This window comes from Lepidochelys kempii, chromosome 5, assembly GCF_965140265.1.
Source record: "Lepidochelys kempii isolate rLepKem1 chromosome 5, rLepKem1.hap2, whole genome shotgun sequence".
Lineage (NCBI taxonomy): Eukaryota > Metazoa > Chordata > Testudines > Cheloniidae > Lepidochelys > Lepidochelys kempii.
This window is the reverse complement of record NC_133260.1, coordinates 125,324,218-125,610,710: the sequence shown is the minus strand read 5'-3', so window position 1 is coordinate 125,610,710 and position 286,493 is coordinate 125,324,218. Positions and strand designations below refer to the sequence as shown.

Sequence of the window (286,493 nt, the reverse complement as noted above, 5' to 3'; positions counted from 1 at the left end):
ATAACTAGAGCTGGGTGAAATCTTTCAGCCCACTAGATTTGACGAAAGTTGCCATTTTGGTCAACCCAAAACTATTTGCAAATTTGACACACACACACACACACAGGTTTTCAGTCGCTCACAAAAGAGCTGGCAGTGAAGATAATGCTGCTGTTGTCGCCAGTTTCCCCCGTCCCTTTTACTAGGAATATAATCCCGGGTTTGGCCGTCGGGTGTAGGCAGACACAAGCCCAAAGGGTTATACGTCTGGCTCTGTTAAAAAGTGTCACATTTGGTCTCTCTTCCCTACCCTCTTATTCTCAAGTATCCAGAATTTAATCTCCGCTTCGATGAAAGCTAAAATTACAGCCTACGTCATAGCCTTAGCCCTGCACATTAACAACTTCCAAACAGACCTGACTGTGCTACAGAGGGACATGAAACTCCGCGAGAACAGGTGAGTGACGTTTCTGTGAATGGAAGGAACACGAAGCGTTCAGTCATTTTTAATAATTTGGGGGGGGGGGGGAGGAAGGCAGCACTGGGGGTTTGTCTTCAGTTCCTCGATTGAGCAGTTGGGTGTTTGATCCAGATGCTGCCCTGAGTGCCATACAGGCTCCCCCCGTTCTTGTCAGAGGGGTGCACCCAGGCAGTGCTCAGTGCAGGATTGGGGTGCAATGGGGTGCTTTTTAAAATAACTAATAATACTGAGCTCTTATCGAACACTTTTCATCAGTAGATCTCAAAGCACTTTACAGAGGAGTTTGGCATCCTTGTCCCCTTTTACAGATGGGGAAACTGAGGCATGGAGGGAAAGTGACTTGCCCAAGGTCACTCAGCAGGCCAGTGACAGAGCCAGTAGAATTCTGAGTCCAATCCAGTGCTCTGTCCACTGAGTGTAACAATGCCTCTGTGTTTTCCAGTCTATTCTCCTCCTCCTCACAACAAGGGGGAAGCGGAGTTCTGACTCTCCACTGGGTCCTTGATCCGTGTTTAATTGCCAGGAGGCAACAGTCTCTGTCATAAAGGTTGGAACTCAGGTTTTTAAACAAAACCAATTGTGAGCACATGCCCCCTTGGCACAGCCAGTAATCCAGTCCCCCCCAAATGCCTTGCTTGCGCCTGGTGCAGAGGAGACATGTTTTCCTGAAATTTGGGGAGGGTAATTGCACATGCATCAGGAGATGAGAGTTTGGCTAATTGGGACTAGCAAGGACAACTGGGGCGGGGGGGGCAGGATCGGGTCCTTAATGAAGAACACTTGCTCTGGTATCTTCATTGAGAAGTTACTTCCTAGCGCATAATTTCCCATGGGACAAGAAGTATTGTCTGTGTCATATTTACTGAGTATTAAGTGTAAAGTGTGCCTTTTATCAACAGGTCTCAATCAGGGCCTGATCCAGAGTCCATAAAACTCAGAGGGGTCTTTCCACTGACTTTGAAGGGGTGTGACTCAGGCTATTGGAGAATACAATTATGATCAATTCTTGATTTAATCGAATGGACTCGCTTAGGGAATCCTTGACCTGCAGGTTGCGGAGACTGGCTGTTAGCAGAGAGCAGCTGCATAATACCATCTGGAATTGAAATGTATTGGCCCCCGGTCAGCAATTTGAGTTCAACCATGCTTAGCTTGCTGCACCTCAGTGGGAGAAATAGCAACTCCAAGGACATGCTTTGTAGCTTGACCTGGTTCATAAGGATGACTGTTCCCTGACAAGATCTCTAAAGATGCTATTGCAGGGTATGAAAAACCCATCTCGAGATCTGTGTCCTGCAGAATTAACAACTTCAACAAGAAATCAGTTATTCCCCATAACAAAATCGTGTAGAAAATAATGAAATGATTCTCGACTAGAAAGCTTAAATTCCAATGGTAAATGGAAGTAATCTGACCTATTAGTTGCCTGGCTTTTCAGAGGGTGACTCCATTTGTACATGTTCTGGCAGTGGATGCTGTTGCTGATTCCAGTAATTTTGCTGTTTGGAACTGATGTGGAATAATGGTTTTAATGGCAGTGTTTGAAGCCGGTTAGACCCCATTCTTAAAGATGAAGTAAATGGCTTTTGGAAAGGTCACGCTGCCTTTTGTGAGCTATATTAGATACAACAGATTCTTGACTTGTACAGCTGTCTTTTTGGGGATCCTGAAACAATGAGTGCAGAGAAGTCTGAAAAACGAAAGTCAGAGTGAGCCTCAAACTGGAAAAAAGCCACTTCTTTAATCTCCTTGCAAACGGCATTGTTCATTGAAACACAGATGCAAAGCTGACATTGGGGATCAATCAGAATACACTAAAGTGAGAGCCTAGGACTTTTACTAGAACAGGCAGCATTGTTAATCACATTCCGATGCGCCACGGGAAGAATGAGAAATTGCCGCGATCATTATATTCAGGAGCGATTTAGTTCTTTGAGTAAGGATTTTGCATCCCTGATTAAAAAGTTCTATATGTTCTCCGTGCTGACGTGTTACTGCTTTAATTCTACTGTGAGGTCGCATAGGCCTGGTCTACACTGCGGGGTGGATAGGGGGCATCAATCTAAGTTACACAACTTCAGCTAGAAGTCGACGTACTTAGATCTATTCACCGCGGTGTCTTCACTGCGGTGAGTCGACAGCTGCCGCTCCCCGGTCGACTCCACCTGCACCTCTCGCTCCGGTGGAGTACTGGAGTTGATGGGAGAGAGCTCAGCTGTCGATTTATCATGTCTAGATTAGACGCGATAAATCAACCCCCGCTGGATCGATCGCTGCCTGCCAATCCGGCGGGCAGTATAGACAAGCCCTTAGAGCCCATCAGTGCTGCATCTTAGACAGCCAAAAGAGTTTGCAGTTGAGCACCACAGGACATTCTCTCTCTTTCCTCCTGAGTGTCTGGAAATCAGCTGGGCTCTCCTGCAGGGCAGCTATCAATTTATTGATAGCTATCAATCAATAAATACCTGAGCTGTGCCCGTTACAAAATGTAGATTGCTTTTACTTCATCTCTCCCCAGACTGGCATGGACTGAATAACTTTCACACACTTGGGATTATGAGCCACTAAATAAAGCAACAGGCTATTCTCATTACCCAAAGCTGGGCAGGCCAGCCATATTGCCAGTCACTGCTCCAGAAAACAGCCACAGAGCCAAGTTACTGCTTGCGTCTGACCTGATTCTTGCTCCTCCGAGGTGAAAGCCTAATTGCTCTGATCCAGGGGGCTGCCTTGCGCTACTGAGTGTTTGTGATTTGACACAGGAATGTACACTCTTGCATTCACTAATATGGGTGTTTTTCTTTTTGTCAGAATACTGGAGATCGCTAAAGCCATGAGGCTGAAGATCTCCAAAAGGAAGGGGCCGTCAGGACTCACGGACGAGGAAGACCACAAGTTGGTCACCCTCTCTCTGCCCTTACCTGTGTACAAGCCATCAGGGAGCCAGCGGAAGCGCAAGAAGATGAAATAAAGGAATACTGTGCACATCTCACTGAGGAGAACACTGGCTGAAAGGACAGGGAAGGAGCCTCTGCAAGAACAAAGCTGATGCCAGTTCCCTGATCCCACTTGAAATCTGAGCTCCTAGAAGGGCTATTTTGCCAGACAGTGGAACTGGACAAGGCTGATACTAGTAATGGGTTTGGCTGACATCCATCTCTGTAATCAGTCCTTTTTGAAAATAAACCAAAACCCTCTCCTCCTTTCTACACAGCTACACCCATGCTTTTAGGGGATGGGGGCGACTAGAAGGGAGGAGAAGATAGGAGAGGCCATGCAGACCTCACAAACTTCTATTAGTCCTGGATCAGCTGTGGGCACATCAAGTCTGTGAAAGAAGGCAGGCAGGAGAGTGAATGCTCTGTGGCCAACGCAGTCTGCTGAACAAATGTGGTTCGTGGCTGTGCATCTGAAAAGAGGAGTCCAGACTTTCTAACCTGATCAGCTCCCCTTCCTCTCTTGCTGTCTGTGCCTCTGGGAGCGTATTGTAATTAATATTAAAAGGAAGTTCTCACCCTCTAACTAGTCAGCTGGGGGAATGGGAACTCCTCCTAATCTTGATTCCTACCCTTACTTGCTTTGTGACCTTTGGCAACAGCGTTAGCTGGTGTTATTTCAGTTGTTTTTGGCTGGAGCATATTGTTACTAACCTGCACATGCCTCTGGCTCTCTGAACTTCTACAGTTTCCCATCATTGCTAAATGTGATAAGAGGGAATCCGTGGAAGTTCAGCATTTTTCTAGTTAAGTATAGAGCTGATTTCATTCTTCTACACCAAAGCACTCGGCAAAAATGTTACAGCTTTTCTCCATCCTATTCTCCCACTGTCAAATTTTCAGAATTGCAGAGCATAGACAGTTTTCATGGAGGACATCAGACAAAAAGAGAATGAAGCGTGTACAGGGCAGGATGGCCTGCCTGCCCGTTGGTTATCATCAGCATACCTACCCCAGTCAACCAACCAGAAAGTTGTAGTGTTGTCTGCTCTGCTGAAATCCTTTAAGCATAATAGTAGAACCCAGTGGAGGCTCCAGCTATGCTGTTGAAGTGTGGGGTGGGAGGGAAGCTGAGCAGGGAGCGAATCAAAACAAAACTTATATGTACTCATTTCTTCACATTGCCCTGCTGTACCTCCTGGTACCCGTCCTGTGCCCTGTTTCCAGCCCATAAGCTTTAAAATCACAATGTAACTCAGCTCAGAGCAGGAGAATCTGGCTTATTGACTCCTGGCCAGCTGCAGGAACGAGGCACCATTTCTCCCCTGAGCCTGTTTAATTGCTGGCGCACCGTATTGTAAAGTAAGTAGAAGAATTGGATTAGTCTTTTTCTGGTTGCTTAGCTCGTGCTTTTATTGCTCTCTCCTTTCCAAGGCTGTTCCATGGATACAGCAGAACTCAGATGAATGAAGAGCTCGTTTGTAGGTGCTGTTTTAGGACTAGATTTCCTGCAGGGAGGTGAGGGGAAAGCTAGAACCACAACTCAATCCTCAGCTAGAATAGAAGATGCAGGAGCACAGAAAACAAAAGCTTTTCCATGGATTTCTTCCCCCATGTGCTTATTTACGGTATCCACAGACAGGCTCCTGAGTCCACATGCAGGTACCTACATGAATGACCCGATTTAGCGAACAGAATGTTGGGAATCATTGAGAAAGGGATGGATAATGAGACAGAAAATAGCTTACTACATCTGTATAAATCTATGGTACGCCCACATCTTGAATACCGCGTGCGGATGTTGTCTCCCCATCTCAAAAAAGATACATTGGAATTGGAAAAGGTTCAGAAAAGGGCAACAACAATGATTAGGGGTATGGAATGGCTTCTGTATGAGGAGAAATTAATAAGACTGGACTTTTCAGGTTGGAAAAGAGACTAAGGGAGGATATGATAGAGGTCTATAAAATCTTGATGTGTGGAGAAAGCAAATAAGGATTAAATACTCCTCATAACACAAAAACTAGAGGTCACCAAAAGAACTTAATTGGCAGCAGGTTTAAAACAAATGGAAGTATTTTTTCACACAATGCACAGTGAACCTGAGGAACTCCTTGCCAGAGGATGTTGTGAAGGCCAAGACCAGTGGTGGGCAACCTGCAGACCACATGTAGCCCATCAGCGAACTACAGCTGGTGCGGCGGGGGGGCGTGCCTGCGGACTGTCAACATCAGCAAAATGTCTCGTGGCCTGCAGTCAGATTACCCTGATGGGCTGTATGCAGGCCACAGGTTGCCCACCACTGGCCAAACAGGTTTCAAAAAAGAACTAGATAAGTTCATGGAGGATAGGTCCATCAATAACTCTTAGCTAGGCTGTGCAGGGATGGCGGCCCTCGCCTGTTTGGTGGAAGCTGGGAAGGGGCAAGGGGATGGATCACTTGATGATCACCTGTTCTGTTCGTTCCCTCTGGGGCACCTGGCACTGGCCACTGTCGGCAGACAGGATACTGGGCTAGGGGGACCTTTGGTCTGACCCAGTGTGGTCGTTCTTATGTTCAAAAGCACAGAGCCCGCAGCAGCTCCTCTTCAATTCAATGGGGAACTCATTAAGGACCTGATTCAAAGCCTATTGGAGTCAAAGGAAAGACTCCCACTGGTTTCTATGGATTGTAGACCCAGGCCTTAGGCACCATAACAGACTTAGGAACTTTGGTAGACACTCGGTAATTAGGGGAGGCACTTACTTTGGAAAATCTTAGCCTGTTCTATTCAACAAGGAGGGGAGATCCTGGCAAAGGCTGCAGCTTATCTCCGAGGAGGAAAGCCACTGTAAGCTGAAGGGAGCAGGAAGTGTTTAACAGCTCGAGTAAATTCCTATTCTTTTATGTGGTGCATTCGCTTCAGGGAGAGACATGGGCCTTTGAGGCACCCACAGAAACTCTCTCAGGATACAACGTAGCCTTTTATTGCGCACCCTGGCAAGTGTCGTGAGCAGTCCGTCATTAAACGTGACAGAAAATGTACTCAACTTTCTGGGCAGAGGCTGCTAATTAATGCCACAGAGATTACAGACTGGCTGATCAAGGCAGAGGTTTTAACTGAAGGTCTGTAAATGCTTCTGTGGCAAATCTAGTTGGGAAAATTTGGAAGGTTTTTAGTTTAAAGATAAGGAGGGCTTGTGGCACCTTAGAGACTAACCAATTTATCTGAGCATAAGCTTTCGTGAGCTACAGCTCACTTCATCGGATGCATACTGTGGAAAATACAGACGATGTTTTATACACACAAACCATGAAAAAATGGGTGATTATCACTACAAAAGGTTTTCTCTCCCCCCACCCCACTCTCCTGCTGGTAATAGCTGATGTAAAGTGATCACTCTCCTTACAATGTGTATGATAATCAAGGTGGGCCATTTCCAGCACAAATCCAGGTTTTCTCCCCCTGCCCCCAACACACACACACATAAACCCACTCTCCTGTTGGTAATAGCTTATCTAAAGCGATCACTCTCCTTACAATGTATATGATAATCAAGGTGGGCCATTTCCAGCACAAATCCAGGGTTTAACAAGAACATCTGGGGGGGGAGGGTAGGAAAAAACAAGGGGAAATAGGTTACCTGGCATAATGACTTAGCCACTCCCAGTCTCTATTCAAGCCTAATTGTAATTGTATCCAATTTGCAAATGAATTCCAATTCAGCAGTCCCTCGCTGGAGTCTGGATTTGAAGTTTTTCTGTTGTAATATCGCAACTTTCATGTCTGTAATCGCGTGACCAGAGAGATTGAAGTATTCTCCGACTGGTTGGTCGGAGAATACTTCAATCTCTCTGGTCACGCGATTACAGACATGAAAGCTGCGATATTACAACAGAAAAACTTCAAATCCAGACTCCAGCAAGGGACTGCTGAATTGGAATTCATTTGCAAAAAACCTGGAATTGTGCTGGAAATGGCCCACCTTGATTATCATACACATTGTAAGGAGAGTGATCACTTTGCATAAGCTGTTACCAGCAGGAGAGTGGGGTGGGGGGAGAGAAAACCTTTTGTAGTGATAATCACCCATTTTTTCATGCTTTGTGTGTATAAAAAGATCTTCTATACTTTCCACAGTATGCATCCGATGAAGTGAGCTGTAGCTCACGAAAGCTTATGCTCAGATAAATTGGTTAGTCTCTAAGGTGCCACAAGTCCTCCTTTTCTTTTTGCGAATACAGACTAACGCGGCTGTTACTCTGAAACTAGTCTAAAGAGGTGCTGTGATTAATTAACCGCCCTTAACTACCCGGCCTGCGGCGTGTTGTGCTCATGAGATAGCAACACGTAAGAACCAAATAGCAGGAATTATTTGGAACCCAGCACAAAATAACTGAACGGCCTCCCCCTGGACTACAGCAGCTTAGCCCAGCCAAGGGACGTTCTGCACGTGTCACTCTCGATGCAGCGTCCTAGGAGCAAAATTCGGCTGAAGAGCCGGGTGGGACCCTGGGCTGGGTCGTAGCCCCGTCAAAGGAGCTGCAAACTGGAGGGATTTCGGTTTCCTTTTCATTATTGCTGTTGGCAGGGCTGTGGTGCCGAGGAGAGGAGCACTGTCCGGGTGATCGGGGAAGGCCAGTGCATTGCCTAGAGCCACTGCAGCGTATCACATATCTATTACAGAGCATGGGCTTGGTGCCCACTAGTACTACAGCCCTGTTACGCTGCTCTGGTGCCAGCAGGGGGTCAGAAACAGGGACCTTTCCACCAGCATAAAGCTAGCTATAGACTGGCCCGACTCACTGCTGCTGGCACCGAGGGTGAGCCAGGGCTGGGAATGGGTCAGCGTTCACTGCTGCCTAGGGACCATGGGAGGCAGTGTGTAAGTTAGAGCAGCCCTGAAATGTCTCTAAATGACACCAAGGGCCAGACAGGGCCCTGCACAGCCTCAGACTATGGGGCCATAAAGGTGTCTTAAAGCATGTTTGTCCCTCTCCCCCAAGTGCATAGTGCAGGAGAATTGGGGTCAAGGCATGTATCTCTGCATCCTGCTAGAATATGTACTGTAGCACTTCTGTGCAACATGATGCCCACTGCCAGAGCAAACATGCCAAAGTTTCCCCCCCACAAAAGCTATCAGTAGGGCTGGGGGTCCAGTCTTCAGAAAACCAAGACATAGTCCAGGGACTATGTCTTCAGAAAACCAAGCTTCACCACTGGTTTAATAATCTGGTCTCCCAAATGTGGCCGCTGCCATCTCCTGCCCATTACAGAGTCTGTCCACGTCCAGGCAAAAATAACTGTGTTCAGTTCAGCTGCTCAATGCTGACTCGTGCTTTGTTCCACCGGCTGACAGCCCCCTACAAAATCTGTCATGCCTATTTTGCCCTGGTTATTTAGAAAGTGGAAGTTATCTGTAAATTACAACCTGCCAGACCCACTTCTCAGCCCGCCCAAAGCAGCTGTTCTTGGTAATTGGTGGGGAAATGTACTGCTGGATTTATACTGAATAAGCCTCTGAAAGCCAGCCTGGCTCCAGCATCTAGTGGCCTAACAATCCAGCTCTTTGTGCTGATTTAATTAAGCTCTTGACCTGCTTGGCACGGGGATTGACAGCAGCCTTTCTTCAAGTCCTTCTGACAACAGGTGTGCTTCACTTCTGAATGGTCTGTTCACAGTGGGCTAGCGCCACTAACAGAGTTAGGCATTGCCCAGGTGCCCTATACAATGCATGGGTGGGGGAGGGGGGAGGAGTGAGGAACACCCCCCCCCCCCATTATCCCGGTGGTTAAGGCCTCACCTTGCATGCCAAGGCCCTGTTTTCAAATCCCCATGCTGCCTGATAGGGCCTGCTCCGTCCTAGGTCAGTGCCCTAATCACGGAGCGCTCTACATATTCATTAGGCCAGAGTGTAAGTGTTCACATAATGCTGCCCCCCCAAAAATAACCCCCGCAGCCCAGTGGTCAGGGCCCTTAGCTGTGAGATGGGAGAGCTAAGGACAAGGCCTTTCTCCTCATTGGGCTAGTGGGGAAACAGAGGCAGCTGTAACCCCTCCCCCCTTCTCAGCTTTTCTTGAAAAAACAGCTGACCTGGCTGCCAGGAGGGTTCATGGCTGGGAATCCTGAACTGAAGGGGGCTCTCCCTCTGGCCCAGAGTTAGGCATCCAAGGCCCTTAGAGGGGCAGGGCCTAGGCACACCCCTCTCTTCCCTATTTCTGACTGGTTTGTTTAGATGGCTTAGTGTGCAGGATTCTGTGGATCTCATTCTCAAGTGCCTGGTTCTCCCCGGACCTTGTACAGGTCGCCTGGGAGCCTCATTTGGGGTGTGGATTCCACCAGGCAGCAGGGCGCCTAGATGCTATGTGTTGCAACGCTGAGTCAGAGTCCCACCCTGGGATCTTTAGGCTCCTAAACACCTTTGAAAATCTGGCCCCATGATCTTGCAACGCCTGAGTATCACAAGCACTAATTTGACTGGTTGATCATTCCAGGGGTGCTAATCCCATCGACACCAGTTGAGGATCTAAGCCACAAGTGTGAATTAAGCCTGAGAATTAAATAGGATGTTAAAAATCAGAAAAGTTTAAAGAAGAGTCTGACTAAGTTACTACAGCTCAGAAAATCCCCTCAGAGCCTGATCTGTGTGAAATGAACATTGCCACACAGGTACAGGCTGACGGGACCTTGCATGCAAGCTCTTGCTCTGAGGAAGTTAGGTATTAAATGATTCTGGTCAATCATTTCTCTACTTTCATATTATTGTTTAAAAGCAGGTCACGTGGCTCTCTTAAAAGCAGGTCATGTACCTCTGTTTGTGGCATGTGGACAAGTATTGAGAACCTCTGGAATCAGTAACACTGGTTATATTTGCAAAAGTGACTAATGATTTCAGAAAAGGAGTACTTGTGGCACCTTCTTTTTGCGAATACAGACTAACACAGCTGTTACTCTGAAACCTAATGATTTCAGGACACTGGTTTTGGGTGCTCAACCTGAGATGCCTTAATGGGATGTGATTTTCAAAGGACAGATGCTCAGCACTTTCTGAAAACCAGGTCCCTTTTAAGGCAGCTCAGGTCAGGCACCCAAAATCACAAGGCACATTTAAACATTTGGGCCCTTATTCACTAATGTCTGGAAAATGCCAGTGACTACCTGTAAATTCTAGTGTTTGCCTCATGTTTGCAAAATAAAAAAGAGTTTAAAAAAAAACCCTTAAAATATAGCACTTTATTGTTGTAATATACAGTTTTTAATTACAAAAGTTTTCACATAAAACAAGTGTTTTTCTTAAAAAAACCCAAAAACATAGAGGCCAGATCCTCAGCTGGTGTAAATCAGCATCGCTCCGTTCACTTTAATAGAGTCAATGGTTCTTCAGTGGAATCATGTCAATTTATACCAGCAAGGGGTCTGGACCAGGATGTGTCTCACAGACAGTGTGAAGTGAATAGAGAAGATCCAGCATAGAACTTGCCTGAAAAGAACAGAAGGATCAAGGTCCCCAGCTGGTATAAATCCACTGAAGTCAACGAGACTAACTGAGGCTCTGTCCCAAAGTGAGAAAGGCTGAAATGTGAAAGAGCAACACCCTCCTTTGCCCTGTAATTCCAGCATCCTGCAGAAGGCAGAAAAAGCTTCAGCTTCCATTATTGCCAAACTGTAACAGCCCTAGATAGGTGCCTTGCTGGGCCTGGAGTCACAATGCTATATCTCAAGAGCACAGACAGGACCACTCTATATCATGCAGGTGAGCCCCGTCTGCCCACGGGATCAGGGGCAAAGAAGAGCCCTTTGCATATTTCTTACTCACCTCCCAAGAGTAAGCAGCAGAAAACGTTTTGGAGTCATCCCGATTTCTCATGCTATAGTCACGACGGGGTGCAGCACATTGTGACTTTCACACTTGCCTGCACAGCTGAACTCCCAGGACCCAGTTCATCCTTGCAAAAGCACTTTGGGGTCTGTCTACAGCAGGACACTGACCCACTGCTTGAGAAGTTTCAAGAAACTCTTTAAGTGGCAGGAGTGAAAATGTTTGTCTCTCATCCTGGTCACAGCATTGGTTCAGGAAGACCAATCGCTGATGACCGCTGTCAGGGAAGGATGAAGGAGCGAGGGTAGATGGACTCCTAGCATTTAAAAGGTGCTGTGTGAAACCTGACTTTAGTATTTGGTCCTCATTGTTCAATACCATTTTAGCTCCACTGCAGACTGGGCCTTAACGCATCGTCTCCAACACTGGGACTTAGAGGAGGCCTGGACATTTGAGCATTACAAATGCAGCAGCAAATCTTACACTGCAGGCCAGAATTGCTATGAGCAGTTATTTCCTGGAGATAAACCAGATTACACAGGACATATTATCGGCTTCTAAAACCCTGCACTCTTTACATCCTTTTCCCTGTGCAGGTGGCTCCCAGCAAGCCACTATGGAGTATTTTTAGCCCTCTTTAAAAAAAGAGAAGCCATCATCACATTCTGCCTGCTTGTGACTGAACTTTGAGTGGTGTTTTTGTTGCTGTTTAGTTTTTTGCCCGGCCAGTTGAAGGGCTTGGAGTCAGTCTACGGCTTCATGCAACGGCAATGATCCTTTCATTCTGCCTCGGCAACAGGCAGATTGTGCCTTTCCTCTGGGCTGAAACAGTTCCAGTTCCTGGCAGGAAAGTAAAATTCATTCCAAGTTCCTTTTCTAGGCCACTAACTGGCTAGACTCTGGCATTATTGTGGTCTATCCGAGGCAACTGATTTGCTTGGCAATTGCTATAAGATTGGTAGAATGGCTCAAAGAAGGAGAAACGAAAAGCCGACGGCAATGTGCTCCTGCCACTGTTGATTTCGTGTGTACCTTGTTTCGTGAGTGGCAATATCCCAAAGCGATAAAAGGAGGAGGAATTAAAATGAAGAGCTCGCACTGAAAGCTTCTTGCAACGAATGGGCACAAGAGACCCTTCCCAGCTTGCTCTCTGCAGCGGCACCAGCCTAAGGGAAAGGTGAAGAAACTCACACGAGTCAAAGAATAGTGCAGAAGATGCTCCCATTGTTGTGGCAGCCTCCGTCCATCCGTGCAGCTATTCTGGTCGACATGGTGGTAACTTTCTGACTGTTTGTTGCCGAGGAGGTTCCTCGGGTGGATCCTTCGATGTGAGGTCGTGCTGGAGGGTTCTCCAGGGTCCATGCAACGTCAGACCTGGAGAAACAGAAAAAATACCCCAGAAGCATCCATTAGCAATCGGGGAGGGGGAGGAGCTTCCTTCTCAGCCAGCGGAATGACTCCATTGTCCTGACTCGAGAGCTGATTGATGTTTTTGGAATTGGGAAACGTCAAAGAAAATCTGTGTCAGAATTTTGCATTTCAATGAAAAAGAAAACACGGGAAAGTAAATTGATTACATTTATGAAAATCCCCCCCCACACACACACACACTTTGTTCCAACTCTCAGGCAGAACAATGTGTGTTAAATTTTGGAATTTCAATGAAATGTCAAATTTTGATGAGAAAAAAAAAGGGGAGGGGGATCCAAACACATTTGTGTGATTTTGTTCCCTGTTTTTCAACCACTTTCTCCATGTGAGTGCAGTGCAGGTCTTGGGGATGTGGTGGGTCAGGGAAAGACAGTGGCGGTGGAAAAGTGTACTTCTGGAATCTGTATAAAGAAACCCTGGCTAAACTGGTTACGTGAAAGAACAGGTTTGTTTGGGGATGAAATGAAAGCTGTTGGGGATTCAGTAGTCACGGCTGATTTGGGTCTCAAGACAGGAATGCACTAAGGGTGCAGGCCTGGAACTGTACACATACACCCAACCCACACAAGAATTGTCTGCCTTCCCGTCCACCACCGAGTGGTGCTGATTTTCGTTTGACTGAGAACAATGGAAAGCGACAGCCCCAGGCTCTGAGGGCACTGCCGGTGATTTTACAGGAACAAATTCAGAAGCACAATCCACTCAGATCAGCTCTTCTAACAAGCAGCAGCTCAGAGTGGAATACTAGTCTGTCTGTCGGTGTTTCACGGGCCGCCCGCCACCAGGGGAACGGGGGTGTGCGCTCAGGTACATCAGGCTGTTCCTTTCTCTTCCAACCTCCCTTCAAAGGCCAGGTGAAATCAAAAGGAGGCTACACCCAGATCTGAGAACAAGCCTGCTAGGAGAGAGCCAATGGAAGAGCATTCTTGGGGCCGACATTAGAACAGGTGCATCAAGCTTCTCGCTTCTCCCCAGTGGGGAGCCTGGTTTTCCCATGGTCAGGAGTGAGATGATTCCAGCCTCCGTCTCCAGGTCCTCACAGAGCTCACAGAGCTCGGCACTGCAGGAGCCGGTGCCTGGAGTAGCTGAGCAAATCTGCCCCAATGGAAGAAGATGGGGAGGAAAGCGGAGCAGGCTCATGGCCTGAAGCCCCCAGCTCGTGGCCTCTCCTAGGGGTCACTGCCCACATTTTGGGAAGGGCTGTTCTAGGCCAAGGGACTTGTTAAAGAGCGGCGCGAGGGGCTTACTTGCTCTTGAAGGTGAGGAGTTTGTTGTTCTGCACAATACAATCTTCTGCATTCGACACCTGCTGCAAAATGGTCTTCTTGGCCCTCCCTTGAAAAATCAGGTTTTCCTGCACCAGGCCTTTGGTTTGGTCAAGCATAACAATCCCATAATCCCAAAAGGACTGGATCCTGTTCTTGGTTACCTGCAGGGGAAATATCCCAACATGGCACAACCACAACCTGGCAAGAATATTGGGCCAGGTGGCCTTTTCCATGATCTAATCAAATAAAGTGCTGAAGTTGTACATGGTACTTAAGTATATCTATTAACCTGTCATCAATAAAAACAAAACCCCAAAGATCTTAAAGTGTAGGGCCCTGATTCAGCAACCTATCCCTATTCAGCAAAGCACATGTTCAGCGGTAACCACATACCTAAGTGCTTTGCTGACTAGACACAGATTTAGGGCTTAAATGCACTGATGAACTGGGGGCTAAATGTCCAAGTAGGACCAATACAGTTAAGCAAAGGGGCAATGTTTAGGCCAGACTAGAACAGAGAGAGATGGAATCGGGAGGTTACAGAGTTCCACGATGGTTTCTCATGTGCTCACAGAACTTTGAAGGAGTCACATTTAGAAAGCTGTTAATTCTATTTTTTAAGGTGTCCTTGTAACCCAGAAGGCTCACACCTGGGGACGGAGTTCTGGGAGATGGTGTGTTTAAATATGGTGTTTTCTGAAGGTCAGCGCTGTGCCCAGTGGGGCTAGGCAGCTGGACTGCAGGTTACATGTCTCAGAGAGAAAAGTGTGCTGTGAGACCCTAAGACTGGGGCAGTGACCACACTCCATTCAGGCTCCAGAGGCTTAAAACACCCAGAGATCCAGGGACCCAGAGGTTGGGTTGTTCCAATGGTTAATTATTCTTCCTGTTAAACATTTAAAGCCTTATTTCCAGTCTGAATTTGTCTAGCTGCTACTTTCAGCCATTGGATCGTGTTAAACCTTTCGCTGCTAGAACTTTACCAAAGGTTGTGGTGGAGTCTCCATCAGTGATCATTTATAAATCAAGAGTGTATGTTTTTCTAAAAGATCCACTGCAGCAATTATTGTGGGGAAGTTCCCTGGTCTGTGTTATGCAGGAGGTCAGACTAGATGATCCCTTCTGGCCCTGGAAGCTCTGAGTTAGAACTAGGATCCCCTCACCGCTGAACGTCTCCCATGGGCAGCAGTCCCAATCTCTGTCATCCTTGTTATCCTGGGCAGAGCCACCAGGGGCAGTGCAAACTGTTTACTTCTTCTCATGTGACTCTCGGGACAGGTAACAGATCCTTGCTAGAGTCTTCATGGGAAACAACAACAGCAACTAGTGCAGCCCGGGCTTCAATCAATGTCCCCTGGGGCCCGTGACAATTTGAATTCTCCCTCAATCCTTTAGGGGTACTTGCATCTGGGGAGCAGTATAATTAGGGTTTCCATAGGTCTAGTTTTCCCTAAGGCCCAGACAACAACAGCTCCCTGATCAGAATGTTTTTCAGAAGGAGTTAGTGGTTCGTGAACAGAACAGAGGAGAGAGCACTCATCTCTCTAACCTAACCTCAGAGCTCTCTGCGCGTTCATTGCCGGGGCCTTTTCAGTGAAGATTATCGCAACAGACTAGTACTGCACCTTGCTGCGGCTTCACCCCACCAGAGACTAGAACAAAGGTGCCTTTTACCCTTAGGGTAATACTGGCAACTCGCTAGGAGTGGGATTGCTGCATCTAGTTTGCAAACATCGGAGCAAACTGCAGCAACTCCTGCTTTTAATGCAGTGGTCCAGCCTGCAGTTTCTGGAGGTCTCAACCTGCAATGCTCCCTCTTGCTCCAAGCAGCTTGAGTGTTTGGCTGACATGGAGCAATGCATGCTGGGATCTGTAGTCCCCATTAGCCACACCAATACACTAAACATGAAAGCAAATGTTGACCATATTGCAGAACTCCGTGGGCTGCATTTGGCTTTTAGGAGGGATTTTGGCTACAACAAGGGCAGTGGAGCAACTAACTAAATAAAGCACGTGGGTGAGGAGAAAGAGAGAGTGTACCAAAGACAAGCAAAGTGACACTCCACTGTAGTCAAGGGGACTACCGCAGTCTCTGACTGTCTCAGTTGCTCTCTTTCATGGCAAATAGGTTCCACATGGAAGACAATTGTCTATCCACATACAAGGAATAATCACAGAGCTACCTATGCTGGGAAAAGTCAGAACAACACTGTATGAAAAGTAAAATAAAAATCAACATTGGAGTGACAAATGTGCTATTAATCAGAAGTGTGGCCTAGCAGATAGATGAACATGATTTGTAGGGGAAGAATCAACTTGGTTTTTATAAAGGGAAATCATGCCTCACCAATCTATTAACATTTTTTAAGTGGGTCAACAAACTTCTGTACAAGGGTGTTGGGAACACTGGGGCATGGCCACTAGGTAACTCGAGGGGATGGAAGACCACAAGTGTCGATGAAGCCCCCTCGCACTAGGCCCCTGTGTCCTTGCCCCACCCCCTCCTGCCTGGAGGCACTCGCAGCAGCTCTGTGTGCTAGGCCCAAGTGTCCTTGGCCCCCCCGCCTGGAGGCACACACAGCAGTTATGCTAAGAATCTGCAACAGTATGTTGCAGAGTCAGACTGCCTGAAACTAAGCAAGGCCAAACAGGGGAGATATGAAAGAACAATGCTGAATAAAGCAGCTTTATGTATAGTTTAACAAATGATACAGAGAATCAGGGAACTAGCTGGGAACTGGATTGGCTGGCTATATGGATACTTGGAGCAGCTTGCTATTGGATAAGTATGCTGGGAAAAAGGATGTATAAAAGCCTGTGTAACTTCCTGCTCTGTTGTGCAGGATTTGAGATTTTATTCTCCCTGTACCTTTTTGAAGCTTCAAATAAACTTTTCTGCTTCTCCACCCCGTTGTGATTATTGGGTGTAGCACACCGGGTCACGAACCAACTCAAGCTGTTGTTCAGCCTCTCGGCACTGGGTGCCGGCAACAAGGGTGATCCAGGGGATACATTGTACTTGAACTTTCAGAAAGCCTTTGACAAGTTCCCTCACCAAAGGCTATTAAGCAAAGTAAAAAGTCATAGGATCGGAGGGAAGATCCTCTCATGGATCAGTAACTGGTTAACAGATAGGAAACAAAGGGGTAAGAATAAATGGTCAGTTTCAAAATGGAGAGAGGTAAATAGTGGGGTCCCCCAAGGATCTGTACTGGGACCAGACCTATTCAACATATTAATAAATGATCTGGAAAAGGGAGTGAACAATGAGATGGCAAAATTTGCAGATGACACACAACTACTCAAGATAGTTAAGTCCAAAGCAGACTGTGAAGAGTTACAAAGGGATCTCATGAAACTAGGTGAATGGGCAACAAAATGGCAGATGAAATTCAGTGCAAAGTAAGGCACACTGGAAAATATAATCCCAACTGTATATCTAAAATGATGGGGTCTAAATTAGCTGTTACCACTCAAGGAAGAGATCTTGGAGTCATCGTGGATAGTTCTCTGAAAACATCCACTCAGTGTGCAGGGGCAGTCAAAAAAGCAAACAGAATGTTGGGAATCATTAAGGAAAGGATAGATAATAAGACAGAAAATATCATAATGTCACTATATAAATCCATGATATGCCCACACTTTGAATACTGCGTGCAATTCTGGTCACCCCATCTCCAAAAAAGATATATTTGAATAGGAAAAAGTACAGAAAAGGGTAACAAAAATGATTAGGGATATGGAACAGCTTCCATATGAGGAGAGACTGGAACTGTTCAGCTCTGAGATGACTAAGGGGGGATATGAAAGAGGTCTATAAAATCATGACTGGTGTGGAGAAAGTGAATAAGAAAGTGTTATTTGCCTCTTCACATAACACAAATACCCAGGGTCACCCAATGAAATTAATAGGCAGCAGGTTTAAAACAAACAAAAGGAAGTATTTGACTGTGTGTTGTGTGAAGAATCTGTGGAACTCATTGCCAGGGGATGTTGTAAAGTCCAAAAGTATAACTGGGCTCAGAAAAGAATTAGAGAAGTTCATGGAAGATAGGTCCATTAATTGCTATTAGCCAAGATGGTCATGGACACAGTCCTGTGCTCTGGGTGTCTCTAGCCTCTGATTGCCAGAAACTGGGACTGGACGACAGGTGATGGATCACTCAAAATTGCCTTGATCTGTACATTTCCTCTGAAGCACCTGGCATTGGCCACTGTGGGAAGACAGGATACTGGGCTAGATGGACCATAGGTCTGATCCTTTTTATGAGCACTGCACAGGGACTTTGGAGAGCTGGACTCTATTTTGGGTGACCTCTGGCAAGTCGCTTCCCTCTCTGTGCCTCAGTTTCCCCCCTTGTAAAATGAGGATAATGATGCTGACCTCCTTTGTAAAGAGCTTTGCAACCTGCTGATGAGAAGGGTGAAGTACTATTACTATCATTACAAGTATATTCCATCAATGGGAATTCTCTCGTTCACAATCTCCTAGCCTCTCCGACATGCATGTTTGTTAAGCAACAGAGTTGCTGCACATGAGCAGTGCTGCTCTGCTCTCCTGTGAAGGGAGGATGAATTCTCGCTGCTCCTGTTTCCCTTTGATTACCTTAGTGATGCTACAAATGACTAGCAGCTTTCACTACAAATCCAAAGAATAGAAGCTAAGACCTACGGACTTTGACCATTCTTCTGGGATTGACACCAGCACTGAACCCAGGTCTGGTTTCCTCCTAGTGCACCAATCCATCCAGCCTAATGAATTCAGGAGAGACAAATTCAGACTGGAAATAAGGGGCACATTTTTAAACAGTGAGAATAATTAACCATGGGACCAGTTAACCATGGGAACATGGTGATAGATTCTCCATCATGGGCTATTTTTAAATCAAGATTGGATGGTTTTCCTCTAAGATGTGCTCTAGTAGAGAACAAACAGGACTGTATTACACGGGAGGTCCGAGTAGATGCTCACAGTGGTCCCTTCTGGTCTTGGAATCTAGGATTTGTTTGAACACCCACCTTCATGTCTGCAGTCTGTAACAACCGGAGGCCACATCCCCGGTTGCCTATGATGTCGTTCTCAACGACGACCCCGTCACCCTTGGAGGCGATGCCGTGGCTGCTGTTGTCATAAATGCCATTGCCACGTAGCTCCACTCTGGCCTCGCTTTCGATCAGCACCCCCTCGAGGCTGTTGCAGGAGATGCTGTTGTTGGTGATCCGTGTGAGCTGGCTGCTCTGTAACACAGCAATCCCGCTGTCGTGGTTGGCATGGATGGCGTTGGCTATGATGTTAAGTGCTTCGCTGCTCTTGACGTACAAGCCAGCGGCTGCAAAAGAGGGGGAAAGAAGTCAGTGAACTCGTCTGAGGGAATAAAACAGGGCAGGCAAAGCAACTGGATCTGCTGGGCAGCCAGAGAAACAAGTCTTCCACGAGCCTGTGATTGGGAAACTCTGAATGTGCTTAACCGTTCAACACCCCGAGTTCTGGACTGGCATAAACCCCAAAATGCCAAGAGAAACTCAGGCTAACCGGCACTCAGGTTTGTGCTAAGGATCAGCGAGCCTCGACTCTGAGGCCGTGTGATAAGTGAAAGGGGGGGGAGAGCTCCCTTTTATGGACACCCAGCCAGCCAGTTAGCTATAAAGTGCCTCTTGGTGTCTGGTCTCTGCTTGCTTTACCTGTAAAGGGTTAACAAGCCCACAGGTAAAAGAAAAGGAGTGGGCACCTGACCAAAAGAGCCAGTGGGAAGGCTAGAGCTTTTTAAGATGGGAAAAAAGCTTTCCCTCTGTCTCTCTGTTGTTCTCGCTGGGCTGAAGAGACGGGGGCAGCAGGAATGCTGTGTAAAGTTTGAACCAGGTATGAAAAATCATCTTCCATACCTAGAAGGATTCATTGGGACAGGGAATGTTTAGATAGAAGCAATCAGGTTTATTTCTTTTATTATCTGTAAGGCTTGTGGACTCCTCTGTGCTCACCCCAGATGCTTTTGTTGCTTGTAACCTTTAAGCTGAACTCCCAAGAAAGCTAGTTTGGGTGCCTAATTTTTCTAATTGCTCTTTTAAAATCTAGCAATAGCCTAAATTCCAGATGTATTTTCTTTCTTTTTGTTTTTAATAAAATTTGCCTTTTTAAAAAAATACCTGATTGGTTTTGTGTCTTAAAAGGTCAGTGCATATGTTATTTAATTAGCTGGTGATAACAGCTGGGATTCCCTTTTGTTTGTTTTCTTTTTTGGCTTCCCCAAGGGAGGGGTGGAAAAGCCGAGGGGCCTCAGGGAAAACTTCCAAAGTGAGTTTTTCCAGGATTTGCAAGAGGCAGTTTTTCACTGGGGTGGTGGCAGCGTTTACCAAGCCAAGGTCAGAGAAAAGCTGTAACCTTGGGAGTTTAATACAAGCCTGGAGTGGCCAGTATTAATTTTTAGAATCTTTGCGGGCCCCCACCTTCTGCACTTGAAGTGCCAGAGTGGGGAATTAGCCTTGACAGGCTGTCTTTGGACAAAGCAGGGTGGGTTTGACATTTGTAACACAATCCCAAGGCCAGGCTAGTTCACAAACTACAGAAATTTTGCACGGCTCTCGTGACAAACTCCAGGATGTCTCAAACTCAAGTTGCAGTGGGGGAGGTTTAGATTGGATATTAGGAAAAACTTTTTCACTAAGAGGGTGGTGAAACACTGGAATGCGTTACCTAGGGAGGTGGTAGAATCTCCTTCCTTAGAGGTTTTTAAGGTCAGGCTTGACAAAGCCCTGGCTGGGATGATTTAACTGGGAATTGGTCCTGCTTTGAGCAGGGGGTTGGACTAGATGACCTTCTGGGGTCCCTTCCAACCCTGATATTCTATGATTCTATGATTCTATGATGTCAGCACTGAACTGGTCAGACTCCGGAATGGGAGAGGGCAACAATACTGTACAATACTGAGCACAGAAATGACAGCTATGATAGAAACTGAGAGCTACCAGTTGGCATAGGAGTAATATAGACGCTGCCCAAGGGTTCATTAATGTAGCGGCATCTCTGGTTTCCTGAGACTCAAGCTGACCCTTTATTCAGGGCTGTAAAGAGAGGGATTTTACATACCCCAGCTGTGGTTTCCCATGTCTTCCTGATCTTCTGCTACTACTCCCGTCACCTGTCCTGCCCCCCACAGACAAGCTCCAGCAATTAACCTCTTGCAGGAATCAACTTTCCATCCAAGGAATTCTAGGTGGGGCTCGCTTTGGAGCTCCTCAACGCTGCTCCCTACGCAAAAGCTTTTTCTCCATCTCCCTTCGAAAGGGATGAACCCATAGGCCCTGCAGCCTTCTCGCTTCCTGAGTACCTGCTCCTTTTCTGCAGGGGGTGAAGAAAGTGGCTTTAAACTACCTTTGTGCTTCCTGAATTGTTGCCCAGACCAGTGCCCTCTCTGGCTTCAGCACAACCCAGAACAGCCCAATGGCTGCTGTAAACCTCACCAGCATATAATGGCCCTCTGAAGACTCTCTGCGGGGCTCATATACAGCTGGAGTACAATGCACTCCAGCCACACACTCCTTTCCACCCTGCAACCTTGGGGGCTGCCAGGGCCTGGTGTAACATGGTTCTACTGGGATATGCCCAGAGAGGAAAATCCCAGTGATGGAAATCCTGCAATGGTTGTTTCCACCCCCTTTGCAGCCTATATAAAATGGCTGCAGCACTGGAGAAAATCCAGTCCCTGGTTTAGAGACTGAATTTATCCTCTGCAAGGCAGTGCCAGGGGGCTACCACTGCTAGGCATCACTCCCCTAGCAGGCATCAGTCTGCTCCTCCATATTCGTCTTGCTCCATCATACTCAGAGCTGCACGGTTACTGTGGTTGTGATCTCCGCAGTCCCAGGAGACCCCGAGCACATCTCTCCGGGGACTCAGTGCGGGGATGGAGTCAGCCCCTGGACAGCATGTTTGGGGCAGGCCCAAGCAGCTGGGACCACGTTCACCTCCATTGTGATTGATGCTGTTGGACTCCACCAGTGCCACGCTGATGGGCCGTCGGGAGGTGAAGCGCTCATCCTCGCTGTCCAAATCATTCTCCCAGCTGGCAGCTTCACCCTCGTCGTTGAAGTTCTCATTGCCGCCTTGGTTGGCGAGATAGTTGTTGGCATCATCTTTGCGGCAAAACACGGCCACCCCGTAGATGCTGTTGTGGCAAATTCGGTTGTTTGTGATGTGAGGGAGACTGGATGACATTATCCATATGCCACAGCCCTTGTTACCTGCAACATGCAGAGACAGACCAAAGAGTAACAGCCAGGCTCCAACCATGGGCTGGCCCCACTGGCCTAGGCCCTGTGCAGACCAGAGCTGGGTGCAATTTTTCAGGCAAAACTTTTTTTCAGCAAACCATGCAGTTTGATGACACCAGAACGTTTCGGGAATTTGTCTCGGTTTCACCAAATGGTTTCAGTCAGAAAGAAGCCCCTGAAAATAAATTATGAAAAAAATCGAACCATTTCCATTTTTCACCTTGAAATGACTTGGCGTTTTGACATTTCCTTTTGTTTTACTTAAAAGAATTAAAAAAAAACCCCACATGAAAATGGTCAAAATTGAAACAAAACAAAAAAAATGCCATGCAAGAAAGAGACAAAACTTCATTACACCTGAAATGATTTTCTGTTCCACTTTTCGACTCGCTGAAAATTTTGAAAAAAAGAAAAGGAGTACTTGTGGCACCTTAGAGACTAACCAATTTATTTGAGCATGAGCTTTCATGAGCTACAGCTCACTTCATTAGCTCCCTGAAGTAGGTCCGAAGTCTGGGGCTCCCTGCTATTCCTCTTCCTGCCTCCAGCTGGTGGATGTGCTCCTCACAGCCCATCAGTTACCATCCCCCTTTCTTCCCATGGCCCTTCCCGCCCAACCGGGGGAATGGTGGAGCCAGGAAGAGGGCAGAGCTGGTAGCTAAAGTGGCAGATCATCCCCCTCCCACAAGTGCCCTCCAATCGTGCCCCCTCACTAACCTCTTCCTCAAGAATCAAGGGAAATTAACCAAAAACATGGTTAATGCAGGTCTTGTTTACACTACAGTGCCTTTGCCAGGATAGCTATGCCAGCTAGACTCACCCCTGCTTAGTATCCTCTTCAACTCAAGACGTGTTTCAGACTCCTGCTGGCATTGCCAGTCTGACGTGCCTTCTCTGGCTTGTCAGATTGGGTTTATATCTGCTGGCGAACCCAGCGCCACTCATTAGACTGCTTCCCAGGCTGGTGAACCACCTGTGGTTCATTAATTTTATACCAGTGTAACTCCACTGATTTCACTGGGGTTGCTCCTGATTTACACTGCAACAAGTGAGGAGAGAATCAGGCATAGGCACCGACTCGGTGGGTGCTCCAGCGCTCAAGCACCCATGGGAAAAAATAGTGTGGTGCTCAACACCCACCAGCCGCAGCTGTTCAGTGGGCTGTCGTTCAGCTGTTTGGCAGCTGGTATGGGGCCTCGGGGGAGAGGGCAGAGCAGGGGCAGGAAGAGGTGGAACAAGGACGGGGCCTTGAGGAAGGGGTGGAGTGGGGCAGAGTTTTGGGGTGGAGAGAGGGTGGAGCACCCCCCGGGAAAAATAAAAGTCAGTGCCTATGGGTCCAAGTTCTGCTTGCAGAGGACCTTCTACACCAGATAACTTGCCTCCCTTTCTCCTTATTCCTTTTCTGCCCCCACCGCAGCATATAGAGGCTTCTAATTCCAGCTCATGGCATCAGCACCAAGTATGCATATTGGAACAGCTGCTTTACCATTCATCATCTTGCAGCCGAGAAGCTAGAATAGGGAAAGACCTATTAAGTTTCATGCCTTTCCCCTGCTGGTGAATGGTTATTTCCTTTTCTAGTAAGGTTTTGAAAGTCTCAGGGAATGCATCTTCTACCACTGCCCCTGCAAGATCATACTACAGCCTCCAGAGGTGAGTTTTCCCAAGGAGTCAACCTCGTTTTTCTCTTTCCTAATCACATCCCTTTACTTCTACTGTAGTCACCTCTACCACACAGCTCGCTAAATAATCTCACTATGGGTTTACATAGTCAGTGAGGCAGCGTGATCTTGGCACTGGACTAGGACTCAGGAGTCTTGGGTTCTATCCCCAGCTCTGCCCGTGGCCTGCTGGGTGACCTGGGGGAAGTCGCTTCCCCTCGCGGTGCCTCAGTTTCCCTAGCTGTAAAATGGGGATAATGATACTCACCTTCTTTGTAAAGCACTTTGAGACCTGCTAATGAAAAGTGCTAGATAAGAGCTTGTTATTAATAATGCACATACATCACAAGGGGCATTACTGAAATAATAAACCTACTAAAAATAGGAAACTGTCACCCTGCACTCCCCAGTTAGAGGCTTGTTGTCTTTGCTCCTCCTTTCCTGTCCCTTTAGCCCTAATTCCTGCTTCACCTCTTGCCTCCCTCCTTGTTAAGGGACCAATCCAAAGCACACGGCAGTCAACACAATGACTCCCACAGACTTCAAAGGGCTTTGGGTCAGGCTGTACATACTCGGTGCAAGGCACAGGAGCTCATACCTGGGGTTCTAACAGCTTTTCATATGTGCCGCCGTTTCATTTTGATCCTGTGAAACTGGGATTTATTTATTGCTCCAAACTGAGCATTTAATTTTAAAAACGCAACTAACAAGCCAGAGCATATTTACTCTCTCCCCTTTTCTTTCACCTAAAGGGACCTGCTGTTCTCATTTGAATTCCCCTATTCTCCTATTAATCTGTATGTTCTCCTATCACTCCCACCACTGATCCCAGATAACACTCGTTTCTGGACCTCCTATAGCCCAAAACAGGCTAATTGTTGCCCAACTGGACCACAGCTCTCAGCTTTGGGTGGCCAGGGACTTTTCCTAGAGAAGTCTTCCCAAGGCTTGAGACATAAAGACAGCAGCACTGGTGTGAGGTGAGAGCTGGCCATTAGCAGCTGTTCTGCAGCCCCTGCAGTACACACCTATCCCTAGGGATACATCATTCTACACAAAGGAACAGATTCCCTGTCCAATCCACTCCCTCAGGGCAGGCTCCAAGCATGACAATCAGGGTCTCGACACCCCAAGGGGAGAACAAAAGGTTTAAACCCCCCCCAAATAAGCAGTTAAACCAACGGATTGCATGCTGTGTTATCGTACAATGAACGTATAGCAAGTAAGATCTTTACGAAAGCTTGGAATACACTGAACATAACCGTAACGACTGTTCAGAATGCATGTGGAAAATTGTAGTTTTAAACGTGGTACAACTTCGGCAGCATCTCACAGCCAGACCAGGGCGGCGCCAAGCACTTAGCCATTGTCCAGCCCAGGAAAAAAAGCAATGAGGAACTATGCAAGCAAACAGAAACAGCTCAAAGCTGCAAAGAAAACCCCAGCGTTCGGGAACGAAGGGCTGGTCTATACTGGAAACGTACATTGGCCTAGCTGCGTCTCTCAGGGATGTTAAAAACCCACCTCCCCGAGAAATGTAGCTACGCCAACCTAACCCCTGATGTAGACAGCACTAGATGGACAGAAGAATTCTTCCGTCAACCTAGTCTCCATCTCTCAGGGAGGTGGATTAATTTACAGCGATGGCAGAACCCCTCCAGTTGCCGTTTTTCTCCCCAAGCAGGTCTCTGTTGCACAAACTGCATGGAAAGAAAACAGGAGTACTTGTGCATGGAGTGTCTGTGCCAAAGCAAGCTGATAACAGGAGGGCTGCACAGACCATGAACAAGAGGGGAACGGGCTGAGCGTCTGGTACTTAAGAACTTGGGGAGGCTGGGTTTGAGGAGATGGGACTGGAAGGGCTGTTGGCAACAACCTGCCAGAAGTAGCTAGGCTGGTGAGAGTCGGGGTGAGACCTTGTGATTGTGGACTTTTTGCAGATACAGACTAACATGGCTGCTACTCTAAAAGGAATTTTCAGAGCACCAAGGCCCCTGAAGGTACAGGGAAGGTGGTGAGAGAACCTCTTACCGGTCTGGATAGTCCCCAGAATGTCAGACCAAGGCAGGACAAAGGGAGTGGAGATTGGCTGCAAGTCCCCCATCATGGATTCCCCCAGTTTAAAGGAGTCCAGTGGACACACAGCCAGCTCCCCTCATCACCAGGGACCCTTCCCTTGGCACAAGGGTTGTGTTAGGGACAGGGAGAGGGAAGGAGGAGTGGCTATCCCCAGCTAGGGTATTGTCCCTTGAGGACCACAGCCTGCTGGCACAAGTTAGAGTAGCACCTAGGCTGCTCTTAGTTGTGCTGGGGCAGAGAATCAGGGAGCCATAACTGACTTCCTTCCCACCTCCCCTGCCCTTGCTCAGCATGGAATCCAACTCTAAAGCTGCACAGGACCCTTGATTAAGCAAAAGGTGGGGGACAGCACAGTAGGACGTGGAGAGCTGAGGGCAGGAGCCCAAGGCATTTTCCATATTTTTGGCTTCTTACCGTAAATGGTGTTTCCTTCGATGAGCCCCTTGCCTCTCTCTCCCACGACCACTCCATCCGAGTAGCCACAGCAGATCAGGTTGCTCCTAAGGACAGGGTCACCCCCGCGCCGGATGTCCACCCCTCCCCACTGGTTCTCACGAATGACGTTTTCTAACACAGAGCAGGAGAGAGAAAAATCACCAGAGAGCCCCACTGAAAGAACGGAGGCCGTGCTGTGTTCCTATGCACAGTCCATCCCCGGGGCGTAGCTGCTAAACAATTATACATCTGACAGTCACACACACTGCTGGGAAGTCCTGAAAAGCAAAGAAGCTGAAAAGCAAAGTGCGTGTTTGTAACAGGGGCAGAAGAACCCAGCTGGGGAAGTGCGGAAATGACGCACATACAGCTGAACTGAGTAAATTCACAAAAACACATCGAATTATATCCTGACCCCAGTGAAGTCAAAAGCAAAATGACTAGAATGAAGCCAGGATTTCACCCACCATTTATTTAGCAAATTTCACCTCTTTTTGTTTGCAAATCATCCCATATAACTGGCCTGAATTTGCTCTTGGCGAAGTTAACCGGATTCACAGGATTGGGCCTGGATAAGCACCGTTCTCTACCCAATCACAGAGGGGCCTGACCCAGCTCAGTAGAGCAACAACACAGGAAAAGGAGATGCAAGAGCAACAATGGCTGGAGACAGGACCAATGGTTACAGCAGAAGCAGATTACTGCTTCTGTCTTTTGAAACAAAAGAAAAGATTTAATTTTAGCGTGAGCCACACTATTACTATCTTCTACGTTCTAGTGAGTATTTATCCTGCACTGTCTCTTGGGAGCAATTCAGGCTTTTTTAGCAACATATTAACTTTTTTAAAAAGTCCATAGTGGTGGATTTGTATTTACTTTTTTCTGATGGAAAATAGGGCAACAATTATAATCTTGCCCTATGGAACAACATAAAAGATTTAATTAAGTACAGTTACTGTCCATAACTGCAAACGGAGGGCAGCAGTGTATTCAGCATCTTAGGAATATCACCAGTTCTACATAATTAGCCTCTCTCCTTCACACGTATATGTTAAGCAGAACAATTGCTAGGGGAAACAACTTCAAGATGCCACTGAAGTAGAATAACGTTGACGATTCAAGCTCGCCGTGACAACCAAATACTGGACGAGTAAAAATACAGTTAATCTGGAATGATGCTTCCATAGCACAGCTCTATGAACAAACAGTGCCAAGGAGAGACCAATGATTCCAGTGAAACAATACAGAAAAGACATGCCTACACCCTCCCTTATTGGCGTATGGACTGATGATCTAAGTCTAAGGCTGATTCCAATAGAGTTTGCACTCAGCCACCGAGTCTAAAACAAAAATAACTTTGCAAGAAAGATGCATCTAAGTATGACTTAGAAGCCTGACGCCCATTAGGAAACACTGTCCATCATGCATAACAAAGCTGGTTTTAAATTATATACCTATTATTTGGCCTCTTCCATTCTCATTCACTGCTATACCAGCTGCAAGCCCCTGGAATATATGGTTCCCACTAGAGTAGAAAGAAAGGAAAACAAAGTTAGCTGCCAACGTTGTTGCTCTTTGTATTATATGTTAATCACACACAGATTTGCCCTAACTAGACTTTCTGGGTTAAAGGAACTGATGCAGTAGCCCTTATATCCTTTACACATTATCCAACAGAGAGCGCTTCTGTTCAAAGTGCTACCTGGTTGACTGGCTCTAGGCCGTAGTTCATTTCCTTTTCTTCTTTAATGAGACTGCATCAAGCTGTGTCGTGACAATAAAATGGTCATGTGTAACGAGGGAAAAATAGACGGAGGAGAAGATACATGCAGAACTTATAAGACAACCGAGCTGCAGGTGTTTGGATAACTTTCATGTAGTTCAAAATATGAATTGTAATGCCAATCAAATGGGGGAAAACACACTAAAATACAAAGCATCAGAAGCAACCCTATCATTAGAGACAGCTATTGTTGGAAGTGTACATCATATTGCAAGACTCGCTAATATACTTGTTAGAAAACATAAAGAAGCCACAAAATTAGGAAACAGCAGGTTTGAAAATGCTCTCAATTCACAGATCTTCATAAATGTAACCCCGCAAACTGCAGTAAAGGGCATCAAATGGGATGATCCTCCATGAGCGGAATACAGAGAGAACCCCCATAACGCACATCAACGCGTCAATGGAAGGCAAAGTAAACTGGAAAAAAATAGTCCAGATTCTGCTTTCCAATGCAAATCCACAATTCAAGTGAAGTCACATGGGTTAGTCCCAGCTGGCAAAGAAGCTGGCCTGATCCATCAAAGCATAACGTGCACATTTTATTTCAAAGCAAAAATAAAAGTCACATATTTTGGCTCAGAAGCACCATGGGACAAATCTTATTGTCATTTACACTCCCGTGATGTTGCGTGAGTGTAAGTAAGGATGGATTTTGGCTCAGTAAGTTGCACTTTGATTGTTTTCAGTTTGCTGCGTCATAAAGAGGAGTGAGGCAAGCAAAAGGGTAAAAACCACGGAGCTGTTTGTTGGAAAGGCAATTACAGTCTGATCCCGCAGACACTTACCCACGCTGTCCCAATAATTTCAACAGGACCCCTTGCACGAGCGAGGATTACTCACGAGAATAAAGGGCCCTACGTCTCACATCTTAGCAACTTTGGGCATAAAAGGCAACGTGCTGAATAGCCGCCCTATTCTCACTGTAAATAAATGAGTTGTGGACATTTGGGATACGTCTCTGAGCATTGCACCATCTCCGTTCGTGTACTGTGCTCCAGCAACAGGTACCATGGGGAGTGCAAAGGCCCAGATCCTCAGAGGTTTGCAGGGCCACATCTGGTTATGGAAATGTATGGTGGGCCATGAATGCTCATGAAACTGGGAGTTGGAGGGCGGGAGGGCTCAGGCTGGGGTGCGGGCTCTGGAGTGGGGCTGGGGATGAGGGGTTCAGGGTGCAGGAGGGTGCTCCGGGCTGGGACCAAGGGGCAGCCTCCAGGTGGCGCTTACCTCAAGCAGCTCCCAGAAACAGCAGCATGCCCCCCCCTCCAGTTCCTATGTGGACACGCAGCCAGGCAGCTCTGCGCGCTGCCCTGTCCGCAGGTGCCACCCCTGCAGCTCCCATTGGCTGTAGTTTCCAGCCAATGGGAGCTGCAGGGCAGCGCTTGGGGCAGGAGCAGTGTGCAGAGACCCCTGGCTGCCCCTACGCATAGGAGCTGGAGTGGTGATATGCCCCTCCTTCCGGGAGCTGTGCAGAATGTAGCAAGACCCCGACCCCGCTCCCTGGCGGGAGCTCAAGGACCAGATTAAAACGACTGGAGGGCCAGTTGTGGCCCCCGGGCCGTAGTTTGCCCACCACTGCTCTACACCCTAAATGGGCAGTGTTTTATAACGGACAGTCTAAGACCACAGGAGGCGCTGAATGATCATATGGACATCTGGCCATTATATATTGAATGTCTCAGTTTGCTCAGTACACTCAGAGCATGCGTTCATTTACTCCTATTTGCAATTGTATTTGTACTATACAGAGAAGCATCCACATTTTCTCTATCACTAGCGTGTTGAGAAAACTGCAGTAATAACATTACAGCATTATGCGTTAGGATCTCTCTGTCCCTGAAATACAATGCAGTGCTCACAGAAGACGCAATATTTAGAGAGCTATTTATATAGAGAGCTGCTGCCACACAACAAAAGGAGAAAGTACCACACCTCCGCCCACAAACAAATACACACACACACATCCACCCAACGATTTAATTCGGTTGTCTTTCCAAAAATGCATCTTCTGTGAGGCGATGCAAACATTTAGAACGATAGCAGCTCATTCGCGGGTATAACTCACTTCAAAATGCACTGGGGAAAACAAACGCCGCGCGAATGTTTTGTTCTGCAGCGGGATAGTATCGTTTAAAACCATTGCTGCTGCTCATTGACGAGCTCTCTGTGCAGGCTCCATGGACAAAGATCAGGCAGCGGAATCTCTCGTCAGTGCCACCTTGTGTCTTTATACTAACGGGCCATGGCCTGCCATTGTTCCATGTACACAGCTGTCTGTTGTCTCTGGCCTTACACTTAGATTACAAACTCTGTCGGGCAAAGATTATCTCTTTGGTAAATGTCTGTACAGTGTCTAGCACAAGGAGGAGGGGAGGGCAATCCTCTAGCTGCTACCACAATACAGATATAAAAAACAACAACAGTCATTGGGGTTAATGGGAGTTTGTATAAAAACAGATGGGTGGTTCAAGTGTGACTACTTACCCTTTGCACTGACAGTGCCTACTCTGAGAGGATGGCAATGAAATTTTCAGAGGTGACTATTACTTCTATTTTACAGATGGGGAAACTGAGGCACAGTGTGGTCATTGGCTGGAAAGCTCTGCGTCTTGCCAGAAAGCTCAAGACAACGCCCTCTCTGGTAGGGAGAGCACATGGATAGGCAAGCAAGGAGAAGGGGAGGGAGAGGACATCTACAGAACTCTCGGCTGCAAGGAGGTACTAATGATTGGGGTTATTCAATGGCAACAGGGTTTAAACTGAGCATAAGGTTCCCCATCCAGGGGGAGGCAAGAGCTTCTGGCTGGCTGTTTGCAGGGATGGTGGTTCAGCCCTGTTGGAGAGGGGATGGCGGGTGGAGCCGGGAGGCAGAGACAAAAGCAGAGCCCTTCCATTCTCGTTTGCACACAGGATCAGCACATGGGCTTCGTGGTGGGACAGCTGGAGGTAGAACAACATTAGCAGCAATCGGAGCTTGTGATGTGCATGCAGCATTTGCCAAGAACTCAGTACCTGTCAAACTGCACTGCACCGCCAACAGGCTGCTTTCATCCACCTGGGCTGCCCTCACCGGGTTGTTATGAACTTACTGGATCACGCTTTGAAATATACCGGTGCCGTATCGCATCGTTGATCAGCAAACACATCGGCGTGCACCACCGCTGCTTTGGTACCACACTGAGAGTGCGCATACAATATCCCCTTCTCCTCCGAGTCCGCAGAGCAAACTCAGCTCAGGAAGGGAGAATGAATGCAGGAGATGCAAAAAGAATTGTTCCCCTGGGGATCATTTCACTCTAGCCAGGGGAAATGTTCTGGGAAACCCAAGGCCCCTGGGTGCTGTACCAGTAAGTCCCAACAAGGGGCTGGTAGGTTGTGAGTCACCTAAGGCTGACTTGTCACTGCACTTCCCAAGCACCCCCACATGGGCCAAACTGAGGAGACGATCAGTTACGGACCGGATGATTGAACAGCTGCCCAGGAGGTTCAGCTTGTTAAACGCAAGACAGGGAAGCAAGGGAGGCTGGGAGGAAGCGCCAGAGATGCCCCGGATCGCCAAGCGATGAGATCTCTCCCCCTGCGCTGAGGGAAAAGGGAAAAGCCTTATGCTCCGGAGAACAAGCACTTGTGTAGCACATTGGGAATGACGCACACGGCGTTGGACCTACGCAGGAGCGTGTGAGGCCTGTTTGCCGCGAGGCGTCCTGGGGGAAGGAACCCTGCCCTGTGACATAGAGAACCCGCATTCTCAAAGGAGCAGTTTCATTGATGTCAGCGGCATGACATCCTGGAGCACCTGCACATCAGTGTGATTAAGGGTCCCCCACCAGGGCCAAAATCCCATAGCCTCCTAGCAGTGATGGGTCATCATCCAGGATGAAAAGAGCCTCTGCCTGAAGGCAGAGAAGATACGTGAGGCCTTTGGCAATGCTGTGGAATGGGAAAGGGTTACTTCATCTCCAGCATGACATGATCTACTGTGAGAAGCTACAAGCTTTACAGTCATGTATTAATAGTCACCCCTCCAGCGCCTTAGGGTCCGTCTTCACCGCAGTTAGCGCAAGTTAGACTCACTTGAGTGACTCCTCTCTGGTCAACCTCGCTCGCCTGAGAATGGCCTGACCGCGAGAGAACACTGGGGCTGCTGGCTCCTCCCTCGGGGGTGCTGCTGAGATTTCTGGGAGCCCACCCCATGGTTTTTTGCGCTGCACTCTGCTGAGCCGCTCTAGGCACTCTTTCCCAGTGAACTGTGGGAGAATTTGTCTGTTGTGTCTGGGCATACCGGAGGAATTATGGGAAGGCACTGGAAGACTTGTAACTCTCAAGTGGAGCTAGCCTGCGTCCACGCTGCAGGGTGGCCGTGTTAGCAGCTGATGAGTTGTGCTAACTCGAGCTGTAGCCGATGGACCAGCCAACTCGAGGGAAAAGCACCACCACACTCGAGTGAAGTGGGGCAGGGGGGTGGGGGTGGATGGGACTCAGGTTAGGGGCAACACTTGAGTTATAACTCAGGTTAACTGTGCAGGGAAGACAAGCCCTGAGATTGTAGCTAGCCCCTCTGCAGCCACCCGGGAGGCAGCAGAGAGCACCTCATAGATTCAGAGGCCAAAAGGGACCATCATGCTCATCATAGCACAGGCCAGAGAACTGCCCCACAATAATTCCTAGAGCAGGAATCCTAGAAAAACACCCAAACTGAAGTTAAAAATTGTCAGGGATGGAGAATCCACCACGGCCCTTGGTAAGTTGTTCCAATGGTTAATCGCTCTCACTGATAAAAATAAATTATGCCCGATTTCCAACCTGAATTTGTCTAGTTTCAACTTCCAGCCACTGGATCACGTTACACCTTTCTCTGCTAGACTGGAGAGCCCATTATTAAATATTTGTTCCCCATGTAGGTACTTACATCAAGTCACCCTTTAGCGTTATTTCTGTCAAACTAAATAGACTGAGTTCCTTATGTCTATCAATACAAGGCAGGTTTTCTAATCTTTTAATCATTCTCATGGCTTTTCTCTCCACTTTAGCAACAGCCTTCTTAAATTGTGGGCACCAGAACCGGACACAGCATTCCAGCAGTGGTTGCACCAGTGCCAAAAACAGAGGTAAAAATCTCTCTGCTCCTGCTCGAGATTCCCCAGCTAACGCAATCCTGGGATGCATAAGTTTCTTTGGCCACAGTGTTGCACTGGGACCTCATGGTCAGTGAGCTCCTCAGCCAGCTCTTTTAGAACTCTTTTAAACCCCCACTCCCTCCTTTGGGCAGTATGAGCAAGGGCTGCCCAGAATCATGGTTTCTGCAGTCAGTGGGGCCTTCCCTTGGTGGGAGCTCTTGGGGAAGGGAGAGAGGAAGGTCAGAGTGGGCAGACATAGCCAGGACTCTGCATACCCCCACGTCCAGCAGAGCGGGTTGTGTGAGGAGTAGGTTGCACCATTGAAGGGGCTGTAGTAAACCTGTTCTCCTCCTTAGCAGAGAAGGGATACTTTGGGAAGCACAGAGCCCTCCGTTACTCTCAGGGGCACTGTGCTGGTGCAGCACCCCTTACAAGGGGCTGTGCTAAACCCGTACAATTTAGCCTAGAGTTTACAAAAAGGAAAATCTATCTACCGACTAGAGAACCTCACCCAGGACCTGCCTCAGTGCCCACCCAGAAAGAGTGATGAGAATCAGCACTGGACCCAGGTGCAGAAATCCAAACCACAAACAAACTCACCAGAGAATGACCCACTGGGGGCTCTAGGGAGATGTTTAACGTGCTTTGTTTCATCTGGGCTGCATCACTGAGCAGGCTAGCGACTGGAATCCCTGCCTAGAGGCAGAATGCAGGGGCTCAAGGGGGTCAGGGCTATTTTCTCTAAAAGTGGGCATCAGATTGCACTCACAGAACAGTATTTCTCCAAGTGCAGATAAAGCACCGAGGACAACCAGAAACAAGGGCTTTCCCTGCCCTTGGGCACCTGACAGCAGCATTGCCTGGGGCACTGCCCTCCCGTTTTCTGTATGTGCACAGGGAAGTTCCTGTGCTCACGACTGCACAGCTTGAATTCAAAGCAGTCGCTCCAGGCTCAATTACACTTAATGCCTAGTCAGCCCAGCTCAGTTTTGACAGCCGGAGGAAGCCAACCTTGTTCCATGACTACAACAGAAACACAGTGAGCAACGCAAGAAGAACTGAAAAGCTGAAGATATGGTACCCGCATTTGCTGTGCATTTGACGTTTCATGGGAGTCACTGTTACTGTTGAGAAGAATTTTCAAAATCTTGCCCAGGAGATGCATCCAAATGACGTTCAGATGTCCAAAGGGGTAACCCTCTGGTTGTCTAACAGTCACATTTCCCTGCTATGCCGAAATCCAAAGTGACAGAAGGGTATTTTTAAAGGTGCAGCCTGGGACCGCGACATTCATGTCCTATTGCCCACATGCGATTCAGTGCCTGAGAAGGGAAACAGAGCTATTCCACTGCAGTAAGAACTTCAAAAGCACATATGTGATTTAGGAGCATCAGCCCTATTTTCAAAAGCCCCTTGATTATTTCAGACCCTAATCCTCAGAGGCATTTCGGTGCCTAACTCCCACTGAAATCAACGGGTCAGCACCTAGATACCTTTGAGGATTGGGCCTTTTGGAGCCTAAATCCTGACTTAAGTGCTTTGGAAAATGGAACATAGGCTCCGAAGTCACTAAGGGCCAGATTTTTAAAGGTATTTAGGCACCAAAGATGCACACAGGTACCTAGTGGGACTTTAAAAAGTGCTAAGGGGCCTAAAGGCATCAAAATCAATGGCAGTTCAGTGCCTAGGAGCTTTGGCTACAACCCTAACGTCTGGAAGTCATCTGTCTGAATTACAGGCAGCCAGTCAGGACAGCTAAAGGGTTTGGAAGACAGGCTAACTCAGTCAATTATTGGCATGGCAATCCCTATTATCTGCATATTTAGAGTCACAACAGGGATAGAGCCAGGGCAGCAGGTTCGGTTTCAGCAGTAGCCAAGGAAGGCTCATTGTCCCACGGCGTTGTGCGAGCAGCACAGAATGACGTGGTTGGTAGGAACAAGAGTGCTTCCAAATGCGGGGGGAATCAAGCATGGTGACTGGTAGGGGAGCGAAGGCAAGGGTTCTTTTAAATTCCCACAGCCTACTCAGCAATGATTGGGCTAGCAATACTGTCTTGTGCAGAATAAAATTTCTTCCCCTACTGGAACCCGAGAGTAAATTATCCCTGCCTCTTCGTTCCCTTTCCTCCTCTCTTGCATCAACAACTGATCTTGATTGCTCTTGATTATAACCTGCTTTAGCAACCTGCCAGTGACACTGTGACTAGGGAGAAAATGAAAGCCACATAATGAATCACTTGCTCTCCAGCCTGTCTTTCTCCAGACTTATTAGCCACATCATCACAAAGACCGGTCCATTTTATAAATTGCTACTTGTCTGATGGAGCACTTCCATAATCCGTTATAAAAGAGACCCCCTCTTGACCCTGGTGTTTTACAGCACAGTAAATCGGTCTTGCACTTGCCAACCCTAACTCCCATCCTGGAACAAGTGGTTCTGCAATCGAGACTTAAGCATTTTTACAAGTAGCTCAAAATAATACTTTCAGCTCTGCACTCAGCACAGAATGTGGACTAATGAGAAGTTAGTGGGAGTTTTACTTAAATAAGGACTGCAAGATTTGGGCTTAATTATACATATTATTAGCATGAATAATCACATTTTGCCTACTATACATCCCTTGCAGTTACAATTCCGTATAATATTTTTCTTCCCTCCTTGCCTACACTGTTGTGTAGTGTTGCTATGAGCTGTTACATGCTGGCTGGATTCCATCCTAGATTCCACCCCAGAGTGGGCTGCATTTCAACAGTGACTGAAGTGGTTTAAATAGACTTGGTAATTCAATTTGGGCTCATTCAGGAGAAAGTCACTTTATCTAAGTTCACAGTATGGTAATTACAATTTAAAATACAAAAACCAAATTACTTAAAAGTCGAACAAAGGAGCATCATTAAGGGGTGGGGGAGGGAGAGAAGGCAAATGAAGGAAATATGGCAGCTTATTTCACAATGTTAAGTGTTCTAATATTGTATATTGAGACAGCAATTTTCACCCCAACATGCTTTACAAGCTCTGGTCCCTATGTATGAACTGAATAAGAGGAAGGGCTCCCGAAGATGAGGGCAATAGATTCAGACGCAAGTGAGCTGCATTCACTTCCTGATCCTGCTACAGACTGTGTGCGTGTGTGTGTGTGAGAGGCTGGACAAGTTACTAGTTTCTCTGTGCCTCTGTTCCTGACCTCTACACCTGGGAAGATCATTCTTCCCTCATTTACGTGGACTAAGCGCCGCAGGGCAGGGACTGTCTCCCATTCGGTGTGTGTGGTGTCTAACACAATGGGGCCCTGATCTCAGTTAGGATGAGGGAGGCAACCTAGTGACAGGTTTCAGAGTAGCAGCCGTGTTGGAGCCACAAGGAGGACTTGTGGCACCTTAGAGACTAACCAATTTATTTGAGCATAAGCTTTCGTGAGCTACAGCTTTTGTGTGACAGAGGAGGTGGAAAAAGCTAATGTACTCAATGCTTTTTTTGCCTCTGTCTTCACAAACAAAGTCAGCTCCCAGACTGCTGCACTGGGCAGCATAGCATGGGGAGGAGGTGACCAGCCCTCTGTGGAGAAAGAAGTGGTTCGGGACTATTTAGAAAAGCTGGACAAACACAAGTCCAAGGGGCGCTGCATCCGAGAGTGCTAAAGGAGTTGGCGGATGTGGTTGCAGAGCCATTGGCCATTATCTTTGAAAACTCATGGTGACCGGGGGAGGTCCTGGATGACTGGAAAAAGGCTAATGTAGTGCCCATCTTTAAAAAAGGGAAGGAGGAGGATCTGGAGAACTACAGGCCAGTCAGCCTCACCTCAGTCCCTGGAAAAATCATGAAGCAGGTCCTCAAGGAATCAATTCTGAAGCACTTAGAGGAGAGGAAATTGAGCAGGAACAGCCAGCATGGATTCACCAAGGGCAAGTCATGCTTGACTAATCTAATTGCCTTCTATGACGAGATAAATGGCTCAGTCGATGAGGGGAAAGCAGTGGACGTGTTATTCCTTGACTTTAGCAAAGCTTTTGATACAGTCTCCCACAGTATTCTTGCCAGCAAGTTAAAGAAGTATGGGCTGGATGAATGGACTATAAGGTGGATAGAAAGCTGGCTAGATCATTGGGCTCAACGGGTAGTGATCGATGGCTCCATGTCTAGTTGGCAGTTGGTATCAAGCGGAGTGCCCCAAGGGTCAGTCCTGGGGCTGGTTTTGTTCAATATCTTTATTAATGATCTGGAGGATGGCGTGGATTTCACCCTCAGCAAGTTTGCAGATGACACTAAACTGGGAGGAGTGGTAGATACGCTGGAGGGTAGGGATAGGATACAGAGGGCCCTAGACAAATTGGAGGATTGGGCCAAAAGAAATCTGATGAGGTTCAACAAAGACACTTAGGACGGAAGAATCCCATGCACTACTACAGACTAGGGACCGAATGGCTCGGCAGCAGTTCTGCAGAAAAGGACCTAGGGGTTACAGTGGACGAGAAGCTGGATATGAGTCAACAGTGTGCCCTTGTTGCCCGGAAGGCTAATGGCATTTGGGGCTGTAAAAGTAGGGGTATTGCCAGCAGATCGAGGGACGTGATCATTCCCCTCTATTCGACATTGGTGAGGCCTCATCTGGAGTACTGTGTCCAGTTTTGGGCCCCACACTACAAGGATGTGGAAAAATTGGAAAGCGTTCAGCAGAGGGCAACAAAAATGATTAGGGGACTGGAACACATGACTTATGAGGAGAGGCTGAGGGAACGGGGATTGTTTAGTCTGCAGAAGAGAAGAGTGAGGGGGGATTTGATAGCTGCTTTCCACTACCTGAAAGGGGGTTCCAAAGAGGATGGATCTAGACTGTTCTCAGTGGTAGCAAATGACAGAACAAGGAGTAATGGTCTCAAGTTGCAGTGGGGGAGGTTTAGGTTGGATATTAGGAAAAACTGTTTCACTAGGAGAGTAGTGAAGCACTGGAATGCATTACCTAGGGAGGTGGTGGAATCGCCTTCCTTTGAGGTTTTTAAGGTCAGGCTTGACAAAGCCCTGGCTGGGATGATTTAGTTGGGGATTGGTCCTGATTTGAGCAGGGGGTTGGACTAGATGACCTCCTGAGGTCCCTTCCAACCCTGATATTCTATGATCTCTAGGCTCTACTGCAATATAAATAATAATACTAAATGCAGCCATGTCTGGGGTGGGAGGGCAGCAACCAACCATCCCAACAGCAAGGGACAGGGCCATTCTGACCAAAACGACCAGGGCAAACCTCTGAAGAGAAGAGGACTTGACGAGCTGCATGGCTTTCCGTTTCCCCTCAGGAGAGATGTACCATTAGGCCGTGCCCTTTTTCTGCCAGGTGCCCACTGACTCTGGCAGGCGCAGAGTATAGATCCATCCCCTGCCCCACCTTGGAATGCACCAGACATTGAAATGCTTCTTACCAGGGAGAGCAGCAAGGTCAAATTTAAGGGGGAGGCCACTCTGGTTCATGTGTGTCACCTTCACCAGGAGCCATGCACCAGGGGAGTGCACCCTCTCACTCCCATGCCAGGAAACCACCTGTCCAGGCGGCAATGCCCTGCAGGCTCCATGCCCTGCCCTCAGGGGGAACGTTCTGCTTCCCATGCTAGCAGAGTTGCATGCACAATTCGAAGGCAGGATATGACCCAAAGGAGATGGCCCTTTCATTTGATCAAGGCTAAAAAGATTACTCTCCTGGGGGGGAGGAGGCCAGAGCTCACTTTTCAATTCCAGCATTAATGACTAATCAAACTACCCATCTGCTGTGCTTTGACAGCAGGGTTGCCCGGTGGGTGTGCATGAGGGGGCAGAGGGGGATGGACACAGAGAGGCTTCAGAACATGATCAGTGTCAGACAAGATGATCACAGCAGTTCCTTCTGGCCTTGGGGAGTCTGTGACATGTTTGGGGGGATTTTGCACTGTGTCTGGATCAGTCCCAGCATAGATTAGCACATGATCCAATCTCTGCTCTATGGAGCCAGGAGACACCCTGGAAAACAGCACACGCTGTCCCCCTCCTCACCAGGAGCTATGTACTGCATGTAGGAAGAGTTCATGAAGAACCACAGCCAAAGAATGAAGTCAGCTGAATTCTGCTAGTCTGAAGGAAACCTGCCAGGCTCTGACACTCCTGTTCAAATGGATCGGATGTAATCAGCAAACTCCAAAAGAAATAAGGTGCTAGGAGGATTTTCAGCAGGAAGACAAACCAGAATGGCAATTACTTGTCTGACGATCGATTGCTTCACTCCCCCCGACTCTGAGTCCAGCTGCCACCTTCTCTGAACAATGCAGCACCGGCAAGCCCGGTTCCCTTTGAAATCAAAGGTCAGCATTAGAGAACTGCACATGGGAGCTGCTGGGGGACAGAGGCAGCCAGAGAAAAGCCCCATGACAGTGATATTTCTGCTCCTTACCTGAGGAAGGAGGTTAGTACATGAAAAACATACAGTGAGGGAGACAAACATGAAAGGAGGGAGCAAGAGAGGTCATTGCTTAATAACATACCTCACAATGGGGTTCCCATTATACAGAATATAAATGCCAGCTTCTTTATTCCCGTAGATCTGATTGCTACGGATGATGCCTTTTCCGTTGCCAAGGACAACAATGCCTGAGCGAAGGCCACTGTGTATCTTATTACACTGCAGTTTCATTTATGCACATGCGGAGAGAATAAAGGCAAAACAGGAAGAGATCACTCAGACAAGTACACGACAGGAGCTTGCAGGAGAGAGATGGGCAGCTTGTATGGAGAGGGATGTGGACAATGGACCCAGTTGCCAGGAGCGGTCAGAAAAACAGAAACCCCTTTAGTAGACCAAAGTCCTGTTCCACTTTTAATTTTCCTGCATAAATTTAGTGCTCACTGAAATAACTTTAAAGCTGCCACACTGGGTCAGACCAATGGTCCATCTAGCCCAGCATCCTGCCTCTCACAGTGGCCAATGCCAGGTGCCCCAGAGGGAATGAACAGGCAATCATTGAGTGATGCACCCCATCTCCCACTCTCTGATTCTGGCAATCAGAGGTTACAGACATCCAGAGCATGGGGTTACATCCCTGACCATCTTGGCTAATACCCCTCGATGGACCTATCCTCCAGGAACGTATCTAATTCTTTTTTGAGCCCAGTTATACTTTTGGCCTTCATAACTTCCCCTGGCAATGAGTTCCACAGGTTAATTGTACATTTTGTGAAAAAGCACTTCCTCTTGTTTGTATTAAACCTGTTGCCTATTAAACAGATGCTGGATCTATAACTCTGGCACGACTGGAGTCCCCCCTCTACCCAGCTGGAGTCTACCCAGCTGCTACAGCAGCACTGCAGCCATCTCCACCCTGCCCTGCCAATGGGTCCTGACCCTGGATAGGCCTGGGCCGGAGGGTCTTCATGCCCATTCTATCCCCAGCAGGCCTGCGGACACCCAACTAGGGTGCCATGCTGGGCAGTGCCTCTCTGTGATGTGCCTACCAGGTCGACCATCACCAAACAGCCAGCAGAGGAGGGGAAAAAACATTGGTCAGCCCTAATATGAATTGTTGGCAGCACCATGGAAGTGAAAGCTCTACATCTCCTGAACCAATCAGGAGCCCTCCCCGCTGCTGGAGAGAGCAGTCCTGTACAGTTGAAATGCAAAGGATTTTGTTTGGTCCATGGAGGGCACGATCTTTGAGTGGAGCAATACACCTGCATGCTTCTCACGCACATACATGGGGCCACCACCTAATCACGACACAGGCAGATGTCCTGCTAGGTGCACTCAAATGGCAACACGCTGCCTTTACCGCAACCGGCTCTTTCAGGGGACAAAAACAGAGGGATAAACAGAGCTTGATGAGCACGCTTAGAGCAAGGACGGCGAGTGTGTCAGGCTCAGTCTTCCCGTTTCCTCCATATAAAGATCTCTCCGGCTCTACGCAAGAATGTTATACTTCTTGGCAGCCCTGGAACACAGCCCAGGTCAGCCAGCTTTGGTCCTGCATCAACTCAGCTCATTACGTCATCTGAGTGCTCCCTGTAACCAAAGGAGTAGTTACAGCGTGCTGACAGACAGGATAAGGGCCCAATCTAAGCTGATCCCGGGGCAGACAGGGTGAGGGAAGGAAGGACAGAAGAGCTATGGGACAGATTTTCAAAAATGCTCTGTGCCCCACAGCTCCCACTGAGAACAATGGGGATTCCCCTCTCCCCAGCTGAGAGCAATGGGAGCTGTTGGCTGCTCAGCTCTTCCCAATGGGAAGCTCCTGTTTCAAGTGCTGCAGAGTTGCAAAATATTGGACTTTAAACCTGACCTTGGCGCAGGGCTGAATATTACCCATCCTGGGGCTTGGGCCAGCGCAGCCTTGGGGAGGTAATTCAGATTGGAAGCAGTGTTTGTACAGCACCCAGCACACTGGGGTCCAGTCATGATTTAGACCTTTGGGTGCGACTGTAATAACAATGTTTAATAAATAACAACACTGTGGAAGTCGGCTCACGGCAACGTAGGGAGGAAATTCCACATCGGAAGGGCAAGAGGACGCATTACTAGGGCTGGTTGGGGTTTTTCCCCCATTAGTGGCTGCTGCTCAGAGATTTGAAGTTTGAGATTAAACCCCAGGGCAGATGGAACAGTGGGCAGAAGGCAGGTGAGCTGATCCAAAGTGGAAGGTGTAATTTATCACATGACTGCATGATTTATCACATGATTGCATAGGTGACTTCATTGCTATATTTCAATGTCCATTTGATAGAATATTTAGAATGAGGAGAATGCCCTGATGCCCTGTAGGTAATTGTTCTTTCCCTAAGCAGAGCAATTGCAAGGTAGGTGACATTTGGAGGTTATTTAAATAGCCCTATAGCCTGTTTGCCTTGAGCCATCATTTCAATGTCAAATGAAATACACTTGTCCAACAGGAGGCCCTCTGAATCAAGCAGATTATTCTGAGGCAGAATTCACTAATGAAGAACTGAAAAGGGTTAGACTTGGGGCAAGAAGCCAAAATCCTTTAGTTCTTAAAGCCCAAGGTGACTCTCCAGGGCAGTTCAGACAGGAATGTTTGGTGCCTGTCTGGCCCCCAAAAAGGAGGAGCTTCAGACAGATCCAGGCTGAGAGAATGTACCTACCAGTATCAAAGGGTTGGCTCCCTTCCGGATATCCACCCCCGCCTCGCAGTTTGAATGGATGTTATTGTCTGCAATCAGACCTCCAGCTGCCAAGCGCAGAAATATCCCTGATGCTTTGCAGTGGTGAATGTCATTCTTCAGCATGATGATCTACAGGGCAGAGGAAAAGCAATTTTAGTCAGTGTGTGTCTGAAGAAGGAACCTCATAGGAAAAGCATAGCTTTAACCTTCTGCCACCTCAGGAGTCCCTGGTGCATGGAAAACTCCCATTGCCTTCAACTACTAGCAGTATCATGTGCTGTGTTATGATGCCAAAAAGTTCATTGGATTCAGACTTTAAGGCCAGAAGGGACCATCGTGATTATCTAGTCTGACCTCCTGACCTCCATCGCAGGCCACAGAACCTCACCCACCCCCTCCTGTAACAGACCCCGGACCTCTGGCTGAGTTATTGAACTCCTCAAATCATCATTTAAAGACTTCAAGTTACAAAGAATCGACCATTTACTCTAGTTCAAACCAGCAAGTGACCCCTGTCCCATGCTGCAGAGGAAGGTGAAAATCCCCCAGGGTCTCTGCCAGTCTGACCCGGGGGAAAAATCCTTCCTGACCCCAAATGTGGTGATCAGTTGAACCCTGAACGTGTTGGTGAGACCCACCAGGCAGACACCTGGGAAAGAATTCTCGGTAGTAACTCAGAGTCCTCCCCACCTAGTGTCCATCACTGGCTGTTGGGGATATTTGTTGCTAGCAGTCATCAATGGGCCACATGCCATCATGGGCAGTCTCACCATACCATCCCCTCCAGAAACTTCTCAAGCTGAGTCTTGAAGCCAGTTCTCCCCCCACCCTTTGCTCCCCTTGGAAGGCTGCTCCAGAACTGCACTCCTCTGACAGTTAGAAACCTTCATCTAATTTCAAGCCTAAACTTGTTGATGGCCAGTTTATATCCATAAATTCTTGTCAACAAGGCACTTAACTTAAATAACTCCCCACACCCATTGTTGTTTATCCCTCTGATGTATTTATAGGGAACAATTGTACCTCCCCTCAGCCTTCTTTTGGTTAGGCTAAACAAGCCAAGCTCTTTGAGTCTCCTCTCATGAGGTAGGTTCTCCATTCCTCGGATCATCCTAGTAGCCTTTCTCTGCATCTGTTCCAATTGCATTCATCTTTCTTAAACATGGGAGACCAGAACTGCACACACTATTCCAGATGAAGTCTCACCAGTGCCTTGCACAATGGTACTAACACTTCCCTGTCTCTACTGGAAATACCTTGCCTGAGGCATCCTAGGATTGCATTAGCCTTTTTCACAGCCACATCATATTGGCAGCTCACCGTCATCCAATATTCTCAGGTCTTTCTCCTCCTCAGTTGCTTCCAACTGATATGTCCCCAGCTTATAGCAAAAATTCTTGTTGTTAGCCCCTAAGCACATGACCCTGCACTTTGCACTGCTAAATTTCATCCATTTCCATTACTCCAGTTTTCATGGTCACTGGGGGGAGGGATAACTCAGTGGTTTGAGCACTGGCCTGATAAACCCAGGGTTGTGAGTTCAATCCTTGAGGGAGCCATTTAGGGATCTGGGGCAAAAAACGTTGGGGATCGGTCCTGCTTTGAGTGACCTCCTGAGGTCCCTTCCAACCCTGATATTCTGATTCTATCTGCAAATTTCATTAGCACATTCCCACTTTTTGTACATGAATGAAAACATTAAATAAGACTGGTCCCAAGTCCGACCCCATAGGAACTCCACTGGTAACCTCCCCCTCCAGCCAGACAATTCCCTTTCAAGATGACTCATTGTAGTCTCCCCTTTAACCAGTTCCTTATCCACCTTTTGATTCTCATATTCATCCCCATCTTCTCCAATGTAACTAATAATTTCCCATGTGGAACTGTATCAAATGCCTTCCTGAAATCCAGGGAGATTAGATCCACTGCATTTCCTTTGTCTAAAAAGTTATTTTTTCAAAGAAGGAGATCAGATTGAGCTGGCACAATCTACCTTTTGTAAAATCATGTTGTATTTTATCCCAATTACCGTTTACCTCTATGTCCTTAACTACTCTCTCTTTCAACATTTGTTCCAAGACCTTGCATACAGCTGAGGTCAAACTAACAGGCCTGTAGTTTCCTCAAGCACTTTTTTCCCCCTTTCGTAAAAATAGGAACTATATTAGCAATTCTCCAGTCATAGGGTACAACCCCCGTGTTCATTAAAAATCCTTGCTATTGGGCTTGCCATTTCATGTGCCAGTTCCTTTAATATTTTTGGATGGAGATATCCAGACCCCCTGATTTGGTCCCACTAAGCTGCTTGAGTTTGACTTCCACCTTGGATGTGGTAAGTTCTACTTCCAAATCCTCATTTCCATTAGCCGCCCTGCCACTACCCCTGAGCTCCTCATTACCCTGATTAAAAACTGAGGCAAAGCATCTGTGTAGGTGTTGGGCCATGAATCATAGAATATCAGGGTTGGAAGGGACCTCAGGAGGTCATCTAGTCCAACCCCCTGCTCAAAAGCAGGACCCATCCCCAATTAAATCATCCCAGCCAAGGCTTTGTCAAGCCTGACCTTAAAAACTTCTAAGGAAGGAGATTCCACCACCTCCCTAGGCAACGCATTCCAGTGTTTCACTACCCTCCTAGTGAAAAAGTTTTTCCTAATATCCAACCTAAAGCTGGATTATCCATGCCTGGATTATCTTTAATCTCCACCCCATCCTCCGGGTTTAGTGGTCCGACTTCTTTCCTTGATGCTTCACAGGAGGCAGGGCCGACTGCAAGCCCCTTGTTCACACTGGTGAGCAGTAAATCGCACCCCTAGCCCCACTGACATCAGTGAGCACACTCTTGTGAGAGACTGCTCACCAATGGCAGTTAGTGTTCCCAAAGTGACACACCCCCTCTGTGGTGCAAGAGGCAGAACCTGCAAGAATCCCTTTGCAAGATCAGGGCCTAAATCCAGAGAAGGCTTCTGGACCGGACCTACAGTCTTCATCCATTCAGTATGATAAAACACAGCCATCTTTTCCCTTACCTTACTTACAAGCCCTGATATTAGAAGGAGTTGGCTGCAGATACTTTACATTCTGATACAAGAAGTGCAGCTGTGTGTGAGGGGAGGAAGGTATCACGTTCATTCGGGGGTCATTCCCCCAGCAGACGGCCAGTGCAAGCTGTATGCAAAGCTAAATGGTATTTACTCCCTCCAACAGGAGATAAGTAGGATCAGCTGATGCATGGGGCTGGGGCTGGCTTCTGCATGGGGCGAGTTTTGTCTTGAATTCCTTCCAGTTTCACTGCTGGATCCCTGGCTCAGGTTTCTGCAAACTGAATGTATGGGTTGCAGCACTTTCCCCAGTGACGTCTGCCCAACGCCACAAGAGATAGCACGTGGCTTGGCAGCCTGCGCAGAAGAGGGCCACTAGATCTGTAATCTCTTTGGAGCAGGCCCTGTTTCACTATGTGAAAGCAGAGCCAATTCCCCATTCAGAGAGTGGGGAAGGTTTAAAACATTGCCCTAAACAGGCTGCGACATCAAGGAATTTGGAAGACATTGTTTATCGTTATTTTTCTTCCAAGCACACTCAAGACCCAACAGAACATCTTCAAATTAATTGCTTTCCGAGAACAAAGGACTTCCCCTTTAGTATCTAAATACATTAGCAAAGCAAGATGCCCCTTGAAAGAAATCACCTAGCCTAGAAGCGAGCTGGGATTTGCACAGGGGACTATTGGGACTGGGAGCCTCCTGCCCACAAAGAGCACTGCCGACCCCGAGTTCAAAAAGCATGAGGTCCTCAGAAATCATGAGATTGACTTAAAAATCACACGCTATTTAAAATGATCCGTTTTGGATCCTTTTGCTTTTCCTGCTGTGTTTAGAGCCTTTAGGAGGTCACATTTTCAAGCCCTCCATCACTACGTGGATTAGACACTTATTTTTTAAAATGAAAGCAAGTCTCACATAATCACGGGACTCCAGGAGGTGAGGCTTTAAGGAAAAAAATACCAAAGTGTGAGACTCAATAAAATCACAAGAGGTAGCAACACTGCCTACATTTTCACTATGCTTTGGGCACCTGATTCCTTCGGGCAGCTCTCAATATCTGCTCTGATGGCAGAGAGACCAGCTTACTACCATGGGTTATCATTCCTGAGCTAAACATTTCCTGTCATCCCAGGACTTTAAGATCCTTACCGTGAATTTCTCTCTCTCTCTGTCTGTCTTGTTTCTGTCAGCTGCTCCCTATTTCACTGCAGCAGCTACCGCAATATCATTGAGACAAATCCCACAGCTGCAGGATTAGGGTTTGACTAAGTGTCCTTGCCAGTCAGTTTCCTGCAGGACTGAGACACTCCATGATGGCTACAGATGGTCAATGTGGCCCAGTGGGTAGAGCACTGGTGTGGGACCTAGCAAATCTGCGTTCTATTCCCAGCTCTGCTGGTGACCTTGGGCAAGTCACTTTCCTGCCCTCTGCCTGTTTCCCCACCTGTAAAGTGGGGATGATACTGACCTCCTTTGCAAAGCGCTTTGAGAAGTATTGGTGAGAAGAGCTGGATGTTATTAATATCCACACACACACACACAAATAATATTTTAATGGACTCTTTTTGGAAAATCCTGGGCCTGATCCCCAGTTATTCCACTCTTGCACTTGGCTGGTGGTTTCAAGCCACCTTGGTGCTTCCCACATTCTGTGGCCATGCAGGACACAAAGCCTCAGGGCTGCTCTAACTTGTGCACTGCTCTCTATCAGCCCAGGAGGCACAGAAAAGCCATACTGCAGGGCCCTCTGGTCATGCCCCAGGTCATTTCTCTATGCCAGGGCCTGGGGGTGGGGCAGAGATAGAGCCCTTCAGCCAACCAGGGAAACCCCTGCACAGGCTGCATCCATGGGGGGATTTTTCCACACACTTTAAGGCCTTTTTATGCCATCAGAGCAAATTAGCAGCAAACCTGGTCCTCTCTACTCAAGATGCAATGCACAATTCTGGAGATGAGTTAACAAACGAACACCCACAAAACAGTCATCACAGGAACAATAACAGTGTTTAAAATAAAGTATGATGGGCGTGAACGACAAACATTGCCGAGAGCATTCTGCCACATGCAGAAACCCAGAACTAGATTTTGGGTTGTCTGCAAAACAGTCAAGTCAGATCTCATTTGGAGGGATTTTTTTTACATTGTCCATGATCTCCCTTTATTTTAAAGGCAGGATGTGTGGTTTAGTGGTTAGAGTGCCCATTCAGGAACTCTGAAAGCTATTCCTGCCTTTGGCAAGGCACAGGAACACAGGAATTGCCAAGGTCCATCTGGTTCAGTATCCGTCTCGGCCAGTGCCAGAAGCTTCGGACAAAGTAGCAAATGTGAGATAATCTGCCCCACATTAGCTCTCAGCCGGAGTGCTAATAGTTAGAGATTGGTGAGAGTGAAGCAGGAGGTTTTACAGCCTTTCCAAAATGTTTAGTGTTAATTATAACTCTGGATATTCTTGTTATCCACACAAAAGTCCAATCCCCAAGCTAAGTTCTTGGCTTCAGCCAGTTCCCCTAGAGGTGAGTTCCACCATCTAAGCATTGTGTCGAAAAACAGTGCTTTTTATCAGTGTTGAATTTGCCACCTGTTAACATGGCGGAACATCCCCCTGTTCTTGTGATAGGACCTTGCTGTGTCACCCCGGGCGAGGTCACCCCATTCTCTCTGCCCCTCAGTCTGTTCCCCCATACGACAGGGTAGGAGCATGTCCCTGCCTACCTAGGGTGCTGGGAGACTGTATCCAGAGCAGTGGATAAAAGGGGCTAAGTCCCTTTGGGTACGATTATTGAGTCTCTCGCCAAATGGAGTCTGGTAAGGTCTTTCCAACGGGCCTGTGCCCCTCCCCACCCACCTCTTGCAATGCTCGTGTAAATGGATCATTCTCAAGGGGTGTGCATCAGGCTCGGGGTGGGGGAATGGAATCCCCCCCCCCAAAATCTGGCAATGTGATGGGGGTGCCCCATGTGTATCTCTGATGGAGGCCACTGGCCCCAGACCAGCACAGCTATGACCCTAGAAGCGAGGCTGTGAGGAGAATGCCGAGCAAACGGAAGCAGCACCCAGCCAGGGAAGGGGTGGAGAGGAGAAATGCCCTCTGCCCGCACCCGGAGTAGAGAGACAGAGTGCTGAACGGGACCGTGGAGCCACAAAGCAATCCTGACCAAGGTCTCCCTGGACATGGTCCATCAAGGCGAGGTGACCTGCACAAAGGTCATGATGTTGGAACCTTGGCTCTCCTGTGCCAGCTTCGTGACTCTATTCATCTGGAGGCTTCTTGGGGGCTCCAGTCTTCAAGGTTGAGAGGTGCTGATGGAGCAGGAGAAGCACTAGGGTCAGAGTCCTCCATCGTGCCAAATCAGAGCAGGGGTGACTAGCCTTGAATACAACGTGCTCTATGTTTTCACTAATATTTCTCATCCGTGCCCTTCCTCTAGTGTGTGCTTAATGCTCCAGATTACATTTCATGGACTTTAACCACATGTTGGATATTGTTAGCTACAGCAGAGCCACACTATGGTAACCGATCTCATGAGACGCAGACAAACACAGCTCAGCAAACCAGGGAGTCATTCACCGAGCTTTCATCAGCTGCTTCTCACCCAGAGTGAGGTGATTCTGAAGTCAGGTTACAAAGCAGAACTTACAACATGCTTGCACACTTCCCTGCTATTAGAGCTACTCTGAAGTTAGAGACCCAAATCCAGACTTGGTAAAAGCGGGCACCCCTCCACTAATAGAGCAGTGCCTGCTTACACCCGTCCCGAATTTGGCCCAGCAAATGCACTATTTGCATGCTGTGAAAGTACACCTGCTAAACAAGAGGACACAGAAGGCAGAACACCTGGTATCTAGATGCGGAATCAGCCCAGCAAAATTAAGGCGGATTACCTTTTAATCGCTGCATTGTTTTATTTAAGCAAACAAGTAGTTAAATACTCCTGCAGTTATGGTATTTAATTCTTTCCAGTCAAATGAACCCCTAGCCCCGTGTCTGTTCACGAGAGAGAAATAATCTACAAATTGCTTTCACATATTCCCACTTCAATAAACAACATGGATCAGAAGGTAATTAAATTACACTTCCTTTATTTGCTTGTTCCAAAAAGGTGCTTAATTCAATCTGTTAATTAAACGTGGAGCTAGACTGGCAAGACTAGTCACTTCCCACTGTCCTGGTGGGGAGGGCGAGTTCACCATGGAATGCCAAGCCCTGCTCAGCAGAGCAGTGGTAACAGGGAGACTTATCCTGTGAGCTAAGCACGGGCACTGCTGAAAGTTGCGCATCTTGTTCAAGGGCTTTGCTGGGCTGGGCTCTGATCCGATGCCCATTAGAGTCAGCGGAGCTGATCCCACGGACACCAGTGGCCACTGGATCAGGCCCTTGGTTCATCCATGCTATAGTGATGGACAGCAGAGAAATCATCATTAATCCAACAAAGGACAAGGACAAGGTACGGATGATACTTCGCTCCTCACCCCACCCTAGCACTTCGGTATTGCCTACAATGCAGCACGGAATAATAACTAGGTACTGTAAAGTGCACTGATAACAGAGTGGGCAGCCTTAGCTTGGAGAGTCTTTGCTTTCAAGTGGGGAATTTATGCTAAGCAGAGCCCACAGTAAGAACTGCTAATCCAGTTTCCATTCTGGCATCAGAAAGGGCCCTGTCTAGTGCCAGGTGCCACAGAAGAGCTCAGCTGGCCTGGGCCTGCACCTGTGTCAGGAGGCTCGCCTGCCATAGCTTTCCTCCAGCTCAGCGCCGCACTCCCCTGATTCGGGGCCGCTGGATGCACCGCTGGTTCTCACTCAGAGGATGCTCTAATTTACATCAGCCGCTAACAGTCTGCAGTGGCAAAACTGCAGGTTGGATAGTGGGGAGTGTTGCTGGCCTGCCCCTTTCCTCCAGCCACGCCCGTTACGACAGAGAGGGGTGTGGCACAGGAGCGACTGTCCCACCACAGGATCTCCCTTTGCACTAGGGTGACTCTCCCAGGCCTCAATCCACTGGGTAAATTCTCTGCCACTGGAAATGGGAGAAGACTCCACTGAGCACAATGGAGCTGCACCCACTTACTCCAGCAGCGAATCTGGCCAGATTCCCCCAGTACCACAGGGCATGCTCCCTGGTTTGCAAACACCATCAAACCGAGAGCAAGGGCGAGGCCCATTGTCCCCTCCCTATACACAGCCAGTTTCCTTCCCGCAACCTTCACAGAGGCATGAATGAAGCACAAACTGTAAAGAAGCATCTTCAGTCTGAACTCTGAGTTTCCCTGCCTTAAATCAGGCCCTTATTGTTACTAATACCTCTTTGTATGTGTATGGCTGGGGCCTGCTGGAGCTGTGATATAACGCTCTCAGCTGCAAATAACATGGCCCAGCTGTTCCAATGGGGATAAGAGGGAAGCTGTTTTAGATAAGAATCATGTCACTGTAGCTCTGTAATAAGAGGAAACGGGGCAGGGATTTTATTGTACAGCTTCCGAGTTCTAAAGCTAAAAGATTTCATCCACTTCAAATAGCCAGTCCTGTGGAGCCAGACAGGCTAATTTCTAGCCTTGCACGTTCTCTCCAAGAGCAATGACAGGACACAGCAAACTGAATGGGGATTAGGCAATCAATTCAAATCAAGCTCAGAAAATGAACTGGAAGTGAATGGTCTCAGATGCCAGGCCGAGAAGAAATCCACAAGAGCAAATTAGTGCAGGAGGAGAGGAAGACACCTTGGAGCCAGCACCCCAGGAAGGTGAACCACAAGGGTCATCCTGCCTTTTGGGGGAGAGGTGGAGGGAGTGGACACAGAGTTTGGAAATGTACGGAGAAGCAAAATGACATTCTGTCATCCTTCACTGAGGCAGCACAAAGGACAGCGCTGTTTTCATTCTTCAAAGCAGGATCCTAGTCATGGACGCTAGTGCTTTAGGTGAGACAAGGATTTTAGCCTGTTAAAGTTAAGTTCAGACTGTAAGAAGCATGTTATACCTTTTGTTTTCTTTGTAACCTGTTCTTATCCTCGCTCACTGTCTCTTAAAAACACATACATAGTAACAAAGGGCCAGATGTGTTTTCACAATCAATAGATTGCAGTGCTGTGGTGTTACACTGGGGCTGATCCTCAGCTGAATCAAATAAGCTTGTGGGGGTGTTGTCTCTCTGGGGACACCTTCCCTGGTAATGGCTGTGAGTGTCCAGTGACAGGGGCGGGACACTACTGGAGGCTGCTCTGAAGGAGTTTGGGGACTGGGGTACGGCCGGCAAAGCAGAGCTGAGGCTGGCCCAGCCCTCAGAAGAGAGCTTGAGTGTCTGAAAGGCTGGAGGCATTAGGGAGCTGACATCCATATTGGCAATATGTCCCAACTTCGTATCACCTGCAGATTTTATTAGCACACTCCCACTTTTTGTGCCAAGGTTATGAATGAAAATGAGAATTAAAATTGGTCCCTAGACCAATCCTTGAGGATCTCCACTAGTAACCTCCCTCTAGCCTGGAAGTTCACCTTTCAGTGTGACCCACTGTTGTCTCCCCTTCAACCAATTCCTTATCTACCTTTCAATTTGCATATTAACCCCCATCTTCTCCAACTAAATAATTTCCCATGTGGAATTGTATCAGATGTTTTCCCTACATCCCAGTAGATTAAAGCTACTGCATTTCCTTTGTCTAAAAAACTGGGATAGTCTCAAAGACCGAGATCAGGTTGGTCCGACACGACCTACCTTTTGTAAAACCATGTTGTATTTTATCCCAATTACCATTTACCTCTATGTCCTTAACTACTCTCTCTTTCAAAATTTGTTCTAGGACCTTGCATACAATTGAAGTCAAACTTTTCCAGATCACTTCCCCCCTCCCCATTTCTTAAATATAGGTACTATATTAACAATTTCCCAGTCATCTGAGAGTACAGATTCATTAAAAATCCTTGCTATTGGGCTTGCAATTTCATATGCCCATTCCTTTAATAGTCTTGGATGGAGATTTTCTGGAGTCCCTGATTTGGTTCCATTAAACTGCTTGAGTTTGGCTTCCACCTCAAATGTAATAATTTCTATTTCCACATCCTTGTTCCCATTAGCCACTGTCCAAGCACCTCATTATCCTTATTAAAAACTGAGGAAAAATATTTGGTTAGGTGTTGGGCTATGCCTAGATTATCTTTAATCTCCACCCGATCCTCGGGTTTAATAGTCCCACTTCCTCTTTCCTTATTTTCTTTTTATTTATATGGCTATAAAACCTTTTACTATTGGTTTTAATTCCCTTCGCAAGGTCCAATTCCACTTGGCTTTTGGCAGTTTTCACTTTTTCCCTACGCAGTCTCACCTCCCAGAGGTAGCTTCCCTTGCTGATCCAACCCATCTTCCATTCCTTGTAGGCATTCTGCTTTCTCTTAATCACCTATCTTTGATGCTTGTTCATCCAGTTTGGTCTGCAACCCTTCCCTCTGATTTTTTTCCCCTTGCTTGGGATGCAGACTTTAGATACTTTAAGTTAAAGCTGCAGAAACTAATTCTAAGCCTCCTCCACATTCAGATCCTTGAGTTCATCAGTCCAGTCCACTTCCCTAATTCCCCTAATTTTATAAAGTTTTCCCTTTGAAATCAAGTTGCAGACCTATTTTTGTTGATCCTTCCATTGAGTTTAAACTGAATTAACTCAAATCACTCGAACCAATGTTGTCCCCTACAACCAATTCTTCTATGAGGTCCTCGCTACTTATCAACACAAACTCTAAAATGGCATCACCTCTTGTCGGTTTGGCAACTATTTGGTGAAGAAATCTCTCAGCGATCATAACTGAAAAAGTCTGGGCCCTACCATACTTAGTAGCACTTGTCCTCCCATCTATATCTGGGAAATTAAAGTCCCCCATAATCACACAATTCCCAGTAGTGCTTATTTCATTACAAATATTTTAAAGAGGTCTCTATCCATATCCAGATCAGATCCTGGGAGTCTATAGCAGACCCCAAGCACTCTCCCAGAGGAGCCTCTGTTACCTTTCCTCCCCAAAGTGATTCTGACCCAAACAGATTCAGTTTTATCCATTCCATCACTTCTAACTACCTCATCATTGATATACAGTGCTACTCCACCACCTTTACCTTTATTTCTGTCTTTCCTGAACAGCACATGCCCTTCAATACCCGTACTCCAGTCATGACGACTATTCCACCATATTTATGTTATCCCTATATCATCTGCTCTCACTTCTTGCACCAGTAGTTCTAGTTCCTGCATTTTGTTACCCACACCCCTCACATGGGTGTACACACATCTTAGCTATTTGTGTTTGGCTTTGCCCAGATTCCTCACCCGATTAGACAGAGTAATCCTGCTGCCCGTATCGCCTATCTGACTGTTACTGTCAGTGCTACTGGCACTGCCTTTCCTCTTGATCTCCATTCTCCTACCCTCTGTTCCTTTCTCCATTGCCGTGTCCCCTTTCACTTGATTTGCTTCCTGCTCAATATTAGACTCAGACGTGGAGATGAGAGGAGCATCTCCCAACCATCTCCCCTGAACTCCTAGTTTAATCAGTTGTGCCACCCTCCATCCTTGAAGTCTATTTCCCTCCCTACTCAGGGGGAGTCCATCCCATGAGAACAGTCCCCTGCCCATGAATGCCTCCCAGTAGTCGAACATCCCAAAGCCCTCCCTATGGCACCACTGCCTGAGCCATCTGTTGATCTTCATCATCTTGTCTCGCCTTCGTTCTCCTCCCCCAGGGACAGGTAGAATCCCACTGAAGATCATCTCAGCCTCCATTTCTTTAAGCATCTTCCCCAGCCTGGCAGAGTCTCCCTTGAAGCATCGCAGCATCATTTGTTCCTGCATGAAGGACAATCAGTGGATTCTTTCCAGCTCCCATTAGGATCCTCTTCAGCCTCAGGTCCACATCCCATATCTTAGCTTCCCGGTCGTCGGCAGGTGGGATTGAACCCGGGGCCTCCGGAGCTTAGTGCGTGGGCTTCTACTGCATGAGTGAAAAGCCAATTGGCTGTTAAAATGAGTCTGCTCTACAGCCTTAGCTATCTCTCTCTTTAAGTGGTCTCAGTGCCACTAGATGGGACAGAGCACCATGCCCAGAAGGTGTGTGGGTTACAAGCGCACCCTTCTGTTCTCTGCATCAGCTCTGGGGACAGGCCTGTCTGTTCTTCTTCGCAGGGAATCCACAATCACATGGACCTGCCTCTTCCTGGTGATGGTGCGATTCTCCAGCCTTCCACCTTCTGTTTTTTCTGACTGCAAGTCCTCTTGTCTTCTGTTCTCACTTGCAAACTTCTGAGAGTCATCCTCTGTCCTCCAGAGGCTCTGAAATCCATTGACTCTTCCCCTTGTCTTGCAGAACTAGCCACTCTTCCCTTCTGTTACTGCCTGCCTCTCCCCTTCATTTTCCAACTCAGCAAACCTGCCCCTCAGTCCTGGGCACTGCGAGAAAGTGTCACAAGGGGTGATAACCCAAATGCTAAATTCTGGCCAGTTTTCACAACAGTTCCACCTCCAGCCTAGGTATTTCCATCCTTCCTGTTTCCATTCCCTGTCCCAATGGGGCTACTTGCATTAGCACAGTTATGCGCTGTGTAAGTGTTTGCTTCACTAGAGCCCAAGTTACTACACCAGGACCCGAACCAAAGCCCTCTCAAGCCTGTGGAGAGTCTTCACAGGCTGTAATTGCCTTTGGATAAGGCCCTGATACACATTCGCCATTTGCATACAGAGATTTGTAAGATCACTTGTTTAGGATCTACCAGAATTACGATATGTTTGTGGTGAAGGGGGTAGGTGTTAGAGCTAGCTGTTGCCTTAAAAACTAACTAAAATCTCTTTCCCTATAAGCAGATGGGTGGAATTAATGACTTGGAAGGGAAGATGAGGACACTGCCAGGTGCCATTGCAAAGCATTTCATCTGGGAAGCATCGTTATATAATGAATGTAATCTCCCCCCTAGTGCCTCACTCACTAGTGCAGCCAATCAGCTTGCAGTAGCCCTCCTCTGAGTGTTTAATGCTATGGTTCAGTTCAGTTCATGTGCCCTTTCCACGTCCTTATTGCTAAGAAGCAAACGTTTCCAAGCCTGTGGCCTAGACAACATGCGTGTCACCACCCCACTGTGTGGGAGACTTCTTGTTCCTGCCCAAAATTGCGAACTGCCAAGAGCTGAGGGCTACCTCTCAGACATTCACCTCTCCTGCATGCTGCTGTAGGGATAAGCACCTGTTCCACATGGTGTCTACAGCGCTACAATCGTCTTGACCATTTAGCTTCAGGTCAGCTTTCGGTGGAACAGTTAGGACCCAAAACTAATCACAGGTACCATGGCAAACGCATTTCATTTGAGAAAACCAGTTACGGTTGCTAAGTGCGAACAGGGACAGAACCAGGCACTTGAGAGCAAGGACATGAATAGTTAAGCGCATCAGAAATCTTATACTCCCCGTATACTAAACCAAGACCTGATCCTTCACTCCTTTACACCAGTATCCCTCCACGAGAGCTCACTGTCAGGAAGTATTTTCTGATAGTCTGAATTGGTTTGTGGGGGGGTTTTGGTGAATTTCATTTCCTACATCCTTTCTGAAGGGATATTAATTTTTCGACATTCTGAACTCTTTAGCATGCATAGAGCACAGGGCCACTTTACAAATCTATGCTGATAAAGGGGTATACACCTTTATGCTTCAGCCTCCCGCTATCGGAGGTTAGGAAGGAACTGTCTCTTTGAGCAGGTTACTTCCTCGCTACCTACTGTAGAGTTTCTTGCACGTTCCTCTGAAGCAGGTGGTACTGGCTGTTGTCAGCGGTGGGACACTGGGCTAGACGGACCACACTCTGATCCAGTCTGGCAATTCCTGTGTTCCTACGTTGCTAACTGGGTGGCCCCTTGGCACGTTCAGCATGTTCACCATGTTCACAGATGTACTTGGAAATGCTGACTGATAGCACCACATTTTTAAAGGGGTCTCCATCGAGCCTCTAACTTTGCAGGGAGAGTCAGATGCCTCCAGACCTGACAGCACTTGGATGTCTAATGACTTGATCTGAAGGTACAATCAAGCAGACATCTAAGTGCTTTCATTTGCACCCACACTTTAAGTGCAGGTGCAAAGAATGAGGCTGGTAAACAATGTGGCCTGTAGGCTCTGCCAACTGAATCCCCAGGCGGGTGGGAGGGTTTCATTACCAGCCTGTACAGCACCTTGCTGTTCTGTATGCACCGCACGGCATAGGTCAGCTCCCTGAAGACGCTCCCTTCCAGCTTGGCTCGCCCTTGCGAGCAGACAAAGACCCCACCTTTCCCGTCCCTGAACAGGCACTTCCGAATGAGGCATCCTTGCAGAGAGCTGGCAAGAGACTGGGCCTCCTTGTCCCTCTGCAGCTCCTGCTGCAGAGTTTTGAGCTCCAGGTCCCTCTGCAGGGCGGTGAGCCCATTGGTTTGCGGCCTGCTGTGGATCACGTGGGCCAGCATGTGGCTCAGACCGTGGGCCCGATAGGACAGTTTGTACATTGACCGGTCATCTTCCTCATTCTCGCTGCTCGTGCTCAGCTCACCATCACTAGAGTCTGTCTCCAGGGTCATGGCTTCCCCCTCCTTTGCTGTATAAAGTTTGCCATTAACTTCAGCCTCTCTCTCACCTGCTTTTTCAAGCACCAGCTGAGTCTTGGAAGCAGGAAGTAAATTATTTTGGTCCCCACCCACCACGATCTCACAGGTCCTTAAGTTCCTCGCTGGCGGACCGCCCCAGCCGCCCTGCTTCAACGCATTGCAAAGCGCAGGGTCTGATGCCTGTAACAACACGCAGTGGGACTTGGCCAGTGTGGTTAGGTGTTTGCAGGCCCAGTTCCTCTCAGAGGAAGGGATGCCCTCTATGGTGACAGAGGCGTTTTCGCTGCCAGTGAACTCACAGTTTTCCAGGACCCCAAGGGCCACGCTGTGGAAATGGATGTTGGACTGATTGAAGGTGCAGAACTTCACCTGGCATGTCCCCGGGGCGTGGATCTGCAGCTGCCCATTCTCAAAGTTGCAGTTGTCGAACTGGACGTGGCCAGAGGTTGTCTGGAGAAGAATGATCATGAGACAAAATAAATACAAAAATAACTCACATTCCTGGGGATACCATTATGTCCCATTCCACTTCTCAAACCATTCCCCCTCCAAAACACACACATCTAGTGGCACAAGGAACTGGCATGTGTCATGGGTAACTGACACCCATTGGCTTCTGCACCACAAATCCATGCATTTAACTGCCCCAATCTCAATCAGTTACCTTTATGATGCTAGATAGCGTGGCATACTCCAGCTGCCACATCCCATCAACTAGGTGGCTCAACATGACCTGTTGTGACCATTGAACTGAGCAACATCCATCTACTATGAGCTGGTCCCTACCCTTGGCAGTTTTAGTTGTTGTCAGCCTTTTTTACACAAGTTGTTGGGCTCAGTACAGGCGTAAGCAGGTGAAATGTAATAGCCAGTGATATAGAGGAGGTTGGACTAGACATCCTAATGGCCTCTTCTTGCCTTAATATTTATGAATGTACCAGGAGCATATACAGCATCTGCTCTACATACTATCACACATGCTCCATCTGTTGTATGCCAGGTCCCAAGCATTCTGCAAGGAAGTTAAATGTTTCTCTCACACATCTATGGGTCAGCGTTAGGCAGGGAGATTTGCCTTAGCACTGGAAACTTCATTCACTCTTCACTGTTGTCCATGTGAACGTGGCGCTGGATTGCTGACATCTGTCATGTCGTCAGCTGTCCCTTCCATGGCTCGGGAGGCTTTGTGACACAAACCAGCATAGCCTGTGTGCAGAAAGCCTTGGAGATCAGCCTCAGTAATCTTTATATACCTTGTGGTGAGAAAAGACAGGACTCTCCTACAGGAGGTGCTATAAAGCTCTCTGCTTATCCCCACAACAAGTATGAGACACGCAGTGTCAGTGTCCCCACCTTGCACTGACAACATACATGAGCCATGACCCACAGGGATCTGGTACAGTGGTCCCCAAATAGTGGGAGAGATTTCGATAAGAAGATACAATCAGTGACTGGGAACAGGAGTTCCCAGGCCACAGGAATCATTTTGCACAACTCTCCAATTTTTATAGCTGACCTTTCCTTCATCAGCCACACATTGCACATTCCCAGGGTAAAGGAGCAGACTTTCAAATCAAAGCGCTAAGATAAACAAATGAAGAACATTGCAGTATTTTAGTGAGAGATCAGCTAGATCGTGCATTTAACACCTACATCTTTACCCCTCCTCTTTTTTTAAAGCTACTTAAAAGGGACACTGTCAAGTCAATTTCAGGCTAAACAAATTATTTTGTAAAAGCTTTTGCAAAATCTAAGCTCAATTCATGGCTCCATCTTCTTTTTAAAATAAAAACACCAGTGGGAAATGGGCTTATTTGGAAGGAAACATTCTCCATTCACTGTCTGCAATCCAAATGCTGAAGCGTTGAGCTGATTATGATCCAGAAAGCAAAACTGACGATCAATGAAAGGGAAATGTATCTACTTTCATTGTGGAGGCTGAGAGAAATGTACAACGTCACTAAACAGCATGCAACAGTGAAGAGTAAATTAATCTGTGTTTCAATAATCTAAACAAACAGAGCAGGAAATCTATTGTTTATTAAATACGATTTTTTTTTACCCTGACAGTTTTTCCTTTTAATACTTGTATAGCACTTTTCCTCTGAGCATTTTAAAAACAATTAAGTTAAATGAAGTAGATAATTAAATTATTTCTAAAAGCAACAGAGTTCCACTACTCCTGTAAGGTAGGTTTCCATTTTACACACAGCTCAACTGAGGCAAAGCTCTAGAGGCAAGAGGTCAGATTTTCAAACTTTTACTCCCATAGCTGCGCCTCGAGTAGCCCGATTGGCTTCAGGGAGTACAAATATCTGGCCTCAAGGTGACATGGGCAAGGTCAAACAGCTACCATGCCAAAAAGAGAATTCAGGAGTCCTGACTTCTCCAAGCCTTGGTAACACTACTAAAAAAGAGCATGAATGATATCATGTGTGTGCATCCTCCAGGAAGACATGTCATAGGGACCAGTCTGACCTGCATCTCACAGACCACAAATACCACCCAGCACCCGCACACTAAATCCAACAACCAGAATTAGATCAAAGTATTACAGCCATCAGGAGACTAAACTACTGTGAGCCACAGGCAGAGAACAGGAGGGACTGAGGTGCACCGGCGCCCAAAGCCCTGCAATGGCAGGGAACTGATTTACTGAGATTCACCCAGATGCCCCACACTCCAAGCTGCAAAGGAAGGCAAAAACCCTTCCAGGTCCTGACCCGGTGGGAAATTCCTTCCCAACCCCACATATGGCGACCAGTTAGACCCTGAGCATGAGAGCAAGAACCAGCCGGCCAAAGAAGAGAATGCTCAGTGCCGCCTCAGAGCATCGTCCCACCCCCACACCCCCCCATGTCCCATCTCCAGCCAGGGCCACCTCGAACGCCCTAACAACACCCATTGTGAGAGTTTCAGACCCACCTTGTACACAACGGGGGTGAACCAGGCTGGCATAAAGACCACGTTGCACAGGCGAGTGGTTGGGCAGTGCTGATCAATGCTGACCAGCAGGGCCACATCTCCTAGCTTCCCCTGCCCCACGATCTCCACTGGCACCTTGAGGATGATCTCGCTCTGCTCTTCGTATACCCCCGGCAGCAGCACGATCCGGTCGTAGACATCGGCCGAGGCCAAGGCAGCTCGGAGGGTATCGAACTCGCAGCCCTGCCCAACGCGGAGGACATGGCGGTCCTTCTTCCTTCGGAACAAGTAGAAGCATTTGGAGGACTCAAAGTCCTGGGCGTTTTTGGTCCAGGTTTTTGAGGCGACGTAGTGCTGTTTGAAGGCTTCCCGCCAGGACTGGGGCTCCACATCAGGCTGGTTGGGCCAGTTCGGGTGTCTGCATTCAATGCAGCCAAGGCACAGCTGGCGCCATCGGGTGTTATCCAAACTGAGGATCAGCTCGCACCAAGCTCGGCAAACGAGACTGCAGCGGCCAAGGTCGGGCAGACGCAAGTAGGATAAAATCAGGCGCCACAACTCCACCGGGAGACCACTGACCTCCATCGTCACCTAGCAACAGTGGGACACAGACAGGCGTTAGACCATCAAAGGCAGGCATTGGTTAGACCTGCGACAGTTCCTTCCTGCGGCCTCAGTCTCACTTCATTCCCTGTAGCTGTCCGCTGGGTTTCTTCTGCGACCACTAGCTCCACCCCCCCCCAAGGGCTGGCTGTGCTGCCTTTGCCCTTCTCCTGGCCCCTGCTGACCCAGAGAGAGGGGCCAGGACTGAAAAGTGAACCCAACCTGCCTGGATGGCTGCGCAGAGCGCCAACAACTCACTCCCTGCAGAATCCAAGTCAAGGCTTCAATGCACATCAGGGGCCTCATTCAGCACGGCCCGGCGCCTCACCCAGTGCCAAGGCAGAGCCCGGTGCCACCCGACCAGAATGATGGCCTTTCACAGCCACTGGGCACTGATGTAAAAAAACAACCACCTTACCTAGCAGCCGATGGGCCCCTGGAGCGGGTGACCTGGAGACCAAGGAACCAATCAGGTACGCCTGTTCTCTGGGCCAGACTCCATGTTGCCCTGTGACCATCTACACCAGTGCAAAGGGACAGGTATAACAACCCAAACAGCATGGGCACAGGGTGTCTTCAGCAGATGGGTGTTTCGGGAGACAGACCGGGGGCTGCTGCAAATCCCCTACAGGCTGTGGGCAGGAGGAGGCACAAATTAGAACAGGCTATATCAGAGGCTGAACCTGCCCTTATAGGTCTAAAGGAGGATCAGGGTGGTCATGGGTTGCATCCTCCTGATCCTCACGTTCTACCCATGCTGCCGGCTGCTCAGCTAGCCAAAAGACAAGGTTGAATTTTTTAAGTTGACTGGGTGTTTAGAACTGCGGGGCTTTGAAGACTCCTCCTCTAGGGCATAGTTTGGGTACTCAGCTGTCAGGCATGGGAAGACAGTAGATCTTCCCCTACAGAATATAGCTGCCTCTTCGTGAGCAGCAAGATCCTTACAGAGCTGGATATTTAGCCCTCCCAAGATTTAAAAAATAAATCCCTGCTACTCCGAGACCCATAGGGATTCTGGAAGCATGAAACACGCTTCCGTTATCCCTCTGTAGCAAGCTGACTTACTGGCTGGTTAAAAGAAAAGGAGTACTTGTGGCACTTTAGAGACTAACCAATTTATTTGAGCATAAGCTTTCGTGAGCTACAGCTCACTTCATCGGAAGCATACTGTGGAAAGTGTAGAAGATCTTTTTATACACACAAAGCATGAAAAAATACCTCCCCCCACCCCACTCTCCTGCTGGTAATAGCCCATCCAAAGTGATCACTCTCCTTACAATGTGTATGATAATTAAGTTGGGCCATTAGGCTTGAATAGAGACTGGGAGTGGCTAAATCATTATGCAAGGTAACCTATTTCCCCTTGTTTTTTCCTACACCCCCTCCCCCCCCAGACGTTCTTGTTAAACCCTGGATTTGTGCTGGAAATGGCCCACCTTGATTATCATACACATTGTAAGGAGAGTGGTCACTTTAGATAAGCTATTACCAGCAGGAGAGTGGGTTTGGGGGGGGGGGGTGAGAAAACCTGGATTTGTGCTGGAAATGGCCCAACTTAATTATCATACACATTATAAGGAGGAGTGATCACTTTGGATGGTATATTACTAGCAGGAGAGTGGGGTGGGGGGAGGTATTTTTTCATGCTTTGTGTGTATAAAAAGATCTTCTACACTTTCCACAGTATACATCCGATGAAGTGAGCTGTAGCTCACAAAAGCTTATGCTCAAATAAATTGGTTAGTCTCTAAGGTGCCACAAGTACTCCTTTTCTTTTTGTGAATACAGACTAACACGGCTGTCACTCTGAAACCTGGCTGGTTAAAGGCTCTGCTATTCAGCCCTGTGGCTTGACATCTCTTGAGATGTTGTGTGAGATGAGTGACTCTGTCCTGTCACATCCAGGTAGCTCTTAGAATCTCAGCACAAACAGGGCTGAATTTTAGGCTTGTAGTCTGTAACACTCATTAAATTCTTCAGATGCACCTTGGTCACTCTAGGATGCCCAGGGTGGTAAGCATTGCTTTTCATTTCTATCCTGCAGCTTCAGGACTCCCAGGAAAGGGGAGTGGGGGATAAAAAGGACTACCTGGCTCTATAGATCCTGCCAGCACAATAATCCCCTGTGCTGTAAAATAAATCAAACAGAGGAAGAGGTAGCATTATACCTCACACTCAGAAATGAAAGGCATTTGGGTTTAGGGAAGCAGGAAAATCTCTGTGTGGAAGGCGCTGTCTGCAGAAGGTCACAGCAGACAACTGAAGGAAGGAGTGAAATCCAGGGCTTGACGAGAGTGTATTTACCAGGAGAACACTGAACCGTTTGCATGAAGTGCCGTGGCACTCTGCAAAGTGATGACGTAAAATGACACTATCTGGCTGAACAGAGCTTCTGGTGTGCACTGAGAGTCAGACCTACTGGCTCCAGTGACATAAATAAGCTTTTGCTGCTTTTTGAGTTCTGACGGTCTTCACGCAGCTATGGGTCTGTGAGCCAGATTCTAGTCCAGCTTGTGCATCATCCACAAAACGGATCACTCAGCTCTAATCAGTGAATCGGGTGCAGACGCAGTGGGGCTGCGCTGGTACCAGTAAGGCAGTGGTTCTCAAACTATTTACCACTGTGGGCCGCATATGCAGCTCTCTAAGTGTTATGTGGGCTGCATCCAAACAACACGTATACTACCTTTATAGCCCTGAGGAGGTCACATGGGCCACAGGTGTGTGCTCATTGGGCTGCAAGTGGCCCACGGGCCACAGTTGAGAACCAATACAGTAAGGGCTCCCTTTTAAAACAAGAGTGGGTACAGGCCTGACCAAGGGTAGCATCTGGCCTTTATCCGGTGCCTTTATTACTAGAGATGAAGTGCAAAGAGAAAAGGACCTAGCCTGACCTCAGAATATAATATGCTTGCAAGATGCTAACATCATGGACACAAAATAAACTGGGAACCTCACAAACAAACCCCAATCACGTGACACAGCAGAACTGTGCACTAAGGTGAACTTTCCAAGGCGTATGCCAGAGGTTGGCTTCCCAACAGGCAACCGTATTAAATGAGGAACTATGGTTTATGAGACGGATGTTCCCTTTTGGGGGCCTGATCCCCTAGCCACTCAAACTACAGCTTCAGGCCTTACCTTTGGGGAACCCATCATGACCTTTTGGATTTACTTGGAATCCACCTGAGCCAGGACAGTCATAGCCAGCTTCTTGACTCTGTACAGCTGGATACCCCTATGCCAAGCTCAGGAGAAGTGGGGCCAGCAATGGCTGATGAAGTTCTGGAGCTCTTGCCTCTGCTTCTCATTCTTCATTTGGGACACAGGTCTAACTAGGAGCGCTTGGAGATTCTCTGCAGCCTGATTTCATCAGCTCAGTATTTTTTTCAGGGGAGGGGCCGGGGAAGGAGTCAGTCCTTCAAACAATTGAAAACTGTGCTTCATATTTCAGAAAATGAGTTGTTCTTTCATTGGTTTGGATTCCATGATCTGAGAAAGGGAAATCCAGCTTCTGAGCTGAAACAGACTTTAATTAACATAAGAAGCCTGTAAAAGAGGCACTTCTAAATGATGGAACATTTGTATTCAGATCAATAGATGAGGGATTAGCCATGAAGAACCCCGGGGAACGTGATTTGGGATGCGTTCTCAGCTGAGCTATGCTCACCGGTTCTCTGTTATGATAAAGAGGCAGCTATGTGAAGCAAACCCAGAGGATTACATTTCTTCCATAATGATGTGCCCAGTACATCTTGCACCATCCCATATTCACCTTTCCAGTGATTTCACTGGGGTTTGGATCATGCCCATAACACATACAGAAGTTTCTCTTTACTGCCCACAAATGTCACAAAGAAACAGAGACAGTAATTAACTGTTGAAAACTTAGATCAGCGTTCAAGGATTAGTGGGTCCAGACATTATGTCAAATCTGTCTCCACAAGAGATTTAAGATAATTTCTCTCTATTTTAGCTCAACGTTATATTTGTTAAATATTGTGCTCCTTCTCCCATGGGCCCAACCCTGCATTCCTCCAATGGGAGGGCTGGGTGCAAAAGGAACATAAGACCTAGCTGGCTGGCTGAAATCTTAACTCCACTCAAGTCAGTGGCAAAACTCCCTTTGATTTCAACAGGACCAGGATTTCACCCTGGATTTCTACCTTAATTGCAAGCCACAATACATCTCTCTCCTACTGGAGACTTGCAAGTACAATCCTCACAACAATATTTTCATAATGCCATGCTATCCATAGCTCTCAACAGACACAAATATTTATTCTTGGCAAGCATGAAAATGGCTAAAAATAAAATGTTCTGTTAATATGAGCTCTGTGGCTGGAAATGTCATTACTGGTGACCAGGAAATAAATCTATAATGAAAAATAGGGTCCTGAATCTTCCACCCAGGCTCTCCTTATTGCAGAGCAACCGTGTTGAATTAATGATGTATATTACAGAAGTGTCTAGAAACCCCAGCTGAGATCAAGCCCCCAGTGTACTAGGAGCTGCACAAAGACAGCACCTGCCCCCAGAGAACTTACCACGTAAGCAGACAAGACAAGCAAAGGGTAGGCAAGTGGTTTGCACAACGTCCAGGGGAAGGCCACTGACTGAGCGGGCACAGAACCCAGATGTCCTGAGGCCCAGTCCAGTGCTCAGTCTACCAGACCACACGCCTCAAACACAGTGTGGTGGTTCTGGTCAGTGGCTCTAAACACAACATCATATGGTTTCGTATTTACTCTTTCCCAATGACCTACTCATTTGACTTTATCACCCCTTACCAGCTGAGTCATGAGCTCAACTTGTTACTTGAAAAATCAAGCTATGTTTCATAAAGTTTAAAGTCAGAAAGAACCACTAGCTCATTTTTCTGTGGATCACAAGATATCAGATTGCATCCAGGTACCCCTATGTTGAGCCCAGTGACTTTAGTTAGACTAAAGTAATTGGCCGCAGAATTTTTATGACTTGTGATGATATATGAATCAGAAAAAAAGTAAACTCAAGTTACTTCCCTATTACTAGGAATCTAGATTATTCAAAATAACCATTTGGGAAATCTAATTTACTTTTTACCATTTATACTGGTTATTTATACGGCTGTCAAGAAATTGAAAATGTAGAAAACATCCAAAAATATTTAAATAAATGGTATTCTATTATTGTTTAACAGTGCGATTGTGATTAATTTTTTAAAATATATTGATTTCACTTAGAACACAAAATACAAAGTGTACTGTGCTCAGTTTATATTTATTTTTTATTACAAATACTTGCACTGTAAAAAACAAAAGAAATAATATTTTCAATTCCACCAGCAGAAGGTTGATTTTCTTTTTTGGTGGTTCGGGTTCTGTAGTTTCCACATCAGAGTGTTGCTCTTTTAAGAGGTTTCAGAGTAACAGCCGTGTTACTCTGAATGATGCATCCGATGAAGTGAGCTGTAGCTCATGAAAGCTCATGCTCAAATAAATTGGTTAGTCTCTAAGGTGCCACAAGTACTCCTTTTCTTTTTGCTCTTTTAAGACTTCTGAAAGCAAGCTCCACACCTCGTCCCTCTCAGACTTTGGAAGGCACTTCAGATTCTTAAACCTTGGGACAAGTGTCGTAGCTATCTTTAGAAATCTCACATTGGTTCCTTCTTTGCGTTTTGTCAGATCTGCAGTGAAAGTGTTCTTAAAACAAACGTGCTGGGTCATCATCCGAGACTGCTATAACATGAAATATATGGCAGAATCTCCCCCAAAGAGTTCAGTCACAAATTTAAAGAATGCATTATTTTTTAATAAGTGTGATCAGCATGGAAGCATGTCCTCTGGAATGGTGGCCGAAGCATGAAGGGGCATATGAATGTTTAGCATATCTAGCACAGAAATGACTTGCAATGCCGGCTACAAAAGTCCCATGTGAACAGCTGCTCTCACTTTCAGATGACATTGTAAATAATAGGCAGGCAGCATTATGTCCTGTAAATGTAAACAAACTTGTTTGTCTTCGCAATTGGCTGAACAAGAAGTAGGACTGAGTGGACTTGTAGGCTTTAAAGTTTTACATTGTTTTGGTTTTGAGTGCAGTTATGTAACAAAAAAAAAATCTACATTTGTAAGTTGCACTTTCACAATACAGAGATTGCACTGCAGGACTTGTATGAGATGAATTGAAAAATACTATTTCTTTTATCTTTTTTGAAGTGCAAATATTTGTAATAAAAATAATAATATAAAGAGAGCACTGTACACTTTCTATTCTGTGTTGTAATTGAAATCAATATATTTGAAAATGTAGAAAAACATCCAAAAATATTTAATACATTTGACTTGCTATTCTATTGCTTAACAGTGCAATTAAAACTGCAATTAATATTGATTAATTTTTTTTAATCACATGAGTTAACTGTGATTAATCGACAGCCCTAGTTATTTCCTATCCTAAATTTGATTATTGTCTTTGTTCAAGCTGAATAAATTTCACTTTTCTTTCTAGTCCGTTTCATTTCCTGGTGTTAGGATAAGGTCACAAATTCTACTAGGGCAGGTGTGGGCAAACTTTTTGGCCCGAGGGCCACATCTGAGTATGGAAATCGTATGGTGGGCCATGAATGCTCACAAAATTGAAGTTGGAGTGCAGGAGGGGTGAGGGCTCTGGCTGGGGGTGTGGGCTCTGGGGTTAGGCCAGAATTGAGGAGTTCAGGGTGTGGAAGGGGGCTCTGTGCTGGGACAGGGGTTTGGGGCATGGGAGGGGGTCAGGGGTGCAGGCTCCGGGTGGCGCTTACCACAAGCAGCTCTTGGAAGCAGTGTCATGTCTCCACTCCGGCTCCTATGTGGAGGTGCAGCCAGGCGGCTCGGCGCGCTACCCCATCTGCAGGCACCGCCCCTGGAGTTCCCATTAGCCACAGTTCCTGGCCAATGAGAGCTGCAGGGGTGGTGATTGGGATGGGGGCTGTGTACGGCGCCCCCTGATTATCCCTAAACATAGGAGCCAGCAGAGAGGGGGCATGCTGCTGTTTCCAGGAGTCTCGACATATGCGAGCGGAGAGGCCTCTGACCCTGCTCCCCGGCTGGAGCGCGGGAGCAGAGCAAGCCCCAGACCCCGCTCCCCAGCGGGAACTCAGGGGCCGGATTCAACAGACTGGAGGGTCGGATGTGGCCCCCAGGCCATAGTTTGCCCACCTCTGTACTAGGGCATATTGCAAAACAAACACAAATTTGCATTGAAACCGCTTACAATTTGTATTAAAAAATGCTTAGAATCATGTTTTATTTTCTATTTCTTACACAAAATTGAAATTCTGGGTCTAAGTCATCTAATAAGCTTTAACATTACCAAAACTAATGATTACTTCTTTATATGCAGCAGGAGGTTCTGAAATCTATTCCCCGGGGTCATTCAGGAAGAAGTCTTTGGGGCCCTCACTTACGACTGAAGGCTATGTGACCCTGGAAGTCTTACAGTCTTTTGTCTTGCATAGTCGTAATCATGGCCGTCACAATCAAATAGCTATCAGAAGTACAATAGTTAAGGGAGTAGCGTTCTACCCAGGGCTTTATATGGGAAATTTATTAGTCCTGGGCTCCCTGTTATTCAGCTACTATCCATTATAGTTACAGAGTATCTCAGAGAATAAAGTAATAGTGGCAAAATCAGATACCCTACTTCTTTGTATTGTCCACCTTGTCTGTTTAGACTGGGGATTATGGATGGAGTCCGGTAAGGATAAATTAATAATAAGTATTATTATTTATATAACAATAACAACAAAGATCACCTATAAGCACTTGTATAGCACTTTATATGTCCCAGTTATTGTATAAGCACGAGTTGATCCTCACACCCAGACCTGTGAAGTGTGCTAAAAATGATCTTCCACCTCCAACATATTGGGGAAGTGAGGCAGGGAGCCCTGGTCAGTGAGTGGCAGAATCAGTATTTGAACCCAGAATTTCCTCACCAGCCCACGCAGTCCCCAAAATGTTTTAGAGTGATCAAAGAGTACATGGAGATCACTGCATATGCCAATCTGAAGCCCATAATATGCAGCTACTGCTGATTCAGGAAAGCACGTACACCTGGGCATAAGTCCATTTCCATTTAAGTGCGTGGTGTTAAAACAGGTACTTACACGCTTTCTTGAAGAGAGATACTTTCCTGAATCGGGGCCATGTTTTTTGAACTAAAGAGGGCACCACCAATTTATAATCAACTCAGTTTCAAAAATGAAGTTAAAAGTCATATTCACCCTGCCCTGAGTCCCTGGTCCATTTATGGGCGTTTACAGTAATTGGTCAATGTTTTCTATTTTCCCTGACTGCTTTTGTGAAAGACTCACATCAACAGGGGACACTTACTACAGAGGGGAAAACAATGATGCTTATTGTACACAAAGCACTGTGGAAGCCACAGGGTAAACAAATTAAAAAACAAACCAACAGCAGACTTTCCCCCGCTTTGCTCTCTTTAAGCTACAGTCAGCTGAGCTGCTGCTTGTAGGCAAATAAATAAATACATAAATAAAAATAACAGTCAGACAGAATGTGATTTTTAAATTGATGGTGTCCTTGTAGCTAAATTAATCAAATCACCACAGATACACCGCAGGGCTAAATGCAGTAAAAAGGACCACCTTGTGCATCTCACCGCTGCTGGACGGTCCCTTCTGGCCTTAAGTCTATGAGATGAATGGTACCAGGGGAAGGGTCTGTCTGGCAGCTTTAAAGCTCTGTTTCATTATAACAAATCCTCTTTTGCCTGTGAAATCTTCAATTAGACAACTCATTTTTTCAGTGGATGCAGGTGTAAGGGGTTTGTAAAGGTCAAATTTACTTTTCACAGCTCTGCTAATTAGAGGTATTCATGGGATGAATCCACCGAAATGAGACAGAAGATAATACCAGCCCAGGTTTCTAAAAGATTTCACAGACATCGGTCATAGACATCCATCAGCAGCAGAAAATATGGCTTGAATAAACAGGAGCAGCACTGGGCAGCATACACCATCATCAGGGGACATGAGTGACTTTTAGAGGATCTGGACTTTGGGGTAAAAGGCATTAGACACCACACATGCATTCAGTCTCTTCCCACTACACAATGGGAGCCTCCCAGCTCTCACCAGAGAAATGCTTTTGACAACAGCACTAGCCTGGCTTCTCCTAACCACGATCAGACACAGTCCCAAGCTTCTGGGGTCACAATCTGCCCCCACATGCACAGGAGCAATTCTTCCAGAGATCAGTGGGACTGTGCACACCTCCCTTTAGTGCTAGCCAAAAAGCCACAGATCTCCTTCACCCTGTACCCTATCCGATCTCTGCCACCGATCTCCTTCACCCTTCCTATCTGCTGACTGGCAGGGACGTCCGAAACCAGGGAGGAGTCCCAGAGATCTTCATTGTCCTCTGCTTCTCCCGCAGACTCCACCAGCGCAGGAGGACATTGAAAAGCCACTGGAACAGTCTCCCCATTCCCAAAGGAGGGAGGTTCAGTGGGAGAAGCTCGCATACTGATTGTCCCAAGAGGGACAGTCAGTGCAGCCCCAAGCCGGGATCCAGCATCATCACCGCATCATGCAGGATCAGGGGCTCAAGGACTCCCCGTGCCAGGGGAAGGCAGAGCCATTGGGAGCTCCAGACAACAAACCTGCCACCCAGCACAACACTATCCTCCTCCTCAGGGCACACAGCTCCATTCTCAGCTGTTGCCAGCAGCTCAGGGGCCTCCAGAATCTTCGCCCTGTCAGAAACAGTCCCACGGAAACCTGTCCCATCAATCTGTTCTTCACCCCCATCTCTAGAACCTGCCTCTGTTTCCGCCGCAGGGAGGGAGCCCTCAGCCTCCAGGACTCTCCCCTGTCCAGGCACAGTGATGGGGTCACAGCAGAGGGTTTCTCGGGGGGGTAGGGAGGGCTGCTCCCTGGACAGCAACAGGCCACATAAGGTGATGGGGGATAGACTCTGACAGTGCAGATGCAGGTTCTGTCTCCTGCTGGTCCCTTGCTGTCCCGATCCCCATCTCACTATCCTGGAGTCCCCACATTCGTACCAGGGACCTCTGAGCCAGCAGCAAGTAGGCAGGAATCCCTCAAATAAGTACAGTCACCCCGCAGGAAACATTTCATGTTTTCCAAAGTAGCAAACACTGTATAACCAGCCCCATCTATGACACCAGGCGCAGGGGTTACATAGAACCACATACACCTGGGGCTGGAACGACAACACGCCTCACAATGGATTCATCCTGACAGCAGGAACTGCCTTCCCCTAACAGGAGAGATCAGACAGTGGCGTCTCAATGTGGAAGGGGGCACTGGAAAAAAACAGCTTGAATGAGGAGTGCAGAGACAGGAGAAGGGCAAAAACAATAGGTACAAGTCTTTTAGGAGCCTGCCAACCCACCCGTTTACAAATGTACATCTCCAGGGGGAGCTGAGACAGATGAGGGCAGAGGAAAAATGGCTCATTTTTGCTGGGTGAGAGACCTGGGTTCAATTCCTGATCCACCATAGGCTTCCTTGTGCCTCAGTTCCCTATCTGTACAAGGGAAGCAATGACACTGCCCAGCCTCAAAAGGTTATCGCAAGGATAAATGCATTAAAGTCTGTGAGCTGCTCAGATACCAGGGTGATGGGCCCAGATAAGTACCTGAAATCAGACATGCTTTATTAACTGGTCTGGGGAAGAAGACAGCTCCCGTGACCCCACCCCTGGTGCACTGTACCAGGTGGCTTTGCAGAGGAGGACAAAGCAGCCAGTTGGTGTCTGGAGTTTCACAGGTGGGGTGATTATATACAGGCTGCAGCACTGAGGGCTGTTCAATAGGGCAGCTGAATGGCAAGAAACCATTGAAAATGGTGGGAACAGGAAGGGAGACTAACACAAAGGCTCCCCATGGCAGCAGAGAGATCTTTCTGAACAGCAGCATTTCCTCAAGGGGTCAGGAACAGCTCACAACACAACTAGATCCACGAAGCTGTCTGAAATCTCCAACCTCCCTCGGCCGATTCTTCCCACAGACCCACCTCCAACCTCCCTCAGCCACTTCTCCCCACCAACCTCCCTCGGCCACTTCTTCCCACCAACCAGCCTCCAACCTCCCTCAGCCACTTCTCCCCACAGACCCACCTCCAACCTCCCTCAGCCACTTCTCCCCACAGACCCGCCTCCAACCTCCCTCAGCCGCTGCTCCTCACAGACCTCCCTTGGCTGCTTCTCCCCACAGACCCGCCTCCAACCTCCCTGGACTGCTTCTCCCCACCAACCTCTCTGGGCCACTTCTCCCCATGGACCCGCCTCCAACCTCCCTGGACCGCTTCTCCGCACTGACCCCCCTCAGCGACTTCTGCCCACCGACCCACCTCCAACCTCCCTCAGCCACTTCTCCCCACCAACCGGCCTCCAACCTCCCTCGGTCGCTTCTCCCCACAGACCCGCCTCCAACCGCCCTGGGCCGCTTCTCCCCACCGACCTCCCTCAGCGACTTCTCCCCACCAACCCACCTCCAAGCTCCCTCAGCAACTTTTCCCCACGGACCCGCCTCCAACCTCCCTCAGCCACTTCTCCCCACCAACCTCCCGCGGCCGCTTCTCCCCACCGACCCACCTCCAACCTCCCGCGGCCGCTTCTCCCCACCGACCCCCCTCCAACCTCCCGCGGCCGCTTCTCCCCACCGACCCCCCTCCAACCTCCCGCGGCCGCTTCTCCCCACCGACCCCCCTCGGCCACTTCTCCCCACCGACCCGCCTCCAACCTCCCTCAGCCACTTCTCCCCACCAACCTCCTTCGGCCATTTCTCCCCACCAACCGGCCTCCAACCTCCCTCGGCCTCTTCTCTCCACCAACCTTCCTCGGCGACTTCTCCCCACGGACCCGCCTCCAACCTCCCTGGGCTGCTTCTCCCAACTGACCCCCCTCAGCCGCTTCTCCCCACGGATCCGCCTCCAGCCTCCCTCAGCAACTTCTCCCTACAGACCTGCCTTAGGGACAGTGCCTCAAAATCGCACCGTACCCAGGACTAAATGTGCCATTACTGCCCCAGAGTGGGACCAGAGGAATCCTGTTTCAGAAGCACAATGCCTTGGTGGGCAGGCAGCATACCCTCCCTCCTGACCCACCTGAAATAAAGTCATGAAGGTAGATCTTTGTATTCCCCTGCGGTAACATTCCAAAAAAGTACCTACTCCGGGTTTAGCGTAAGGAAATATATTAATCTGGTGTACACAATGCAGCCAATTATAACAAGTAATCCAGCAGTACAGAAAACCACGTTGGATGCCCATGTTAGAAAGGTACCACCACCTTTCCCTTTTGCTTGTATTCTTATGGGGTTTCATGCAGTTTTGATCAAAAGACTGGCAGATCTCCGAGATCCTGCATTGTTCCAGGTTCTGACTATTGAATGATTCCCTCTCCTCTCCATTCTGCCATGGATCATTCTGTTTTGAAACAACACCCTACTCTGAGGTCACCTCATATCAAAACCCTACTGCACGCGAGGAAAGAAAACCAAAAGTCCCACCACTCATTTTAAGCCACCCTTCCAATCACAAAATAGGTTAGAGATGTAGCTCTGCATACTTGCAAGTAATTCTAGAGACCGATCCTACCTCCACTAACACTCAATTCCCTTATTAAAAAATATTACCCCAGTAACTAGAGAAAGCACTGAAATCACTTTAAAAACCACATGTTCGACAACTGATTCCCCTACGGTAAGTAATTGACTTCAACAGATGTTCTATATATTAAATCAAAACAATATTTAAAGCAACAGTCGAGCTCTGGTGGCCAAATATCTGAATGAATGGTAGAAAAACTGCAGAATGCAGTGAGGAGTAAAATGTGATAGAAAATACACCTAACAAAAGAACAAAGGGGATACATTTACTATGGCTACTATAAAACTATTTCAAAACACAACACAACTATTTCAAAACACAACTTGTACGTGAGCAGTAAAAGAAACCGGTTTTCTTTTCCGTGCTGTGCCTTAAAATGGTTGTGAAGACACTCACTGATGGGTGCCTCGCGGTAGCAGAGGAGCCCTGGCAGCCTCACCCGCCACACAGCACTCATATTACATACCGCCGGTCCTCTCACAAGTGTGTGTAAATCCCCTGGTTTTCGGAACACGAGTTTCAACAGAATTCGGCTTCCTCCAGGACCATTAGCACAAGTTACCTTAACTTGACCGTAAGTACAAGTTACAGATGGTTTCCCCCTCCTTAAAGCAGCCTCCCCTCGAGGCTGCGTTCACACACACATTATTCCCCTTCCGACGCAGAAATGGCAAGTTTTTGCTCCCAGCCGCCTTCCCAGCCGAGGGCGAGGGTCACGAAACTGGCCTCACCGCAGCCTTCACCAGCCACCCCGCGGCACACCGCAGGGAGAAGAGCCAGGCTCCGAGCCAGGGCAGGGCTGCCCATCGCCCCCCATCACTGCACAATCAACCCCGCGCCTGTTCCCGCCCGCCCGCCCCGGGCAAGTTTGCAGAGTTCGCCCCCCCCGCCCCCGGCACCTTAGATCCTGCCGGGGAGCCGCCACATCCCGGCTGCGGCCGCGCAGAAGCTGCGGTGGGCGACGCTCGCCCAGCAGAGCCGGGAGGAACGAGCGGGAGCTCCCCCCCCCCCCGCCCAGACCATAGAGAGCCGGGAGGGGAGAGAGAGCCTCTCCCGGGGTCGCGGCGCTGCGGCACCCGGCGCGTGGGCGGGGAACGCTGGGAGCCGGGCGGGGCGGCGCGTGCCTCTCCCGGGCGGTGGGAGCTCAGCGCGCGCCGGGTCCTGCGGCGGGTCCCCTGGCGCCCCGCGCAGGGCTGTGCAAGCTGAGAGCGGGGCGCTGGGGGAGCCACTGACCCCGCTCCCCCCCCGGCAGCTCGGGCCTATTCATCATCATCATCATCATCACGCCCAGCTCTCCTCCAGCGCTTTTCAGGGGCCCTGGCGGCCCTTTGCCCCTAAGGCTGTTCGCGTGGCTGCCGGCGAAGGGGGTGTCTAGCCAGCATCACGCAGCCAAGCGCCCAGCCCGGGCCCACAGCTGGGGCTTTCGAAACAGCGGTGTGGACGGGCTGGAACCCAAGTTCTGAAGCCACGGGAGGGGGGCTTGCACTAGGGTGGCCAGATAGCAAATGTGAAAAATCGGGACGGGAGGTGGAGGTGGGCCTCTAGAAAGGAAAAGGCCCCAAATATCGGGACTGTCCCTATAAAATTGGGACATCCGGCCACCCTAGGGCCTGTGGGTCGTGCCACAACTTCCAAGCACTGCTATGTGTATTGCGCTCCGTGAGCGCGGCTAGCCCCAGGCTGTGGGCCCAGGCTCACTCCAGCTTGCTGTGCAGCCCTATCCGGAGCTCATGTATACGCTCCAGCTGATGCAGCTGTGCCGCTGTAGCATAGACACTTCCTACCTCCACTGAAGGGGGTTTTCTGTGTTGCTAAGCCCCATGTCTCTGACAGGTGGTAGCTAGGTCGATGGAAGAATTATTTAGTCGACCTAGCTGTGCCTGCACCGGGGCTTAGGTCAACCTAACTACGGCGCTCAGGGCACGACGTTATTCACAGCTTCCGCAACAAGGAGCACCTTAAAGAGTAACAGATTTATTTGGGCATAAGGTTTCGTGGGTAAAAAACTACTTCTTCAGATGAGTGGCATTAGCTACATGGATCTAATTTTTAAGCGTAGAGCCACCTTAAGGGACCTACCTGCGAATTCTCTGGGAGCAAAGGGATCCTTGGATGGGGGTGAGTCAATGGGGCTCTGCCAGCTCTGTGCCCCACCTCACTGCCCCAAGCGTAGTGGGGTGTTGCAGAGGAAGACACGTAGCTAGAACATGCTGCACCCCACAGTGATTCTTTGATACATAGATTCCAAGGCCAGAAGGGACCATTGTGATCATTTGGTCTGACCTCCTGCATAGCACAGGCCAGGGAACTGCCCCAAAATAATTACTAGAGCAGAGCTTTTAGAAAAACAGCCCACCTTGATTTTAAAATTGCCAGTGATGAAGAATCCACCATGACCCTTGGTAAAATGTTCCAATGGTTTAATGACCCTCATTGTTACAAATGTATGCCTTATTTCCAGTCTCAGTTTGTCTCACTTCAGTTTCCAGCCATTGTATTGTGTTAATGTCTTTCTCAGCTAGACTGAAGGGCCCATTATTAAATATTTGTTTCCCATGTAGATACTTATAGACTGTGATCAAGTCACCCCTTCACCGTCTCTTTGTTAGATGAAATAGATTGAGCTCCTTGAATTTATCACTATAAAAGCAGGTTTTCTAATCCCATAATGCTTTGTTCTAGGTGAGCCTTCAGTGGGCCTGACTGTTATAAAAAGGCCGTCAGCTGCTAACTAGCTGAGCGGTGAACAGTGGAGAGGCTAACAGAGGGAGTTTGCCTGGGGAGAGCCCACTGAGGCTTTCATCTTGGAGGCTTCTCTGAGTAGTTACTACAACACCCGAGGAAGCTCTTAGAAGGAAGGTAATATGGTGGTGAGTGTTCAGCTGTTGTTACCTGCACAGGACGTGCCATGTTTGTCTTTCTTCCACAGGACAGAAGCGACTTTGTCTGTACAAAGTGCAAGCTGGTCTCCATATTGGAAGAGAAGGTTCAAGGTCTGGAGAAACAAGTATCGACCCTGCGTTGCATAAAAGAAACTGAAGATTTCCTGGACAGATGTCAGGATATGCTTCTACGAGCACAACGTTCTGAAGATTCAGAGCAGGCTGTGCAGCAGGACAGAAGGACGGTAAAGAAATTTGGCAGCATGTGACCTCCAGAAGAAGAAAGGGGACCGTCCATGTACCAGCAATGCAGATACAGGTAAGCATCCATTTTCATGTTCTCTCCACAGGTACTAATGCGGAGAATGGACTAGATGATACATCTGAGGGAAGGGAGCAGAAGGAGACTCCGCCGATTGGAAGGCATGAGATGCGCTGTCTTAGGGAAGGGAGTTCCACGACCACCACTTCCAAGAGAAGGAGGCGGGTGGTGGTGGTCGGGGACTCTATCCTCAGGGGGACTGAGTCATCTATCTGCCGCCCCGACCGGGAAAACCGAGAACTCTGCTGCTTGCCAGGAGCTAGGATTCATGATGTGACGGAGAGACTGCCGAGACTCATCAAGCCCTCGGATCGCTACCCCTTCCTACTTCTCCACATGGGCACCAATGATACTGCCAAGAATGACCTTGAGCGGATCACTGCGGACTACGTGGCTCTGGGAAGAAGGATAAAGGAGTTTGAGGCACAAGTGGTGTTCTCGTCCATCCTCTCTGTGGAAGGAAAATGTCTGGGTAGAGACCATTGAATCGTGGAAGTCAACGAATGGCTACACAGGTGGTGTCGGAGAGAAGGCTTTGGATCCTTTGACCATGGGATGGTGTTCCAAGAAGGAGGAGTGCTAGGCAGAGACTGGCTCCACCTAACAAAGAGAGGCAAGAACATCTTTGGAAGCAGGCTGGCTAACCTAGTGAGGAGGGCTTTAAACTAGGTTCACCAGGGGAAGGAGACCAAAGCCCTGAGGTAAGTGGGGAAGTGGGATACCGGGAGGAAACACAAGCAGGCGAGCGCGACGGGGAAGGGCTCCTGCCTCATACTGAGAAAGTGGGACGATCAGTGAGTTATCCTAAGTGCCTATACACAAATGCAAGAAGCCTGGGAAACAAGCAGGGAGAACTGGAAGTCCTGGCACAGTCAAGGAATTATGATGTGATTGGAATAACAGAGACTTTGTGGGATAACTCACATGACTGGAGTACTGTCATGGATGGATATAAGCTGTTCAGGAAGGACAGGCAGGACAGAAAAGTGTGGGGGGAGTTGCATTGTACGTAAGAGAGCAGTATGACTGCTCAGAGCTCCTGTATGAAACTGCAGAAAAACCTGAGAGTCTCTGAATTAAGTTTAGAAGCATGAACAACAAGGGTGATGTCGTGGTGGGAGTCTGCTATAGACCACCGGACCAGGGGGATGAGGTGGACGAGGCTTTCTTCCGGCAACTAACGGAAGTTACTAGATGGCAGGCCCTGATTCTCTTGGGAGACTTCAATCACCCTGATACCTGCTGGGAGAGCAATACAGCGGTGCACAGACAATCCAGGAAGTTTTTGGAAAGAGTAGGGGACAATTTCCTGGTGCAAATGCTGGAGGAACCAACTGGGGCAGAGCTCTTCTTGACCTGCTGCTCACAAACCGGGAAGAATTAGTAGGGGAAGCAAAAGTGGATGAGAACCTGGGAGGCAGTGACCATGAGTTGGTCGAGTTCAGGATCCTGACACAAGGAAGAAAGGAGAGCAGCAGAATACGGACCCTGGGCTTCAGAAAAGCAGACTTTGACTCCCTCAGGGAACTGATTGGCAGGATCCCCTGGCAGAATAACATGAGGGGAAAAGGAATCCAGGAGAGCTGGCTGTATTTTAAAGAATCCTTATTGTGGTTACAGGGACAAACCATCCCAATGTGTAGAAAGAATAGTAAATATGGCAGGCGATCAGCTTGGCTTAACAGTGAAATTCTTGCTGATCTTAAACACAAAAAAGAAGCTTACAAGAAGTGGAAAATTGGACAAATGACCAGGGAGGAGTATAAAAATATTGCCCAGGCATGCTGGCGTGAAATCAGGAAGGCCAAATCACACTTGGAGTTGCAGCTAGCAAGAGATGTTAAGAGTAACAAGAAGGGTTTCTTCAGGTATGTTAGCAACAAGAAGAAAGTCAAGGAAAGTGTGGGCCCCTTACTGAATGAGGGAGGCAACCTAGTGACAGAGGATGTGGAAAAAGCTAATGTACTCAATGCTTTTTTTGCCTCTGTCTTCACGAATTAGGTCAGCTCCCAGACTACTGCACTGGGCAGCACAGCATGGGAAGGAAGTGACCAGCCCTCTGTGGAGAAAGAAGTGGTTTGGGACTATTTAGAAAATCTGGATGAACACAAGTCCATGTGGCCAGATGCGCTGCACCCAAGGGTGCTAAAAGAGTTGGTGGATGTGATTGCAGAGCCATTAGCCGTTATCTTTGAAGACTCATGGCGATGGGGGGAGGTCCCGGATGACTGGAAAAAGGCTAATGTAGTGTCCATCTTTAAAAAAGAGAAGAAGGAGGATCAGGAACAGTCAGCATGGATTCACCAAGGGCAAGTCATGCCTGACTAATCTAATTGCCTCTGTAACGAGATAACTGGCTCAGTGGATGAGGGGAAAGCAGTGGATGTGTTATTCCTTGACTTTAGCAAAGCTTTTGATACAGTCTCCCACAGTATTCTTGCCAGCAAGTTAAAGAAGTATGGGCTGGATGAATGGACTATAAGGTGGATAGAAAGCTGGCTAGATCATTGGGCTCAACGGGTAGTGATCGATGGCTCCATGTCTAGTTGGCAGCCGGTATCAAGCGGAGTGCCCCAAGGGTCGGTCCTGGGGCCAGTTTTGTTCAATATCTTCATTGATGATCTGGAGGATGGCATGGACTGCACCCTCACCAAGTTTGCAGATGACACTAAACTAGGAGGAGTGGTAGATACGCTGGAGAGTAGGGATAAGATACAGAGGGGCCTAGACAAATTAGAGGATTGGGCCAAAAGAAATCTGATGAGGTTCAACAAGGACAAGTGCAGAGTCCTGCACTTAGGATGGAAGACTCCCATGCATTGCTACAGACTTAAGGCCCGAATGGCTCGGCAGCAGTTCTGCAGAAAAGGACCTAGGGGTTACAGTGGATGAGAAGCTGGGTATGAGTCAACAGTGTGCCCTTGTTGCCAAGAAGGCTAATGGCATTTTGGGATGTATAAGTAGGGGCATTGCCAGCAGATCGAGGGACGTGATCGTTCTCCTCTATTCGACATTGGTGAGGCCTCATCTGGAGTACTGTGTCCAGTTTTGGGCCCCACGCTACAAGAAGGATGTGGAAAAATTGGAAAGCGTTCAGCAGAGGGCAACAAAAATGATTAGGGGACTGGAACACATGACTTATGAGGAGAGGCTGAGGGAATTGGGATTGTTTAGTCTGCAGAAGAGAAGAATGAGGGGGGATTTGATAGCTGCTTTCAGCTACCTGAAAGGGGGTTCCAAAGTGGATGGATTTAGACTGTTCTCAGTGGTAGCTGATGACAGAACAAGGAGTAATGGTCTCAAGTTTCAGTGGGGGAGGTTTAGGTTGGATATTAGGGAAAACTTTTTCACCAGGAGGGTGGTGAAGCACTGGAATGCATTACCTAGGAAGGTGCTGGAATCTCCTTCCTTTGAGGTTTTTAAGGTCAGGCTTGACAAAGCCCTGGCTCGGATGATTTAGTTGGGGATTGGTCCTGAGGTCCCTTCCAACCCTGATAGTCTGTGAATCATTCTCGTGGCTCTTCTCTGAACCTTCCCCAATTTATCAACATCCCCCTTGAATTATGGGCACCAAAACTGGACACCGGATTCCAGCAGCAGTTGCATCAGTGCTAAATACAGAGGTAAAATAACCTCTCTGCTCCTACTCGAGATTCCTGGTGATGCATCCCAGGATTGCATTAGTCTTTTTGGCCACAAGGTCACACGGGGGGCTCATGTTCAGCTGATTTCTACCAAGACCCTCCAAATCTTTTTGGGAGTCACTGCTTCCCCCCTCCTGTAAGGATGGCTTATATTTCTTGTTCCTAGACATATGCATGGACATTTATCCGTATTGAAATGCGTATTGTTTGCTTGAACCCAGCTTACCGAGGGATCCAGATCACTCTGAATCAGTGACCTGTCCTCTTCCTTATTTACTGCTCTCCCAATGTTTGTGTCATCTGTAAACTTTCTCAGTGATGATTTTCTATTTTCTTCCTGATCATTGATCAAAATGTTAAACAGCACAGGGCCAAGAACTGGTATGTTGGAGGTGGCCATAAGCTACAGTAGCCATCAAGCTGGCTTGTAATATTCCACTTACAAAACTGGCCCACTGCAGTGTCCGATGTGGGGAATACAGATGTGGTGTAAAGCCCTTTCCCCAACCTCCACAGGTTTGCACTGAGCATAGCTTGGGCGGACCAGAGTATCAGGGCCACAGTGTTAGGGAATGAAGAAGCATGTGGCTAGCACTACATGGGGCTGACTTGGGCTCTTTAAGTCACAGCTACAAATACGTTTTCTAAGCTGAGTCATGTACGGAGCAGGCAGGCCTGGGGTGGGAGCATGTCGTCTTTCCCATAGTGCTGAGCAAAAAGCCGAACACGTGGATGGTTCTTTAGAATGAGCATATGGAATCATTCCTGTTGCGAGGGTCTGATCCTGGATCCAGAACCCCGCAGCAGACCACTAAGCTCTGTTTATAAGGGTGTAGGCAACCTCCAGATCCTTTGGCCTTTTGGATAATTTGTCCCAATCTGCAGGCTGCTCGCTGGAGTTTGCTGGCATTCAGATTTTTACTGTATGCTGTGGTCTCTTTATGTTGCATTAGTAAATTAGCAGTACTAAGATTGGTACCACTTACGTATTGCGGAATATGCCTCAGTTAAGCTGTGCCTTCTATGTTGGAGGGCCTAGGAGTAATGTAGATCTGGCCACGGGGTGGCGCTAGAGCGATACAAAGTAACAAGCCCTTCTGCAAAGCGTCATTTACACTTGTGCGAATCGTTTACATGGTATTGAGAAAAGCTGTGGTTTGGTGTATCCATCGAGCCTGGGGGACTGTATTCTGTAAGATCCATGACTGTAAACTCCTTTGGGGCAGGGAATTTTTTTTGTTCTGTGGTGGTTCACTGCCCAGGGGGGCTTCGATCCTTGATTAGGGCCAGGAGACATTACTGCAATGCAAATAATAATTGCAAGGTATCACTGCTTTTAAGGACTTGTGGACTTCATACAGCATTGCATACGTGATAATTCCCAGAGATCCCTATCAAGCCTGAGGGCACAATGATGGTGTCTATATAAGAATAGTCCTACTTAACATGTTATAGCAACTCCCCTGACAGAAACATAAGAGAACTTCACCGGACACACACACACACACAGAGTGGGGTTTAGGGTATGGCTGCATAACACTGCCTTGTAGTGATTGTACACTTCCTAAAAAGGAGTTTAAATACCCAACTACGGGAGAACCAGGAAATGCGGAGTTAGCCTCTCTGCCTGGCACCCTTGCAAGAATGTTAGAGTTGTAAGGAAGGATAGGCTTATGGTTAAAAAATATCTGGTCTGTGACTCAAGGAAACAGGATTGATTCATTGCTCTGCTTCATTTCTCTGTGGATCAGTAAAATGATCCACAGGTGTAAAATGGGGGTCAGAGCACTTCCCTACTGCCCGATGGGGTGCGAGGATACCAAATAAAAAGAACTAAGGATTGTGAGGTGCTCTTATGCAATGGTGATGGGGGCCAGCTAAATACCCAGACTGATAGAATAAAAAATAGCGAATATCCGAGCATCCGGAAGGGCTGAGTTAAGGTGACTCTTCTCACACAATCTGACCCTTTTACTCACCTAGCCAGCGCTCAGACTTATGTCCAATATGATTTTTCCCACAGATTTCAACACTTTTCAGAAACAATTGTGCCCCACTTCTGCATGCTTAACAAGGCCAGATGATGGGGTGTTCTGCCTCCCATGCTACGAGCTGCCGTTATCCCAGTCGGGCGCCAGCTCAGAGCAGTGTCCCAGTTACCACCCTGTATCCTCAGTTGATACAAGGGGTAAGATATTGCCAAAAATATTTGTAAAGAAACGAGAGAAAGTTCTCCCAGTCATTACCCAGCATGGTCAGACCGCCTTCATTAAATAGATACGGAGCAGGTAACCTGTGACAACTGATGACTCTCTGGCCTAGTGGATAGTGCACTCACTTATATTTTTATTAGTGAATGGACAAGTGATACAATAAAGATGGAAGAAAGGTCAGTGTAACTGGGATCCGGATTTTCCAGATTCGGTGTGCTGTTTGCTGCTTCCTCAGAAGAGAACTTATGGGATGCACAATGAAAATGGAGCCGCATTGTCCCCAGGCTCTGGACTGGGACTCAGGAGACCTGGGGTTTATTCCCAGCTCTGCTACTGTGTTCCTGGGTGTCCTTGGGCAAGTCACTTCCCCTTTCTGTAAAATGGGAATAATGATATTGCCCTCCTTTGTAAAGTGCTTTGAGATCTACTGTGAACAATGCTATAGAAGAGCTAGGGATTGTTAATTAGCTACAGTAATAACTCAACAATTCGCATACACTTGTAAATTGTATTAAGCGAAACTGAATGTAAAGATGAAGAAATTACAGCAAATATATGTAATGTTAAATAATATGATATTAAATGAAGAAATGTAACATAGGATATTAACATTTTTCAAGAAATAATGTCACTCAAATAACAAAGTCTTATTGTACAGTGGTGCATTGATACTAATTTTGTACTTCTCTGGATAGGTCATTGTGTTCTATATAGGTTCTTACACTGCTCATCACTGTAGTACCTGAGCACTTGAGTGTAAGGATCCACTTGGGTCTCAAAACCGCCTACCCAGAATAGCACCGCACAAAGTCTTCAGAATTCTGTTCAGCATCACTAGCTTCTGCTTGATTATCAAACCACTGAGCCAACTCCCACAAACACCAGGCTTCCAAACTGCAAACTTCACTGAGGAATAACAAGTAACAGCAAAATTAGACTTTAATAAATCAGGATTATGAGGCTGCTTCTCTGTAATCGGCTGGAGATCCTGATAGCACTTTAATGCTCTTCACTGGTGATGCTCTTACTTCAAATTCAAAAACTCCCTTCCAACACATTTCCTAAAACGAGTCTGCCTCCTATACCTCACTCCCAATGGGTCCTCCTTCCAGCACTTGGTGATTTCTTTGACAATGTCTTGATTAGCATAAATCTCTTGCCAAAGAGATGAAGGGCTGCCCTCTCGCACGTGGTGATGTGCATGGTGATAGAGCAGGGGTGGGCAAACTTTTTGGCCCAAGGGCCACATATGAGAAATTGTATGGCGGGCCATGAATGCTTCTCAAAATTGGGAGTTAGGTTGCAGGAGGGCTTTGGCTGGGGGTGCAGGCTCTGGGGTGGGGTTGGGGGGTTCAGGAGGGTGCTCTGGGCTGGGCCTGAGGGGTTTGGAGGGTGGGAGGGGTATCAGGGCTGGGACGTGGGAAGAGGTCAGGGGGGCAGGCTCCGGGCGGCACTTACCTCAAGCAGCTCCCAGAAACAGTGACATGTCCTGCCTCCGGCCCCTATATGGAGGCATGGCCAGGTGGCTCTGTGCACTGCCTTGTCTGCAGTGTGGTTCCCAGCCAATGGGAGCTGCGGGGGTGGCGCTTGGGGCGGGGGCAACATGCGGAGCACCCTGGCTGCCCCTACGCATAGGAGCTGTAGGGGGACATGCCGCTGCTTCTAGGAGCCGTGCGGAGTGGGGCAAGACCCCAACCCTGCTCCCTGGCTGGAGCTCGAGGGCTGCATTAAAACATTTGGAGGGCTGGATGTGGGCCCCGGGCCATAGTTTGCTCACCCCGTGATAGACATAGCTAAAACTACAAAACTGTGTGCCAAAAACTGCACAACCACATTTGCTTGTCAAGCCAAACAATGGAGCAATTCAAATCGTTAGTACATCTCTCCTTCCACCTGCATGGAGGTTATGCATCTGCTTCATAGATGTGGCCTTCAAATGGTGGTGTCTAACTGTAGAGAAAAGATAATTCAAACAAGCATACTTGTTATTTATTTGTACAGTCGTGGTGGCATGAAGGCGACCACTCATGGACCAGGATCCCATTGTGCTAGGCACTGTACAGACACTTGGAGGGAAAGCAAATCTTGGACAGAGAGACTTACTGGTCAGGGCCAATGCCAACGTCTAGGAGCCTAGGTTGGGGGCCAGAACCAGGGTTGGAGCCTAACAGTGGTTGCCTGAGTGTGGGACTGGGTTGGGGTCCTAGTACTGATGCTGGGAGCCAGAACAGATCCAAGGTTCCAGGGGCAAAGCCAGGGTCCATAGCCAGAGTAGGAGTTCAAGTGCTGAAGTCCAGGGTCAAAGTCGGAGTCCAGATATCAAAAGTAGGAGTCCCAATACCGAAGCTAGGGAGCAAAGCCAGAGTCCAAGTCCCAAAGGGGTCAGAGTTCAAGGGTGGAAGCTAAGGGTCTGAGCCAGGCCTGGGAGTCAGAGAGCAAGCTAAGAGGCAGGTCCATCACTACTGCTCCCATCAGAGTCCACCTCATTGCATAGAAGCTTCCTGGAACTTCTCTTGGGCCCAGGGTGTCTGGCTCAATTGGGGGCCACGAGGAAGCTATCAGTCCAGCTTCCCCAGGTAGCACTTCCTGTAGTATTGATCTCCACAGAGTCTGTGGGTTATGCACACAGCCCTACCATGACTGGTATAGTGGAGTGCTCTCTGCCATCACACAGATCTGGGTTCTAGTCTTGTCCCCCCAGAACTGCACAGTCTGATAGTGACCCAGACAATAATGCAGCTGCTTTCTGAGACACGGATTTTTAATCTTGCTAGGCAGAAGGTAAATCACATATGACTGAATGGCATTTTCCACCCTCCAAAATTAATGCTCCACTTCCCCTGATGGAGCATTCTTTTCACCTAACAAAAGTGCAGCATGGCATGAAACCTGTGATGAAAATGCCTAACACAGTAATTAGCTGTGAAGCATACAATTACCTACATCATGACTATCTGGTTTAGCCCACAATAGCAATTTACACTATTCCTGCCAATTATACTGTGCACAACTAAGAGTAAGAATCTATGTAGGAGGCCCACACTCTTCAACATGCAATGTAGCTCTGAATTAAGCCTCTGTTTATACCTCTGACACTCCTTTGTTCCACACAGACCTGCTAAAATATCCCCCAGATTGTGTTCCAGGCTTGGCTCTTTACTGCTGACTTATTCTAAAAGCTGCTTTGCAGCAATTTGCTCATAACTGCTACACAATTTTAGAAAATGACCAATTGTTCCCGAGGCAAGGTGCAGGAGGTGATCTCTTTTATTGGACCAACTTCTGTTGGAGAGAGAGACAAGCTTTCAAGCCACACAGAGCTCTTCTTCAGGTATGTCTACACTGCAGTAAAACACCTGTGGCTAGCCCATATCAGCTGACTCAGGCTCATGGGACTTGGACTGCGGGGTTATAAAATTGCAGTGTAGACATCCAGGCTCGGTCTGGAGTCTAGACTCTGGGATGGAGGATCTGAACATCTACACTGCAATTTGATAAATCCGCAGCTTGAGCCCCGCAAGCCTAGGTCAGCTGGCAAGGGCCAGCTGTGGGTGTTTTATTGCAGTGTAGACGGACCCTCCAGATCTGCAGAAGGTACTGAGAATGTCACAGCTAAATGCAAAATGCAACAGATAGTTTAGCCTAAGGAGTTAACACATATCGTAGGGGTCCACTCATGATGAAGTGGCCCATTAACACTGCTGCAGTCATAGGAGAAAAAAGGGGTTAGTGGGTTACAGACTGTTGTAATAAGCCATAAATCCAGTGTCTTTATTAAGACCATGATTTTAGTGCAGAAGTGGGCAAACTACAGCCCATGGGACTGTTCTGCCCGGCCCCTGAGCTCCTGGTTGGGGAGGCTAGCCCCCGGCCCATCCCCTGACCCGGTGCTCTGTGCTGCTCAGTGGCGTGGCTGGCTCCAGCCGGGTGGCGTGGATGTCTCCAGCCGGGCAGCGTGGATGTAGCACTGCCAGCCACCAGTGCTCCAGGCAGCGCGGTAAAGAGGCAGGGAGCGGGGGGTCGGATAGAGGGCAGGGGAATTCAGGAGGGGAGATCAGGGGGCAGGGGTGTGGATAGGGGACGGGGCAGTCAGAGGGCGAAGAACAGGGGGGTTGAATGGGGGCAGGGGGGCAGTCAGGAAGGGCAGGGGGGTTGGATGGGGCAGCGGGGGGCAGTCAGGGGCAGGGCTTCCAGGGGCAGTCAGGGAGAAGGGGTGGTTGGATGGGGCAGGGGTCCCAGGGGGGCAATCAGGAAGGAGGGGGGGTTGGATGGGGTGGTGGGGGGCAGTCAGGGGACAGGAAGAAGGGATGGTTGGATGGGACAGAGGTCCTGGGGGGCAGTCAGGAATGAGAGAAGGGGTTGATGGGGCAGCGGGGGGCAGTCAGGGGTGGGGGCTCCAGGGGCAGTCAGGGGACAGGGCGGGCGGACAGGGGCTGGGGTCCTGGGACAGGGGGGGCATTGGGGGTTCGAAAAGCAGGGTGGGGGATTAGGGCCGGGGGCCGGGCCACACCTGGCTGCTTGGGGAGGCACAGCCTCCCCTAATCGGCCCTCCATACAATTTCCGAACCCCGATGCGGCCCTCAGGCCAAGTAGTTTGCCCATCCCTGTTTTAGTGTCTAGCAGAGTTATGAATCTAAGCTCCCAGGCTCATGGTTTGAAAGTGGCGTGCAGGCTTCCTGGGAGGATGAGGACTGAGTGGCCAGATAAAGGAGTGATCGTTTTGTGAAAAGTGTTTGTCCACGGGTAAGATGGTGCTTTTGTCTTTTATCATTTTTCTGTGTAAGTTCATTTGAGAGCATAGTGATAGTCTGGTTTCACTCACATAGGTGTTATTGGGGCATTTAGTGCACTGAATGACATACACCACACCTTGTGACAGGCTTGCATGGGACCCATAGATCTCGAAAGGTGTGTTGTGGGTGGCATTGATCATTTTAGCAGTGGAGATATGGCTGCAGGTTTTGCACCTGTTGTTCTGGTAGGGTCTGCTGCCGCTTTGATAAGACACTATGAATGGCACCCTCTTTCCTTCTTTGAAATTGTCATTTCTTCTTCAAGTACTTAAACCTGGAATGGCATGGAGTGACTGCTTTGTAAATACTTTGACCAGTGAGTTCTGCCCTCGTAGATTCCCATCTCACAGAATCATAGAATATCAGGGTTGGAAGGGACCGCAGGAGATCATCTAGTCCAACCCCCTGCTCAAAGCAGGACCAATCCCCAATTAAATCATCCCAGCCAGGGCTTTGTCAAGCCTGACCTTAAAAACTTCTAAGGAAGGAGATTCTACCACCTCCCTAGGTAACGCATTCCAGTGTTTCACTACCCTCCTAGTGAAACAGTTTTTCCTAATATCCAACCTAAACCTCCGCCACTGCAACTTGAGACCATTACTCCTTGTCCTGTCCTCTTCTGTAAATTCTGTAAATCTCTGTAAATTCCATCTTATGACAGTGATCTCTTCCTTTTGTGTTTCTACTTTTATCCAAATATGCCATCTCTACCAGCTACTGACATCACTGAGAGAAACTCTGGAAGTTGCTAGCACTACCAGATCCAGTAGCCAAAAATATGGTAGCTCAGATGAGTAAGAAATACTTTTTAAAAAAAATTCAAAATAAAATTTTACATCCTGTTTGCACCAAAATGTATGTGCTGAGACCCCCCATCCCCAACATCCCAGCTCCTGTATGGGAAAGCCTTCAAACCTAGCATCACTGCCCAAGGAATGGGATAATATGACAGGACTGCCTGGAGTGAACTGGACTCGATGACCCAGGAGGTTCCAGTATTATGTTCCTCTACCCCATCAAAGCTTAAATGTGCCCCTTGGCTGGCTAGGCAATTTGGTGTCTTGGCAGAGCTCTGGGGATTGGGTTTGATTTGGCCCTCTGGCTAAGTAATCAGTCCCCTTCCAGAGTATAACAAAGAGTCCAAGACTAAACAAAATAAACACATTTTTACTCAGGTCACAACCCTTTGTCCTATGAGAACTACCCCTGAGGTTGCAGGGAAATGGTGCAAGACAGCTGGGGAGAAGGCACATCCTACCCACTCCTTAGTGAGAGGGCTGATTCAGATCACAGGGCAACTTCAATTCATAATCAAATAAACATTTTCTTAACAGCTGCCCTCAAGGATCACAGGTGTTCACCGTGCCACAGGTTGGAGCAGAAATTTTAAAAAATTAAAAAACTTTGTTCAATCGCCTGGTTAAAATTTTGTATGGCCAATCTCCAGTTACAATGAATTTAGAGGGGAAATAAACCACTGACTCATACATTTTAATCATGAAAATCCTAGAACTTTCATTCTGTCAGGGAGAATAGTAATGCCATTATAACCATCCCAAATCAGTAGATGATGTATGTTGATATCCAGTTTGTAAGCACCTTGTCATTATCTAAGGAGAGATGAGATAGACATTACAAGAACACAATGCTGTGTTTGAGGTATGTTCAGCAGCAGTCAAACACAAAAGCAAGTTAGTTGTTTTTGCCACTAGGCAGAACACTGCAGTGGCGCATATCAAGATTTATGTCCTAAGATCACATGGCTTTTTTCCTTCATTTGGAAACAGGCCTCTCTGAGATCCATCAAAAACGACGTCTGAAGCAACAAGATCCAGCAGATCTATGGTGAACTCAGAGATATTGAAACTCTGCTTACAGGGAAGGGTAATGAAATTCCTGCCTTGTGTTAGTGCAGTTCAGTGGACGTCAGATCTGCTGAGCATGAAGGAAATGATGGTGGGGTAGTCATGCCCACTGTAGTTAAGGTTGAGATAAGCTTAATGTTTAACAGCTGATTTTTCCAAGTGTTCTAAAATCCATGTGCTTACTTTCAGGTTCCTTGAAAACTGCTGTGCCTCATGGAGCTCTGATGGAGGGTTAGTGGTTCAAACTGGAGTTAGTTTAAGCTAGAGATTCCTGAGATACCTACACACACTTACAAAAATAATGACATCAACTTTTTACGGTTCTTACAGCTTTTGGGGCTCAAACTATGGCTCTTGTCCTCCCCAAACTGATCTCACCCAATCAGGGATTATCTTGGCTTGAATAATTAACATTAACATTCAAAAACCAGTCGGAGAACAGTTCAGTCTCTTTGGTCACTCTATTACAGACCTAAAAGTGGCAATTCTTCAACAAAAAAACTTCAGAAACAGACTCCAACGAGAGACTGCTGAATTGGAATTAATTTGCAAACTGGATACAATTAACTTAGGCGTGAATAAAGACTGGGCGTGGATGGGTCATTACACAAAGTAAAACTATTTCCCCATGTTTATTTCCCCTCCTACTGTTCTTGTAAAGTGCTGGAAATGGCCCACCTTGATTATCACTACAAAAGGCCCCCCACCCCCGGTAATAGCTCACCTTTCTTGATCACTCTTGTTACAGTCGGTATGGTAACACCCATTGTTTCATGTTCTCTGTGTATATAAAACCTCCCCACTATATTTTCCACTGTATGCATCTGATGAAGTGAGCTGTAGCTCATGAAAGCTTATGCTCAAATAAATTTGTTAGTCTCTAAGGTGCCACAAGTCCTCCTTTTCTTTTTACGGATACAGACTAACATGGCTGCTACTCTGAAAGCAAGACTGGGGCTCTGTCACAAATTAGAGCGTTTGCAGGCAGGCTGATGGCAGAGTAAATGTGGTTCCGTCTAGGTGACATGCTACAGGCATTGAACCTCCACAGCTCCCATGCACTGTCAAGTCAAGTCCTGCTGTTGGCAGCTCAGATTCGTGTGTTGTGCAAATTAGTTGGGTTCTGCAGGGTCTGCCTCTGGAAGCTCTGCTCTGAGCGTAAAGCTTCGGGTTTAAGAGGCAATATTTCAGAGTGCTCAACAATCCTTGTGCAAACTCAGATTTTTATTGGAGAGGTATTGTCAAAGAAAATAGCATTAATTCAATAGAGGGAAAAGGAAAGACTCTTGTAAGCAGCAGCATTCGGGTAATTTAACCATGCTGCATACCCCTCACCTGTTTCCTGAACAATGGGAAAAGCAAGTAGCTCCAACTCTCATCAATGTCAGCATGATCAAAGGAGTGGCTGAGCAACGTCAAAGACCGGTAACAGAGAACCCTATTCTAATGACTGCCATAAGGGCAACACCGACTAATATGATGCCAGCATGGTATCCTCAGGCAAAAGACAGGTTTCAGAGTAGCAGCCGTGTTAGTCTGTATCCGCAAAAAGAAAAGGAGGACTTGGGGCGCCTTAGAGGCTAACAAATTTATTTGAGCGTAAGCTTTCGTGAGCTACAGCCCACTTCATCGGATGCATTTTCCACTGAAGGCACCACAGAAATATTTTAGTCACTTTTTAGCCCTTTTTATACTACAGCTGTGCCATATTAGGGTAGATTAATGGCACAAGCTGGGGACGTTTGGGTTCTCCAGATACAGATCCTCCACTAAGGAGATTATTTTAATAATCAGCATGCTCTATAATCCACAAACATAGCCATATTGTCTTGAAAACTGTCCAACAGGGGCAGCAGTGTACTACTTAGAGCAAATTTGCGGAGGGTTGTGCAGAGTCCCTTTCCCCTACACTAGATCCTAAATGGAGTATAGAGTCCACCCCACTCCCCATCGGCGCCTCCTGGTGGCAGATGTGCCCCTCACAGTCCTTTGGTTACCACCTTTCTTCCTACCAGTAGCCCCTCCAGCCTGACGGGGAGAATTCACTGCTCTTAAACTTCACTGATGCCAAGTTCAAGTTGTGTGGCATTGCCTCATACTCTTCCAAAACGTCGAGCGCAGCTACACTTCAGCCTCTGAAAACAAGCCTATGAAGAGTAAAGGTATGTGCCACTCCCACAACGCTAACTGTGCCACTGGAGCTGATAAGAACCAGTGGGAAATCTGCAGAAGACGTGCTGCCAAAATAAGCAGATATGATTAAAGACTAAAAGAAGATGCCATTGTTTGTACAGTGTTACACAGAGTTGAAAGCCAACATTCAGGTGCATGCAACTGCCACTCACGGTTCGGTGTATATTGAATGGTGGAGGGATTAGCTGGAAGGGGTTGGCAGACCTGTTGCTGTGATATGAGGATCGGTGCATGTGTACCCTCAGGGATCAGGTACGATTCATTCCAGCACTAAGTTCTGCAGGTTGTGTCAGCTGAGATGAACAAGGTCCTCTTGCTACAGGGATTGTCAGCAGTCTGCTGGCATATGACTCTCTGCTGAGGCTTAGTAAGGAGTAAGCAAAGGCAACGTCTCATACAGAATCCTTCGGACAAGGGTGGCTTGTGTGGAGTAGGCTCAGTGTTTAAGTGTAGGCCAGGTGTGCGACAGCTCCTGTTTGCTATGCCTTGCCTAAACCCGAATTTTCTTTAGCAAAAAGGTGCTAGATTCTGTCCAACAGTGCTCAAGCGTTCTGTTCCTGAAGTGATTCACAGGAAGCCTGGCGGGGGCGGAGAAGCAGAGCTGGGTGGCATATTCAGGGGAGGAGGCAGAGCGGAAGTGAGCTGGGGCAGGGAGCTGCCAGTGGGTGCTCCAGGGCTGGAGCACCCATGGAGTCGGTGCCTAAGGCACCACTTTTGGCCGGTTAAATTTAGAAGCCCTTTTAAAACCGGTTGTCCCTTGCAGACAAAGAAATTTAATTTCTTTAAAATTTATTTAAAACCGGCTCCAGTTCACCACTGCTTAACTCAGAGGTTTAAGTATAATATCAACACTTACATAGTGCTTTTCAGTATAGGTGCCCTGAATATTCTAGAAGGGCACAAGGCACTGCCAGTCAACCTTAACTCCACGGAAAGAAAGTTATGGGGCAGTGAATCTGTGCTCAAGGCAAAGCTTTCTCTCAGCCACAAGTTAGGTTGATTTAGTTGGGGATTGGTCCTGCTTTGAGCAGGGGGTTGGACTAGATGACCTTCTGGGGTCCCTTCCAACCCTGATATTCTATGATTCTATTCCACTGTCAATTGCAACACTTCACATCTACTTTGCCCTCCTCTATCCTACAAACCTCACACCTCTGAGTGACACAGTGAGCAATGGTCTCAAGTTGCTGTGGGGGAGGTCTAGGTTGGATATTAGGAAACACTATTTCACTAGGAGGGTGGTGAAGCACTGGAATGGTTTCCCTAGGGAGGTGGTGGAATCTCCTTCCTTAGAGGTTTTTAAGGCCTGGCTGGGGTGATTTAGTTGGGGTTGGTCCTGCTCTGAGGAGGGGGCTGGACTCGGTCTCTTCCAACCCTGATATTCTATGACACCAACCTAACCCCCAGAGTAGAAAGTCTTCGGTCAACAGAAACTACGGCCCCCCCGGCGGGGGAGGGGAGGCTACGGCCCCCGGGGGGAGGGGAGGGGAGGACGGGGGATAGGGCCCCCCCCGGCGGGGGAGGGGAGGACGGGGGATAGGGCCCCCCCCGGCGGGGGAGGGGAGGACGGGGGATAGGGCCCCCCCCGGCGGGGGAGGGAGGGAGGGGAGGACGGGGGATAGGGCCCCCCCGGCGGAGGAGGGGAGGGGAGGACGGGGGATAGGGCCCCCCCGGGGGGGAGGGGAGGACCCACGCCCCTGGGAGCGGCTCTGCCCTGCCTGTAGTGGCATCTTCGCCAAGTGCCACGGGGCACAGCTGCACCAGCCCTGCGGGAAGCGGGGTCCAGCCCTGGCCCTGGGAGGTGAGCGCCCAGCGATCGGCGAGGCAGCAGAGGGGGGGGGCCGAGCTGGGGCGCTGTGCAGGGCGAGGGGGGCGCAGGGTCCCCCCAGTGCAGGCGAGGGGGCCTGGGGGCTCTGCTGGACTATCACGGGGGGGGGAGGGGTCCGGGCTGGGAGCGCCGGGCACGGGCACGGGCACGGGCCGGGCCGCCCACTCCTCTCAGGGCCTCCCGCCTCCTGCCCCTGCAGAGCCCCGCCCCCCGCTCACGCCTTCCCTTTGCCCCCGGCCGCCCTTGCCTCGCCTCCCTTGACCCCCGTGCTCCGCGCGCGCGCACACAGGCCTGGCGCGAGACCGTGTCGACGCAGGGGCCGGCTCTGCAGCTGATTGGGTCGGAACTGGGGGCTCGAGAGCCGGTGAGGGGGGCGGGCCCATGCCACATTCGCTGGTCACGTGGCGCGTTTCTGCCTCGCCACCGCCCTGGGAGGGGGGCGGGCCCGGGCGTCCAGGTCACATGCCGCTGCTGGCCGGCACACGCGCACGCGCAGAGTGGGGGCTGTCGGGCTGGGCCGGCGGTGGCCGAGGAGGAGGGTGCCGGGCCCGGCTCCTGTCAGCGCGCGCGAGCGGCCATGGAGCCGGCGCGGGTGAGTCGCCGCCCCTCCCCCCGCGCGCGCGCGGGGCCCGCCCTGAGGGGACAGGTTAGCGCCTGTGGGGGCTGGGTGCGACCCGCCCCCGCTCGCCGCGGCCGCCGTTCCTGGCACGGGCGCGGGGCGGAGCGTTGGCGGCCGCGCGGGGCCCGCCCTCCCGCTGGCTCGAGCCGCTGCTCGGGCGCTTGGGGCCGCGCCGCCGGGCCGGCCGGGGTCGGGCTTCGGGGCCCCAGCGGGAGCAGCCCGATGCGAGGGTCCCGCCGTAATGTCAGTGACGTGTGGGCCGCGCCCTGTGCTTCCGGCGGGGCGGGCAGGGGTCTTCTCCCCGGTGGCCCTGTGGCGGGGTCACCTTCGCCCCCAGCGAGCGGCTGCCGGTCACTTGCCCGGGCTGCGTGGCTGCAGCTCCCGCCTTCCCCTGGCTGTGCCGGGGCAGCGGCGCGCCTCCCTCTCCCGCGCTCCCCTGGGCTCTGTGGCTCCGCTTCGGGGTGCACGGAGCCCGGGGAAAGCCTCCGTTGAAAGCGCTTTTTTTATTTCAGTTTTTTTTTTTTTTTAAATAACTGAAGTACAAACGGAGGAGTTTATTTTGGGAAGAAAGGCATGTTCTCACTGGTTGGTCACCTGCTTTAATGGTCCTCACTTGCAGCTAAACAGAGGCTTTACACGGGATTTGTTGCATCTTTGTGCACGTAGGAGGGCACACGATAATTGTCCACTTATTTAAGCTATTATATAGCTTAGTATTTTCAGTCTTCTTTGTTGTACGTTTTTAGTATAGTAGAAAATGGTGAATGATATATTGCTTATTTTCTGGACAATTAACTTTCCCCCCATGATTTGTGTCAAGCTGAAGCAGAAGGGTAACTGGCATTTAAATACACAAAAAGCATATATAAAGCTTATTTTTTATTTTAAAAAAACCCTTAAATGTTTGGATACGTACACTTCTCATCAAAACATATTTCACATTTACAACTAAATGATTTATTAGACAGAGGGATTAACTGTAGTCAGTGAACTAAACGGATCATTTCAGGCCAACCTTCAAAAACTTTCAAATATGCTTAAGTTCCTTCCAGCCTAAGGCTATGGGAGAGTGTCTCCTGCAGACATAGTGCAGTCCACAGCTTAAGTCAGTCCGAGGGGTGTTTTTTTCACACCCCTGAGCGACATAAATTTTACTCACCAAAATGCTAGTGTAGACATAGCTTTGGTCTCTTGAAAATGAGACCATCTCCTACTAACCAATTGTGCCATATTTATAAAGCTTGACCTCAAAAGTTAGAATGGGGAAAAACATCTTCCTTTATATAGAGAAACAGCTTTTAACTCCGTTTTTGATAGAGGCTCAGTTTTATTTAAATGTTTTGAGTGACTTATGGTAACTTCATATTTCATTTTAAGCAGCTTTATTTTTAAAAATAAAAACTCCTCATAATATAAATTTAAAAAACCTGATTTAAATTAAAAAAATCAAATTTTTATCTACCCTGGTTTGATCTCATTTTGGTTGTTAGGTATCGTGTGCGGGTGGCCTGTGATATACAGGAGGCCAGACAAGGTGATCTGATGGTCTCTTCTTGCTTTTCAACTCTATGTATGAAGAGACTCAGGTTGTGTCTACACTGCCACTTTCAGCGCTAAAACTTTAGTCATTCAGAGGTGAAAACACCCCCCACCCCCAAGTGACAAAAGTTTTAGTGCTGAAAAGCGCCAGCATAGACAATGCTTCATCCCAGAGATAAAGCTACCACTGCTCATGCAGGGTGGGTTTTTTTATCGCCGTGAGAACCCCCCCCTCCCTCGGGTGATAAAGCGTGTCTACGCTGTCCACATCACAGCTGCGCTGTAACATGGGCAGTGTAGACATACCCATAGAAAGTGAAAATGCCTTGGGAACAAAGCTGAAACTGAATGAGTCTCTCTTTAGTGTTCTAGCTGATTGAATTGTAACAAAGCAAACAGCATACCAGGAGAAAAATAAATTAGACTTTTACAGTTCTTTGATGACTTAATCTGCAATGTTAATGCAAACTTTTAAAAGAGTTTTATGTTGATTGTGCCCCTTTAAAGAATGAACATAAAGAAAACTAGGTAATTAAAAGAAACTGTCCTTATAGCTTGGGGAAAGTAGAGAACGTTAAAAAGCTCTCAGCTGGGAGTGAATGCAAAGGAAAATTATAAGCACAAGAAAAACCTGCTTAGAAGTTGGCTCAACCTTTTTTTTCCCAGGGAGGGACCTTCTGTTCTAAATTTAGATCCTATTCTAAGCTGCTTCTGGGCTCTAGTGGTGCTCCAACTTTTTTTTTTTTTTTTGCATGGGGACCCTAAAACCATCTGTTTCTTGTAACACCTACCGAAAGGCTGTAAAGGATGATAGTAACTGCAAGAAATTGCACTGCGGTGTTGTGGGATTGGAGGACATCTTTCTGTGTTCCACCTTCTACCAGCACTTAGGACGGGGTGGGCAAACTACGGCCCGCGGGCAGGGTCCGGCCCCTCAGGGCTTTGGATCCGGCCCGCAGGATTGCCACCCCAGTGGCGCTGCGCCGCTCCGGGAAGCAGCCACTCCATGTCCCGGCAGCCCCTGGGGGTGGAGGGGAGCGGCAGAGAGATCCGCACACTGCTCTTGCCTGTGGGTACTTCCCCCAAAGCTCCCATTGGCCAGAAACGGGTTATCATGGCCAATGGGAGCTTCGGGGGAGGAACCCATAGGTGAGGGAAAGACACAGAGCCCTGTGGGCCCTCTCCCTGCAGGGATGTGGTTCCAGCCGCTTCCTGGAGCGGCGCAGCATGGGGCCAGGGCAGGCATGCAGGGAGCCTGCCCTGGCTCCGGTGCACGCCGCTGCCAACCCAGAGCCGCTCTAGGTAAGTGGCACCGGGCCAGAGCCTGAACCCCTCCTGCACCCTGCCCCTCAACTCCTTGCCCTAGGCCCCCTGCCTGCACCTCGCACCCCTTCTGCACCCCAACTCCCTGCCCTGAGCCCCCTCCTGCACCCTAACATCCTTCCATGAGCCCCCCCATACTGCCTGCACCCCTCCTCTGCAACAACCCCTTGCCCTGAGCCCCTTCCTGCACACCGCACCCCCTCCCACACTCCGCACCCCAACCCCCTGCCCTGGCCCTGCAAGCAATTTCCCCACCCAGATGTGGCCCTCGGGCCAAAAAGTTTGCCCACCCCTGATTTAGGTTAGCCAGTGATTTTCTTTGGTGACTACCTCTTGCTCCAGAATGTAAAATTTATTTTAAAAATAAAATCTTTAGCCTTTAGTAGCTGTGAAGGTAATCTTCAAATGTAAACCAATGTATAGTTAAGTCTGCCTGATCAGAAACAGTTATAAGGGAAGTCTGAATTGTCCCTATTCATTTAAAGGGAGATTTAACTCTGAAGCGTAATAACTTAAATGTCATCATAGTTAACTATTTAACTTTGATCAAAGAATGTGATAAGTAAAGGGACATTCTTATGAGGATCTAGCCAATCTGAGTGGCATCCCATTTTAGCATCTTTAGTGGGTGGAATTTTGGTTATGAGAAGATTTTCAGAGAGTATCACCATTTATTCCACCCACCCTCCCCCAATTAAACATCCAGTTGGCATTTAGAAAAAAATTCTGTTATTTGCAAATTTGGGCAATTTGATACAAAAATCAGTGAGACAATGCCATTTTTAGAGTCAGTTTTTGGAGTAGAACCAAGCTTAAACGTTCATGTAAGGCTTGTCATGTACTAGTTGAGTTTGTCTTGTCAGCGGTTTGCAGCAGTGTCATAAGAATGGCCATAATGGGTCAGACCAAAGGTCTGTCCAGCCCAGTATCCTGTCTACCGGGAGTGGCCTGCATTAGACTGTCCTCAGTGTATGATTGCTTGTTTACATTTATACATTTTTATCTCCTGATATGGCTTTGAACTAACAAATCCCAGTGTTACCCACCTCTGCCTTTCCTGCCTTTACATGGTTTTAGTCCTCTTTGCACCAAAATAATAAATGTAATAGATTATATATTTTCTCACAAGGGTCTCGACTACCCGAGTAAAAAAGGCTAAAATATGACCAGCTAACACAAATTCAGAGGTCTTAGCCTGCATCTACATGTATGTTACTAGGGCTTTTCAGTCACGTTGAGCTAAAATGATTGAAGGAGGCACCCTTTTTGCTTTTATGGACAAGTCCCTGAAGACCTCAGACCTGGGGAAGTGGGTGATGCAGGGAATTAGGGAGCATGTTACTTGTAGGTCAACTAGTTCAGATATGTCCCAAACTAGTATTAGTCTAAAGTTACCAAAGGTGGCTTCTGAGTGACCTATATGGAATGATTTGGTGGTCTCAGTCAAATTCCTAATGAACATGTGGCCAAATTTAAACAAACAAATATTAAAAAGCCCTTGTCTTTATAATTGGAACTCTTCTAGTTTGTTTTAGCAGAGACCAAGGCCAGATCTCCAGTAAAGACTTCTGCTGGCATAGCTATAATTGGTCAGAGCTGTGACCCCTGACAACACAGATGTGCTGGCAGACACGCCTAGTGAGGATGGAGTTATACCATCAAAACGGCACTTTTATTGGTACAGCTTGTTTTGTTCAGAGGGGTGTTTTTACTATACTGGTACAAGTTGCTGCTCTGCCAGTAAAGCTGTGTTCACAGTAGGAGTACTTTGCATGTATAGTTGACAGGTATTCCTGTACAGTCCTGGTAATGTGCTTCCTGTGTAGACATATCCTAAGACTAAAGACATGGAGACTGAACTACATTTTCACTTCTAGAAATGAGGCATGGAAGTCTGCAGTACTGGTACCCAGGTTGTTAATTAGATGTTTTAGGTACAGGTCATCAAAACCTACTTTCTAATTGGTGATGTCATGTTCACTTACTAACTTTCCGTAGTGCACAGCAGGGACCTCGTTGCCAAAAGTCAGGAAGATTCCTAATCTTTCATCATTGTCATGTTAAATGGGTACAAAAAGGTAAAAGGCAATGGGATGCAAAGTATCCCCTTCGCACAGTTCTCTCACCCTACTGTTGTTTGTGTAGCCCAGTGGGTAGAGCACTGAGCTGACATTCTGGGGTCTGGCCTGCTGGGTGACCTTGTTTCCCCATCTGTAAAATGGGGATGATAATGATGCTTAGCTCCTTTTTAAATGGCTTTAATATCTATTGATGAGAAAAGCTTTCTATAAGAGTTGGGTGGTGTTAGAACAGCTGTAGGGATTTATAGGCATTGGCAACAAAGGCGCAAACCAAAACTTATATTTCTTCATAATGCTCGAGGACTATATTGCTGGCAATAAAGTTTAACTGAAAAGTAGCCTAGGTACTTCTGAGTACCATTGGAGAAAGAGGCAGGTTCCTGTCCCCTGACTGCCCCCCCCCCAACCCAGACCCTAACCGCCCCCCTGGGACTCCACCCCCATCCAACCCTCCCTGTCCCTGACTGCCCCAACTCCTATCCACACACCCCGACCCCTGAAAGGCCCCCTGGGATTTCCACACCCTATCCAACCCCCTCGTTCCCCATCCCCTGACCGCCTCCCCCGAACCTTCGTCCTGTCCAACTGCTCCCTGTCCCCTTACTGCCCCCCCCAAGAACTCCTGACCCATCGAACCGCCCTCTGCTCCCTGATTGGCCCCCCCAGAACCCCTGACCCATCCAACTGCTCCCTGTCCCCTAACTGCCTCCCCGGGACCCCCTGCTCCCTTACCATACTGAGGCCAGCCGTGCTGCCCTGCAAGAGCGGCAGGCCAGAGCGCTGGCAATGCGGCGCGCTCAGGCTGCAGGGGAGGGGGGATGGCAGGGGAGGGCCCAGGGGCGAGCCTCCCGGCTGGAGCTCAGGAGCCGGACAGGAGGGTCTCGCAGGCCGTAGTTTGCCCACCTCTGCCATGTGCTCATGCCTTCTGATGGAGAATGCAAAGCAGAGTAGGCTTTAGAGTTTAGACACCTTTAAATATCTCCTTTAGAAGTCTGAGCTATATTTAACTATTCTGGAACTGAATGAAATTTCCAAACAATATAGCCTAAAATCAGATGTTAAAGAAAGGAAAAAATTATATTAAAACCAAACACAAATAATATACTTGGGTCTAAGACACCGTAGCTTTTCTCGTGTAGGTCACAAAACTTTGAAATTGCAGATATTTAGAACTCTCTGTAGATAATACTTGTATTAAGAACTCACTTGTTGTCCCAGTTCTTCTCTGACCTTTAACAGGACAATATGTGCACCTAGGATTGATTAATTATAATTCTGGAGTCAGCTCTTTATACTTACTTGGTATTATAGCATAGCCAAGTATGCAGACATAGTTATTTAAATTACCTTACCATTTTGACAAGCCACATTTGAATTTATGGTTTGCTTAAGTGGGGTAACTTCTCTCCTCCCATCCCCAAACCCACTGTATGTTCAGGTTGCATTCAGTATTTTATGGAATGCTGTTTCTCTATGTAATCAGGTTGTGTGGGTTTTTATTTTCCATCCCTTAATGCAGTGGTCCCCAACCTTTCTGTGGGAATAGCACATTCTTATTTCCAACAGAGTGTGGCGGGCGCCAAACACCCCACCGCCGAGAAGCGGCAGCGGAAAGAAGCCCCGCCGCTGAAAAGCCGCCAAGAAACGGCAATGCTTCTCGGTTGCGTTTTGGTGGTGTGGTATCCTGCAGGTGCACACAACTGCCCCGGCAGGCGTCATTGTGCCTGCGGGCACCGTGTTGGGGACCCCTGCCTTAATGCATCTCACACTTACCCAAAAGATCTTTCAAAATTGTACACTCAGCACCGATTCGGATTCCTTCCGACCCATCCCCATTATATTTTTGTGGTGTTCTGCCTTTGGATAAAACCATGTAGGTTGCTAATTGACATCTGTCCAACTGCTTACTTTCCCTGAGCTAAGTTGTTATAGTGTAGACAGTTCTTTAGAGACTATACCCATATTTTCTATAGTTTGTGATCTGTAATTTCTACTCCATAGCAAATGTGTTCTTTACAGATAAGGTTTGGTCTGTTACAGGGTCATGTAAAATATGAGTCTGAATAGTCAAGATGACTTGTAATAGCAAGTTTAAAAAAACAAAAACATACATTGATTTGTTTTGTATTAACAATTGTCAAAATTACTAATGTGTAGTGTAGGAACCTTAACTTCTGAATTTCCTAACTTCCACGTACATTTTCAGCTTTCACATGGCACTAAATATGCCACTTCGTTTTAAAATTTATTTCTGTGTATAACTTTTTGCATTTAATCAACAAAAAAGTTCCTTGCTTTTTTACCCTACCTTGTGTCAGTTAGCTGAACAATGTATAAATCTTTCAGTTCTTTGAGAGCTGTAATGAAACCACTTGTACATGTGTGAGCGATCAAATGTGGCATTTATCATTCTGTTCCTCTGAATTTTCATGAAATTGCCTGAAGACTTTATGCATGCAAAGGATTTATATACATGAATAAAAAAAAGAAAGGGGGGTTCTGTGCAGCTGCGTTCACGTTCTCCTTTGCCTTCTCGATGTAGGAGAGGACAACACCCGTATGACGAAAGAAAGAGCAGTATGATGGATTCAGAAGATCTTGTCCTAACAAGTTCAAAGCAAGATATTGCTCATCACATTGTAAAAGTTAGCTCGGGTAAACATTATTTTTGTGGATATTGTGCAGCCTTCACCAATATAGCAATCACCTTTCCCATCCAGAAGGTCCTCTTTCGACAACAACTGTATGGAGTGAGAATAAGGGATGCAGTGTGTCAGTTACAGAACGATGGAATCCGAAACCTGTACCGTGGACTCCTCCCTCCATTAATGCAGAAAACTACAACTCTTGCCCTGATGTTTGGCTTGTATCAGGATTTCTCCTCCCTGCTCCAGAGGCACACAAATGCACCTGAACTTGTGACTTGCAGTGTGGCAGCAGTGCTTGCAGGAACCACAGAAGCTCTTCTTACACCTTTTGAGCGGGTCCAGACTTTGCTTCAGGACTACAAACATCATGACAGATTTACAAACACTTACCAGGCTTTCAAGGTGCTAAAAGACTATGGAATTAAAGAATATTATCGGGGTTTGGTACCTATTCTGATCCGAAATGGACCGAGTAATGTACTCTTTTTTGGTCTGCGAGGACCCATCAAGCAGTGTCTGCCCGAAGCAACTTCTTATAGTGCTCATTTGGTCAATGACTTTATCTGTGGAGGGCTGTTGGGTGCCATGTTGGGATTCTTGTTTTTCCCAATGAATGTTGTAAAAGCTCGCATGCAATCTCAAATTGGTGGGGAATTTCAGTCTTTTCCAAAAGTTTTCATGAAGATTTGGCTGGAACGTGATAGAAAACTGACACGTCTTTTCAGAGGAGCTCATCTGAATTACCATCGCTCTATTATATCCTGGGGCATAATCAATGCAACATATGAATTCTTGCTTAAGTTATTATGAAAAATGTTACCTTCTATGAAGTCCCTTGTCTCAGTTGGGTAGTGGCACATGGAGGTTACTTATTTCCTAGGATCAAATTTGTCATAATCAGACCTGTTCATGAATAACATTGAAATTTGGAGAGCTTAATTGCAAAACGGTGGTTACAGCAGGGAGAGAAGTAATTTTTACCAATGCCTGCTTAGTCTGAAAGGTAATTACAGTCAGTCTTCATTAATGGTCTTCAATCTTTATGGGGTGAATGTTGGCATTGTGTCTAGATCTTAATTTAAGAAAAATCAGTTTGCTCAAAAGTGCGCTCTTTATTAAAGTATTTAGATGCTGGAAGGTGAATTCACCCATACCTGAATAAACTAATTGAAACTTACTTTCTCTTTAAATATTGGCCTTGGCCTAGAAACTTACTCCAGGTCACCCTCAACCTTTCCTAACACTCCTGGTGATCAAAACTGTGCTTGATTGTGCACTTTGTGGAATATGAAAGTGAGGGAGGCTGACAAAAGCTATTTAGTTTCCCTACTTGGTAAACTTGGAAGGTATGATGTAGCTGATGCAGTTGTTGTAAGAGTACTCTGAACTCCCATAATGTTTCAGGTTTCCCAGGTATCTTTACTGTTTGAAACCAGACTGCCAACTTTTAATGAGGATGGTGTTACTTCTCAACTAAGCCTTAAGATTCAACAAAGCCTACATGAATTATTTTTGCCAGCTGGTTTTTGCTAGTCTCCTAATATGAATGCCATCTTGTCAAGCAACATTAGGTAGCTACTAAGGCTATGTCTACAATGCACTTTTTTAACCATTTTTTTACGACAAAAAGCACTGGTGTGAACAGTGCTTTATCGGCAGGAGATGCTCTCCTGCCCACAAAGCAACTGCCCCTCATTGGAGGTAACTTTATTTTGCCAGCAGGAGAGCTCTCTCCTGCCATCAAAGAGTGGCTACACCGGGGACCTTACAGCGGCACAGCTGTGCTGCTGTAAGGTACGCAGTGTAGACATAGCCTACATTTTCAACTTCAGCATAAGCTGATCTAGTGCAAAGTAGGGGTATGTGTACTTATGTGATAAGGGAGTAGCGGGTGAGAGGGGGCGGTGGCGGGGAAATGAAACAAATTTTATCTAAAAAGCTTTAAAGTGTCCTTCATGTTACAGTATCACCTATTTGTGAATGTAGAGTCTTTTATTTTGTCTTTTGTGCTGCTTAGTTTCCGTTGCAAACAGGCATGGCGCCAGAAAGATAACGTGGTTTCTGCAACATTAACACGTACAGAAGTCGTATGAAAACTGACGGGAGTCAAAGTACTTTGTAGACAGCTTTTGTTGTATTAAGGTAACATATGTCCTTTTGCAACTATTTTTACTTCCTTCATGTGAGGTGGTAGCATAACTGATCACTTCAGTCAGTATTTTTAGCTGAAACTTGCTCTACCCTCCATTTTATGCCTTGTTCAGGGTATATCACTGTAGTGGAAAAGGCACTCCAATACTATGGCGAGGAGGACCATATAAGCTCTGGGCTTGGGGGTTTCTCTGTGATCATTTAATCATGTTGATAAACACTCTCATAAATATTAAACAAAAGTAATGTACTTGGTATTCAGGTGGATGTGCTTTAAGGCCTTGGAGAAGAGAGGGCAGGAACACAAGTGTGATTACCAAACTAGTGGTCTTCATATAAAAAAAATGACTAATTTTTTTGTATATTTTTATGCAAAAATGATTCATAAAGTATTTTCATATTTTGTGGTGACCAGGAAAGCTTTCAGAAATTTTGGATGTTTTTTTAATTTTGATTACTTTCAGAAATTTTGGATGTTTTTTTAATTTTAGAGTGAACATTACTTTTTTATGTATCCTTAAGTTTTCAAATGCTTATGGTTTTTACTTTCTTACCCCATTTCAGTTGTTCACTTGACATAACTGCCCCTAAATAATTACTCCCAAACAGTATGTCCTATTTCTTTATAATCTAGCTCTATACTACTAAGCTTCACAGTCAAAGATGGCCAAACACAAATAAAGCACATTGATATTTTGAATGTTGTGATTCTATGGATTTAAATATACTGTCTGTTGGATGTTACTGGTGGAATCTGATTTTACCAGTGTATTGTTTTTGTAACCTTTCCTTGATGGAATAAAACAAAAGAAAATCTGTTTCCCTGGCCTTAGTTTTTTGTAGCACATATTTTATACTTTTATTTTTTCCTAATAGTGTGTTACTGGCACTTGAGAAAAGAACATAAGTTGGAGCAAACAAAGCGAGTGTTAGCAATTATAGTTCAATAAAACAGAACATTTGTTGAGGCTTGGCCTCATGCTGGTTTGTTACTATATACCACTTCACAAGGGAAGAGCCAAGAACCTCTTCCAACTCCATTTTCAACTTTTAGGTCATGGTTATCAGGAGTTTAAAGAGGATGTCAGGCATGGCTAAATGTCTCTTAACAGAATTATACAACTTGGTTATATTCTGTGTACAGGAGAGTTGTCAGTGAAGTTAATGGGAATGCAAAAGATGAGATCTCTTGGGTTTAATAAAGATTTGATAGTATCGGAAATTATATTCCAGTGATTTAATATGAGGATTATTGGATGGCCTTAAGTCTGTAGGCAAAGGTTAATGATAAACAATGTGTCAAGTTAGAGACAGGTAGGTTGTGGCAGAATGCAACAAATTAGTATTTGAGTAGGTCCAGATTACTATTTTCATCTGAGCTGGAGGAACATGTACTGTGCAGTTTAGTAAACTGGGATGGGTAGCCAGTATCAGTAAGATAAATAGTACTAAGGGAGCTATAGTGTTAAAATGGACAAAAACGAATTGGATGCAGGCGTGGGAAAGAATGATTGAGGTGGGAGAGTGTGCTAATACAAGTATGGTCCCTGCTCCCAAGGAGTTCAGTCTAGTTACTACAGAGGCTAGATTGTTCTAGGAATAAGTGTTTGTGTCAAATGACCCAAAACAGAAGCATGGATTAAGGAGCACTGATGAGAATGGGAGAAGAGAACCCTTATTAGACTGAAACAACGAGGCATCCTTGTGGCACCTTAGAGACTAACAGATTTATTTGGGCATAAGCTTTCATGGGCTAGAACTCACTTCATCAGATACATGGAGTGGAAAATACAGGAGCAGGTATAAATACATGAAAGCATGGGAATTAGACTGTAAGCTGCATTTACAGAGATGTGCTGGAGCAGGGAAGTCCATCTGACTCTAGTCAGGCTAGCTGGAACATTATTCATGTCTGTGCTCAGTATCAAAATGAAGTAGGAAAATCAGTAAAAGCAGAGTACCAAGCTATTAGGGTACTGATTCAGACACATGGGGTATTAGAAAACATACTGATGGACACAAGTTGGCATTGTGGAAGATTGTTACAAAATATCTCTGCTTAAATTTTATTAAGCTAACTTTTGACTTATTACCCCCATCTTGGTGAACAACTTAAATGTTTGTACCTATTCTTGCTATTAGATTAATCTGAATAAATGTGGGCAGGTTTTTTTTTGGTTGCCTTTCCTGGGGTTACATGCATTTCCCATATTTCATATTCCATGGCAAGACTCAAATACATAATTTCCTAACTGCCAGCATTGTATGAGATGTAGATAGGTGGTTTGATGTACCAGTCTCTTGCACCAGGTGAGTCAATCTAATAAAAGTGGAGATACAGTAATGTAGGTTGCTCTTTTGTACCAGATGCTACATCTGATCTCCAGAGCCTTCTCTAGCAAAGGCAAAAGCTGTGATAATAGCAAACACTGACAATGTGCAAAAAGATTCACAAAAATAAACAGTCAATGACTGGTTCTTTTTCACCCCTTGAAAGGGATATAATATTTAGTGAAATAAAGATTCTCAAGTTGAAGGAGTGGCTAGGACTGGAAGCAAATAGTGCAGTAAATAGCTCTCCAGCCTATGTGGTTCTGTTAGAAGTATGGAATATATCTTAACATTGGGAAAAATGCACCCTATCACCTTTCAAAAAATGCACTGAATTGCTTTATTAAATGTTTAATTTATTTTGCAAGCAAGAGAAACTGTTCACAAACAGTACAAGTTACTGAATAGGAGCAAGTACAGTATATTCAGAACAGCTCTGCTACTTGGTATGTATTGTATTAAAAGTCTACCCCCTCTGACTATGAAACTTTGATTATTTCAAAATATTCTACACGCATAGCTTACTCTTGTATTAAAAAAGACTTCTACAGTTGGTTGGAGACCCTGTTGAATACTAATATCATTGTAGCAGAGAATGCACCATTGACTAAGATCATGCTTTCCCTCCCCTTCCAACAGAGCAATCAAGCTATAAGGGGAAAAGAGGCAGGCATTTTTCTTTATCATAATCTTGGAAACTAGGGATTTTTTTTAAGTTTCCATGCGGCAAATGTATTTGTTGCATTATGAAGAGCCTGAATTTCAGAGCTCTTCTGTTTAGCTAAGACTTCAGTTTTATTTTGCAATACCTAAACTTTTCTGTACTAGCATTATTTGTGGCATCCTCAAGGAACAGTGTTTGCACTCCTCCTAAATATTGTAGGATCAATGAAAAAATGTTAGTTTTCACTAGTACATTTTCCATGTAAACAGTTAGAATCTTGTCTAGGAGATTTCAGATTAACAATAAAGCAAGCCAAGTTTTGGGCTTCAGTCCTTTAGTGTGTGTCTAGATATATTTTGCTTTTCCCCATTCTCCCCACCTCAAAATAGAGACATGCCAGCTAGATCTTTTCACTGAGCTACAAACCTTTTTTTAAACTTTCATTTTTACTCAGTTACCTCTTCCCTTGCCAAAAATGTTGACAGTGCTCTGGTGATTTAAATCTGACCTCTAGAGGAATATGTGAAAAATGCACTTCACTTCAACAATATGGTCACTGGACAAATACAAGAGTTACTGGCTTCAAACACACTAGGCGTGGTTTTCATAAATACTTCTAAAAAGTAAACATTCCTATGGAGATCTGCTTCTGCTTATCAGTCATGCTGAAGATGGAAGAATTACACTTTACTACAGTAACTAATGAATATGAACCATGCATTTAGAAAGTATATTGCACACTTCACAGTCCAGCTAAGATCACTAACGCAGAGAAATACTTTAAAATTTAGCAATAGGTTTAATACTTGAGTGGTATAAAATATACCAATACAAAACAATGATAAAAAATGATTGGTATAAACCACTACCTTAATTGTGGGGTTATCTATTTAACCCATTTTGCTCCTTATATAGTATTGGGATGGAAGAGGGTTAGTCTTTCAGAATTTAATGCAAAGCAAGTGTATAACTTTTCTGCTGCCTAGAAAAAAAATGCCAAAGCTCACCCCAAGTCACTTTGTTAATTCCATAAGGCAAGATAATGTGATTTAGAAAGATGAAAAATGGTGAGAATTTTTTGGAGCTATAACTGCAAGGCATCTAACTAGTCCGTTATGCATCACTGCACAAAGTGTTTCAAGGTACCGTTAACTCTACTGAAGTAAAATCTATTTGCTTTCACTGAAAACTTCCAGCTATTATTGAAAGGAGTAGTTAAATAATCACAACCGAAAATTATTTCATTCTAATTCAACTTATTGCAAAATGTAATCAGAAAAGTTAGGCAACATTCTTACAGCATACATGGACGGAATTGGTCTTAATATAAAAATGTATCTGCTCCTACAACACACTATACATACACTACAAAGCACCACAAAACACGATCAACCCCCCCAAAACAGGGCAACCTCTGTCATCAGCCTTGCACTTTTCAATGATCTCGCTTCAAAGTGATGAGCTGTTTTAGATGGTCGCTCCCGGTGCTGTGCATTTTCAATAGTCGCTATATGTCATCTGTTTAACACAGTAACAATTCTCTATTTATACAGAAAAATTCGTGTCAAATGTTTCAGAGCAATAACCTTTTTAAAAAAAAGCATGTCATGAGGTAGAATTAAAAATAATACTCAGTGCATGTTGACAGGCATAGATTTAAAAAAAAAAAAATGCGAAATGAGCATTTCATTTCAAGGAATTCCGATAGTCTGAATAGAAATTACAAAAAGCTGCAATTATGTCAGGGTGCTTTTCTGCATTTCGAATCAATACACCTGGGCAGAGAGTACTTTAGAGCAATTCGAAAGGATTGACCGTTGATCTTTTCAGCAAATTATTTAGCAAGCCAAGGAGAAGCAGACTGGGGTATTCTGAGACGAGATGGTCCCTGGAAAGAACTTTTCCTTATCAAGTGGTCCACAGAAAGAAAAGCTGGAGAATTAGGGTCCTACATAATTCTGTAGGGATATATTATTCTTAATGGGTATGATAGTTGCATATGTGCATGCTGGCTGAGAAAATACTCTTCATTCTGGTTTTTAAAATTAACTTAGTACTAAAAGGCTACACAAACTTAACCCGGTTTGCCATCCTTTGGTCTGTGAGCTGTAAATCTTCCACTACGGTTCATTTCAAGAGCACAATTTATATCTAGGAGTTCTGCCACCCAAACACAGATAACAGCAGATTCCTGTTCCTTTGTAAACTGTTTTTTTTAAATATAAAGCCTAATCTAAAAACTGTTTCCACATTAGAGAGACAGTCTCCACAGGAGTTTAACTTCTTTGCAGATCAGAAGCTTGCATCCTGGTCATGCACAGTAGTACATTGGGTATTTAATATAATTTGTAATCCCTTACATCATAAAGAAGGAAAATACCTTGAAAGCAGACCTACCCTCATTCAACAAATCCAAATTGACTGAGAATTAAATTTTCAGACTATTGAACAGTACAAAATGGATACATAAAGGCAGGTGAAGACTGAAGGGATATTTCATTTCAATAATTTGCATTTTGGACAAGCCATTTTATAGGATGAGTAAAACTGGCATGTAGGACCATGTGTCCCACTACAGCCACTCAATCCCCTTTATTTTTCTTTGAGAAAAAACAAGTAAACTTATTTGACTTGATCATTCTGCTTTATGCTGAAAATGGTTTATTTCTAGTGCATATTCTTCTGAGTAGTGTCAAAGTGAATGATTTTGCTCCCACAGCCTAGTGTATTTGTTTTAAAACAAGCTTTTAATGCCAAGAGAATACATAATTTGATCACTTACTTGTACATCTCCCATCACTGCTGTTCTGAGCTCCTGGTAGTAGCACCAGTGATAAAAGAGCTCATGTAGTACCCAGTTTTCACTTCAATAACACACTGAATCTAAGGCATGTCCTTTCATTTTGGGCATAAGTACCTGTGTACATCAGTTGCTGTAAGATGACGAAGGGATAGCCCTAGACTTTGCTCCATTAAACGTAAAAGTAGGACTAGGTTAAGAGCCACTGCCCCCTCAAAATGCAAGGCTATTATACAGAGAGTTCATTTAATACAGGAGAAATGGGGGTGGATAGGGAAGGATTCAACAACTCCGGCTTATTTTGTGTGGAAATAGGGAATTTCGTTTCTCAGTTGCTGCATGTTCAGTCACTTGAACTCAATCCTCAAACAATTAGTTGCTATGGAGTTAAATATAATTTCAAACAGGAGATGACACAGGAGTAGATTAACCTTCCTCCAAAAGCAACAACAATCCAATCTTCATGCAAATACCCCCAGTAGCAAAAAGCAGCTGGGTTCCTAAATCAGTTTCTCCAAAGCTTTCCCATGAGGCACCAGCCACTCAGAGTGAGTTCCACTGATCCGTTCTGGTATACACACACAGGGCATGACTCATGGAGTGATCCAGTCCATTAGCAGGATTCCAGATCTTCATCTACTGGACCTAATCAGCATTTAATTTTCCACCCTGGACCTGTAGTGCCTTCTGCAGACTGTTTTTTGTTCAAGAGTCAATCTACATTAAAGTATATTTTGTTTAAAATCCCTTCAGATACCACTGTGGACTAAAATCTAAATTCTTTCAGACAAAATTCTCCCATTTCACTGGGTCCAAATCAGGACAAGTCCCCAGGAGTGTTTCACTTACTAAAGCCTCAGGGATAAGCTAAGTACAATTTAGGTTAGGAAGTCTTTTACTGGCAATTTCTAGTGTAAAGTCTCATTCCTATATATTTAAACTGACTGTGGGTTTTAAAAAAGCTTTTTAACCTAGTTAGTACTGTAGCTGAGCAAGTGTCCCTACTAAGAGCATGTAGAAAGGTTTGCTGCCTCCAGAAGGGGACTAGGAGGAAGCCACGTTCATCTCCTCCTTAACGATAGTCTGTGCACTTGTCAAGTCTGGCGAAGTTTAGTTCCTAGTTTCATGCAATAGGAATTCCAAATTTTAAATATGATTAAATTCATTTGCTTTCTACCCATACTATGAAATTATACCTACATCCACTTGCACACTGTTGGGTTTTGAGCCACTAGAGGACAATCTTTTTTTCTGCAGATAAAAATGATATTCAGAACATTATGTTCTTGTGATTACTAGTGAAGCAACTGTATGTTCAGAAGGGTAAACAGCACTGAGGATAAGTGAAACTGAGTAATTATATCCGTGCATTCTTGCTGCTGAAAAATCCAGTTGAATCCAGATAATTATATATTTAGCCTGTATATACTGTGCTCTGTTCCAGACTGACTGTGGAATCTGAAGGGCTGCTTCATTTGGCAGAATGACAACAGGCTCTCTGCAGGCTAATTCTTTTGCAAAGGTGGTGGCTAAGATCTGGGCATGTTACAAAAGGGTATTTTATTATGCAGCTCAGCCTTGGTAACACAAAGGGAAACTTAGAGTGTAGCATTTCTTACGTTTCAAAACAAAATGTGATTACGATTTTTTATTAATGTGGAAAGCTTCCTACAACAAGGGCAGCAATTAGAAACCTTAGTGTCTGGGGCACAACTTACTCCGCCGGGGGCATTTTTAACTTGTCATTTTATGTCAAAACATTCCAAACAACAACTTTGCAATGATCAACTCTGGCTTCCCTGCTCAATATGGCAATGTCTTCCTACTGAATTCACGGAGGAAATGCATCTCCACCCTGACCTTCAACCACCTTATAATAAAACACAATATATGCACATTAAGGAAAACAAGCTAAGAGATTTAACTATAGCAAAACATTACAGAAAGGTGAAAACATTTTTCTAGTCAATCATTATATTGTGAAAGGAAAGTGTTTCTTTGTGGCTAAACTAATCTAGTGTGCAGGAGAACAGCTCCATTACCTAATTGTTGTAGAGAAAAGTTACAGCAATCGGAGGCCAAATGAGAGTATGTCAGGAAGTCCAGCTCCTTTGTGGCAAGGAAAGATTGTACCAGCAGGAAATGTGTGGGCATTGTTTGGTGTAACAATTCCCTCAGCCCTAGCCAGACATCTTGCAGATAGTCCACCCTAAGTCACACTGAAAGACCAACAAGTGCTACTGTGAAACCAGAAAGCCTGGAAATCAGTGGCACTGGATCATCAGAAGCAAAGGTTTGCATGGAAGGCTGAAAACAGAATGCACAGAGCCTGACTTGTAGTGTCAGAACACACACAGTGCTGGACTGAGTACTCATTTCATCGCTATGTTCACAGACCATAGTAATTATGATCTTGTCCACATTTACAAGATTTTTGTTAAAAGAACACACTTCAACCAAACTGAAGTAATTATAAAAACAAACATCTGTGAAGTTCCTGTTGATGCAAGATGTGCCTAGAACTTTGGCTGATACAAAGAAACACGTCCACTAAGGCACCCTGAGGCAATCTGACAATGCGTTGGAGAAAACTTGGTCGTCAGTACCACATCGTTGTGTGAATACAGAGAGCGAATTTCCTGCAAGGGACCGGCTTCTTTGGGCAAACAGTCGACAAGTTCACTGCACTGCGTGTCAAATCCCAACAAGCGGATCCCGTAGCCATGTGGGGAGGAAATCATTCGACCATCAGGGCTGAAACAAAGTTCTTTGATGTAACCCCGGCCTACATTGGCTTCTTCGATGCAGTGAGTCAATCGGAGAGAACAACGAGGTGAGACGGGGCGCACTGGGGCTCCTTCTTGGAATTCGTACACACAGGTCCACTAGACAGGGGAGAGAGAGGAAAGTTATATTTGTCCACATACACGAGGAGCAACTCAGTTATTCATTCACCCCACCTTGTAGGTGAAGGGAGTGAGACACAGGAACTAAAGCCAACACTTTACTTCTCTCTCCTTTGATACCACTGATGGCTGTGAGCTTTTTAAAACAGAACAGCCCTTAGGCCATTTCCCCCCTTTAAACCGAATAGGTAAAACTGACACAGGATTTCTCTCAGTGCAGAAGCAGGTATGTCGTTGCTAAAATAAATCATTCAAAATACAACATCTGATTTAGCTGGAGGAAGTAAAATGCAGGGCTGCTCAATAGAAGAGAAGATGCACCTACTGCAGCATAGGAAACACTCAAGGAAATAAGAGGCTCAACTGGAACTGCGATACAGTGACTCATGATTAGACACTGCAATTTCTGCACCCTTTGAACCGCAACACAAATTGGAAAAAACATTTAGAAGAAAACAGAGAAACCTTTTGTAGGAAGATCACTGGCAGTATGTCAATATGTACATTAGTCCCAGCCAACATTAATCCAAATGTTGGCAATCTAGAAACTGTATCCTAGGAAAAGGCATTCATTCATACTGAGTGCTTCTCAAACTACTGCTGAACAAATAACTAGAGAGAAAACCACTCTGGCACTTTGGGGTTAAAGTTAGGGAGAGGACAAGGTCGTACCTTTTGTATTTGTTGGCCTACTAAACAGGTCACTGCAATTCACATTTAAGGCACTGATTCTGAAAAGAGGTGCACACGTGACTTTACTCACATGAGCAATCTCACTGAACTCAATGGCACTACTTGTGGTTAAAGTGAAGCATGTACTTACATTTTTGCAGGATTGGGGTTTAAATTGTGAATGTAAATCAGATATTAATGCAAAACACTGAATTTTACCAGTGCTCTGAAATCACTATTCAAATGCAAATTTGTAGCACACAACATAGAAGTCTTTACATTTAAAATGTGAATTTCACTTTTTGCAACAATTCATTGAAGTGCTGTATGACTGGAAAAAACAATGCAAGACGCTAGCTTTAGAGACGCCAATATTTGTAAAAAATCAACTATATAGCAACATTATTATGTCTTAATCTGGCAAAGTTTTGTATCCTACTCATGAAACTGTGAGGAAAAGGTTTGGCTTTAACAGAAGGTCAGAATTCAGTATCCCTCTGAAAACAACAAGAAGGGTACTCCATTCATTATCCTCAAGACTAATCTACTGAAGCACTCACAAGACCATTCACAAAGGAAGCTGGCTGTACCCTTGCAGAGAGTGTAGAAGCTGCCTTTAGTTATGTAGCCAACAGATAAGAGGAACAATTCACTATACTGAACTGACCCGAGTCATGAATCTGTCCATGCAGTCTCATTTGAGTTGTATCATTACCAGCTTCTTTTGTAACTAAGCTACCTCCTGCATCATCAAAACCTTTTATAAAAGCCTTTCCATCCTTTATGCTTATCCAATAATCATCCATTTATTTTGGATGTTTCTTTGCCCCTATATAGATAGGGAAAGGCAATCCTGTATCTAGGCACCTCTGACTGCATTGTAACGGAGCTCACTCTTGAAGTTACTAATGCTTGTCCATTATGGGCAGCTCTGTGTTCTGCTTGTCCTGACTAGCCACCAGTAGAGAATTTTAATTTGCAGCATAAGCACCTAAGGGTGGTGAGGTTTTTTGTTTTAAGCTTATGACAAGTTGGAGTTTACACCACTGTGACTTGAGCTTGGACGAATTTTCATGATTTGCAACCGTAATGAGATGTGTGGAGCAAAGCTGGGAAAGCAACCTGTAACAATTTTTCGATCTAAGTCATAATGTATGGACTGGAGTCTAATTCTTTATGTAAATGTGCACAGGAAAGAATGAGGCAGCCACGTGTCCTAGTTAGAAACTGGTTTCTTAGAAGAGAAACATTTAGGCCACTCACATTGAATTAGCCAAGGAAACTCAGTTATCTGCATTTTCGGAAAATACTTTTTAGTGCGAAGTAACACAATGCATCTTACAATGGTTTGATTGTCAATTCATAGACTAGTCATTATCCATCTCAGTGCAAGTCTGTCAAGCTTCCAGTAATTACTTTGCAAGACACTTGCAGAACGTGGAAGTTGCTTTGGTATGGAACAAAGCCATTCCAATGCAAAACGTGTCAGATGGAGCTAAACAATGTGGAAATCCTGGGCGCCCCATCATCTCAGGCATTGGCACCCTGACAGCAGGATTGTCTGGCTATGTAGACTCCCTCCTCAGGCCCTACGCTACCAGCACTCCCAGCTACCTTCGAGACACCACTGACTTCCTGAGGAAACTTCAATCCATCGGTGATCTTCCTGATAACACCATCCTGGCTACTATGGATGTAGAAGCCCTCTACACCAACATTCCACACAAAGATGGACTACAAGCCGTCAAGAACACTATCCCCGATAATGTCACGGCTAACCTGGTGGCTGAACTTTGTGACTTTGTCCTTACCCATAACTATTTCACATTTGGGGACAATGTATACCTTCAGATCAGCGGCACTGCTATGGGTACCCGCATGGCCCCACAGTATGCCAACATTTTTATGGCTGACTTAGAACAACGCTTCCTCAGCTCTCGTCCCCTAAAGCCCCTACTCTACTTGCGCTATATTGATGACATCTTCATCATCTGGACCCATGGAAAAGAAGCCCTTGAGGAATTCCACCATGATTTCAACAATTTCCATCCCACCACCAACCTCAGCCTGGTCCAGTCCACACAAGAGATCCACTTCCTGGACACTACAGTGCTAATAAACAATGGCCACATAAACACCACCCTATACCGTAAACCTACTGACCGCTATTCCTACCTGCATGCCTCCAGCTTTCACCCTGACCACACCACACGATCCATCGTCTACAGCCAAGCTCTGCGATACAACCGCATTTGCTCCAACCCCTCAGACAGAGACAAACACCTACAAGATCTCTGTCAAGCTTTCTTACAACTACAATACCCACCTGCAGAAGTAAAGAAACAGATTGATAGAGCCAGAAGAGTTCCCAGAAGTTACCTACTACAGGACAGGCCTAACAAAGAAAATAACAGAACGCCACTAGCCGTCACCTTCAGCCCCCAACTAAAACCCCTCCAACGCATTATTAAGGATCTACAACCTATCCTAAAGGATGACCCAACACTCTCACAAGTCTTGGGAGACAGGCCAGTCCTTGCCTACAGACAGCCCCGCAACCTGAAGCAAATACTCACCAACAACCACATACCACACAACAGAACCACTAACCCAGGAACTTATCCTTGCAACAAAGCCCGTTGCCAATTGTGCCCACATATCTATTCAGGGGACACCATCACAGGGCCTAATAACATCAGCCACACCATCAGAGGCTCGTTCACCTGCACATCCACCAATGTGATCTATGCCATCATGTGCCAGCAATGCCCCTCTGCCATGTACATTGGTCAAACTGGACAGTCTCTACGTAAAAGAATAAATGGACACAAATCAGATGTCAAGAATTATAACATTCATAAACCAGTCGGAGAACACTTCAATCTCTCTGGTCACGCAATCACAGACATGAAGGTCGCTATCTTAAAACAAAAAAACTTCAAATCCAGACTCCAGCGAGAAACTGCTGAATTGGAATTCATTTGCAAATTGGATACTATTAATTTAGGCTTAAATAGAGACTGGGAGTGGCTAAGTCATTATGCAAGGTAGCCTGTTTCCTCTTGTTTTTTCCTACCCCCCCCCCCCAGATGTTCTGGTTTAACTTGGATTTAAACCTGGAGAATGGTCAGTTTAGATGAGCTATTACCAGCAGGAGAGTGAGTTTGTGTGTGTATGGGGGTGGGGGGGATGTGAGAAAACCTTGATCTATGCAGGAAATAGCCCGACTTGATTATGTAAAGAGTTGTCACTTTGGATGGGCTAGCACCAGCAGGAGAGTGAATTTGTGTGGGGGGGTGGAGGGTGAGAAAACCTGGATTTGTGCTGGAAATGGCCCACCTGTTGATCACTTTAGATAAGCTATTACCAGCAGGACAGTGGGGTGGGAGGAGGTATTGTTTCATGATTTCTGTGTGTATATAAAGTCTGCTGCAGTTTCCACGGTAAACATCTGATGAAGTGAGCTGTAGCTCACGAAAGCTCATGCTCAAATAAATTGGTTAGTCTCTAAGGTACCACAAGTACTCCTTTTCTTTTTGCGAATACAGACTAACACGGCTGTTCCTCTGAAACCTAAACAATGTGGTTTATCACTGGCACGTGTTATTAAAAATAAGCCTTTTTGCTCTTAGAAAGTGACCTGAATATATGCCCTCGGTCTCCTAGCGCACTACTCAGGCGAGCTCCAGCACAACTCGCAATGGCAATGAGATTTCAGGGACAATTTTATTTTCACCATTTCAAAGATGGAGAAGGTTGCTAGAGGATGGAATCAGTGGCTCACAAATGATAGCTTGGCATGTTCTGCAGCTGATTATAAACACTGGATGCATTTCTGGAAGATCTGCTTTAGCTAAAGACAAGTGATCAGGCTCAACACAGGGGTAACTGGATAAAAGTTTAATGGCCTGTGATATAATGGAGATCAGACAAGATTATCTAATGCTGCCTTTCTGGCCCTAAACTCTATGACAGTGGTTTTACACCAAGATGCTAACTTCTACCACCAAAGTCTCTCCAGAAGGGTATTCATTGATCCACGGATATTCTGCTAAGGAGCCAGCAGTGTAACATCAGATTTCTTAGAGCAGCGCACACAAGCCTCTCTTTTATAAGCAGATAATTAAACAGATATCTTGATAACCTCCAACAGGCATATACTATGATATTTAGGATATTTGCTGTTGTCAAACGCTTAGGACAGCCAACAAATTCTCTACTGGTAAAGAATCACATTTGCTGCAGACTGTTGGCTTAGCCAAGTATTGTGAATACAAAGTTGTATCACATACATAAACGCCACACGCTATTATGAACACTCCTTGAGGCTTTAATGTCTGCACAGTTATTCAGAACAATGGTGTAATCTGATGCCTCTCATTATCTGTAGACAAGCTTCTGGATTTGCAGGAGTGGTTTTCTCCACCAAAAGCCTGAAGGCAAAACTTGCATTTAAAAAAATGCCAAAAAAACGCAACAACTTGGTCCTCCTTGTCTTTGGTGTTGAGTTCCTGGGGTCCTGCATGAAGCACACAGGTAATGTAGGGTCAGTGATTCAACTTGCTAGCACATGCTTCTTCCCTGCAAAACACCAGGAATGGCAAAGGAGGTGGTATGCTATTCTCTGACTAAGAACACTCGATAATTCTGGATCTGCACTCTTGCTCTCTTGCCAAGGGCCACACATTTTCCCCTGGCTGCAAGTGTTTCCATAGTTCACGTTTGCCTGTCTTTAAGGAGCTCTGCTGAAGCCCTCTGGAGCGCTCAGGTGCAGCTTCTGTTTACCTACTGCGCACCATGGCAGGGCGAGTCAGACGGATGACAGCGCAGCCTGAAGTCCTTGTTACCGTGAGAAACTGTACGCTCCTTCTGCCAGATTGTCAGAGTGACAAATTCTCAGCTCAAACGCCTCTTCCTTGATTGTGTCCTTACTGGTCACATTCAGACTGAAATGCAGGCTGCCTACCCAATTCCTGCTCTCACCTGCATGCCATGCGACAAATGGAATGGGACAAACATTCACACTGCAAATCTCCCAGAGAGAGGCATGCTATGGTGGTCAGGAAAAGCAGGTGATTCCCCACATTACTGTTCACTTCCTATCATTCCTAAATATAGGAATGCAAAGATTAGGAAAATGGCATAAATTGAATACCAACTAGTCACCCCGTTCCTAATTCAATCCAAAACAGTGTATTGTAACCAGAAAAAGTTAATCCGCACTCAATCATGGAGATGCAAAATCCACGTTCACCTACAATTAAGGAATTTGATATGCAGTTCTAGGATTTGACACTTCTTATTCTAAGTGCTAAGTTTTTAAGTATGTGCCATGGTTTGTTTGTTTGTTTTACCTCCTGGTCATCTGTATTACTTGAGCACCGAAGAAGAGTAGCCCATCCTTTGGGATGGAGCTGCAGCGATGTAATGCAATTACCACGGTCCCTTTCTCCAGGAACTTCTGGTGTTAAAACCTCAAGGCTATTTCGTGGAGATCCACCTAGGAGGGAGATACCAACCCACAAGTCACACAGTATCACTACACAACAGTTCATCTCTTTTCACTATTGACCAACGCTACATAGCAAAACGCAATCAAATGAAAAATAAATTTTTGAAACTTACATCACATTGTAAGAGAGACTAACTGGATTAACACAAACTTAACCACCCTAAAAAGCATTTATACCAGTTCCACAGATAAGTAAACTGAGGCAGAGATTATGTAACTTGCTGAAGGGTACAATTAGTCAGTAGCAGAGCAGCAAGAGACCAGAGTCCTGATTCTGCTCTGACAACTTATCTTTTAAGAAGTCTGTGTGAACCCATCTCAGATGACATTAATACGCATGTGCAAAGATAGAGGATATCACACAAATGTTCAGCTTTTCAACATCATTGCAAGATATTTTTAAAGAGCACAGTTCCACAGTAACACTAAAATGGGCGTTGGAAGGAGTGCCTTCCTGTTTCAGCCTTGCTCAGTTCACAAGTAAACAATGTTTATATTATTGCGAGCTGTGCAAACTCACCCTGGGATCTGAATCTCAAGCTGGGTTCTTTCCTTTTTGTTGATCACCACTAAAAGGTTCTGCAGGCAGATTCTGCCCTCACATTTAGGTACTCCTATAACCAACCCTCACATCACCATAACATCTGAGCACTGCACAGTCATTAGTGACTTTATGCTCAACGCTATCCCTATTTTACAGGTGAACTGATATATGGAAAGATAATGGAACAAATTATTAAAACAATCCATTCGTAAACTCCTAAAGGATAACAGGGTAATAAGTAATAGCCAATATGAATTTATCAAAAACAAATCATGCCAAACCAATCTAATTTCCTTTTACGATAGGGTAACTGGCATAGTAGATAGGGATAAGCAACAACATTAGAACTCCGGACATCACCATTCTATATACAGTGATGATATATAGTACGGAATTTGTGTAAAGCCTAGTGAGATTTTTAAAATAGCCTAAGCAATAAGAGGTAGGAAAGTAAAGTACACACTATTTATTCACGTTTACATTTTGGCTACTCACTGGACCCACTTACACATAAGAACCTATGCGTTTTATTCTAGTCTTAACATACCTTCTCGTTGGGAGGGTCGCGACATGTGTTTCTCAGACAACGGACCGGAATCATTTTGGTGACATGGTGAACCCACAGCTCTAGGACCAGATGAACTGGTAGCTGTCGTGTCTGAAACCAGAGTAGCAGCCATGTAAATCTGACAGATGGGATAAGCTCTTTTGCTTTGTATATATCTCATTTTAACCTCCTGTGAACGTAAACCAGCACAGCCCTAATCAAATATGGCTCACTAATGAAGACAGTGCTTTCCCAAGAAGTGCCTTAAACCACAAACAATTGAGCACCAAACCACTCCTTCTAACCCCAAATAAGCTAGTGTTCAGTGCACTCTTTTCAATTTAAAGTGTGGCTCTGCTCTGAAAAACAACCCTAGAAGTACCATTATGGATCCATGTTTGCATCTGTTACAAGTAAACTGCCAGCACTACAAACTCAACCTAGGGTCTAAGAGTTAGGAGTTGGGTTCTCTCCTGCTCATGCTTCTGCAGTAACGGATGCCGAAAGGTAAAACGGTCTCTCATTCACACCTGTGCAACTCCATTTAGACCGAGGCTGCACAGGGGTAACTTGGGTCAGGGTCTGACCTGCAGCATCTTTGCCACGGGTGCTGATGAGTCAAACAACAAACTTCAACTTGGATTCAGGGTCTGTATGAACGGCAGACGGCAATTAGAAAAAATCTGCTCCATTCACTAGTAACTACAGAGAATTTGCTAGGAAATAACATGAAGCCCCATTATGCCATTTATAAAGTCCCTTTTCAGAGCAGCACTGCATGTTTAGTAGGTTACCTTGTATTGACCACTGGGCAGCCTATAGTAGCTCTGCTAAGACAAAAGTGACTGACACCAAACAGTAAGGGAGGCACAGAGTACATTGTTAATTTGGGGGACTATTTTGTTAAGTTCTTGCAATGTGGCAAAATGAACCACGAACCACAGAATATCCTGCTGCTGAGTTCTCTGGATCATAGAATATCAGGGTTGGAAGGGACCTCAGGAGAGCATCTAGTCCAACCCCCTGCTCAAAGGGGGACCAATCCCCAATTTTTGCCCCAGATCCCTAAATGGCCCCCTCAAGGATTGAACTCACAACCCTGGGTTTAGCAGGCCAATGCTCAAACCACTGAACTATCCCTCCCCCTGCTACTAAGTATCTCACAGCACCCATGTGACAGACCAACAGGAAACAGTCTCCCACATTAGTTATTTCATATTTGATCACTCTCTGGTGGTATCCTATTAAGGCTTATCTACACTTAAAATGCTAGCAAAGCTTCAGAGTAGACACTACCTACACCAACGGGAGGGATTCCCCCGTCAGCACTGGTAGGCCACCTCCGCAAGAGGCAGTAGCTAGGTCAATGGAAGAATTTTGTTGTTTGACTCATCTAGCGCTGTCTATATGGGGACTTAGGTCAGCTTAACTACAGGCCAGAATCACTCCTGAACAAGGTAAAATAGCTATCATAGTGCCACTTTCCTGCTAGAATCTTCTTAGCCACTCTCTAAGGGAACAGTATACATATACCTCTATCAAATGGATCACAATGTACAAATTTTTACTAACAAGAATTCACCTGAACTTGATGCAGTTCTTCTGGCTCTTAATATTGGATAGCTGCCAACCTCTAAGGACTTGGTTAAATCAAGGTCGTGCAAAATCAGAAGATACCCAGAGGAGGTGGAGATCAACATTTTTGAACAGTCTGGTGTCAGTCTCATCCGCATGAGAAAACGGGTGTGAAAAAACTTCTTGTGAGGACATCCTTCTTCGGTGCACCTGGATAGTGCAAAATGAGAGAGATGATTAGGGCCAAGATTGGCAAAAACAGGAGCCTAAAGTTAGATTCTGAAATCCACAGGTCAATTCATAAACACATGAGCTGATTTTCAAAAGTGCTGAGCACTCTGTGTCCCCCACTGACTCATTCACCATTTGTACACTCTTATGGATCTCATTTAAACTGGACTTTAAATAGGGGGTGGGGATCCTCAATGTGCACACTTGTATTTCTAGATTGATACAGCACATTTTCAGCTTTGTTTCAATCTGACCTCCTTTGAGTTGCTAGATCTTCATCGCAATAAGGCAATCCTAATTCTTGATCATCACCATTGGCTGATGAGCAATCAGTGACAAAATTTAAGAATGTATTAAGTTTCCATTAGGAGCAATAGAGTTTCATCCAAGATGAATGTATCTATTTTAAAAGAGCCCTGTCCCTATCACATTTCATATATTTAATGACCATACATAACCCATATTCACATACCTGTTGGTGTCCCAAATGATCACATTACCATCAAACCCTGATGTTACTAGTAGTCTGGTATTGGTGTCATATTCGATGTTCTTCACCCAGCTTGTGTGACCATGTAAAGTGCACACTTTTGTGTTTAGCTTTCTCAGATCCCAAAGTGCTATCGTAGTGTCATCAGAGCAAGTTGCAAACAGTCGATTATCTAGAAACCTGTGAAGTTGACAGACAGTTAAATATTGTAAAGCAAGCACAGTCTTGTCCGCCTTGTGTGTCTAAGATGTTTCAGACTGTTACTCCTGAACTGGGAATTATGATTTATAAAAATAAAGCCACACACAAAGGATGGATAGTTTGCAGTAGCAGACAGTTTAGTGATGTGAATCTTACCACTCTTTTTGAGGCAAAAACATAAGTATCAGTTTCATATTTCATCTCCAGGGACAAACTAAAGAGAGCAGCTAACAAGATCTATGGAAATAGAGCAGGGGAGGGCAATATTTTTTCATAGCATGGACACATCTTAAAAACTGTCTCAGGGATGTCCCATTGGTGGTTTTCATAGATTATGAGGCCAGAAGGGACCATTGTGATCACCTAGTCTGATCTCCTGTACAGGACACAAGCCTTTCCTGAATTAATTCCTGTTTGAACCTGCCATATATTTTAGAAAAGCATCCAGACTTGATTTTAGAGATTTCCAGTGATGGAGAATCCACCACAACGCTTGATAAGTTGTTCCAATTTTTAATTGCCCTTATTGTTAAAAATGTATGCCTTATATCCAGTCTGAAGTTGTTTAGCTTCAACTTCCAGCCATTGGATCTTGTTATACACCTTTGTGTGCTAAACTGAAGAGCCCATTATCAAATTTCTGTTACCCATGTAGATACTTACAGACTAATCAAGTCACCCCTTAACCTACTCTTTATTAAGCAAAATAGATGGAGCTTTTTGAGTCTCTCACTACAAGATGTTTTCCATTCTGTTAATCACTCGTGGCTCTTCTTTGAAACCTCTCCAATTTATCAACAGCCTTCTTGAATTGTGGGCACCAGACCAGGATACAGCATTCCAGTAATGGTCACACCAATGCCAAACACAGAGGTATTGCCAGCCCCTACTCCTATTTGAGATTGATCGGTTTATCCATCCATTAGCACTTGCGGCCATAGCGCTGTACATGTGCTTTGAATGCAATGACCCCCCCAAGTCCCTCCATGTCCCACTACCTGCTACCACATCTTTAGCAGATTGTAGAATAATGGCTGGCCTTTTAATAGATGTATGGAATGACGCCCCTGAAAGCCAAACTGCCATGGAAGATGTGCGGTAAGTGTTTATTGGATTTATAAGGCTTGCCACTAAAATAGAAAAGGGGCCCAAATGTGTCTTAGGTAGCACTGGTGACACTGATCTCCCCCAGAAATACTTTTTGGGCAGGGGAATAAAACACATTTCTTAACTGATGGAGAATCAAGCAAATACTATTAAATTAGTCATTTATTTCTCTACAGATCTATATAGGCACCCAACACTGTACTATATATAGCCTGTCATCCCTGTGGCAACTAAAGCAATTGCTCTTGCAGAAGATACTAGGGAAGGATTGACTGTATTTTTAACTGCCTTTTAGTACAGTTTAGCAGCTGGACGCTAGAAATTAGCATCACGTGACCAGCCAGCTTTCAGACCACCGTTAGCAGAAGACTCCCTTTGGGGAGCCTCTTTATTAGAGGGATATTCTCAAGGCTGTCAGACTTCATTTAGACCTGCAGCCTTCACTTTGGTTTCAGAATCGCTCCACTCTTGTCAACAGGCAGAGTGCTGAAAGATACAGGAATCCTCATCTCCACACTTTAGATAGCACAAGGTTCTAGTAGGTTTCACTGAATTAAGATGACATGGTACTGTTCTTTACTCTTTTTTCCCCTCCCTCCTTACCACATCCTTTGACTCTTCCTCCCATGCTGTCCCTTCCATCCCTGCTGGACAAAATCACTAGCTTCTCTCCATTCAAATCCCTCCTTTAAGAAAAACAGAACACATTTTCTGTGAAGCCTACCAATATTAGCCCATTATTAAACCCTGTCCCACTGTAAAAAGCACTCACCTAGCTGGGTTAGCCAGTGCATCTTATGCCTGAAATATTTTCTGGCTAAGTCACAAACTCCTTGGGGTTTTATACAGCACACCACTGTCACTTAAATATCCAAGGAAATTAGTAAGGGATTTTGACCCGAGCACAAGGAGACCTCACCTCATTGTGACCTATTAATATTATTGAAAAAGCAGATTGTTTCAAAGTTTTGGTGACTGAAGAAAGTTAACGGTAGTCAAATTTTCAGACGTGCTGCCACACAACTAACTAAATCTGGACTGGGCCATGTTTGTACTCCACCACCCAGGGTAATTGCATTACTACCTTGAGTACACGAATTTCTGAAAATCTGGCCCCAAACTGACTGAGAAGTGTATAAAGACGCCCTTCAACAATACAGGAGAGTTAGTCCAACAAAGAGCTGACCAGGACATAGTGAAATATGCATTTTTATCCTCCTAGCTTAGTATTTGCCTTTTTACTGCGACTCATGAAAATGTTTAAAGACACTACTGATGTTTTGGCGTTGTTTCTTTTTATTTATCCAGAGCGTTCGTAATATCTCCAGAATCTCAAATGCAAACACTTCAGTCCCTACTGGTTTCGTCTGTAGTTTCCTTCACTGCCTATTGTAGGCACCAGCATGAAGACAGTAAAACTCTGGGAATATTGCTTGCTGTGGCGACAAGAGCCAGCAGAGGGAGCTCTGTACAGGATTGAACACATATCTAAAAAAGCGGTAACAGGAGTAAGACACACCTGTGCAATTTTCTCCTAGGATTTGCCATCACAGGAGGTCAGGTATACCTTCTTCCCACCTTTCTCCAATCACTAACTTCTGCTGCCAGACCTCATTCTTCTAGTTTCTTGGCCTTTCTCCTCATCTTCCTCCAACCTCTCCCTACTTGGTCCTACAGTTTTATTTCCCCCCCCACCCCAATCACTTCCCTCTACAAAAATAAATTTAAAATCTTAAATAATTCCATACTAAAAAGTCTGCACTAAAAGATCGAGTAGTGTAGTCACGCACTCAAGAGCCATGGAATGCCTGCATAGCTGGAACTCCACCCCTTTGTGCATCTGGATTATGATACCGCTTTTAATGACAACCACACACTTTTCCTATACAGGACCTCTGCCTAACTCAGTGCACACGCTGGACTGAACAGTGAACATGGCAATTCAATAATTTAGTTATTCTCAGGGTGGAATGATATAAAGTCAAGGTGACTTAAGCCACTGGATTTTTTCTAAGAAGTCACTGATTTAGATCAGGTTGAGGCTTTGTAAAACTAATTTAAAAATGTATGATACTGCAACTTTAGATTAAAATTTAAAATGAACTAATTTATAAGTAAAGGAGTTCTTGGGGCACCTTAGAGACTAAGAAATGTCACATCGATGAAGTGAGCTGTAGCTCACAAAAGCTTATGCTCAAATACATTTGTTAGTCTCTAAGGTGCCACAAGTATTCCTTTTCTTTTTGCGAATACAGACCATCACGGCTGCTACTCTGAAACCTAATTTATAAGTGCTGTTTTTCTAAATACCACTATTGGTACAGTATCACCGCAATGTTGCAAAACTGCTAGAGGCAAAAAACACAGAATATTGGAAGTGAAGGTCTGGATCCTGCAAATGCTTAAGATAACAACTTTACCCACATGATTTGTCCCTATGGCTTCAGTGGGACTATCAATGTAGTTAAAGTTAAGCATGCCCATAAGTGCCCGCAGCATCAGGGATATCATTACTGAAAGCATTAGTGTCAAAATCTGTCACTTGAAAACAAAAATTGCTCCTCGTTAACAGTGAAAAAGTTATTAACTAATACACAGGCCAAAGTTTCCAAAAGCAGGGCCTAGGCTCCTAAACCTATATTTAGGCACGTAAAAGTGGGATTTTTCCAAAAATCCTAAATCCCATTGACTTCAGGTTGCAAACCCTGATGAAAGCATTTCAGCTTTCTTGGTTTATGAAATTTCAATCTATAGGAACGTGGTGTTAGCCTGTGCTATATTTACAGCCATTTGCATACCAGTTTTATGTCTGACAGTAAATATATCAGTGACGCCCCCGATTTTTCTTTTTCAGCACGGACATGGATTTTAAGTGCAAAAGTTCTTACAAGAAAAAAAGTCTGAAAGGATGCTCACTAAAATGAGTATACCAGCTTCAGTAATTTAAGACTACAAAACAGGAAGTAAAGAACTAACATGTAAATAAAAAAAACTAATGTAAACATATATTTAAAAAAGAAATGATTAACAAAATCTTTAAGAAAACCATGATCTTTATCCACCCTGAGTATTCTGACCGTTCAATATGCTGTCCCCTGACTTCATTCACTCCACACCGACTAACCTATGCATGAAACGAGGCAGATGTACTACACACTTGCATCAGTCTGTACACACCACCCAACGTCTGCCGCAAATGTGCATAGCGGCTCTCCACTATTTAGTGAGGAGACACACTGGGAAAAATAGAAGTCAGGCACTTTACCTTCTGCCAAGTAAGAAGACTTTGAAACGGGAATGGTGCAAGACTATGGATGGTCTAGTCAGATTATTACAGTCATCAAATGAAGCACTTCGGTATCACCTGATAGTATTCTTTATACTGATAATCTCTGGGCTTCAGACAAAAACCCTGGTTCAGACCCATGACTTGACTAGATCACAGTCTACAAGTATACACAGGGAGAAGACAGCCAATACCAGAAGGTTCTTTAATCTAGCAGAACAAGAGCCCGGGGTTGGAAGCTGAAGCTAGAAAAATTCAAACTGGAAATAAGGTGTGATTAAAAAAAACTGAACAGTGAGAGTAATTAGCCGATGGGACAGCTTAAAAAGGGAACTAGCAGATTCTCCATCACTGAAAGTCTTTAAATCAAGATTCTTCCTAAAAATATCCACTCTGCTTCAACCACAAGTTCGTTGGGCTCAATGGGAGAATCACTGGGTGACGTTCTATGACCTACACAATGCAAGTCCACTTAGATGATCACAGCGATCCCTTCTGGCATTAAAATCTATGAGCTTGCTTTGCTTCAGCACAGAGGAAAATGACAACACTGTTTGTGCAGATGAAAGCGTTGTAAGGGAGGTGCTTGAAATGATTAAACAGATCCAGAATAAATAAAGACAGTGCAGCAGGGATTGGCTTTAAGGGGAGAGGTTGCAGCAAGGCAAGAACCTCAAACCACGGAAAAAGAATGGTGGTAACACACCAGAGACGTTGTATTTTTTCAAAATAGAAACCAGTTCTACATTGCTCAGTAACTATGTAAAAATGGCACCTTTTCACTCAAGGTGGACATGACCAAATACACTGGAGAGGACCCTGGTTAGCTCTATCGGGCCAACATAGCTATGGGTGAGAGCTTAATTCTACCCTTCCTTGCAGATCAACTCAGTTCCAGTCAGTTATCTTTACACATTAAAAAAATTACTTCTGTAACATTGTCATCCATAGATCTCTTAGGTATCTGGGTTGTACACTGAGGGCGTACTTGGTCTGGTTTATTGTTGGTGATGCTGCGTGAAGAGGAAAGAATTCAGCTCGACTCCGAGCTCATGTTGCATTTGTAGGGCTTGCAGGTTAAATCACCGCAGGTTTAGTTGTAAACTGAGCACATTTGATAAGAAAAACATTGTGATACAGAACCCAGAACCCCATTAGCCATCTTTACTCTTTCACTTTTCAGGAGTAGAATATTTTAAGAATCCCAGGTTTGGAAATTTACAATATAAAAGAGGGCAGGGTATCAGAATGAGCATTTACAGCGAGTGGGATCTCTAAAAGCAAAAGCGGAGTTGACAATACACCAAATATCTATAAACTAGAGGCAAATAAAAGACAAGAGTAAAGGGCTCTAGCAGGAAGGTCAATGCCATGTTGAGAAACTCAGTCCCTGCACTCTTCCCACCATATGTCATGCTGGCCTATCTTTCACAGCCACCTCTGGGTGGGAGTTGTCCCATCCCCACCTCTAGGAAGGATGGAAGAAGGTGCTTACTCACAGTAAAAACAGACGATGTGTCGAAGGGGAAAAAGGCACAAAGAGGTGAAGTGACTTGCTCAAGATCACATAGTGAAGCAGTGGCAGAGCTGGGACTAGAACCCACATCTCCTAATGCACAGTGCAGGCCCTTATCCACTATACTACATTGCTTCCAGTAACATTCTTTCTTCTAGCTATACTTGCTCCAGCCTGAGACTTAAAGGGACAAAGGTGCGTTGTATGTATATGTTCAATATTGCATTGTGCGCTCTCTTATTTGTAAGATACTCCATCAACTTTCTCCCCACACCCATACTGCAGTTTGTGAACTGGTATAGTTATACCACATTGTCTGCTGACAAGACAAAAAGCACAGAATAGCACAGGACTGATCTGTATATCACTACAGCATCATGAACATGTTAACACCTACAGTTAGGAAAAATGTTGGAGTTCTATTTACTGAAAGTTTGGTTTTGTTTCCCATGATACTAACCTGATATTATTCACACAGTCCTCATGAGCTTCAGAGAGAGTTTTGATGTGCTTTGAAGATATGGGGTCAAAAAGCAGGACCTCAGTCTGTTCACAAGCAACAGTCAGCACTGACCTGAAAAGGGAGAGAGGTATCTTGCAGTTAGTAAAGAGAAATGAAGGCTGCAAACACTGACAAGTAACCCTTACAGCTGTTGTCATTGATTCATCTCTGTTTTATTGCTAAATGTTCACATTTTACAGATGGATACTGTTCTGATGGGCTTTGTACAGTTACCTTTTCCTTAAACCCTTCCTACTTCACGATTGTACAGTGGAAACTGATCTACTGCTTACTCCCTTACCAAGTCAATTCCTCTACTACCTTTTCAGAAAGATTCCATCTCCTCAACAGCCTGGCTGTTGGCATACATTGATGCACAGCTGGTGTGATCACATGATCTTTTTATTCAGAGTGTTTTATATGTAGTATGGTTGTTTTATAGCTATTGAACGGATGTTACTTCATAACATTTGATGACACAATTAGGTATATTTTAGTACAGTTTTTACAGTGATCTTTAAGGACACTTTGCCCTATCAGTGCAGTACTTTATATTCTAACCTAGGGGTTCCTAGGTGGGAAAGTGTGCACTGATTGGTTAAGGATTATTGTCTGTAATAAGGACAGGAAAAGAAGGATGAAGAGTAGTAGTGAAGATGTGGGTTCTATTCCCCATCTCTATCACGGATTTCCCATGCGTCCTTGGGTATTTAACCATCTTCCTCTAGCTATACGATGAGAATACATGCCTCTCAGAAGGGTACTGTGAAGCTATATTAATTCATGTGTTGAGATCCTCAGATAGAAACCTCTAATACACACGCAATGGACAGTAGCAGTACTTAAGTACATTTGGAACACATGTGAGAACTCTAGAATCTGGGTCATGTCTCACCACCCTGCCAGTTGTAATGTATGTGTTTGGATCATTTCAAACTAATACACATGCAGGTATTCTGTAATCAGCAACTGACCAGTAAATATAAACAAAAATATTTGCAATTTAAAACTATTTGATGTTTACCAATACTAACCAAACCAGATAATTACTTCATTTCAGGCAGCTGTTTCTGAAAGTCAGATTAGTTTGCACTCAGTCATAATAGCTTATCCCTTTCTTTATAATTATTTTGAGTTAGGTAGCTGCTCACTTGGGTCCTGATCCAAAGCCTACTGAAGTCAGTGGAAAGAAAACATTCAGGATACACTATTTAAAGAGTGCTCTGTCAGAAAGCAGAATTCCTTTAAACTGACTAATTTTAAAAAAATTCAAATAGAATGCCATTTAAGGATAATCTGACCATTCGAGGAGCTCTGTTAAACTTCTCAATTATTCAGCATGTGAAAAAAAAAAACCCACGCTTTTGGAGCAGAATTTGGCAATCATTTAGAACTTTAAAATACTTGGCTATTTTAGGACTCAACCATTTATTCTTAAAACTTTAGAAGAAAATAAAGCTGATGTGCGTTACTAAATCTTAAAGATTTAAAACACAGGTAGAAGTCAGAGGAAAGATTTGCAAATGTGTCATTTGTCACTAGCTGTGGCTAAGGGTGTCTTCACAACCGAAAGGTAGTTATTTACAGCGGGATAAAACTAAATGTGGGTTAGCTATCTCACTGTACAATCCTAGAGGAGGTAAGACACAGGTAGCTTTTACCACAATGTACGTAAGCAAGATCAACATCCCGTTCACCTCACTGAGCCCCACCTTGCGATAAAAACTACAAAGCCTTGTCTCCATGAGGGTTTTACAGAGCAATAGCTAGCAGGTGTTAATTATCCTGCTATAAATGCAGTGAAGACTGGCCTAGGCGTACCTGTTCACTGATGTTAACAGTTGTCAAAAGTTGTTCGCAGAATCTGAGAACCTAAGATCCTTTTCGGGGCATGTTCACAGATAATACTAGGAAAGCAAATGGCAGCAAGACAATTTACAAAAATCCCAGAGAGGCACATAGGTATAAGATAACAGTAATTTTTTGGGGAAGTCTGGTTCTGCATTAATCAAGGGTATCCCATTTCACTACCAAACAACATTTATGTTTTTAAAATTAGCTGAGTATCACTGAGCCAGATGAGCAGCATTACTAAGCTCACTTTGCATCTCTAGAGCTACACAAACTGATGTTAGAGCTGCCTTAAATGGGAAGCTAAGGATTTCCCCAGCATAAGAGGATTCTTGAGTAGTGTAGAGTGATGCAATGGGGTATTTCAGCCAAGAAGAAAATGTGCTCCACCAAATCCTCAACCAGTAGAATGATCCCATGGGGAATGTTCTAGCTAGCATAAGTTACAGTAGGCCTGTGCCTGCTAACTTGCGCCAAGTGTCAATTTGGTTCCCAAATCCGCCCAGGATCATCGGATGTGTAAAGGCAGCTTAGGCCTTGTCTACAATGAGTACTTTTGTAGTGAGGTAGCTACGCTGGCACCACTGCAAGTGACTTTTTACATCCGTGCAGCACATGTACACTAGGGGTCTGAAGTGATGCTTCATTGTAGCTATGCCAGTGCAAGAGTCCCAGTGTAAGAAAACTTCTCATCACACAAAACAGCACTTGCTTAATCCTCTATAAATGCTTCCTACTATTGTTACTACATGCTCACTGTTGGTAATATATCTTCTACTAGAGTCAATGGAAGTGGAAAAAGCAACAAGATAGTAATCAGATCTCGACTACGTAATCCCGTCATAGGACCTGCTGCAGTTATAAGCAAATACTTTATATTGCTGGACAGTGGAGATCCACAGCTTTCCAATGGCTCAAGTCATTTGTTTGTAGTCCAAGTGGGTCTCCCAAGGTAAGACCTTAGAACTGACATTGGTCTCCCCCAGCCTAGCACTGTCTTTTTGGCATAAGAGTGAATACAGCAAGTCCCAGATCTTGAACTAGTTTTTGTAACCCAGAGGCCCATTGGCTCAAACATGGCGCAGGTAGTCATTAAAGCGATGGCTCAGTCGAAGAGGTTCAAAGTTGTCTCCAGTAGCTTGTGACCAGCTGTTTTACAACAGAATTGTAACCATTTACATACCATGCCACTCCCTGGGCCAAGCTGTGCTCATCTTACTTATTCTCAAGTCCCATTGACTTCAGTGGTACTATTTGCATATGTAAGGCAAACAGAATTCAGCCTTAACACAAAATCTTTGGTCCCAATACACGGTGTCATTGTAGTTAAGCCTTGGCAGTGTAGCTTTTTTTTAAATTAACTCTTGAAAGCATTAGACAGATTTATTTCTTTACTGAATTTCCCTACCCGCAACATGAATACACCCCACTTTATTAGTGTAAAAATCTTTTTAAAAGATTTGGTGAAATTACCACACTGAACGACAAAGACTTTGCAAGCAAGAAGTGATCAAAACTTTTTGGCCTACAAATCTCGACAGCGTCTCTTACGGCATCTGCTCGGTTCCTTATTCTCACACACACATCAATGGGCAGGAGACCTATAGATTCATTCTCTCTTCAGCCAAATAACAAAGCATACACTTTAATAATGCACTCACACACCAACATTGGATTTTTACTGGTTAAACTTTCAGAACAGCAAATGAAACTGGAATGGGTTTGTCAAATCAGGAAACTTGGTTTAACTTTTAACACCTGCCTAGGAGTAGGAATATAGCTATTGTTATTCCAAGACAGGTCAAGAGTCAGTCTTGTCCCAGTATCTACTTTACTACCCCCCGGTCTATGAGAAAGACTTTTTTCCTATCCCAAATCGTTATTAGATTATATAGGCCCTGAAAGGATACTTTGTGCTTTCTGGATATGCTATTTTAAAAGAAATGCTATTGTTTATATACATGTCTAATCACTGTTCAGTCTAATAACCTAACATAGGAAGTTCCACAGAATTAGATATATTTTAAATATATTGGTTTCAGTAGTTGATTTCATAGTTTTAATGAGCATCCTCTTGGTTCCCTTATTATCCAATTGGCCTTTCCCATTCATTGCTTTCGAGAGGTTTAGCAGAGAGACTGAATGCACTATTCAAGGTGAGGACATACCATCAAGTTTACATAATGTTTTCCGTATTATTCTTTATTTTCTCCTAAATACAGCCTAACATCTAAGCCACTTTTTTACCCACCACCGAATACTGAACTGTTTTCTATGACTTGCATCTGCCATCATGCTGCCCAGTTACTCTGTGCTGCTAGGTTGGGTAGGAATTTTTCACAACTCCTTCCTAAATCTTGACTAACAAATCATGTGACAGCAACTTTTGCCACCTCACCATCTACTCCTCTTTAAGGTCCAGGTATTGACCACTGGTGCTCGTACCTGAGGCATACCCCATTACTAAACATTTTGTTTACAGAGAACTGGTTGTTTATTCCTACTTTTTGCAGCCTGTTAACCAGTTTACCCATTCACAGGATATCTCCTGTCATCTTGCAGTTGCCAGTTTTAGCAGCTTCTTGTTAGAGACTTTCCCCAAGGATCGTAAGTTGCATCTATCAGTACCTTTATCCTCCGTTATCATATAAGTCCAGCAGATGGGACAGAGGATTAGGAGGTGGAAAACTCAAGTTCTGTTCACAGCTTTATTGTGTGATCTTGTGCAATTCACTCTCCTTCAATTTCCCCAGCAGGGCTAGGGATAGTTACTGACCTCAGTCAAATTCCTGAGACTATTAATTGTAATTGTATTAAGCCTCCAACTAGTTAGAGAGACAGTTCAACCTTTGAAAAACATTCTAGTCATCTAAGTGCTGTTTAATGAGTGGATTTTGGCCCTCTATTTCCCCCCTCAAGGCAATTACTGTCCATCCTGTGATCATGATACCTACTGTTGCAGCTGAGTACAACAGTGTTACCCACCCTTCAGTCCTCTGCCATATAGTGTGACCTAAGCATCATCCCAAACCCAATCAGACCCACATGGGGGTGCAGAGACAGGCCCATCAGCACCCAATTCCCCACATGGCAGACACCCTCGATCCCCATCAGAGACAAAATCCCTCTGTCCCAGGAATGAGAGTTGCATCCGATGAAGTGAGCTGTAGTTCACAAAAGCTTATGCTCAAATAAATTTGTTAGTCTCTAAGGTGCCACAAGTCCTCCTTTTCTTTTTGCGAATACAGACTAACACGGCTGCTACTCTGAAACCAGGAATGAGAGTGTCTCTCTGGGCTTCGCCAGGGAGCAGATCATCTCCACTGGTTGCCCATGGTGGGTAGAAAGCTCTGTTGTACCCCTAGGGATTTCAGGGGGTCCCTCCCCCAGGGAATGTCAGGGTGGGAGTATCTCAGGTGGGTCCCAGCAGTCTCCTACCTGTCCAGGTGAGGGGGTGGGAAGATACTGGACTATGCCCCAGCAGGGCCACCCCTCAGTCCCCCACCTGAATGGGAAGGAGTCTTTCTGCAGAAGGGTACATATCCAGATGGGTCACAGTCTCTTACTGATCTGGAGGTGGGGGCTCCCCAGAGAGGGGAGGTGACAGGGTCCCTGTCATGGTGGAGGTCCAGGCTGGAAAGAGTGGGGGCTCAGCATAGGGAGATGCAGGGAAGGATTGGGGCATGGGGGGGTCCAGACTAGGGGTGGGGGAGGGATGGGGCCAGGCACAGGTGTGTGTGTGTGTGAGGGGAAGGGGGGGTGGTTCTGGGCAGGGGATTTGAGGATTGGGCTGGACGTGGGTCCGGGCCAGGAGGGAGGAAAAGCAGCGTGTGTGCGTGTGGAGGAGGAAGAGCTGCAATCCGTGTGGGTACGGAGGAGATGGGGGTAGGGATGGGACCAGGAGGATCGCTGTGGGGAGGGGGTATCTGGGGACGGGAGGATCGAGGCGGCGGGGGTAAGGGATGTGGGGCGGGGGGAACCGCGGGGGGGGGGCCGGGCCGGGGCCGCCGAGGGGGGTGGGGGCCGGGCCTTACCCGTCCGGCGAGTACTCCAGGTTGAAGACGGCGCCGTGCGTGCGGGTGCTGAGGTACACGGAGTCGGCGGGCTGGATGGAGCTGTACAGCCCGGTCATGGCCCGGAAATTGTCGCGGGCCGGGTCCACGAAGAGCCCCCGGCCCAGGCAGCGGCCCCGCAGCCACCCGAACAGGCCCCCGCCCGCCGCCGCCCCCCCCGGGGCCTGGGGGGAGGCGGGCGGCGGCTCCCCCGGCGGCTCCTTGGCGCTGGGCGGCTCCATGCCGGGCGGCGGGGCGGGGGACGGGCGGCGGGGCGGGCCCGAGGGGCCGGCCGCCTCCCCGCGCGCAGAGCTCATCCCGCGCCGCGCCCGGCCGCTCGCATCACAGCGCGCGGGACGCGTCGGCAGCGGGGCCCGGCCCCCGAGCGCCGCTTCCGCTGCTGCCCGCGCCGCCGGCCGGAAACCGCCCGCGCGCGCCCGGGCCCCGCCCCCGCCGGAGGCGGGGCCACCCACGGGCCCCCGCCCCTTCCTGTCCCCCCCCCTCGCCATCGCCCCGCCCACGTGCCCCCAGAGCCGGACCCAGCCCGCGCGCGGGATCAGCCCACCCCCGGCACGGGGGAGTCCTGTCTACACACACACTGGAGTGAAGCTGGGGGAGGGGAAGAGGGTGTGAATGGGGTGGGGCTAGGGAGGGAAGTCAGGGATCTTGCCGCGTTACCGCCCCTTTCACCCCTTCTTCATCAATCCCTGAGCACAGCCTGCCGGGGGCGGGGGGGGCGCACCCCCTGCGCGGCTGCCCCCCGCTCCCTGGAAGCTCCGCGCCTGCTGCCGGCTGGGGAGAGGGGCGTGGGGGGCAGGGCGGTACCGGCGGGAAGAGCTGCGGCTCCTTGGGCAGTCCCTGGCTTCCGTGAATTTTGGATCCAGCCGGAGGCGTCTCACGTACAAACCTTTTATCACTAAAATGGGGGGGGGGGGGGTTCAGCTAGGCACCGAGAAAGGAGAAAAGATCACATTTCACACAGTCCAACCATTTTCGAAAAGGGCTTATATTTTTTGACCTCTGTGAGTAAAAGTTGAGTCAAGAACCTTCATGTTACAATTTACTTTAAAATACACAGAAGGCAAGACCATTGCATTTCACAGCCGTGGTTTTGTGTTGGAAACAACTCAAGCAAGAAAATCACATTTCCTAACGACTGGGGAGTGCGTGGATGGAGTTTGTCTATGATCCATTTACGGTAGAGACATTTGTGAGAACCAGATTGGCTCTGGGCCAGCTCTGGGCACCAGCCAAACAAGCAGGTGCTTGGGGCGGCGCATTTCTAGGGGCGGGATTCCGGCGCCGGCCAGGCCGCCCCTCGAAATGTGCCCCCGGCGCCCCAGCTCCCCTCCGCCTGCTCCCCTGAGCGCGTCGCCGCCGCTCCGCTTCTCCCCTCTCCCTCGCAGGCTGGCCGCGCGAAACAGCTGTTTTGCGTGCAGCAAGCGTGGGAGGGAGGGGGGAGAAGCCGAGGGGCAGCGGCGTTAGGGGGAGGTGGTGGTGGTGGAGCGGAGGTGAGCTGGGGCGGGGAACAGTTTCTCTACCCCCCCATTACTTCCTGCGCTCCCCCCACCCTCGCTCACCTCCACTCCGCCTGCTCCCCTGAACGCCCTGCCTCTCCCTCACCTGAGAGGGAGGGGGGAGAAGTGGAGCAGCGGGGCGTGTTCAGGGGAGCAGGCCGAGCGGAGGTGAGCGAGGATGGAGGGTTGCGGGGGGGGGGGGGAGGCACAGGAAGCAAAGGGGGGGGGAATGCAGCACGCCTGGGGGAGAAGGCGGGGCCGGGGATTTGGAGAAGGGGTTGGGAAGGGGCAGAGCCGGGGAAGGGGCATGAAAAAAAAAGTGGCAGGGAAGGCCAAATTTTTTTTTGCTTGGGTCGGCAAAAATCCTAGAGCCGGCCCTGGACTGGATAGAGGAAAGTTGCAATGTTGCCAATCCAAAGTATTCAAAAATCATAGGTCAGGCAGTAAACATAGAAATCAAGAGATTTGACAAAATAAACTGGGGGGGTTCTTTGTCAGGAGGTTTTTAAGCCTTTAGGATGCACATGAGTCATTTTTTCAAGCTTTTCCCTGCAATCATGAGGGCTAGAAACTTTCTTTTTTAAACAATGGATTATGAGATTCTCACCCAAATCACCTCACTCCAGCAGCTAGGGCTGCAAGCAGAACACCACATATCACAAGACCTTTGATAAAACTGCGAGAGTTGGCCACACTGTATCATGCACACAAACGCTTCATTCCTTCACCACTCAGCCCAGCAGCATTAGTCAAGAGAATTTCTTCATCTGAGCATTTGAAGAAAAAAACCAATATTTCACTGTCAGGGACTTTCTACGGGCCGTTATTACTGATACGGTACCGTGACTGAGTAAAAACTTCCCACTGTCACACCTGCATGCACAGCTCTGCTCACTCTGGCACTAAGGACCTGATCTGACTTCCAATGAAGCCAAGCAGAGACTTTCCACTGACACCAGTGGGATGTTTTGGAATGATCGTGCTATTACACCAGCCGCATTATGCCTTCACTGCAGGATCACATAAGAGTAATTAATAGGGCTGAGAAAGCCTTCTCCCAACCCTTATTTATACATTAATCTCTGATAATTAGCAAAAGTGCGATGAGAAATTATTACAGCCCTTCCCTGTCTGACAATGGTACAATACTATACATACAAAAGCTCATCTGGTATTTACTCTGTTACAGATGTGATGACAAAGTTGCTATCAGCTTGTTTATCAATCACTATATGTTACCCAGCAAATTTATCCCAATCTAAACAAGGTTTAAGACAAAAGTTTTGATCTTGCAGCTACTTTAGGAATTAAAAGCGTTATGACACTGGCCCATAGCTGAAAACCCTTTCCAGCTTTTTGCGTGCTGGAGGAAAGTGTAACCCATTTCCCCATCTGATCTCTTCTGGTAACAATCTGCTATTAGCTTGTGCCTTTTATATATTCAGCAACTAGCAACATTAGCCACAGCATTAAGTGCTTGATATGTTTTCACAAAATTGTGGGCAGCATTAGGGAGTTTCTGCCTTTTCCTTGTCCCGAGGTATTCTGCCCATGGTGTAGAATTCTTCGTTTGGACGCAGGTCGGTAAAGTGAGCTATACGATTAGACATGGCAAAAAAGGAGGCAATCATGCCTATGTCCCAGGCATCTTCCCGGTCAAAACCCTGCGCCTCCAGCTTTTGGAAGTGCTCTTCAGTTATGTTATCACTGTGACTGACTGCAAGAGCAAACTCCAGCATTGCCTGCTCCCGATCACTTAGATCAGCCAGTTTCCAATTGACAACAACCTGCAAGAAAGAAAAAAAAGCTACAGAAAAATGTATTCCGCGCCTATAAAACAATGCAGCTGGGTCAAAAACTTAAAAACCTTTCATTCATCAAGGCTATCGTCAAGCTGTCTGGAGTGGCTTACAACTGTGAGTGCCAATCTCAGGTCAGACTGTCAGAAAGCAGGGCAGATACCCCGAATTGATGGTATGTTCTAAAATTAGATTTCACCAAGCCAGTAACAAATGTGCCCTCCTGGTCATTGAACCAGTCTCACTATGGAGTCACAGTCAACTCTCCAGTCTATCTTGCCACCTAGACAAACTGGATTTTGTGATAAAAGGTTATGTAAACCAAAAACCACATTACATTAGGTTACTCCCAATCCCAAAGGATCAGTCACTTACCCCGGATCAATTTGGTACTCTGGATCTCACACCAAAGACAACACTGACAGGCAATTCTCTAGTAAACTAACTAAAGATTTATTAGCTAAGAAAAGAGATCCATTAATGAGAGGTTAAAACAGGTAAAATATGTTAACAGGTGAGTCAAAGTTTGTAATCCAAAATGATAGCAGAGATGTAGTAGTCTGCTAGTTTCCCAAAAGTATTTCAGGGTTACCCAGAATAACTTTGGGATCACTGTCTCCTTGTCCAGAAATTCCACCCTATTAGAATTCAAACTGTCCAGAGATGCAGGATTATTCTTTTGAATCAGTTATTTATAGTTCATGTTCACAAAAGACAATCTGATTAATGTCTTCACCCACAAAGGCCAGTGAATTTCCATTGTTGAATAAAACGGCCCTTGCTTTGAAGGTAGCCCTCTTCTTAATTTACATTGCCAAGGCTCCAATCACATTTTATGGGTAATTTAATTACAGGGATATACACAATGTAAAAGGTAATGGAAGAGTAAACAATCCTTCATTAGTTTTCATGAAGTTTACACATCAAGTACATTCTCATCTTAACGTTAACACACACGTTTGACCTCGGGTTAAGAAGTTACAGGGATATGCATAATGTAATGCAATAAAAATCAACAGGTTATAGATAAGTGAAGACAATACCATTAACATTTTCTTTGAACCAAACCAATACAAGTGAATTGGCCTGTGTTGCAGGGAAGATACACCCTGTCAGCCCCTTAGGGCAATATGGCTTCGCAGCCCAAGTCAACTAAGGCAGACCTGGGCTTCAGGGCAGTAAGGTCTAGTAGCCAAAGTCTAAGTAGCAACCTTTCTTCCCAGGATAGTATGGCGCAATAGCCAGAGTCTATGTAATGGCATTTGGCAGCCCAATTCACCTCCCTGCCCATTGGCAGTGTCCACAGAAGGTCAGATGGGATAGGGGGACGCGGGCCCACCCTTCTCCACCGGGTCCTGACCCAAGGCCCTAGGGAACCAATACCTCGCTGCTCAGTTTCAGTCACCTGCCTCTACCATCCCATTCTCTGGGTTGCATCCTACCCCTTCTTCCAATGCAGGGGGCCCCCGACAGTCGCTGCCTTGCCTCTGTCAGCATCAGTGGTTTGCTGGAGTTTGGTAGAGGCATCAACCTGGCTGGCATCAGCATCTGGTGGATCCAACAGTCTCCCAGCAGAAGCCTTCCGCACATATCTGCTCCCATCGGCAGCCCACCCAGACTGAGCTGCTCCCTCTTACACTGTGCTCAGCTGGGGTGAGGGGGCGTGGCTTCCTCAGCCTATAGCATGGGGTTAATCCCCTCCACCCCAGCACAGGGTAGGTACACCCCATCACAGTCTGATTACACTACAATATCTTTTGACACTCCTTTAATTTCTATTAGCATCTGAGTGAATTAGCCTGCGGCCCTGTCCTGAACTGGCACCTGGGTAGATGGCTGTTTTGTTTCATGGAAGAACTGAGAGATGTTCACTAGAAAATTTTACCTCCTAGGAGAGAGACAAGTACTGAAAAGACATATGCAATGGCAGCAAAGGAGAAATCAAGGCCAGCATTTTCCCAGACTGGCCACCGATTCTGGGTACCCCAACTTGAGAGACCAGGGGCAGCTGACTGTCAGCTGTGCAGTGTCACAATTCCAGTTGAAGACCATGGAAGCTGTAGGTTGCTCAGCATATCTGAAAAATCTGGCCTGGCCTAGATCAGGCAGGCCCTCAGCCAGTATCAGATTTTGGGGTAGTGCAATGTGGCTTTGCCCCCTGCCCCTCCATTCTGGCACCAGCTGGAGTTCTGACAGAATGGAGAATTCACCCCTGGTAGCTGGGCTGGTCAATTTCTGTGTGACTGCCCTTGGCTGTTGTGGTAGAGAAGTATCTCTTTTTCTTTCAAATTCAGTGCCTCCCCCTGCATCTGGCAGGCTCTAGATGCACTGGGTCTGTAGCAGTACTGCTGAGCATATGGGAAGAAGGGAAAAGCCACACAGAGGCTATGCAGAGGGGGCCAGACACAGCCAGCATGCTGGAGATCACTGCTTTGTCGCAGGTATCTCCAGAGCAGAGGTGGGAGCAAGTTAGTGATGTTACTGTCCATTTCCTACACAAATCATCTGATGGAAACCCCCACGCAGGGTGGGAAGAGGAAGATTTAGTGTCCTCTGAACCCCTACCAGAGACGCCATGCACCCAGCCTGTTTACCTGGGCTATGCAGAGGTAATCAGGATTTGGTCCTCACAAAGCAATTTTCAGACCTTCCTGCCACTAAAAATATGAGTGCAAATAAAGTGGTGCACTATCAATTTGAGGAGTGCTTCAGTGCTCCTCAGACATCAAGGATGGATTAAACAGTCCCCACTAAAGCTTTCTACTAAATTCTGCATTAGCTTATTGTGCTGGCTGTTAACAGAGGATAACCCAGTCATGGGCAGAGAAACAAATGGACGAGCTTGGAGAAAGAGAGCTATTGCATTAGGCCCCAATCCTGCAAACTGTTTCACGCAGTCCCAGTGGGGTCCATCTGCATGGAACAGATTGTAGGATTGGAACCTTAGACATCTTCAGCAGTCAGGAAAAGAAGAGACTTTATTTGGATTATATTTTTTCCCCATCTCAAGACAGCCTACAAAGCAGGCACAGAGTATGCCCTTTTGTTCTGATATTTTCATTACTTAGTTTAAAAACAGACAATCCCACTAACCTGATCAGCCAAAGCTGGCTTTTTAGAATATATCCGATGTAAAGCACCGTGTGCAATTACACAGTAGGGACATCTGTTAACAACGCTTGTAGCCACAACAATAAGTTCTTTGTCAGCCTTGCTGAGTCTTCCTATGGGGGAAAAATAAATAATCTAAGGGGGATTTCTTATTGAAGCTTTTCATTTTATTACAAAAAAATACACAAGGATCAATGGTACTGGGAAATAACAGATGCTGTAGAGCAATGGTTCTCAAACCGTTGTCCTGGTGACCTCTTTCACAGAGCAAGTCTCTGAGTGTGACCCCCCCCTTATAAATTAAAAACACTTTTTTTATATATTTAACACCGTTATAAATGCTGGAGGCAAAGTGGGGTTTGGGGTGGAGGCTGGCAGCTCGCGACCCCCCATGTAATAACCTCACGACTCTCTGAGGGGTCCCGACCCCTAGTTTGAGAACCCCTGCTGTAGAGTCAGTAGTCGGCATGTACTGAAGCATGCAAGAAAGTACATAGGAAAGCATACAGAGGGACATCGTGACTACAGGGGTACTGGAACAGTTTGTATAGCGGGGGGCTGAGAGCCATTGAACCAAACTGTAAAGCCTGTTTATGATGGAAACCGCTTCAAGCCAGGGGGTGCTGCCGCACCCCTAGTTCCAGCACCTATGGCTGACCAGTACAGTTATGCCAGTAATTTAATAGATAGAGGGTTGAATCCTGCAGTTCTCACTCAGGCAAAATTCCTATTTAAGTTTTGATGAGATAAAGACTGCACATTTGATCCATAGATAATTAGGGCCCTAACTTTCAAACAAAAGTAATTTTACTCATGTAAGTAGTTAGTGGAGCTGTTAATTAGTCCTATCAACTTCTCACATAAGTAAAAATACTAATGTGCCTAAATGTTTGCAGTATACAGATCCTTAATCAGTACTTTTCTGCGCCTATTTCAGAGTCAAATGATTAATAAGTTTGCATCTTGTTACTTGATTCTTGAAGCCTTAATTTTCAATTGGAATTTTGTTCTTATAAGCAAATGCAATGTTGCAGGCCCTATTCGCCAAGGGGATTGGGGGAGGTTCGCTTTTGTGCAGGAGACAAAATAGAAATAATGAAGTTCTCCTTAAGTTGATGAGCTTGAGATCATGTTTTATAACCATCAGGATGGGCAAGGTCACCTAGACCAAGCTTCCAGAGAGTTTGAATTTCTCAATAATTGTTGGTAGGTGTTTGAATACCCTGAGCAGACTAAAGCCCATCATTCTACAAAGAAGTCCTAGGAATGTGACTTGAGCTGTGATAGAGTTAAGTATAAATCTAGGGATTTACATATGCAACATCAAACACAGTCAGGTTCTCAAGACAAGCCATTGATTTTCGCAGCATTTCATTTTTTTAACTTATGTTTCTTGCCCTTATGGTTGGGAAGACAGCCTTCCCCATGAAAACCTATACTATGCTGTGTTCCTGAGCCCACTTCTGCTGCTGCTGCTAGCTTTCCAAGCCTGAGCCAGATGAAATAAAACTCTGGTCAGTTTCATTTTCACTGCTGCTTTCAGAATTCTGTAGGCAGCTGTGACACTGATGAAAATCATGTCAATTTCACATTGCAGGCTTCTGGCTACTGTGCCAAGCAGCAGAGGTAGGTGTGAGGCTACTGGTTTACTTTCTTTTAAACCAGTAGCAGGCAGGCAGGCCTAGGTAAGGCTCTAGGTAGAAGCTCTACAGTGAAACAGAGAAAAGAGAGAACCTTAAGTTCAGTGTTAGAAGAAGGAAACTCTTTTTGTGATTTTTTTTTTTTTTTTACAGTAGTCACTGGAGCTGCTGACAGGAGACTTGGGGGTGGAGGGTAGAGAAGAAAGAAAAGAAAAAATCCTTCTAGAATCGAGGGGAGAGGGGCAGGGCTCAAGCTTACTAGGCAGCTACTAGCCAGCCACTTTTGCAAAATATGAAGCCACAAGCAAAGACCAGGGAGAACACCATGGTAGGAGATGCAGCGCCCTCTGAAAGGTGTGGTCACACTCCAGGGCATTGCTCTTGTATCTTAGTGACATCCCCTCCTCTGAAGACACAACTCTTCTGCATCTGCCTCTAGCTAACAGGGGGTTGGATCGTTTTTTTCAAGCCAATAGAGGTTAGGTCAAAATTTTCAAGGCGTCTTAAGAGATTCCGACTTTATGGAAATGTCCTCCAAGGTAAAATAAATGAGGGGACCTCTCCCCTATTGAAAATGTGACGCATACAGAAATGTTCCTAATACAATGTTTTCTAAAGATTTCCATGTGATTTGAGCAGTTCTTTATGCACACCACACTTGGTCAAAACAGCTCTTCAGTACTGAAAGAGCCAACGGGCACCTCTATTTTCATTACAGAAACACTCAGAGCATATCCTGCAACCTTACTGCTTCCAGTGACTGTTGCAAAAAGCATATCACATTATTACTGCTCCCACAGGATATGAATAACTTTGCTGGCTTAGAAATCCACAAAGCAGAACACTGAGCAACTGTGCAGCCCTGCTTCGCCTGACAGCTGGTTTTGAACCCAGGACTGTCAGCGCTAAATGCATGAGCCTCAAATATTATTTCAGCTGGAAGAAGCAGCAGACTCAAGCCTCTTATGTGGACCAGCCAGACTTCACTGAGTGTGGATTACCATTGCATGCTGGAGCTTGTTGTCTCTGCTGGCCGTAACTCTCTAGGTGAAGATGAGGCTGGCTGCAGGACATACAGAACTCAGAGCCAAGTGCCACATTTTAGCAACTTTTGACCTACAAAGCTAAAGGCAGTTTCAAGGCGGCTGCATCATTTACCTCTCTCTTTGTTCATGATGGCATTGTAATATGCGAAGAACGCTCTGAACTCCGCAGGCCGATGAGACATCACACTGAACACATTGGGCAAAAATCCACTCTGTTCAAGGAGTAAAGAGAAGAGAAGTCAGTGGCTGTAACCTGACTCCAGAGAGCACATGCTACGAAAGCTCAAGGTGGAAAATACATACGATGTGGCTGACTGGCCCTATGTTGGTAGTGATGTAGTTAATGAGGCAGGTATGCTCCACATCGGGGACTGGAGGATTGAGGAAAGCCCATGGACCCAGCTGATCCTGCCCACTACGCCTACAGCCAATGTCAGTCATGGAGTGGGGTGATAAAAGGAGGAGGCCTTGGCCAGCTCAGGGCTGGCCAGGGACGAGTGCAGAGTTCATCTCTTTCAAAGAGGGATGCTAGGTTCCAGCCCAAACTTGAGGCAAACTCCTACCTGGTGGAGGTGACAATGGGGCCTAGGGAGACTGTCAGAAGAAACTGGCAACACAAACCCTGAGTGGAAGGGCAGGGTCCTGCTGAGATCCCTAGCATGACCCTGAGTTTTGAGGTCACAGTTGGCCTTTGTTTTCTTGGACTCTAATACCTTGGAAAGGGTTGGACTGCAGTGTGCCCAGGCATGCTACACTGGATTGGAGCAAGGGCGTCAGCTGACTGTCAGAGACCCACAGCTGGGTGGGCTGTGCTTTGATGGGTCACAAGGGGGTACTGCTTAGACAGCCCAGTTACAATACACTTTGGCCTATGCCATGTTTTACTGATATAATGACTTCAGTTGGGGCTTCCAGCACTACTGTAATACAAATAACTAATAGCCAGTCAGGTGCACAGAGGCGGAGTTATTGCTGCTGATTCCTCCTGGCAGTCAGACCCAGTGGGTCTTGTTAGCTCCAATACAGGGGAATAAAAAGGTACACCATGGGCCTGAGGCAGAAGGAACTTGGGGGAGGGATAGAGGGATATTGCAGGGGAAGACTCTACAAACCACCAGGCTCAACAGAAAGTTGTGATGCCTGGAAAAGAGGAACAAGGCTGGCAGACTCCACAAGGGGCCACTGCCATATAACAGGATCAGGGAGCAGAGATTTTAGCCCAACAGGAAAAAGGTAGGAACTGATGGACCAAAGCTCCCAGGAAAGCCTAACCAAGATCTTCCTCGGTGAGGTTGTTCAGGATGGAGAGAGCAGAGAAGGGGGGCTCAGGGCTAGGAGGCAGCGCAGAGAGGAACAGGGCAGGGAAGCAGGAAATAGTGCCCGGAGGGGGGTTCTAGGGAGTGGGACAGAAAGGAGCAGAAAGACATTCGGGGGAAGAGAAAAAGGAGACAAGGAGCCTGATTCTCCATGGCCTTGCACCTTGTGGTGTTCCTTAGAATACGTACACCCATTTGGATGCAAAAGCATCTCACACGCACTCTCGCTCTTTAGCTTTGGGAAAAGGAGAAAAACAAGCAGCAGAAAAATCTTGCCGGCCTTTTCAATGCATCATCAGTAATGAAAAGAATGTTTCGGATCAGGTTTAACTTCATCCCCTTTTCCCCCAGTAAAACGAACAGGGAAGGTGGGGGAATGGCGCTTGCTGCCCTTTTGAGCTAGAAGCCATTTGGAACCAACAGGGCAAATAATAACCACGCTGAGTTACCCAAGTATTTCCAACAAAGGGCCTGATCCTGCAAGCTGTTCCATGTGGTTGGCCTGCATAGAACTCCAAGGGTGCCGGGGCCTTCCCTAATGCTGATCCAGAAACTGTCTCTTGGTATTAGCGAAACTCAGAGGCTGGGTTGTGTCCTCTGGGAAGAGTTCTTCTCAACAGACTCTACTTACCTTCATCTCGACTTCTTCCATGAGCTCCACTATATCGTACGGCAGGTCCTTCTGGTTGGGTATTGGATAGCGCCCAGTTGGCCTCCTGGTGCTCCCTGCCTGCGTACTGTATGCATGGCTTATGGCTGCCGTTTGCGCTCTTCCCCACAGGCTCCCTGACACAAGGAGAGGCCGAGGCTAAAGAGAGAGAGGGGGAAAGGCTTGTTTAGCCAGCAGGATGGTTATTAGCTCCCTTCTCTGCTTAACTGCTCTGATACTACTTCAGAATTCATGTAAACCACAGGCACTGCTAGATCTCACTTCACCGTGACAACCTACACAACTGACCATTGGGAGACAGCATGGTCTAGTGTGCAGGGCACTGGGCCAAATGACCTGGGTTCTATTCCTGACTCTGCCACTGACCTGCTGCATGCTCTTCAGGGCCTCACTTTGTGCCTCAGTTTCCCCTTCCACCCTAATTCAACTGTAAGCAGCTCAGGGCAAGGACTGTCTCTCAGGATGTGTTTGTAGAGCTCCTAGCACAATGGAGCCCTGATCTCAGCTGGGACCTCCAGGCACTGTTGCAATAATGCTGCAATGACCATGCTGGTGTATTATCTTCACCCTCTCCACTTCTACATGGTATCCTCTTAAAGCCACAAAGCTGTTTCTCAGAACTAATGCAACACAAGCCCATCACTGCAGTACCCTACAAGAAAAAATACATCAAATCAATTAACCAAAATTAATGGTATCAACAAAGGGCTAAACTTACCACTGGTATAAATGCACCAACCTCTGCTGAATTGCTCTGGGGCATAGGTTTAGCACCTCAGCTTTGGATGCCAGTGCTTGTGGGTTCAAATACTGGTCATACCCTGCCCCTGAGATGTGCATCAACAAAAATCAGTAGAACCATGCCCACTCATGCTTATGACATAGTTAGTGTATGGGCATTTAACTGACGATGAAAAAAACAGCATTATTTCTAGAGGCTTGCTTTATAAATGTTTGTGCAATGAATTGTCCAGAAACACCTCCCTCAGTGAAGAATGATACTAGGGACTCCTGGATTCAGTTTTTTTAACAAAATCCATCCTAATTCTAAGTACTGTAAAGCGGCACCACCATCCAAAGTACAATCAATTGCTGAAACCTGAGCAATTCCTACCCCACTGGCATGGGTTTAGTTAACTGGATCACATCCCTTACTTCAGAACTCTGCTGTCATTGGGTTAGCCTAATATGCTTAGCTGTTATGTAGCACTCTTCATCTGTACATCTGAAAGTGTTTTACACAGGAAGGTCAGTATCAGTTCCCCATTCTACGAATGGGGAAACTGAAGCACGGGGTGGAAGGAAACTTGGCTAAGGTCAGATAGTAAGTCAGTAGCAGAGCTAGGAATAGAATTTAGGTCCCCCGACTCTTACCACCAAACATCATTTACTCTGTTCCTTCTTTCTCCCAGAAAGGTGTAATAATCCACACATACCCTGCAGCCTAGAACTTCACATATTACCATCCCAGAACTCAGAATCACTTGTGGAAATGCATTGGCTGTCATCTTACTGCCACTTTTAAATGGAAATTGTACTGCTTAGATTGTAAGCACCAGGGATCTCTTTGTTCGCTGTTTGTACCGCACCTAGCACAATGCAGTCCTGGTCTATGAGTGAGCTGCTTAGACACTGCAGTACAAATTATTGTTATTAATCAGGGAAAGAAGTCTGTCCGAATTTCTTGAAATGGTAACACAGCTATCTCCGGCAGCCAGATCCTGATGTGCAGTTAGAAACCATGCTGTAAAGTGATTTTAAAAGATACTGCAGTATATGTAAATCACAAAGTATCTAAGAAAAACTATTCTAACAATGACAGGATTCAGAGTAACAGCCGTGTTAAATAAATTGGTTAGTCTCTAAGGTGCCACAAGTACTCCTTTTCTTTTTATTCTAACAATATCTGCAGTAGTATAATTGTAAGACAAATACCGTAGTCAACCAAACATGAGTATTATCACCAAGTCCAACTGCACATATATTAAAAAAATGGAATAAGCACATCTGAGGCAATAAAAATAATAAGATTTATGGGTCTAATTGCTCATTCTAAAAGGAAAATTCAAAAATTTGAAGAGATGAAAATCTAAGAAACATCCTTGACTTGTCCTGAGTGAAAGGAAGTAACAGTTAGTAAAATAAACGTGCCCTTTGTTCACCAGATTTTTGTATTCTTCTGGTGAGGGAAAAAGCAAACAAGTAAGAGAGAGAATTGCTATCTGAACAAGTTGTGTAATTCTCTAAAGGTATGGGTTTTTTTTTAAATCACTTAAATAAATCTGTAACTGAACTTGCCTTCAACCATTTCACCTTACAGAATAAAGCCAAACTAAACCATGTGAGTTACTGGGCCCAGGCTTGTAAACTTGGACACTGGTGATGGGGACACTACAGCCGTTTTAACAGTGGAGGTGCTGAAGGCAGAAACCACGTATTTGGGCTGCTATTACTATTTCAAGCCAGGAGTGCAGCAACACCCCCCCATACCGCTAGTTCCAGCACCGATGACCAGTGACAAAAAGACAAAAGTTTTGCTGACGCAAGTGGCGGTGTGAAACCCCCCCATTTACATTAATTCTGATGGAGAAACTGGATTCACTTAACATCGTTTCGCTTAAAGTAGCATTTTTCAGGAATGTTAAGTGAGGAGTTACTGTAATATCCCTGCCATATTGGAAAGGGTAAGAAACTGAATGGAAAATAAAGCATAAATTGAACAAAGTCCTTTAAAATCTAAATTTCTCATGGTGTCGGACAATATGCCTGTCTTGTGTTAGTCCAACGTGCTCATCTCAGTCTCAGGCAGTGTCTGCCAGCCAGCAGCTGTGGGCCCCCTGCTCCCATCCCGCAGGAGCAGGAAGAGGCTTGGGGCGGGGGGAAGCTGCACAGTAGCTAAATGGGATTTCAAGTAGGGGCAGGTGGGTGAAGGAGGGAGCAAGCCTGGCACAAAGTTGATGGGCTCTTTCTGCTCCCTCCTTCCCACTGCCCTCTGATGAACACTATCAGCTGCTCCCACCTTCCTCACCCCTCCGCTGCTGAAGTCCCTGGAGGGGAGGGGGTTACTGGAGGCACGGGAGGAGTAGGGAGCTGAATTGGGGGGGGCACCATGGCATCGGGGTAGTATTAATTGTTGGAAGTTGGGCAGCATTAACTGAATTTGGTGCCACCACACATAGGCCTCAAATGACTCAAATGTGTCATTGTGTGTCATGCTATAATCAACACACTTAGACTCAGTGGTGAGCTGGAGCTGGTTCACACCGGTTCGCGAGAACCGGTTGTTAAATTTAGAAGCCCTTTTAGAACCGGCTGTTCCATGAGGGACAACCGGTTCTAAAAGGGCTTCTAAATTTAACAACCGGCCAAAAGTGGCACCTTAGGCACTGACTTAGGCACTGACTGAAAACTTCGGTAGCTCCTCACCCCACCCCCGGCCCCAGCTGACCTCCGCTCCGCCTCCTCCCCTGAACACGCCATCCCACCCTGCTCCTCCGCCCCCTCCAGGCTTCCCGCGAATCAGCTGTTCACACGGGAAGCCGGGGCGGGCTGAGAAGCACGTGGCGGCTTCGCACTCAGGCCCAGGGAGGCAGAGGTGAGCTGGGGCGGGGGGCGGGCGCAAGGAGGGCCGCCCGCGCCGCAGCAGGTAACCCGGGGGGGGGGGCAGGGGAACCGCCCCCCGCCCCAGCTCACCTCCACCACCCTAGGCCTGAACGGGAAGCCACCACCCGCTTCTCAGCCCGCCCCGGCTTCCCGCCAAACAGCTGATTCGCGGGAAGCGGGGGGCGGGAGCGCAGAGAAGCAGGGCAGGGCGGTGAGTTCAGGGGAGGAGGTGGAGCGGAGGTGAGGTGAGCTGGGGCTGGGCGGGGAGCTGCCGGTGAGGGCTCTGCACCCACAAAATTTCCCTGTGGGTGCTCCAGCCCTGGCGCACCCATGGCGTCTGCCTAAGGCGCCACTTTTGATGTGATCAGTGGGGGGAGCAGCCGCTCCCCCTGCTCCCCCCCAGCTACGCTCCCCCGCCCCTAGGAGCCAGAGGGACCTGCCGGATGCTTCCTGGGAGCTGCCCCAGGTAAGCACCGCCGGGACTCCCCACCTCGCCCCCTGGCAGGTGCCTCTGGCTCTTAGAGGCGGGCTGGGCACCCACTACGGTGGCCCACGAGACCCTCCTGCCCGGTTCTGGGGGCAGTCAGGGGACAGGGGAGGGGGTTGGATGGGGAAGGAGTCCCGGGGGGGGGGCTGGGGTGGGCAACGACCCCCTCATGGAGTGAGAAGGGAACTGGTTGTTAAGATTTTGGCAGCTCATCGCTGCTTAGAATGGTATTAAGTATACTACCTGGCGTTAGCAGTTTTTCCTACCGACTAAATCAAATCCACTGGTGGTGTGGCATGGAGCCCACCGCGCATGCAATTAGCCTGGCACTGATTGCAAGAGACCTTGCCCGCACACTGTACCTTGGCCCGGTTGGAAGATGCGTGTTCCAGTGAGCCTGAGGGCTAGGCCAGCAGGAGGCTGAACTCCTGGTAGAGCCGTTCCTGCTGGCCAGGTCAAAGGATGGGGACTAGCCAAACAGCCCACTGCTTTGCCAGCGTGGTGGGGCTGAGCAATAGCCCAGCCCTGCCTTGCAAAGAAGTGAAGTTACGGAAACCCAGCAAAGCAGCCATTCCAGCAAACAGTGGGGCACGCAGGGCTAGGGTCTTGCTTGTACCCTCAACGATGCCTGACTCTGGCAGCTGGGGAAAGATTCCCATTCCCAGACGCAGATTGCAAGAGCGGTTTATTTGAGTCACACCGTGAAGACGGTTTCAGAGTAACAGCCGTGTTAGTCTGTATTCGCAAAAAGAAAAGGAGTACTTGTGGCACCTTAGAGACTAACCAATTTATTTGAGCATGAGCTTTCGTGAGCTACAGCTCACTTCATCGGATGCATACTGTGGAAACTGCAGCAGGCTTTATATATACACAGAGAATATGAAACAATACCTCCTCCCACCCCACTGTCCTGCTGGTAATAGCTTATCTAAAGTGATCATCAGGTGGGCCATTTCCAGCACAAATCCAGGTTTTCTCACCCTCCACCCCCCACACAAATTCACTCTCCTGCTGGTGATAGCCCATCCAAAGTGACAACTCTTTACACAATGTGCATGAGGTGGGGGGATGTGAGAAAACCTGGATATGTGCAGGAAATAGCCCAACTTGATTGTCATGCACATTGTGTAAAGAGTTGTCACTTTGGATGGGCTATCACCAGCAGGAGAGTGAATTTGTGTGGGGGGGTGGAGGGTGAGAAAACCTGGATTTGTGCTGGAAATGGCCCACCTGATGATCACTTTAGATAAGCTATTACCAGCAGGACAGTGGGGTGGGAGGAGGTATTGTTTCATATTCTCTGTGTATAAATAAAGTCTGCTGCAGTTTCCACGATATGCATCTGAGGAAGTGAGCTGTAGCTCACGAAAGCTCATGCTCTAATAAATTGGTTAGTCTCTAAGGTGCCACAAGTCCTCCTTTTCTTTTTACCGTGAAGATGAAATCCTTAAAAACAGCTGTATACACCACAACTCTGAGCAGTGCGCAATGCCCGAAGGCACAGGTGCCCCACAGCTGTGGGTCACACTGGCTCTCAGGGAACTGCAGACTGCTGACCAAAGGCCCAGAGCACACCCTGTGAAGTCTGAGGCCCTGGTAGCATCGTAGGACTGGAAGGGACCTCGACAGGCCATCTAGTTCTGTTTCCTGCACTCATGGCAGGACGAAGCGTCGACCATCCCTGTCCGGTGTTGTGCCAGCCGCTAAAGGCTGGATGCATACGGCAGCCCCAAGCGGGTCTGGGGGGTGGGTCTGGCCCCGTGGGGCGGAGGGGATCCGGCAGCGGGAGGGGAATCCAGCCCCATGGGGCAGAGGGGATCCAGCAGCGGGAGGAGGAGGGGGGGGGTCTGGCCCCACGGGGCGGAGGGGATCCGGCAGCGGGAGGGGGGGGGGGATCTGGCCTCGCGGGGCGGAGGGGATCCGGCAGCGGGAGGAGGGGGGGATCTGGCCTCGCGGGGCGGAGGGGATCCGGCAGCGGGAGGGGGGGGGATCTGGCCTCGCGGGGCGGAGGGGATCCGGCAGCGGGAGGGGGGGGGATCTGGCCCCGCGGGGCGGAGGGGATCCGGCAGCGGGAGGGGGGGGTCGGGCCCCGCGGGGCGGAGGGGATCCGGCAGCGGGAGGGGGGGGTCGGGCCCCGCGGGGCGGAGGGGATCCGGCAGCGGGAGGGGGGGGTCGGGCAGCGGGAGGAGGGGGGGGTCGGGCAGCGGGAGGGGGGGGGATCCGGCAGCGGGAGGGGGGGGGATCCGGCAGCGGGAGAGGGGGGGATCCGGCAGCGGGAGAGGGGGGGTCGGGCCCCGCGGGGCGGGGGGGATCCGGCAGCGGGAGGGGGGGGGGGGTCGGGCCCCGCGGGAGGAGGGGATCCGGCAGCGGGAGGGGGGGGGTCGGGCCCCGCGGGGCGGAGGGGATCCAGCAGCGGGAGGGGGGGGGGTCGGGCCCCGCGGGGCGGGGGGGATCCGGCAGCGGGAGGGGGGGGGGTCGGGCCCCGCGGGAGGAGGGGATCCGGCAGCGGGAGGGGGGGGGGGTCGGGCCCCGCGGGGCGGGGGGGATCCGGCAGCGGGAGGAGGGGGGGATCCGGCAGCGGGAGGAGGGGGGGTCGGGCCCCGCGGGGCGGATCCGGCAGCGGGAGAGGGGGGGATCTGGCCCCGCGGGGCGGAGGGGATCCGGCAGCGGGAGGGGGGGGGGTCGGGCCCCGCGGGGCGGGGGGGATCCGGCAGCGGGAGAGGGGGGGATCCGGCAGCGGGAGGAGGGGGGGTCGGGCCCCGCGGGGCGGATCCGGCAGCGGGAGAGGGGGGGATCCGGCAGCGGGAGGAGTGGGGGGTCGGGCCCCGCGGGGCGGGGGGGATCCGGCAGCGGGAGAGGGGGGATGCGGCCCCGCGGGGAGACCGGGCCTGCGGCGGAGCCGGGAAGACCCGGCTCCAGCCCCCCGCGGGCCCCGGCCGCGACCAGCGCAGCGCCGCGGGCCCCCGGGCCCGGCTCCCCGGCTCGGGCCGGGCAAGGCGGGTGCCCGGGGCCGCACTCACCGAGGCGCGGCGCGGCAGCAGCAGGCGCAGGAGCGGCCCCTTCATGGCGCGGGCGGGCGGGAAGTGCCCGGGCTGCCGGCAGCGGCGCTGGGCGGCGGGGGCCGGCCCGGCCTGCCCCGCCGCGCCCGGGGGGTGTGACAGCGCCGCACACAGGAGGCCCGTGTCTTCATCCGCGCTGCACGGAGGGGGGAAACTGAGGCACGGAGACTTGCCTGCCGTCAGTCACCCAGAGCCAGGAGTAGTCCCCCAGGGTGCCCAGCCCAAGGACAAGGGACTCTTCTTGCCCTGCTTTTCCTGGCTGGAGCCACAGGACGAGGGGCTAGTCGTAGCTGGGTCCCAAGGTGGCTGGCAGGATCTCCAAGCACCCTGGAAACTCTGCAGAAGAAATCAGTGAGTGGTAAACGGCCCTGCCCGGGGCAGGGTGAATGAATCGGGGCTTTAGTCTCATGGAGTTTAAGGCCAGAGGGGATCACTAGATCATCTAATCTGACCCCTCTGCCCATATATCACAGGCCACCAACACCACCCGGCACCACACACTAAACCCAACAACGGAAGTGAGACCAAAGGCAATGAGAGCCCCAGGAGGCTATTACCTGTCACAGGCAGAGAAGAGGAGGGCCCGAGGTGCACCAGTGCCAGAGGCTCCTGCAATGGCAGGGAAATGATTATATGAGATATACCCAGATGATTCTGCCAGTCACCCATACCCTGCAGAGGAAGATGACCACCCCTTCCCCCCCACCCCGTCACTGCCAGTCTGACCTGGGTGAAAATGGTGGTCAGTTAGACCCTGAGCATGTGAGGAAGAAGCAGCCAGCCAACACCTAAGAGAGAGAGAATACTCAGTGCCACCTCAGAGCCCTGGCCCCCCTGTCCAGTATCCCATCTTCAGCCTTGACCATCCTGATGCTTCAAAGGAAGCATATAAACCCTCCCAGAATACAAGGGGGGGGGGTTCCTTCCTGACCCTTGCCAGTGGCTGGCTGAAACCCTGAAGCATGAACTTTAGGAACATAAGATGTAAACTCACAGTGAGCCCCATCATCATCATGAGCAACCATGTCATATAATCTCACTCAAATTGTCCAACTCTCTCTTAAAACTAGTTAAGTCATTTGCTCCATTGGCTCCTATTGGGAGGCTGTTCTAGAACCTCACTCCTCTGATGGTTAGATACCTTTTAATTTCCAGCCTGAATTTGTTCCTGGGCAGTTTATTTGTTCTTGTGTCAGCCTTGTCCTTTAGCTTCAATAGCTCTTCATCCTCATTGGTATTTACCTCCCTTCCCCCAGTGTATTTAGAGAGCATCATATCCCCCTCGGCCTTCTTTTGTGCAAGACTAAACAAGAGAACAGCATATTAGAAATACTTATCACTGCCTCTTTCCTGAAAGTTGACAAGATAGTGGGACAGCAGGAGAGTCTGGGGGCAGCCAGGGCCTAAGGAATCTCCCCTCCATCGCCCTCTAAGGCCCAGAGTGCCAGAAACCACAATCAGCCTGGAGTGGCTCAGCTCCTGGAGTCTAGGGATTAGGGGAAAATTCAGCTTTCAATTCAAACTGCTCAGTTGCTAGCCCTGCTCGTTGAGAATGTGATTGGAGTCAGCACCCAGGGCTCAGAAACCAGAGGCCAAAGAGGCCCCAGGGCACAGTTGAAATCTCACTGATTCTTTGAGGCCCTTCAGTAGAGATCACTTTATTCCAAGTAAAATAATAAGATGGTTTAGTGGCTCAGTGACTTTCCTGAGGCCATGCAGCGACTCACTAACAGATCATGATTAGAACGCAAGCGTTCCTGCTTCCCGTCTCATGGCCAGTCCAGTAGGCCAGTCGTATCCTGGTCATATCCATTTAGCACCAGGGACAGGCGGAGTGATTGGAACCCCCCCCCCCCCCCTCGGTGCCTATTTTTGACCAACCTCTCCCCTCACTGTTTCAGAACTCCAGAATTAGCCCACGCACTCTCTTGTCAGATTGAGAAGCCAAGCCCAGCAAATAGTTTGGATGAGTTTCCCAGGAGCATTTTAAAGAATCTCAAGAAATCCTGATGATCGCTTCCTTACCCTGACACAGACAATTTTAGATGCATCATTTCCAAGCCTTTGGAGAGAAAACACCCAGGATAACATCTGTTTACACTGTGTGCTAATCCGGTTAAATCCATTCCTGGTAACATACAACCCCGTTTGATGTGAGTTTGTCAAGAGGAGTGAGTTATGGGTAGAAAAGTGTACACTAAAGAGTTTCTAATGGTGTATGGGAAAATCATTGTGTATTGGCTTGTTATAATGTGTGCTGGGTAGTTAATGGGCAACGACTGTTTTTGCTTCTGTTATGGACATCAAAGAAAATGTGCCATGACCTGTAGGCTTTTATCTTAGTCAAATACATTAATTAAACAGAAGGAGTAGTTCAGTGTGGCCAGCTAGATCAATGCTTGCCGGTCCTCTCCAGAGCTCCTGTTCAAATGTACAGAAAAGGTAGGCATATCATTCGTTTGGGGGTTTTATGTAACATGATGACTTGGGCCCAGATCCTCCAAGGAGCCAGCAATACCAGTAACTGCCATTTCACCGCTGCATGGTGTCAGCTTTTTAGTTTACTGTTTCTCTGTATTTCCCCCCCTATTTGCTTGCTGAGTCGACCTGCAGTTCACTCATCAAAGAATGCTGATGAGGATTCGCAGAGCTACCTTAATAACATTTCAGAGGAAGGAATCACCCAGAAAACAATTGATTTATGACAAGAATGAGAAGGAACCTGTATGACTTCATGACATGATGTGTGTCAGGGCTCTAAAGACAGTTATGCTGACTTGTATGCATGCATATATCAGCCCATTACAGCTAAATCAATCGAATGATTGTTGTGAGATCTATTCGTAGGTAGGGCAACATCCTAAACTGCTTAGCAAAATCAGGATAGTAACCACCTGTCATCTCAGGTCCCTCTAGGCCTGTGGTTGGAGTTGCCATGTGGCTCCTACTCTGCAGACTGTCAAGCTGTTCTTCTGAGCTTGCATGAAAAGCATTCCTTGGTGGGACTTGGTGGGAGTCAGTCAGTCAGTCAGTCAGCTGCACCTGTGGAGAACCTAACTGCCTTGTCACTTAACTGCTGTCTGCCTTCAGCTTACTCGCTGTAAAATGGGTATATTTCCCTGCTGTGAAGATAACTTAACACGTATTAACTTAAAAGATATGCTCCTCTTTGAAACAGAACTAGCTCAAAGCCCTCAGACAAATTTCTTAACATGTGTCAGCAGCGTGTACATGGACAGTTAGCTGCTGTGTTCTAGTTGTTTGTGTAGACAAGCCCTTATTTGCTCTGTGCCTCAGTTTCCCCATCTGTAAAATGGGGATAATAATGCTGCTTTTGTTTTGTCCCGTTAGCCTGTAGGCTCTTCAGTGACATGGACAGTCTCACGATGTGTTTGTATAATACCTAGTGCAACATGGTCCTGATCTCAGTTTAAGCCTCTATGAAGCACCATAATACAAAGATGACACAGTTACATTTAAATGACCGTCTATGTTTAAAGAACACTTAGGTTATGAAGTCAAATGCTCAAAAGCTAAGAAATGCCAGAATTAAGTTTTGCCCATATAGTTCCAGGAAAAGTCCTGCTCAGCCCCTGCAGGCCCAGGATGGAACGTGCTCAGTTGCTCTGTCGGGATGGCACATGGTGTGAGTCACAGGTGCGAATTCTGTGGGGATGGAGCATGTTCGGTCCAAATGGAATCTTTGGAAAATTTAGCTGCCAAACTCAAACAAGTCTATATTGAGCATGTGTGAACTGTAATTTTTCAGAAGCTTATAATTTGGCAAAATTTGGGCGGATTTTCATAGTGACAACAAATGGCAACTCTCTGACACTATAGGGCAAAATTTCCCTGCTAGATTTCAAGTCCTTGCTCCAAAACATGGATGCACTAGAGCTTCTCAGAGAAACAACTCTAAGAATTATTTTAATATGGGCTAAACAATGTCTTTAATCTCATTCTTGGAAACAATTGAATCAGTTTAGCTGAAACTTTCCAAAAAATTCAGCATGAGGCAGACACCTGGCATGGAAGATTTCAGCACAAACATTTAAAGTTTGGCAAAGTTATAGGCAACTGAGAACAGGGGCTTACAGTGGGAAGCGTCAGACAACCTGAACTAAGGATAGATACCAAGAAATATGAACTATGGAAATAAAATGTAAGCAAAAGCCCTCTAACCCCCAGTTTCCCAAAGTAAAAGAGGGTTTAGACCATTACTAAAGGGGAGAAAGGTTTGCTTTCAGGTTAAAAAAGAAGCCAGAGAGGAGCAAGAGCAGCTCTTTCTGTCTTCTTTCACATGGCTTAAAACCAGCAATGTTAGATGTCCAAGGTGCTCGTTCTCTTAGCTATTCAGAGTAGTAGGACTACAACTCCTAGAATGCAATTGGCTCAGCAGAGGAAGTGACCTTGAGGGTGAGCCACATGACTGTGTCTAGCCATCACTCGGGAAGTTTGGTGCTTACAAGCTTCTTAAAGCTGCAGGTGCTGTTACAGCCTGGCCGTGTCCTAGGCGCTGGCCATTGTCGCTAGGGGACCAAGCGTGCCTGGTGAGTAGCAAACATGCAGACTTGTAAAGAATGAAATCGTATGAAATATTGGTGTCCCTGCCTCCACATGGCTGGTTCTGGATAGCCTGTTACTAGAACGAAGGAATTGCTGAAGGCCAGATGTGTATTTTTATTTTAAAGCCATGGGGCCAAATTCTGAATTCCTACACCAGTGAATATGTCCAGTAACTCCCTTACTCCTTTGGCTGTGGTGGTGTTACTCTGGATTTAAACCAGTTTAGCTGAGACTGCAAAATCTATATGTAACAGAGAAGGGAATGCTGGGAATTTTATGGGCTTGTCTATGTTCAGCAGGCATTATTATTACAGCAGTGCCTAGAGGTCACACCCAGATCACAGCCCTAGGCACTGTATAGACATACAATAAAAGACAATGCTTGCCTTCAAAAGCTTAGTTTTAGGATAGCAATAGATGGTTGAACCAAGAGAACAGGGAAGGGTGGATGGGGTAACAGTAATATGGGTTAAAACGAACAGGAGTACTTGTGGCACCTTAGAGACTAACAAATTTATTAGCGCATAAGCATAATATGGGTTGTTGTGTGTTTTTTTTTTCTTCTTTTTGGCCTACAGAGTGTGTGCTGTTTGTAGTTTGCAGTGTAGTTGTAGCCGTGTTGGTCCCAGGATGTTAGCGAGACAAGGTGAGTGAGTTAATAGTCCAATAAAAGGTAACTTCTGTTGGTGAAAAAGAAAATCTTTTGAGCTACACAGAGCTCTTTTTCAGGTGCAGTTTGTAGCATGGAGAGTTTGGAGTTCTTTTGCCAAATAGAGACAAGTGTAATTAAGCCATCTTCACTTTGGTTTCTGTCACAGTCCTGCCCCAAAGGGATAAGATATACCTAAGCACTAGGGAACAATCAAGTACCATCACCCTTCCAAAGAAGGGTCGGTTCAGTTTTGAAAAAGCTTTGGGGTAAAAAATGTCAGAACTTTATTTTAAATATTTTTTATGCTTTATTATAAAAATGTGGAAAATGAAGATGTAGCTGAGAAGGGTTGTGTGTGTCATGAGTTTGTCCCTCTGGATTATGGGGTGCTATATTTTTATCTGCTAGTCAATTGCAATCTGCTGCCCTGCTTACTCACTTCCTCTCCAAAGAGAAATGTCCCAGTGCCAGAACGCTGATTCCTTCCACGCATACATTCTAATAATCCCATCCTGCTGCAGCCTGTCTGCATCTGACTCTGTCCCTTGGGAGAGCCCCACATTGTTAGTGACTCAGCAGGCTCATTAATCATGAAGTGTACAAAACCTCTTCTTGCTTTCTTCCCCGCTCAGTGGGTATTTATGTCACTGCCTGCACTTTCACCTAGCAGGGTTTAAAGATGTATGGGGCCAGATTTGCTCCAGGATCTGTGTACACCGGGCCAGGGAATCCCCTGGTGGTTCAAGGTTCCTACAACCTCCCTTTTTCTGGAGGAGCCTTTGAGAGCTGGTGCAGCCTGAATGGGCTGCAGCCCCATACCCTGTTGCAGCCTTCCCTGGCAGGCTCCTGGGGGTCAAACCAAAGCTGCTTTCCCCCAGTAGAAGCCCTGGAGGAGGGCAGCAGTGGAAATGCTGCTTGATATTCTCTGCCTCCTGGTGCCGGGTGCCGTGAGCCAAGCAGGTGTGAGTTGCGCCTAGGAAGTATCAATCTGGTCCGTTGAATTAAATGTGCAAAGTCTCCATTAGACTCTGATCACCTTCCTGTTCTATGCAGTGCCACCACTCCGCACTGTGCCGGAGCACAGGGCAATGATGAAACATGCAGAGCATGACACAGAGGAGAGTGACCCTGTGCGGGGAGCAGATCGACAATGGGAATGCGACGTCACCTGGCAGGATGATGGAGGGGACAGGGAAAGCATCTGTGAAAGCTTCCAGCTCCTGCAGATTGACACGGGCTGTGACAGCCTAAAGGACCTTCCTGTGGGGAGTGAGAAGTGGTACTCGGTACGTACAGTATAAGGTAAGGCCCCAATCCTGCCAGTGGGTCCGTATGGGCAGCCCCTTGCAGCCAGGGGGTTTGCATGGGCACACAGCACTGCCCATACAGATCCAGTGGCAGGATCAGGGCCTAACAGCATTCCACACAAGGTCAGAGCTAGATGCTGGATCTATCAAAAGTAATGACTAAAACTAGAAATTATATTCTTTAACAGACCCATGTAAACATTCCCTGCTAGTGGAACTGGGAACCCAAACACAGCTGCATCCTGCTAGAGACTGGTCCCCAGGCCGTGAAACTGACCAGTCTGTTTGCATCATCCAGGCTGAGAGACACATACAAACTAGGGGAGAAATAGCACAAATGTGGGAGAGTGGGAAAGCATAGTGGATCTTTTAAAGCTCTGTTTTAATGATCTGAGCCATTAGTGACTCAGGTAAGGAAGGTGGTTTTTTAGCTGTATGGTGTTTATTTTGACAGTGTTCCTTTGGTAAATTCATGACAGAGCTAGATGTAAACAAGAACTGTCACTCAGCAGCAATCTTGGAAAAAGAAAATATTTGTAGAGGCTTGATCTTGCAGCCTGGAAGTCAAGTGAGTTTAGTTGAAACGGGCTCTTATCAAGAGAAATAGACTTGATTGGTGGCTTTGTTTCCTTGACTTTTATTGCGTAGTTTGAAAGACAAAAATGCTTTTCAAAACAATTTTTTTTTTAAGTCCACCCCTAAATTTTGTTGTTTAGGCCCAAACGTTTAATGGCGCTTCAGTCCAGCCTATTGATTTGCCCCCATGATTTTGCACAAGCAAAAACTAAATTTGTGCACACAAGTTGGGTAGGTAGGGATCTGCTCAACTTGTGTGCACACGTTCAGGGCTATGGCTGCACAAAGCTGCAGCCGAAAACTTGGTGTCCTTTTGTGAAAGGTGACTCAAACTTAGGTCTGGGTTTTAGAAAACCTGGTTAGGTCAGCACTTTAAATCTTTTGCATCTTTATGAGCTTCTCAGATCCTTTTGCTCTCTTTGTGTTAAAAGAGGAATGTTTTGAGGAAACAGAGGCATTGGGAGAAAATAGTTACGGCAAAGAAGAAGAAGAGAAAACAGGAAAAAGAGAGGAGAAAAGCTAAACATGCTGAAGATAAAGGTACAAGCAAACTGAAAAGTATGGGGTTAGCTCTTCAGTTGGTGGACAATGGCCATCTTACAGCACCTGTGAATCTGGCTCTGTGGTTTAATGACTTTGATTCTTAGCCTATGGCATGGCCTACGCTACAGGGACTATGGGCATAGCAACAGCACTGTACTGTCGTGGTGTAGATGCAGCATACACCGATGGAAGGGGTTTTTCCACCACTATAGGAACACCACCTTCCCAAGGACACCGGGGGTGAGGTCGCAGAGCTCTGCCGCTCAGGGGTGTGGATTTTTCACACCCCTGAGGGATGTAGCTATGTCAACCTAAATTTCAAGTGTAGACCAGGGCAATGTTTTATTTTTACTGTGGAGTTAAGTCAAACGATCTACACTTGAGTTCAGTCCTCTCCAGTTAGCCTAGCTCTAGTGAAAGCGGCTACACTGCAGAATAACACTGGAGCTGCACAGAGTGACTGTGTTCACTTGACTTGTTGCCTATCCCTCTGGTCCTGCTGGCCATTGCAAATGAAAGCACCACCATGCTCACAGATTTGTGTGTCAGGTTTCAGAGTAACAGCCGTGTTAGTATGTATTCGCAAAAAGAAAAGGAGTACTTGTGGCACCTTAGAGACTAACCAATTTATTAGAGCATAAGCTTTCGTGAGCTACAGCTCACTTCCTCAGATGCATATCGTGGAAACTGCAGCAGGCTTTATATATACACAGAGAATATGAAACAATACCTCCTCCCACCCCACTGTCCTGCTGGTAATAGCTTATCTAAAGTGATCATCAGGTGGGCCATTTCCAGCACAAATCCAGGTTTTCTCACCCTCCACCCCCCCACACAAATTCACTCTCCTGCTGGTGATAGCCCATCCAAAGTGACAACTCTTTACACAATGTGCATGACAATCAAGTTGGGCTATTTCCTGCACAAATCCAGGTTTTCTCACATCCCCCCCACCCCCATACACACACAAACTCACTCTCCTGCTGGTAATAGCTCATCCAAACTGACCACTCTTCAAGTTTAAATCCAAGTTAAACCAGAACATCTGGGGGAGGGGGTAGGAAAAAACAAGAGGAAACAGGCTACCTTGCACTTGAGATAGCCCTGCGGTGAAGACAAGCCCATCGACGCGCACAGAGAGTCCTCCTCCAAGATTCTGCTACTTATTGACAACAGAGTATCAAGCTTTTAATACGGGGGGTGGGGGAATCCATTTTAAAACTGCTTCAAAATAAGCAGCCACCAAACACGGTGTCCAGAAATACCTCTGGAGTTTGGCATATTCCTAAAGAGCCCAACCCCCTTGTAATATAGAATTAAATCCAACAATACAAAAGTGAGCAATCTACACAAGACAGTGATATTGCCTTTTTACAAACCCATCTTATATGAGCTGCTAAAACATTAGCTGGTTTGATTTTTGAGGCTCCTGCTTTATTAAAACGTAAATTTTACCTGGAGTTGTTTGTTCAACGTCAGAATGAAACGTCCTGCCAGTTAAGGCCTACAAAGACTTCTACACACACATTTTTAATGTTGTGCAGGCAGGTACTTCACGTTGCTGCGTTCCCATGTACATCCGGGGGAATCCTTATCTGCGTGAAGTTACTCCCACGTGTGAGTGAGTGCAGGGTAACACCTTTAATATCTTCAGGTATAAGTGTCTAGGAATGGGACACCTCGTCATGCCTTTCCCATCTGAGAAATTTCTCCTTGGGAGGAATCTGTATGTGGTCCTTCTTCAGAGGCTTCTTTCCATGCAGTTACTGCAGCAAGAATCCTCTGTGAGGCCAGCAGCTCCTCATGGAAAATCTGAAACTTACAATCATTTAGAGTGGCTGCCACCAAGAAATTGGTGTGAAAATTTACCAGCCAATGACCTAAATCTGTTTCAATCCCTGAGATCAAAGACCGAGCATGTCCGTATTGAAACCAACAAACCATCCCCTTTGTGTTTCTTTAAGGCAGCGTTTCCCGGCCTGTTCGTGGGGGGTCACAGTAGTTTGGGGGTGTGGAGCAAACATGAGAGGCAGTGAGGATAAGGAAAGCTGCTGCATATCCCTGGATCCTCTCTGTAACTGCAGCCACCACCGCCCTTTTCTGCTCCTTCCGTGGCCCTCAGTGGGAGGAGATCACGTGGTGAGGCAGCCGCTTGCCAGACCAAGCTTCTCTTCCGTTTCCATGGCACGGGGCTCAGCCCTGAGAACACAAGGACTGCAAGGGCCCTTCTGAGTCAGAGAGTCCAGGCCCCTGCTCTCGCAGGCAACCCCACGAGATAATCTTGTTCATGGACTTGTCAAGGCCCATTTTGAAAGCAGTCAGGCTGTCTGCCCCCCTGGCTTCTGCTAGGAGGCTTTTCCAGACCCTCGCCCCACTGGTGGCTAGAAACCTTCTTCTCATTTCCAGCCTGAATTTACTCCTGACCAGTTTATCCCCATTGGCTCTTGTGCCAGCCTTGTCCTTCGGCTTCAATAGCTCTTCTTCCTCCCTGGTGTGTTTAGTCAGATCCCCTCCCGGCCTTCCTTTCGCTGGACGGAGCAAGCCAAACTCTGTGAGCCTCCTCTCATGAGATCGGCCCTCCGTTCCCCTGATCACCCTAGCAGCCCTTCTCGCTACCTCTTCCAGGCTGAATTCCTCTCCCTGGACCACGGTGAGCAGAATTCAGTGTTCTACAAGAGGCCTTGCCAGTGCCTTGGGCAACGGCATTAATATGTCCCTCTCTCTACTGCAAATACCTCACCAGGGGATGTGACCAATGGGAGACCCTGCCGCCCCCACACCAACATAGATCTGTGGGGGAGGGGCCACTGGGGAGTGAGGGGGTGGGGAACCCAAGCAGGGAAATGGGGCGGGGGGGGGAAGCTCATCTGCCACTGAGGACCCCAACAAGAATGCTGGGGCCTAGGATTTAGGGCAATGTTACAGGTACCTGCATAATTTCAGCGATTAAATTCCCTCTCTTCCCCTCCCCGCAAATCACCCTAACACTTCCCTTCCCATCTCTCTCTCTGCTCTGCATTCCAGGTGCTGCTCACCAGCACAGCAAACGTGTTTTAAAAGAGATTGCCAAGGAGCGGCTTCTGGCGGCCAAACAGGCAGCGCCTTGGCTGTGTGTAGATCTGAGTCTGACCAGCCGCATGACGAAGAAGGTATGCTGTGCAACCGCTAACTGTCCCGAGTGCTTGGGAGCCTCTTGGGGAGGAATCTTACAATGAGGTCTGCCAGCAGAGGCATCTCCCTGAGGTCAGTGGGAGGTATTTAGCAGGGATCCGTGCCAGTGGGTCCCATTGCACAGGTCTGAGCCACTGGGTCCCATTGCAGGATTGGGGCCTGGCTGGTAAGAAAGATTCATTTACAGTAACTCCTCACTTAAAGTCGTCCCGGTTAACTTTGTTACATTGCTGATCAATTAGGGAACATGCTCGTTCCGCAATGCTCCCTTATAACGTGTCATTTGGCAGCCACTTGCTTTGTCCACTGCTTGCAGGAAGAGCAGCCTGTTGCAGCGAGCTGGTGGGGGCTTGGAACCAGGGTGGGCCAGCAGCCCCCCTATCAGCTCCCCGCTCCCCTAAGTTCCCTGTGCGGCAGCAGGCTACCAATTGCCGGCAGTTCAGCTGTCCCTCCCCGCATGGCCATGTGCTGCTCCTGCCCTCTGCCTTGGAGCTGCTCCCAGGAGCCTCCTGCTTGCTGCGGGGGCGGGGAAAGAGGGAGGCTAATGTCAGGCTGTCCCCCTCCCCCCTGCTCCACTTACCCCATCTTCCATAGAGCAGGAAGGGACACACGTCAGGGCTCCGGACGGAGGGAGCTTCCTGGCAGCAGCTACCATCTCAGCTTGCTGATTAACTTAACAAGGCAGTGTACTCAGAGTGGGGTCAGTGTACTTAAAGGGGCAATGCGCATCTCTCTCTCACACACAGGGTGTGTGTCTCTGTCTGCCATGCTGTCTCCCCTCCCTCCATTCGTGCTGCCTTGTACGGTGTGAGGCTATATCAACAACAACGAGTTAGCCCTTGAGGGCTCAGCCAAGGGCTAGTTCGTCATTTAGCAGTAAGGCATTCCCTGGGAAATATCCCACCCTCTGACTCCACCACCTCAACCAAGCTTCACAATCATCGTTGCTGTGTACAGTATTAAATTGTTTGTTTAAAATGTGTGTGTGTGTGTATATGACTATTGTCTGGTGAAAAAAATTTCCCTGGAACCTAACCCCCCCCCATTTACATTCATTCTTATGGGGAAATTGCATTTGCTGAACATCATTTTGCTTAAAGTCGCACATTTCAGGAACAGAACTACACCGTTAAGCAAGGAGTTACTGTCTAGGCATCCATTTTTTGACAGGTGATTCTTTTTTGTTTCCGCTATTGAAGCTCGTCTGCTGCACAAACAGCGTGTTTCCTTTTAAATAACCAATGAGGTCAGAGCTAGATGGGAGCTGGGGGTAGGGGTGGCTGGTTGGTCCAGCAATGCCAACAATATCCCTCAGCAAGCAGGGTTACTCTGCAAAGCTTTATCCCAGGGCTGGAATGTCAGGGGCTACTGTAAAAAAACAAAGGCTTTTACATGGGGGAAAAATCCCAGCCCTCAACCACTAGGCATAGAGCTCTGCTTCCCAAGAGAGCTTGCTCTCCAATAGCTGCATGTATTTGATTGGCCTTTCTGTCCTCGGCCTGCTTTGTACCCATGCAGTGTGCCCCTGCCCTTGGCATGCTGTCTCTCCAAAACGCAGCGCACAGGATGGGTACCCAAAGGCCAAGGGCAGAACAGAGCCTTCGTTACCCCACTCTCCCTGGCCAGCATAAATCTCCACTGTCCCTCATGAATGACCTTTAAAACACCTGCTAGTCCATGTGTATAAGGTAGGAGCTCAGCCACCTCCTTGGCTTGCGCACGCTAAGCTGGGCTGTGATGGGAGAAAGTGGTGCCCTTAGCTCTGAGCCCATACCCATCCGGGCCAGTTGTGTGAAGATGTTTGTCATCTCTTGGAAGGAAATAAGTCGCCTTGCTGCTCAGATAAGGAGGCTGTATGGTTCCAACAAGAAAGCTGGAAAGCCGTTTTGGATTTGCCTTACTGGATTTGTGGCAGGCAGTCCTATTTCCGAAGAGTGCTTCCGAATGAATGACGGGTTTTCCAATTACCTCGTAAGTATCGTAAAAGTAACTGACGTGAGCGAATTCTACAAGACAGTGGCTACTACCCTTTTTTACACAGCAAAACACGTTGCTCCTGTGACTCATATCAATATAATCTAGAAGACTGCTTTTAAAACGCAGTAACACAAGCTAGAATCTTTCCTGTCTTCATTGTACCTTTTCATATGCTCCTCCTATGAACACAGCCGCTATGTATCTTAGAAAGAAAAGGAGGACTTGTGGCACCTTAGAGACTAACCAGTTTATTTGAGCATGAGCTTTCGTGAGCTGTAGCTCACGAAAGCTCATGCTCAAATAAACTGGTTAGTCTCTAAGGTGCCACAAGTCCTCCTTTTCTTTTTGCGAATACAGACTAACACGGCTGTTACTCTGAAATATGTATCTTAGCTTGATCTTCGAGACAAGTGTCTTATTCAAAGTCAATGAAACAAGAGTGAATGACACTCAGTGGGATCATAAAATTGAGTGTAGAACTGCTGCAGATGAACGGGAAATTCTTATTATTAATTCTTTGCATTGTTGAAGTGCCTAGGACTTGACCAGGGCCCTATTGTGCTTGATGCTGTGTGAACACAGAACAAAAAAACAGCCCCTGGTGCAGTGGAGGGACACTGTTTTTTGGGCAGATGTGTGGGATTTGATGCATCTAGTGCTGGCCACTAGTAGAGACAAGATACTGTGTGAGATGGACCCTGGGTCTGACCCACTGCGTCAATTCACATGTTCCGTTTTCATTGCTAACTGAGGTTTGGCTCCGGGAGGAGGGGTGTTCCGTGATTGTTGGATCTCGGACCTCACATCAGACTTGTCCAGTCTACAAATTAAAAAGATGCTTTTCCTAACCGCCAGCCCTGCAACCTCAGCCTAGAATGGCTGAGTCAAGCTGGGTTTTTTCCTCCGCGCCCATGGTCAGCCATAGTTAAGGCTTTGTAGGCCAAACTATGACCTAAGCTAAACCTGTGTAACCCTGTCTTCAGTGGCACCAGGGAAACTCTGTTGCTATCAGTGGAATTGCAGAGGAGCAGTTGATGAGAAATTTTGGCCCACATGGCTTGCCCTACAAGTGGTCGCACAGCCAATCTTTGGGAATAAAACTCAGATTCCCCCAGCCAGCATCTCCATGGGAAAAAAACAGAGCAACCGAGGAATGAATCAAGCCCACTAAGCTCTTTGGGGAAGCGCCCATCTTTTTGTCTTGTGCGTTGTACAGCACCTGGCACCATGGAGTCCTGACCCCTGGATACTATTGAGCTCTATTCCCTCCAATAAACTTCACGAGCTGGGCAGTTAAAGGGGGAAAATGCATGACTTTGTGATAACTAATCATGGAGAACATTCTAATTCTCAACAGAGGCAGTGAAATTAGTTAGGATTATTGCTAATCTCTTTCCCTCAATATATCTCCTAATTTTGCTCAGGAAATAATTTAACAAAACTTGAAAATTACCAGTGGCCTTTATAGATACCGAATGTGTGTTAGTTTCTTCTGAAAAATATCATGCCCTTGTGGGTCTGAATGACCCAGCAACCTTACCAATTCTGATATGCTTCATGTCTGACAAGGGTATTCCACCCCAGCAGATGGACTCTAGCTGAAGACACTTCTTGTCTACTTCACATGCGTGTTCCCTTTGCATTTTTCAGATGGATACCACTCCAGAAAGTTATCTTGACCTATTTCCTTTAGAGACAATTGTCTACCTCACTCCTGACTCAGAGAATGGTGAGCCCTTTGCTTGTTTGGGGGAGCTGTGGCGGGAGAGAACTCATGTTGTTAAAATCTAGAATTTATTTTAAAAAACAATTGATCCAAGATTGGTTTGAAAGCCTTTCTTAAACCGTGTTTAAAACTACTTCAGACAGATCAGTTCCGAACTGGTGTAGCTGGGATCTCTATCTGGATCTGATCTACACTAATCAATGCTCAAGATGTCCCAGCAACGCATGAAGGTTTAGCCCCAGATCCTTGAAGGTATTTAGACGCCTAACTCCCATTAATATCAACGGGAATTTGGCATTTCAGTACCTTTGAATGACTTGACCCATGTGCTGTGTGGTTAGAACCCTGCACGTTGCAGTGCTCCAGGGCAGCAGGCTGGAAATTCAGTGGCTGTTTCAGATCTATCTTAAAAAAAGAGGTTTTTTACTGAAGTAAACATGAAAATAAAACGGTCCCTCTTGTGGCTTGCTAGTGAATGTATTGTATGCTGCTCCTCTATTTTGAACTGACAGTCTGCTGCAGAATTTCGTAGTGGAAAGGTGCAGCGGGCCTATGGAAGCTGTTCAGAGGTGTGTGCGGCAAGCTTGGTAGATACAGTTGGAGCCTTTGGCATGTGGTGAGGCCTGGCTCTCTGGGGCTGCATGTCAAAATGATCAGCAGTGAAAGAGAGTTAACACGTGTTGCCATTGCAGTTTGCATCGTCCGATTTCGCAGTTTTCGGCCCACCTCGGAGCGGTTGTTTCAGGCTCTCTGCAGGCTCAGGCAGATGTTCAAGTTTTGACGGTTTCCTTTGTAACCATTAGGGTTAGACCCCGTCCTCCAATACAAACTTAGGGTACGCAGCACAATTCTGGGGCACGGGGTGGCTTCTGCAGCACACTGCATGGCCCCAGCTTCCTTTGCGCACGGGGCCCGGCTTGGGCAGAGAGAACCGTTTGAGCCAACCCCTCCTCTGCGGCAGATCCGCTACTGCTAAGCGGCCTAGTGTTCTGTTTAACCATGGCACTAGCGTGGCCACGTGTGCGCTCTGTTTCCTTTCTAGCTCTGCAGGACATCGACCCCCACAGAGTGTATGTCCTCGGCGGGCTCGTGGATGAAAGCATTCAGAAGGTGAGTGCTCGGTGGAAGCTGCACCAAACACTTGGCACCTTCAGCCAGCACGAGCGGAGCCCCCGGCAGGAAATGATGCCGGCCGTCGTGCAGTTTTCTCCTCTTCACTAGCAGTGCGATCAGGTTATTGCAAACTATTCCTAATGGATGGTCACAAAACTATGTCGTGAATATAAGTTTGGTGACTTCCAACCCTGCCATCTCTCCTGATCGCTGAGGCCCCCCTCCTGAGTCGGATGCTCTAGCATGGACCCCTGCACCGCAAAGAGTCCCAGTGGGGAACGGCGCCATCCCTCTGTGGGTTTGGGGCCACACACGTCCCGCCGTCGGACATGTTTGGAGACGCAAATTACCAGAGGGCAGTTAAGTCAGTGCGTTAGAAAGCCGTTGGCTCGCAGTGTTAATCAAAGCGTTTCAAGTGTGTGATGCTGTAAGCTCCATAGCATCTGGCACCAGACCCGAATAGATGTCTCACCTTGTGCCCTGGAGATTGTTAGACGTGGCGCCTTCCAAGGGGCGTGGAGGCCATAGGCAGCGAAAGCATTGCTGCTGACCTGGAGGCACTAACCCCAGGTTCTGACAGCATGAGTCCCCCAGCTGAGGGGCACCCTTGGGCCAGGGTCTGGGTGACAGATACTCGGGGTGTAGGCGACAGGCAAGCTCTTGACTAAGCACAGCCCAGACAAGTCACAATTTAAAGATCGTCAGTGAGGCCCATGCCCTCAGAGTATGGAGGCACCTAACTCCCATTGAAGGCTGTGGGCATTAGGGACTTAACTATTTTTGAGGGCCAAGCCCTGTGTAGAGCGCATGCAGCGGTCTAGCCTGGAGGCGACAAACACACAGATGCAGGAGCCATGCTTGGGAGGAACGTCTACAGGCTCCTGGCCTGTGGTAGATGGAGACAGGAACTGCCAGCTACTGCTGCTGTCTGGGAATCCAGGAGCAACGAGGGATCCCCTCGGCTCATGTGTCAGTGGAAAATACACCCTCACTAGCTGGTGCAGACGTCCGCGCTGTCCATTCCTCCGCTGCCGACAAGCAGCGCTTCCGGCCGACTGCCTTCCTTTCCTGTCTGCGAGGCACTGGGAGTGCCAGGAGGCTGCCGATTCCAGGGGGACCGAGGTGAATCCCCCAGCACGTGGCTGCGCAGACTGACTCGGGCTGCGCTCCTGGCTTTGTACAGGCCTTGAGCAGGAGGGCTGGCAGGTTGGGACCCTGCCCGAGGCCGTGCACGGCTGGCCCTCAGGGAGGGAATTTCCCTGAGAGGAAGGAGCCAAACTGAGAGCCACTCAATCCATTCCCAGTAGGTTCCACAAACAAGGCAACGGAACTTGTCCCCCCCACGCCAAACCCAGGTCTAGCCTCAGCTGGAAACAGATCAAAGAAGTCTGGACTCCAGTGTCCATCTGTTTCCACTCATTCACCTTCTGCCAGGTGCGGAAGGGAGGGTAGAAACGGGCTGGGAACTGGCAGGAGATTATGTCTCGAATGGCCTTCTGGGCAGCAGCCTGCCCATTGCTTGTTACTAAGTGTGGCTGGCAGCTTCCTCACAACATTCTGGGAGGGAGATCAGTGTTCATGCTTCAGGGATGAGCTAACCTCTGCCCCTTGGGGTCTGGGAAGGAACTTCCCCCAGGGGCATGTTTTTCCAGAACTACCTGCTGCAGGCAGCTGGTGCCCCGGTCTGTTCTGGGGTGGCAGTTTCCATGGGGAATGGAGGGACAGGGACAGTTCCAGTCTGTCTTAATTGGCTTTACCCAGCCATGGAGGGCGTGGGTCTGTCTCCCACACTCCTAGCCCCTCCTAAGCAAAGGGGTGTGTGTGTGTGTGTTACAAGGTCATCAGACTGGAAAAGGTCAGGGTGCTGGCATGTGCATGCATAATCTCTTACTTTGACTTACAGAAACTGACCTTGCAGAAGGCACAGGAGCACTCCTTGCAGACAGCTCGTCTGCCCATTGCAGAGTACATGGTGAGGAACACCAACGTGAAGAACTATCATTCAGAGACGTTAGCAATCAATCAAGGTATGGCTCCCAGGCTGGTTGTTGCCAGAATGCAGCTACAGGCCAGAGCTCTACACCCTGGTATCAATCGTGGGCCAGGGGCTGGGGAGGAAAGTTCAGGCACCAGAGTTAATTGGACTAGAACACCAAAAGAAGGGGGGATATGGCAGCGTGTGTGGTAGGGCCTAGATACCAGTTTGTCTTCTACACATGTATAGCAGGGGGGAGGGATAGCTCAGTGGTTTGAGCATTGGCCTGCTAAACCCAGGGTTGTGAGTTCAATCCTCGAGGGCGTTGTTTAGGGATCTGGGGCAAAAATTGGGGGTTGGTCCTGCTTTGAGCAGGGGGTTGGACTAGATGACCTCCTGAGGTCCCTTCCAACCCTGGTAATCTATGACGCTTTCCCGAACCTCTGCCTTAACATGGGCACATGGCCCCTCACTCTGCTGGAAGGCTAGCTCAGTAGGCGATGCCCATTCATGTTAACATTGCCAGCAGAAGAGCCACCGATTGTGGAGGTGCCGTAGCTCGGCAAAGCAACCGCCTGTTTGCTAAGAACTAGTCCGAGGACAAGCTCTGTTAGACCTGGGCCAGCTTGTGTCTACACACTGGTTGCTGCCAATCCATGCGGTATTCTGGCTGGAGAACTGCTCCCTGACTCATGAACATCCTCTTAAGGACTGAGGGCAGTAATTGCAGCGGGGTGGGAAAATGAGTTATCATTATCCCTTGCGACTGAAACTCCACTCCCCATCTTACCAAAACACATGAATTGCTACTGTTCAGATGAGCGGGTGGGTTCAGAGCTGCCTTGCGCATCGCAGTAGGGCTGCTGTATTGGGGAACCCTGCTGGTGCTGTCCATAGAGGTCTTAATGAAGGTGTGGTGTGAGGAGGAAAGGATAATGAAGAGGAGCATTCAAAATACTGCCTAGGATAGGTGTGTGTGTGGCAGGGAGTAGTTACATTCAGCAAATACATGCAGACTCTAGCCACTTTCATGTATCAGAAGAATCAAGTCTAAGCTGCTCTAAGCAGTGAGGAGTAGACCCAGGAACGGGAAGTAGTACTCACATCAGCTTGCCTTAAATGGGAATGCCAAGGTTCTCAAACATGAGTGCCAGAAGCTACGCCCACTGTAGGCACCTGCTGAAGGGGGCCTGATTGTTTTTCCTAATGCTCTGGAGTACGCAGCTATCTTGAGGCATCCATGTATGAAAAGTTGGCCCAAGTTTAATAAATGTGAAAGTGTTCACCTTAAAGTTACAAAACATGAAGAGCAGCGTTAGGAAACACAGAAGTGTGACTGGAGAAGCTGTTCTTAGTGGAGAGGCCCTGGGTATGTTCTGCTTTTCCGGGAAGCTGTAGTTGTTCCATGGTGGCTTGTCAAGAGGTCAACATGGCTGTCAGCTAGAAGGCAGAATTTCCTCATGCCATTGATCTTTAGCTACCAATACATAACCTCTGGTCACAAACGAGTTTCCTAGGTTGCCGGCCCATCAGATTGTAACCAACAGCAACAATGCCTGGCTGATGTCAGCTGTCAAATCTTCCAGACTGTGTTGTTCTAATGAGCCCAGATTTCCAGTGATTGCTGTATTTATACTGATCTTGATCACTCTTCTTGACAGTCTTTGATGCCTTATCAACTTACTATGAGACCCAGAGCTGGCCAGAAGCGTTGAAAGCTGGAGTTCCTCCTGGAAAAGGCTACGTTCTCCAGGAAACAGCTATATGATGGAAAATGCATCTGCTTAGCAACACGCAAGAAGACTCTTTATTCTGTGATGTTAATGGGCTGCACGGCCAAAGGAAGCAAACTCCTCCCTCATTATTTCAAGCAGAGGCATCAGCGTAGCTTGTGTACAGTGAAATGTGGCTCAAGTGGCATAATGAGCTCAGCGGTTTCATACATTCTACCTCATTGGTGTATTGCTGGAAAACAAGGGTCATCCCTGGGATTCAAATACAGACCAACTGGAATTTGTCACTTCTTGCTGATGTTTTTGTTAGTGTTTTGGAAATGTCTGCACCCCTGTACTGCCAGTTCCTCTTTGGGGCGGGGGAGAAGATGTACAAAAATCTCTAAGGTTTTTACTGTCATGTTAATTACAAGTAAGCAATGTGGGTTTATAGTAGTTAATTACACCAGTGTAGCAGTTAACTGCTAACAGTCTTTTCACAGGTAAAACACACCGCTCTTATCTAGTAAAGTTTCTTTGGTAATGCTGTACCCATATTTCTGCTACTTAGTATCTAATTAATGTTATAATAGAATATTTACTCTTGATTTCCCCCACCCCACCACTAACCCCTGATGTCTGCCCTCTTGAAACAAGCAACAGGATGAAAACAGTTCTTGCAGGGAAGATACCCAAACTGATACTGTCACCCCACGTTACCTATTCCCCTGATACTGCCAGGATATATTCCAGGAACAAAGCATAAATGTTTCTAAGTATAAAGTGCGCATCAAGGGAAGTTCATTAGCTCACCCAGTGCTGTTGCCACCTACCTTTGTTGAACACACTTTCCCCCCCATTTAAATGGGGGAAAAAAACCCACCCAAACTGGATTTCGAAGGCTTGAGTCTCATTGCGGGGGGGGGGCTGTGCATGCTGCAGCTGGTGGCGTGATTTGCAGCTTGTGGCAATGTACCAGCACGAGCTGTACTCGACCTAGCTCCTAAAATGAAAAGTGAGGATGCTCCAGCATGAGCGGCTGGGCAGGCCCCGTGCGTGTGTAGACCTGGGCAGGGGGGTGGACAGGCTGGCATGCTTCTGAAACCCACCCTGTGGCATCCTCTCGCTGCTATTTTTCTAAAGTGCAGGTATGGCAAATGGCACCCACAGCTGCTCTGCAGAGCCAGAGTTGTGGATGGGGCCTTAATGTACCTGAGAGTTGGGCCCAACGTATTTGGAGACCTAGCGAACAAACAAAGTACAGACCTGCTGCAGGTGCTGTGGCTGGGCTGCAATGTTTACGCCCCGGGGAATTCTGCGCAGGCGCTGCATTTATGGGCCAAGAAGAATTTTCTTTTTCCCTGCAGAAAATAACTTCTGCGGGAAAGTTGCTGAAGTTATGCCTTTTGGCCACCAGGGGCCACTGTGGCACTAGAACAGGACCGCTGCTCCAGCCCCAGCTGCTGCTAGGGCAGAGAAGGCAGCACCCTGCCTGTGGGGCCAGGTCTGGAGACAGGGGATACAGAGGGACAGACAGTGTGGGACATAGGGGTCTGCTGGGGGGTGTCACAGACAGGTTCATAAGGGATACTGAGGGAGGACAGACTGGGGCAGGGGCTGAATGGGAATGGAGGTGCAGGGCCCTGTGGGGACACAGGGGAGAGGGGGCAGGGACACATGGGGGAAGCAGGGTGGGGGTGTGTGGCTGAGTGGGTGCATAGGGACACATGGGAATGAGGGAGGGGGGTAGGGACACATGGGGGTAAGGGGTAGCTGAGTGAGGGCACAGGGACACATGGGGGAAGGGGTTAGCTGAGTGGGGGCACAGAGACATGGGAATGGGGGTGCAGGGAGACATGGAGGTGTTTGAGAGAGGGTGGAAGGACACATGGGAATGGGGGGTGCATGGCCATATAGGGACAGACAGATGTGCCTGATTGAATGGGAGCAGCTAGGGATCAGCCAGGGTCTGCATGGGGGAGGCTTCCTAACAATCCCCACCCCTCTAAAAAAAAAACATGTTCCATACATCCCCCCCCACATCCAACAACCCTCCAAGTTCCTACTCAGGCTCTTTCCTGGCAATTACTTCCCTCAGCTCCTCTGTTACCCCTAACGCCCCCAAGCCTTTGCACTGTTTCTGGAAGCGGGGGCGGGAGGAGGGGGGGGAATACGGTTCTGTATTGCAGTTTAAATGAATTTTTACTCAAGAGTTCTGTATTTATATGCCTAGTAAGGCACCTATTTGTCAAAAAACATTTCCTGAATCTTTTTTATTGTCCGTATTGTTACGGACATTCTCCCTGGCAAGTATTTTGAAATAAATTACCAAAATAATTGAAACTGGTGTGTGTGTGTGTTATTTTGACAAATAAAATATGCAGAATTTTGCAGATTTTTAAAGTACTGTGTGCAGAATTTTTAAATTTTTTGGTGCAGAATTCCCTCAGGACACGCTCCTGGGCCCCTGCACCCTTGGGGTGGTTTGTAGGTAGATTATTAATCCAGGGGGAGGCTTTGCTTTTTGAAGTGGTCTCGTGGCTTAGCTTCCAGCCCTGCTGGAGGTGTCACTGCTGTGTGGAATCTGGATGGTGGGGTTGCTGTTAGAGGCTTTTGCTGCAATGTTTAAGGGCCTGAGTCATCTAACGGCAGGCAGCCTTTCAAGCAGAGGCCACAGCCGTGTTAAGTGTTGTCTAACCCTACGCTGAGCTGGTCCATATGACAGTGCCGAATGCCCTGTGGTCACACTCCCATTCCACCCCCGCCTAGCCCCAGGAGGCATGGCTACAGGGAGAAGGGGAGGGGATTTTCTGGAAAATGTCCTGCCTTCTACTTAGTAAGTTGCTGCCTTCAGGGAGTTCAAGGCAGCCGCTGCGTTACACTCACTGCTGAACGGGGGCTAGTCTAGCTTCGTTATGATCATGCCTTGAGGTGTGCGGCCAGACTGCTGAATGACTCACGTCGCTTTTCTGTGGGAGATATTTTATTGGGTTAATGGGTTATACAGTAAACGTTTGTTGGGTACTTTCCTGTCAGCGGTACACGAGTATGAGAGTCTGTCCAGCGGAGCGGCCGTCTTCACACCGCCGGCGCTGCCCTGAACTGCTGGGTTAGACAGAACACTGCTGCCGTGAGGGCCGTGCCCTGGCGTGCGAGCAGCGTCGCACTTAGATTGTGACCGCCCTTCCCCTCGGTCTGGAGAGCAGCGCGGACAAACTCATGGTAGGTGCAAACCACGTCCTTCAGATTGACTTGGAGCTCCTTGTGATGTCTCCCGCACAGCCCACAGGCTGTGAACTGGAAACACAGCGCCGTCAGTCGCATGAGGTCCCGGAAGGTCTCCTGCAATGCACCTGGCAGCTCTTCAGAAGGCCTGTCTGGTTGTAGGACCTTCTGGCAGCTGGCCATCAGCTTGCGGGACTCCGCGCAGAGCACGTGCTTGTGTTCAGCGTAATGTTCTGTGCACGTGTCTCGAGGGTGTTTCGTTCGGTTTCCCGAGAACTGCCTCACAAGGGCCTGGAGCTCTGCCACATTCGCCAGGAACTGAGAGAAGTCAGCCGGTGACTTCCCTGCTCTCTCTTGCAACTGACCCAGCGCTTCTGGATGAGATTCTGGCCATGGGCCGTTTTCACTCCCACTAGGCTCAGCGGCCACACAGTTACTCTCGTCCGTGGTCCTGGGAGGGGGCTGGCCTAGGAACGACAAGCTCCCAGCAGCCGGTGGGGTTGTTAAAGGCCTGGAGGAAATGCTATGTGCAGAATCAACACACTCATGATCTAGGTCATTGTCTAGCCCGCGGAAGCAGCTGGCATAAGACAAGTGACAGCTGCACTTGTCCATGCCAGCTTTGAGGAAGAGGGTCCCCTTAACACTGGTCAAACCCAAAGGACGCGTTGTGTTGTAGCTCGTAGACACTGGGGCATCTTTTTCATGGGTCACACAAAGCAGTGATTGATCTGCACCAGAGTTTCCCTCTCTGTGGGCTGAGGCGCCATCACTATCTTTGGGGGAAGGAGAACGTAGCCCCGGTGATGTGATTATGTGGCAGCCCTTTCTTTGCTCCGTGGTCTCCTCTGTGAGGAGAGGAGTCAGAGCGGGCTGGGGCTGTTCGTGGCGACCATCCGCATTTAGTGCATCTTCTCTGGGTTCTCTCTCCTCTGGGCGCTGGCCACTAAGCAGCTGCGGAGGAGGGTGCGATTTTGGAGAAGCGGAGGAAAAACGCGTTTCCTTCCCGAGGGCACCTGAGTTGGAATGCCCTGCTGTCCAGGGACTTGGGCCAACAGCTTGCACAGTCTCTGCTGGGGGGGCGTCCTCCACGCCCCCCTGCTGGCAGGGCATTGCTTGGTCTGTCCTGGTTCCAAACGAAAGCCAGGAGAGGCGAGTGATTATTCCCGATGCTCTGTTAAAGCCTGAAAGCAGCTCCGTGGCATTAGAGAAACCCAAATGGTTTTTATCTTCCACTCTTCTTAAGGGTTCTCCATTCAGGTTCTTGCTGGGTCTCTCTCCAGATACCACTTCAGCATCTTGCTTCACTGCCCAGCTAGTGGGATCAGCTGTTCCCCTTGCAAAGGGAGATGATGGCACAAGCTGTTCACATGCTTCTCCTTTATCAGCAGTGGACGGAGAATCCAGGTCTGAAGCTGCAGCCTGGGGCAACGGCTGGCCTCTGTAGCACCCCAATGGAGAAGGCCCGGGCTCAGCACAAGCAGGGATCCCTCCTTTGCCCTGATGTGCAGCCGTATTGAGTTCACGGCGGCCTTCCAGAGCCTCTGCGGCACTCTGTGGCATTGGCTGCTCTTGCGGTACCGAGCGGGTTATACATCCATCCTCGGTTTCAGAAAACGGGCGACCACAGCCACCGGGGCTCTTCCAGGCGCCTCCTGCTTGTTCTGGGTCTCTGATGTCTCCCAAATGGGAAGATATTTCAGAAGGACTTATGCAGCCACTGTCACACGTGCATGCAGAATCAAGAGGCCCCAGGCTGTTCTCCGCACAGCTGGGCAACGGGGTTAGGTCCGAATTTTCTTTCCCTTCCTGGTCACCCTGGAGCTGACTGGCTGAAATGGAAGGGATGACTGAGGCGGTTACTGAGTTGGTTTCGGTGGCGTCCGGCTCTGTTTCCATGAAGCTAGATGAAGGGTTTTTACTCTTGGCTTCGCTCTGAGGCTCTAGCTGGGCAAAGGTCCTGGCTTCCAGCAGCGCGGGTTCCCTGGTAGTGTTGTCCAAGGAGGATGTCATGTGAGTGAGAGAGACGGAGGGCAGCTGGGGCTCCTGTTCATAGCAGCATGCAGGATCAGTGCTCTCCAGGGAGGGGGATGGAGCCACCGGGAAGGTAACCTGCGACGTGTAATCCGTCTGTAGGAAAGATCTCCTCTTTCTCAGGCTCTTCGCATGCTTCAGCTCCTTCTCCTTTCTGTGCTTCTCCCTGGTAGCTTGTCTCGACATGCAGCTTTCCCCCAGGTTGTAGCACCTCGACTTCTTCAGGAAGCAGGAATCGCCCTTCCCCTCATGGGACAGTGCCTTAGAGCCTGCCAGGAAAGAAGAGAATACAAGGGTAAGGAGATGGTAGTGTTCCCCACACGTGTGCATAACTGGCTACACACAGAGAGCCATGGGTTGTTCACGGGGTCTCCTGGACTGATGATAACCATGCATCGGGAACGTCTGCCATCTTGGCTGAGACACCAGGGATTGAACTGGGGAACCTTGAGCACTAAAAGCATGAGCTGCTCTAGCTTGAGCTAAAGCTCTGTAAATGGGGGGCTGTGACAAACCTGTGTCCTACGTGGCTCAGCACAGAGGGTGCAGCTTATAGGACGGTTTAGGTTAAGAACCGAGCAGAAGTTAGGTTTGGGGCCTCAGCATACAAGAGTACAGGAGACAGAGAGTGTTATGGGAAAGAAAGAATTAGCAAGGACGCAACCCAGGGTTAAGTTACACTAACTGCTGACCAGGGGCTAGTCTAGCTTCGTTACAAGCGGCTGGTCGTGGTAACTGGTTTTTGCAGGGTTTTTAAGCGAGTGTTTTTGAGAATGGGTTGTTAAAATGCGCTCTACATTGATAGCGTGGGAGGGACAGCTGTTAACTTAAATAGTGTGTAATGTAAAGAGCCCATAAGGCGGTGGTAGAACTAGAATCCTGGGAAAGGGCAGTTTCATGTTAATTATAAAAGGAGCTGATTTTCTAAATGAGCATGAAGAGCGTAGGGTCAGGTTCCAGGATTGTAAGACTGTAGCTCACTCTGTGGTCCAGGGACTGACACCATTTCATCTCTGAGCGTGAGTATAATCGCAGCGCGGTGTAAGTGCTAATTGCATGCCTGTTTGCGTAACGAATCATTTTTCTTTTGAAAACTTTTCTTCTTCTTGACTTACTCTAGGCCTTAATTGGCAGGGCTGATGGATGGATAGCGTGCCCCTAGCTATGCATTTCTGTATTGTCCAGACTTGGGCTGGTGGGTTGTAAAATGGAATGGTAATTTGTGATCTGTCCGAGGGGAAGAGAGAGGAAGCTGCAGTGTGTTCTCCTGGGGCTTTGGGGCTCAGTTTAAGTGATAAGAGTTTTTCAACTTTTAGTCTGGGGATTTCTTTAGGTTTTAAGAATGGCTATGAATCATCACTCAGTGTCAGGGGTCAGGCAAGCCTGGCAGGAATGGGTCCCTGTCTCCTTCCTAGCAGCCTCCCACCATTACACCGCGTCCCCTCCCTCCCATTCTCTGGACTGAACCACTTAGTCCCTACACAGCTTTCCCGCTTCCTTTTCTTCTGGCCTGCTCCTGTATCTACACCCCCCGGATTCCTGCCAGCCCATGCCACCCCCGAGCACAGCGGTCAGCCTCTGGGCCAGCTGCACCCCCCATGGCATTTGTGAGGACCACACACACTTTGCAAAGTGCATCATGTACGCAGCGAACACAACAAACTCACATGGGTACTACTGAGGCTTAAAGACCTTTAAATAACATGCATGTTCCATATATGTCCGTACTCTACTGTGCTTGTGATAGCAGGTGGGGTTTCGAGAATGCCGAACGGTCTGAGGGGCACAGATCCCATGACTTTCACTGGGACTGCTGCTCTGAACTCACCTGGGTGCTACCGACAAATCCCACCCAACCCTATAGCTACGATATTCGATGTGCTCTCTGCACAGCATTTCTGCCTGCGAGGGATTCATTCTTGGAGAAGGGACATTTAAAGTTTGTGTACAAAGCTTGTCTGCGAGTCGAAAGAGCTTCAGGAAAACCTTGGGAAATTGAACAAGGGGGACATGTTCTCGGCATTGTGGATCTGACACATGACCACCCCTAGGTTCATTATTCATCACTCGTCCAGCCGTACCACCAGAGCACCCCAGGAATGATTAGGTCCTGCTGTACTAAGTGTGCTGGGTAAGAGAGTGTCCCTGCCCTACTGAGCTGATTTACTACATAACCTCTTCTCTGAGCACACCTGTCAGGACGTCTGTTGGGGTCAGCCTGTCTGCAGCATCGTAGAATTCATCCTCGGAGCTGGTGTCCCCGTAGCCCGGAGGCGGGTGCAGGATGAGGTCATTCTCCTCCGCTGTTGGATCGACCTTGTAGAGTCCCTCCTGCTGGCCCGACTCGGCCGGCAGGTCCTTCACAGAGCCGTTCCCTGGGCTATGATTGAGGACGCTTCTCTCTCCATTGCTGGCTGGGGATATGCTGGAGCAGAGACTGTAATACTCCATCACGTTCTCCTCCGACAGCTTGGTCTTGAGAGCCGAAGCATCCGCCTCATTCTCCCCTCTTTGCTTGAGGCTTGTCTGCTCAGGCCCAGGGTGGCTTCCTTGGGAGAACTGCAAGAAACAAAGGAAATCTTCAGACTCCGCCCCACCGCTCCCCTCCTTGCTGGCCAGAGTGAAGACGCTCTTGTCTTGGCAGCTGAGTTCCTGAATAGTGGGTGTGAAAAACTGAAGGAACTCTGGCCTGCTGGAGGAGCAGGCCTCCAAGTCGTCCTCCTCCAGAGCGTCCATTGAGTCACTCGAGCCACTGGTCTTGCAGTCTCTGCTCTCGGTATTGGCCAAGTCAGAGGCTTCGGATGCACTGTCCGTCCCGTCGCTCCTCCCTCCAGGGTTTCTGCTCTCTGGCTCCAGCTCAGGCAGCTCCTCGTGCCCTGCCTCCTCCTCACACAGAGGTTGGACGCTGCCGGGGTTCAGCCAGGGGGGGTCCAAAAAGCGCTCCACAGAGGAATCCAGTTCCCAAGAGTCTTCGGAGTCGCTGCAGGCTCTCGACTCGTACCCTGCAATGTAAAGACACCGGGTGAGCACAGGACAATGCAAACAGCTGGGTACAGCAGCCCAGTAAGCCCAGAACAAGCAGCGATTCAGTCCCCTTGCACTCTTAGAGAGAGACCCACTCCTGTGACTGCTGCTCGGATTCTGAACAAACGAGCACGGCGCACAGTCTGTCCCACAGGGCCACGACCTGCAAGCTAGTGCCAGGTCCTACCCTGCGGCTGAAAGCAGAGGCCAGTCCTGGAGCTGGTCACTAATACAGTCTAATGCCTAGATTCCCAGGCCGAAGGGCCCACGGGGCCCACCTAGTCGGACCTGCCTGGTAACACAGAGCTTTCCGACAGGAATTCTGGCCTTGATTTACAAGTTGTGGTGGATTCCCCATCACGGACCACTCTCGGCGAGTTGGTCCAGCGGTTAATTACTCTGTTAAAACGTTACACTCTATTTCCAGTCTGAATTTGTCTGGCTTCAACTTCCTGCCTTTGGGTCGTGTTAGACCTTTCTCTGCTAGATCGAAGAGCCCATTCTGAAATATTAGTTCTCCAGGTAGGTACTATTGACTGATCAAGTCACCCTAACTTAACCTCTTTGTTAAGCTAAATAAATTGAGCTCCTTGAGTCTATCACTATAAGGCAGGTCTTCTAATCCTTTAATCATTCTAGAAAAATTGGAAAGTGTCCAGCGGAGGACAACAAAAATGATTAGGGGGCTGGGGAACATGACTTATGAGGAGAGGCTGAGGGAACTGGGCTTATTTAGTCTGCAGAAGAGAAGAATGAGGCGGGATTTGATAGTAGCCTTCAACTACCTGAAGGGGGACTCCAAAGAGGATGGATCTAGGCTGTTCTCAGTGGTGGCAGATGACAGAACAAGGAGCAATGGTCTCAAGTTGCAGTGGGGGAGGTTTAGGTTGGATATTAGGAAAAACCCTTTCACTAGGAGGGTGGTGAAACACTGGAATGGGTTATCTAGGGAGGTGGTGGAATCTCCTTCCTTAGAGGTTTTTAAGGCCCGGCTTGACAAAGCTCTGGCTTGGATGATTTAGTTGGGGTTGGTCCTGCTTTGAGCAGGGGGTTGGACTAGATGACCTCCTGAGGTCCCTTCCAACCTTATCTTCTATGATTCTATGATTCTCGTGGCTATTCTTTGAACCCTCTCCTGTGTGTGGCTTATTATTATTATTGTTGTTATTATTATAAAAGTTACTGTTATTTCTTTGTATTGCAGTAGTGCCTCAGGTAAGAGCCCTCCTTGAGCCCCCATCATGGACCAGGTCCCACTATGCCAGGTGCTGTACAGACACCAAACAAAGGGACAGCCCCTGCCCCAAGTAGCTTCCAGTGTAAGCGGAAAGAGAACAGTCTTTCCAATAGCTTCAAGGAGTTGTGAGCCGTGAGCTGGGGCTCAAGAGGGCACTAACTTCCTAGCAGAAAACTCTGCACCTGACATGCGTCTGCGGTGACAGATGCTCCTAAGTGATTAGTCAAGGTGGTTCGTCACTCGCCACCCGTTGTTGAAAAAGGCGACTAGTTCTTACCTTCTTCCGTGGAGATGCGGTGGGCCTGCTGCTTAGTCTCACCCCAGATGAATATGGAGACGCCCGAGTCTACACACAGCCTGTAGTAACCGGCAATGAGGCAGGCGAGATCTTTGGCACTGTTTGATTCTAGCATCAGCGTCAGCAACTGTAACGAAAAAAATGCATTACTCTATTCACACTTGGCCCCTGAAGTGACCGGAAGAGATGTGCACTTAATAAAAGGACATTCCCGATCTCCCATCCTGTCCCAGGTATGGAGAGGCATATTACAGAGTGGGCCACAAGGAGGAAAGGGAAACAGATTTTTCTTTGATGCCCAGTGTCCTACTGATGAAGGACAGCCAAATATTTTTTAAAGGAATCTCATTTTCTTTGACTGCGTTGCATCTGTTCTAATGGTTCTCCTGTCTTTGCATTAACATAACAGAAGAATGGCCCTACTGGGTCAGATCAAGGCTCCATCTAGCCCAGTGTCCTGTCTTCCGACAGTGGCCAGTGCCAGGTGCCCCAGAGGGAATGAACAGAACAGGTAATCATCAAGTGATCCATCCCATCACCCATTCCCAGCTTCTGGCAAACAGAGGCTAGGGACATTATTCCTGCCTATTCTGGCTAATAGCCATTGATGGAACTAGCCTCCATGAATTTATCTAGTTCTTTTTTGAACCCTGTTATGGTCTTGGCCTTCACAACATCCTCTGGCAAGGAGTTCCACAGGTTGATTGTGCATTGTGTGAAAAATACTTCCTTTTGTTTGTTTTAAATGTGCTACCTATTAATTTCATTTGGTGACCCATAGTTCTCCTGTTACGAAAAGGAGTAAATGACACTTCCTTATCTACTTTCTCTACATCAGTCATGATTTTATAGACCTCAATCATATCTCCCCTTAGCTGTCTCTTTTCCAAGCTGAAAAGTCTCAGTCTTATTAATCTCTCCTCATACGGAAGCCGTTCCATCCCCCTAATAATTTTTGTTGCCCTTTTCTGAACCTTTTCCAATTCCAATATATCTTTTTTGAGATGCGGCGACCACATCTGCACGCAGTATTCAAGGTGCAGGTGTACTATGGATTTATAGAGAGGCAACATGATATTTTCTCCCCTATTATCTATCCCTTTCTTAATGATTCCCAGCATTCTGTTCGTTTTTTTGACCGCCACTGCACATTGAGTGGATGTTTTCAGAGAACTATCCACAATGACTCCAAGATCTTTTCCTTGAGTGGTAACAGCTAATTTAGTCTATTTTATCCAATGCAAAATATTTTCCTTTAAAAGAATTGTCAAGTGATAGAAACTCTGATAAATACAGTCTGCTAGTGTGTCGAATGGTTAGGCACTAGGGAGACATGCTGCCTTTTGAGCACAGTGTTAATGCACATTGGTCATGATAGCCAGCGATATACTACAAAGTAACTAGGAAAAAAAGGTCCCACCACTGCATTTATTAAAATAACAGAAACAGCAAAACAAACACATCGCTGTCTTTACTAGCATTAGGAATTCAATTAGACGGTTAGATCACTGAGAAGATCGAGGAACAACTCTCCCAACACATGCACCATCTGAAGCTGCAATTACCTTCACATCCTGAAGGTAGATCTTTACCATGCTCACTTTCTCAGACTCTTCGGTAAGCTCTAGCCTGCTGATGTTAGCAAACTCCGCCAGGGGTGTTATGATGTTGAGCTTGTTATTGATAATCTGGCTGATCCCATACTTCGCTCCGACCAGCAAGGCGACATACGATTCCCTGTCCTGTAGCTACCGGAGAAAGGTGGGTTAGAATCCAGCCTTCGTAGAAATCTAAACAGGAACCTCGTGACAAAGCGGGACGCAGAATCCAGAGTTGTGCATTACGGCTTGGCACGTTTCAATTAGGGGAAGCAGTCAACTTCTACTGGCCCCCAAATGTGAATAGTGGGTAGCTCCAGTTTGGGGATTTCAGCGACAGCAGTGCAGAGATTAAAGTGAGATGGAGGCTGCCTGCCTCACCGGGTACATCTACACGGTCGCTGGGAGGGTGCTTCCCTGCACGGCTGGACAGAGGCGAGCTAGCGTGCTAGAAAGGGCAGCGTGGCTGTGGTGGCTCAGGCTAGCTGCCCACGCACGTACCCACAGGATCAGGCAGCATTGTACTTGGGCAGCTGGCCACGCTGCTATTTCTAGCGCGCTGGCTGCCGACCCGTGCTGGGAGGCTCCTCCCAGCTGCCAGGCCGGTTCTCAGGTTCCAGGGGAGTAGGTGTTTGCATGCTCCTGGCAGTTGCTTTGCAAACAAGCAGCCACCTTCCAGGAGGCCGAAGGCTCGTTCGACTCCTGGAAAATCTGGGGTTTTAAGAGTTTAAACCAGTAAGATGTGGCGGGTGGGTCAGTATTTTGTGGAGATTTAGGATTTCTAGAACGGACGAAGACTCTCCAAGCTGCTGTTCCACCGGCTAACTCTGGACACCTTTGCACGTAGTTTGGCCTTCCTGACAATAATTCGGGACCCCCCCAAAGATCGTTTTGGGGGCAAGGGGGGAATGTCCCCTTTTCTGCCCCTCCCTCTGCCAGTGCCAGGCCTGCCCCCCTGCGGTTGAGAGAGACACGGAGCTGGTGGGGGATGGCCAGGGCTCGGGGTTGCCAGGGCCTCCACTGAGCTGAAGGAGAGTTGTTGGTCTCCCAGGAAGGGACACCGGCCTGTCACATGGAGCTCCAGCCCCACTGCCCATGCTTTGGCAGGTGTGGGGCTCTTTCATTATATTGATTGGGTTGGTGGGATGTTAGGGGTTGTTGCAAGATCATGTGTTTAACACCCTTGCTTCCTTGGCCTGCTCCTGTCCCCATCTTTTAATTTACCCCTGTCCCTCGTGGGTCTAAAATGCTGGTCATCTTTCTGCAGGTCCTTCATTTACCGTATCTGTGAATTGCACTAGCCTAGCTGTCAGATGGGCTGCTCCGGATGGGCACTCAGCGCTGTGAACCCAGGGCTCACCGGCCCCAGGGTGGCACACCGAGGAGAGAGGATTAATGGGATCTCCCTTCCATGGGCATCTGGGTGCCCCCTGATGGGGCTGCATTTACATCCTTTTAAGTGACCTCCCCAGATTCTAAATGATCCATTTGTAAGACACTCCACTGCTCGAGAGCCAGGACGTAGCCCCCTTCCGCCCAGCGTGGCTGCCCCGTCAATCTCATGGCAGATGCACACGCTGGGGTGATCAGTGCCCAGGCACATCGCCACACCCGCCGCTGTCCCTCGGCTGGCATCGTGGGGGGGAGGGGAACAGGAGTTCTGTGCTCTGAAACGTTTTAGCCCCACTACTGCCCAAGAAAATATATCTATATATTATGAAATATTGACCTTTCCCCTCAGAAAACAGACACTGTTCTGGAAAAAATTAATTTAATCAAAAACCCAATTTTCCCCTGACAGCCTAGAGATGGAAAATTTTCAACTAGTACTACTCAGTGTGAATAAGGCTAAGGCAATAGCAATCCACTGGTGAGCAGAGCTGTCCCTTGGGTACAGCAAATCAGGGCAAGGCAGGCGGGGAGGTGAGGCGGGTGGGCGAGCCGGGTGAGGAGGTGGACAGGGAGGCAAGCAGCAGTCGGGCAGAGGAGGAGCAGATTAGAAACTTGGCACCTATATCCTGGGTCACCAAAACCCCTAGGGATGGCCCTGCTGGTGAGTGTGCATTCCAGGCCCCCGTCTCTGCCTGGTCCTCAGAGGACATGAACGTCTCAGCTCTAGAACCTGACTCTCTAGCATAAACTGTGACAGTTCTTGCTGTTAGCTGCAGAGGTCCTTGGTTCAATCCTATGTGTCAGCCAAGATTGTGTCATGCCTTATGTCAGGAGACCTTCTTTCAAAGGGAAAACATCATAGAAGATTAGGGTTGGAAGAGACCTCAGGAGGTCATCTAGTCCAACCCCCTGCTCAAAGCAGGACCAACCACAACTAAATCATCCCAGCCAGGGCTTTGTCAAGTTGGGCCTTAAAAACCTCTAACGATGGAGATTCTACCACCTCCCTAGATAACCCATTCCAGTGCTTCACCACCCTCCTAGTGAAAGAGTTTTTCCTAATATCCAACCTAGACCTCTCCCAATGCAACTTGAGACTATTGCTTCTCGTTCTGTCATCTGCCACCACTGAGAACAGCTGAGCTCCATCCTCTTTGGAACCCTCTTTCAGGCAATTGAAGGCTGCTATCGAATCCCCCCTCACTCTTCTCTTCTGCAGACTAAATAACCCCAGTTCCCTCAGTGTCTCCTCATAAGTAATGTGCCCCAGCCTCCTAATCATTTTTGTTGCCCTCTGCTGGACTCTCTCCAATTTGTCCACATCTTTTCTGTAGTGGGGGGGCCCCAAAACTGGACACAATACTCCAGGTGTGGCCTCACCAGTGCCGAATAGAGGGAAATAATCACGTACCTCAATCTGCTGGCATCTTGGGCTCCTACTAATGCAGCCCAAAATGCCGTTAGCCTTCTTGGCAACAAGGGCACACTGCTGACTTAACCTCCCCTGAAAATGGATGGCTCTTGACCCAAATCAACGTCAGGGTATTTTTTTAATGGCATTTAAAATATTCTCAGATCTTTGAAGGGCATTAGAACCTGCCCATGGAACAATGGACCAATCACATCTGAAGATCCACAAGACCAACACTGAATGCCACACCTGCGCTTCTTAACAACACATAAATAAAAGGATCCTCAAAACCTGGTTTTATGGTCTTGACTTCAAAGGAGCTATGCTGGTTTGCACTGGCTAAGGATTTAGAATGCGACTGCTGGAAAGGGCCAAGAGAAATGTGCCCGTTTAGTTGACGCAGCAATGCCAACACACCCGATGGTGAGCGTCCCGTAGGCAGCATGGCAGAGGGGAGGGCAGGGGAGGGATGTGAAGGAAGACACGGGAAAGCTTTACGGATTTTTCCAGGGAGCTGATCTGAGGCAGAACTGGGAGAAAGCGTGAAGGTGGTTGAGGGCAACTACGACTAATGGGTGATGAAGCTGGTGTTGCTGGCAGAACAAATCTGGGGGAAGATGCCCCAGCAGCAGGTTAACAGGTTGTTTTTGATTCTCAGCTGTTAATAAAAAAAAAAAAAAAGACATCCTGCTTCACAGAAAGTGCGCTTTAATCAAGGCGAGGCGTGGTCAGTTTCAGCGTAGTGCTAAAAATGACCCCCATTGCACGCGTTTGTTTCCCACAGCATGGTAACACAACATACGCAGAAAGGATGGCCAGAGAAAACACAAAGATTTGCTAAAATCACAGACAAACAAATGCACATACCATTAGGGTGGCATTAAAGATTTTCCCGCTGTACATTTTCAGGTCTCCAAGTATCTGCAGGTAGCTCAGACGCACCTGTGTGGCCGAGAGGACGTGCTTGGATTTTAAAGAAAAGAAATATTTCTGAGAAAGTTACAAACCAACCACTGGGAAAAGTCGGGCGTGTGGGTAAAGGGGTTTCTAAATTTTTCATTTGGATGAAAGCAGCCGTGTACAATTCACAGGACTGGATGGATCACACGCACAAACACACGCCTCTAACTAGATGACTGCCCTCCTCCTATACACAGCAGGCAAGAAGTAAGTTCCAGGGCCCACTAAGGCAAAGGTGGCAGCCCAGGGGGTCACTGGGAATAGTCTGCTTAGGAGGAGACCCAACTTTGTGACTTCTGGCTCCCATCTCTGACTGCCCTCTTGACAAGGGCTTGTCTATACCTGCAGAAGCAGCGCACAAGCAATGCTAATGCTGGGAGAAATAGCTGTACCAAAGGAGAGGGGACAGAGAGAAGAGTAAAGAGAGGTGCAATGCAGCCCCCATGAAAACCAAATAAAATGCAGTAGCAAGGCTGTGAGGACCCCAGCTGGAGAAGGCTGGTGTAGAACATGGTGCTAAAACCATCTCGGCTCAGTCCCACTGAGGCTGGGCTCAGTGGCCGAGCCAGCTGGCTTTCATTGAGCGATCTCACACACATGCATAGGTTCTACCTTTTGTCTTGGGTCCAGTAAGATTTGGTTCCTCTTCATGTGAAAGCTGATGGCTTTCTTGATGTCTTTGCCTTTCATGTTTCGGAGTAAAGTTGGAGATATAAAGTTTTCTATTCCCCAGTCCTTCCTGCCATGAAGACAGAGCAGATGGGTATAGCTCCAAGAGAAATTACGGGTTTGTTGCACAAATTCCTGGGTGAGTTTTCTCTGGCCTGTGTCATACAGGAGGTCAGACTAGGTGATTATAATGGTCCCTTCTGGCCGCAACCTATGGACTGAGGATTCCATTTGTAAAGTGCACTTGGCTTTGCTTAAAAGAGGATAATATTTTGGTGACTTTTGGGTTAATGGTTCCCGCCAGTCTAAGATTATAGGCCAGTTGTTCCCATGGAGAATTTTTCCAATGTAATAAGTATTACTTGCTAATTAAGCCCATCAGGGAGCTTTCTGTTGACGTGTCTGTCTATTCCTTTATTCGTTGGGGCATGGCGTATCTGACTATAAAGACTAATTCAGTGGCAGAGGTGAACACATAGCCCAGCTGGGGCTGCAGGTATTAGGCTACAAACGTCCGAACAACCCATGCAATAAGGAGCCGCACAGCGTGTCTGCCTAGGAAGGGGAGATGCGCGCTATAGATTTGCTGGGGGCCATTCCTGGGCAGTTGTAAAGGATACGGCCTTCGGCCACTGCACTCAGAACTCCCAACAAACACGCCTGCAACAGGCAGCCTTGATTTAAATAAAATCCTGCCCGGTGCAACAATAACTACCTAACACATTACAGGTGCTGCTGTAGAGACAGAGCTCAGCCCAGCCTCCGGCTGACATTTCGAGCCAGTACGCCATGCGGGCGGTTTAGAAGGGAGATAGGAGAGGGCTGGTTTTGTGCAGCCGTCTCAACCTGCTGCTCCTCTCTCTCTAAAAGGATTCGCGTAACTAATATATAGACTCAGCATTAATGGATAAGGACAGAGCACGATCCAATCTACTACCACCGCCCTGACCGAGCCATCTTCCATTTCTCTGGTGCCTATCACAGCCACAGCACAAAAGATATATGGGACTTGGGTCAGCTAGAACGGCAGAGGACTTTCCACTTACTCTATATATTTGAAAGACACTTTCTGCGGCTGGGCGCAAGCATAGATCCGCTCTTGTATATGCAGTGCGGCCAGGCGCAGGGCCACGCTGCACTTCATTTCGACAGCAAATCGCTCCTGGAGCACATCACTGCAGCTCTGGAAGGGACACAGCCAGGTTAACACACGCAGGCAGCACGGCAGAGAGGAAGAAGCCCAAATGACCCGCTGTTTGTTATAGAACCTTCAGCAGCACGGGCCACGTGCCAAAGGAATGACTTTGCTTGGGCACCCCCTTTTGCCTGGCTCAACCATTTTTGATCCATATGTGAAAGGCGCCACAGGTGCTGACTTCCCCGCTTTCCCCTGGGTGCTCAATGCCCCCTCTGCCCCGTCCCCACTCCACCCCTTCCCACTCCTGCCCCAAAGTCCCCGCCCCAACGCCACCCCCTCCCTGCCCCCTATTCCAACTCCTTCCCCAAATCCCCGCCCCAGCCCCGCCTCCTCCCCTGAGCGTGCCAGGTTCCCGCTCCTCCTGCTCCCTCCCAGCGCGCTGCCAAACAGCTGTTTGGCAGCGGCTGGGGGGGTGGGGAACCACTGGGAGGTAGGCGGAGGAGCGGGGACACGGCGCGCTCGGGTTGGGGGGAAAAGAGGAGCGGGGGGGAGGAGAGCTTGGATGCCAGTGGGTGCAGAGCACCCACTAAATTTTTCCCCATGGGTGCTCCAGCCCTGCAGCACCCATGGAGTCGGCACCTATGAAGGGCATAAGTAATTAACAAATCAAGGCTCAGATTAGGAATCACTAAGCCACTCAGAGCCAGATAATATCCACTCAGCTTTTGGCCCCAGTTTAACAACACTGATTTAAATATCACATTTTAATCCTAAATGGGAGGCAAGGCCTTAGGACGGAAAGAGTTATCAATACAGTATCGGATGTTCTGTTTTCACCTGCAAATAAAGGTATTCAAAGGTAACTGGATCTTCTTGTAGGAGGTCCAATGGATCCTTCGGGATAAAGCAGATTCTGAAGAGACACCGGTAATCATGGGAATCTTTCCTTTGGACCACCTGGAACGAACAAAATAAAATAGTGTCAAACAATAGAAGCTCTGCGAATTCCAGCAGGTGCAATGAATTTGCACAGGGCAGCCCTTCACACGCTGCAGAACAAAAATCACGCGGCGTCTGGTTTGGGGGCAAGTGGGCCATTTTTTCTAGTGACAAGGAGGCATGAGTGACTCTTTGAGAGGGAAGCAATGTGAGAATTAAAGTCAGATGAAGTGGACGCTACTTCCTTTGCAGAACTTCATTAAAGACTCCACAATCTCCCAGAAAAGCCAGGAAGATGATTGATTTGTACTGGGCTATGCCCAGAGGCCCTGTTGGGCCTGGTGCTGCACAGAGATAGGCTCTGCCCCATCAAGGTTATAGTGTAATTGGGATCCAGGTACAACAGGGGTACAACAACTAGACCAAATCCAGTCACACTGTTTTAGCTGGGATGACAACAACAAGTTGGGGCAAAGGACCTGCACCCCGGTCTCAATGTCATAAATATAAATCTTTTGTGAATACGTAATGCTACAAACCCTACACCAGAGACTGATCACATGACCCTACTAGGACAACAGAGGAAAGCATTTAAAAAAAAAAAAGACAGAAGATTGAAGTGCTGTTTGTCCTACCGAAATGTCAGTTAAACCTTCTGAAAGTCGCTGGATTATACTAGCATATTTTATTTTGGATAAATCCAGAACTGGCTCATCAACTGGATGGAAAGAGAAGTTCCCAAAGAGACACATGCCTGGTATTTAGTAATGGGACCTTAACGAGTGAGCCTCAACATCTTGCGCCTGTCTCACTGACTGGTGAGATGTCAGGGAGTGAGGAAGGGCTGCTCAGAGTCTTAGCTCAAAGTTAGGAACATAAAAGTACCCAGGAAATAAAGACAAGAATGAGAAATGTTAGAGGTGGGATTTGCAAATAGCACTCAGGGTTGGCCTAACTCTGCCGAGGCAAAACTCCCATGGACTTCAAAGGGGAGCCCAGCCAGGCCGCCCCTCGCCGACTGCTTTGGAAAACCCCAGCCTTGATTTCTTTTTATATAGTCCCAGATCAGAGGTGCCCTTTTCTGGAGGACCATTTAAGGAGCAGGAATTGGCCACAGCTGGAGAGGAGACACTGGACAGGGCAGGCCAGCGGTCAGAGGTGGTCAAGGGAATCCTCTTTCTAGATGCCCAGCTGGTGGGTCTTGCTCACATGCCCAGGGTCAAGATGATCACTGGGCCTGGGGTCGAGGAGGAATTTTCCGCCAGGTCAGATTAGCAGGGACCTTGGGGGCTTTTCACCTCCCTCTGCAGCAAGCACCATGGGCCACTTGCTGGGATCAGCTGGGCATGCCACACACAATGCATTCCCTGCCATTGCTAGCGCTTGGCCTCTCCTCTTCTCTGCCTGGGGCACGTGATGGTTTAGTCGCCTGGAGCCTGAAATGCTTTAGTCTAACTGAAGCTTTTGGGCTCAATTTAGGGGGATCTTGGTGACACTTAACAGCCTGTGATATGCAGGGGTTCAGATTAGATGGCCTCATTGCTATGAAACGAGGACAGCAGGAAGAAGCGTCGGCAAAACAAGCCGGCCACGAGCGCTACCGTCTGCAGGAAGGGAGCGAGGCGCTACGAACGTTTACGCTCTCGGTTCCGTCACAGAGCAGGAAGGCCAGGCTGCAGCGCCGTCACTAGCCAGTGTACGTGGGACAGGCAGAGCTAGGACGGCGGCGTCTCTGGGGAGGCACAGCCGCTCAGAATCCCCCCTTTGATGCGGGAGCTCGTGATCGGGTCTCGCACTCAGCTACTGAGCTCCCCCTTCCCACCAAGTCCCCATCCTGCCACCCAACACTCCCTCCTCCATCCCCGTTTACTCTGCACTTTACTCCCTCCTCAATCCCCCTTTATTCTGGGTGTCCATGGAGATGCGCCCAGGAAAACGCCAGCAGCTGGGCAAGGGCTCTTTTCTAAGCGGGTTGCAGGACAAACGCTGCCTTGCTCAGACAGGCACGGCAGGAGCTCTGCAGGCAGCACTGACCTGCTCAATGAGCTCGTCCTCATGCAGCAAGTAGAGCTTAGAAATGTTGTACTGTTCTTCCAAGGCCAGGGCGAAGTGCTCAATGCTCTGGATGGAGAGCTTCTCTTTCAAGGTGAGGGTTATGTCCTGCCAATGAAAGACACAAGGGACAATCCGATTTCAGGCGTTTTGAACACAATGGTCGGGCATCGCTAGGATGCTTAACGGGATTGGATGTTAACAAAGAGGCTCTAGGTTCCAGTTCTGCAAGGTAATCATGGACTTTTCAGCTGGAAGGGCTGCATTTGATATCAGAGAGACACTCTTCCCAGGAGCTCCCTCACTCTTCCCGCACACTCCCTCCCCCTTCCTGGGCACTTCCTCCCCCTTCCCGGGCACAGTGGTGACGGTTTTCCCACAACCCATTATAGAGAAGATGGGGCAACAGGCTCATTTTACTACCACTGTTTGGATACTTCCTTTGACAGGCTCTTCGGGATCCTGGCATCTTCGCCAGCTCTTCAAGTCTAAGTTCTCGTGGTACCCGATCCAGGCCATTAACCCTGTCTCTTCTCTCGCTCCAAGATTCCTCATTAGTTCCTTGTGGACTTCTCGTTTCCTGACCCCTCTATACCTCCCAGACCCCTTCGCCTCTGCCCTTCCAGTCAGGCCGAGTTCAGCAACCCGCCTTCGGCTGAGGGGAGCGAGCAATACCCCTGCTGCTCAGTGGAGGACGGGATGAACTGCAGTTGGTCTCCCCTGCTTATCGCTCCATTGCCCCGCTGAAGGCGAAGTCCCAGGGTGTTCCCAGGCCTGCAGATCTTCCATACCCGCTGCATCACTAGACCTTATCATAAGCAATTTTAAAAGGTAACGGCTTCATTTGCCAACGGCGGAGCCCCTGCAGCTCCATGTCAATCTGGGTGTTGAGCTGCTCCAAAAAAATAGAGGGCTGTAAAAGCCCAGAGCCTATTGCCGTTCTCCACTCCCTGCCCCCCAAATCCGGTGAGCTTTGTATCTACCCATCTGGGGTCCACATTCACTAGATCGTCTCGGACAATCAATTCCTGGTATATTTCTACCTTTTGTGAAGTAGCAGAGATTAAATGGCGGAATAAAGGTAACCACACAAGCCACAATACCTTCACTGTCGTGGTGGTGTCAAATTTGAAAGCCTTCGTCTGTCCATTTTCCAAATATACCTTGAGAACATTCGGCACGCACAGAAGAGCATTCCCCTGCACAACAAAACAAGCTGGGAGCTCAAGTGTCACAGCACAGCAAGGCAAGGGTTTTTGGTATTCTGGGACTGACTCAAGGGCTCATCTTTAGTAATGCAACACATACAGATTTAAATGCAAAACTTTCTCCACCTTTAAACAAAGCCCCATTCACGACATATTAGCATTATGTCCTGCTATGAGACAGAGGACAAAGAAGAGGCATCAAGTGACAAATTCACCCCTGATAAAAATCCCACTCAACTCAGCAGGTCCCACCAAAAATGAATTTGGTCCAGTTCCTATTGGGGGACCCAAGAATGATTATTTATTACAGAGAAAGGTAACACATTTATGCTGTTGTAATCAAGCCAAGTTCTGTTGGTCTCACATTAGTAGCCTCAAGAGACCAGACCCTTAGCTGGGTAAATCGGACCCACTGGGTTACATTTCTCCATTGATTTCAGTGAAACGATGCCAGTTTATACCAGATGAGGATCTAACCCAATGTGTCCGGTGAGGCTACTGGCATAAATAAGATGTTGCTGTTGTTTTGTAACATCAGCTCAAAAGTCATCTTGGAATCTCTATACAGAGCTTAGGGACAAATTAAAAACCACACATTGTTGCTGATGCTACATTCAACATAGGTAATGATTATGTTCCAGTCGACAATTATCGTAGGCTGTCTTTCTGCTAGTTCAGCCAAGTTGATAATTTTGCTCTTTCTTGGCAGGATCTTGTAGACTATTTAAAAATTAATTCTAAAAATGTAGGCCCAGCTCCTCAGTTGGCGTAAACATTGCTCCATTGACTACAACGGCACGACACCGATTTACAGCAAATTAGGATTGGTCTACAGCTTCCAAGTATATCTAAAACATCTAATGATGTTCAGCCTGGCATGACCTGTCCCCCACACAGAGCTCTGCTCTGAGGATATAACCCAGATCTACCCTGGAAAATGAAGGCTTGAAAGCTTTTGGTCTCATCAATAATTCCTGCTCTAGAACTGGAGTTTCAGATTTCAGAGGCATTAGGGAGCGTTTGGGCTATTTCCAAATGAGGTTTAGCTCAGTTAGCAACGTTCCATTAAGAGGACAACGGTACTGTTCCTGAAGCAGAAGGCTATGCAGTTGTTGGAATTACACTAACCATTATGGATGCTATGCTCTTTCAGCCCAGTTTCTATCTGAAAGGGGTGGCAGCCTTTGGAAACATGACATGATTTCCCTTTAACAGCCAGGAACGGCTCCCCAAGTGTTGCAGCTTGGTATCCTTTTCTGCCACATTTCCCTGGCCTGAGCTGCAGACAGACGGAGATACAGACATGCTGCACACTCTGTATGTATCAAGTTGCCTGAAATTGTACAGTTACTGTACGTTGTTGTACGACTGAGCTACCCAAGTGCATTTCATATTGCAAGCCAAGATAGGACAACTGGATACTTCTGTAAATGAGAGATCAGGAAGGCAGACGTCGGAGTCCTGCAGACATCTTAGGACTGGTCCACACTGGGAACTTACTTCAGCATAGCTACACGTGCCTCGGGGGTGTGAAAAATCCACCCCCCTGAGAGATGTAGCTATACAGCCCTAACCCCAGTGTAGACAGCGCTAGGTGGATGGAAGAATTCTTCCACTGACCCACCTACCGCCTCTGGGAGATGTGGATCACGTAGGCCGATGGGAGACCCTCTCCTATAGGCAGAGGTAGCATCGACACTGAAGCCCTAGGCTGCTGTAGCAGTCTAAACATAGACATGCCCTGAGGCAAGTTACAGCAGAGAAACAAAGCACAATTCAGTTACATCAGGTCACTTAACACACCTTTAAGGAAACATATGATGCCAAATTCAATAGACAATACAACTCATTAAACTTGAATGCCATGGGAACCGGAGGAGGTACCGAGGTTACCTCCTCAGCATGGGAGAACCGTTTCCAGTGCATTCAAGGTAGCAACATATAGCCACGTGAATCCTGGGCCTTTCCTTGGCCACTCGCTGTGTAGACAAACGACCAAACACAACAAAGGGAGTGCCAGGTCGAACGAGCTCACTCTATTCTGTAATTCAGCAGCATCTGCGCCATCCTAACTGCGTTTAATGGTATTGCTCATTTAGCTCAATATAGTTCAAGCCGGTCAGCATTGCCACTGAGCAGGCTCTTGTGAACGATTTCATACAGCACCGCACTGACCTGAGTGTGTCCATTCACCAGCACCTCCTCGGCAAACCGCACTTTGACGGGGTTGGTTTTCAGCCGCGCCCTTTTCTCGGCCGTAAGAAATGACGATTTAGGGCCACCCTGAAAAACACCAGCACTGCATTTGTAATGTGACCTGCCGTGCTGAACGGGAGAACAAGACACATGTGCGGGAGGTCTCCATGACCTGAAACGGTGGTTCGCAGTCCTTTGGGGAACCCGGGCCAGACTAACCAGCGGAAAGACCCAGGGGTGCCAGCCACTGCCTGCCGACTCCCATGTCACTAGGCATGCTGCACCCTGCAATTGACTTTGGGCTGCCCCCTAATCCAGGCTCACCCTGCGGGGCATCCAGTGTCTCCCACCGAGGTGCATCCTTAAAGCCCTGGTGCCTGGAAGAGGGGTTTTATAAGCCTAGTGTTACTGGCACACTTAGAGGTGACTGGCCACCACTGATCTAGAAAGGTTTTGTCAAAGGTGTCACATGACCGCAAAGATGTCCTGTTACTCGACAACAGCCAATCAGCAGACTGTAGATTTACATGGGTGTTTACATATTTGCATACATTTAGGAACACACCCCCAGCAGTGCCTACGTTTCCATGTTCAAGATACTCTATAGCCAAGCCCCAGGGCGAGGCGATTGTTTATGCTTATGGAAAGCCTAGAGAGCTTGTTAGGTGCCACATATGATCTCTGATAAACAATTAACTTGCAGGCTGAATCACCAGTACTGACCTTATTTGCTTTCACATGGTAACAATTCCTAAGAAGACTGGGGTGTGTAGAAGGGCGGGGGGAGGGGGGGGCTGTTAGCATCCCCCTAACCGATCTGATCTGGCACAGCACTCTCTCAGGGTGCTGCTGTGTTCCTGTGAGACTCCCACTACATGGAAGTGCTTTACAGAATGATCTTGTTTATTGGAGAAAAGCTATTCACAGTTAGGGGAGAAAAGTCTCTTCTCCAAGCGAACACAGTACAGGTCCCATTGGGATAGAGAATTATAGCGCCCTGCCAGGGAACGAGAACAGACACACTGCAGGGTGCATTTGTGGAGCCCCATCACTGAGCCATCACTTCTAGCATGCCTAGAGCAGGCGAAAGACGAGGCCCCAGCAGAGCTGTTACGTAGCTGGTGATGGGGGGCAGTACCTCTCCGCTCAGTAGGCAGCAGGGCTTTTAGGGGCAAGTGCCTGCCCCAACTAGCCAAGGCTGATCTTGGGTATTTGCAGGAGTCCTTAAAGTGACCTACAAAGGAAAAAACAAAAACAGGTTTGTGCCTGAGTTGCGTCTTTATGATGCATGAAGGCCTGCGCGACTTTCCTGTCCCTTTCTCCGCACCTCTCTCATTCAAAAGGCATTTTTTCCTCTTTGCTTGGTTTCACAAGTTAAGCGCTAAGGTCTTGTCTGCCTCACTTTTCTTGCAAGATGCCACAGCCAGTCAAAGCCCTGGAAGGATTTTAACACCCCACACAGGGGAAGCCAGATTAACGGAGAGGGGAGTGACTGTGTACTCAACCTGCTTAAAGCTGTGTTAATGCCTGTGTAATTCAACCACCTGAGAAACACTTGGGAGAAAAAAGTCTGTTAAAAGACTCCGTCCCCGTCACATCTTCAGGAGAGGCCTGAGAAACCTCCCATTCTGAGTCCGAGCACTCTCGTGACTCCTCCAGCAAATCCGGGGAAAAGGAGACCCGACATTCTTTATACTCCTAAGATTTTTTTTAAAAACGTAACTCCCGCCTCCCCCAACGCTTCAGGCCGTCTTCATACATCACAGGAAGCCACAGAAGGCACAATCCCAATTTTGTCCTTGCTTTGCAGCTCTGCTTTAGCACACCTGTCAATCCGTTCGGATAAACACATCCTGGGAGGCATTCCGGCCTTTCCAGATTTCCTCATCATAAACGAATCAGCAAAAAGCGCTAAGGTTTTAACAGAACACTTCAGGTCTCTTCCTAAGGCCTCGGTACATACACAGCTTCAACCTTAATGGAAGGAGGACACAGTGAGTGAGAGCCAACTTCCTGATTCGGGGGGAAGGAGCGAGTCACAGAACCACCCAGTGGGAGGGGAAAACAAGGTAGGAGGTTTAGCAGCTGAAAGCAGCGAGATCTGAGATTGGCCAGACAACCAACGGCAACATACACTTCTGGAATTCACCTTTCCAAGGAGACGTCTCCTTAGGCGGCGATGGACGATCACACAGAGCCCAGACAGCAAGGACGAACCCTTAAATTGAACCAATAGGTTCAAAAAGGCAGCTTGACCACCGCAAGAGCTTTAAAGTAGCATTCGGTGACCCGGCCACAGGGTCCCCCTACGGAGCTCCCTAATTGCACAGCTGAGCACTCGCTGTAGAGGACAGCAGGACCTCCCCTGGCTACCAGGGACTGGGACATAGCAAGAAGAAGTGATCAAGTCCCAGGGAGATCTGAGTTTAGGCTTATCCCAGGTGTTAAAAAAATAATAATAATCAGGCTCTTCTCAGAAGTGCCAGGATCTTCAGACAGAGGTTTTTCTCTGCCCGTTGGATGCAGGGAGATCTCGAGACCTCGGCAGCCTTTGCTGGTTCAGGAACATTATTGCGAGTGCACAAGTGCTGGCCTGCTATTCAAGACAACAAACACGGCCCCAGCTCCTAACTCCAGGACAAGCACGTGGAGCATCAGTTCTAAGGCACGCCCGTGTCCCCTGCACCAACTCTCTCCAACACACGTCTCCGTGGCTCTTGGGGGCCTGCAGCATCCCACCCCCACAAATCCATGCGACTCCCCAGTGCATGTTAACGTTGCCCTGGGACCCCCGTCACCTGCGTGGGAGCTCTGGGGCAGTCTCTAGGCAGAGAGCCCATGACGTCACAGCCCCGTTGCCAAGGAGCCAGGAAGTCGGACTGCGGGGCCTCAGGGATGGGGGAGGATCCCCCGACACTGCCTCCAACCAGAAGAATTGTGAGGCAATGCTGCTGGAAAAATTCACCAAGGGCAGCGCCAGGCCCCAGAGAGATGCGTGTACAACTGTGTGCATTGGGATGAGTAACAGCTCCTTTACAGCTTCTGATGTACCACTCAACATTACACACCCAGCCTTGCTGTGCTCTGAAACGGGCCAGTCATTCTCGAGGGGCCCCTGCACAGTCTGCCACTTGTGGGCCCAGCCCTGTTACCCACCCTAGGTTTAATGTCCTGTCGCAAAGGAGCAGTTCTAGCGAAAGGGTTAGAGAAATGCAATTTACCGAAGTGCATCGCAGAACAGTAAGGAGGAGCGAGTCTTCGGGTTCCCTGTAACAGACAAATACAATTAGCCCAGCGTAGCAGTAAACACAATGTTGCCTTCTGACTAAGAACCAATTCCAGTAATGTAATAGCATACGCTGCCCCCCCCCCGGGGTGCTTCTGTTTTACCAGCTCTTGGGGGGAGCACTGGCTTGGCAATGGTCACAGAGAAGGCTGATGGGGTTTCCACTCTGTTCCACCGAGCACAAGCTACCTTAAATAGAAAGATGTTTTCGCTGCTAGGAGTAGAGCTGGTTGACAAATGTTGGGTGGAAGACTTTTCCGTCGGATCAGAAGATGGAATTTCGCCAAAACTGAAATGCATCAACTTTGCAATCCTGGGAATGCGTCAACTTTGACAAACCTGTAACTTTCTCATTTCCTTGTGACAATTCAGAAACATTCCGTTTCAGGAAGGTAAGAACATTTCATCTCGACTTTGTTTTGATCAATTTCATTTGAACTTTGATTTATATTAAATCGAATCTATCACATATGCATTCTGTATAGTAAATTATATTTAATATTTTACATATTATAAAGTTTGGACATTATCAAAATGAAACATTTCTATGGTCCGGAATCAATGTTTTGGGGAATTTTTGTTCCATGGGAAAGGTCAGCTCTTTGTTTCAATTTGGAACTATTTTTCACCCCTCCCCACAAATGTCGATTTCTCAGGGAATGGAAATTCTGTTTTCCGACCAGCTCTGTTGAGGAGTTTGTGTTAACATTAGCTGGCATACCAGGGACATTTACCATTAACGGGGTTTTTAAAATCAAGTGTGTAACCCACGCCCGCTCAGTGTGGAGCCCTGTCGCCCTTCGTGGCGGCTGGGCCACAGGGAAAGGTTGATGAGCCTGTTTTACAGCATTGGCTAACGTAACCGGTCCTCCAGCGCGGGCAGCAGCAGCTCATATTTTTAGAGCCAGAGGCCCCATGTTCAATCTCTGAAGCCAATGAGCCACCAAGGCAGGAGCACCAAGCAGTTTCCACAGCCAAAGGCAACTGTGACTGCGCAGGAGGCCGGGGGGGTACCTTAACACATTCCAACTTCACAGACTGATGGTGTGACTGCATGAAGCAGAACAAGGCTCGGGGTGGGGCATTCAGCACTATCATAACCCACATAACATGAGAGAGAGATTCGCAGGAAACAAGAGTGTTTCTCTTGCACATCTGTGTTCAGACTCTCAGAGAAAACAGCCCACACTTGGGTCTGATGCACTCGCTATGAAACAACCAGTGGAATTTCCACTGTGAAAAGCCAGGACTGCAACTGCAATTGCCAGGCAGCCCCGGGATTGGAATTCTAGAACTTTGCTCTTAAATCTTCATCCGCCCTTTTAGTTTCCAGGAGTGGCCAGTACCATCCACACGATCCTACCTCAACAGGTCAGCTGCCTGCTCAATAGAAACGTCCTCCACAGCTTTGTTGTTTATCATGAGGATATGATCGCCGGGCAGCAGCTTCCCATCGGCTGTGCTTCCTAGCGGAGATCAGCAGCAGGTCAGCTACTTGCTCAAAACAGCTTCCCTATGGCTTTTGCAGATCACAGCTGTAGGCACTGCTACTCAGTGAAGCATCTATATTTGGTTTTCCAGCCCCAGATGGTGAGAACAAACTCTCTCTCCATCCCTCCCACAGCTGAAGACTTATGCTCCTGACTCAAAACTGAGTCACCACTCAACCCAGTCAGTAGCCCCAACTACAGTTAACAGCCAGAGTTAATAACCCTAGTAAACAATTCACAATGGTCCCTTTTGGTCTCAGAGTCTATGACTGGTCGCTGAAATCAAAGGGCAGAATCCAAGGCCCACTGAGGTCAGCAGCACAGCTCCCAGTGACTTCCGGGGGCTTTGGCTCAGGCCCAGAACGTGCGTGTGCATTGTACAGGAACCAGGGGAAGAGAGCTAACGTGGGTTGGTGCTGTTGGTAGGGAAGGGTGGGTGGGGCAGGAGAGAGGTCACCCAAGGAAATGGGTGGCAAAGAAGGGATTGGAGGTGTGGCATGGATTTGTGAGGGCAAGGCAGGGAGGCAGAGATGGGGTACAGGCAGAGGAGGGGAATGCAGATGGAGGGGGGAGGAGATGAGGCAGGGGTAAGTGTCATGGAGCGGCACAGCCTGGGGCATGATCAACGAGGTGGAAAGGAACGAATGCTATTTGAACAAACCCAGCCTGGTACCACTGGTGCCAAACCCAGCTCAGCTCTGCGCCCAGGGCGGTTGGACACCAGGCTCCATGAAAGCTGGGACTATGTCCCTGTGTGGCGTCCTCTGGCTTCAGGGGGGATGCTAAGGGTAGGGGCTCACTCACCCTTCCCAGCCTTGGCTGCTCCTGGCCGAGGCCTCTGGAGAAGGGGGACTCAAGGTGACAGTGACTCCAACACCTGACTTTGCTCAGTTGGACAAGCTACCCAGCCCCTGACAAAGGCTGATCCAGCACCCATGGGTCCTTCCAGCCCTGGGAGACCGTGCCTGGGATGAATGCCAGCAGGAGAAGGAGCAGGGCTGGGCTGGGGAAAACGGCGGAGGGAAGCGTTAGTGAAAAGCGGTGTTGCCGCGACAAGGCCCTTCCCCATGAACACCGGACCAGAGCAGGAAGGGTGGGAGAGGTGAAAGAAAGGACAAAGAGGGACATTCCACCGATTCACCCTCAAAGCAAACCCAGCAGGACCCAGTCTGTTTAGTTTTAAGAGGTATTTCTTACGATTGTACATGATTCACAGTTAAACTTAGGAGAACTCCAAGCTTGCTAAAGTCTGCAGTGCACCAAATAACCTTAACTCTGCCTTCTGATGACACCACACAAGGGCCACAGAATTACGACTACAGCATGTGTGTGTTTGTGGGCCCATATTAGATGAAACAGTTTTAAAGACACTGTTTGTTTCCCCCTCAGGATGGCCCTCCAGGGCAAAATTAAAGCTATGTGGGTGCCGCAACTGTGTACTTCCATCCCTTAACAAGCACAGATTTCTTTTAAGTTTTGCTTTAACTCTGAATTCATTATGCCTGTGGTTTAGGATAATTATAGTACCCTGTCAATGAATCTGCTTTAAAGTGCTGATGGTTTAAGGTGAGAAATTGCTAATTCAGCCAGTCCAAGCAGCGGATTAGCAGAACATGCTCCTGAGTCGCTGGTTTGAAGGGGGGAGAGGCCTCTCTTCACAGCAGCAGACCATTCCGCACTAAGCTCTGCCAAGGGGCAGAGGGTTTGGTGTGCGGGTGCTGGGTAGCGTTAGTGGTGTCTCAGAGACGGGTCAGACTGGATAATCTGGTTGTCCCTCCTGGCCTTAAACTCTCTGACTCTAGGAAGCATGGGGCTACACATTCCAGAGCTCTCCTGGGAACACCGCTTCTACCGCCATTATAAAGAGAGAAAGGCTCGAGCCAAAGCCCGCTAAGTCCTGGAAAAATTCAGATCCAGATCCAAGCTTCTCATCTCAGGCCAGTTCCTTGCTAGAAATGGACATAACCCGATCAGCCTTACTTGGGGGTGCGTCAGCGTGGAATCCTGCCAGCTGTTTATGGCCCCCAGGCAGCTTCCCCCAGGCACTTATGCAGGGGGGCCAGGAGGGGAAGGGGAGAGGACGATTCCTACCTGCAGCAACTGATGTGATAGCAAGAGGTGGGTTTGGTGAAATCTCAAAGCCATAGTGACCGAGAAGCAAATCCTTGTGTACGGTGACTGTGAGCTTCACCCGCGTTACTGGCTGATTAAGGCCGTCAGATGGGACGTCCACTACTGAAGATCTGCCCCTGAGCATTTGGATAGGGGGAAAGAAAAGGCTGAGGATTAGCAGACATTGACGCAGTGATGATTTCTATGAGGACATGGAACCCTGTCCATGCGGTTACCGCAGCTTTTTTAAAGGGCGGTGGGGCTTTCACAAATATTGAACCGGTACAAGACGAATTGAAAATAAAAGTCTGCGTTGCTCTGTCCACACATCATCAACCAGACTGAGAATAATGGCCCCCCACCAAAGCAGAAGCAGCCCTGTCTCAGACTGGCTCACATCTCTCCTCCAAGGAAAGCCCAAGAAAACAGACTTGCCCAGTAGCCCATCCTACCCCTTGCTAGATCCATCTCCCTGTCAGATCAGGCTTTGTGGCTGATCACACAGCAGTGTCCTACAGAGAGAGGGGAGGCAACCATGTCTCAAACCGCGTAGGGCTATACAGGACAAAGACAACATCTGAAACTCCACCACCCCGAATCCAGCTGGAGCCAGTGTAGACTGAGTGCTGGTGCGACATGCTCTCGCCACAAAGCATCGCTTACACTAAGTGGATTCACATTCCGAAGATGTGTTAGGCCAGGTCAACACTACAAACTTCTCCAGCATACCTGCGTCTGGTGTGATGCCTGCCTGACAGAGCTATGCTGGCAGGAGCCCCAGGGTACACACCGTTATAAAGAGAAACCTCCTGCTGGTACAGCTTATTTTGTTCAGGGAACTGGTATAAACTAGACTGGCAAAAGAACACCTTTGCTGGCATAAGCTGCTTCTCCGCTAGGAAGTACAGCTCCACTGGCAAACTCTCTCTTGTGTAGACAAAGCCCCAACCTTAAAAAGGCTTGGAGGGGTGCCCCATGCAGGATGCACCACCAAAGCCTGGTCTGTGGGTGACCAAGGTGTGCATACGGGTAGCAAAGTCCACATCCAAACCCAAAGGGTGCACACTCCTCACTAAGGAGAGACGGAAACAACAATGAGGCCTTGGCCACAGCCTCCACCCAAGCACCCAGGAGTAAGTAGGGACCTAGCACAGAGTTAAGGGCAAAGCTGAGTCACATGCCACAGGTGCTCTGACCTCTCCTGGAGTAGCTTTGCCCACTTTGCCAGTGTTGCTGGTCTGATCTGGGATGAGCCCTGGCCAGCCGGCCAGCCCCCAGCTCCGTCACTGGCAAGGGTGTTTCTACACGCTAGCTGGCTCTGATGAGATGGAGACAGTGAACGGGCTGACATCAGCATACCGATCAAACCACAGCTCCTATCACCTCGCCAGCCTTCCTAGCACCCACAGGCACATGCAGAACATGGAGTTGAGGAGTGAGCCCTCAAGACAAACCAACGACCTTCTGGGACCTCTTGCAAAATTGGAATGGGGCTACTCAAGACTGACTCCTCCTAGCCCTGCTGGCACTGCAGATGTGCTAGTGAAGCTTCATGCCTGGAAAGCACTGATGGATCTCAGACAGTCTGTCGGGAAAGCTGCTCCTCATCCATTGCCAGGAGATCAGAGGTGTGACACTACACCCCATATTCATCATAGTGGTACGATTATGACATAATTATGATGCATTTTGTACAAGATGTGTCATGTGGAAAAGTTATGATTTGCTGAATATGATTATCCTATTTGTATGCATGTATCATTTTGGTATCTGAAGTTATGAATATTGTCTATGTATCTGTATTTCAAATGTGCCTACTCTAGGTAACACCCAAAACTAGCCTATCCAGTACAACAATGAAGAAGCTGAACCGTGCTGATGGCCCATCAGTAGGGTCCTATCAAATTCACAGCCATGAAAAACACGTCACAGACCATGAAATCTGGTCTTCTACTGTGAAATCTGGTCTTTTGTCTGCTTTTACCCTACGCTATACAGATTTAATGGAGGAGACCAGTATTTTTCTAACTGGGGGGCCTGACCCAAAAGGGAGTTGCAGGGGGGTCACCAGGTTATTTTAGGGGGGTCATGGTATTGACACCCTTACTTCTGTGCCTGGGTGGCTGGAGAGCGGTGGCTGTTGGCCGGGTGCCCAGGTCTGAAGGCAGCGCCCTGCAAGCAGCAGCACAGAAGCAAGGGTGGCAATACCAGACCATACCACCCTTATTTCTGCGGTGTGGCCTTCCGACCTGGGCAGCCAGACAGTGGTGACTTGAGGGCCCAGCTCTGCAGACAGCAGTGTAGAAATAAGGGTAGCCGTAACTGCATCCCCCCCTACAATAACCTCATGCCCCCCCCCTTGTTGGGTCAGGACCCCCACAATTACAACACTGTGAAATTTCAGATTTAAATATCTGAAATCATGAAATTTACGATTTTTAAAATCCTATGGCTGTGAAACTGACCCAAATGGACCATGAATTTGGTAGGGCCCTATCTATCAGCAAAGACAATGGACCATGGAACAGATTTGTCTTCCTGTGAATGTTTCAGCCAGCCTATGGGTAATGACTGCTATGACTCAGCAAGGCATGCAAGGGCATGTGACCAGACCACATGACACTGAACTCCATTTTGATACCTGTATTTTTCCCACAAACTGGACTGGGAACTGAGCTTGGAACAAAGGGGTCCCGCCCTATGGAAAAGCTATATAAGGTGGGGAGTGACATCATCTCTTGGCCTCACTCCCCACACAAGACGACTCCTGGAAACACTTGAGGAACAAAGACTGAATTGGGGGAAGTGCTGGTCCCAGGCTAAAGGGATTTCTAGCCTGTGTATGGAAACTTGGTGAGCTGCTTGTATCATCAGTTAGGGTGAGAAATTGCTAATTCAAACACTATCTAGTATGTTAGTCTTAGTTTGCGTTTTTGTTTATTTGCGAGGTAATCTGCTTTGATCTGTTTTCTATCACTTAAAATCTATCTTCCTGTAGTTAATAAACTTGTTTTATGTTTTATATTAACCAGTGTGTTTTGAGTGAAGTGTCTGGGAAAATCTCAGCTCTGAAAACAAAAGGCTGTTGCAGATCTTCCCCACATCAAGGGAAAAGTGAACTATATTAATGAGCTTGCATTATACAAATCCCTGTGCAGTGCAAGACGGTACAATACTGGGTTTATACTTCAGCAAGGCTGGGGAGCTGGGAAATTGGTTGTTGTCTTCTGTCTGTCCTTGAGTGGCCTAGGTGAAGTACTCAGGTAGCTCAGTTGAGTGTGTGGTGGCACCTGCTGTCCTGCGGGGTGAAAACAGGGCCTGGAGAGGCTGGCTGAATCACCAGCAGAGCAGTGTGAGACAGACCAACCCAGCTGTATGGTTAGGGGGCAAAGCAGTTCTCACGGCTCCCAGACTGCACCCCGGGGATGACAACACATCACAAGAGGTACGTCCTAAAGAGGTTTGCTATGCACATGGGAGCACATACTTTGTCTGGAGGGTGGCAGCGACCAATACAGATGGAAGGGAAAGCTTGGGAGGAACCTTCTCAGTCATCTATGTCCAGGAGCTGCATCTCAGTCACTCCCTTTTCCTGGTTCTTCTCCTCCTCCCCCCCTAGCAGGAGAATCCCATCTGGGGAGCAAGGGCCTCCTGGCGAGCAGAGGCCCTAGCTCGGCCCTGCCTGGCCAGCCAAAGAAAGCTCTGGTGAATGGGAGCCATTTCAGACCAGTGCTTCTAGCCACTCACATCCTGCTCCATGCCAGGGGCAGAAGGAACCAGACATGCTAAGGGGGGCCTCAGCTCTGCCCCAGCTCCAGACCCTCATAGCCTGGAACTTGGAGGACGAAGAGTCCGGCCCGCTCAGCTGTAGCTGTTCGCTCTGTGGTTGGCTCAGCTCTAGGCCAGTGAGTGAAAGAGTCCCCATCCCCAGAGCGGACACAGAACATCCCCTCCGTCCATCCAGTGGTGGGGAAAGGGAGGAGGCAATAAGGGGACCCACACTCAAGAGGGACTTGGGGGCAGATGAGGGAATGAGATTAACAAAGGGGCACTAGGTTCAGGCTACCTGCTGAACAGCTGTTGGATGGAAACTACTCGTGGCCACTCGTGACGTGGATCAGACTGGAAGCAGTGACCTAGAAGACAGACACTTGAGGTCCCAGCCCCAGGCCCTGCAGCCGTCCTGTTCTGCCTCCTGAACACAGGCTGAAGAGGGGGTCTTAGCCAAAATGGTCTGGAAGGTTAGCTTCAAATACTCTACTACATTCCCTAATGCATCCCCACGCAGGCATAACTGTGGCAGGGATACACGCTGGGGAGAGCTTCCAGAAGTTATTCTGCGCAGTGTGAATGGACAGCCCATGCAGTGCTGCGTCCCAGCACAGCCGAGAGATCCAGAATACGCCATCTTCTCACCTGCATGCTCCACCTGACAACCTCGTTCTCTACCGAACGGGTAGAGTTTTGCTGATGGCTCCCTTTCGAGTGTTGTGGGAGCAGCGGAGAGAGTGAAACCCAGCGAGCTAGAGCAGATTTTCCAGACAGAAAGGACACACTGATACTTATAATAATACTTAATACTGATACTGACAAATAATACTTAATGGACAAGCTATAATAGTGTTAAGTGACATCACATGGTTTACTGGTCCATTGCTGCACATTCCATGAGGCTTGGGAATATGGAGACAGAACAAATTCTGTTATGTTTTAATGCTGTATTAGTACGGTAAGTGAGAAATTTTAAGATAAGATTCCTCCCCTCAGGTTTAGGGCATTTAAAACTAGACAGGCCAAAGAGCTGGAAAAATGTACTGCAAGTAGCAGTTCTGTATTGCTAAGGGATTGAGAGATTTCTTCTTATCTTGATGGTAAAGTTTTTGGGATTCAGTCTGATAGGGTATACCCCACATCAGAATGACCTCTTATGTCAAATGCTGGGTATGTTACACATTATGGCACGACTAATCTAGAAAACAACTTCCTTTAAAGGCAGAATACATCCGTCGTTATTGGAATTTTATAGCACTCAACATATGTGCCAGGCACTTTACAGACAGACAGAGAAGGAGAGACAGGGCCCCAGACCCAAAGAGCTGGGCACATTTTTCTGCTGGAAACTTTTTTTGGAGAAAAATACGGATCGACACAGAAATGTTTTGCGAACGTGTGTCTGTTTCACCAATGTTGGTGTCAAATCCTCTCTGCCCCGCAAATTCTGAAAAATCAAAACAGTTTGGTTTGAAATAACTTGGTTTTCAAATTTCCATCAATTTTATTAAAAACATTTAATAATGCTCAAACTTCGAAATGAAGCATTTTGTTTCAGAGCAAATCAAACATTTAGTTTGACCCCTAAATTCCTTTGTTTTTCAACTTTTTGAGTCACCGAAAATCCCTGAGCAACATTTTCATTTTCAGTTTGATGCAAAACAATTCTCCCTCCCCCACCTCCCCCCAATTTTTCAGTGAAACAAAAAATTCCATTATTGGCCCATCACTATTAATAATCTCATGTTAGATATGACACATCATGTTAGCAGCTAGGGAACGTATAAGAAAGCTCAGGTGAGATCAAAGACGCTATAGGCCAGGCTGCTCACTGCATACAATGCTACTCCAGTAAGAGTGCCATAATCGGACCCTAAAATAGACACAGAAATGGCACATGGCAAAGAGAAATAGAAACCAGTTGATACAGGGCCAAACCTGGCCACCCTCATTCCAGGCTGGGTAACTCATTATTCCACACATAATCTTACTGATTACAGTGAGATGGATTGTGTAGCAAGGCGCTGCCTACCATTTAAATGTAGCAGCATCTGGCCCACAGTAAATAGCTTTGGGCTGCTTAAAAATGTAATGCATGTTACGTTCTAGAACATATGGAATTCACGTTCCCTGAAACGAACGAAGGGAGGAGTCAGACCCGAGATCTCAGACTTTCCCTAGCTTGTTGGAAACCAGTTTGTTCAGCAGCCGACTAGCAAAGATCCTGTTCATGAAAATGTATTTACCTGGATATGCTATCCCGAGATCGACGGAGCCATCTTGCTACCATTTGTTCTATTCTACAGGCTTTGCGTGCTTGGAAAAAGTTAGTCTCCAGATCTTCCATTTACCTGAAGAAGACAGAGGTTATTACAAACTTAGGGACATGGGAATCATCAGACTGAATCAGACCAGCGGTCCAGTGCCTGTCTCAGACAGAAGCCAGTACCAGATGCAAGGGGCAACAAACCTGCAGTAGACAGTTAGGGGATTACCTGCCCATAAAGGGAGGTGTATTCCTAGGCCCAGGCTGCTAGGGGAGCCCTGAAGCACGGGTGTCGACATCCCTTCTAAAATGTAGGGAAGTTTCTTGTCAAGGCATTTCCATTGAATGGGCCAGAACCTGGGAACAGTTGCTCAGGACCTGGGGTGGGGTGTTCCAGCCAGCAGCATGAGAATCAGGGGCACGGGCTGCATGTTTGGCCATATTCGGCACTGACCAAGTCACCCTGTGCACAGTGTGTGCTACTAGCAGGAACAATTTGCACAAGGGTCTGTCTGAATGCAGGAAGCTTAGCCTAGTGCATCTCATGTGCACCCGTTCTTGAGTCACGTATTCTGGGAGGCAGGATTTGGCCTGAGGCAGTTGCTGACTCCCATGGTTTTAATCACAAATCTCATCTCCCCTGGATTCGTGTGAATACATGAGACTCTCAACTTTTATTTTGTTTTAAATTAAGTTTCTAGCCCTCGTTGCAAAGACAAACTAGAAAACACAAAGCCCCAGTGCCGGCAATACCAGAAGGTAACAATAAAAAGGACCCAGCCTTCATTATTATTTTTTTAAAGCTCATGATTTTGGGAGATCCCAACTCACTTTCCAAATGCTTGGGGTTGATAATACTGCTCATGTATTTTTAAACAGAGGTATTATGCAGTCTATGCTCAAAATGTGACCTACTTTATAATGTCGGGACACGTGGAAAGAGATCAATTACTCTGTATAAACCCACAAATTGGTGCCGTAGACCAGTGGTTTTCAACCCTTTTTTCATTTGCAGATCCCTAAAAAATTTCAAATGGAGGTGTGGACCCCTTGGGAAATCTTAAGCATAGTCTATGGACCCCTGGGGGTCCATTGGCCACAGGTTGAAAACTGCCAGATAAAACATACAGTGTTACCAACAGAAAGAGTTAATACATCTAGAACTTCCTACCATTCTATCCCCTGCACCTTGTGTGAATGTTATTAGTACAGTTATTGGATGCCACCTGCGGCACAAGTGCCTCGTTACAGAAACTGATTCTGGCTAGTCACTGCTGATTCCAGAGAAGATTTAGACAATCATGATGCGCAAAAGAGCATCCTTATTTCAGAGCACTGAAGCAGCTCTATGGCCTAGTTCTGGAAGAGCGCTCCCCCATCTCTGTAGCAATGATTCCACATTATTACCATCCGAGGTACCTGCAAACCCACATTCTAAATGTTAAGTTCAGCCAGCGCTCCTGTGAGTTGCAGAAATATGTAGGTCCAACCTGACAGTTTTAACAGTTGATGTTCAAAGAAATCCTGATACATAGGCAGCAACACTGGGGAGGATGAGCCCACCTGGCCAAGGGGTGCAGGGGAACACCCTTCGGGTTATTCTTCATCGTTGGCTGGGCTTTTGCCTTTGACCACCTGATTTTGCTGGTCATTACCCCCATCGACTTCAGCTAGTGCTAAGGAGAACGGAGTCATTCTTCAGGCTGGAGGAATGTTTCTGGCTGGAAGAGGAGGTTCCAGATATCTTGGGGAGAGGAATGTCCACTGCAGAGAGCAGTTCCATGCCCTGTCTGTGACAGAATTTTGTCTCATTTTAAATATGTATACCGGCTGGGTAGCCACAGAAATTCTATGGAGATTAACAGCTAAACAAGGAACTGGACTGGCAAGCTCATTCACACAGGGAGGAATGGTGTTAAAACTAGTGGCTGAAAACTAAATGCTATACTAATAATTAAGTGTACCAAGGTTGCTAATTCTTGGACTACAGAACTGTGTTTGGTTAGATTAATCTCTCTTAACGACTAAAGTAGAACCTCATTGTAGTGAAGGGGCGTGGCTTCCCTTTGAGACTCACAGGGAGGGACCACCGCCCGCCGCCTGGTGGGCGGAACCAGGAAGGCCACACCCACCCTGCCAGAAGCAGAGGGGCGGGACAGGAATAGGAAGTACAAAAGGCAGGCCTGGCAGCTCAGTTGTGCTGGAGCTGCTGAGGGAGACAGACAGTTCTTCACTGCGGCCAGAGTGGGACGCCGAGGAGGACCTCCGAGGACTTGCCTGAGCTTCCAGAGAGTCCCGCCATTCCAGACACCGAGGAGCTGCTGGGACTACCATTGGTGGTGTACCCCGGGGAGATGGAGGATGACCCCTGGATCCAGGTACCTCCCGAGGGGAGGGGAGGAAGTGGCCCAGGGACAGCCGACTGTAGTCTGGATCCCTGCTGACCCAGTGGCAGAATGCTCTGCCACTGATAGGGCTCTGGGCTGGCACTTGGAGGAGCAGCATGGGCCCAGGTCCCCCTACCACTCCATCCCCGGGGTGGCAGCCTCCTCCACCTTCGGTCAGGAGGCCTGTGTTAATCTACCGTCCAACAGAGCTAGGACACTAGATCCTGTACAGCGCTGCCCTGCTTGAGGGCTGGAGCTTGGTGCCCCGCCATGTCTAGGATCTGGGCCCTAGACTATTCACTGCTCTGCCCTGCCTGAAGGCCAGAGCCCCCTAGCCTATTGGGTGCTCTGCCTTGCCTGAGGGCCTGAGCTCCTAGACTATTTACTGCCCTCCCTGCTTGAGAGCCAGAGACCTCTAGACTGTTTGGGGCTCTATCCTGCCTGAGGGCTTGTGCCCCAGAGACTGCTTATTGCCCAACCCAGCTCAGAGGGCCTGGGCGCCAAAGATAGCTAATCCCCACCCCCTTTTCCAGACTGCCTTTTGTGGAACAAGACAGCGAGGGGGTGTGGCCTCCCTCCAAGATTGACAGGGAGGGACAGCCACACACTCTTACTCTCCTCCAAAACATTCGAGTCAAATCACTGAACATTGGTATTCTGGGTGTAGAAGCTTTCGAACAAGAACGACTAACCTCTAAAGACAATGCTAACCCTCTAGATTTCATTACCCTGTGTCTCTGGGCAAACACTTTACATTAAGATCTTTTATGATCTTAATAGTTTATGGCAGTATTGAAAAATGGCCATGAGGGCCCATGATACAACCTAGCCATGCAGCTGTATCATTTTACCGTACAACTACAATAAATTGCATCAACAGCCAGACTGCATTAGCAATTTCAAGCAATAAAAGAATAATCCATACATGTATATTTTTGTTCGAAGAACTGGTGCCTTGAAGATTGATTTTGCTATGGCCCTAGAAAGGGTCAGGGGGACTGTGCTCCAATTCTTACCAAATCAGTTCTCTGGAGTTTTCTTTTTGATGATGTAGAGATTTTGGTGTAGAAAAACAAGACTTCCAGAAAGCTGCCTGCACACAAATCATTCTTATTTGTCAGTTATTTAAGCAATATTTATATACATTATTATAATTCCTTCCAAGAGCTTCGGTCCCCATCTCTAGAGTAGGACTACATACCACAGATGCTTTTTCAGCTCCATTTACTGTAATTTCATTTACGTCCTTTGAAGGTTCTGGTCAGATATGATTACATCAAAATGGCTACTTTCTTAACAGATCCATTCTCTTGTCTATTCAGAGTTACAGGAGCTGATTTTTACAGAAATAAAGATTTTTTTTTTTTTAGTCCAGTTAGCCCTGCAGATCTAATTAGCTATGAGAGCAGGAGCTAGATGAATTCTGTAAATTACTTTTATTAGCCAGAACTTCAGCTACAAAAATCTCTGTCTAGTGATGAGACAGAAAGGGCTCAGCTTGACTTTCAGATCCCAAGTTGAACTTACAAGTCTACAGTTACCACAACGTCCATAGTCAGTTAATTTACAGGTAAAAATGCATTTTTCGAAGAGAAATCCAGCATACCACTATGCCATGTTTAGAGTCACTTTTCACACACTAGAAGATCAGAAAAAGTTGTACGCTACCACTGAATCCACAATACACAAAAATAAAAGGGGACACCGTAAAAATATTTTAATCTAAAAAGCCGAAGACTAGTATTAAGCTATAGAAAGAACCAGAATATAGCTGTTGCATCCACCTGTTGTGTCTCACTTTATACTCGGATTATAAGCCCTTGTGGGGTGGGGCCATCTTTTTGTTCTGTCTGTACAGCTCCTAGCGCAATAGGGTCCGGCTCCGTGACTGGGGCACCTAGGGGCTATGCATTACAAATAATAAATAATAGTATTTAGCATCACTCCAGCTACAGAAGAGATGTATGAAACTTCTGTGCTGGAACCATGCAAATTCAGCTGGTTTTTAGACCCAAACATGAAATCCATGGAGGTTTAGTGAATCTGGGGCTGACCCAGGACCCCTCCCAACAGAACCCCTCCCCCGCACCAGACCAAAGTTCTCCCCACCACTTTTAGCTCAAGTTTTCTTCTGGGGGAGAGGGGCCAGGCCCAGTGATCTGCTTTGGCTTCTCTTCAGCCCTCAGGGAGCGGCTGTGTAATTTATTTCACTTCCTGCTCCATTCAGGGTGGACAGAAGGAAAGGCGTAGAATCCATTCCCCAGGAGATCCTTGGTGTAGGGTGACCACATTTCCCAAAGGGAAAACGGGACACTACATGGGCCTAGCCTGAGGGCTCCCCCCTGCCCAACACGGGGCTGGCCAAAGCCCTCTGCCCAAGCCCTGCCCCCATTCCCCGCATGGGCTGGCCTGAGTTGCCCTCCCAAGCCCTGCTTGCCTCCCAGATGCAAGGCTGGAGTTGGCATCACTGCTCGCTCGAGCCCTGTCTGCCCCTCGCCTGAGCCGTGCCTCCCGCCCTGCATGCGGTGAGCATCGCCGCTCACCTTCCTCTTTGACAAAATGGGCATTTGCCCCATTTGCTCTTTCCAACTTGATCAGTTGGCGAGAGCAAATGGGACAAATGCCCACTTTTGCCAGAAGAGGCTGCACGGCTGGGACAAGGGTTAAAAAAGGGACTGTCCCGGCCAAAACGGGGATGTATGGTCACCCTGCCTCAGTGAAGCCTCTAGGCCTGCCTGACTGTCTGATAAAATTCCAGATCCTGCAGTCATGTTGTTGTTGCATCTGTCTCTGAAAGATGGCCAAGAATCCTCTAGAGGAACAGGGCATTCCTAATGCAGCCACCTTTATGATGCAGACACCTGGAAAACAAACTAGGACTGATGGGATGGACGCTTATGAACTTTCCAAAAGGAAAGAGGAGAAATTTCAGCTCAAACAGGAACTTGAAAAGAAAACAAGGCTGCAGCGCTATGCCAGAGCAGGTTAATGGATGCTTACAGTGCCCTGCAGGTGGGTATTTAAGAAAACCACATGCCTAGGGAGCAGTTCAAAACAAGGAAGCAGTGCTGTTGATTATGGCACATGGTGCGTCAGTTCCCTGCATACGGAGAGTTAATTCCCTTTCAACGTGAATACTTTATGCTTCCTGTCGGCCCACTCCCAGCCCGCAAACTTCCTGCGCATGATACCTTGTGAGATAGACATGCTACTGCGAGAGCCACTTTCCCAGCATGTCGCTTTGACCACATTGCCCTTCTCTGTCCATCACATCCCACGCAAACTTCTTGCCTTCTTAGCCTGTCCCCGCCCCACGGATCATCTCTCACACACTGCTGAGATGTCGACTCCTGCCGCTGCCCAGCCCACGACGTCTGGTCCATCACCTGCTTGTTACATGTCCCAACAAACACCTTTGCACTTTCTCTCATGCTGATGCTTACACTAGGGAGGATCTTCTGTGAGCCCCTCCAAAGCCACCTCATTGTCTCTTTCACACCTCTCCTTAAAACCCTCTGCCACAATGCCTCACAACACTCGACAACAGTTAGGCTGCTGGCGTGCTGAGAACAGGCTGACCAGTAGTGGCTCGATATTTCCTTATGCTGCCCCGTCTGTCTGTATCCATCAGTGGTCTCTTGTCTTAGACGGTCAGCTCTTTGGGGCAGGGGCTGTCTGTGTTCTGTGTCTGTACAGCGCCTCGCACAATGGGGCCCTGATTTAGGGCGGAGTCTCCTGGGTGCTATTGCAAACAAACAAACAAGGATAATAATATGGTAAGTTCTGCAAATGCATGTTTAGCTCTGACGGCCCCATTTTTAGCTTTCCTGGGACACACAGGTCCGAACCCATACTGTAATAGAAGCAGCAGAGAAAACAGCCTTTTTGAAACCTGTCTACTGATGCAATAGTTCAGCTAATGGGAACAAGGTTCTGTTCCTAAATTCTACTCCTGATGGATGCACAACCCATTTTACAGCAGTCAGAAAAGCTTGACCATGTGAACCCAACGGCAAATAAAAAAAAACACTTAAGAAATCTCATGCATTTTAAGATGGTGTTCAAAAATCACGAGTTGAGAGAGTGGCAGTAGTGTAGGGATTCCTGCCTCTAGTCCAATAACATGGGGCTGCAGGATTCCCGCGTGCCCTCTCCGAGGAGGCTACTTGAGCAAATCCTAGGTTTCTCCTTCCTTAATTAGGAAAGTTACCTTACACCACCAAGAAACAGGGTGCATTAGACCCTCCCCCAGATGAAGACAGCAGCCTGAGGTGTGGATTCTCATGGTGTCACTGACAGAGAACACACAACACAGGACTCTGTGATACTTACAAACCAAATTGCTGCCCGCCTCCCAGCAGGCACATGGGCTAGCATGTGCCACAGAACTGCTCATACCACTGCGCTCTAAGGGGGACCGGACCTGGAAGAGTGGGCCCCACCCCACCGCACCCCCCTGCTCTGCAGCAGCCAGGGAGGTCTGGGGGGCGCGGAGAACTGACGAGCATGCTGCAGCCAGAGGGGACGGGGAGGGGTTTCACGTCCATCCTTGGCAAGTAGGTGCCCAGGTTCGAAGGACGGAGCCCCCCCAAGAGATGGGTAGGGAGGAGGTAGGGAGAATGGACTTCCTCCTGGTTGGAGCACCCATCTGTCAGCTCAGATTCTGAAGGCTTGTATAATTCCATCCCTGACACTGAAAGAGACTTGACTGGGGGACAGTGGGAGACAGACAGATACCCAGGCCAGTAGGGCCCTCGCGAATTGTGAGGCAGGTCTAGCGGGGTGAAGGGATCAAAGCAGGCGGAGAGGAGGCTGGAGAGTATCCCTATATGCCAGGCTCACCTCTGAGCTCTACTCACTCCCCAGGCACAGGGGACCATGTGCCCAGCTCAGACTAGTGGGGACAGCTCACTGTCTGCACCCTCGCTTTCCCTTGATTGCACCAGGGCTAGCCCCTAGGGCAGATGTGGTGTGCATCAGTGCAGCACGATGTGCACTGCTGCAGCTTCTCCGGGGCGTTAACGAGGGTCAGACACATGGGTGACAGTCACATTGACACTGGGGTTTGCACAGAGGCACCGATCTCGGTGGCTGAACTCCCAGTAACACCAGGCGTGGCCGCGATGGGCAGTTTGAGCTGGTCTCCCCTGCTTAAGGCTTGAAGTTGCAGGGTAGATAGGAAGGTAGGGCCAGATTGCCTCTGATTGCCAGAACCCGGGAGTGGACGACAAGGGATGGATCGCACTCGATAATTGACTGTTCTGTTTCTTCCCCTTTAAGCATTTGGCACAGGCCACTGGCGGAAGACAAGACACTGGGCTAGATGGACCATTGGTTTGGCCCAGTATGGCCGTTCTTATGTTCTTATTGCGTCCTGCCTCTTAAGGGGGTGCCCAAAAGGCGAGGAGAGACCCCAGCACAGGGGCCAGCCACACAGTGACTCACCAGGACTGGTCCTAGGCAGCACTGCTACCAACCGCAAAGGAGTCTGGGTCATAGCCCAAATCCTCCTCCACACCAGGCTGCAGAACGGGCTGGCTGCAGCGGGAGTGTAATAGGCACCTGGAGCCCTGTGCAGATACGCAAGCCCAGCCAGAACGCCACGGTCTAGCCGTGCCTGCAGGTATTCCCTCCCAGAGCGCACACACAGCTAGTGCACACAATAGAGCGGGCTTTCTGCGTCGAAACGCTGCTGGGGGTGCCCAGGGAGCCCGAGAGCTCTTGGCCCTGCATCTTCTTGGACTAAAGTAGGTTTTCAGATTTGGGCCCCACTTACCCCAGCACAACCCCATCACACTGGTGTAACTGGGAGCAGAATTTACTCCGTTGCATCTAATTTTATAGCCCAGCACATCACCAAGGAACCGTGGCTCTCCCAGGAGCCAAATACTCAAGAGGGGCTTAAACTCCGTGAAGAGGACGGACCCTGACCTCTCGTGGTGTGTCTGTGTCATTACACAGGCCTCAGGCTGAGCGGCTATACAGAGCCAATGTAAGAAGTGACAGATGTCTCATGGGAAACCCTGAGACTTCATTCTCTTTCGAAGCAGTGCTGCTGTTGAATCAGCTAGCAGGGCTTGAGCAATGCCAGCCAGAGAGCTGTATCAAACAATGCTAGGTATCTGCAGGCCAGAGGCACTTCCTGGAGAGAAGCCCTATTGCCCTCAACCTCCAAAATGGTGGTGCAGGAGTGGAGAATGCTAGGATGCCCGCCAGGGTGGAACGTTTTTATCAGCCTCTGGCTGGCAGGTCTCTGATAGGTTTGAAGTGCTCCGACCCCTTCTGGCTATTGGCAATGAGGAGCATCCTATCCCCCTCTCTGGCTGCTGGTGGGGATCAGAAAAATGTTCAATATTCTACCCACTCCAGCCTCTTGGTTGCTGTGATGGCGAAGGAGGTTTCAAATACTCCCCCATTGAAGGAGCTGCTTGTGCTAGTGGTAGAGTCTCCCTCACCTCAGCTTTGAGTCCTTTTTCTCCTCCCCACTGAATAGTGTCAGCGTGTGCCTGCACCGCAAGTGGAGAAAGCTATGGGCAGCTGCAAAGGCACTGGTGCTTTCTGCAGACTCAGACACAACGCTGCACAGCTGAATATTCACAACTGGAACTGGTCCAAAATTTTTCAGATCGAACATTTTTCCCCTCAGAGGGTTAAAGGAACATGTTGATATCAACAACATTTATTTGATATTTTGGTAATATCAAAACATTTTGTATCCATTCTGACTTCTTCTGAACATTTGATTTGCTGGGAAATGTTGATTTTGTTTTGTTTTTGCTCCAATTGGGAAAATACATTTTGAAATGTCAGAATTTCCGACCGGATGGAAATTCTGTGTTTCAGCCAGCTTTGTGCACAACCACAAGGGCTAGATGCAGTTTTTAAAAGAGCTTGGATTCTGCACCAGTCTTTGCTTGCCAGTGGCAAGTGAGGGAGTGGAATTTCCAAACCCTGGCTTACAGTGTATTTTCTATTGCATGATGGAATTCTTTGATTCATTTTCGATATTCCTGAGAACTAGAAAATAGAACGGCTCTCTTTTGAGAAAAGGAGGACTTGTGGCACCTTAGAGACTAACCAATTTATTTGAGCATAAGCTTTCATGGGCTACAGCTCACTTCATCAGATGCATTCAGTGGAAAATACAGTGGGGAGATTTTATGTACACAGAGAACATGAAACAATGGGTGTTACCATACAGACCGTAACAAGAGTGATCAGGTAAGGTGAGCTATTACCAGCAGGAGAGCTGGGGGGAGAGAGGGGAAACCAAGTTAGTTCCTGGGTTAGTGTTTTTGTTGTGTGGTGTGTGGTTGCTGGTGAGTATTTGCTTCAGGTTGGGGGGCTGTCTGTAAGCAAGGACTGGCCTGTCTCCCAGTGATGGCTCGTCCTTCAGGATAGGTCGTAGATCCTTGATGATGCGTTGGAGAGGTTTTAGTTGGGGGCTGAAGGTGATGGCTAGTGGCGTTCTGTTACTTTCTTTGTTGGGCCTGTCCTGTAGTAGGTAACTTCTGGGTACTCTTCTGGCTCTGTCAATCTGTTTCTTCACTTCAGCAGGTGGGTATTGTAGTTGTAAGAATGCTTGACAGAGATCTTGTAGGTGTTTGTCTCTGTCTGAGGGGTTGGAGCAAATACGGTTGTATCGTAGAGCTTGGCTGTAGACAATGGATCGTGTGGTGTGGTCTGCATGAAAGCTGGAGGCACGTAGGTAGGAATAGCGGTCAGTAGGTTTCCAGTATAGGGTGGGGTTTATGTGACCATCGCTTATTAGCACTGTAGTGTCCAGGAAGTGGATGCGAAATGTGAAGTAGTTATGGGTGAGGACAAAGTCAAAGTTCAGCCATCAGGTTTGCTGTGACATTATCGGGGATACTGTTCCTGACGGCTTGTAGTCCATCTTTGTGTGGAATGTTGGTGTAGAGGGCTTCTACATCCATAGTGGCCAGGATGGTGTTTTCAGGAAGATCACCGATGGATTGTAGTTTCCTCAGGAAGTCAGTGGTGTCTCTAAGATAGCTGGGAGTGCTGGTAGCGTAGGGCCTGAGGAGGGAGTCTACATAGCCAGACAATCCTGCTGTCAGCATGCCAAACAAACAAACAAACTACAAGAACAAATCTGCACAGACACACCCCTAAAACTCAGACGAGGTATTCTATCTGATATCCAAGATCCATAAACCTGGAAATCCTGGACGCCCCTTCATCTCAGGCATTGGCACCCTGACAGCAGGATTGTCTGGATCTACAACCTATCCTGAAGGACGACCCATCACTCTCACAGATCTTGGGAGACAGGCCAGTCCTTGCTTACAGAAAGCCCCCCAGCCTGAAGCAAATACTCACCAGCCACCACACAACAAACACACTACCCCAGGAACCTATCCTTGCAACAAAGCCCGTTGCCAACTGTGTCCACATATCTATTCAGGGGACACCATCATAGGGCCTAATCACATCAGCCACACTATCAGAGGCTTGTTCACCTGCGCATCTACCAATGTGATATATGCCATCATGTGCCAGCAATGCCCCTCTGCCATGTACATTGGCCAAACTGGACAGTCTCTATTTAAAAGAATAAATGGACACAAATCAGACATCAAGAATTATAACATTCAAAAACGAGTCAGAGAACACTTCAATCTCTCTGGTCACTCGATTACAGACCTAAAAGTGGCAATTCTTCAACAAAAAAACTTCAGAAACAGACTCCAAGGAGAGACTGCTGAATTGGAATTAATTTGCAAACTGGATACAATTAACTTAGGCTTGAATAAAGACTGAGAGTGGATGGGTCATTACGCAAAGAAACTATATCCCCATGTTTATTCCCCCCGTCCCGTTCCTCACATGTTCTTGTTAACTGCTGGAAATGGCCCACCTTGATTATCACTACAAAAGGTTTCCCCCCTTCTGCTGGTAATAGCTCACCTTACCTGATCACTCTCGTTACAGTGTGTACGGTAACACCCGTTGTTTCATGTTCTCTGTGTATATAAAATCTCCCCACTGTATTTTCCACTACATGCATCCGATGAAGTGAGCTGTAGCCCACGAAAGCTTATGCTCAGATAAATGTCTTGGTCTCTAAGGTGCCGCAAGTACTCCTTTTCTTTTTGCGGATACAGACTAACACGGCTGCTACTCTGAAACCTCTCTTTTGAGAGTTTGTCACCTGTCTTTGATCTGTGTTTGTACAGTGCTCCCACAATGGGGTCCTGCTCCACGACTGGGGCTCCTTTGCAATAGGATATACAAATACTAAGTATTTAAATAAGTCCAAGTTAATTGCAGGCTTCCTGTTGCTCCTATAGACTCCAGGCATTAAAATATATGCACACGCCTAGCTTAACACACATGGGTAAAGTAAAGTACGTGTGTATTTGCAGGCTCAGCGCCACAGATTTTTGTACCTAATGACTTGAAATGACATGCAGAGGCAGAATGACGCCCGACACTCCAGCAACGTATCTTCTGGAGAATGGGAGGAAGGAATGAAATACAGGAGGGTTCTGGGAGATGTTGTGCAGCTTGTGACTCTGAAGATTCCTTAGTCACATCTAGCTTGTGTCAGATGGAACTGCAGGGTGAGATTTTGTTGTCATGTATGGCTGCAGTGAAGTAAGATCCTTTCTACGTGCGCAGGAGACAAGGGTTTTGAATAAGTCTGGGGAGTATTTTGGGCTGTGTTTTATTTCTTGAAACACTTTGCAAAGTATAAATTTAAGATCAGCAGTTGCTTCTCGATTAAGACCCTATCTGGCCCATTGTTACAGGATCAAGCCAATAGTTGCTAAAGAAGGGAGATGGCCTAGTGGATAGAGCTCGACTGCCACTCCAGAGAGCTGGCCTCCGATCCTGGCTCTGCTACTGGCCTCCAGCAAGTCACTTCCATGTGCCTCAGTTTCCCCATCAGTAAAATGGGGATAATGACACCAACCTCCTTCGTGAGGCATTTTGACAGGTGCTGAGGAAAGGTGCTAGCATAGACGTAGGATTATTAGAAGTGTTTGAAGCTGAATGAATACAAACTTTCCATTCCCTTTTAGGAGTCCTTGGAGTTGGATTTATTTTCTAGCACTGAGATGTTCAAAGCTGACTAGGGGATTTGGACATACATCAGGGAATTGTGTCTACATCCTATAATGAGCTGTCAGACCACCACCTAGAATTCCAAGCTCTCTTTCCCCACAGCAGAATTTGTTCACACCCAAGGCAACTTTGAATTTTTCCATTTCCATCCTGTAGGCTTCATGTTCTTTACTTTAGTTTACAGACGCTCTTGAGGCTATTCAGCTTCCTGCATTCTCTTGGAGAGAGTGCTGAGGGGCTGGTCCAGTTCTCGCTGAAGTCAACAGGCTTTTGCCATTGACTTCAATGGAAAGAGGAGCTAGCTCCAAGTTTGTCCTCCTCATTCTTCAGAGGTAGTGGGGTCTAGTGGATAGATCACTGGCCTGGGACTCAGGAAACCTGGATTCTACTCCTCACTCTGCCACTGGCCTGCTGGGTGACCTTGGGCAAGCCATGTCCTGTGCCTCAGTTTCCCCCATCTGTATAATGGGGATAATGATACTGACCTCCTTCGTAAAGCTCTTTGAGAGCTACTGATGTAAAGTGCTATAAGAGAGTGAGGGATTGTTAGGATGTTGTTTTTGAAGGACTAGCCTGCTCTGATACCTTCTAATGGGAGATCGTCCAGCATAACTTCCTCGGCATATAAAATAATAGCTGTTAATTTCTGCCCCTGCCTACCCAGGACTCCTTGTCTGTGCACAATGGGTAGCATCCAAACTCCTTGTGTTTAGCCACAGCCTGAAATCCTGCTTAGCTGAAGCCTGAACTGTGGTTTCCTCGTCCCCATAAGAATGTCACAGGCCCATATGGTCAACCGATATTGGGCTGTTTTCCTTCTGCTGTTATTACTGCCACTTCCTACTGTGCTCTCCCTGCCTTCCTATAAATAACAAACCCTTGACAAATAATTAAAAACAATTTAACCCCCCCCCAACCTTGTTGCAGGGTGAGAGTGGGGGAGGGGGCCTTAGGAACCTTTCTAGAGCAGCCGTGTAATTAACATAGTCACTCCTTGGGGTTCTCATTCTATTACTTGGATTACGTTTGTTCAGCGAAGTGAACGAAGAACTGGGACCATGGCAGCTTTTTGGTAACTTCTGAATGGTTAAAATTAGCACAAAATTAACCCCCTCTTTACCCAGATTCACCTTCCTGGAAATGAGAACTGCAGCAGTTTAATAGCTGGCTCTTGTTAGATCCCAGATTATAGGGAAAACTTTTAGATTTAAGAGGCAAAAAGCCCCCATGGCGTATAACGGACAGTCGGGGACTCTATTAACAAAATAAAGGTTAACAGAGTTATTGATTGCACCCCCTATCCGCAGCTGCTGGCCAGAAAACTGAACCAAGCTCCTACAGGGTGTGGAGTCACCTGTCATGGGAGCAACACCAGAGCAGAGGTTGTGCAAAACCTTGAGAATCACCACACTTCAATGGAAATTTTCCACACACTGAAAGGTCATCACAGCAACCTCATCTTCAAAGCAAGCATCATACTGGAGATGGGCTCATGCAAACGTGAGACCAGTTTTTAATCTGCCCTTCCGGGGCTTTCATACATGATCATCAATCTCCGACCTAACAGCAGCGAGCGGAAGTTCAGGGTGCATGTTGTGACTTGTCTCTCTCATTCAGTAATTAGCAGTAACGTTCTAACGTACATGATGTGGTGCAAGTTTCACGGCAGGGGACCTGTGTGCCGTGGCATAAATCAAATCCTATTATGTGTGTTCTCGAGGTATAGAAGGCAAGGTGTATAGAGTTATAGACGGCACCGTGACTTTCAGCAAACAGTCTTCCTCTGGATTGTTCTATCCTCACATGCAGTGACCTGTGTAGAACCTGGGACAGATGCTACAGGGATCTTCTCTGCCTCACATGGTCCAACTGAAGCTCAGGAACCCGAGGGGGACCATAACTGCTGCAGCCTCTGCTGTCTCGTCCGATAGCAAGATGCCCCAAGAATCACAGCAGCTCTCCCCACGCTTGCTACAGAAACAGCATGAGAGGAGGACTCTTCTCCTCAGTCCCCTCGCTCTCACAGGGGCGAAAGATCAGGGTTGTCAAACAAATTCTGCCGCATCTTAGAGCTAGCCCCCTCGACTGGGACCCCCACAGATCCCTCAATGAAAGTGCAACTGAAGAGACTTGTGAAACTACCCCTGCTCTGAAACCTTCCATGCCAGGGCTGCTAATTGGCCATCTCTGGCGTAAATGCTTGTGGTTATTTTCCTCCATCACTATGGATATTGCACACAGTGCCTATTATTTTCCCATGACATGATTAAATGCGTTGGCATCTGAAAACAAGACTGCAGAGAGAATGCACAGCAAGCAATTGTAGCCTAGTCTGCTTCGGTCTCATCGCAACTGCTAACCCCAGGGCTTTTGATACAGGAGACGCATTTCCATGGAAGAAAGGATGGTTCGGTAGTTGGGGCACCAGCCGGAGATCTGGGTTCAAGTTCTTGTTTTGCCACAGACCTGTGACCTTGGGCAAGTCATTTAACCTCTCTGCACCTCAATTTCCCACTGTAAAAGGGACCCTGCCCCTATTCCAGGGTGTGGGAAGGATAAATGCACTATAGATTGTGAGGCACTCAGATACTACCATAATGGGACCATATATGTACACAGAGGATAGATTTTTAAGGCCAAAAGGGATCATTATGACAGGCTAATCTGATCTTCTGCTCAACATGGGCCAGGGAATTGCACAAATACAGAAGCTGTTCCAACATGACTATGAATATGGTATTTCATTGCCTCTCCCAAAGCAGAGCTCTCAGATCTCGGCATTTCTCTGGGCTGCTATGAGCCACCAGAATGTATCCCTGGAGGGAAAAATCCCCAAATCAAAACGCTGCGTTAAGTGCATGCTGCTGCAGAGAACTGCCTGTTATTACTGGATATTGATCTGCAGTCTCCATCCTCCCAAGAGTCAGAGTGACCGCTACTTGTTTTCTTGCCTTCAGAGCAGAAGGCTTTAGGCTCAGATCCTGCCAGGTTACACGTGTGAGTAACTGTACTCACGTTGAGTAATCCCCTAGGGTTAAGTGGGGCCGCTCACATGTTGGCAGGACAGAGCCGCTTCTCTTTTAACACAGGGGTCCCTGTGACGGCCTCAGAAGACTCTGCATTACTGGTGAAGGGTTACAAGCATCACCCCGAGTGACCACTCCGTCCTTTAGTTAGAAGAACCATGCAAACAACTAAGGAGTGGCGGCACTGTACAGAGCTCTTCAGATGGTAGCAGGACGTTCGTTCCTCTCAGTTTGCCACAATACATCCTCAGAGGCCAGGCAAGTCCGGTAAGAAAAGCAGCCCAACGGAAGCGTCCGCAAGCGCTGAAGACCCAGGCTTGCAGTGACAGGGCTGGGGGGAGGAGGTACGTTGACAGACAAGCCAGTATTAGCAGTGCCCACTCCCATCTCTGGGATTTAAACTGAACAACAAACTCGCATCCCTTAACTGCCAGGAACAGACCATCAAGGGTTCCTCACTCCCAGAGCCCTGCTGTAAATACTTAGCATCATTTCCTCCAGCGCTCTGCTCCTCAGGTCAGGAACCAGGCCCTCCTCCACACGAGTACAGCACCGGGCACACCACGCACGGGTAGCCACGCTGAGATTCGCCACAGCCTGCTCCGCTCCCGCTGACCAGAGCGAGGCGGGGAAGTAGTGCCGCGGGTTTATCCTTTCGACTTCAACCGCTTGAGGTTGGGCTCAGAGTTGATCCAGGTCGCAGTCTAGTCCTGAGGAAACATTTATCCATGTCTAAAGCATCCCACACAGAGAGCCGGCGCTTTGGATTCACGAGGGCGATGCAGAGGCCACCACGGGACCACGCAGCGTGCTGGGTCTAGGTAATGCAAACAGGACCGTGCTGTGTGGCACGCACGGCGGACCTCGGCGTGGCCTCTCAGCCCCTTCGCCGCATGCTCAGGGAAGAGGCTCCTGGAATTCATGGGGCTGTCTCGCAGATGCTGCTCGTACCTGTGCTCCAGCAGACGTAGCCCTTCGAGCTGTAAGTGCTCAGATGTAGCCTCAGGAGGGCTGGGTGCCACGCGGGGCCTTGACGATCAAGGCTGCCCATAAACAGAAGAGTCAAAGGTTCCATCTCAGCCCTTTGCACCAGGGGAGGGAAGCATGGCCCGTGAGGCTTGCCTCTCCTGCCTCTCCAGGCATGTTCCCCTGGCAGCGGGCAGCCATGCGTTGTGAGCCTGTCCACTGGAAGGGAAAAGCCTCCACTTTTCATGTGACAGGGTCCCAGCACCTGCAGCCCAAAATCAGGACTTTGAAACGAGCGGCCAAAAGCTGCACTTGGGGGTGTGCGCGCGCGGGGCTCAGCCGGGCACAGAATCACTCAACTTCCCCCCGCTCTCCACAGGCGTAGATAGCTCAGAACTAGGCATCAGTCACGGAGACGTCCACTCCCACCTCCAGCACCCACGTGTAACATGTTCAAACGAGCACCCTCCCGCTGTCCCTCACACTGGGGAGGAGGCTCCCTATAGCCATTAGAACCTAAGAACAGCCAGACTTATGGTCCATCCAGCCCAGTGTCCCATCTTCCGGCACTGGCCAATGCCGGATGGCCCAGAGGGAATGAACAGAATAGGCAATCAGCGAGTGATCTATTTTCTGTCATCCCAGCTTCTGGCAGTCAGAGGTTTAGGGACCCCACAGAGCACAGGGTAGTATCCCTGACCACTTTGGCTAATAGCCATTGATGGACCCACCCTCCATGAACTTATCTAGCTCTTTTTTTAACCCTGTTATGCTTTTGGCCTTCACAACATCTCCTGGCAAGGAGTTCCACAGGTTGACTGTACGTTGTGGGAAGAAGTACTTCCTTTTGTTTGTTTTAAACCTGTTGCCTATACAAGTTCTGCCACCTACAGAGTCACCTTACTAGTCTCCTTTGCCATGATGCCTACAGAATAGGGTTAGGCCACAGGTGTGCCGAGACCAGTGCCCACCATGCGGACCAGAATGGTCTCATTGTTTCTTGTGGTCCCTCATCTATCTGTATTCACCTGTTGCCTCTTGTCTGATGCAGAGATAGCCAGCTCTGTGGGGCCAGGACTGTCTGTTTGTACAGCACCTAGCCCAATGGGGTCCTGCTCCGTGCCTGGGCTCTTAGGTGCTAATACACATAATAATTAGGAGAATTTCAGTTTTGGCAGCAGTGCCAGAAACTCCCGTCACTGAGACCTAGCGCATTAAGAATCCTGGGATCTCTGGCGGTGAAGGCCACTTCCGAGAAGGAGCAAAAGCACTCCCTTGTCGGACAAGAGATCTTTTCATTGCATCCCACTCGCTCTTCCCCGTGACACCACAGAGCCATTAAACCCAGGGCATCAAAGCAAAGAGACGTAAACAAACCCAGACCTGCTTGGGTCCCAACTGCTGCACCCCGCTTAAAAGCTTCCCACGCTCTCTCGAGACACCACACTGCCTGTGATAATGACTGTCTGATGGCCTGTGACAAACCGCATCGGGCCTGGGGCGGGTGGGCCTCTCAGTGCTGTTAGAGCTGCGACAACCCATCTGGCGGTGGCCGTGCCAGTCACCAGAGAGACGCAGCTTATCACTTGGAAACAGTCGTAAGGCGGCCAGGGTGGGAGCAGCAGCAGGCAGATTCCTGCAGCATCCGCTTGGGCTTTCAGCTGGCAACCCTGGGAAAGCCAACAGCTCGCACCGAGCGCCTTTGTTGTCACCTGGCTGCCTCTGGGGATAGGAGCACATGTACACAGAGAGCAGACAAAGAGTTTCGGTTTGCCTCCCTGGCTGCCCCAAACCCCCACCTGCTGATGGACAGCTCCCTCCTTGCCGGCCAGGAGCAAAAGGAAGAACCAGTGAGGGTGTGTCTATATGAACAGTTGGTGCGTGGCAGGCGAGCGTACGGTAGAGTACGGCCTGGCTTGCCACGCACTAACTGTCCACGTGGACCCTGCCAGCATGCACTATAAATTTCCTAGTGCCCACTGGCCTACTTCTGTTTCACAGCCAGCTAGATCAAAGCACACGGCAGCAGGGTCCACACGGCCAGTTAGTGCTGGGTAGATTCACACGCCAGCTTGCCACGAATAACCTGTTCATGTGGACATGCCCTGGCACTCACCATTGAGGATCCCAGAGAACAAAGCATGAGGCAGCTAGGCAGACAGAGCAACACCTGGGATGTTTAAATCCAAGGCTGTCTGTCACCTACAATCATGAGGTTACACTGGGGTCCCCAGGCCAAGGACACCCATCCTTGCTGATGAGTTGCACCAATTTAACCTATCAATGGAAGGCGCTTCTCTGCCCCCATCGCTGCAGTGTTGTGAGGCCTCACACTCTTTACTGTATTTCTCCTTGCAGCACCCTGGGGGCAGGGCATGGCTGGTATCCCCACTGGACAGCTGGGACCTGAGGCACAGAGAGGCCAAGTGACTTGCCCAAGGTAACACAGGGAGCCTGTGGCAGAGCAGAGACTTGAACCCAGGTCTCCCGAGCCCTATGCTAGTGCCCTGACCACTAGTCCATCCTGCCTCCTACTTGCACGCACTTCAGAACACTTTCCACCGCTCCACTAGACGGACTAAAGCCCTCAGCTGTGCCAGCCAGTGCCCCAGCATCTCACTTCCTGAGAGCGGATTCACAACGGACCCTGCCTGTCTCGCGGTTCCAGGCAAGAGCAGACGTGGCTCACGGGCGGTGGCCAGCGGCGGCAGGTTAAGGCACGGCAACACGGCTCACTGACCACTAGTTACAATTTCAAACCACCCCCTTTGTGCTCTCTCTTGTGCTGGGGAGGAGGCTCCATAATCATCTGTAAAACTACCCCCTCTCGTCCTCCTTCAAACCCCTCCTTCGCTGGGACAGCTACCAAAAGCTTGGCAACGGTTTGGCTGCCGGTGTGCAGAGAGCGCTGCCCATCAGCCCGACCAGTATTGTCTCATAGGATGCTTGTGCTCCCCCATCCGTCTGCAGCCACCCGTTGCCTCTTCTCTTCTGCTTCGATTGGCAGCCCTTTAGGGCAGGCCCATCCTTTTGTTCTGTGGCTGTACAGCGCCTGGCACAGCGGGGTCCTGGCCCACGTAGGTGCTATGATCACACAAACTGTAAACAACGACAACGGACGAGAAACCCAGCCCTCACGAGAGTCCACCCTGGGGTCGTCTTTGAAAAGATCAGATCAAGTTTCTTTCACAGTTACTCTGCCCACAGTCCCCCGCTGAGGGCAGAGCCCTTAACCCCGAGCTCAGGGCCAAGGGGCCAGCAGCTGCTGCGGTCTTGGAAGGCTGGAGCAGCTGGGATGAAGGGTCCCTCCTGAGTTCCAGCAGCTGGGCAGGGTGATGAGTCCACCAGCCAGCACGCTGCCCAAGGGAGACTAATGGAGTGGGGAGGATTAAAGGGATGGGGCAGGTGTTGTCACTTGTGCGGCTCAAAGTACAGAAACTTGGCCCTCTGCCCAGGGGCATGTTGAGCCTGCAATGCCCCCAGAAGAGCTGTTGCTAGCTGGGAGCCCATCACCACCTGTCTCCTTCCCCGGCAAAGCTGGCCAAAGGGTGGGAGATGCCGCGACCAGCAGGAGAACCTGCGCTCCCATAGTGACACCTACCTCTTTGCCCTGCTGCTTAACTCTCCAGCTGGCCGGTCTGCCCTCAAGCAGCCAAGAGTCACAGAGTGTCTCCTACACAGCCAGCTGCAGCCTGGGGAAGGGGACTGGTACGTGCAGGCAGGAAAATCCCCTCTCTCTGTGTCTTCTGCCCTTGTTAAGTGAAAGCCTGCCTGGCCCAGCAAAACATAGGGAGATTTTCAATAATATGACTGATGTGTCTGAGTATAGCTTGATATACCTCCAAAGCTGGGGCCCATGTCTGCAATTCACTGACACCGGGGTGGGAACCAGCCTGCAGAAAAGAGATCTTCCGGACTATGTTATGGACCGCCCCGGCAGCCTGCCATTCTCTGACTGACACCACCCACTGCTCAGAGACATCGTGGGCTAACGGATAAAGCTAGGCCAGCCCTTCCCAATGGCCTTCCTTACTGACTTCACCCTGCGGGGGACTCTTCTGTTCTCCATTGGCCAGGAGGGACTAAGGAAGCAGGATGAGGATGGCTCAGAAAACTCAGTGATCCTGCAGTCTGGGCTGTAGCACCAAGCGTTACAGTCCAATGGCAGCCCTGGGCTCATGCTTTACCGAGCAATCTTCGGCGTAGCTGAGCTTTAGAAGAACGGCTCCATGTTGCCAGCCTCCTGGGGGAGGAGTCGTTCGGCTATGGGCCTTTCCGCGAAGGGGCTGTAAGAGCACTTCAGGCACTGCCCAGGGGATGGCATGAACCTGGCACAGTTCCTGCTAACCCACTCTGACTGCCACCAGAATGGAGACAGCCTGTGCTCGGATATGTAACCTTATCAACCCCTTACACCACTGTCTGGGTTAAGTGCCAGGCTGACACAGGCGTGCCTTTAATTCTTCCGAGGAGGAAACCTAACTTAGGAGACTTCACACCTGCCCACACTTCCCACGTGACGCAGCCAGTACCCTGGGTTTACAGCTATGTGAGTGAAAGGATTAAATGGTGTCCATGAACATGCTAGTACGAGAAATGCTTCAGCTCCAGCATCCGTCTGTGGCAGGCTGGGGCAAAATGTGAGCTAGTCGGTTCAGGAAATACAACCCTTTGTTGTTCTGCGCTGGGAACCCAGCGTTCCCATCAATCCTAGCCACAAACAGCTGAGGTATCTCATCATTAATTGTATGCAGGCCCCAGCTGAGATCGGGGCCCATTACACTAAGCCTGGTACATGGTAAGGGAGACACCCTGGCTCCAGACAACTTACAGTCTAATAGACAAGGGCTGGGAGAAAGGAATGATTACCCTCGTGTTGCAGCTGGGAAATGGAGACTGAGTGCCTTGCCCCAGTCATACAGGGGGTCTGTGGCAGATGCAAGAATGGAACTCAACTCCTGAGCCCAACCCAAGTGCTCTCACCACAAGACCACCCTTCCTCCCACAGCATCTTAGTTCAGAGCTGGCGATTTCCCTACGCGTTACCAAATGAGTGTAACGCGGCCTGAAGCAGGACCGCGCTCTGTCCCCCCGCTGGGGGCTTGCCCCCATGTAGAGATTTCTGACCATGCAACAGCCCTGGAGCTAAGATAGCTGGTTCCTTTTAGCTCAGCTGGTAAAGTCTCTTGGTTTTACATCTAGATCTCCGGGGTTCAGTCCCCACTGCTTGACAACTCATCCTAGGGGTGTTACATGAGGAATGAGAAGAGTCTGCAGAACAAATATACAAAACAGTAAGGAAACAGACTGCCAAAGCCAGATGCTGGTCAGATAGGGAGTGACATTACTTTGAAGATCAGGAGCTATTTGAACTATGCCTGCATTGTTAATGTTTTTACATTTCAGAAGATTATAAACCAACACATACAAGAGCGGGAGTTTAAAAATATATCCCATCCTCCCCCGCCTCCCCTCATCACAGCAGATCTCACTCCAATACCAAATATGATTTGTGGGGGGTGGGTGTGGGGGGTGCAAATGGTAATAAGATCTTATTTTTTCCAGAGCCTTGAGAAGGAACTAAAAGTCATGGGGCAAGAGTCTGACCTCAGTTCCACCTGAATAAATCCAGAATCGCTCCCATTGACTTCAGCGGAGTTGCACCATGTTTTCACTGGCATCACTAGGATCAGAGGCCAGCCTGGCAAGCTGAAACAGAAATTACTTCCCAAGGAAAAGGCGTCCGGTGCTCATTTGATCAGGCGTCACACAGAGAAGGAACTGCTCTTTCCACCTTCTTTTTTCTCTCCACTCATTACAAAAAAAAAAAAAAAAATCTGTCTCTTGAACTCCATTGACCAAGGTGAAGAAATTGGAATAAAATCCAGTCCCCATGTGAAAATCAGAAACAGCTGCTACCTTCCACTCTATCAGTCTCTTACCTTCTACAGGTGCACCGATTCTCACCCCACAAGAAAAATAACCCCTGGAACACAGGGCATAGCATTTCCAAATCTCCCTAATAGGATTAGAGTCTATTTAGCATAGTTTAACCTCTGTGTTATTACGTCAGGCACTTATCTGATCACTGCTGATGGCCTTGTTTCAATCACTTTGGTACCAGAGGACAAGCCTTTTGGAAAGAAAGGAAGCCACAGCTGTGATATCCTGTACTTCAAACTGGCTAATCATCACCGGTCCTCCAGCCCACGTCATTTAATTGAGAAGCCAAGCAGCTGAGGATGAAAAGCTTCTGCTCATTAGGTCACAGGGACAAGAAAGCTGTGAATTGCAGAGCAGGGGGTTATGAAGCTGTTAGCTTAATTGTGAGACTAGTTAATGTAGCCTCCTTATGGCTGTCAAAACCAACAGCCTGAAATCCAAACACACTCCTGTTTATTAAGGCCATCTGTTAAGGAGGCCATGGCAGATCTATGAAACATCTGCACAGAAACTCACTGCACACACAAACACACCCCTGTCCTGAGCCACCGCTCAAAGACAGCAGCCTTTGAAAAACAGCAGCTGCTGGGTGTTGAACAGTTGTGGCATTTGTACGTGAATTGCCGTTCCCGTAGATCCTGTTAGACCGCATACCCTTCAAAGGGCACGCGGAACTCTCTAGGGCAAGGAGAGAGACCCACAGTTGCTGATTTGTGCACCTGCCAAGACAACTATAACCTCATTGTTGTCCCCTGGGACTATGGGAGTGGTTTAAGTGCACAGGTGCTGATTCTGGAGGGAGCCCAAATGCATGAGCGCTGCTAACGGGCGGGGAAGAGCAGGGACACAATCCCTCTCCCCCACTGTTTATAATATGGTTGTGCCATTCACTGAATCTACAAACCAAAGCATCAGAAGGGAACTGGCTTCAGGCAGTTAAGAGGAATCTCACTACAGACCACTACCACAATCAGCACATGGATGAAGGGCAGCTGGCAAAAGCTGAGCCCAGGCCAGGCTGCAGGAAATGCCACGTAGAACTCAGCTCTCCCATAACATCCCCAAGTGCCAATGGTAACTGGCCTCAGATCACTAAGTAGCTCCACAACATGGGGACCTCACCACTGCTACTGGATACCCAGCTGTGGTGAGGTCCCAATGGCAGCAGAAGCAGCAGCCACTTCAATTTCTGGCCAGCAGCCTATGCACCCTCCCATCAGACACAGACTTGGCCACAGTGAGCCACACTGGTTATGTCCCAGCTTGATTACTGCAGCTCGTATGTTGGAAAGAAGCCTCATGCCCTGGGAAGCTTCGCCTAGTAGAAAGTGGCCACCTATTCAAGCAACCAAAGCCTCCATGAGCCCACCACCAGGTGCTCCCTGTGCCGGCCCCCCACTGAACACAGCCCAGTTATATATTCAGTCCATTTTATTTTGGCTTTGCTACTAGTGCCAATTTAGCACCCTGGTTGGGATCCTCAGCATGGTCCTATTGACTTCAATGGCGCTACATCAGTTCACACCAGCTGAAGATCTGGCCCCGTATCGTTAACCCACTGACTGCACTGTATTCTAAGAGGATCTAGCTCTCTGGGCACCTCGGAAGGTTACCCAGCCACGCCCATTCTGGGCAGCACTGTTCATCTGCACTAGCCGCAAGGAGCGGGCGAGCGTCTGGATCACAGCCCAGTGCAGAAACAATGTCCTTGTTTTCAGCACAAGGCAAACCAGAGGGAGTTTTGCCCCTGGGAGCTGGTCAGGTTGCGTGCTCCGGCACCCCATAAGTCTTTCCCTTCCATCTCCAACAGATACCCAGAACCAATACAGACGCCAACTTTAAACTCATGCTCCAACACCAGACCTTCACTGTGATCTCCTCTGCTTTTTCAGTATCCATTATATCAACAGATCAACATATCTGACTGTCACACGTTCTGCACGCGGGGGAAGTTATTCTGTCTTAATGCTGCTGTTATCACTTGTCAGGTTTTGGGTTAGAGTGCAGGGCTGATAAAGTTGTCCTTCTTGCTGAATTAATTCATCTTTCACCAGCCCACCTTGAACAATTCAAACCCTACTCACAGTTCATATTCCATGTCTTGGGTTTTGCCATTTCAGGAGATGTTTACAGAATAAAGGTTTAAAACACATATGAAACTGAAAAGGTTAGAGTCACCCTTCGCTGTTTTATTGTCAATTATTAGGAGTAGCAGTATTGCAACAGCACCTCCGAGCCCCAGCCACAGATCTGGGCGTTATTGTGCTAGGCGCTGTACAAACAGTAAACAAAAAGTCTCCTGCTGGGTCCAACCCTTTCTTGTGAGTGGGGCGGCTGGAGAGTGAAGGGCAGGAAGTTCCTGTAGTCCTTTCTCTATACAATAAAGGGTAATGCTTTCTCCATCAGCTACGGGCTGGGCGCAGACCCTGCTGTGCAGCATCAGAAGGGGGAGTGCTGAACAGACTTGGGGTTCAGAAGCCTGTAGCATCAAACAATGATGCTTTAATCAAAGGACAAGAGCAGGGTTTGACGTACACTAAATAGAACTGGTCAGAAAACAGGGTCGTTTCCCACACCCTGGAAAATATTGTTTTTTCTGACTTCTGCAAAAAATTGAAATCCAAAATATTATGGCTGATCATTGAAATATTTTGATTTGGAAATGCTGTTGCAGTGTCTCACGGGAGCTGTATTCTGGGTGATTCATGCTGCTATTCTCCTCTATGGACATCTCCCATGATGAACCATAGTCTCCCCTCTTGAACTGGGAAAGTGATGCATCATGGCAGTGGCATGGCCAGAGTGCATCATGGGAGATGAAGTCCAGCTGGGGAGCCAAACCCATAGCTGAGAATGGGAACATGAGGCACCCAAACTACAATTCCCATGGGACACTGCAGCAGCATAGCCAAATCCAGATATTTTGGTTTCTAGTTGAAATCCAAAAGCTTTCCGGGGTGTGGGGGGGGTTGACCTCCCCCATCACAATTTTCTGTGGAAAGCAGCCATGTTACATGAAAACTTTAATTTAATTGAAAGCCCAATTTCCATAAATCCAGTTCTGATGGAAAATTTTCACCTGGACTGAATGCTAAATCTCTCCAATTAAAGGGGTTTTGAATCATTTGAACAAGCATAAGGGGGATGTGAAACAGATGGCTCTAGCGTCCAGTTCTGCAGCCCTTACTCAGGCAAAACTCCAAGTCCCTCATTTTGCTGAGTAAGGATTACAGGATTGGTGCCTAGGACTAGCAACTCTGTGCATATAGATTACAGTGCATGTGTAACTACAGTAAAGAGATTCCAGAATCTTCAGGCCATCCTCGCCTCCGGGCACAGTCGTTTAAGGACTGATACAGGTTTTATTTTTACAAGTCCACCCCGGGGCTCTGACAGGCAAGCTGAGATCTTTCCATCTCATGCTTCTCCACCATGAACCCAGGCTGAAGGGTGGCCTCAGAGGCACCGGTGTAACCTGTCTAGCCTTGGATGGATTTGCACGTGTCACCGGCAACATGAACTGAAGGCAATGGGGCTGCACAGGTGTAGCAGGAGGCCTAGCCTGCCATGCAGAACCTCTCCCACGCTGAAGGGGAGGTCCCAGCTTCACTTTCAGTGCTCAGGCTAATTTGTGGGGCTGCCAGCTAGAAAGACACCTTTTTAACTTGCAAACCCAGGAAATCAGACAGCGCAATTCATGACCATTTATAGCGAACCCCACCACGCCATTTAGGTAAGGGCATTTATAGGGCAGCACCACACTTCATACTCACATTTACTTGGAGACCCCCCATGAATCCACTGTGCATGAAAAGCTAAACTGCTACAGATCCCTGCCCAGAACGGTCACACACTTGCAAACAGTGAAACATGCACATGTTACTACGGCAGGCTGTCCCCAAATACTGAATTACTGAGCGTGAACTGGCTGGAAGCTGGAGTCCAAGGTCTAACTGGAAATGAGGCACACACTTATTTTTTTAAAAAACAGGGAGGGTAAGTAATAGGGCCCTACAAATTCGTGGCCATGAAAAACGTGTCATGGACCATGAAATCTGGTCTTGTGTGCTTTTACCCTATACTAAACCAATTTCATGAAGAGACCAGAGTTTCTCATATTCAGCGTCCTGACCCAAAAGGGAGTTTCAGGGGGTCACAAGGTTATGTTAAGGAGGATTGTGGTATTGGCACCCTTACTTCTGTGCTGCCTTCAGAGCTGGGCGACCGGAAAGCAGCAGCTGCTGACTAAAGGCCCAGCTCTTGCTTCTTACATCCTTACTTCTGTGCTGCGGCTGGCGGGGGCTCTGCCTTCAGAGCTGGGCTCCCAGCCAGCAGCCACCGCTCTTCCGCTGCCCAGCTCTGAAGGCTGCCAGCAGCAGTGCAGAAGTAAGGGTAGCAGTACTGCAACTCCTCCTCCCCCCCAACTCCTTTTTGGGTTAGGACCCCTACAATTACAACATGGTGACATTTCAGATTTAAATAGATGAAATCATGAAATTTACTATTTTTAAAACCCTACGACCATGAAATTGACCAAAATGGACTGTGAATTTGATAGGGCCCTAGTAATTAACCATTGGAACAACCCACAGACTCACCTAGGGATGTAATGGATTCTCCATCACTTGGTACCTTTCAATTAAGACTGGTCATCTAGGCTTTTTGCAGGAAACTACTAGGTGAAATTCTCTGTTCTAATGCAAGAGGTCAGAAGACTCATGTCTGGCCCTAAAAGTCTACAGAACTAGAAGTGGAAATGTGAAAAGCACAGTATAAACCCAGAAAAAAAAGTCCTTACAACTGATGGGATTGAAGAGAAATTGACAGCATTTGAAAAATGCATCTCTTTCTCAAAGTCTCAGTAAAATTAAATTAAACTGAATTAGTCTATTCCTGTCCAAGTCTGTCTGCAGGTACCTCCTAGCCTTTGCTCTGCTTTTCATATGTCTGACCCATCCCATCAGACCTTTCACTCTGACACAACAGAGTCAAGACTTGAGGTATTTAATGACTAAAGTAGTTTTACAATACAAGGCTAGGGACACAGTGTGCTAAGAATTCTGGAACCGAGTAATCACTTCAGCAAAAGCCACATCCTAGGCTAGCTAATATATTTAGACCCCAAAGAGAACACGAGAACGGGTGACTTGAGAATAGCTGCACTCAGGGCCCATTACAGACAAAAATGTAGAAAATTATAAACAAAATGGTCAAGGTGGGGGGAGGAGAGGGGAATCAATAAGTTTCCTTCTAAATAGCTTTCACTTCTAAAAATATCCCAGTGCGCAAATGTGATGGAAACCTGAATTCCTGCAACAATATCTTTCTGGACAAGAACAGTGAGTGTACAGTACAGAGCATTCTGGAGTTTTTCCCCTTCCTAACTCACCTTTCCTTAATAACCGTCCTTGCTGAGACATGCTAGCAATCTTCCCTGGCTGCAGTTGGTTCTCTCCCTCATGCCTCCCTTGCATAACACAGCAATGCCAGGCAGCACCTGCTCAGTACAGGGTCTATCAGCAGCATTTCCAGGCCACTTTCCATTTGTGCAGCACAAATGGATGCTATGCAAAGCCCCACTCATTTCTGCCGCCCTTTGTGTGCTGGTAGAGGCCCCGATCCTGCATGCACTTTCACACATGAGTAGCTTTACTCGCATGAGTAGTCCCGTTCAGTTTCAGAGGATGAGTCAATTTGCTCACATGCATGAGTGTGTACAGGATTGGGGGCATACATTGTAACAGGTTCCACCAGGCCTCTGAAAGTTTTTGATCTTTTGCTGGGATTTCACTGAGTGGGAAAATTATGCCTGTTGTAATTTCTCACCACACAAACTCTTGTCAAATGTAATTGCTTGTCAACAAGAAAAGCAAACACGGCAAGGAAAATTAAACACACCTGAAAAGCATTGTCATTGCAGTTCCACGTGGAGCCATTTCACGGACAGCCTCCTGGCTCCTCTGGAGCTTTGAAAATGTCACCCTCTTTTCAGCATTACGGTATGTCATTTTCTAGCCCTGCATTTACACTCCTCTTGCTAGAAGATTGCTTAGTAAGAATTCCAGCAGATAGTTTGCTAGAATCCCTGGGGTGCAAAATCCTGGACAAATTCAACAGTACGCAACTTGGAACCATTACCTAGACCCCGACTCACCAGAGGCTGAAACATGCAGGATGGGACGTCCCTACCAGCCAGCTCCAAGTGAGAAGTTCAGCTTCCCCCAGCTGTGGTGGCTTCTGCTCAAGGGCACCTCTCTCTGATAAGGTGTAAATTGTTTTTACATGTTGAGAATAATTAGGCACGGGAACAATGTACCAAGGGCCAAGGTGGTCAGTGGTGGAGAATCCATTTTAAAATCAAGGCTGGAAGTTTTTCTAACAGACCTGCTGTGGGAACGATTGTGGGGCAGTTCACTGGCCTGCGTTCTTCAAGCACTCAGACTAGATGATCGCCCAGGTTCCAAGGCCAGAAGGGACCAATGAATATCGGCCTCTGGCTGACACAGTTTGTGACTGTGCAATCTGACCTTTCCCCACCAGCCCAAACGTCCTGTGGCTGCTAGAAGGTCTTCTGCCTTCTTTCACCCCCCACCAGACCCTCCCAGCTCATGTGAGAATGGACGCATCCTCTCCTCTTCTCCTAGCCTCCTTGCTGCTGGGACACTGGGTGTGGAGACATCCGCTCTTAGCTTGAGTCTTCCCCCCACACCGACAAATCCCTCCATTGTCTGCCTCTGCTCATCACTTTACCACAGGATCCTGGTCAGTTTCAGTACCACCAGGGGTGCTAAGTGCAGGGGTTAATCTGCTCCCTGTCAGGTCAGTTTCACAGTGGGGCTGCTGGCTTGGGAAAGGGAAGGTGGAGTAGGCATTAGTCCCCGTTTGGGTACGGCCACCACTGATGTCAATGAGGACGTTATGTAAGTGAAGACTGCAGCATCAGGACCCCTCTCGTTTTGGCACAGAAGCCTTTTCACAGGGATTGGAACCTGCTGCCAGGGAACGGGCAGAGCTGGGGAGGAAGAGAACCTGTTGCCGAGGCATTGCCCTTCTGCTAACCCCAGAGGGATGCGCTGCCTTAGGTAGCACTGACTGACCCTGCTGCTGCAGCCACTCACTGCAATGGAACGGCTCATGCGCACCAAGTTACGCACATGCCAGGGTCACCCACAAAGGATGCGACTAGGAAGCTCTGGCTCCTCACCTCAAGCTGCAGCAGCTCATGCTTTTAGCTCTGGAAATCCCCAATTCAATCCCCAGGCTGTAGCCACAAGCGCGGCGGTCACAGGATCAGGCCCTCCGTCAGCAATAGCCTGAGAGCTTTCCTTCTCAGTGCAGTGAGCCCCCATCCCCAACAAGGGAGTCATGGACCAGTGGCCGTCAGGAAGCAGCGTTGAGCCATACGCAACTGCCTATCATGATTCCCCCAAGACCCCGTGCTCATTCCGTGTGCATGGGAAGGGAGATGCAAACCCTGCTACTCAAGGGGAACCTCCGGGAGGTTTTCATTGCCATCACAAACTGAACAGATACCACCATCCCCATTATAGAGCTCTGTGTCCTTGCTAACCATTGCGACTCAAGTACTATAAACCTTATTCATGACCATTCCTGCAGACCTCACCTTCCCGCTTCACCTTCTTTAACCCGCAGGGAGTCTCAGGCCTGGAGCCAACAACCATCCCAGCTGAGGTGGCCTAGTCTAGCAATCTTCAGTCCAGAGCACACATCATCCAAATGACAACAGTCACTCCAACCTCCATGTACAAGAACTTGCGGAGATTTTTCTCCATCTCCTATTTTTCCTTTAAATCATGTAAGTCCCTCTCCTGGAGTTCGTTGGTCTCTTGTAGGCTTTTCCCTAGGCAGGGCTCAGTGTGGCCCAGTGACATCAGAGAGAAATCATGCCAGGAGCCATCTAACTCAAAGCACTTCACTGAAAAGAAAGCTTCTCACATTCAAGGTCAATAACATTTCACTCAGACACAGCAGAAGGAGGCTGCTGTGTAGCCAGGGGCTATTTTTGGATGAGACGTGACGATGGGACATCAGATCAAAACCCAAATATCTGGGAACGTTGGACTCTTGTTAGACAGTTGGCTCTTACTGCAAAATCTCAGTCTTTACCCTTTCACTGTTTGTGGGGCTCAGAGAGGTTAAGGCCAGAAGGCCCCACCGGATCATCCAGCCACCAACACCATCCAGCACCTGCACACTAAATCCAACAAACAAAATTAGACCAAAGTCATACAGCCCCGCGGATACTAGACTATTATGTGCCACAAACAGAGACTAGGAGGGTCTGAGGTGCACCAGTGCCCAAGGCCCTGCCATGGCAGAGAAATTAGGTGAGATATACTGAGATAATCCCAGCAAGTGGCCTGCACCCCATGCTTTAGAGGAAGGTGAAAAAAACCCAATCTAACCCCAGAGAAAATTCCTGCCCGACCCCATATATGGCGATCAGTTAGACCCTGGAAAACCAGCCAAGCACCTGAGAGAGAGAGAGAATGTTTTGTGCCCCCTCAGAGCCCTGTTCCGTGTCCCCTCTCCAGCCACGATGCTTCAGAGGAAGGACACAGACCCCCTGCCCTCAAGCCCCAGAATACACTGAGAGCAAAAAAAGTTCCTGCAGGTGCCTATCTGAAGCCCTAAAGCATGAGATTTTCAGAACATAAGACACAAACTAGCAGAGGGCCCCAAAGCTGCCAAGCCCTGCCTGCACCATCATAAGCAACCCCGTCATACATCCCATTCATAAATGCATCCAGCTTTCTCTGACCCAAAGCTCACTAATATCGAGGGGGTGGGGTGGGGGGAAGGAGTTCTTTCCCCTGACTTACAGAAGCTTGGTGTAGCAGGATTAGCAAAGCAATTTGCTAGATGTTTTTCAAGAAGCGTTAGCAGGTTTTGCTCAGAATGGACTGAAGCGACTCCAAAATGCCTTCCATAGCCAGAAATAATCACTTTGGAAACTCTAAATACATACATAAGCCACCGTTTATCCACTGGAACGCTGAATACAACCAGCTCCCTCTTTGAAACCAGCCTCCTGCATGTCAGGAGTGGTTGTTTGCCAAGATGCTGAACCAGACGAGGTCAATACATGAGGAGATCATTGTAATAAGCAGGAGGGAGGGATCTACAGCAAAATAGGGTCTGAACAGAAACTGGGTAGGAGCGAACTCTAGAAGTTTCACAAGATGCAAGAGCCAAACAAGCAACATGGGCACCACTATGCAGGCAATTGTTCTCGGCTCTTGTCCAAATTATGTGTCCTCTGATTTCAATGGGAGTTAGGCACACAAATACCTTTGAGGCTCTGGACCCCTCAGGATTGGGCCCTGCGTACTGTCTGCACAGTGGTTACACACACCCTGCTACTTACACACAGACCTCTTCAGAGGGGAAATAACTTTTTTTCAGCAGCTCTCTCTCACATTGGCATGAGTCTGATACCAGGAGGCTAGTGGAGACGCTGCTCTACCGGAAGGGAGTCCATTTAGAAAGATTTATACATCCCATTGCAGTCCTGCTGAACGCTGGCAAAAGAGGGTATGAATTATGGGATTGTCCCGGAGCCAGAAGAGGGCTGCTCTGTAGACGGCGAGACATGCACCTTATTCTTCGCCATCCTGTGCCGAAACGCACAGCCAGAACGATGCTGCCACCAAGTTCCTGAGGGGGGTAAAACCCCCCCTTTGGGAATAGGGCGAGAGCCACACGGTCACCGCCAGGAGTTGCCCCCGGCCCCTGTCTTTGAGGGCAGAAGCGGGCCCCGAGAAGGGGAGTTAAGGATCAGGCCGAAAGGCAGGGCGACAGCTAACAACGCGGTCGGTTTGCTCTAGTCGCCCAGCGGAGTCTGGAGGAGGGAAAACCAACCCCGCGGGGCGGCCGTGCCACGATTCACCCACTGCCCCACCGGGAGGCCGGCGGACCGGCCAGCCCGCCCCACCCCGGCATTTCCCTGGGGGCGTCTCCCTTGGCTCTTCTCCCCCGCGGCGGCGCTCCCGGGCGGAGACCCCCCTGGGGCCGGCCGCCGGCGGGGCGGAGGACAAGGACCGCGCCGGACACCCGGAGCCGCCTTCCGAAGGGAAGCACGGGAGACGGGATCGCCCCCCAGCGCATGTGGCTTAGCTCGCCCCGGCTGATCCAAGCCCCCCGGGACAGCCGGGCTCCCCGGCCCCGAGCCGGCATCCCCTGCCCGCGCAGGGCGCGCCTTACCCGGGGGGCCGGCAGCGCGGCGGCGAGCGGCGAGCGGAGCCTGCGGGCGGCGGGGCAGGTGCAGCCTGTGCCCCGGGCTGGCGGAGCTCGGCCCGGGGGCGGGGCTCCCAGCGGGCCCCGCCCAGTCTGGCACAGCCCCCCCCCCCGGCCCCACCCAGCTCCCTCTCGCCTGGAGAACCCCCCCCCGCCCCGGGACAGCCCCCCAGCCTGGCACAGCCCCCCCCGGCCCCACCCCGCTCCCTGCCGACTGGAGAACCCCCCCGGCTCCGGGACAGCCCCACCCCGCTCCCTCTCGCCTGGAGAACCCCCCCCCCCGCCCCGGGACAGCCCCCCAGCCTGGCACAGCCTCCCCCGGCCCCCCCCCCCGCTCCCTCTCGCCTGGAGAACCCCCCCCGCCCCGGGACAGCCCCCCAGCCTGGCACAGCCTCCCCCGGCCCCACCCAGCTCCTTCTCGCCTGAAGAACCCCCCCCCCCGCCCCGGGACAGCCCCCCAGCCTGGCACAGCCCCCCCCGGCCCCACCCAGCTCCCTCTCGCCTGGAGAACCCCCCCCCGCCCCGGGACAGCCCCCCAGCCTGGCACAGCCCCCCCCGGCCCCACCCAGCTCCCTCTCGCCTGGAGAACCCCCCCCGCCCCAGGACAGCTCCCCCCAGCCCCACCCCGCTCCCTCTCGCCTGGAGAACCCCCCCCGCCCCGGGACAGCCCCCCAGCCTGGCACAGCCCCCCCCGGCCCCACCCAGCTCCCTCTCGCCTGGAGAACCCCCCCCCCCGCCCCGGGACAGCCCCCCAGCCTGGCACAGCCCCCCCCCCGGCCCCACCCAGCTCCCTCTCGCCTGGAGAACCCCCCCCTGCCCCGGGACAGCCCCCCAGCCTGGCACAGCCCCCCCCGGCCCCACCCAGCTCCCTCTCGCCTGGAGAACCCCCCCCCCGCCCCGGGACAGCCCCCCAGCCTGGCACAGCCCCCCCGGCCCCACCCAGCTCCCTCTCGCCTGGAGAGCCCCCCCCCCGCCCCGGGACAGCCCCCCAGCCTGGCACAGCCCCCCCCGGCCCCACCCCGCTCCCTCTCGCCTGGAGAACCCCCCCCGCCCCAGGACAGCTCCCCCCAGCCCCACCCCGCTCCCTCTCGCCTGGAGAACCCCCCCCGCCCCGGGACAGCCCCCCAGCCTGGCACAGCCCCCCCCGGCCCCACCCAGCTCCCTCTCGCCTGGAGAACCCCCCCCCCCGCCCCGGGACAGCCCCCCAGCCTGGCACAGCCCCCCCCCCCGGCCCCACCCAGCTCCCTCTCGCCTGGAGAACCCCCCCCTGCCCCGGGACAGCCCCCCAGCCTGGCACAGCCCCCCCCGGCCCCACCCAGCTCCCTCTCGCCTGGAGAACCCCCCCCCCCCGCCCCGGGACAGCCCCCCAGCCTGGCACAGCCCCCCCGGCCCCACCCAGCTCCCTCTCGCCTGGAGAGCCCCCCCCCGCCCCGGGACAGCCCCCCAGCCTGGCACAGCCCCCCCCGGCCCCACCCCGCTCCCTGCCGACTGGAGAACCCCCCCCCGGCTCCGGGACAGCCCCACCCAGCCCCACCCCGCTCCCTCTCGCCTGGAGAACTCCCCCCCCCGCCCCGGGACAGCTCCCTAGTCTGGTACAGCCTCCCCCCTGTTCCCTCCTGCCTGGAGAACCCCCCCAACCCCACTCCAAGACAGCCCCTCAGCCTGGTACAGCCCCCCCCCCGCTCCCTCGTGCCTGGAGAACCCCCCATCCTGCTCCCCCACCTCGGGACAGCCCCCCAGCCTGGTACAGCCCCTCCCCCCCGGCTGCACCCTGTTCCCTCGAGCCTGGAGAACTCCCCAACCCCGCTCCCCTGCCCCGGGACAGCCCCCCACAGCCTGGTACAGCCCCTCCCTTCGGCTGCACCCCATTCCCTCCCGCCTGGAGCCCTCCCAACCCCGCTGCCCTGCCCCGGGAAAGCCCGCCCAGCCTGGTACAGCCCCTTGGCCCCGACCTCCCAGCCTGGGATTGGGACACCCCCCCAGGGCAGCCTCCCGGGTCCCCCCCCCAGCCTGGGAGTGGGACAGCCCCCCAGGGCAGACTCCCAACTGGGGTGTCCCCCCATCCTGGGAGTGGGACAGCCCCCCAGGGCAGCCTCCCAACCTGGGTCCTCCCCCCAGCCTGGGGAGGTGTCCCCAACCTCCCTGGGGCACATCCCGGGCCGGTCCCAAACCTGCTATCCTGAGCCTGGGGCAGCCACGCCATCCCTAAACCAGTCCCACCCCCCTCCGGCTGGGTCAGCCCCAACCCCGCTCCCTGAACCTGGGGCAGCCACCCCCTTCCTAAACCTGCCCCCCCCGGCTGGGTCAGCCCCAACCCCACTCCCTGAACCTGGGGCAGTCCGAACAGGCCCCAAGCTGGGAGCCATGGTTAACCCAGTCTCAACCCAACTTCCTAGGGTAGGCCCCCTCTCCCCCCACAAGCGTGGGGCAGCTGGGTGCCTCCCCCATCCCATGCCCCCAAGCCTGGGGTGGCCCACTCCTCCGGTCCCCAACCTGACCCTTCCCCAAGCTTGGTGCAGCCACACCCCCACAAAACCCAACTCCTCTGTAAGCCAGGGGCACCCTCCTACCTCTCCCGCATGCTTCTTCCAACTCAGAGCCCATCAGAGCCTGGGGTACCCTCCTATCTCCCCTACCCAGACCACTCTCTGAGCCTGGGTCAACCTCCTATCCCCCCCTCCCCATGCTCCTTCCAACCCAGACCCCCACCCCAGAGCCTGGAGCACCCTCCTATCCTCCAACCCTAATTTGTCACCAACCCCTCTCTGCTCCCCATCCTTCCCTGAGTGTAGTGCAGCCAACTGCCCCCCCCACTCCATACTGACCCCCACACCCCTCCTGCTCCTAGGAACCCTAAACTTTTACTCCCTCTCCCCTTGCAGCTGCCACCCCAGTCCTGGGCTCCTCTGAGGTCCACAGCCCCTCACCTTCACTCCAAACTCTCACCTGCTCCTGAGCCTTCGCTCTGTCCCCCCAGCCCCTGGGCAGTGCCAGCCTTACTAGCTCTTGCAGTTTTATCACAAATCTCCCACTGTTTGGTAGTTTCTGTAAAGCCCCAGCTGCTGGAGTCCTGGGGATTTCAGCTGTCACTTATACAAAAATCAGTCCCCACCCTTCCTGTTTGGGGTGAAAACCTCAGATATGTGACCCAGGCACCTGGAAAGGCCCAGGACCTGGAAGAAAACAACCAGAAAGATAATTAATCCCCCCCACTCCATGATTTTTAAGCAAATCTCATGATATTTGAGTGTTGGGGCTGGCAATGCTGCAGTGACGCCCAGTGCCCTTAGCTCCTCTGCCCCGTTTCACGGACTCCCCCTACATTCTTCTCCTCCCTTGCCCCACAGCTCCCTACTGTGAAGGGTGCCCCCTACCCCATGTAAGTCATGCCAATGTTCTTACCTATCTCACCCTCCAGGGCTGCTCTCTCATACACTATCCCTTTCCCCGTCATCCCCTTTTCCTCCTATTCAGCCCCCTCCCTTACCTCTTCCCCCTCCACTTTCCCACCTCCCTGACCTTCCTGGACCTCTGTGGGCTTGTGTCAGGCCCTTTCTGAGGTGATTTTTCCCCCCTCCCCCCATTTCCCTGCAGAGCTCTTGCTTCGTGGCTGGTTGGATGAGGCAGGGCTGGGTTCACTTGTAACTACATACAAGTTAGACACCAGCCCCTGTGCCTGGCCCCCACTGGTCATCTACAGCAGTGGGAGATAGTTATCAAAAGTGCAACAGAAGTTACATCCCTTCAGGGACATTTCATTTTGTCTACATGGGGCAACTGGCCAGTGTAACTTTTCTGGAATAACTAGCCTGCTATGGCTATTCCAGAATAATTCCCCACGTGAATGCACTTTTCTGGATTAGTGGTAGCACTTTAACTTCACAGCAGCCTTATTCCAGAATAACTTCCTCATGTAGACAAGCTCAAAGGCCCTGATCCTGAGAGCCGGGCCTGCAGCAAGCCCCCGTGAAGTCAACAGGAGGTTCCCCCTGTGGAACAAGATGTTTAAGGAACATGGCCCTTGGAATGGAAACACTTAGGTGAGCCAACTCACTTCCACGGCAGGGCACTGCCGTTTACTTAAAAAGGGAAAATAAATAAAGATTGGACTTTTGCATATAAAGAGCTATTTTAAGAAAGCAGAGAACAAAAAGGCAGCCAGGAAGGTAGAAAGAAGGAATGGGAGGTTAAGGAAAGGCGAAGAGTATCTCAATTTTCATCCACCAGGGAGCAATCAAAGTTTTCTAAAGTCTTTTCAATTTTGTCAGAGGTCCCTCTTCTCCAAAACATTACTGTAACCAGGGAGGGCTTCTCCCCCGCAACCCATGGCCAAGTATGTGCTGGCACAGCCAGTCTCCTTTGGCCCGTCTACACTGCAGTTAGACACCCGCAGCTGGCCTGTGCCGGCTGTAGACAGGCGCAGGCTGCAGCCCGAGCTCTGGAACCCTGGCACCTTGCAGGGTTCTAGCATCCAGGTGCCAGCCCAGACCTCTACACCACAGCTAAACAGCCCCTTAGCCCGAGTCAACTGGCACAGATCAGCCCCGGGTGTCCAACTCCAGCATAGGCAGACCCTTTCCAAGCAGGTGTATTCTCTTTCACCCGGTAAGAGAACAACATGGCTGCAGTGCTGTAAGTGTGGGATTGCCCTTGCTCTGTGCCCTCAGGGGTCTCTGGCACCTGCTCCTGGCAGCTTGCCAATTCTAGGCAGCTCTGCTCCGTTCCTGGAGCAGTAATCCCAGTGCTGCTATCCTGACCACCTAGCCCTTTGCTCTAGGGGCTCACCATGGGCATTAACTCCATTCCACCAGGGCTTGCCTTCCCCAAGCACAGCCTGCCCCGTTCCTCTCTCCCTCTGCCTGGCCTCTAGCAGCCCCTTATAGGCCCAAATGTAGCCCAGCCCCTTTTAATTGGCTGTATTAGGCTCACCTGTTCTCTGATGCAGGCAAGCTGGGCCCTGTAGGGACCTGCTCCCCTGTGACACTTACCTGCTCTTCAAGTGGCTGTGCCAAGCTTCTACCCCTGGAGGCTGTTTGCTCTGCCATCTAAGCTATGTAAGGTTAAGGCCCAATCTTGCAGCACAGATTGTCATTCCCTTCGGGTGTGTCTCGACTGCAGCTGGAACGAGCAGCCCAGCCCGGGCAGACAGGCTCATGCTAGCGGGGCTAATCATAGCAATGTCGACATTCCACCTCGGGCTGGAGTTTGGTCTCTGCCGCCTAGGGGTCAGGTGGGCTTGAGTGCTTGGTGTCTGCCCATGCCAGACTGTCCACATTGCTAGTTTTGGCACCAGCCCCGCTATCACAAGTCTGTGTGCCTGGGCTGGGAGGCTTGCTCTCAGCTGCAGGGCAGACACACCCTTGGCCTAGCCCTTCCCAAAGGGAAAGGTGTCGGTTTCAACTCTGGAAAATCAGTATTTTGTACAGAAAGCTGAATTCTAAGGTGAGGTGCAGGGATCTGGGAAATGAGACTGTGACAGGTGGTTGGGGGATGGCAAAGTGGGAAATAACCTTATGTTAATAATCATTTCAACCCCCTTCACCTTGGAAGACTCAGAAGCAGTGTTTCTGGAAGGGAATATTCATCTCTCTTTAAACTGCTTTGACTTTCTTGCCTAGATGATGGAGTGATTGATGGGAACAGGAGAAGAAATGGGCTAAGAAAGAAACCCTTGATTAAAGGATCACCTGTAGCTGCCTTTGGCAGGTTTAACGGACAGACTGTTTCAGTCGAATGTAGCCTATAGGTCTAGGTATTCACTAGGTAAGGCACAGATATAAGTTAAGGCAGAAATGGAATGAAATTGAACAATAGGCCTATAAAACAATAGCTTAGTTAAACAAGGGGTAAGCCTTGGCATAAGCAGCTAACTAGGAGTAGCCCTAGATCATAAAATGCCACACGATAGAACACCAGGATGACAAAACTGCTGCCAGGTAACCACAACATGTTAGGTTTATGCCAGCGGGGGTTATTTTAAGTTAGGAACATCCGCAGCTGTCTGACCACAAGAGTGCCATGGTAACTAATTGATGTATATGCTAGTCAACTTGAGGCAAACAGACTAGTAACCTGTGGGAGAAGGGCACCCCCACATTAGTAGGGTGAGGAAATACAAATAAGGAAGAGGGGAGAAACCCCTATGGCACATGCATTAGGCATAGTGGCATCCGCGTAACATGTGATAACAGTTGTACCCCAGCCTGCGTGCTGTGGGGAGATGTAACTCTTGAGAGACACCAGGCTGCCAACCGCTGGAGGTGGTGTTGAGGAAGAGGATGAGGAAGACAACGCTTTTGGTGTGAGCATATGGATGCTCAGATGCGCATTCTGTCTGATCCCCCATCCCCCTTGCAGGGCTGGACTGTTTGTAACTTTACTAAGTGTGTTAAAAGTTAAAATTCCAAATACAGAAGGTTTCTCCTAAGTGTGAGTGTTGCAGCTGTGCACACTGGGGTTCTTCTTGGAACTTCAATTTTAATAATACTGAGCCTGATCTTGGGACCAGAACCTACCAAACCTCACCGTGTTAACTGGGTATTCCTAAGTAATCAATATAACTAATACACGATCAACAGATCAGGCGACACTAATAATGTTGGGATGATAGTGCACTCCTCCTGACATAGGCACTTGTCTAAGTGTTTGTGGGATCGGGGCCTTGATGCAGGAATCAGCAGGTGAAATCTTCTGGCCTGTGCTATGCAGGGTCAGATGAGATGGTGCCTTGCCTTCAGACCTTAGAATCTATGAGTGGGGGTCAAAACATGGACCTACAGCCTCCAAGGAGGCTGTCCTTGCCCCCCCCCATACACGGTCTGTGCTAAGATGTAGAGGATGCACAGACACTCCTGCACGGCTCTTCAGCCTCTGTTTTAAGCTCCTGGCATCTGCCCTTCAGCGAGAATAAACATGGAGTTAAAGCTCAACATTAGCAGTTCAAATGAAGGTGTCCACCTGCATCCCCGCTGGTGCTGAGTAGGGTTTTCAGTCTAGTTAAGCTAGGTCCACTGAGCTACCTTGACTGGTAAAGCACCTTTTCCTCTAGTCTAGGCAAGGTCCAAGTTGTGTTGCAAACCCCCAGAGGTTAGCCAATATTCAGGGCCTTGTACAGTTGTTTCCATTTGGAGGAGAAATCAGGGATATGAGACAAGTATATTCTTGGTGTTGAGTCTGGCTTGTTTACAAAGAATGTGCACACAACCCTGTTCCTCTGAACGCAGCAGAAACAAACAGCAGTAGGCAGTTTCCTGGCTCAGAAATCCCCACATCTGCCGCTCCCACAGGCTCTGTGCCCAAGAAGCCCTGTCTCTCTGCTTCCTCTCAGAGTCATGCTCACAACTCCTGCTGGCTGTCTCTCCCCCCGCACCACGCACAACCTGCAACCAACCTCCTAGCCTTTGCCTTTGCCACCAAGGAAACCCCTCAGTCCACACAGCTTAGCTTTGATCTGTCGCGCAGCCTTGGTTTGGGCAGACACCCCAGTTATCTGCAGCTGTCTTTGTTCCATAAATGGCCTTGGTTGCTCCTTCTATTGAGGCGGAGAGTGCTCGGCACATCCACTGGCTTTCACAAGGTCTGGGATTAGCTTTGCAGCTGAGACTGCCCGGCTGGCAGCTATTAGCATCTTTCAGCATAACAGCATCAAGAAAACGATTACAACCCTCCGTGGGACTGAGTCCCCGGTGTCCTGCATCTTGTGCAGCCATTGACCCCAGAGCAAAGTGCGGGTCTCACGGCAGGCACGCCAATGGGCAGGGTGTTGCACTCCACTGCACTGGGGCGGACGATGGCCAAGGGAACCCGACCCACAGCCTCCGGTTTCTTCCCTCCCTCCCTCCCTCTCTCTCTCTCTCTTTTTTAAATGAATAACATTTGTCAGGGTGCAAAAGCACTGAGGTGTGTTTAAAATGTGCTGGGTGACAATCTGCAGCCCCTTTGTTTAGCATGGGGTATGTCACGAAGAGAAGACAATTGCCTAGCAAGGCAGCTATTGGCTTTTCTATTTTGTGCCTCTGTTTTCACCCTTCCAGGCTCACTAACCACGGGGTGTCTACACTGTGCATCCCTCTCCCTTCACCTGTTAACTCTTCCCGATCCTTCCTGGAGATGGCTGTGCCCGGATGAGCTGTTTCCTGTAATATGGTAGTCATGGGCCTGTCCCGAGAGGTGCTGAGCCCTCTCTATCCCAACTGAAACGACAGCCGAGGGGTACCTTCCGCCAGTGCTGCTGGGAGGGGCCCTCCCCACCCCACCATCCCTGCTGCCCCACCCCCGCCCCACAATGTGAGTGGATGCGGGAAGGGCTCCCTCCTCTCCTTCTGCCCAGAGAGCAGCTGCTGAAGTGGCAGGTGCGTCCATACTACAGCAGCAGCCTGGGTGAAGAGCAGAGGTCAGGCCCAGTGCTAGCCGCGGGCAGTGATGACCGTCTGAACAAGCAGGTCTGGCTTTAACTCTTGCAGGGGGCTCTGATAGCCAGTTCCGGCCCCCGTTACCACAGTATCTGCCTGCAGTGGGGACGTGCAGAGCCTGAGATGTTCCTCGTGGCTCATCCCTGCACCCCTTTGATGATGATGGTGAATCATGTTCATTACAGCAGTGCCTAGGACCAACCAAGAACGGGGCCCCTTCTGCGAGGTGCTGCACCAGCGAGCAGCTCACGGTCCCCAACACAGACCCCGTCTCCCGAGAATGTCTGCCTACGATAAAAGAAACGGATGGCTTTTGCTCCAGAGACCAACATATTCCCAACTCCCTGTGACTCTGGCAATGGGGTATCTCGCAGTGCTCTAGAGCTGTCTTCTTCACAGCTGGCCTAAACAGGCGCCACGTTTGCAGCTCTCTTCTGCTTGGCTAAGTGCCGCTCTCACAGCTGCAGCCCTGGAAACCCCGCAGTTTTGGAGGCAAGCCCAAGAAATGCCACAAAAGCCTGAGCCCGCGGCTAAACTCCTGGGGTTTGACCGTAACGCGTTATGCTCAGTAACATGCTACGCCTGAGAAATCGGGGGAAACAAGGTGTATCCCCCGCGAGAGGGCTCTGCTGGAATCCAGACCCAATGAGTCAAAGTCATGGGTAATGAAGAATGACAAGAATGCTGCAGAGAGAAGAAATATCTTATAATGTACATACCGCAGGGCTTAATTGGTAATGAAAGAGGTGCCGGGGCTCAAGCCATTTTTTACTTTTCATAATGGCTGCTGCAAGCCCACAGGTGCCGGGGCTATGAACTGCCAAGCCTAGTGGTGCCAGGGCTCATCCCTGCAAACTCTGGCACAAATTAAGCACTGACAAACAGCATACGTTTGGAGTGGCATCTTTAAGTCCCCAGCCTCCTGCTGCAGAAACAGATCACAGCTGTTTTGTTCCAGGCCTCACATAGGTTGTCATCAGTTTACATTTCCACAGCTGCACACGGCCCACCTGCACAAGGGATATTAGAAACTTCAGTTTAGAAAATTAAAAGGATTCTCTTTCTGGGGGCCCAAAAGCTGGCTCTGTTAGAAAGGGGCCATCTGCACGCCCTCCACACGGACAGATATATTGAACATGTGCCAGCATGCACAGGGTCCAGAGGGAGAACTGGGGTAGATGTTGTGGGGGTGATCTCTTCTTTGGTTGTTCTACATTCCTGCTCAGGAATCTGGAGGAGATACTCCCAGGACATTACCAGATATTTCTTGTCCTTCATTAGCTGCAATTTTGTCATCTTGAGATTGGGCTGTAGGGACAGGCTTTAAAACTAGCCAGACACATCAGCTAGCGCTTGTTCAGTGGTACTTCCAGCAGCGAGCCTAGAACGTCGGAACTCTGACATCTGCTCTTGTTACCAACTGGTCTCTTGATGGAGTTCTTCAAGATGCTGCCTTTGACCTATAACAGACCCCCCCAGAAGAAATCTGGAACCACTTGGCTTGGGCCACTGACAGAGCTTGCTGGAAAACAGTGACAACTTTTAATGAAAAGAGTTATGTTGGAATTTTGAAAACTTTTAGCAGCTCTGCTTATAGGCACTGTCAGCCTCCCCATCAGACCGTGTAAGGCACTTGATCTGGACCTCTTCAACCTGTGGCGCTTATGTGCACCGTTGCTGGCAGAGCTTGTAGATTGCCATAGTGCTAGTTACTCTACGGAGTTTACAGCCCTCTGAGCTGCTGTGCCCTGAAGATTCCTCCTCAAAAGGCTGTGGGAGGGAGGGGGGAAGGAATAGAAATAGAAACCTGCTCGAGTGATGTTCTTCAGACAGGGATTACCTTTCAAAACTCAACGAGATCTAGAAAATCAACCCAGTTTCTAGCTTCATCACACATTTCTGAGTGGAACGTAGGGGGGAAACGGGCCTTTTCGATCTCTGATCACTCAAAAATGGCGCAGCTCAGCGGGTGTGTACTTTGAAACAAAAAATGGGAGAAAACAGAAAATGCCCAAAAGAAATGTGCATGCTCCCCGCTATGAGCAACGGAGCGAGAGAGGGGCTTCTGTTGGAAGCTGGCATTCCACTCTCACTGGAGGGGGAGCCCTTAATTAAAGTGAGCAATCTGCAGTGTAATCGTAGTGAAAACCTTGATCTTCGCCGTGGCAATCTTTCTAGAAGCAGTCCAGGTTTGTTTTCATAGTAAAGGTTGGGACCGTTACACGTCACTAAAATGTGACCGGATCAGCTTGGACAACACATATTGTGACCATGTCAAAGGAAAATCCCATATTTTTTTATGACCACATTGCCTTACATTTCTTTTGTCCTATGCCACATTATTGACTGAGTACAAGATCCTATTCCACATGGATCTGTTTTCTGTAAGTTTCTTCAAGACACCAGTGCTATTCAGCAATGGATTGTGTTTAAAGATCTCCAGGGCCGGAAGTTCCATTTCAAGCTTTTATTGATGGAAACAAATTTGCATCATCTGACCACGTGAACCAACACAAACTGTCAGGGCAGCAGCTTTTGTGGCTTGGAAGTGGCAGAACAAGTCAGCATAAATCAGTGGTTCTCAAATGTTTGAACTGGTGACCCCTTTCACACAGCAAGCATCTGAGTGCGACCCCCCCTTATAAATTAAAAACGCTTTTTTATATTTAGCACTATTATAAATGCTGAAGGCAAAGTGGGGTTTGGGGGTGGACGCTGACAGGTCACAACCCCCCATGTAATAACCTCGCGACCCCATGAGGGCTCATGACCCCCAATTTGAGAACACCTGGCATAAATAGACTAGGTCAGGTTCTGCTCCCATTGACGTTACTTGGAGTTTTGTATTCAGTTCTATGGCAGCATGATGACTCATGCCTCATGGAAGATCATGCTCAGTGTAGTGTGAATCTAAGTAGCTCCCCAACGTTGGGTGGAGGTGGGCCCAGGGCCACCCAAATCTCAAGGCCCATCTCCTCAACTGAGGGAGGAGACACAGAACACAACTAACTGCCGGGGACAACAAATGAGAAAACAGGGACAGGACTGATGGTCAAAGGCTCAAAACAAGGGCACCAGATGAGGACACTGAGCAAAGAACCCCAGACAGTGCCCACAGCTCTGTGAAGAGTTCAAGGAGTCAGTGGATGCTGCTCAGAGAAACTCTGCCTGGAGACAGGAAACTAGTCGGGAATGGAAATAGGTCCCACCGTCACCGAGCCCCTCCCTGCTGACTTTCCTCCTCCCGTCTGGTGGGCGGCCATCTTGGCTGGTGCTGGGAGGAGGTCGATGAGGATGTCTTGTGACTTTGTGGCGCCATGGATGGTGTAAGTGCAATTGAGGAGATGTGGGGAAAAGTGCGGACAGGCCCTCAGCACACTCCGGAGGAGCTAGAAAAGTACACAGAATGGGCAAGCAGCAACAGGAGACTGTGAACCCATCAGCCAGGCACCTTTGCTCATGGCTCCATGAGGAGCTGCCAACATATGTCCCTGGTGGGCTGTGGGACCAGGGTGAAGTACAGGCTGGCCCATCGAGGCTCCCCACCCTCCACGGGTGGCAGCAAGTCCTGCCATTTGGTATCAGGGTGGGACATGAGGGCGAGGAAGTGGCTGGTGTGGGAGTGAATGAGCACAGGGAGGTACTTGCGAGGCCTGGTTCAGAGAGGGGCTGGCTGGGTGGCATTCAGCCTCCTTGGGTAGTGCATTGGAGGTGCCTGTGAGGGGGCTTGTGAGGCAGCAGCTCAATGACCAGAGGGCCGGGGTGTGGGGCTAATGGGAAGGATGGACCCACTTGGGAGGCAATGCTGTCCTCGCCTCCTGCAGCACAGGGCCGACAACATGCGGTGTGGGCAGCCCCATGGACCAGCCAGGCTAGCACCATGCATCCACCCAGTCCCACTACCTGAAGCCCAGGAGGTCTCGGACTCTGGTGACACCATCCACGGTCGGCCTCTGCCACCTGTTCAACAGGGTGTGGCTTGCGCAGCAAGGGGCTGGCAGGGAGATCTATCCCACCCAGCACTAAGCAGTTGCCCTGACATGGTCCTACATTCACTGGACACCAATTCAGCAGGACCACAGGCCTGACGTAAGTCAGTGTTTGAGTCCGTGTTTGGCGGGTCTGGACTAAGAACTGCTAGTTGCTAATTTACAACTGTCTAATCTCACACCACTCACAGCTCTTCACTCCACTATTGCCTTTTATGGGATCCTTTGCAGAGTACGGATATCAGAATCAGGCCAGATACGTTTTATGGGGTTGCTGGAGGGATGATGAATGCCATCTGCGATAGCTCAGCACAAGGGCTCTGCATCTGAAGGATGTTGTATGTTTGCTTCCAGACACCTGGCCTGACGTGGGTATGTGAATCTATTCTCGACCCAGTGGAGTGGGGGCCCTCTGAGCTATCTCCACAGCAATGGGATTTGAACTCTGTTCCAAACGAAGAGCCCCACACACTGCTGGTTTAATACACAGCTACGATGGGATGAAATACTTGGGATTTGCATTCCTAGGCATGCAACAGACTACGGGCTGGTTCCCTGTCTGGCATCACAGGCTCACCCCCACGTCTAACATCCTTTGGGGGCATGGAGAAAAAAAGTCAAAAGAGCTTTAGCTCTCTCTGTGAAGCACGTGAGGTGAGCTCAAGGGATCCAAGCCCCTGACCCCACAGCAGGTCACAGAGCCCCAGGATGGGCCAACCAGCCCGCCCAACTGGAAGCTCAAACATGGCTCATGACAGGCTGCACTGAGCCCACTGGACGTTTTCAGTGACTCTGCTAAGTGGTTTCAGCTGGGCAGCTAATTTTCTGCCCAGCTCTTACTAATTGTGAGGCCGATAGGGCGCAACTGTGCTTCTCTTTGTTAGGGGTGATTCTGTCTGCCAATGGCAAGAACCATTGTACAAAATATATTGAATCACCTAATGCCCAGGGATCAGAGCTTTTATTTAGCAATCAGTGTTTGTCATAGCGGACCTGGCTGTTTAAGAGGGTTCATTGTCGCCATCATGGCAAATTCCAAAGGGTTGTAGCCTCCAGATCGATCTGTACCTAGGTATGGCTGGATGTTCAGTCTATGTCCAGCCAAAGGGGCAGGGTGGGTTTGTGGTGAAGTCACTGGACTGGCACATAGGGGATCTGGGTTCTGTTCCCTGCTCTGCTCTGGGTGACCAGGATAAATCAATCCTTTCTTCTCCACACCTTGCTTCCTTCCCCATCTCTTGACGATCCTTCCCTTTCACACGAGTGTGTTGTGGGAATTCATGGTGCCTGAGTGAGGGCTGGTGTGCTAATGCAACAGCGCCCTCTTTGGTCGGACGGAGCAGTGCACAGAGTCCGCAGCATCTGGCAGGGTAGTCAGTCAGCTTCTCTTACCCGGGTCTCTAGGGCAGTCCCATTCTGGGCTGTGAAGGGGGTTAGTTTCAGTCCTGCTGGGGTGTGCAGGTTTCCCCTTATAATTGGTGAATCAGCTGGGCCTGGTCCTCAGGGTGTCTGGAAACCTCTTTGGTTCTTCAGTCACTGTTAAGGGGTCGGCAGGGGAACCCAGGCCCACCCACTCTGCTGGGTTCCAGCTCAGGGCCCTGAAACCAGGAAGGTGGAATCAGGCCTCCACAACTCCTCCTTCTGGCCCTGAACCTGCTCCTACCTCCCTGGGTTTCTGTGGGCTTCTCCAGCCCATAGATCCAGTCGGGTCCCTGCTCTGGGCTGTCTCTGGGTGGCTTCTCATCAGCTTGCTACAGGACTTTCCATCTCCAGCCTGCCTGCTCCTCTGGCAGCTGCCCTGACCCTCGCGTCCCAGCTGTTTTAATCTCCTGGCTGCTCTGAGGCTGCCCATCGGCCTGGCAGGCAGTTCCTGCATCAGCCCCTTGGTTGTCAGGCCAGCACGGGGTAGAGACACCCCATAACAGTGAGGTGCTGGGAGGCCGTGGTGGGGAATAGCAGGGAGCAGCTGTGGTGCCCAAGCCCAGCAGGTACAGACAGGTCCCTTTGTAGGGGCTCCTGGGCTCAGTTCCCCGCCTGTGTAACAGCCGCAATCTGCCCCTGATGGTCAGGCAGCTCAGTGCACAAGCTGCCACCGACTGCTGCCAGTTACCACGTGCAGGCTGAGCAGGGAGTGACTGCTGAGGAATGCACCACACACCAGTTACGTCCACCGAGACTAGCCTTCTCAGTCAGTCCTCTCTGAAGGAAGGCCTGTGTGTGTAGGTGTCACCACTGGCCTTGGCTTTAACCAAGTGACATTAGAGAGAGAGACAGGAAAGGATGAGAGAACTCCCTCTTCCAAGGCGAAGACATTACACGTCCTGGAGCTAATTGCGGCTAAAAGGATTTCGAGAGGGGGGTGAAGCATTACAGTGGGGTGGAAATAAGCTCTTCCTCACCATGACAGTGTACAAACATCCAGTGAAATACAGCAGCATTATTAGCCTGAGCTGTTAGGGAAACCACGGGCTCTTCTTTTTAATTACATTGTGCTCGACTGTTACAGAGCAGATGAGGTTCCCGCGAGGCGTGAAGTTCAGTGAACGCTGTAACTCTGATGACTGCCTCTCAGGGTACGTTTGCACTGCAGTCACAGGGCGTGGTTGGAGCGCCGGTAGATCTACCCAAGCTAGCTCTCATCTAGCTAGCTCAGGTCCCGGAGGAGCGAAGCCACCCCAATCCCAGGGTAATTACTCATGGAGCAAGCTGTTGCTGCTGCAGCTTCAGTGCTTTGGGGCCTGTATGCATATGGCTACAGGAGCTGCAATCACACCCTCTGATTGCAGTTCAGTCACACCTCAGTCACACACCCTCTGATTGCAGTACAGTCACACCTCAGTCACACCCTCTGAGTGCAGTAAAATCACACCTCAGTCACACACCCTCTGATTGCAGTAAAATCACACCTGAGTCACACCCTCTGATTGCAGTAAAATCACACCTCAGTCACACACACTCTGATTGCAGTACAGTCACACATGAGTCACACCCTCTGATAGCAGTAAAATTACACCTCAGTCACACCCTCTGATTGAAGTACAGTCACATCTCAGTCACACTCTGATTGCAGTACAGTCACACCTTCATAACTGCTGGACTGGGCAGAGCCAAGAGCCCATGAATACAACAGGGTCTCACGATTGAACTGATTAGTTACTTGTCATGTCTCTCCAAATCTCATGCCACTATAACATTTTTTTCTCCTTACTCTTCAGTACCCACTAAAATCCATTCTTATCTTTCTGCGCATTCTCTGGATCCAAAGGACATTCAAGGGGAACATCAGCACTAACTGAAGTGATAATACGAGGCTAGGTCCTCAGCTGGTACAAACTGGTGTCGCTCCACTGATGTTCCTGAAGTTATGCCAGTTTAAACCAACTGAGGATCTGCCCCACCATGTTTATCTTCCTTTTTTTCATTTGGATGATACAACTTCAGCTTTTTAAGACCAAATAGCCCCGGGTTTTTATCTGGACCGTTGAAGTGATAGCAAATGTTTATAGAAAATATTGCCGAATACCATTATGCACATTTGTTCAAACTTTATCATTTTCAAAGTGGGTCTATCAACCATACAGGCATTAATGCTTTAAATGTTATCTTCAGCTTCTCTGCTTTCTCTAATAACTTGGATTACTCAGGTTTCTATATAATTTTCCCAGATGTACTGCTAAGAAATATAACAATAATAGTAATCCCTAGCTCTTAGATAGCATTTCATCAGTAGATCTCAAAGTACTTTACAAAGGAGGCCAGTATCTTTATCCCCATTTTACAGATGGGGAAACTGAGGCATGGAGCTCTTAAAGTGATTGCCCCAGGTCTCCTGAGTCCCAGTTGAGTGCTCTAGCCACTAGGTAACACTACTTCCCTTTAATCGCTTGTCCCTGCATTTCGATATGTACATTTGAAAGTCATTGCAATCCACTGCCTTTTTGTTAAAAGGGTTTAGCAGATACTTACATTATACTATCTACCTGCTAACATCCTCTGACCAAAAAAAAAAAAAGGACAATATATTGTCAACCCATTCTGCTTATTCATTAGGGAAGGAAAAATAATCTTATAGTTAAATTAAGTCACAGGACTGGGAGTCAGGAGAGGTAGCTTCTGTTCCAGCTTCTACCACTGAGTGATGGAGTATCTACAGTATTTCCCCACTGTTGCCACCATCAGGGGGACCTCTACCATAGACAAGGCACATCAGCCACTATCTTATTGTCTACCCTACCCTTAGATGGTATAAACCTGTGGTTGCTAGCACCTTGTCTACACTAGAGCTCCCAGGATGGGACATATTAGGGCGATTTTAAGTCTCCCACTATAAGGTCTTTTCTTGCAAATTATTTTTGGGGCTCATGCATTTAACTTGGTGAGAGTTTGCCAGTGAAATCCTTGAAGCTCGATCTTCTATGCTCTAGCATCGTCACTACTTGGGCTGCATGGGAGAATTGCACTGATTTAGCCTGCAAATCCACCCGTCAATTCAAGTGCAATCTAAATCAATACAACTAGCCTGAAACTGGTACAAGTGCATCCCCACAGGGGTTTGCACTGGTTTAACAGATTCCATATTTAGACCAATGGGCCGTTTCCATAGAAAATCCTTTAGTGGCAGACATTGCTCTATGCAACTGCTTTGCATGCTCCCCAAATACCAGTCGCTGCTATTTGATATTCAGATGAATAACTCCAAAGAAGCTTTGTCACATCTACACTGCAACCACGTCTTCCGGGTTAAATTGTGAAAGCTGGGAGCAGCAGGTGCTGTGGCAAAAATGCACACACAGTCACTACACCCACCATTTACATATGGAAACATGCATGTGGAGGGGCAGTCCGCATGACCTGGGGTTTGCAGCATGCAGCTCTGATAAAGGGCTATTAGACAAAGAGGCTGCTAAGCCTTTAGCTGAATGTCATGACCAAGTGTCAATGCGTGTGCACAAAATGAATGTTTGCATACACAATGCACATACAATTATTGTGGCATACATGACGGTTGGCCTCTGGACCTAGAAAACGGCTAGGGTGACCAGATAGCAAGTGTAAAAAATCGGGACAGAGGGTGGGAGGTAATAGGTGCCTATATAAGAAAAAGCCCTCAAAAGCGAGACTGTCCCTATAAAATCGGGACATCCGGTCACCCTAAAAAAGGGGCATGGAACTTGCTGAAGTGCCTGGGGCCAGAGGGCTGGTGGGTATCTTTTTGTGTAGTTTAAATAGGCAGGAATACTAGTTTAATTTTGGGGCATTTTTATTAACCCCAGGAAATGCACCATTTTGTTATGCCCTTGCTGGAACTTAGTGCCTGATCCATCACACCAGAGCTCACGGTGAAAGTTCTTAGAGTGACAAGCCAGAATAGCCAGCTAGGGAGAGAGTGTGCTTTATGGTTTGTACAGCGGGAGAAAACTGCTGTTAACATCTGTATCACTATTGATTGTTCTAATGGGATTGAAGGGTCAATATGTCACTCATCTGCAGGTGTTTTATAAGACAGGCATCTGTAAAAGCTATGTGGCGGTTGAGTAGAATCCAGAAATATTGTAGATTTGTAAGAATCAAGTCTGTACTTTTTCAGCTGGCTTAACAAACACTTCTTGTCTTCTTCACTTAAGGAGTCAATATAAGTGCCTTCATTAAGAAGTCAACTTCTGGACTGAAGTCTTTGCTTCTTCCAGTACATTTTCAATGGATAGCTCTGATTGATCCAAGGGGAGAAAGAGATCAAATACTGTTGTGGCAGATGCCTGGATGACATTGTTTAATGACCCAAGTGGTTTCAACAGTAGACTTACAAGAGAGAGAATGGTGATAGTCTTCTCTGAAATTAGTAACAAAAGTAGTCCACCAGCCTCCCTGCTTAGATCTGTCCTATCTTGGTAGATACTTTCCAAAGCCAATAATAACAGTTCCAGTAATTTTAAGACAACAGCCAAGAATCGCTCATGAGAAAGCCAGCAGGTTTTCCCAGTTTGGACTAATTTGAACTTCAATCCCAGTGTATTTTCTATTTGTTTTTGACCCTTGCTGGAAAAAATAGAGTATAAAAAAGCCATTACATTTATGGCTTTTTAATGTCTTTTCATTCTGCAGCTTGTACTAGCGCTAGCTGGAGTAGATGGCCTCCGCAGTGTGTATAGGAGAGAGTAGGGTTACACTTTTCTCTGAACAAAGCTTGTACTCCACCATGTCTTCCAGAGAAGTTTGTAGCTCCATCAAATGCACAAGCAGCCGTCTCTTTGGGGTTCAATTTTCAAGCATTTAACTCTTCTAAGATGTCACAGATGCAGCCGATGTGTCTTCTATAACCTGAACATCTAGAACATCTCTACTGGCCTACCACGGACATCAAGATAACGTATGCAATGACTTAATACTTGATGCCTATTTGCATCGGTGCATTCATCAGCCACGTATGCACATATTTTGAATGTGGTGAGAGAGTTCTTCACTTTTTCAACTGCTGAGTCTTTCACTGTTGCACCGAATGCTTCTAGAGAGTCAGCTGAGTTTTTTCAGAAAGATAGTGAGCATTTGCCGGTCTTGTTCAAAATCAGTGTCCAACTTCAGGATTAACAAGTGACAATGCGCTTAACATTGGCCTCCAGTTTGTGGTGTGTGGTATCTCTTGCTTAAATAGAAAGTAGGATGCAACAGCCATGTTGGTTCACATAAACTGAGTTGTGTCCCCAGCGTTCTTAACAGCCTCATTAAGTTCTTCTAAAATTGGTTTTGACAGTGACTGGCTTATAAGGCTTTCTGCATGTTGATGCAGTCCAGAGGCATGGTGTTTTGCAGCCTTTTCATATAGGTTGTCAGTATTGGCTTATCCGATCAGTCTGGCAAACCAAGCTCCTCCACTTTTACTATATAAATCCATGGTACGTGCACACCTTGAATACTGCGTGCAGTTCTGGTCACCCCATCTCAAAAAAGATATATTGGAATTGGAAAAGATACAGAGAAGGGGAACAAAAATGACTAGGGGGATGGAACAGATTCCAGATGAGGAGAGATTAATAAGACTGGGACTTTTCAGCTTGGAAAAGAGACGACTAAGAGGGGATATGACAGAGGTTTATAAATTCATGACTGGTGTGGAGAAAGTGAACAAGGAAGTGTTATTTACCCCTTCACTTAACACAAGAACCAGGGGTCACCCAATGAAATTAATAGGCAGCAAGTTTAAAACAAACAAAAGGAAGTATTTCTTCACACATCACACAGTCAATCTGTGGAACTTGTTGCCAGGGATGTTGTGAAGGCCAAAATTATAACTGAGTTCAAAAAATAACTAGGTTAGGTCCCTCAATGGCTATTAGCCAGGATTGGCAGGGATGCAACACCATGCTCTGAGCGTCCCTAGCCTCTGTTCGCCAGAAGCTGGGAGTGGACGACAGGGGATGGATCACTCGATGATTCCCTGTTCTGTTCATTCCCTCTGAAGCACTCTCTGAATAGTTACTGTTGGAAGACAGGATCCTGGGATAGATGGACCATTTGTCTGACCCAGTATGGCCATTCTTACATAAAAAATAATTATAATAAAAACATTTAGTACAGAAACTCCCCAGGATAATGACCTCTTGTGATAGCGATGATGTGAGATAATGACCTTGGCAAATAATACATTTAAAAAATCTTGGCCTACTAGGAAATGTATATTTATATAAGTTTCCCAGTCACAAACCTAGCATTCTGGAGTGAAGTCACTAAAACATAGTCCAGTGCTCTGGCTGCTGTTGTCTGTCGTGCCCCTGTTCACACTATTGCTCCGTCCCAATGGCCCTGCACTGTCACCTTCTTCTGCCACCTGTCACTGTGACCTCTGTGTGAGTCGGTCTCTCGAGGGTCTGCCAGCTCTCAGTTGGGGAACCTCGCTGCTAGTGCAGGCTGGGCTGTCTCCTCCACAGAAATGCTGTCCCACGGCAGGTCTAAGCACTTAGACCTGATTATCAGTGATTTCAACTCCAGTGGCCACTTAACAAACCAATGCATCTGACGAAGTGGGTTTTAGCCCATGAAAGCTTATGCTCAAATAAATTTGTTCGTCTCTAAGGTGCCACAAGTACTCCTTTTCTTTTTGCGAATACAAACTAACACGGCTGCTACTCTGAAGCTTAACAAACCAAGACTCTCTATGGAGCCTAATCAGCTCTCTCTCTAAACAGGAGAGAGGGGCAGGTCAACTAGTGCCTCTGACTCACAGGCAAAGCCCACCCCGCCAAGCAAAACACATGTGCTCCACCCTCTCTCTCTGCACCAGGCGATGGCATCCAAACCTCCTGCTTGGGGAGTGCCATTCAGCGGAGGGTGACCAGGGCTTAATTTGTAATCAAACAGGTGCCAGGACTCAAGCAAGTTTGTTACTTTCATAACTGACGTGACAAGCCCAGAGGTCCCAGGGCTCTGAATGGCCGAGCCTAGAGGTGCTGGAGCCTAGAATAAGCACGGAGGGAGACCCCCTCATTCAGGTAGGCTAAGCACAGTTCTGCTGCCCTTTAGTCAGACAATAAGGAGAACAACATTTCAGTGATTCGTAACCCAGCACCAGCCAAAATTGATCTCTTGGGCAGCACAGCTCCGTCTGCTGGACAGCGAGGCAGAGTAGGTGTGTTCCCGTAAATACAGTCTGGTCCTGATGCCTTTCCACCCACCCCAGCTCATCATGAGCTGTCAGGGGAGAGCTCCTTCAGACCTTGCTTACAAATAATCATTTGAAAGGATTAGGTAGTCCAATATCGCCAAAACGAATGTGCCGACACTGGCATAAATAACAGCTGTGTGAGGAAGCTAGTCTTTGTTCAGACTTTTCAAACCCATTCTGCTTTCTTAGGTACAAGTATTTTCTCCTATACTGTGTATGCTTTTAAAGTGTGTATTCATGTTTCCATTTCAATTCAAATGTCCAACCGACTAAATCGGCACACTGCATGTACCTGGTGGGGGGGAGGGGTGTTGGGGAAATTCAGGGGGAGTCTAGGGAAATCCCCGGAGGCACCCACCACCACTCCTCACCTTTGGAAATACTGGCCCAGAGGTTTGCTCTTTCTTTCCCTTCCTAGCTGTTGCCTTTTTTAGCAGCAGTGTTTGATTCTCAAAGGCATTCGGATAACTCCCGCTGCCCTGAGTCACATTAGCTTCTTGCTCTGCCATGGAGTTGTGTCCCACTGGAGACCGTCACTTCTGCTTACAGGGAAAAGCATGTCCCACTGGGTCGGTTAGCTAGAAATACTGGCTTAGATTCACAGACTCTAAGGCCAGAAGGGGCCAGGGTGAGCATCAAGACTGGCCTCCTGCCCTACAGAGGCCGTAGAACTTGTCCCAGTAACCTACGCTCGAGCAAATCAGTGTAGCTCTCTGGACATCAATGGAGCAATGCTGGCTTACAGGGGCGTGCACGAGGGGGGGCAAGCAGGGGCATGTCCCCCCAATAATTGGCAGGGGGCATAACTTCTCCGGCCCCAGTAGGAGCTGACAGCTCCTCCCGCTCCAGGGTTGTGATGGGAGATGAGGAGCTACGGTGGGGTCACAGAGCTCCTCTGGTCCTGGGGCCGCAGCGGGGGCATACAACGTGCCCCTCCATAACCGTCCAATTTAAATTCTTGCTGGCTTACATGAGCTGAACATGCAGCCGGTTATTGTTTTAATTTCCTCCAGAGCACCCCTACATACTCTGCCCACTTCAAGATGGAGAATCTAACATTTTCCTTAACAAACAAAATGTTTTGTGCCGATTTCTCCTTAAGTTGTTGCTGAGGCTCAACAGCTAAGGTCCCTGTCAGCATAACTGATGAATCGTTGGGAACCATCGTGCTGCAGGGAATATCAGCAGGTTGGAAACGCCTCCCTTTGTCCAGCTCTCGCCTCCTGAAGAAGCAACGGAAGGTGAGAGAGCTGGATGCCCGCGCAGACCAACGATGATGCAATTAGCCTCATTAAGCAAAAGAAACATGATTCCAGCTGCTCTGTAATTGGCTTTGTTTCAGGTCACAGGAGGTTAAGTTGAATGAAATCCTTTTTCTGACTCCTCTGGCCTGTTTCCGTACGCCCACCATAAAAATCTTTGCCCACTCCCGAGGAAGGCCGTGATTCCAGCGCTCCCTTTGACACGGAGAGGCTGGGCCAGCGGGCCCAGACTACAATGGTGGCTGTGCAGTGTTAGCAGTTTTATCACACAATCCTTTTGGCCTAACCCTGCGTCCCTTTAACCCTTTCGCCTCCTTGTGCGGCTACTGTATCCCCTGTCCCCATCATGCCACTGAACTGGGTCATTAGGAGTTTGTATTTAATCCAGACAATTAAGTGTCCCTTACCTAGATTTTCCTAGTGGCTTGTTCCCAAAGCTACGTGAGAAAGACAGGAAAGGTCCAGGTCCAGCCCTCACCCCTCTGCACTCCAACCCTCTGCCCCAGCCCTGAGCCCCCTCCCACACTCCAAACCCCTCAGCCCCACCCCCACCACATGAATTTTGTTATGTGCACCAATATGGAGGTGATGTGTCCTGGGGCCACTCCCCTGCTTAAGGGCGTGGCTGGCTCAGGCCTGCATCCACGGAAAATTAGAAAGGGTTTTTTTGGGGGGGGTTCGGGGGAGGGGAGGCAGTTTGTCATTTTTTTTTATTATCCAAATACTTAATTTTTTCTTTCATTCCTCAAAACACCATTATTTCTCCCCTTCAGACAACACACAAATGGCCCTAATTAAGTTTATTAAACTAAGCTAACCCAACAAACACAAATCTCCTTTTGCTCTGAGATTATTCTGAATCTGACCAAAGGGGGATTTGGCAGACAGTTATCAGTACCCCAAAAGCCAGGGCTTCTAGGGAAAATGCCTCCTGCACAGTAAGGGTGAGCAGTTGGTGTGTTGCAACCACTCCTTGTCATGCTGACCAATATTGCCTTGTACTCCCCCATCTGTTGGTCTGAATTCAACTGTTCTCTCTTGTCTTATACTGAGATTGTCAGTGGTTTGAGGCAGAGATTGTTTTTTTAGTCTGTGTCTATACAGCATCTAGCGCATTGGGTCCAGGTCTGTGGCTGGGCTCTGTTGCGATAATTGGATCCACAAATTAACTCTAATCATGAGCTCGCCTGTAAAAAATAGGTGAAAGTTCATCAGAGATGTCACAATAACTTAGAAAACGTCCGAGGGATAAATACCAGGGAGGGAACGGAGTTATTTAAGTTAAGCACCAATGTGGATACAAGAACAAATGGGTGTAAACTGGCGCTCAAGAAGTTTAGGCTTGAAATCAGACAAAGGTTTCTAGCCATTAGAGGAGTGAAGTTCTGGAACAGCCTTCCCAGGGGAGCGGCAGGGGGGTAAAAATCTAATTGGTTTCAAGACTGAACTTGATAAGTTTATGGTAGGGATGGTATGAAGAGATTTCCTACAATGGCATGTGGCCCATCAGTGACTGCTAGCAGCAAATATCTCCAATGGCTGGTGATGGGACACTAGGTGGGGAGGGCTCTGAGTTACTATAAAGAATTCTTTCCCAGGTGTCTGGCTGGTGGGTCTTGCCCACATGCTCAGGGTCTAACTGATCACCATATTTGGGGTCGAGAAGGAATTTCCCCCCGGGTCAGATTGGCAGAGACCTGGGGGATTTTTCGCCTTCCTCGCAGCATGGGTCACGGGTCACTTTCAGGTTTAAATTAGTGTAAATGGTGGATTCTTTGGAACTTGAAGTCTTTCAATGATGATTTGAGGATGTCAGTAACTCAGCCAGAGGTCAGGGGTCTGTTACAGGAGAGATGGGTGAGGTTCTGTGGCCTGAAATGTGCAGGAGGTCAGACTATATGATCGTGATGGTCCCCTCTGACCGTAAAGTCTGTAAGGAGTCTAATAACAAATGTTGATGGGGAGACAGAAAAACTGAATTAGTCTAAACAAAAAGGTCTCTGAATATAACTCAAGGCTGTGTTAAGATCATGCATGGTAACCAAGAAAATGTGGGTCTGGAAATCAATGAACCAAAATCAGTGTGTCAGAAACTCGGCCTAAGTTGTCAACAAAACAACAAGGGGTTGGGCAGTTCCACCCATCGCTCCCGTTTTAGGCCCTTATGGAAGAACAGACAGAGGCTACTGGAGCAAGCTTCACCAACATGGCTGCCATCCCCGCCATCTCCTGGGACCATCGGCCTTTACCTAAATTCCCTGTAAGCGGCGCAGCCATGTGGCCGCCTATTTAGCACTGCACAGGTGCTCAGGGAACCTGCCCGGACCAGCCAGGGGAGGGGTGCCCCTCCCTGGCCCGAACCCAATGCTGGCCTGGACCCAGGCGTGGCCCCCGCCCTAGCCCCAGAGCTCCCCTGGTGGGGACAGGCTCCTATCCCCCTCAGTCCAAGTGCTGCTGCAAGGAGAGAGTGCTGGAGGGAGTTCTCTCTCTCTGCCGTAGCCCCAGAGCACCCTCCTGGACCCCAAACCCCACATCCCCGGCCCCACCCCTGAGCTCGTACCCCGAGCCGGAGCCCTCACCCCCTGCATCTAACCCATTGCCCCAGCCCTGAGCCCCCTCCCACACTCTGAACCCCTCAGCCCCACCCCCACCACATGAATTTTGTTATGTGCACCAATATGGAGATGATGTGTCACACGTCACCTCCATATTGGTGCACATCACAAAAATTCATTCCGCACATGGGTGGGAAAAATTAGAGGGAACACTGACCTTCACTGTCCTCATTCGGAGAGCTGTCCTGACAAGATCGGGCCAGAGAGAGGGATCCAGATAATGCCACATCCCTACCAGCTCCAGCTGGATCCCAAACATGACATGAGTTTAAACAGGCTTGGACTGTAACCACAGCAGCCCATCTCAACTCACTTCCCACAAAGGACGGTTATTACCAGCTTTGATACCATTTAAGAGACTTTGCCAACGAGAGAGCTTTTCCTTCTAAAACTCTCCAGCTAAAGGGAAAGGGAACAAGCTGGGATGCTGTTAAAATGGAAGCTTTATTTAACACTTTACATTTCAAATGCTTTAACGGGTTTTCCTTCTTTGATCTTTAATAAAATGTTAAAAGGACGCTTAATGATGTGTTTGCTTGCCACGGCACTACACAAACACATACCAAATCCTGAACCTCATTTAAACCTGTTTAACGTTGGACATTGACTGGGTTATATTAACACCTTTGGCCCATATAGTCCATCTAAATTAATACATCAGCTCCTAGGCACTGCCATAATACTAATGAATGAATTAATTAATAACAAACACCAGCACTGCTGGTACAATGCTATAATAGCAGTGCCAAGGACAAATGTATCATTCAGGAAGGGACAGGAGGCATAACAAAGCCATACGCCAGCCATCCGGTGTGCCGACTCATGCAGCAACTAATGTAATTAGACAATGACAGGCATTTTCTAGGTACTGTAGTAAACTGATTTACATATTTTTCACCCTGGCCAAAGGAGCTGATGGAGATTAGCTGGCTTGAGCTCAGAATGGAGGAGACAGGTTCTGGCAGAGGAAGATACTTGGAGGAACCAGGACGGGATGTAACTGTGCCCTCAACTGAGGAATTTTGCCTCTTGGTTGTTGATAGAGATTAATCCAAGACCCAAGACATCAAACTGCTCTGTTCCTGGACTCTCAGGTAGAGCCAGTGGCCAGACAAACCAATTCTCATCTTCAGATGGCCAAGAGATTGAGCCCTTTCCTCTTGGATCAGATATGTACCTTGCCAAGGTTACCTGTGCCTGGTCATCTAGAGGGTGTCCTACAAGAGGTCTGAAGCTCAGTTGTTTCAGAGATCATCCCAATCTCTTTGGTCTAAAATCTGGGCATCAAATCTCACAGGAACAGGTCTTTCCACAGCAGTGATTTCCCTACACACTCCCTAGGGGGGGTGTACACCCTCCCTGAATTTCCCCCATCCCCCCACCCCCAGTTTTGTGAACTAGTTCCATGTCAATTTAGTAACTGTTTGGAACTTTGAATTGAAATTGAAACATTAATACACATTTTAAAGCATATACAGTGTATGATGAAATACGTGTATCTGAAAAAGTATAATAGATTTGAAAAGTATGAACATAAACTAGCTTCCTTATACAGCTGTTGTTTTTTATGTTCCAAACAACCTGGTCCTTTCTGCCTGGGAGCATGTTGGAATGGCCTGGCCTATGAGACTGTTGTTTACAAACTCAACCAACACCAGGAAATGAAGGAACATGGGGAAATTTGTGGCAACTCCAAGTGATTTGGGTTCAGTTTGAGCAAATCCAGTTTGCTCAGCCCCAGTCCCTCGGAGTTTGTGCTATGGCAGCTCATCCTTCTCATTCCGTGTCCTGGAGCTGGGCTCATGCTGGCGCGTCCTGTCCCCACTTCTCCTTGTCAGAATGGCTAAGCCGGTTACGGCCTACCTGGAATTCAGAAGGTTGGGGTTTAAGGTCCACACAAGGATCGAGGCTCAGAACCAGGGCCGACACTCCTGGGAGTTGTATGGAGCTGGGGTAGCTGTCACAGATATAGGTTTCAGGCCCCATCTGCCAACCTCAGGAGTAAGATACACAGTGGTTTTCAAAATGAGTAGCCGATGTCCTTGTGTAGTCTTCCTTCTGTCAGTGAAACGGATGCTGAAAGTCATTGGGCCAAAGTTTCCTCTCAGTTATGACGTAAGTCCGCTGACATCAATGGAGCTCTGTAAATGAGAAGCTAGAACAAGCAGAGCCAAATGATCATTGAGTGCATGATAATTGTTCCCTTTGTCCATGCAGCACCTAATTCTCCCTGCTGTGCCACTCAGATCAGGATGTCAATGGGGCAGCAGGTATGTACATCTGAGGGAAGATCTTGAGCTGCAGTAGCTGTTGCATTGTAAAACACACTAAAACACCTTCAAGATGAAGTCCTGGGAAGAACCAGATTCTATTTTATCTGGGGTTACACTTTCCACCCAATGTCTCTTGGAGCTATTATTATTTATAATGTGTATTGCCATCGCATCTAGGAGCCCTAGTCCTGGAGCAGGACCCCACTGTGCTAGGCGCAGTACAGACCCAGAACAAAAAGACAGTCCTTGCCCTAAAGAGCTGACAACCACAGTATGCTCCAAATTTACTGTCAGACGCTCTGTCCCTCATTTGTAGCGGAGTATTTTCTACTTTTAATGAATGATGTTTTGCATGTAACATTGTGCCATTTTGGTTGTTTGCCTTTGCAATGAAGCTGCTGAATTCTAGCCCCGCGATTGTGTTTCCATAACAGTGCCAATTGCAAGGTTCATCTGCAGATCCTTTCTCTCTTCGTTTTTCTATGCCATTTGCCTTAAGCTGATTCCCAAATGACTCGTATGTGCATAAGTTCTCTTCTGTCCTGAGTCCAAATGTTTCCTTCAAGTTTTCCAGTAATTCCACCTCTGGGTACTGCTATAGCTTTGCGCCTCACTCCCCATGATATTCAAAAGAGTTCACAAAGGGATACATGTTAATGTGATGATTACATAAAGTATTGCATTCTCCTCCCAGAAGCAACATGAAATTCACCAGGAGTGGTTGTAATGCCACAGCAGGGAAAGTTTCATTATGTCCGAAAAATGGGGCATTTCAGGCATAAAATACATTTGACCTCTGAAAGCAAAAAGGTAGCAGAAAAATATATACTAGAGAGTGTTACAACAGTGTCTGCCACTCTTACCTTTGTTAAGAGCTAATCCATGTTTCTCTTTTACACTAGAAATTTCAGGGGTTCTCTAGAATTCAGTCATACAAATTTACTCCTGATAAGCATCTGGGCTGGAACATATAGAGTCACAGCCTAACAGACATTTTCTTTACTCAAATTGGGGATTTTTCCATTTTTAACACATGCACACGCACAACACACCCCAGCAGGGAACCTGCATTCACATTTGAACTGTCCTTCAGTGAGATCGTGGGCAAATCACCTCTCACTTTGGTGGTCAGCACCAGGCCTTCCAGACAGCAGCCATCCCATGATTGTGCTGCTGGTGAGCCCAAGATCAGCAGGGCTCTGGGACGACAACAAGCGCTAGCCTGAGCTGAACTCCATTGTGAGGAGGCCTAGCACCCAGCAGGGCCTTGGAAAGTGCTGGGCAATTGGGCTGTGCCACCTAGCAAGAAACAAGGCCAAAATGTCAATTTTCCCTCACAACTCCACAGGATTTTGGAACCAGACAGAGGAAAGTAATGTAAGCTGGGGGAGCAAATGCAGCTAGGGAGCATGGATTTACCAGCTGGGGCTCAGGGACTTTTTTGAGTAATGCTTTTGATGCAGTCCCACATGATGTTCTCATAAACAAACTAGGGAAGTGAGGTCTAGATGAAATTACTCCCTGGTGGGTGCACAACTGGTTGAAAGACCATACTCAAAGAGTGGTTATCCATGATTTGCTGTCAAATTGGGAGGGTGTCTCTAGTGGGGTCCTGCAGGGGTCAGTCTAGGGTTTGGTACTACTCAATATTTTCATTAATGACTTGGATAATGGAGAGGAAGCTTATAAAATTTGCAGACAACACTGTCACACTGTCTGGCGTGGTTCACAACCATGAGTGCCAACCTCAGGGCAGATTGTCAAAAAGCAGGGCAGACACCGCAAACTGGTGGTATGCTTTGTGATTAGATATCACCAATCCAGTAACAAATGTGGACTCCTGAAACACTACAGCTGTCTGACCACGGAGTCCCAGGCAGCCCCCTTGGGCATTCCAGTCTGTCTTGCCACCTAGGCGAGCTGGATTTAGTGATAGTTGGTTGCTATACACCAAAGATCACAAAATATTCAGGTTACTCCCAGTCCCAAGAGACCAGTCACTTAACCCAGGTCAATTTGCACCTTAGATCTCATGCCAAAGACAACGCCTGCAGCCAATCCTGTAATAAGCTAATTAAAGGTTTATTAACTAGGAAAAAGAAATAAGAGGGTTATTTACAGGTTAAAGCAGGCAAACATATACACACAAATGAGTTACAGTCTGTGGATCCAAAGGGTGACGGATACATACTAATCTGTCAGCTCTTAATGTCTTTTAGGACTAACCCAGGTTGACCCTGGGGATCTCTGCTTCTGTTTCATAGCTCCGGCCCCATGAGAGTTCAAACAGCAAAACAGACAAAAAAAATTTCTTGATCACTATCTTTTTTACCTTCTTGAAAGAATTCCAGCTGATGGGATGAGCCCTTTTACAGCTAGCCTCTTCATAGGTGTGCAGGGGGACAATTAGCAAAGTCTTTGTATTGTCATGTCCCACAATGGTCCATTTAGTTTTGATAGGCCTTCCTTATGAGCAGGAGATGATCCCTTCTGACAGGTTGACAGTTTCAGGGCAAACACTTGTTACAGTTATAAAGCAAAAACTTAAATGTTACCATATAGTTTGTGATAAAGATGTTACAAGTAAGCAGCAATGTACAAGCATTTCATAAAGTCTAAATGCTAAACACATTGTTATAAGTCAATACTGATCTTAGCCAGACTAAACACAGAGAGGAAACAGACTGGTTCCAGCAATGAAATGATCAGTGCTTGGCTGAGGCCTAAAAGCTTGGCAAGGGCTGGCACCTGGTCTGCCAGCGTCACAGACACCAACCCGGGAGGGGTTTTAAACACTTTAGGAGACAGGATTAGAATTCCAAATGACTTTGGCAAATTGGAGAATTGGTCTGAAATCAACAAGATGAAATTCAATAAAGATAAGTGTAGTACTTTGCACTTAGGGAGGAAACAGTGAATGCACAATGACAAAATGGGGAATAACTGGCTTGGTGGCAATGCTGCTGAAAAGGATCTGGGGTTGTGGTGGATCACAGATGCGTCAATCTGATGCAGCTGTGAAAAAGACTAACATCGTGCTGGGGTGTAGTATCGGGAGTGTCCTGTGTAAGACACAGGAGGTCATTGTCCTGCTCTACTCAGCACTGGTGAGGCCTCAGCTGGAGTCCTGTGTCCAGTTATGGGCACACACTTTAGGAAAGATGTGGACAAATTGGAGAGTCCAGGGGAAAGCAACACAAATGACGAAAGAGTTAGAAAACCTGACCTATGAAGAAAGGTTAAAAAAAACCCTGGGCATATTTAGTCATGAGAAGACAAGTTGGATGGGGGACCTGATAGTCTTCAAATATGTTAAGGGCTGTTATACAGAAAATTGAGATCAACTGTTCTCCATGTCCACTGAAGGTAGGAGAAGAAGTAATGGGCTTAATCTGTAGCAAGGGAGATTTAGGTTAGATATTAGGAAAACTTTCTAACTCTAAGGGTGGTTAAGCTCTGGAACAGGCTTCCAGGGGAGGTTGTGGAATCCCAGTCACTGGAGGTTTTTAAGAACAGTATGAAATTCAATAAATCCTGCCAGGGAAGGTCCAGGTTTACTTGGCCCCGCCTCAGCGGAGGGAGCTGGACTCAATAATCTCCTGAGGTCCCTTCCAGCCTGACATTTCTCTGATTTTATGACTTATCAAGACCAGCTGACTGTAGAAGGGACACCGCCATCTCACGAGCATCCCTTGCAGCTGTGTTGCCTGCCTCAGGTCCCCCCACCCAATGAAGTAACAATGATGTCACTTAGCCCAATCAATACGGTTGCCAAGCCTCCAGGACTGGCCTGGAATATCCAGCAATTAAAGATTAATCTTTAATTAAAGATTATGTCATGGATTAAATCTCCAGGAACACGTCCGACCAAAATTGGCAACTCTCCAGTCAAGGAGAAGACAACTTTACAGCAGTGTAACCCCCTTTAAAACACACTTTGGAAAGAAGCACAAGGGTTTGCAGGCTCTTCCCTCAGAGCCCAGATAAAACTTAAAAGTCCCAAAACAAGTTTCTGAGTTCCAGTGGCAGCTCCCTCTGCCTGGAGAGCTCTGCCCCCTTTCCTCTGTTCTCCCAGGGCCTCTCCCAGGTCTCCCCACCTGGAGAGCTCTGCCCCCTTTCCTCTGTTCTCTCGGGGCCTCTCCCAGGTCTCCCCACCTGGAGAGCTCTGCCCCCTTTCCTCTGTTCTCCCAGGGCCTCTCCCAGGTCTCCCCACCTGGAGAGCTCTGCCCCCTTTCCCCTGTTCTCCCGGGGTCTCTCCCGGGTCTCCCCACCTGGAGAGCTCTGCCCCCTTTCCTCTGTTCTCCTGGGGCCTCTCCCAGGTCTCCCCACCTGGAGAGCTCTGCTCCCTTTCCTCTGTTCTTCCGGGGCCTCTCCCGGGTCTCCCCACCTGGAGAGCTCTGCCCCCTTTCCCCTGTTCTCCCGGGGTCTCCCTGCCTGGAGATCTTCGGCCTAGCTCAGGCTCCCTGTGAGCTCCTTTCCCGGAGCTTCCTTTCTCCTCCAGAACTTTTTCCAGCGGAGCTCTCCTAAGCCTTTCATTAGGCCCAGGTGCACCTGCCTTGATTAAGTGCCTACCAAGTGCTTAGTGGGTCACTCTCCCCATGGGCCTGGGCTGGCTCCTTCCCTTCAGTGAAGCCTGGCACAGGTCAGCTGGGCCTCTGCCTCCCTGGCAGGTCCAGCCCCGTGACACTGACTCCCATCAGAGGAAAGGAGTGCCTGGGCAGGGGGACAGTTTAGATTCAGGCTGCCTTGGCCTGGTCTGTCTGAGGGAGCTACAGGACCCCAGCTAGCTCTCTGAGGGGGAGGCAGACCTGCTCTGTTCTTCAATCCCCCCCACCATTGGTCCTGATGTGACTTTGGACAGCACAGAGATGCCTGGGAATGATGTGGAGGTGAGGCAGGAGAGGGACAGAGCCGGGGACCGACTCTGAGACCAGAACTCCAGAGGCCTGTTCACGGCAGCCCACAACTGGAGAAGAGGGATGGTCTGTTCAAGGTCTTTTATCCAGCGCTCTGGGAGCTTGGGCGGGGGGCGAGGCTGGCCAAGCGGCAGGGTGTGCTGGTGCAGGGTAATTCATGGACCCAACATCGAAAAATTCAGGTGTTTCTTTTTCTTGCAAAACTATATCTCCTGTGTGGCTCTGTGCTCTCTGCCTGGCCAGGGGAGGGAAAGGGAACGATGTATGATTGGGTCGGGGTGGGGAGAATAAAGGCATGTAGGTCCAGGTCCTGTTACGGGAGCACCCTGGCCTTCATACAGGGCATGATTGAAACACACAGGAAGGAAATCAAATGCACTTTACATGTCCATTAACGCTTGCTGCTTTCCTTTGCTTATTGCGATGCTGATACTAGAATAGGAGAAAGGGCAGCCTCAGGGCTAACGCACCGAAGTGGGCCTCAAGAGAGCTGGGGTCAATCCCTGACATTCCCACCATCTCCCTGTTTGACTTGGGGCAAGTCACTTAAACTCTCTGTGCCTCAGTTTCCTATGTGTAAAATAATGATTCTTCCCTCCCTCCCGTGGCTGTGGTCAGTCCATTTGTGCTTGGATGGGAATGTCCCTGGCTGGACGGTATGGGGCAGGCTAGTCCACCGGACAGGAGCGCAAAGGAGGGTGCCTGCGGCCAGGAGACCCATGCAAGGAGAAGAACACTGAGGGCATGGGAACAAAGTCTGACCTGGTGGGGGTGAGAGTGGCACTGGGATGCCTACGCAGGAGAAGCAGAGAATGTGGGTGCCAATGGGAGATGACATGGGAGCGTGCTGGAAATGGAGCCACGTTCCAGAGCCATGGATCAGAAGATGAAGGGGCTCCCTTAAACTGAATCCCCTCTGGAGAGGGTGGGCCAATGCTGCTGGCACTGCTGGCCAGCACCATCACTTCCCTTGAGTGACTCCTCCTCCATGGCTTGTCACCAGCGGCGAATGTCCCCTCCCGTGCGCCATCCCCCGCACAGCTGTACCCTCATCAGTCAGTGCCTGCCTTCCAGGGAGAGCCCAGATCCCAACAACATACCCCTTCCCCCCACTTCCGATCTGCAGCCTGTGCCTACCCATGCTCCCCTTCCTGGCGTCTGTGACCAGTGGTGTCTGACAAATGGTGCATGGCTTGGACGGGCTGTCCATGATGCTGCTTTCGGACTCAATAAACACAACCTCGGCTTTGATTTAAAAAATCCCCCAATCCTTTTGAGTCGAATGTTCACTGTGCTGCTCTGACCAGTTCCAGGAACACCCGTGCCCCCCAGCGGCACCACACAAGGGACTACAGCACCACCGACCAGCATCAAGACAGGACTGTGCATTGGGGTCATCCACCCCACCCTCACACACACAGCGCAGAGGCACCCATCCCCATCTCCGCCAGCATTCTCTTGGCCAGGATTAGTCTCCACGAGAGGGTGTCTTGCAAAGCACTGACAGATGGCCCCCCTAATTCTATTAATATGCCTGTCAGCACCAGCTGTTGTGGGCTCCTCATTCAGGCTCTGGCTGGGGAAAGGCCATTGCCTGGCCTGGCCATTCATTATTTAATCCTTCCCCTCTGTTTCCACACACGCTGCATCGTATGCGGCAGGCAGGAGTCATAAAGGCAACCTAGCCAACAGCAGCCCTGCTCAGCCAGCGACGGGAATTCCACCTAGCTGGGAGCCTTGAAGGGCACTAGGCCATTCCGCTCGTGCCGACTGGCACAGGTGCTGACAGTTTAATCAGGGTAGGGCTTCGTAAACCAGGGATGCAGTACCCCCAACCTGAAGCAAATACTCACCAGCAACCACATACCACACAACAGAACCACTAACCCAGGAACCTATCCTTGCAACAAAGCCCGTTGCCAACTGTGCCCACATATCTATTCAGGGGACACCATCACAGGGACTAATCACATCAGCCACACTATCAGAGGCTCGTTCACCTGCACATCTACCAATGTGATATATGCCATCATGTGCCAGCAATGCCCCTCTGCCATGTACATTGGTCAAACTGGACAGTCTATACGTAAAAGAATAAATGGACACAAATCAGATGTCAAGAATTATAACATTCATAAACCAGTCGGAGAACACTTCAATCTCTCTGGTCACGTGATTACAGACATGAAAGTTGCGATATTACAACAGAAAAACTTCAAAACCAGACTCCAGCAAGAGACTGTTGAATTGGAATTCATTTGCAAATTGGATACAATTAACTTAGGCTTGAATAGAGACTGGGAGTGGCTAAGTCACTATGCAAGGTAACCTATTTCCCCTTGTTTTTTCCTACCCCCCCCAGACGTTCTTGTTAAACCCTGGATTTGTGCTGGAAATGGCCCACCTTGATTATCGTACACATTGTAAGGAGAGTGATCACTTTAGATAAGCTATTACCAACAGGAGAGTGGGTTTGTGGGCGGGCGGGGGCGTGGGGAGAAAACCTGGATTTGTGCTGGAAACGGCCCACCTTGATTATTGTACACATTGTAAGGAGCGTGATCACTTTAGATAAGCTATTACCAGCAGGAGAGTGGGGTGGGGGGAGAGAAAACCTTTTGTAGTGGTGAACACCCATTTTTTCATGGTTTGTGTGTATAAAAAGATCTTCTATACTTTCCACAGTATGCATCCGATGAAGTGAGCTGTAGCTCACGAAAGCTTATGCTCAGATAAATTGGTTAGTCTCTAAGCCCTGGTCTACACTAGGACTTTAGGTCGAATTTAGCAGCGTTAAATCGATGTAAACCTGCACCCGTCCACACAATGAAGCCCTTTATTTCGACTTAAAGGGCTCTTAAAATCGATTTCCTTACTCCACCCCTGACAAGTGGATTAGTGCTTAAATCGACGTTGCCGGCTCGAATTTGGGGTACTGTGGACACAATTCGATGGTATTGGCCTCCGGGAGCTATCCCAGAGTGCTCCATTATGACCGCTCTGGACAGCACTCTCAACTCAGATGCACTGGCCAGGTAGACAGGAAAAGAACCGCGAACTTTTGAATCTCATTTCCTGTTTGGCCAGCGTGGCAAGCTGCAGGTGACCATGCAGAGCTCATCAGCGCAGGTGACCATGATGGAGTCCCAGAATCGCAAAAGAGCTCCAGCATGGACCGAACGGGAGGTACGGGATCTGATCGCTGTTTGGCGAGAGGAATCCGTGCTATCAGAACTCCGTTCCAGTTTTCGAAATGCCAAAACCTTTGTGAAAATCTCCCAGGGCATGAAGGACAGAGGCCATAACAGGGACCCGAAGCAGTGCCACGTGAAACTGAAGGAGCTGAGGCAAGCCTACCAGAAAACCAGAGAGGCGAACAGCCGCTCTGGGTCAGAGCCCCAAACATGCCGCTTCTATGATGAGCTGCATGCCATTTTAGGGGGTTCAGCCACCACTACCCCAGCCGTGTTGTTTGACTCCTTCAATGGAGATGGAGGCAATACGGAAGCAGGTTTTGGGGATGAAGAAGATGATGATGAGGAGGAGGTTGTAGATAGCTCACAGCAAGCAAGCGGAGAAACCGGTTTTCCCGACAGCCAGGAACTGTTTCTCACCCTAGACCTGGAGCCAGTACCCCCCGAACCCACCCAAGGCTGCCTCCTGGACCCAGCAGGCGGAGAAGGGACCTCTGGTGAGTGTACCTTTTAAAATACTATACATGGTTTAAAAGCAAGCATGTGAAAGGATTACTTTGCCCTGGCATTTGCGGTTCTCCTAGATGTAGTCCTAAAGTCTTTGCAAAAGGTTTCTGGGGAGGGCAGCCTTATTGCGTCCTTCATGGTAGGACACTTTACCACTCCAGGCCAGTAACACGTACTCGGGAATCATTGTAGAACAAAGCATTGCAGTATATGTTTGCTGGCATTCAAACAACATCCGTTCTTTATCTCTCTGTGTTATCCTCAGGAGAGTGAGATATAATTCATGGTCACCTAGTTGAAATAGAGTGCTTTTCTTCAGGGGACACTCAGAGGAGCCCATTCCTGCTGGGCTGTTTGCCTGTGGCTAAACAGAAATGTTCCCCGCTGTTAGCCACAGGGAGGGGGGAAGGTTGAGGGGGTAGTCACGCGGTGGGAGGAGGCAAAATGCGACCTTGTAACGAAAGCACATGTGCTATGTATGTAATGTTAACAGCAAGGTTTACCCTGAAAGAGTATAGCCACTGTTTTATAAAATGTGTCTTTTTAAATACCGCTGTCCCTTTTTTTTTCTCCACCAGCTGCATGTGTTTCAATGATCACAGGATCTTCTCCTTCCCAGAGGCTAGTGAAGCTTAGAAAGAAAAAAAAACGCACTCGTGATGAAATGTTCTCCGAGCTCATGCTGTCCTCCCACACTGACAGAGCACAGACGAATGCGTGGAGGCAAATAATGTCAGAGTGCAGGAAAGCACAAAATGACCGGGAGGAGAGGTGGAGGGCTGAAGAGAGTAAGTGGCGGGCTGAAGAGAGTAAGTGGCGGGCTGAAGACAGGGCTGAAGCTCAAATGTGGCGGCAGCATGATGAGAGGAGGCAGGATTCAATGCTGAGGCTGCTGCAGGACCAAACCAGTATGCTCCAGTGTATGGTTGAGCTGCAGCAAAGGCAGCTGGAGCACAGACTGCCACTGCAGCCCCTCTGTAACCAACCACCCTCCTCCCCAAGTTCCACAGCCTCCACACCCAGACGCCCAAGAACGCGGTGGGGGGGCCTCCGGCCAACCAGCCACTCCACCACAGAGGATTGCCCAAAAAAAAGAAGTCTGTCATTCAATAAATTTTAAAGTTGTAAACTTTTAAAGTGCTGTGCTTAAAGTGTTGTGTGGCATTTTCCTTCCCTCCTCCACCACCCCTCCTGGGCTACCTTGGTAGTCATCCCCCTATTTGTGTGATGAATGAATAAAGAATGCATGAATGTGAAGCAACAATGACTTTATTGCCTCTGCAAGCGGTGATTGAAGGGAGGAGGGGCGGGTGGTTAGCTTACAGGGAAGTAGAGTGAACCAAGGGGCGGGGGGTTTCATCAAGGAGAAACAAACAGAACTTTCACACCGTAGCCTGGCCAGTCATGAAACTGGTTTTCAAAGCTTCTCTGTTGCGTACCGCGCCCTCCTGTGCTCTTCTAACCGCCCTGGTGTCTGGCTGCGCGTAACCGGCAGCCAGGCGATTTGCCTCAACCTCCCACCCCACCATAAACGTCTCCCCCTTACTCTCACAGATATTGTGGAGCACACAGCAAGCAGTAATAACAGTGGGAATATTGGTTTCGCTGAGGTCTAAGCGAGTCAGTAAACTGCGCCAGCGCGCCTTTAAACGTCCAAATGCACATTCTACCACCATTCTGCACTTGCTCAGCCTGTAGTTGAACAGCTCCTGACTACTGTCCAGGCTGCCTGTGTACGGCTTCATGAGCCATGGCATTAAGGGGTAGGCTGGGTCCCCAAGGATACATATAGGCATTTCAACATCCCCAAAGTTATTTTCTGGTCTGGGAATAAAGTCCCTTCCTGCAGCTTTTGAAACAGACCAGAGTTCCTGAAGATGCGAGCATCATGCACCTTTCCCGGCCATCCCACGTTGATGTTGGTGAAACGTCCCTTGTGATCCACCAGAGCTTGCAGCACTATCGAAAAGTACCCCTTGCGGTTTATGTACTCGGCGGCTTGGTGCTCCGGTGCCAACATAGGGATATGGGTTCCGTCTATAGCCCCACCACAGTTAGGGAATCCCATTGCAGCAAAGCCATCCACTATGACCTGCACATTTCCCAGGGTCACTACCCTTGATATCAGCAGATCTTTGATTGCGTGGGCTACTTGCATCACAGCAGCCCCCCACAGTAGATTTGCCCACTCCAAATTGATTCCCAACTGACCGGTAGCTGTCTGGCGTTGCAAGCTTCCACAGGGCTATCGCCACTCGCTTCTCAACTGTGAGGGCTGCTCTCATCTTGGTATTCATGCACCTCAGGGCAGGGGAAAGCAAGTCACAAAGTTCCATGAAAGTGCCCTTACGCATGTGAAAGTTTCGCAGCCACTGGGAATCGTCCCAGACCTGCAACACTATGCGGTCCCACCAGTCTGTGCTTGTTTCCCGAGCCCAGAATCGGCGTTCCACAGCATGAACCTGCCCCATTAGCACCATGATGCATGCATTGGCAGGGCCCATGCTTTCAGAGAAATCTGTGTCCATGTCCTGATCACTCACGTGACCGCGCTGATGTCGCCTCCTCGCCCGGTATCGCTTTGCCAGGTTCTGGTGCTGCATATACTGCTGGATAATGCGTGTGGTGTTTAATGTGCTCCTAATTGCCAAAGTGAGCTGAGCGGCCTCCATGCTTGCCTTGGTATGGCGTCTGCACAGAAAAAAGGCGCGGAATGATTGTCTGCTGTTGCTCTGACGGGGGGAGGGGCGACTGACAACACGGCTTACAGGGTTGGCTTCAGGGAGCTAAAATCAACAAAGGTGGTGTCTGTACATCAAGGAGTATTTCAGGCAGGACTTCACGGAGGGTTCCAATAAGAAATGGTGCACCTAAGTTATTGTTCTTATTGGAACAAGGAGGTTAGCCTGGCCTCTGATTGATACATGGCTAGATTTACCTCGCTGCACCTTCTCTGTGAGTGACTGCAGTGTGACCTAGAGGAATGAGTCCCCTAGACAGGGGAGGAGGCAAATGAGTACAAAACAAATCTGGTCTATTTCTTGTTTTGACCCACTCCATCTATCTTTTACATCTTTGGCTGGCAGCAGACGGTGCAGAAGGACTGCATGCCATCCACATCTCATGGCTGCTCGGCAGAAGATGGTACAGTATGACTGCTAGCCATCCTCATCTCTTGCCTGCCTGGCAGAAGATGGTACAATACGACTACTAGCAATCCTCATCTCTTGCCTGTCTGGCAGAAGTACAGTACAGTACAGTACGACTGCTAGCAGTCCGTATCGCCTGCCCGCTCACCATAAGACGGTTCAATAGGACTGACTGCAGGACTAAAGAGAATGACCTGGTCAAGTCACTCCAAATTTAGTCCCTGCACCCATATCTGCCCAGGCGCTCCCAGCCGACGTGGCCAGGAGCACCTCGGACACGACGAGGACGACTACCAGTCGTATTGCACCGTCTGCTGCCAGAAGGCAATGGGTTGCTGCTACTGTGCAGCAAAGCCGTACCGCGTCTGCCAGCACCCAGGAGACATAGGGTGACGGTTACCTGAGCGGGCTCCATGCTTGCCATGGTATGGCGTCTGCACAGGTAACTCAGGAAAAAAGGCGTGAAATGATTGTCTGCCCTTGCTTTCACGGAGGGAGGGAGGGAATGGGGGCCTGACGATACGTACCCAGAACCACCCGTGACAATGTTTTAGCCCCATCAGAGTGCTCCATTGTGACTGCTCTGGACAGCACTCTCAGATGCCCGATTGTTTGCCGTTGCTCTGACGCCGGGAGGGGCGACTGAGGACACGGCTTACAGGGTTGGCTTCAGGGAGCTAAAATCAACAAAGGGGGTGGCTTTACATCAAGGATTATTTCAGGCAGGACTTCACGGAGGGTTCCAATAAGAAATGGTGCACCTAAGTTATTGTCCTTATTGGAACAAGAAGGTTAGCCTGGCCTCTGATTGATACATGGCTAGATTTACCTTGCTGCACCTTCTCTGTGAGTGACTGCAGTGTGACCTAGAAGAATGAGTCCCCTAGACAGGGGAGGGGGGGAAGGAAATGAGTACAAAACAAATCTGGTCTATTTCTTGTTTTGATCCACTCCATCTATCTTTTACATCTTTGGCTGGCAGCAGACGGTGCAGAAGGACTGCATGCCATCCACATCTCATGGCTGCTCGGCAGAAGATGGTACAGTACGACTGCTAGCAGTCCGTATTGCCTGCCCGCTCACCATAAGACGGTTCAATAGGACTGACTGCAGGACTAAAGAGAATGACCTGGTCAAGTCACTCCAAATTTAGTCCCTGCGCCCATGTCTGCCCAGGCGCTCCCAGCCGACGTGGCCAGGAGCACCTCGGACATGACGATGACGGCTACCAGTCATACTGTACCGTCTGCTGCCACAAGGCAAGGGGTTGCTGCTACTGTGTAGCAATGCCGTACCGTGTCTGCCAGCACCCAGGAGACATAGGGTGACGGTTACCTGAGCGGGCTCCATGCTTGCCGTGGTATGGCGTCTGCACAGGTAACTCAGGAAAAAAGGCGCGAAATGATTGTCTGCCCTTGCTTTCACGGAGGGAGGGAGGGAACGGGGGCCTGACGATATGTACCCAGAACCACCCGCGACAATGTTTTAGCCCCATCAGGCATTGGGATCTCAACCCAGAATTCCAATGGGCAGCGGAGACTGCGGGAACTGTGGGATAGCTACCCACAGTGCAACGCTCCGGAAGTCGACTCTAGCGTCGGTACTGTGGAAGCGCTCCGCCGAGTTAATGCACTTAATGCACTTAGAGCATTTTCTGTGGGGACACACACACTCGAATATATAAAACCGATTTCTAAAAAAACAACTTCTATAAATTCGACCTTATTCCATAGTGTAGACATACCCTAAGGTGCCACAAGTACTCCTTTTCTTTTTGCGAATACAGACTAACACGGCTTTTACTCTGTAACTGGGCAAAGCCTACCAGAATGGCAGCGGGGAGAGAGGACCTATGAATGGTGGCCAGGATGTGGCTCTGGGTTGGGCCATTCTGACCCTGCTCATCAGCCCAGGGATCTGCCCGAATCCAGGCATTTTGCCAGGCCAGTCTATGCAGATTGAGGAATCTGCTGTTCTGATTCACCAGGGTTCGCAGCACCACAGAGCGGCCACTTTCCCCGCTGACGTAGCCGGATGGCTCTAAAATGGCAATGTGGGTAAACCTCAGCACAGACTGACAAATCTAGGTGTGGAAAAGCTCCAGCAACTCTGGGGCATTGTGCACTTTGATCACACGCCTGCATGGCTTGGATTGCCAAATGCTGATCCAGGATAGTAGCATTCAGGATTGCCAGCTCCCATAAAGCAATCCCTGCTTTCTTGCATAAGGTGCGCAGAGCTGTTGTAGGCGGCTTGCATCCCAGTGAGAGCACAAGCTCCCCCCAGAGATGGGAAAGGTCTTGCTTATTCAGAAACATGCTCCGGTTCACCCATACATGCTGTTCATGGATGTGCTTCTGCAGCTGGTGATGGTCCATTTCTAGCCAGCACCAGGGATGGTTCAGAATAATCAGATGGCAGTCTGTGCTTTTCTTACTCGCTTGCAGCAAGGACTCCGTGGCTACTGATTCTTGCACCCCCTCATGGGGTCTTTGTGCCCTGCTGGAATACCTCACCCCCCCACCCCTGAGATGGAGGCAGTCACCAGACACTTCAGTGTGGTCCAGTAGACAGGCCACTAGACTATGACTCAGGACACCTGGGTTCTAGCCATAGCTCTGCCACTGAGCTGTTGGATGACCTTGGTCAAGTCACTTCCCTGCCCTGGGCCTCAGTTTCCCCAGCTGCAAAACAAGCTGCTGAAAAGCACAAACTAAGAGCTGGGTAGTATTTCCAGTCAGAAGCTGGCCTTACTACAGCTTCTCCAAAATGTGGCTAAAAATGAAATAGCCCTGTCATAAATATAAAGGGAAGGGTAAACCCCTTTGAAATCCCTCCTGGCCAGGGGAAAGCTCCTCTCACCTGTAAAGGGTTAAGAAGCTAAAGGTAACCTCGCTGGCACCTGACCAAAATGACCAGTGAGGAGACAAGATACTTTCAAAAGCTGGGAGGAGGGAGAGAAACAAAGGGTCTGTGTGTCTGTCTATATTCTGTCTTTGCCGGGGATAGACCAGGAATGGAGTCTTATAACTTTTAGTAAGTAATCTAGCTAGGTACGTGTTAGATTATGATCTCTTTAAATGGCTGAGAAAAGAACTGTGCTGAATAGAATAACTATTTCTGTCTGTGTATCTTTTTTGTAACTTAAGGTTTTGCCTAGAGGGGTTCTCTATGTTTTTGAATCTAGTTACCCTGTAAGGTATCTACCATCCTGATTTTACAGGGGGGATTTCTTTATTTCTATTTACTTCTATTTTTATTAAAAGTCTTCTTGTAAGAAAACTGAATGCTTTTTCATTGTTCTCAGATCCAAGGGTTTGGGTCTGTGGTCACCTATGCAAATTGGTGAGGCTTTTTATCCAACATTTCCCAGGAAAGGGGGGTGCAAGTGTTGGGAGGATTGTTCATTGTTCTTAAGATCCAAGGGTCTGGGTCTGTAGTCACCTAGGCAAATTGGTGAGGCTTTTTACCAAACCCTGTCCAGGAAGTGGGGTGCAAGGTTTTGGGAAGTATTTTGGGGGGGAAGACGCATCCAAACAGCTCTTCCCCAGTAACCAGTATTAGTTTGGTGGTGGTAGCGGCCAATCCAAGGACAAAGGGTGGAATATTTTGTACCTTGGGGAAGTTTTGACCTAAGCTGGTAAAGATAAGCTTAGGAGGTTTTTCATGCAGGTCCCCACATCTGTACCCTAGAGTTCAGAGTGGGGGAGGAACCTTGACAAGCCCATTGCTTATTTCAGGCACTTTCTATGAACAACATGTGCTATAAATTAATATATGTGGCTGTGGGTATTTGTTGTAAAACTGGATTAGGACCCACAGAGGCTATATACAGCATGATCTAAATTCAGCACTGAAGCAGATGCAACTCTTATTGAAGTCACTGGGAGTTGTACCTTTCATTAGGGCTAAAACTGGTCCATGCTTCAGGGCCTGCAACTCTGTAGCAGTTGTACTGCTTGTCTAGCAATGAAATGGACCACAAAGTGCTCTTTAGGGACTGCACTGGTAACAGAGCACTTTGCGACATCAGTATCTATTTCCTCTAGCAACAAACTACGTTACAACATAATTTTATATTAAATTAGACAGAAGAAAAAAAATCCCCGGAATCTTCCCCCCCCTTGCTTATACAAGATCCGTTCATAGCTGAGACCAGTGACGGGAAGGAAATGTAAGGTCATTCTTTACAGCAGTTATTCATTAGATGGTGAAAATCTGCAGCCTTTAACTATAAAAATAGCATTGCAAGACTTTGCTCTTGAAGAAGCCGGATGTAGATCACTTTCCAGCACAACAGTAGCAGCCTTTCACCAATCTCACCTGAAAGGTATAGCGGATAAAGCTAGCTTTGCATTTTATTCTGATTGGCAGTGACGCAAGGAACCTACAGGCCTGTGTCCTGTAAAACATTTGCTTAAGCAGTTAGCATACATTAGCATAAGGCTTTGAGGCTTGTGAACTATGGCATAGATAAATGGCTCAACTGTTATACCTTGACTTTTGGGGAACTGGGAACAGTGTGCTTAAGGGGGCAGTTTGCCCATAATGATTCCAGGTAATGGCAGTGTCATAAATATAAAGAGAAGGGTAATCACCTTTCTGTATACAGTGCTATAAAATCCCTCCTGGCCAGAGGCAAAACCCTTTCACCTGTAAAGGGTGAAGAAGCAAAGGTAACCTCGCTGGCACCTGATCCAAAATGACCAATGAAGGGACAAGATACTTTCAAATCGGGGTGGGGGTGGAGGGAACAAAGGGTTTGGTCTGTCTGTGTGATTCTTTTGCTGGGAACAGATCAGAAATGCAAGCCTTCCAACTCCTGTAAAGTTAGTAAGTAATCTATCTAGAAAATGTGTTAGATTTTCTTTTGTTTAATGGCTGGTAAAATAAGCTGTGCTGGAGGGAATGTATATTCCTGTTTTTGTGTCTTTTTTGTAACTTAAGGGTTTGCCTAGAGGGATTCTCTATGTTTTGAATCTGATTACCCTGTAAGGTATTTACCATCCTGATTTTACAAAGGTGATTCTTTTACCTTTTCTTTAATTAAAATTCTTCTTTTAAGAACCTGATTGATTTTTCATTGTTCTTAAGATCCAAGGGTTTGGGTCTGTGTTCACCTGTACCAATTGGTGAGGATTCTTATCAAGCCTTCCCCAAGAAAGGGGGGGGTAGGGCTTGGGGGGATATTCTGGGGGAAGACATCTCCAGGGGGTCACTTTCCCTCTTCTTTGTTTAAGACGCTTGGTGGTGGCAGCATATGGTTCAATGACAAGGCAAAGTTTGTACCTTGGGGAAGTTTTTAACCTAAGCTGGTAAGAATAAACTTAGGGGGTCTTTCATGCAGGTCCCCACATCTGTACCCTAGAGTTCAGAGTGGGGAAGGAACCTTGACAGGCAGGAACACTGAACTGATACTAGGCTTGGATATTTTAGGATAGATTGTGGGCAGATGCTTAACCACAAATTTGCCCTGGCAACAAACTGACGTATGTGGTAATAAGCTAAAATCATTAATATACTAACCTATGGGATAAAAGGCACCCCAACGTTATTAGGGTGAGGAAGTTGGATATGGACAAGGGAGGCTGAATGAATATTCATGACAGCCCGTAAGCCCGTAAGCCAATAGGCCAGACCACCATGTAAAGGAGATCGTTGTTGGTCGATCTGGATCTGGAACATCATAGTCATCAGCATCCCAGGGACAGAGCAGCTATTTTGTCTATGACTTCCAGATCCCTAAGGTAGGGTGTCAGTATCTGGGTGAGGAACAGTACGAGACATCTCCTGAACTCTGTTTTTTCTCTTTTTATGTGATTTGGTGCTTTGGTGTCTTTTCTAATTGTGTTAATAAAAGTTGCTTTGCCCTCAGTGTGTCTTTGTTGTATACATCGGAGTTCCCAACCAGATATTGAACTAGATCACCTTGGTTTTTGTTGTGCCTGATTCTTGGACTAGAATCCTACAATCTCCCAGCTCTTTAAATTAGTATCAATTGGAAATTAATGATCAATAACCACTAAAAGATTGGGCTACAAAGGGAAACAGAATAAATAATATCCTTAGCTGTTCTATAGCACTTTCATCAGTAGATCTCAAAGCATTTCCCAAAGAAGGTATCATTATTCCCATTTTACAGAGGGGGAAACTGAGGCTGCGACAGGTGAAGTGATTTGTGCAAGGTCACCCAGCTGGCCAGTAGCAGAGCTGGGAAGAGTCCTCAGGCCTCCTGTGTGACAATCTAGTGCTCTGACCACTAGGCCATAATAAAGGTTAAGGAGTTTAAAAATGAAATATTAAAATGTCATATTTAGTCCAAAGAAAAGGACCCCCAAACCCATTTGCCCACTTCTCGAACAGCTCAATGCCATGTTGACCCACACTTCCAATTAAGCAGAAGAGGCAGCCTCCTCTGAATATGATTTGATGCATCCACCGGAGAAGTGATATGTTCCCCTAACTCCCTGGGGCTCAGTGCTTTGCCTCTGCAGCATTCCCAGGCCCTGCCAGCCCCAGGAGTGAGAATGAATAATAGATAACAACTAATTGCACCGGTGTGAACATGCAGCTGAATTTACTCTCTAGGCTCTGTGAAAACTGCTGATATCATAAGCAATGAGAAAGCTGCTTGAGCCCCTGAGGTGAATTACTGCCTTGAATCCACTCCAGAGCTGATTGTGATCCTCCATGGGATGGAACACAGAGCTAATTAGAAAGAAGAAACCACCACCTCTATTGATTTCATCTTAAGAATGAAGATGAATATTGAATTTAGTATGACAGTGCTGCTGCCTTTAGGCCAGAAACCACACATGACGAATGATTAATTAATCATGTTAGTGCACCCTTCCAAGACAGGCTGCCTTGGTGAGGTAACGCCCAGGCCTTCTGCCACACTGCTCAGCCATGCCATACAGT

The 286,493-nt window shown here is 48.4% G+C and overlaps 7 protein-coding genes and 2 long non-coding RNA genes across 18 annotated transcripts in view; 5 read left to right on the top strand and 4 right to left on the bottom strand.

The window, feature by feature from the left end:
* POLR1E (RNA polymerase I subunit E) overlaps nt 1-3,669 on the top strand; it is a 27,678-nt gene extending 24,009 nt beyond the window's left edge. The window contains exons 11-12 of the mRNA XM_073345730.1: nt 305-436; nt 3,272-3,669. Of these exons, the coding sequence (XP_073201831.1) occupies nt 305-436; nt 3,272-3,431 (292 nt within the window). The 3' untranslated portion in view covers nt 3,432-3,669. The remainder of the gene's footprint in view (nt 1-304; nt 437-3,271) is intronic.
* The window catches only part of FBXO10 (F-box protein 10), a 78,894-nt gene extending 4,708 nt beyond the window's left edge, over nt 1-74,186 (bottom strand). The window contains exons 1-12 of one of the 7 annotated variants that reach the window (XM_073345725.1): nt 74,069-74,130; nt 60,969-61,182; nt 59,948-60,538; nt 56,600-57,472; nt 42,353-42,502; nt 39,748-39,884; nt 27,793-27,863; nt 26,318-26,470; nt 21,858-22,133; nt 18,915-19,225; nt 13,875-14,056; nt 10,593-12,570 (exon numbers count right to left, since the gene is read on the bottom strand). In XM_073345725.1, coding sequence (XP_073201826.1) covers nt 12,393-12,570; nt 13,875-14,056; nt 18,915-19,225; nt 21,858-22,133; nt 26,318-26,470; nt 27,793-27,863; nt 39,748-39,884; nt 42,353-42,502; nt 56,600-57,472; nt 59,948-60,532 — 2,916 coding nt within the window. In that variant the 5' untranslated portion in view covers nt 60,533-60,538; nt 60,969-61,182; nt 74,069-74,130 and the 3' untranslated portion in view covers nt 10,593-12,392. Of the gene's footprint in view, nt 1-10,592; nt 12,571-13,874; nt 14,057-18,914; nt 19,226-21,857; nt 22,134-26,317; nt 26,471-27,792; nt 27,864-39,747; nt 39,885-42,352; nt 42,503-56,599; nt 57,473-59,947; nt 60,539-60,968; nt 61,183-63,691; nt 63,833-73,900; nt 73,972-74,068 lie in introns of those variants that run through there. The other 6 variants (XM_073345724.1, XR_012159142.1, XM_073345729.1 and 3 more) reach the window with 6 other exon arrangements.
* A 95-nt stretch (nt 74,187-74,281) lies between these two features.
* On the top strand, nt 74,282-82,826 carry LOC140911823 (uncharacterized). Of its 3 annotated transcripts, none has more exons than XR_012159141.1 (3): nt 74,282-75,287; nt 75,852-76,370; nt 78,375-82,826. It is a non-coding gene; the product is annotated as an uncharacterized lncRNA (long non-coding RNA). The 3 variants fall into 3 exon arrangements; XR_012159140.1 differs by adding an exon at nt 76,402-77,074 and having other exon boundaries at nt 74,282-76,296; XR_012159139.1 differs by having other exon boundaries at nt 74,282-76,370.
* Nucleotides 82,827-93,417: 10,591 nt separating this feature from the next.
* On the top strand, nt 93,418-106,080 carry SLC25A51 (solute carrier family 25 member 51). 2 transcript variants are annotated; one of them, XM_073345722.1, is made up of 2 exons: nt 93,418-93,501; nt 101,014-106,080. In XM_073345722.1, the coding sequence occupies exon 2, from the start codon at nt 101,051-101,053 to the stop codon at nt 101,927-101,929; it is 879 nt and encodes a 292-aa protein (XP_073201823.1). In that variant the 5' UTR covers nt 93,418-93,501; nt 101,014-101,050; the 3' UTR covers nt 101,930-106,080. The 2 variants fall into 2 exon arrangements, with proteins under 2 accessions (XP_073201823.1, XP_073201824.1); XM_073345723.1 differs by lacking the exon at nt 93,418-93,501 and adding an exon at nt 93,572-93,771.
* Nucleotides 106,081-110,698: 4,618 nt separating this feature from the next.
* DCAF10 (DDB1 and CUL4 associated factor 10) lies at nt 110,699-134,477 on the bottom strand. The gene is made up of 7 exons (XM_073345721.1): nt 134,040-134,477; nt 128,113-128,226; nt 121,525-121,722; nt 120,829-121,031; nt 119,247-119,357; nt 117,998-118,143; nt 110,699-111,950 (listed from the first exon to the last, which is right to left on the bottom strand). The coding sequence occupies exons 1-7, from the start codon at nt 134,372-134,374 to the stop codon at nt 111,582-111,584; spliced, it is 1,476 nt and encodes a 491-aa protein (XP_073201822.1). The 5' UTR covers nt 134,375-134,477; the 3' UTR covers nt 110,699-111,581.
* Nucleotides 117,459-133,216, top strand: LOC140911822 (uncharacterized). Its single transcript, XR_012159138.1, has 2 exons — nt 117,459-124,411; nt 125,705-133,216. It is a non-coding gene; the product is annotated as an uncharacterized lncRNA (long non-coding RNA).
* A 568-nt stretch (nt 134,478-135,045) lies between the features above and the next one.
* LOC140911976 (uncharacterized) lies at nt 135,046-154,118 on the bottom strand. The gene is made up of 6 exons (XM_073346134.1): nt 154,033-154,118; nt 152,267-152,441; nt 145,118-145,294; nt 143,283-143,382; nt 140,467-140,597; nt 135,046-137,361 (listed from the first exon to the last, which is right to left on the bottom strand). Exons 1-6 carry the CDS (start codon nt 154,116-154,118, stop codon nt 137,083-137,085), a joined length of 948 nt encoding a protein of 315 aa, XP_073202235.1. The 3' UTR covers nt 135,046-137,082.
* Nucleotides 154,119-156,655: 2,537 nt separating this feature from the next.
* TRMT10B (tRNA methyltransferase 10B) lies at nt 156,656-172,174 on the top strand. Its single transcript, XM_073345720.1, has 9 exons — nt 156,656-156,855; nt 158,577-158,809; nt 159,838-159,946; nt 162,974-163,098; nt 164,939-165,091; nt 166,748-166,826; nt 167,866-167,933; nt 169,840-169,963; nt 171,573-172,174. The coding sequence occupies exons 2-9, from the start codon at nt 158,612-158,614 to the stop codon at nt 171,677-171,679; spliced, it is 963 nt and encodes a 320-aa protein (XP_073201821.1). The 5' UTR covers nt 156,656-156,855; nt 158,577-158,611; the 3' UTR covers nt 171,680-172,174.
* A 2,378-nt stretch (nt 172,175-174,552) lies between these two features.
* On the bottom strand, nt 174,553-240,649 carry FRMPD1 (FERM and PDZ domain containing 1). Its single transcript, XM_073345719.1, has 16 exons — nt 240,568-240,649; nt 207,910-208,014; nt 201,872-202,029; nt 199,654-199,756; nt 198,226-198,271; nt 194,984-195,091; nt 192,704-192,799; nt 191,583-191,708; nt 189,447-189,566; nt 188,518-188,654; nt 187,415-187,541; nt 186,710-186,805; nt 183,007-183,189; nt 181,421-181,568; nt 179,075-179,884; nt 174,553-177,151 (listed from the first exon to the last, which is right to left on the bottom strand). Exons 2-16 carry the CDS (start codon nt 208,008-208,010, stop codon nt 174,702-174,704), a joined length of 4,809 nt encoding a protein of 1,602 aa, XP_073201820.1. The 5' UTR covers nt 208,011-208,014; nt 240,568-240,649; the 3' UTR covers nt 174,553-174,701.
* Between the last annotated feature and the right edge of the window lie 45,844 nt (nt 240,650-286,493).

Bases quoted from the DNA above. Each gene is read 5' to 3' on its own strand.
- FRMPD1 (XM_073345719.1), bottom strand. From the start codon at position 208,010: ATGGAAGATCTGGAGACTAACTTTTTCCAAGCACGCAAAGCCTGTAGA. The intron at 181,569-183,006 runs GTAATTGCAGCT...TTTTCGTTACAG, and splicing joins TCTACCTTCAGGATGTGAAG to TTGCTGACGCTGATGCTAGA. The intron at 177,152-179,074 runs GTGTGCTCAGAG...CTTTCCTGGCAG, and splicing joins CCCAACAGACGTCCTGACAG to GCTCTAAGGCACTGTCCCAT.
- DCAF10 (XM_073345721.1), bottom strand. From the start codon at position 134,374: ATGAGCTCTGCGCGCGGGGAGGCGGCCGGCCCCTCGGGCCCGCCCCGC. The intron at 121,032-121,524 runs GTATGTGAATAT...TGCACTATCCAG, and splicing joins ATCATTTGGGACACCAACAG to GTGCACCGAAGAAGGATGTC. The intron at 111,951-117,997 runs GTAAAACAAACA...TCCCCTGTCTAG, and splicing joins GTAATACAGATGACCAGGAG to TGGACCTGTGTGTACGAATT.
- LOC140911976 (XM_073346134.1), bottom strand. From the start codon at position 154,118: ATGGATATGACCAGGATACGACTGGCCTACTGGACTGGCCATGAGACG. The intron at 145,295-152,266 runs GTGAGTGCGGCC...CTCTCTCTTTAG, and splicing joins TGCTGCCGCGCCGCGCCTCG to CCTCGGCCTCTCCTTGTGTC. The intron at 143,383-145,117 runs GTAAGTAGAGTC...CTCCTTGAACAG, and splicing joins TGGAAGAAGTCGAGATGAAG to AGTGGATTTTTGCCCAATGT.
- TRMT10B (XM_073345720.1), top strand. From the start codon at position 158,612: ATGATGAAACATGCAGAGCATGACACAGAGGAGAGTGACCCTGTGCGG. The intron at 159,947-162,973 runs GTACAAGCAAAC...TCTGCATTCCAG, and splicing joins TAAACATGCTGAAGATAAAG to GTGCTGCTCACCAGCACAGC. The intron at 166,827-167,865 runs GTGAGCCCTTTG...TTTCCTTTCTAG, and splicing joins CACTCCTGACTCAGAGAATG to CTCTGCAGGACATCGACCCC.